Source organism: Cetorhinus maximus, chromosome 8 (genome assembly GCF_964194155.1).
Source record: "Cetorhinus maximus chromosome 8, sCetMax3.hap1.1, whole genome shotgun sequence".
In the NCBI taxonomy this organism is placed as follows: domain Eukaryota; kingdom Metazoa; phylum Chordata; class Chondrichthyes; order Lamniformes; family Cetorhinidae; genus Cetorhinus; species Cetorhinus maximus.
The window spans coordinates 142,457,600-142,745,957 of NC_135886.1; the positions used below are offsets into that span (position 1 = coordinate 142,457,600).

Below are 288,358 nucleotides of genomic sequence, written 5' to 3' on the forward strand. Positions count from 1 at the left end.
TGGCATTTTGGGCAGCTGAGAGTCTCAAAGGCAGAATTGTTGACTTTATGCTGCTTTGGGTGAAGCCTACAGGCTATAGTTGCTTGCAAAAGGCACATGCTTCCTTTTCTGGCAGTGTTTCCGAGCATCAAAAAAGAGTAAATAGGTCTCGACACAAATTGCAGTCATTTGCACCCATTTGTGTAGCCCTTGCACTTCCCCTGTCCCACGAATTCCATTGCCACATTTTATTGTGTTGATGTCTGATGCCTTTCCAGTCTGACAAACGTATGAAAATTGCAAAATACATTGGCAATTAAATCTAGGTGCCACAGTTATGTAGAATAACTTTTCTGCAATCCTCAGCTGTCTATGTGGAGAGCCTAGTGTACTATGGTTCAGTATTTGGGTCTTGGAAGTTCCTGGAGTAAACCTTGCAAAGTGTGCACTACTTTCACCATCGCTGAAACCATGATCTTTTAAAAGTCTGAGTGTTGGAATCCATGATGGGTAGACAACTAGTCCCCTCGAGAATGCTACACCTGTAAAGCTGCACAGCCAAAAGATCAGCTATATTGGACCCTCACACAGTGCAGACTGCTTGCACCCTGCAATTCTTCAGTTCTCTGCCCATAGGCAGGTCCAACACAAAGGGCCATGACCTCCAAGAAGCCATTTGTGGTGTAGTGAGAGATGACCTTAGTTCTAATGATCAAGGTGTGGAATCAGTTTTGGTGGAACTAAGAAACAGCAAAGGGCAGAAGTTGTCTGTAGGCCTCCAAACAGCAGTGGTATTGTACATCATGGTATAAATCAGGAAATTAGAGGTGTGTGTAACAAAGGTAATATCATAATCATGGGGTCTTCAGTCTACATATAGACTGGGTAAACCCAATTAATACTAATGATGTGGAGGACAAATTCTTGGAATATATGCAAGATGGTTTTCTAGAACAGTACACTGAGGAACCAACTAGGGAACAGGCTATTTTAGCCCTTTTACATTGTGTAATGCTAGATCTAATTTATAATCTTGTTGTAAAGAAGCCTTTAGGAAAGAGTGACCATAATATGATAGAATGTTATAAGTCTGAAAGTGATGTAGTTCAATCAAAGATTAGGGTCTTAAATCTAAACAAAGGAAACTATGAAGGTATGAGGAGCAAATTCAATATGGTAGATTGGGAAACTATATTAAAAGGTGTGACAGTAGACAGGCAATGGCTAACATTTAAAGGACTAATACATAGTTTCAACAAAAATACATTCCTTTAATGCACAAAAACTCAGCAAGGAACATGTTCTAACCATGGCTAACGAAAGAAATAAACAATTGCATTAGATCAAAGGAAGAGGTGTATAAAATTGCCAAAAAAAAGTAAGCCTGAGAATTGGGAGCATTTTAGAATTCTGCAAAGAGGGACCAAGAAAAAGATTAAGAAAAGGAAAATAGAAAATGAATAAACAAGTGAGAAACATGGACCGTTAAAAACTTATGTAGAAATACTATGTGTTTGTTTTCATGGAAGAAAATACTAAAAGCCTCCCAGAAATAATGGGGAATCAAGGGACTAGTGGAAATGAGCAACTACAAGATAATAGTTTTTTAAAAAGTAGGACTAGAGAACTGAATGGGACTCAAAGTAGACAAATCTCCTGGACCTGATGACAGGTGACTGTAGAGATAGTAGATGCATTGGTGGCCATCTTTCAAAATTCTATAGCTCAGGAATGGTTCCTGCAGATTGGAAGGTGGCAAATGCGACCCCACTATTTAAGAAAGGAGAGAGATGGAAAATGGAGAACCGCAGACCTGTTAGCCTGACATCGGTCGTGGGGAAAATGTTAGAATCTATAATAAAGGATATGACAGCAGGACATATGAAAATAATGGCGGGATTGGGCAGAGTCAACATGGATTTATAAAAGGAAAATCATGTTTCACAAAACTTGGGAGTTTTTTGAGGATCTAACAAGCAGAATAGATAAAGGGGAACCAGTGGATGTGGTATATTTAGATTTTCAGAAAGGTTTTGATAAGGTCCCACACAAGTGGTTATTAAACAAAATTAGAGCACTTGGGATTGGGGATAATATACTGGCATGGATTGAGAACTGGTTAATGGACAGAAAACAGAAGGAAAAAATGGATCCTTTCCAGGTTGGCAAGCTGTTACTAGAGGTGTACCACAAGAATCAGTGCTTGGGCCCCAGCTATTCTCAATCTACATCAAAGATTTGGGTGCGGGAATTAAATGTAATATTTCCAAGTTTGCAGATGACACAAAACTAGGTGGAAGTGTGAGTTGTGATGAGCATGCAAAGACACTTCAAGGAGATTTGGAGAGGCTAAGCGAGTCAGCAAACATTTGGAGGTTATCGACTTTGGTAGGAAAAACAAATGCAGAGTATTTCTTAAATGGCTGGCAAGTGTTGAACATCAAAATAACTTTGGTGATCTTGTTCATGAGCCACTAAAACTAACATGCAGGTACAGCAAGCAATTAAGAAGGCAAATGGTATGTTGGACTTTATTACAAGAGGATTTGTGTGTAGGAGTAAAGATATCTTACTGCAATTATATAAAGCTGTGGTGAGACCACATCTGGAGTATTGTGTGCAGCTTTGGTCTCACCTAAGGGAGGATATACTTGCCATAGAGGGAGTACAATGAAGGTTCACTAAATTAATTTCTGGGATGGAGGGATTGTCCTGTGAGGAACGATTAAATGGACTGGGCCTTTATCCTCTGGAATTTAGAAGAATGAGAGGTGATCTCATTCAAACATACAACATTTTTACAGGGCTTGACGGGGTAGATGCAGGAAGGATGTTTTGCCTGGCTGGGGTGTCTAGAACCAGGCAACAGTCTCAGAATAAGGAGCAGGCTATTTAGGACGGAGATGAGGAGGAATTTCTTCACTCAGATGGTGGTGAATCTTCCGAATTCTCTGTCCCAAGGGGCTGTGGAGGCTCAGTCGTTGAGTATGTTCAAGACTGAGATGGATAGACTTCTGCATATTAAAAACGTCAAGGGATAGTGGAGGAAAATGGTGTTGAAGTAGATCAGCCATGATCTCACTGAATGGCAGAGCAGGCTCGAAGGGCTGAATGGCCTACTCCTATTTCTTTGACAATGAGGGATGGGCAATAAATGCTGGCCTTGCCAGTGCCACCCACATCTGCAAAAGAATGAGTAAAAGAATACATCCACTCCTTCCCTACCACATCCAAGAGTGAGTGGCAAAAGATCAATGCACCTCCATTGTGAGCCGATTCCTTCCCTCCACTTCCTGTGCGTTTGTTCATTTTCAAAGTTCAAAGAAAGGAATGAAACTTCTTGTCTGATGTTTCTCAACTGTTGTCAGATTTTTCATTTATGCAGGGTCCTTTCACAAGCTTAGGAGATCCCAAAGTGGTTCACATCTAGTAATGTACATTTTGAAGTACAGTCTCATATTGTTATGAAATATTGTTGTTCTGCAAGTTCCCTTCCAAGCCCCACACCATCCTAATTTGGAACAATATCACTTTTTCTTCACTGTCACTGTCGCAAAATCCTGGAACTCCCTCCCTAACAGTGCTGTGGATGTACCTACATCACATGGACTGCAGCGGTTCAAGATGGCGGTTCACCACCGTCAGTTGAGTTCGTCCAAGTTGAGCGGAATGTCTGAGGTGGTGGCTGCGGCCAAGGGCGGGCATCTTGCAAGGCGTGGAAACAGTCATTGACTAAAGTCAGCAAGAAGCCACCCAAGAAGCGGAGAAAATCTTGTAAGCAGAGCTATTCCACTTACGTGTACAGGGGCTGACCCAAGTTCACCCTTCCACCAGGATCTCACCCAAGGCATTGAGCGTCATGAACTCCTTCGTTGTTGACATTTTCGAGCGCGTCATCTCCGAGGTCTCACACTTTATTCACTACAACAAGCGCCCACACCATCTCGGCCAGGGAGATCCAGAGCGCCGTCTGCCTCATGCTGCCAGGGCAACTGGCCAAACACGCCGTCTCCGAAGGCACGAAAGCCATCACCAAATGCATCATCATCTCAAGAGCAATTGGGGATGGGTAATAAATGCTTGCCTTGCCAGCCCTGCTTACATTCCAGAAATAAATAAAAGGAAAACTGCAACCATTTTGTTTACAATAAGATTCCACAACATTGATGAGTAGGTGAGCAGATCATTTACTTCAGTCTTGTTGGTTGAGGTTGAGTGATAAATATTGGCCTGGACACCGGTAAGCGGGCTCCTGCTCTTCTTTGAAATAGTGGCATTGGATTATTTGTGTCCACCTGAAAGGACAAACCAGGCCTCAGCTTCACATTTCATCTGTAAGTTGACGGTGCAGCTTAGATCTTGTGTTTAAATCTTTGGAGTGGGACTTGAACCAAGCTGAAGTCAGAAACATGCACAGGTATTATAATTATGTTCTGACCTCTGAAGTTTGCAATTACCTGGATCAGCCAGTGTAGATCACATCCAGCACTTGGTCAAGGGGTCTTAAAGGGACAGGTCAAGACCCTGTGTAACACCACAGGATCTGCAAATATTATATTGGGATATGCATTTGTTAAAGATTTTTGAAAAACTTAGAAACCTGACTTTGAAAGAATTTGGCTTGCAGTTCACCCTCAATCCCTTTGGCAGGTACACGTCACCCGGATTAATGTTTGGTTATTGAGTTCAACTGACAATGGCTTGGGTTGCAGCGTTTCTTTAAACAAAGAAACAAACAATGGGTATTTTGACTGCAGCTAGATGCCTCTGTCCTGTTTTTCAAGGTGTACCAGGTCCAGTCAGAGCTTGCTAAACTTTTTAACTTCACAGTTTTGTCAGAAGTGGATCAACCAAGGCACCGAAAAGGGGGGAAACCGACTACAGCTTTTGAGTGAAAACGCATACCAAGGTGAAAGATAGGCTGTGAGCCCACAAAGTTACGATTTCTCTTCGTGGACCTACCGAAAAGAAACTCTGGGGCAGGATCAGAGTACGAATTAACACTTCTCTACTTGGCATGCACCCTAACCCCTTAGAGCATCTTGTAAATATTTAACATTACCAGAGGATACTTTCTCTGACTAACCCCCATTCCCCTTGTGCCATATGGCAAATTATACTTTAGAAGCTAATTGCTATGTTAATGAATCTCCATACCTGCATTATTAAAAATAAGTACAAAACAAAAACAGAATTACCTGGAAAAACTCAGCAGGTCTCTGGCAGCATCGGCGGAGAAGAAAAGAGTTGACGTTTCGAGTCCTCATGACCCTTCAGCAGTAGTTTTTTTTGTTTTTATCTCTGTGATTAAAAATAAGCACAGTTGTTGACCATGGCCCATAATACTTACACGCTGCATTTGTTACCCTGGTATTTGGTCACGATTGATAATATTAACTTGGCAAAAGGGAGGGGCGAACAGGTATCTGGGACCCGAACAAACAGGGTGTCTGTCAATAGGGGGGCAAAGCCAATTCGCGAAAAGCTGACCCAGGTGTAACAAGCGGCCGGTTGAACGAAAACGAAATAATAATAGTCATGTGTTCATCTTGCTGAGTCCCCAGTGCGCAGGGGAAGGCAAGTGTGCGATACTGCAGCTCAGCACTGGGACAGCGAGCTGCTGTTCCAACCCATCCAGCGGTTTATTTAGTCTTTTGGCCACGTTCACTCTGTAAATAACACGGGGACGTCAAAAGCCACTGTGTTGGCTGGGCTGGTTTGAAGGTTCATTTTCAAAGAGGGGGGTGGACTGGAATATTTGCCATATTCACCCCCCCCCAGGACTGAGCACCATTTCGTGATGGAAGAGGAGGTACCTTTGAAAATGCATTTGCAGGTTGGATGGTGAAGAGCGGATCCAGTGCACAGGGGAGGGCAAAGGAAGATCCACACAGGCAAACCTGTCTCGACATGGCAGCGGCAGAGAACCTAAACATCTCTGGAGCTGAGATGAACAACTACTATTCTCTCTGCAAAGCGTGTTTGCTGCTGGAATCCACCGTGAAAAGTAGGTGCCCAAAAAAAAAGTTTTGTCTCCATTTGTGATTGGATTGGGTGCGAATTAACTTGGTGAGGTTGGGCTGAGTGCACGGAGCGTGTATTTTATTTTAAATGGTGCAGCATCGTACCGGACCTGGGTGATTTATTGTGTTTAAAAACAGTGTATTCGACAGGCAGAAATGACAAACCTGCTTGTGAGTTGGGGAATCTGGTCTCACCGAATAATCGACCATTTTCGTGCGCTTGAAATTTAGAATTTGTAACTTATATCGTTTTCTTCAAGACAGGAATCACCCCTGGATCGCCTGCAATAAAATATATAAGCTGTTTAAAATAAAATTTAAAAAAAAAACCCTAATCTATAATGATTGATCAGGAACTCGGGGCTGGAGCCTGTTTATTGCTCACCCGGCAGGAATGTCATCACAATTTGACAATTCTGCTAAATCAACAGATCTGGTTACATCCATAGAGCGGTTACAATGACATTTCTACTTTTTTCCGGGTTTGTGCAGGTCAGTACGTCCCTCAGTCACAACATGATGCCACCCTCCACTGTGGAGAATACTTTGTAGACTTTTATTGATTTTTTTTTCCGACAGCGTCTTCATTCTCCTGAATGCGAATCTATGACTCGCATGAATCAGCAATTCGCTGCAGAAATAGATGACCGACTTAATCGGGGAACACAAGCCAAGTGCGTGCAATCTGTCCTCATTATTTAGTGCTAGGGCGGTAGTTTTGCTGAACAGTGTGAATTCAGCCTGAGCAAAGAGGAGTGTGACTCACAAAAAGGAATTAGTTTCTCGTTTTATTTCGGTCAGTTCAGGCGCCTACACCCAGTGTACTGTCCGCAAGTTTAGGATTGGATGAAGCAGGAATTGTAGATTCTGAACTTGTAGTGGTGAATGCATTAGTAAAAAGTAAGACTTGCATTTATATAGCACAGTCTCAGGACATCCAAAGCAGTTTTAAAGTGTAATCACTGTTGTAGGAAATACAGCAGCCTATCTGTCCACAGCAAACTACGACAGGCAACCAAGAGCCAGGCGACCAGTTCTGTTTAGTGATGTTGGTTAAGGGATAAATATTAACCAGGACATTACGGAGAACTCCCCTGCTATTATTCAGACTAGTGCCATGGGATCAGAGGACAGATGGAGCCTCAGCTTAATGTCTAATTTGAAAGGTGGCATCTCTGATAATACAGCATCCCCTGTACTGGCACTGGAGTGTCAGCCTAGAGTTTGTGCTCTAGTCTCTGGAGTAGGTCATAAACACACAACGTTCATGACGCAGAAGTGACAGTGCTACCCACTGAGCCCAGCTGACATTTAGCGAGTTAGCAATGCACTGATCACAAGTGTAACACTGAACAAATCAAAGCCATCTGTTTCTTCACACTGACAACTGTTAAAACCCAAGAAATCATTTCAAACTGGTATAGCTCCTCTGCTGAATAACTCCTCCTTCGTGCTAATAATGGTACGCTCTTGTTCCTATGTACACAGCAAACTCGGAGAGGATAACTTCCTAGTTCACCCTAAGCATGGAAAGCCAATTTGCACCTGCTCTTCCAAACCCAATTCTCATTTAGGTCATGACATTGTGACTTCACAAGACTGCGCACAAACAATCCATGTTGGAATTCACACCCTGTTCACACCACAGTCAGGGATCTGCAGATAAGGTTTGGACATACCCCTCCAATTTCCTGGGTTTCAATTATAAATTCTCAAAGCATTGGAGAGTTAGACGCTCCTATGTTTACAATCGAACTGTAGCCTCGTGGTGCACTACAAAACTAAAGTTAATTCAGCCTCAGACAAACTTTCAGGTAATAACAGTTCCCTTTTCCTAAACTCAGTGCAATAAATAACCAACCCTGAAAAATGCAGAGATTAGAAATATTTAAACCGAAATATCATGTAGCTATACTGGACTTGAGGTAAAAATATCATTGCAGGGTTGCATGACAGGTTAATGTAGACAGTTTCCATTATAAATATGGACACAAGTATGGACAAAATGTGAGAGTTTAAACTGGGGACTTAATTACATCTGTAAGCCTTGATCCAACTAGCCACTGCTTTCGAAACCAACTTCACCTGAAGACTACACCTGATCCTGGTTGTTCATGTGTAATTCCATGTGAGATTGACGAATTATTTAAAATGATTTAGGGTGATGTTATATCTAACTGTACTGCAGGAGCACCTTCACTCAGACTGCAGCAGCTCAAGAAGGCAGCTCACCATTTCCTTCTCAAGGGTAATTAGGGACGGGCAACAAATGCTGGCCTTGCCAGCAGCAATCCCATCCCATGAATGAATGTGTATAAATGAAAGTCGATTATATCTTCAGCTTGATGTCAGGAGATACCCAATGAGCTTCTTATGACCAAATGTTGGTTGCTCAAGCAAATTGCGTTTGGAATTTTCTATGTCAGTTGCATCTGCCCTTCCCAAATACTGGGTTCAGCTGAGCAGCTGTATTCTGTGTAATTTAACAGTTCATGAATTTTAGTGCTTAGCATCCAGATTGGGAATTATGGATGTAGCGTTGGCAGGAATGTGAATGGGTGATATCGGATCGATTGGCTGTTATTCACTCCGCCTGATTCTCCTATGTATTGAAGTTATTGAAGTAACAGGCCACTGGCCTGCTGTCTATCCAAGTTGTAACTGCCACCAAATCCTCCAAATAAATTAAGTTCTTTCAGTGCAGAAGTTGATCCTTATGTGATACTTTATGCTTTCTTTAACTGCAATGACGGAAACTTACTGCCATGTTTTTGGCAGCTCACACGCCTGTCTCAATGGTCTGTGTGCCAGGGGCACCCATTGCAGCACTTGTGATTGAATTAGCTACACAGAACCTTAAGTGCCAGGGTGGAGATACCCAACCGAGATGGGATTGATACCAAGTCAGTGACTGGACTGGGCAGCCAAACTATTGAAAAGATAGATTCGTTTGCAGTCTGAATAAAACGGTGCCAAATTTACTGGGCAAATAAAAGCAGAAAATGCTGGGAATACTCAGGCACAGATGCTGCTCAGTATTTCCAGCATTTAATTTTTTTATTTTGGCTTTTACAGCATCTGCAACATTTTGCTGTTGTAAATTTGCAGGTGGCAGCATTATCATACAGCACCAGGAGAGAATTGAATATTGCACAAGGTCTTGAGGCACAGTGGGTCGTGTCTGTACCTCTGAATCATACACTCCAGGTTTGGGTTCCACTCCAGAACTTGGTGGCCTTTCGAATTGTGGCCAAACAGGCTGGTTGTCAACCTGTAAATCCTTGCGACATGCCTGTGGCAAGAGATAAGAGCAGGGATTAGAACAGAGATGAGGAGAAACTTCTTTAGCCAGAGAGTGGTGAATCTGTGGAATTCATTGCCACAGAAGGCTATGGAGGCCAGGTCATTGAGTGTATTTAAGACCGAGATGGATAGGTTCTTGATTGGTAAGGAGATCAAAGGTTACGGGGAGAAGGCGGGAGAATGGGGTTGAGAAACTTATCAGCCATGTTTGAATGGCGGAGCAGACTCGATGGGCCGAATGGCCTAATTTCTGCTCCTATGTCTTATGGTCTTATGGGAGACCCCTGCTCAGCCCCCATACTTGCTGTGGAGTGGCACCCTTCAACCTATAGCCTCTGGCTTCGGGTTAGTGACCTGTTCCTGGAAAAATAAGCTAGGGGGGAACAGATGTAAGGATGTGCTTTGTGTGCCTTGTGTCTCTAACCATGGGAAGTTGCCTAAGTCTCCTGTTCGTGCTGAGTTAGGTTTTTGTCGGGTGCTGTGAAGGATGAAAAAATGGGGCGTTGGAGAAAATGTTAAAACACGTTGGGGCTGGTTTTATGCTGAAACTAGTCTCAAAAATGGACACTAAAACTGTGAAAAAAAATCGAACCCAATGTTCAGTGAGATGAGAAGGGATCTGGTCCAACGTAACTGCTCCAGAATACTTCACAAACAGGACACTGAATCTACCTTGAAAATTATGCTGAAAAGGTGAGGGCTGGATGAAAGTTCATGTGGAGCATGTATCCTAGCACAGATGAGATGGGTGAATGGCCTGTTCTGTGTTGTACATTCAATATAATTCTATGTAGCATAAAGGTGAAACAGAATTAGTCTATCAACCAAAGCATCGTGAGAATTAGAACATTTCCCTCTAGATTGGGGGGCACAAGGGGCACATGAATAGTTTGCCAAGTTGTGTACATAGTCAATCCAATAATCTTTGTGATTCAGCTTGCGCAAGATTTTCAGACCAAAGGTGTTGCAAGCATATAGAAAATAACATGCATATATTCATAATTTAAAAGGAAGTTTTCTTTTTAAAAAGTGAAAGTCGTTTTATGTTGTATTCTTTTGTCTTCAAATTGACCTCAGGATGTGCCTCAGAGCAATTTCCCCTAACTGATCTTCACAAAGACACAGCAATTAGACCTTGAGGGCTTAAAGTGACATTGACAAATTAGCAATTGAATAGTACATATGATGTGATACAATTTGCTGCCTTAATAAAACACCATACCTGTAGTAATTATGCTTTTGTTAAATGTTGGACTGTACCTTTAAGAATGGTCCTGTGATGTAAGATCACATGATCTGTGTAAACCAATGTGTCAGCAGTGCAGGCTACCTCCACAGTCAGTGTAGAGATAGAGATGGAGTTGAAAGCACACAAGTAGTTGTTGCTGGCTGTATTGTAAATAAGCCTAATGTTTCCACTTAGAAAGTTGTCTGCAGGTCAACTCTATCACATATAAGCAACAAGGCCACACTATAACTGGCAACAAGGATAAATCAGGATAAATCGGAATCGGTACTGTACCTTGCCCAGCGATTGTGAGTATCAACGTCCGTTTAAAATAACAGAAGATATACTCACCCAAAATGCCACAGTTTGGTAGAATCAATCCCTTTGAGCCAGCCACAGACGATTGGTCTCAGTATATAGAACGTCTCGTGTTCTTCCTTCAAGCGCACAAAATCACAGGGTGAAGAGAAGAGGCGAGCAACCCTTTTGAGTACTTGTGGCAGCAAAACCTACAGTTTGATTCGAAGTTTGTCAGTGCCCAGAGCCCCAGGTTCGAAGAGTTTCACAGAATTAGTGAACCTTGAGAAGGGACATTTTCAACCCAAGCCCTCGGTCACGTGGCAGAGGTTCAGGTTCAATTCACGAAATGGAGCTCCAGGTGAGACAATTGCCAGCTATGTGGCAAATTTGAAGCAATTAACGGAATATTGCAAGTTTAGTGAGACTCTGAACAATATGCTCAGAGACCGTTTAGTGTGTGATGTGAAAGAAGACACTGTTCAGAGAAGGTTGCTGGCTGAAGTGAATCTGGATTTTAAGAAGGCGTTAGAAATAGCGCTGGCCATGAAAAGCGCTGTAAGAGGCTCACAAGCAATACAAGGGGCACAAAATGGCGCTGTACTACAAATGGGCAGATACAGTCAGCCAAAAGTGGCACAAAAAAGCCAGACTCTGCTGCGAAGTGGGTAATAGCCGAAAAATAAGAAGAAATAATTTAGCAGCTAAATCGAAGACCAACTTTCATTGATGTGGACACAATCAGTCTTTTAATGATTGGCAGTTTAAAAAAGTAGAATGTTACTTTTGTCACAGAAGTGGACATATAATGAGGGAGCGCAAAGAGAGATTTAAACAGGCTTCCAAACAACAGAAGAAGCCCAATGAAATCTACAGTGTAGAAGAACCTGAAACATCAAATTCTGACATCTATTCATTGTTTAACGTGAAAGTTGGGAAGACACAGCCAATATTTGTTGCAGTACAAGTGAATGGTAAACCAGTAAAAATGGAAGTAGACACGGGAGCTTCCACTGCTGTAATTGGTGAACACACTTTCAGATATTTAACTAATGGTGAACATCAAATAAATTCGGAACAAACACCTGCCAAGCTGAAAACGTACACAGGTGAAGAAATCCAAGTAAAAGGTATCAGCAGAGTAAGTGTCCATTATAGAAACCAATCGACACAGCTACCCATGGTGGTATTGAGAGGCAGAGGACCAAGCCTTCTAGGGTGAAACTGGTTAAGGGAAATCAACCTTGATTGGCCAGTGAGATTTCAAAAGGAAGCTGGAAGAGTTCATGTCTTAGAAACATAGAAAATAGGAGCAGGAGTAGGCCATTCAGCCCTTTGAGCCTGTTCCACCATTCATTATGACCATGGCTGATCATCCAACTCAGTAGCCTGCTCCCGCTTTCTCCCCATATCCTTTGATCCCTTTCACCCCAAGAGCTATATCTAACTCCTTCTTGAAAACATACAATATTTTGGCCTCAACTACTTTCTGTGGTAGTGAATTCCACAGGCTCACCACTCTCTGAGTGAAGAAATTTCTCCTCATCTCAGTCCTAAATGGTCTACCCGTATCCTCAGACTGTGACCCCTGGTTCTGGACTCCCCCACCATCGGGAACATCCTTCCTGCATCTACCCTGTCTAGTCCTGTTAGAACTTTGTAGGTTTCTATGAGATCCCCTCCTCATTCTTCTGAACTCCAGCGAATATAATCCTAATCAACTCAATCTCTCCTCATACGTCAGTCCCATCATCCCAGGAATCAGTCGGATAAACCTTCGCTGCACTCCCACTTTAGCAAGAACATCTTTCCTCAGATAAGGAGACCAAAACTGCACACAGTATTCCAGGTGTGGCCTCACCAACGCCCTGTACAATTGCAGCAAGACATCCCTGCTCCTGTACTTGAATCCTCTGGCTATGAAGGCCAACATACCATTTGCCTTCTTTACCACCTGTTGCACCTGCATGCTTACCTTCAGCGACTGGTGTACAAGGACACCCAGATCTTGTTGCACATTCCCCTCTCTCAATTTATAGCCATTCAGATAATAATCTGCCTTCCTGTTTTTGCTACCAAGGTGGATAACCTCACATTTATCCACATTATACTGCATCTGCCATGCATTTGCCCACTCACTCAGCTTGTCCAAATCACCCTGAAGCATCTCTGCATCCTCCTCACAGCTCACCCTCCCACCCAGCTTTGTGTCATCTGCAAATTTGGAGATATTACATTTAATTCCCTCATCTAAATCATTAATATATATTGTGAATAACTGGGGTCCCAGCACCGATCCCTGCGGTACCCCACTAGTCACTGCCTGCCATTCGGAAAAAGACCCATTTGTTCCTACTCTTTGTTTCCTGTCTGCCAACCAGTTTTCTACCCATCTCAATACACTACCCCCAATCCCACGCGCTTTAATTTTACACACTAATCTCTTATGTGGGACTTTGTCGAAAACCTTCTGAAAGTCCAAATAAACCACATCCACTGGCTCCCCCTCATCAACTCTACGAGTTACATCCTCGAAAAATTCCAGTCGATTTGTCAAGCATGATTTCTGTTTCATAAATCCATGCTGACTCTGTCCGATTCTGCCACTGTTTTCCACGTGCTCAGCTATTAAATCTTTTATAATGGACTCTAGAATTTTCCCCATTACCGACTTGCAAAAGGAACAAAGCAATGTATTGCAGAAAGAGCCTGGAGAGTCCAAGGACCACAGCAGGTTGAAAAAGGAGTGTGTAAGAACTTGACAAATGCAATCTACCTCAAACAAAAACATAGAAGAACAGCAGAAGAAACTCAAGGAGACCCTGCTGAATGACAGAGTTCAAGACAAAGTGAGTAACCTTCGCAAAGGAAAGGAAAACCTGTTGAAAACCCTTCACACACTATAGGACTCCCTCAGGTCAAAGCTTGTGCCTCTGGAACAGTACGAAGAGAAACGGAAAGAATTCAGCACCTCTCTGAACAAACTGAAGAACCAGTTGGCAGGCAAGACACATTGATTTTCAAGTTTCCAGGAGGCAGCCAACAAATACAAAAAGGAGACGGAAGAGCTGAAGAATCGGCTAAATGAAGTCCGAGGCTTTGAAAACTAATATCGGAGAGCCTTCCAAGAGGCGAGCAGATGATGAAGTTTTGGGAGACTCAGCTGCTGAACTAAGACAAGTTGAGATTTCACCTGAGAGAAGTCTGGCTGACAGTGAAGTTGAAATGAAGGACAAGACCAAATTCTGTGGTAGAAATAAGAAGACAAAAAGGAAGAAGTTTCCAAAAAGACAATAAAATGGTGGCTCGTAGCACCTAGAAACACTCGAAGGAGACAATAAACAAATCATTGAATTGTGCCTACTTTGATATTATTCCAGTCCCTCTCAATGGTACAAATTACCATAAGGCCTTATCTAGAAAGAATTCTAAATGCTGTAGATAAATATGAAGAATTTAACAGGTGATTCGCTGGAGATCAAGCTTGCACGCTTTCTATTCCACTAAAGAACGACCTCCCCACACGACAAGAGGAGCAACACCTGCAGACTTGTTGAGGAGATGCCGTCAGAGGACAAGACTGAGCCTAATATCATACTACGTGGAAGTGGAGGGCCGGATCATCCATAAGCATGTGGACCATTTAAGAAAAAGAGAGACACCATTACAAGATGTGTAGTTCCACCTGTAACCATTACTGAGCCTCAGTTTCCTGTTAAAGATGCTCAACCAAGGACTGACATGTCTGATGTCTCTATCTGAGTGGAAGACACTGAATTGCAAGTGCCCACACCAGGAGGTACCTGATGTTCGTACAGTTCCAGAGAACGTGGTTCCTGAAAAAGAATCTGAAGCTGTGGAGCTGCGACATTCCACATGGATCAGGAAACCACCTGAAAGACAACTTGTAAATTTCATGACCTGCGTAAATATTATAATGTCATGAGATAAATATATTTGTAAATACAAAATGCACAGCAAAGTTAAAGGGAGAGGAATATAGTAATTATGGCTTTGTTAAATGTTGGACTGTACCTTTAAGAGTAGTACTGTGATGTAAGATCACATGACTTATGTAAACCAATGTGTTAGCAGCATGGGCTACCTCCACAGTCAGTGTAGAGATAGAGATGGAATTGAAAGCACATGTGTAGTTGCTGCTGGCTGTATCGGAAATAAACCTAATGTTTCCACTTAGGAAGTTGCCTGCAGATCAGCTCTATTACAAATAGGCAACAAGGCCGCACTATAACAATACCTTACAACTTGTCATATTCAAAGTGGTGATGCAAGGCCATTCATTGGAATTTTCTCATTTACCCCAGGTTATTTTTCTTTCCTTTTTGAGACTGTCTACATCAAGTTTCATCAAATAATTATAGACTGGTACAGCATAGCAGGAAACCATTGATCTCACTGTGCCTATACTGGCTCATTGAACTGGTCCCACTCACCCCCTGCTCTTTCCTCATAGCACTGCAACTTTTTTCCCTTCAATTATTTATCTAATTCCTTTTTGAAAGTCACTATTGAATGTGCTTCCACTGCCGCTGTTTCAGGCAGCGCATTCTAGATCACAACCGACTCCATAAAATAATGTTTCCTCATGTCGCCTCTCTCCTTTTTGCAACTCACCTTAAATCTGTGGAAACAGTTTATCCTTCTTTACTCTAAAAAAAAACATTAATGATTTTGAACACCTTGGTCAAATTTCCCCTTCACCTTCTCTGCTTTAAGGAGAACAATTCCAGTTTCTCCAGTCTCTCCACATAACTGGAATCCCTCATCACCGGAGCCGTTCTAGTAAATCTCCTCTGACCCCCTCGCAGGCCTAAAATGTGGTGCCTAGAAGTGGACACACTAACCCAGCTGAGGCCTAATGCGTGTTTTATAAAGATTTGACACAACTTCCTTGCTTTTGTACTGTATTCCTTAATTAATAAAGTTAAGGATATGATTTTTTTTTTAACAGCCATCTCAACTTGTCCCACCAGCTTCCAAAGATTTGTGTACATACACCCCCCCCCGCCGGTCTCTCTGTTCCTGTACCCCCTTAACAATTATATCATTTACTTTACATTGCCCCGCCTCATTCTTCCCACCGCGATGTATCAAATTACATTACCCTGCATTTAAATTCAATCTGCTGATTGTCTGCCCATTCCATCTTTCCATGTCCTCCTGAAGTCTGTTACTGCCGACCCCTGGGATATACCGCTGTACACTTCCCTCTCGTATTTAAAGCAACCATTCATCACTTCTCTCCGTTTTCTGTCCCTTAGCCTTTTTTGTGTTCACAATGCACTGCCCCTTTTAATCCCATGGGCTCTAGTTTTGCTAACAAGCCTGCTCTGTGCTATTCTGGACAATGTGAATTACTTTATATCTGGGTACAGATTCATGAACTTGATTTGGAACGTTGTTTTGTTTGGATGTGAGACTTGGACCTTACAGAAAGAGGAGGCCAACTTACCCAATCACTTTGAAATGTGGGTCTGGAGGAGAATGGAAAGGATCAGCTGGATAGAAAAAGTACCAAATGATGAAATGCTGAAGGGAGTGAATGAACTATTACAAACAGGTGAGGAGAGGTCGATGGCTCCCCTCTTTGCCCTCTCCTTGTTTGACTGCAACAAATGTTTTTTGTTTTGGATAAGGATATATTTTCCAATTCAGTGTACACTTAACTATTTACATGCTGTGAGCATAAAAAAGCTACTTAAACAGGTTTTCTCGACTTTAACAAAGAGGCGTGGTTCATTACGCTAAAGCAAACTGCAGTAAAAATAATAAAAATATACTTCGACTTCTGGACACACACACACTTGAAGTTCACACACATAAATGCAGGTTACAGAGTGGGGGAGCATAGATATGGTGAAATTATAGTCCATAAGAAGTTCACAGGCCATTGCTTGGAGTAGTTGCTGGCTGCAGGCCGAATTCATTTGCCTTGCTTTCAGTGCTGATGCGGTTTAAAGCTGTATTTAGTTCTTCTGTCTTCCTGGAGGCACTGCTGTGGAGTTGAATTCTTTCTTTAAGAAACCTCTGTCTACTGCAGAATGGAGATAAAGTCAAATTAGTGATAGGACTCCGAGTTTGTTGGAGAGAGAGAGGCAGGCGCTCTACTTAGCTCAATTCCTAGTTCCATTCTGCTGAGAAACCTACCACTCAAAAGCGTTGGCTGGTCATGTGACCTCTGCCCAACTGCCAGTAATTCAAACATCATTGTAGGTACTACATATAACTCGATTAGCTCGTCTGGAGAGCTACCTTAAAACATCAACGTATTTTGTCCAAGTGATAGATAGGTTCTTGATTGGTATGGGGATCAAAGGTTACGGGGAGAAGGCGGGAGAATGGGGTTGAGAAACTTATCAGCCATGATTGAATGGCGGAGCAGACTCGATGGGCCGAATGGCCTAATTTCTGCTCCTATGTCTTATGGTCTTATGGTCTTATGATTAACCTTTGAATGGTTTGTCTTCAGCTGTTGAATACTGTAGGTGATTTCCATAAATATCTTGTCAATAGAACAGGACGGAAGGTCTTTCACAGTCCCTGGGGAGCTGGATAGGTGGGTGGGTGCGGGAGTGCATAGAGGACGTGATTGACTTTGGTGAGTTTTGCAGACTTGCAGGGTTGAAGTGTGGAATATATATAGTAATGTAAATTAATGTCAGCCATTTTGATGTAGGTTAGTCCTTTCAAAAAACATGTCTTTTGAAAAATCCAATTCCTGTTTCCAGCTGAAAAAATAGTATATAAACACCAGAGGTCTTGTGCAATGGTAGCATCCCTACCTCTCAGCCAGGAACTCTGAGTTCAAGTCCCAGTCCAGGGGCAGGCACGGTGGGGGTGGTTGGGAAGCCACCCACGATCGAGGCGGGAAGGCGATTTCACGCTGGCGAGCCAATTAAGGCCCACCCAGCGTGAAACACGAGTGGCTCAGCGCTCAGCGGCGCCTGTGCGAGCGGAGGGGGAAGGGTTGGGGGGGGGAGTGCGAGTGCAAGGAGCGCGAACTTCGCATGTGTTTGTGAGTGCGCGCTTGAGAAGACTTGAGGAAGACTTCAAAAAAAGAAATGAAGAATGTTATGAAACCTGTCCCCGCATGTGACTCTGTCCCATGAGCAGGGGCATGTGATTAATTAAATTTTTAATTTTTACTTTTATTTTTATTTGCTGTTGGAAACCTCATCCCGCCCGTGGATGAGGTTTTCTAAAAAGTGCAAAAGCCACTTGGCCTTTTCGCCTGACCCGCTAACCGTAAGGTTGGACGGGCAGCGAAAAATGTAAGTTAGTAACCTTGTTAAATGGCCTTAACAGGCTTTCTAATTGTTGGCAGACGCGCTGCCCGACTGTGGCACACGCCCACCAACCAACATATTGTGCAACTTCACGTTAACGTTGGGACGCTTGCCCGAGCGGGTCGGATGCGTGCCCACCCAGCGAGCTAAAAGGTTTGCCCCAGGACTTGATGGCCATGGAAGGTGCATTCATATTGTGGCCAAACAGGTTGATTATCAGCCTGTAAATCCCTTCAATGTGCCTGGTGACAGGCAGTAAGAGCGGGAGAGTTTTCTGGGCAACCATACTGCAGAAGGCAACGGCAAACCACTGCAGTACTTTGCCAGCTTAATCACGGACCAATCCAATGGAAGTTCATGGTTGCCAACGCCCTCTTAGGGCAATGTACCTGATGGGAGAGGAGGATCTAAACACATCTTCATAACAGAACAAAGAAATTTGCTGAACATAATTAGGAATAGGCATCTTTAAAAGGAAACAGACTGGTAAGAGATGTTATGAAGGGAAGATTTCAAGAAAGCAGAGGAAGAGGAATGAAGAGAATATCAATGCTGGATGACTTGAAAATGGAAGGAAGTTATTGGTGAACGAAAAGACTGCACGAGTTAGAGAGACATGGAAAGACGACCATGAGACAAGGACCAGCCTTTGGGCAGAGCACACATAATGGTGATAACAGATTCACGACTAATGTTGATTCCTAGTATTTTGAGAATGAATGTTGAGAGTAAAATTCGTCTTCAGTGAGCTCATCCCTATTCTTTGCTTCTCCAATATTAAACGTTCCCAGCTTATAAAACTTCACCAACATTGTAAGCAATCATAACATTTAAATCTCTGAAAGCAACATGGATTTATATCAAAAACAAAAACAGAATTACCTGGAAAAACTCAGCAGGTCTGGCAGCATCGGTGGAGAAGAAAAAAATATATCATGCCTTTCACAACCTAAACCTAGTTCAATGCATTTTATAGCCAAGGAAGTATTTTTGAAGTGTAGCCACTGTTGTAACATGTCAGACGTGATTGCTGTGATTAAATTGGCTATGTCCCATCAACAGCAATATAATAATGACCAGATAATTTGCTTTTGTTTTTAGTGATTGAGGCATAAATGTTAGGCCAGAACACTGGGGAAAACTCCCCTGTGCCTCGCCGAATAGTGCTGTGGAACCCCCTTGAAGCCTGCTACAAGCCCACTCCATGGATGCTTTGAAGCTGGGGGCGAGCCCAGCAAGACAGCAGGTCAGAGAGCGAAACAACATTAACAAGCCCTGCAACCAGGAAAACTGCAGCAGCCAGGGACAAGCAAAGGGGAGGGGAGGAGTTGAACAGGGAAATATTTGAACAATGGTGAAACAGATGGCGAAGCCTGGAGCGTGAGATAAATTGGGTGGATGATTGTTTGCTCAGTTGGGTGCGCATTATAGCTCAGAATATTAGGCTAAGCAAATGAAAAGCAATGACTTTGAAATGGGCTGACACACAAGGATAAGATTTTAGAGGATCTGATGTTCGATGATGGACTTTGTATCTGATTTGTGATAAAAACGTAGAACATTTACAGCATGAGAAGTGTCCGTACAGGCAATGGTGCCTGTGCCAGTTGAAAAAGCTGTTCAGCTTAATCTCCCTTTCTAGCTCTTGGCCTGTAGCCCTGGATGAGCTTATAGATGCGATGAGGGTTTCTGCCTCTACCCTCCTGTCAAGCAGGGAGTTCCACTGGGTAAAAAGAATTTCTTCGCAACTCTCCCCTAATCCTTGTGCCAATTATATTGAAGCTATTGCCCCTGGTTATCGATCTCTCTGCTAAGGGGTGGACCCAGTTTAATGATATGTAGTTTCTGGGAGGAGATCAGCCAACAAACAAAATTCTCAATTTGCTATGTAAATGATTCAGACTGGGTCCCTGGGCTAAATTTAATGAATTTGGGCAAGGATATAAACTCCTCCCTCTCCCAGTGAGCACATCATCCTTTAGAGCTGTGCAGTGCATGACAGAGAAACAGCCCTGGCCAGCTTTGGAGTGTTCTTTGGAGTAGGTTTGGTGTTAAGAACATAGGAAATGGGAGCAGGAGTAGGCCATTCAGCCCCTCCAGCCTGCTTCACCATTCAACTAGATCATGGCTGATCTTCTAACTCCACACCATTTTTCCATACTATCTCCATATCCCTTGATATCCTTAATATCTGCAAATCTCTGTCTTGAATACACTCAATGATTGAGCCTCCACAGCCCTCTGGGGTAGAGAATTCCAGAGAGTCACCACCCTCTGGGTGAAGATAATTCCTCCTTACCTCAGTCCTAAATGGCCTACCCCTTATTCTGAGACTGTGTCCTCTGGTTCTTAAACTCACCAGTCAGGGGAAACATCCTTCCTGCACCCACCCTGTTGAGCACTGTAAGAATTTTGTATGCTTTAATGAGATCACGTCTCATTCTTCTAAACTCCGAAGAATACAGGCCCAGTCTCCTCAAACATCTCCTCACAGGACAATCCCGCCATCCCAGGAATCAGTCTGGTGAACCTTAGTTGCACTCCCTCTGTGGCAAATACATCTTTCCTTAGTTAAGGAGACCAAAACTGCATACAGTACTCCAGGTGCAGTCTCACTAAGGCTCTACACAATTGCAGCAAGACATCTTTACTCCTGCACTCAAATCCCCCTGTGATGAAGGGCAACATAACATTTGCCTTCCTAATTGCTTGCTGCACCTGCATGTTAGCTTTCAGTGACATGAATAAGGACACCCAGATCCCTTTGGACATCAACACCTCCCAGTCCCACACCATTTAAGATATTGTGAGGGGGCTAAGACCTTGCTCTATGTTTTAACAATATATATATAGCATATATATAATATATATGCTATATATATATATATATATATATTGCATGGATAATTTATAAAATCTTTTAAAAACTGGATAAAGCCTTTAAAATGACTGTAGCTATGACTGAAACAAAAGGAATTTCCCAGCATTCAGAACAGTTGCCACCTTGTTATCTCTGAAATGACACTAGTGACCCCTGTGAAATCAAAGGAAATTGTACAAAGGCCATTTACATTTCTAAGGCCAGTCCTGGCTAATGGAAATGACCCATCTGTGAGGACAAGGGACCCTGAAACCTGTATTGAAATGGTTAATGGTTGAAACGTTACCAATCTCAGGAACCCAGACTAAGGAATATACATCCTTTTGCCCAACTCAAAGTGGGAACCATATCACATGACCACCCTCTTTCCCTGCCGGGAAAACCAGTTACCCTGTCTTGTGAAGCTGCAAAGCAGACTGCCATCTTCCATTAACCAAGCAACAGCTCAGAACAAGGTAAAGGCAAAATGCTGTGGATGCTGGAAATCTGAAACAAAAACAAAAAATGCTGGAAAAACTCAGCAGGTCTGACAGCATCTGTGGAGAGAAAGGCAGAGTGAACGTTTCAAGTCCGTATGACTCACCCTATCTCAAACCTGTCCTTGCCCCCAGTTTCATTTTATTCTTCGTCTCATTCAGCTCTGAAGAAGAGTCATACGGACTCGAAACGTTAACTCTGTCTTTCTCTCCACAGATGCTGTCAGACCTGCAGAGTTTTTCCAGCATTTTTTGTTTTAGCTCAGAACAAGGGCTTGGTCCAGGTGAATGCCTGGCCCTCATCTACATTATTTCTACTGGAACTTCTGTACCTGCCCATTGTGGTAATTACCATCTACTGGTAATGTGAATTATCCAGCATCAGTCTTGAGCCTGCCATCTCTGAAAGAATACAGTATTGGACTTTGATTCTGGCCTCTGTGAAACAATAGTTCTTATTTTCTCTGTAGACTTTGCTCTGTGCCTTGTTCTTTTCTTTATCCCTCTTTTACTGCATGAATGCAAAGAAAGGGGGTATGTTGCAAACCCTCTTCCCATATTTGTGTGTAAAATAAATGACCCCTCCGATTTTGCTCTATCTCAAGTTTGCTGTGGAGTTGTCAATAGAAATTGGATCACACCAAAATTGAGGGGTTGGGAAATACGCCACTGCTTATAAAGGGGGAAGTCAAAATCAAAATACCTTTCTGCTTACGCACAGATAGTGAGAGGAGAAACCAGGACTGGTTAAATTAACCTCCCTCCTGTCCGTAACAGGATACTTTTCATTTCTGTTACCAAAGTGGATATAACTTCACATTTTTTCACATTATATTCCATCCGCCATGTTCTTAGCCTGTCTGTGTCCCCTTGAAGCCTCTTTGCTGCATCCTCACTATTCAATTCCCACCAGGGAAGCTATTTGTACCTTCCTCTGTGAAGACAGACGCAAAGTACTTGTTTAGTTTCTTTGCCACCTCCGCAGTCCCCAGTTATAAATTCTTTATTCTCTGTCTGTAGTGGGCCCACATTTATCTTTGCTAATCTTTTCTTTTTACATACCACAGCAGCTTTTGCAGTCTATTTTTATGTTCATCACTAATTTATTTGCGTATTGTACTTTCTCTTTCTTAGTTTCTTTGTTGAATTCTGAAATGCTCCCAATCCTCGGGCTTTACTACTTTTTATTTTTGGCAGTCACTTCCTTTGACCTAACACAATCTTTAACTTCTCTTGTTAGCTATGATTGGATCACCTCTCCTGCTGGGTTTTTGTGCTGCAAAGGAATGTAACTTTGTTGTAAACAATGTATTAACTACTTCAATGCTAGCCATTAGCTCTCCTGTCCACCGTCATACCTTTTAATGTAATTTCCCAGTATACCACAGCCAACGTGTCCCCTTAGACCTTTGTAGTTTCCTTTGTTTAGATTTAACGCCCTAGTTTTGGATTGAACTGCATCACTTTCAAACTTAATGTAAAACTCTAGCACATTATGGTCACTATTCCTTAAAAGGCTCCTTTCCAATACTAGATCTAAAATAGCCCATCCTCCAGTTACTCCCTTAAGATATTTTCTAGAAAACCATCTCGTATGCATTCCAGGAACCCATCCTCCACATCATTAGTGCTAATCAGGTTTACCCAGTCTATATGTAGATTGAAGTCCCTCATGATTACTGTTCCTTATTGCACACACCTCTAATTTCCTGATTTATACCGTGCCCTACATTATAACTACTGTTTGGTGGCCTATAAAAAATTTCTACCAGTGTTTGCTGTCCCTTGTTCTCCCTTAGCTCCTTCCAATCTACGATCCTCCATCACTTATGTACTATTCTCATCCTTTATTAACAGGGCTACCCCGCCTCCTTTTCGCCTGTCCTTCCTAAATATCAAATACCTTGAACATTCAGTTCCCAGCCTTGGCCAGCCTGCAGCTACACCTCCATAATGGCAATTAGACCTGACTGGTTTACTTCTATTTGTGCTGTCAGTTCATGTCCCTTGTTGTGAATGCTGTGTGCATTCAGATAGAGTACCTTTGATTCTGTCTTTTTTAAAAATTATTTTCACAACCTCTAGCCTTATCTACTGGTGCACTCTTAAGTTTGTTCACTCTGTGCCTCCCTGCTACACTCTGATTATCATTTCCCTTGTTACTACCTTATTCTCTTGCTCTGTCTTCTCTCTTTAATTCATCACATCTTACTTCACTTGATCCCTCACCCCACTATTTAATTTAAAGCCCTCTGTACCACACACGTTATATGACTCTCCAGAACACTGATCCCAGCACAGTTCAGGTGAAGACTGCCCCAACAGTACAGCTCCCACTTTCCCCTGTATTGGTGTCTGTGCCCCATGAGTCAAACCATTTCTCCCACACCAATATTAGAGCCACATCTTTAACTTTCTTAATCTTATTTACCCTACTCCAAATTGCTTGCGGCTCAGGCAGTAATCCAGAGATTATTACCCTAGCTGTTCATACTCCCTAAGCAAAACCTCTTCCCTAGTCCTGCCTGTGTTGTTGGTACCTATGTGGACCACGAGAACTGGATCCACCCCCCCACCCCGCCACTCCCTCACTCCCACTGCAGGTTCCTCTCAAACCCTGGCACCAGGCATTCAACTTCTGGACACTTGCTCTCAGATGCAGAGAATTGTGTCTGTTCCCCTGACCACACTGTCCTCTACCACCACTGTATTCTTATTCACTCCCCCACTTGAATGGCTTCCTATACCACGGTGCCATGGTTAGTTTGCTCATCCCCCCTGCAGCCCCACTTTCGGTCCATATAGAGCCTGCTGGACAATTGCAAGGGCTGAGGCTCCTCCAATTCTACCTTCTCAATCCCCATTACTGCCTCACTGGCAGTCACACCCACCTGCCCCTGACCATGCACCATGGCAGCTGGTGGAACTTACATTCAATGAATAAATCTGCAATATAAAGCTCATCTCCGTAATAGTGACCATGAAACTGTCATCAATTGTCGTAAAAACCCATCTGGTTCACTAATGTCCTTTAGGGAAGGGAATCTTCTCCCCCCACCCCACCCCACCCCCACTAGGGCTATCTGTACCTTGCTCGTCCTGCTTTCTACCCTTAATTAGCACATTCCTTAGATAATATCACCACCTTCAACACCTCTTTGTCCTTTTGTCTATGACATCTTTTGGTTATCTCCACCTATCACTGGCCCTCTATCCAGCTCTACCTGTGCCACCCCCCCTTAAACCATCTTATATTTCACCTCTTTTCTATTTTTCCTTAGCTCTGTTGAAGAGTCATACGGACTCGAAACGTTAACTGTGTTCCTCTCCGCTGATGCTGTCAGACCTGCTGAGTTTTTCCAGGTATTTTTGTTTTTGTTTTGGATTTCCAGCCTCCACAGTTTTTTTGCTTTTAATCTGCTGTCCTTACCCGGTCTGGCCTACATGTGACCCCAGATCCACAGCAATGTGATTGACTCTTAACTGTCCTCTGAAATGGCCAATCAGCTCAAGGGCAATTAGGGGTGGGCAACAAGTGCTGGCCTTGCCAGTGACAGCATGAATGAATCAAAAAAAAACTTACCTTTGCCTTTTTATTGATACCCCTCCCTCCTTGTGTCCCTCACCCTTCCCCACCATAGGCCCTGTACTAAGGATGAGAAAGGGCCACGTGGTCTGTAAGATTCAGCTGTGGCTTGGTGAAAAAGTTTCCCCTTTTTTAGTTTCTCCTGCCAATTACTTTAAATCTGTGCCCTCTCTTCTCAATCCTTTCACAGCTTCTCCCTGTGTACTCTGTCTGGCAGAAAAGAACCTCATGTTAACACCCTCTTTGTAATTACTGCTAGTATTTATAATCCATTGATACCACCTCCTGTTCTGCACTCTTTAAATTTCTCCCACTGGGATCCATGTGTTCATAAGGAAATGGAAAGCCCACAGCAAGCAGGAGGGTCTACCAAGAGACTTTGAAACTGTTCTTGATGGAACCATAAGACCATAAGACATAGGAGCAGAAATTAGGCCATTCGGCCCATCGAGTCTGCTCCACCATTCAATCATGGCTGATAAGTTTCTCAACCCCATTCTCCCGCCTTCTCCTCGTAACCTTTGATCCCCTTGCCAATCAAGAACCTATCTACCTCGGTCTTAAATACACTCAATGACCTGGCCTCCACAGCCTTCTGTGGCAATGAATTCCATAGATTCACCACTCTCTGGCTAAAGAAGTTTCTCCTCATCTCTGTTCTAAAAGGTCTTCCCTTTACTCTGAGGCTGTGCCCTCGAGTCCTAGTCTCTCCTACTAATGGAAACATCTTCCCCACGTCCACTCTATCCAGGCCTTTCAGTATTCTGTAAGTTTCAATCAGATCCCCCCTCATCCTTCTAAACTCCATCGAGTATAGACCCAGAGTCTATATTCAATGGAGTTTAGAACAGTTGTTTCTTGCTGCTAATTAATTTAAATCTCAGTGTTAAATAGAAATCAAGTGGTCAACCAGCTTAAATCTTCGGGCCCAGCTGGCTGTAGACATCTTACCTCAGTTGGTGGAACTCTTGCTTCTGATTCTAAAAGGTTATAGGTTCAAGCTTTGCTCCAGGACCTGAGCATGTAACTGCTTCCTAAAGCTCCAGTACAGTGCCAAAGGATACTGGTTTATTCAACAATAACCCTGACTGCCTGTTCAGGGTGAAAGCAAAGGATTTTTAAAGCAAAGTTCCCCTGGTTAAATTTTCTTCTTTTATTCATTCATGGGCTGTGGGTGTATCTGGCAATGCTGACATTTATTGCCCATCCCTAATTGCCCTTGAGAAGGTGGTGGTGAGCTGCCTTCTTCAACCGCTGCAGTCCATGTGGTGTAGGTACACCCACAGTGCTGTTAGGAATTGAGCTCCAGGATTTTGACCCAGCGACAGTGATATATTTCCAAGTCAGGATGGTGAGTGGCTTGGAGGGGAACTTCCAGGTGGTGGTGTTGCCTTGTGGCTGCTGCCCTTGTCCTAGGTTGTGGGTTTGGGAGGTGCTGTGTAAGGAGCCTTGGTGAGCTGCTGCAGTACAACTCGTAGATGGTACACACTGCTGCTACTGTGCATTGGTCATGGAGGGAGTGACTATTTCAGGTGGCTGATGGGCCAATATTGTCCTGCAACCAACACCAGCAAGATCAACTGGCTGTTCATTCATCCCATTTGCTTTTTGTGGGATCTTGCTGTGTGCACATAAGCTGCCACATTCACCTATAGAATAATAGTGACTGATTGCACTGCTTAATGCTTCAGTCAAAAGGCTGAGCCTCTGACAATGCAGCAATCCCACAGTACATGGCATTGGGAGTGTCAATCTAGATTATATATTTGAGTAGCATTGAACCCACAACCTCTGACTCAGAAGGCAAGAATGCTATCAACTAAACCACATCTGGCACTTAACCTGCCCTTCCTTGGGTGGATATAATATACAAGAAAGTGTTTGAGGTGGGGTGTGGATTAAAATGTCAGGTGCTGCCCTTTGATAAAGAGATGTAACATGATTGTAGATTTGCTACTGATTGGACTGATATAACTACAGCAATAATATGCATTCATGTTGTAGAAATAGTTTTATAGTCTACTGCAACACTAAAATGAAGCTGTTTAATTCATGGAACACTGAGTTTCTAATAAGTCAAAGTGAAGCAGTCAACCTGATCCTGAAGTCAGTTCCTACTGCATACTCTGAAGGTCACCAGCCACATTTTTAAAACTGGTGTTGCCATCATTCAGTTCCATATATATTACATGCTTATTTTTGGAACTAATATTTGAAGTAGGGCTTGGATGTTTAATGGAAATTGGAAAGTAACAATATTATGATGGGATTTGCAACTGATTCCACTGTCTCAGAAAGTCCAATTTATATTGTTCTGTACTGAACCTGAGCTGTTTAAAAAGCGGAGGGATATCATAGCTCCTTGGTATTTTACCTCTCTCTATCTCTCTAATCTCCTCCAGCCCTACAAGCCTCCAACTTTGGCCTCTTGCACATCCCTGATTTCCATTGACCGTGTGCCTTCAGCTGTCTAAGTCCTAAGCTCTGGAAATCTCTCTCTAAACCTTTCTACCACTCCCTTCTTTAGGTTGCTTCTTAAAACCTACCTCTCTGACCATGTCACCTCTCCTGATATCACCTCCTATGGCGTGGTGACAGTTTCTTTTCTGATTATGCTGCTGATTACACTGCTGTGAAATACTTTGGGATGTTTTATTACATTAAAGCAGCTATATAAATGCAGGTTTAAATAATAAATAATGGAATACTCCCCACTTGCCTGGATGAGTGCAGCTCCAATAATACTCGAGAAGTTTGGCACCATCCAGGACAAAGCAGCCCGCTTGATTGGCGCCCCACCCACAAACATTCACTCCCTCCACCACCGACGCACAGTGGCAGCAGTGTGTACCATCTACAAGATGCACTACAGGAATTCATCAAGGTTCCTTAGACAGCAACTCCCAAACCCATGCCACTACCATTTAGAAGGACAAGAGCAGCAGACACATGGAATCACCACCACCTGGAAGTTCCCCTCCGAGCCACTCACCATCCTGACTTGGAAATATATCGCCATTCCTTCACTGGGTCAAAATCCTGAAACCCGCCCCTCCTACGGCACTGTGGGTGTACCTACACCACATGGACTGCAGCGGTTCAAGAAGGCAGCTCACCACCACCTTCTCAAGGGCAACGAGGGATGGGGAATAAATATTGACCTAGCAGCAGTATTGTTACGACTGGGACAGTTTATATAACCACAGGTCGTACCATTAGTAAAAATGTTTAATTCACACACCAAAGTGGCCTTTAATTTACCTTCATTACTGTTAGACCCAGAATAAAAGAGACTTTAACTAGGCTTCTTTCAATAAATTCAGAATGATTAACTTATTATAAAACAAAACTTATTTTTATAACAAGTTGCAAGAGGTGGTTAACACACTATTTGTAATCTGGAAGTGAAATTATCCCTTTTAAAATGCCCCAGTGTGCATGTGCCTGTGCGTATACACACACGCCCAGCGTGCATGTGCGTATACACACACGCCCATACACACATAAATAAACGGGCTGGGATTTTCCATGCTGCTGGTGTCAGGCGTGTTCGGTGGGATAAGCAGACAATATGGCGAGAATGCCAAAAATCGGTTTCACGATGTTGAGAAACCAGTTTGCCATCGTCCGCTCAGCCCGTCGATGGTGAGCTACATTCCCCACCATCAGATGACGGGAACCTCATTGTAATACATCAGCATATTATTATAAGGCCAGTCTACCGGACTCTTTCCCCCCCCCTCCCCCGACCCTTGCTGGATCGTCCACCCATGTTGGCAGGAAAACACGCCAACACATTTCACGACAGCGTATATGAGGCGTGCACCTGGTGAGCTGCACTTCGCTCGAAACTTCGAGGTTTATTTGCCTACCTCGCCTCGGGCAGCACTCGCAGTCACCAGCGCCAGGCTTCACAGGCAGCACCACATCACTTTTAGGGGGGCTCATGGGCAGGGATCAGCCATATGTGGGTGGCTTTTCAATGGCTGCAGGGCTAGGGCTTGCCTGGGGAAGGGGGAGAAGTGGCCTCAGGCAAGGGAAGAGGCTGCAGGGCGAGGGCTGTACTGGGGAAGGGGGGTAACCCAGGGTGTGTGTGTGGGGGGCACATGTTGACCTGTGCAAGTGGCCTCAAGATGGTGAGGGCTGAGGAGGCAGTATCCAGAGGAGATGAGGCCAGATGGACATGGGAGGGTGTGTGTGAGAGAGTGAATGGTGATGTCCCTTGAGCTGGCAGTGAGTGAGATGCCAGTGAATGTGAGATGACCTTTAATGTGTGAGTTTAGAGTGATCAGACGGTTGCCTTACCCTGGCTGCATTCATCCTCTATCTGCATTGGATGGCCAGCTTCTTCTGTGCAACATTGGCACTGACCACCAGTGCCATCGTCTACCAAACCGGAGTGGTGATGTAGCTGCCCCTCCTGTGGCCAGAGCAGGGTAGAGGATATCACAGCAGGGCCTCCACGGCGTCCAAAAGGTGCTCGAGGGCTGCAGTCTTCTTGACGTTTGGGACCTTGTCTTCTTTGCTGCAGTCCTGGGTTGGAAGCACCGAGTGCGGCTGTAATTTAAACATGGTGCCTGGTGTGATGAAGTGGCAAAGTAATGGCGTGGCAGGCGAATCGGAGCCCGCCCACCATCGAAATGGCGTGTATCCCGGGAACGCATAATTAATGCAGCAGGTTTGGGACGATGCGGTGTGAAAATCCGCCATTGCGGCTGGTGGGTAAAACGTCGTTTTACCCACCCGTTACCGCACTTAGTACAAACCTGGGATGGTTGCAGCCAGGGTCTCTGCAGAGATGGGCGTTGAAGGGAAAGCTTTATAAAAAGGAAGAAGTTCACAGGATTTTAGCACTGTCGATCTGGTACTCCCTCTTGCGAGGACGGGTCAGGTGTCCCAGCAGATGCCTGGAGGTTCTCACCGGCGGAGCTTCAGCATGGAGGAAAATAGAGCCAAATCAGTCCTTCTCATCTCAACCTCTCCTGTTTTCAAATACAGACAAGTTCCCCTGAGATGGGGATTCCTAGCTGGATACTGATAACCACACTGTATTTCAAGTAAGGCAAGGAGAGTGCGAGCTGGGCAGCTTTTCCACTTCTCAGTTCATTCCCAACTGAGTTCAAAACAACAAATTCATAACAAAAAACTCCTCAATCAGGTGATCTCCAGTAAATCACCAGGCCTTTGCCTTTGAAACTGTTTTTTTCCCCCATCAATTAAAGTGATTCCGTTTCTAATAAGCAAACAGCTCTCCTCCCCAATTGCCATGCTGACCATTTAGCTAACATCATGTGATTCCTTGGAAAAGGTACGCTTGCGCCAGTCCAAAATGAATTTATGACCTTTTTTTAAAAAAAAATCCAGGCCAGCTTCCAAGTGTCCAAATAATTCAATGTTCTCCCATATTTTAAAAGGAAATCTAGTTCTTGTAGATATGGCTCTTATCATATGAGAATGAATAAAAAAAGTTAATGCTATTGGTTAAAATTCACAGAGTATGCACTAAGTTATTGGGCTTTACGCTCAACCAAAGATTGATGTGCTGAAAATTGTAGTAGGGATTAAACACTCCTCAGTGTAGTTAAAAATTTATATTTTAAAATATTTCTATTACTGGAAAAACTGAGTTAAATTTTTTTACATCTTCAACTTTCACACAATTTGAAGATGTAAAAGCTTTTAGACACGTCAGTGGGTTATGCAATTATATGTTCCACACTTTTAAAAAAGAAATATAAAAAGGGGGGAAAAAAACCCAGCAAGCCTTGCATTTATATAGCACCTTTCATGACCACAGGGCGTCCCAAAGCATGTCACAGCCAATAGAGTACAGTGCAGTGAAGAGGAAGAAAGCCAATCGATGCCTGCTGTTATTTTGCTGACCTCTTATTGACCAAAGGAACAATTAAACCTGCAGCCTTAAAGGGACAGAGCAATGAACTGGTGCTCCATGTAAAATAATCTCTGATTTATCCCTGAGCATCGTCACAGGAGACCCGCTAGCGTCACATGTTGAAAAATGCAGTAAATCATTTAAAAAAAAAACAGTCGTGCTATTTGCCCTCAATGGGCTATTTTGTGAGAGTACCTAACAGATCATGTCCCAGACTCCTCCATCACCATCCCTTGGTATGTCCTGTCCCACCAGCAGGACAGACCCAACAGAGGTGGCGGCACAGTGTTATACAGTCAATGGGGAGTTGCCCTGGGAGTCCTCAACATTAACTCCAGACTCCGTGAAGCCTCATGGCATCAGGTCAAACATGGGCAAGGAAACCTCTTGCTGATTACCACATACCACCCTCCCTCAGCTGATGAATCAGTGCTCCTCCATGTTGAACATCACTTGGGGGAAGCACTGAGGGTGGGAAGGACACAGAATGTACTCTGGGTGGTGGACTTCAATGTTCATCACCAAGAGTGGCTCGGTAGCACCACTACTGACCGAGCTGGCTGAGTCCTAAAGGACATAACTGCTAGACTGGGTCTGCGGCAGGTAGTGAGGGAACCAACAAGAGGGAAAAACATACTTGACCTCATCCTCACCAACCTGCCTGCCGCAGATGCATCTGCCCATGACAGTAACAGTAGGAGTGACCACCGCACAGTCCTTGTGGAGATGAAGTCCCATCTTCACATTGAGGATACCCTCCATCGTGTTGTGTGGCACAACCACCGTGCTAAATGGGATAGATTACGAACAGATCTAGCAACTCAAGACTGGGCATCCATGAGATGCTGTGGGCCATCAGCAGCAGCAGAATTATACTTGAACACAATCTGTAACCTCATGGCCCAGCATATCTCCCACTCTACCATTACCATCAAGCCAGGGGATCAACACTGGTTCAATGAAGAGTGCAGGAGGGCATGCCAGGAGCAGCACCAGGCATACCCAAAAATGAGATGTCAACCTGGTGAAGCTATAACACAGGACTACTTGCATGCCAAACAGCATAAGCAGCAAGTGATAGACAGAGTTAAGCGATCCCACAACCAACGGATCAGACCTAAGCTCTGCAGTCCTGTCACACCCAGTTGTGAATGATGGTGGACAGTTAAACAACTCGCTGGAGGAGGAGGATCCACAAATATCCCCATCCTGAATGATGGAGGAGCCCAGCACATCAGTGTAAAAGATAAGGCTGAAGCATGTGCAATAATCTTCAACCAAAAGTGCCAACTGGATGATCCATTTCAGCCTCCTCTGGATGTCCCCAGCATCATAGATGCCAGTTTTCAGCCAATTCTATTCACTCCATGTGATATCAAGAAACAGCTGAAAGCACTATATAGAGCAAAGGCTGTGGGCCCTGACAATATTCCAGCAATAGTACTGAAGACTTGTGCTCCAGAACTTGCCGTGCCCCTAGCCAAGCTGTTCCAGTACAGCTACATCACTGGCATCTACCCAGCTACGTGGAAAATTGCCCACGTATGTCCTGTACACAAAAAGCAGGACAACCCAACCCGGCTAATTACTGCCCCATCAGTCTACTCTCGATCATCAGTAAAGTGATGGAAGGTGTCATCAACATTGTTATCACGAGGCACTTACTTAGCAATAACCTGATTGCTGATGCTCAGTTTTGGTTCCACCTGGGCCACTCAGCTCCTGACCTCATTACAGCCTTAGACGAAAGAGCGGAACTCCAGAGGTGAGATGAGAGTGACTGTCTTTGACATCAAGGCAACATTTGATCGAGTGTGGCGTCAAGGAGTCCTAGAAAAATTGAAGCCAATGAGAATTGGGGAAAACTCTCCATTGGCTGGAGTGATACCCAGCACAAAGGAAGATGGTTGTGGTTGTTGGAGGTCAACCACCTCAGTCCCGGGACATCACTGCAGGAGTTCCTCAGGGTAGTGTCCTGGGCCCAACCATCTTCAGCTGCTTCATCAATTACCTTCCCTCCATCATAAGGTCAGAAATGGGGACATTTGCCGATGATTGTTCAGTAGCATTAGTGACTGGTCAGATACTGAAGCAGCCTGTGCCTGCATACAACAAGCTCTGGCTTGGACTAATAGTTGCCAAATAACATTTCTGTCACATAAGCCCCAAGCTATCAGGTGAACAGGAGTCTGTTCATTTTCCAGTTGGTCATGAGGAAGAGAGAATCTAACCATCTCCCCTTGACATTCACTGGCACTACCTTCACTGAATCTCCCCCTGTCACATCCTGGGGGTTATCAATGACCAGACGCTTAACTGGACCAGCCATATAAATATAAAGAAGAGCAGTTCAGAGGCTGGGAATTATGTTGAATAACTCACCTCCTAATTCCTCCTGGCAATAGTCAGGAGTGTGATGGAATACTCTCCATTTGTCTGGATGACTGCGGCTCCAACAACACTCAAGAAGCTCAACAACTTCCAGGATAAAGCTGGATTGGCATCCTATCCACCACCTTAAAATTTCACTCCCTCCACCACCGGCGCTCAGTGGCAGCTGTGTGCACCATCTAAAAGATGACACTCCAACTCCCCAAACCTCTTTCGACAGCACCTCCCAAACATGCGATTTCTACCACCTAGAAGCGTAAGGCCAGCAGTCACACAGGAACCTGCAAGTTCCTCTCCAAGTCACAAACATCCTGATTTGGAAAATGTTTTGCCATTCTTTCACTGCTGCTGGGTCAAGAATCTGGAACTCCAGCACTGTGGTGTACCTACACCACAAGGACCACAGCAGTTCAAGAAGGTGGCTCATCACTGCCTTCTCAGGGACAGTTAGAGATCAGCTGTCATTGCTTGCTTTCCAGTAACTCCCACATCCCATGAATGAATTAAAAAAGAATGAGATAGTTATCTTGTGCTATTTATGCACTGGGTGTACATTGCGTCTGCTGTTTAACTTTGGGGATGGATTCTGTGGATCTTGAGCTAAACAAATGATTCCTGTAATTAAAACCTGTTGGTTTTTCAACTGAGCAATAACTGGAGGCATGACCACAATTCTCATATTGATGGTGAAATTTGATTTCAATAAAAAATCTGGAATTAAACGTTTGATGACGACCATGAAACCATTGTCAATTGTTGTAAAAACCCATCTGGTTCACTAATGCCCTTTAGAGAAGGAAATCTGCCGTCCTTACCTGGTCTGGCCTACATGTGACTCCCACAGACCTGCAGCAATGGGGTTGACTCTTAAATCCCCTCTGGAATGGCCTAGCAAACCATTCACTTCTCAAGGGCAATTAGGGATGGGCAATAAATGCTGGCCCAGCCAGCGATACCCACATCCCATGAACGAATAAAAAAAAAACTGCATATAATCTATAACTTAGCGAGTGAACAGAATATAAGTATTAACGAGGCTCTCTGAGTTGCAGGGGTTAAATTTGACTGGAGCAATGAGGTGGCCACAGTTTTGATGTTGATGCCTCATCTGCAGAGGGGATGTGCCTAAACTGGGGTCCTGAAGCAGCTTGTTGGATTGAGGCCAACCAGCCATCTAGGACTGCACAGGAATGGCCAAGAATTAAAGAGTAATTTCCAACTTTGAGCAACTCCAGAGGAAATAATCCTGGCTTATTTATAAAGAAATTCTTTGAGAACTTCTGATTTTCTTTTCAGTTGTAACAGTATTAGAGATGGGGCCGTGGGGGAAGCTGGTGTTGGGGGGAGACGAAAGGCTGTTTAACTGACAGGCAAGGATCATCCAACTGGGTGAACAGGAGTCTGTTCATTTCCCGATTGGTTGTGAGGAAGAGGAACTTTGCGATTATGGATGTGTCGGGTGACCGATAGTGGGAGAGGGGGTGGGGCAGTTGGCAGTGAGAGGTCATGGAATGAAACCCGCAGTTTTCAAGTTCGTGCGCAGGCTACGCGCAAGTTAACCCCTTTAAGTTAGAGTGCACGCATGGCCACACAAAAAAATTTCAAGATTCCACACACTTAAACAAATCGGCTAGGCACCACAAAATAAAATTCCAGGGTTTGTTGGAGGGAGTGATCTTGATGGTTGTGTATTGTATTAACTCATTCCTAACGAACCATGGCAAAATCTCTTCAGCATCATCACCTGTACAGCCGATTGCAACCTGATTCTACATTTCACTCGGCTTGGCAGTGTTCTCATTCCTAATCAGGCCTGTGCTCGAGATCGCTAGTGAAATTTGAAGCCAGGCTGATGGATGGGTATCTATTGAGAAGAGGGACTAGAGGCCCTACAGCTAAGAAATGGGTGGTCTTGCTTATACCTCAAGTAGTTCCACAAGATAATAACGTTCAAAGGCGTTTATTGGCTTTCATGCAAAGTTAGCGTTGAAATGATAACTATTATTACTGATCCATATATGTATATGGATTGTATACAATATGTATTGTATATAATACATATACAATGATAACTGTTACTTCCCACTGTGGTTGAAGAAGCTTGGGTTGTCCTCCTTGGAACAAAGGAGACTGAAAGGAGATCTAATAGATGTGTGCAAGATAATGGCAGGTTTAGATAAGGCAGACAAAGAAAAGCTGATTCCATTAGCTGATGGTACATGGACTAGGGGACACAGATTTAAGGCTTTGGGCAAGAGCTGTGTCTGCAGAACCAAAGTTCCTTTAGTTCATCCGGAGAAAGCAATAACAATAACAACCAAGGAAAATCCAGGAAGTGGAAGAGCCACAGAAAAAAACAAATAACCTCCTTAGGAGAAGTTAACGATACAGAAAATAATTACTGGAGCATTAAATTAGAAGTTGATGGTCACCCCACAGAGTTGAAGCTAGCCACTGGCGCAAGTGTTTCAGTATCACCGTATGAAGTAAAATTGCTTAAAAATATCACCTTACAGCCATATTCCATCCAGTTGCAGGGTCCAGGAGGGGCAATATTAAAAGTAATAAACCAAACACTTGACAAGGTTAAGATACCAGGATAAAGAAGTTATTGAACCCCTGTATGTTTTGCAGAACGAGGAATCATCGTTACTGAGTGGAAAAACATGCTTGCAGTCAAGGCTGATTTACAGGGATGATAAAATTGGTGCTGAGCAGTCCAGTAACATTTCCAGAAATAAATTTCCATCCTTTATTTTCGGGCTTAGGAAAGCTGAAAACAGACTCTCACATTATCCTGCGGGCGGATGCTAATCCTAACGCTAAGCCTAACGCTTGAATTAGAATCTACGTGGACTTGACTCAGTTAAATAAATCAGTGGAGCATGAGAACTACCCAGTGGCATCAGTCTTGCCAAATTAACAAAAAACAGCCTCTTCATAAAATTGGACGCTAATAGTGGCTTTTGGCTCTGGTCCCTGGACAAAGAATCCAGATTGTTAATGACTTTTATCACCCCATTTGGTCATTATTGCTTTAAAAGGTTGCCATCCAGAATTGCTTCTGCGCCTGAGACATTCCAAAGAATGATGTCTCAGACTCCCGAAGGCTTGGAAGGAGTAATATGCGATATGGGCGACATTCTCGTGCACGGTTCATCAAGGGAAGAGCAGGACCATAGAGTGAGAGCTCTCCTCAAGGTCCTACAACAAGCAGGTTTGACATTAAAGGATAACTGTGAATTTGCAAAGCACATGAAGAAATTTTTAGGACAAATAGTGCAGGCTTCGGGAATTACGTCAGATCCACAGAAAACCAAGGTCATTAGAAAGTTCCCGCAGCCTAAAATCACCACAGAATTACAAAGGTTCCTAGGGATGGTCAGCCAAGTAGACACATTCCTCCCAAACTTGGCAGAAATCAATGAACCATTACGACAGTTGTTGAGACAAGGTCAACAGTGGTGCTGGAATGTGCACTAGCAAAATGCTTTTGACAACATGAACTATTTCCTAATTTCAGCAGAAATTCTAGTGCACTATAATCCAGAGTTGCCAACAAATATGGCAGCAGATGCATCATCTACAGGCTTGGACGCAGTGCTGTTTCAAGGTCAAAAAGATGAACAAAGAAGACCCGTTTATTATGCCTCAAGATCTCTCTCAGACACAGAGAAGAGGTGTGCAACCAATGGGAAAGAAGCATCAGCAACCACATGGGCCTGCGAGAAGTTCTCTGATTATGTCATGGGGTTAAGGTTTTAAATTGAAACTGACCACAAACCTTTGGTTACTCTTCTTAACCTAAAAGAAATTGCAAAAATGCTACCTAGAATTCAACATTTTAGACTAAAACTCATGAGATATGATTCAGCTACTGAGTACGTTCAAGGCAAATTACAGACAACAGCAGGTACTTTATCCAGAATACCAGTGGAAGGAGCCAAACTGAAAGATTTTAATTTTATTGAGGAAGTGACTCCAGACCCACAGCAATGTGGTCGACTCTTAAATGCCCTCTAAACAAGGGGAATTAGGGCAATAGATGCTGGCCAAGCCAGCGATGCCTACATCTCATGAATGAATAAAAAATATATATACTTCTGTCATGACTAAATACTTAACCAGCCACTGAGAGGAGATTACAAGAAATTAAACAAGCACAACAGGATGAAGCGTACATCAAAATAAAAGACTATTGCCAGGACGGACGGCTGGATTATACTTCTAACAATGCAGTACTTTGCCAGTACAAAACTCCCAATACCTGATGATTTCTTAGCTTTTAATGATGAACCAGTCAACCCTGAAATGCTGCAGTTCGACATTCACCAGAAAAATACATCACAGCCACTTGGGAATAGCAAAGTGCTGGGCACGAGCCCAGCTATCAGTCTGGTGCCTGAGCATCAGTCACTCCATTGAAGGGTTAATCACGAATTGCCTTGGGTGCAGTAAATAACCAACAGCAGAGTGAATCACTGGCAGAGTGAACTTCCACTTTTCCTTCGAGACCATGACAGTGCCTGGGAATGGATTTATTTGAGTTCAATGGGGAGGTTTCCATCATCACCATTAACTACTACTCCACATGGCTTGAAGTGAATAGACTGCACAGCACCACACCAGAGGCAGTCATTACATCACTAATCAGCATCATCGCGACACATGGCATCACAGACGTTGTGGTGTCAGACGATGGCCCTTAGTTTGCTAAGGAGCTGTTCCATTACTTCGTGCAGGATTATGATTTTGTGCATGTGACTAGTTCACCTGGATATCCTCAGTCAAATGGAGAAGCAGCAAGAGGAGTTCAAACAATCAAAGAAATGATGAAAAAGAACAAAGATATTAACTTAGCCCTTCTTACCGACAGAACCTTACCTCTAAAAGAACAAATTCTCGCCATCAGAACTATGGATGGAAAGATGGCTGCGAACAGAACTTCCTGCTCTACAACAAACACTACAACCTAACATTACCTCAGGGAGATAGGGAGAAAGTTAGGAAACATGAGGAGCAACAAAGAGACGGTCAAATTCGTGGTTTCAACTTCAGACACAGAGCACGAGACTTGAAAGTGCTACAGCCCGGGGAGAGAGTGTGGATACGAGCTAAGCTGAAAGAAGGCATTGTAATAACCAAAATCTTATAGAATTGAGATGAACCAGGGAAATATCAGAAGGAACCGAAGAGCCTCGATATCATTGGGAAGGAAACCAATGGAACCTTGGACAGACTACTTAGATCCAGATGGAGACAAGGAACCAGAAACTCTACAGGTGAAAGACACTCCTATTGCACAGTGAGAGAGTGCAGTTCATCCTCGACCTCGAAATGAAATCAGGGCCAGATCAGGGTGATTGGTCAAAACTAGAGACGAGCCCTGTGAAGTCTAACGTTTTGGGGGGAGATGTAGGAGGATGTATATATTTGGGATAAAGACTTGGGGGAGATGTAGTGTAAAGGATTAACATCAGGAGCACTTGAAACTGATGTAGCTACTGATGTAACTGTGATTTTTCTATGTTTCCAAAGCGAGAGTACGGCGTTGAGATAGAGGATCAGCCATGATCACATTGAATGTAGGAGCAGGCTCGAGGGGCTGGATGACCTACTTCTGCTCCTATTTTCTATGTTTCTATGATGCAATGCCACATGACTAAGAGACTGAGATCTGGTGGGAAGCAGGAGGAGAACCTCATGTAGCACACTGAGATATATATAGATCTGTAAATAAACAAGAATGCTTTTTACGAATAACTATCTATGGTGGCATTCTTAAGATAACAGGCAAACATCTATACCCCAAACACAAAATGAAACACTGTACAATGAAAACTATTATTAATGCTGCTTGCACATATATACTCAGGGTCACACTTAGGCTGCAAAACTGAAAATTTCAAAAAGGGAAGGAGACAGAAAGCAGGAAACTATAGGCCAGTTACCTAACATCTGTCATAGGGAAAATGTTAGAAACTATTATTAAAGAAGTGTTGGCAGGGCACCTAGAAAAATTCAAGACAATCAGGCAGAGTCAACATGGCTTTGTGATAGGGAAATCATGTTTAACCAATTTATTGGAGTCTTATGTGCTGTGGATAAAGGGGAATCAGTGGGTGTGTACTCTACTTAGATTCTCAGAAGGCATTTGATAAAGTGCCATATCAAAAGTTATTGCAAAAAATAAAAGCTCATGGTGTAGGAGGTAACATATTGGTATGGATAGAAGATTGGCTAGGTAAGAGGAAGCAGAGAGTTGGCATGAATGAGTCTTTTTCTGGTTGGCAGGATGTGATGAGTGGTGTGCCACAGGGATCAGTGCTGGAGCCTCAGCTTTTCACAATTTATATAAATGACCTGGATGAAGGGACCGAAGGAATGGCTGATGACACAAAGATAGGTAGGAAAGTAAATTGTGAAGAGAATGTAAGGAGGCTACAAAGTGACATAGATAGGCTAAGTGAGTGGGCAAAGATCTGGCAAATGGAATATAATGTGGGCAAATGTGAAATTTTTCATTTTGGCAGGAAGAATAAAAAAGAAGCTTATTATCTAAATGGTGAGAGATTGCAGAGCTCTGAGATTCAGAGGGATCTGGGTGTCCTAGTGCACAAATCACAGAAGGTTAGTGTGCAGGTACAGCAGGTAACTAGAAAAGCGAATGGAATGTTCTAATTTATTGTGAGGGGAATTGATTACAAAAGTAAGCATGTTATGCTTCAGTTGTACAGGGCATTGGTGAGACTACATCTGGAGTATTGTGTACTGCATTGGTCTCCTTATTTAAGGAAAGATCTAAATGCGCTGGAAGCAGTTCAGAGAAGGTTCACTAGATTAATACTAGGAATAGGTGGGTTGTCTTATGAGGAAAGGTTGGGCAGGTTAGGCTTGTACCCACTGGAATTTAGAAGAGTAAGAAGTGACTTAATTGAAACTTTTAAGATCCTGAAGGAGTCTTGACAGGGTGAATGTGGAGAGGATGTTTCCTCTTGTGAAAGAATCTAGAACTAGAGGTCACTGTTTAAAAATAAGGGGTCGTTTATTTAAGACAGAGATGAGGAGAAACATTTTCTCCGAGGGGTGTAGTCTTTGGAACTTCCTCAAAAGGCTTCAGAAGCAGAGCTTTTGAAAAATTTTAAGGCAACTCTAGATAGATTCTTGATTAACGAGGGGGTGAAAGGTTATCGGGAGTAGGCAGGAATGTGGGGTTGAGGTTACATTCAGATTAGCCATGATCTTACTGAATGGCGGCGCAGGCTCGAGGGGCCAAGTGGCCACTTATGTTCCTAATTCATATGTTCAGATGTAAATTTTACCACGTCACAGGTTTTGAATCTGACGGGAGTGGTTGGCCAGACTGAAGGATCAATTCTAACCTTTCCCCTCCAACTTTCAGTCTATCCAAAACAAAATCTGCAGCTTTCAAAGTAGCTGGACTTGCAGTTTAAGGACGAATAACTCCCCAGTTTTCCTGACCTATGTCTTTTCAATGGGTCATGCTTACAAACTTTGTTTCTCTGTGAAATCTCTCTGAATCAGCAGAGACTGACCTTGTTTCTTCTATGCCTGTGCCATGACTTTTTTAAGTTAAAGTTGTCTGACCTAAACGCCATATAATTAAAAAAGGTAATAGCTAAAAGCAAAAAAAATTAACCATTTCCTTACACCACAGATTCCAACTTCTTCCTCTGTGGAAGTAGAAAGGAATTTAATGTCACTGATGTAAGGCATTGTGCCAAGGGTAGTGGCGCAGGGGAGATGGGTAAATCCATTTCAGAATATTTAATCGTAGGTGCTGGTCGGTGTGGATGAATTTATCTTGCTCTGGGTTTTATGTTCTCATATTTCCAACAATGTACTGCTGCCTTTGCAGATTAGGCCTGACCTCCCACCTTCCACCATCCATAAGCTTCAGCTCATTCATATCTCTGCTGCCCGTACCAAACTCACTCCTTTTTGCACATCATCATTGTGCTCACTGACCTATTCTGGCTTGCCGTCCGTCAACACTTCAAATCTGAAATTCCCTGCTGCGCAATCATTTCCCTCCAGGCCTTCACCGTCCCTCACTAAGCCTATAACCTATGTTAGACGCATTTTTGATTGACAAGGAAATCAAGGGTTTGGGAGACAGGCAGGAAAGTTGAGTTAAGGCCGCATTAGGCCAGCCATTATCTTATTGACTGGCAGAGCAGGCTGGAGCGGCCAAATAGGAACGTGGGAACAAAGGAGCAGGAGTAGGCCATTCAGCCCATCGGGCCTACTCTGTCATTCCGTACAATCATAACTGATCGTCCACTTCAGTGTCCTTTTCCCACACTATCCCCATATCCTCTTATGTCATTGAATGGCCTACTTCTGCTCCTATTTCTCATGTTCGCCTCTAGCCCTACAACCTCCCCAAGATACCTGTTCTTCTCTAATTCTGACCTTTCGTACATGCCCAATTTTAACCACTCCAGCACTGCTGGCCATGCCTTCAGCTACCTGGATGCAAAGCTCTGGAATTCCCTCCCTAAACCTCCCCCACCGTCCTTCCCCCTTTTAAGATGCTCCTTAAAACTAATCTCTTTGACCAAGCTTTTTGGTGACTTGTTCTAGTATCTCCTTCCGTGTCTCAGTGTCAAGTTTTGTTTGGTACTATTCCTTTGAAGCACCTTGGATGATTTACTCCATTAAAGGCGCTACTTAAACACAAAAGTTAAATACTGGGGCTGCTGGAAAGCTGAAATAAAAACAGAAAATGCTGGAACTAACTCAGCAGGTCAGGCAGCATCTGTGAAGAGAGAAACAAGAGTTAACATTTCAGGTCGATGACCTTTCGCCAGAACTCTCATGATCGCATTTGCTTTGTTGTTGAGTTGATCAAAGGAGTCAGCTATATAATAATTAATATAATGTACAAATCTTTTCCCTTACAGATGACCTTGTACCAGAAACCCTAAACTCCATTTGTGCAAAAAACATTTGTGAGGATCTGAAGAAAAAGTTTGCTTTCCTTCCAGGTGAACTTTATTAACTCAGCTTGACCTGTCTCCTGAAATTAATTTGATACCAGGCTGTCGACTTCTTCACTATTGTTTAAAAATGTGATACCCACCAGTGTTGGAGATCAGTAACTCATAAATAATAAGTTAACAGTTGTTAATAAGACATGATGAGAATCCGAATTGTCAAAGCAATTGGCGATTAATGTGCTTTATCAGTTTACACATTCAAATTGGGTTTCACTGCATCATATTGTTTTGTAAAGCAAAACCATTCTCACGTGCCTTCACTTCACAAAAAGTGAGGCAAGCTGTGTCTTAAGATTGACTTGTCCATTCTTTAGAATTGACGCTATTTGCAACTGGTTTCGAGCTAAGTGAATATAACCCGAGTGATACAATTCTAAAGTGGGTGCAGGAACAGAGACACCTGGGGCTTACAAATCCTTGAAGGAGGCAAAACCAGTTAAGAAGCCCTAAAAAAAAAATGTCTCAACATGCTATACGGGGTCCTTTACTTTATAAGTGGAGGTTTGGAATGCCACACGGAAGTGATGCTAAGCATTTTCAAATCTCTGGTTAGGCCTCAGCTGGCATAGTGTGTCCAATACTGGGCACCACAGTTTAGAAAGGATGTCCAGGCTTTAGAGACGGTGCAGAAGAGATCCACTAGGATGGTAGGAAGAATGAGGAACTTCAGTTAGCTGGGGAAACACGGCCAAAGTTTTATTTTTTTCTCCTCCGAGAAGAGACGCTTAAGAGGAGATTTAATTGAGGTGTTCGAAATCATTTTGGTAGAGTAAGTAAAGAGAAACTGTTCCCACTGGCAGGAAGGTCAGTAACCAGAGGGCACATGTTTATGATAATTGGCACAAGAAACTGAAGTGAGCTGAGGAGAATTTTTTTCACGCAGTGAGCTGTAAGGGTGGTTGAAGCAGATTCAATAATAAATTCCAAAAGGGAATTGGATGAGTACTTGAAAAGGAAAAATTGTCAGGGATACCAGGAAAGACCAGGAGAGTGGGACTAATTGGATAGCTCTTTCAAAGAGCTGGCACAGGCACAATGGGCCGAATGGCCTCCTGCACAATATGATTCTAACGATTTGCACTTGTGTGGTGCCTTTAATTAAAAAAAAAAATTCCCAAAGTGCTTCAGAGAAATTGCAGAAGAATGGACACTGAATCAACAAGAAGAGATTACGAGGACTGTGTAATGCTTAGTTAAAGAGATGGATTTCAAGCAAGTTCTTAAAGGAGGCAAAGGAGGTGGAGTTATTTAGGAAGGGAATTCAAAAGCAAGGGGCCTAGGCAACTGGACCCTAGTCTTCACTTATTCTTTCATGGCAAGTGGGCATCAATGGCAAGGCCAGCATTTGTTGCCCATCCCTAATTGCCCTTGCTCAGTGGCTTGCGAGGCCCTTTCAGAGGGCAGTTAAGAGTCAACCACAATGCTGCAGGTCTGGAGTCACATGTAGGCCAGCCCAGGTAAGGATGGCAGATTTCCTTTCCTAAAGGGCATTAGTGAGCCAGATGGGTTTTTACGACAATCGATGATAGTTTCATGATCACTATTACTGAGGCTAGCTTTCAATTTTAGATTTTATTAATTGAATTTAAATTCCACCAGCTGCTCTGATGTCCACAGGGCATTAGCCTGGGCCTCTGGATTACAAGTCCAGTGACATTACTGCCACATCACCATCTCCCCCCTTCTTGAATCCTGTCCAAATTACTTAGGATTACATAAAACACAGAAACAGTCCATTCAGCTCAGCTGATCTATCCCAGTAAACGTTGACATGAACCACCTCCCACCATCTCACCCTATCAGCATATCCTTCTATTCCTTTCTCCCTCACGTACTTCTTCAGCTTCCCCTTAAATGCGTCTCACTCGGCTTTGGGTAAAGACGTTTTTCCTGAATTCCTCATTGATTTATTCGTTATGGTCCTCTATTTTCTACATTTACCCTATCTAAGCCATTTATAATGTTAAGCTCCTCCAGCAGTGCATTTCTCAGTCTTATCTTTTTTTAAAGAAAAGAGCTCCAAGTTGTGCAGTTTTCCCTTCTAGGTATAACTTCACTGTAGAGCAACTTATAGGTAATCACACATACTGTGAAAAAATATGACCATAAAGTGTATGGTGAGCAAAAACACGAAAGCTTGTTAAGTAATTAAATAAAGAAGTAATTTTCCTGTAATCGTCTGATATTCCAGCAATACTGTAGTCACTTTCCAGCAATCTCCAAGTAGAATTAATTATCTAGATTCAAATGGTGATAAGGAAGTTTGTACTGCCTAGAATTACATCAAATTTACAGTACCAAAATAGGCCATTCGGCCCAACAGGTCCCTGTCAGTCTTTATGCTCCACACAAACCTCCTCCCATCCTGCTTCATCTCATCCTATCCCTTCATGTGCTTATGTAGCTTTCTTATAAATGCATCAAACGCACCACATTACCACCAGTTTTCCGTGAGTTGTGGGTGATGTTGCACTGATATTTGGTGTTGTTTACAATAGGTGGACAAGGGAAAGATGGTGCTGGGATTATAACTTTTCCAGAGTACCCCAGTTTCAGCGAGATTTCAGAGGAGGTCATACAGAAGGTCCTCACATACCTGACTGCTATTCCAAGGTAGGCACTGACACTCACACAGTGTATTGTTGTTTCTTCCCTTCTCTAGTGTCTAGTACAGTCCCACAGACTGCTGAACCCCTTCTTGTCACTGGAACTTGATTGTCAGCCTCCTGCTGCAGAGATCGTATTGAAAACAATTCCACTTGATTAGTATAATTTACATAGAGTTTACACACACAATGAAAGGCCATTCTGGTGTTTCTGCTGCACATCAGCCTCTTCCCACCCATCCTCGTCCCATCGTATCAACATATTCTTCTGTTCCTTTCTCTTGTGTTTATCTAGCTTCCCCTTAAATGCATCCATACCCTCACCTCAACTACTCCTTGTGGTAGCGAGTCCTGCATTTTAACCACGCGCTGGGTACTTGCCGTTGGGCAGTGTAAGCACTAGGACGGCTGACACTTGTTTCAGTTTCAGATTCAATTCTGCTTTTGTTTCTCAAATATTTTTAACCCAGTTGGTGTGTGTGTGAGTATGGGGGTTTAACATTTGGGCTGAGGAGCGGGGTTGCTGGGATGAATATTGACCAGCACACCGGGGAGAGCTGCCTCATTCTTCAGTTAGTGCCACTGGGCCCAGAGGGCAGCAGGGGCCTCAGTTGAAGAATATAAGAAAAAGGGGCTAGAGGAGGCCCTTTAAGATGCCTCATTGTTCAATAAGATCATCGCTGATCTTCTACCTCAACCCCACCCTCCTGCGCACTCCTGATTTTCCTCAATTCCCTCAGTATTCAAAAATCTATCGACCTCGGTCTTGAATATGCTCAACGGCTCAAGATCCACAGTAGAGAATTCCAAAGATTCATGACCCTTTGAGTGATGAAATTTCTCATCGTTCCAATCCGAAATGACTGACTCTTTAATCTGAGACTGTGACCCTGTGTTCTGGATTCTCCAGGCCGGGGGCAGCACTTTCTCTGTGTCTACCTGTCAAACCCCTCAAGAATTTTATATGTCTCAACGAGTTTAATGTCCCATCCATAGGACAGCACCTCCCATAGTCCGGCACTCCACAATATTGCACTGTGGGCGTCAGCCTGGATTATATGCTCGGGCCTCTTAAATGGGATTTGAATTCTCAAACTCCTCACTCCAAGGCATGGGATTTTATGGGACCCCACCCAGAGAGTACTGGGAGGCAGGGGGGTGCCTAGAATTGGGTGGGATGGTTGGGGTGGTGTGTTCATTGCCTTCTTACTGCTCCTGGCATTTTACTAGTGGTGCGCAAGGTTACTGACCGCCCGTCCACCCTTTGGCCAATCGGGGCCCTTAAGTGACCAATCAGTGGCCACTTAAGGGCCTCTTCCTGCTGCCACTGGTATTTCACCAGTGGTGGATGGGCACTTTGCCCCCTGGGGAGGCCTCCCTGTAAAACTTGGCAGGGTGCCCCTTCCCCACCCACCTCAGTGGCAAGAGGGCTGGAAGCCAGGACTGTAGGCAATTAACTGGCTGATCAACTTAAGATTCCATCACAGCTTCCATGACCAGCAGAGGCAGGGTTGCTCCTGACTTTCCAACTGGTGGACGAGGTCACAGCCGCTCTGTAAAATTCAACCAAGTGTGCTACCAACTGAATCAACTCCGTAATCTTGATGAATCACAGTGGATCAGTAAAGGAATCCTGACTTGCCACAGCACCAGCAGCCGACCCTGGTGTTCAACATTGCACCAATGACCTTTCGGGAGGGAAACCTGTCCATAGCCAGTCTGACTATATATGACTCTTGTTCCACACCAGGGTGGTTGACCCTTACCTGCTCTCTGAAGCGGTCCAGCAAGCCACTCAGTGTATCAAACTGTCACAGGCGCAAAAAAAATGAATGAAGCCAGATGGACTGTTCATCCGCTCCCTCCACCACTAGCTCACCAATTTACACAGTGATGTCCATTGGTTCTAGAAAGTGTCGTGTGGTCAATGCCAGAGCCTGGCATAGGAGGGCTAGAGGGGACCTATGGTGTGGATGGGAGGGCAGAGCCTGGCATAGGAGGGCTAGAGGGGACCTATGGTGTGGATGGGAGGGCAGAGCCTGGCGTAGGAGGGCTAGAGGGGACCTATGGTGTGGATGGGAGGGCAGAGCCTGGCGTAGGAGGGCTAGGGGGGCCTTTGGTGTGGATGGGAGGGCAGAGCCTGGCATAGGAGGTCTAGAGGGGACCTATGGTGTGGATGGGAGGGCAGAGCCTGGCGTAGGAGGGCTGCGGGGGGGGGGCCTTTGGTGTGGATGGGAGGGCAGAGCTTGGCTTAGGGGTTATGAGGGGCCTGAGGGGGTGGGTGGGGTGTGTGTGCAACTTGATCTTATCAGAATCTTACCTTTTAAAAGGCCCCCTCATGCAGACTAGGGTTCCCGACTCCTTTGAGGGGCCGTGAACCTTGACCCTTTACAAACCTGGCCTGGCTCCATGAAACTTGCGGAGGAGTAGGAGATGCCTATCTCTGCAATGGAGCTGGCCAAGTCGGGAGTGCCAGGTGCAGGCTTCTGACAGGGAGCAGCCTACAACCTTTAAAAGCACTCCCAAAAATCACACAGCCCAGGAATGGGGTCAGGAATCTCAGAATTGGGACCCGCCTGACATTTTTAAAGGGCTCCTGAGTCAGTGACAATCCAGGTCTGTGTCTCCATCTCAATGAAACATTCCCTGTTCTAATAACCCGTCATGTGGAAATTAATAGTTCTAACTTCTTGCTTTGTTCTTCCAATGATGTTGCTGAATGTGCTTCACCACAGGGTTATGTAGAGCCAAACAATACTCACTGTGTTACTTACATGACTTACCAACTTACTTGACTTGCCAACGTCATGTTAATGTTAAACCAACACATCTTTGTTTTCATAAGGAAAGTGCTTCAGCTTTGTCCCAGTGGCTGTGTTTGCTATGCAGGACAGGGCTTTCAGTTCAAGAATTCCTTGGGGGCATCAAAGTCGCAAACTCTGAACCCAGCACAAGACAAAGGAACTGGCAACTTAAAATAGGATCATACAGACAGCAGCAGGCCAGTCAATCCCTCGAGACCCTTCAGCTATTCATCATAGAATGATAGAATGGTTGCAGCACAGAAGGAGGCCATTCAGCCCATCGTGTTCATGGCAGCTATCCACAAGAGCAACTCAAGAGTCCCAATCCCCCACCTTTTCTCCATAGCCCAGCAAATATTTTCTCTTCAGATAATGGTCCAATTCTGTTTTGACAGCCATGACTGAACCTGCCTCCTCCACACTCTCAGGCAGTGCATTCCAGATCTTAGCCACTCGCTCCATAAAAAAGTTTTCCCTCATGCCCCCATTGCTTCCTTTGTCAATCACTTTAAACCTCTGCCCTCTGGTTCTCGATTCTTCCACCAATGGGAGCAGTTTCTCGCTATCTACTCTGTCCAGATACCTCTTGATTTTGAACACCTCTATCAAATCTTTTAATCTCTTCTCCAAGGAAAACAGCCCCAACTTCTCCAACCTGTCCACATAACTGAAGTTCCTCTTCCTTAGAACCATCCTCATGAATCTTTTCTGTGAGATCTCTAATGTCTTCACATTCTTCCTGGTGCCCAAAACTGGTTACAACACTCCAGTTGAGACTAAACAAGTTTACAAGTTTATCATAACTTGCTACCATTGTACTTCATTCCCCTATTTTTAAAGCCCAGGATACTGTGTACTTTATTAACTGCACTCTCAAACTGTCTAGCCACCTTCAATGATTTCTGCACACACACACCCTGTTCCTCTGTTCCTGCACCCCTTTAGAAATGTATCCTTTATTTTTTATTGTCTCTCCATGTTCTTCCTACCAAAGTGAATCAGTTCACATTTCTCTGCATTAAATTTCATCTGACACTTGTCTGCCCATTCTACCATCTATGCCCTCTTGAAGTTTATCACTATCCTTCTCACAGTTCATTATACTGCCAAGTTTTATGTCATCCACAAATTTTGAAGTTCTGTCCTGCACACTCAAGTCTAGTTTGTTAATATTAATATTAATACGTAATCAATTAGATCATGATTCCACACACCAGTCTTTGCTCCTTGACTCAAAATCAATCAATCTCAGTCTTCAAAGCTGTTCTGATGAAGGGTCACACAGACTCGAAACATCAACTATATCCCTCTCCGCAGATGCTGTCAGACCTGCTGAGTTTTTCCAGATATTTTTGTTTTTGTTCTAGATTTCCAGCATCCGCAGTATTTTGCTTTTTATCTCCAAAGCTGTTGTTGTGCCCCAGCACCACAGCTTTTTGAGGGACAGAATTCTAGATTTCCACTACCCGTCATGTGAAAACGTGCTCCCTAACTTCCCTCCTGAATGGCTTGGCTCTGATTTTAAGACTTAAACCCCTCCCCGCCTGTTCTTGATTCCCCTCCACCCCCCAACCCCCCGCCACCAACAACCACCAGAGGAAATAGTTTATCTTACTCTAACCTATAAAATATAATCTATTGCACATAACAAAAAGTAATTTTTCTGTGATTTACTTGTCTTGCAAGGATTGTATTCTTATCAACAAACTATTTTTATTGAAAATTCAAAGAAACACGATAAACAGTTCAAAATCATTTCTACAGTAAAGATATTTTAAAACTCACATTGGCTTTGGAGTAATGTGTAAATTTGAAGCCATGAGTTTATCTGTCCCTTGAGCCCAGGGATCTGAGGCATGTAATGCAGAACATTAGTTTATTGATCAACTGTACCTGCGATCAATGAAGGTGATAAATGGAGGCAAGTATGGGCGGATTGCACCATCTGATCTGTGCAGACTGTTTAAGGCAGTCTCTCCCCCCCCATATCTGATACTGAACACAAACATTTACGTGAAGATGGCTGATGGCCTGTACACTTGGCATGTCTCTTGGAGGATGCTCATGTTTGTTCTTTTATCCTCTCACTTCATTTGCAAAAACGCAAGTAATAGGAACAGGAGTAGACAACACAGTCCGATGAGCCTGCTCCGCCATTCAGTATGATTATGGCTGATCTTGGGATTCAACTCCACTTTCCTGCCCACTCCCCATATCCCTTGATTCCCTGAGAGACCAAAAATCTGTCTATCCCAGCGATGGAGCATCCACAACCCCCTGGGGTAGAGAATTCCAAAGATTCACAACCCATTGAGTGAAGTGATTTCTCCTTCTCTCAGTCCTAAATGATTGGCCCCTTATCCTGAGACTGTGCCCCTGTCTTTTGGACTTCCCGACCAGCAGAAACAATCTCTCAGCGTATGACTGATGAATGTTGTTCTAGGGCTTTGATAATAGCATCTATAGGTTATCCAAGCTCCAGCTCTATAAAGAAGCATGGGGAAAGCCACTGCCTGATAGATTTTGCTTTTAGCGTTGAGTCTGATATCGCAAATCTTGAAGCCACGAGTACATAATCCACCAGAGGCTGAACTAGCACATTGGATTTGGTTGTATACCACTTCATCAATGTCAGCTTTTTGGGATAGATATCTTCCGAGACAGGGGATGTGAGGCACAGTTTCCACTACTTCACCAATAATCTCAATTCATTCAATTAGACACAAGGCATACCTGAAGCATTTGCAGCCACCTTCAGCCAGAAGTGGAGAGTGGATGATCCATCTTGGCCTCCTCCTGAAGTCCCCAGCATCACAGATGCCTGTCTTCAGCCACTTTGATTCACCCCACATGATGTCAAGAAACAGCTGAAGACACTGGATACAGCAAAGGCTATGGGCCCTGACAATATTCCAGCAACAGCACTGAAGACTTGTGATCCAGAACTAGCCACGCCCCTAGCCAAGCTGTTCCAGTACAGCTTCAACACTGGCAATGTAGAAAATTGCCCAGGTATGTCCTGTGCACAAAAGCAGGACAAATCCGACCCAGTTAATTACCGCCCCACCAGCCTACTCTCCACCATCAGCAAAGTGATGGAAGGTGTTGTAGACAGTGCTGTCAAGTCAAAATTACTCAGCAATAACCTGCTCACTAATGCTCAGTTTGGGTTCTGCCAGGGTAACTCAGCTCCTGATCTCACTACAGCTTTGGTTCAAACATGGACAAAAGAGCTGAACTCCCGAGGTGAGGTCAGAGTGACTGCCCTTGACATCAAGGCAGCATTTGACTGAGCGTGGCATCAAGGAGCCGTGGCAAAACTTGAGTCAATGGGAATCGGGAAAACTCTCCACTGGTTGGAGCCATACCTAGCACAAAGGAAGATCGTTGTGGTTGTTGGAGGTTAATCACCTCAGTCCCAGGACACCACTGCAGGAGTTCCTCAGTGTAGTAGGCCCAATGATCTTCAGCAGTTTCATCAGTGACCTTCCCTCCAACATAAGGTCAGAAGTGTCCTCTGATGATTGCACAATATTCAGCACCATTCTTGACTCCTCAGATACTGAAGCAGTCCATATCCAAATGCAGCAAGACCTGGACAATATCCAGGTTTGGGCTGACAAGTGGCAAGTAACATTTGCACCACACAAGTGCCAGGTAATGACCACCTCCAACAAGAGAGAATCTAACCATCTCCCCATGACATTCAATGGCATTACCATCACTGAATCCCCCACTATCCTGAGTGTTACCATTGACCAGAAACTGAACTGGACTAGCCATATAAATACTGTGGCTACAAGAGCAGAAAAGAGGCTAGGAGCTCTGCAGAGAGTAATTCACCCCCTTATGCACCAAAGCCTGTCCACCATCTACAAGGCACAAGTCAGGAGTGTGGTGAAATGCTCCCCAGTTGCCTGGATGAGTGCAGCTCCAACAACACTCAAGAAACTTGACACCATCCAGGACAAAGCAACCCACCTAATTGGCACCACTTCCATCAACTCAAACATTCACTCCCTCCACCAGTGACGCACAGTGGCAGCGGTGTGTACCATCTATAAGATGCATTGCAATGACTCGCCAAGGTTCTTTCAACAGCACCTTCAGAACCCATGACCCCTACCACCTAAAATGACAAGGGCAGTTGACACATGGGCCACCATCACCTGCAAGTTCCCCTCTAAGCCACACACCATCCTTCACTGGTGCAAATCTTGGAACTTCCTCCCTAACAGCACTGTGGGTGTACCTACACCACATGGACTGCAGCGGTTCAAGAAGGCAGCTCACCACCACCTTCTCAAGGGCAACTAGGGATGGGCAATAAATGCCGGCCCAGCCAGTGACGTTCACATCCCGTGAAAGAATAAAAATAAGATTGATTGCCTGATGAGGGAGAGGATCGATCCCATAGGGACAACTTTATCCCCAAGACCGAAACCAATCACCTGGGTCCTGACAGAGATCATGGCTGTTCTGATGGACTCTTGCTGAAGTTATGGCCACGAGGACTCTTGGGTTTTAGGACCCACAAAGTTTAAATTCCTTAATTTCTATAAATAAGATGTAGATACGGGTGGAAAAAATAACAGCCTTTCTCCAACATCCAAGCGTGCGAATTATTCGGCTTCTGTAGCTGTTGTGGTATTGGTCATGTAACTCAAGGATCATGAATTCAAATCCAGCCAGCCTGGCCCTCTGGTTTAGTACTGAAGGAGTGCTGCACTGTTGGGGATGCCATCTTTCAGATGAGATGTTAAACCAGCCAGTGGGTATGAAAGGTCTGGAAGAAGAGCAGGGATGATGGTCCTGGTGTCATGGGTCAATATTTATCCTTCATCCAACACCTAAAATAAATTACCTGCCCATTATCTTATTTCTGTGCGTCAAGCTGTGCACAAATTGGCTACTGGTCTCTCTACATTACATTAATGACTACACTTCAAAAGTACTTCATTGACTACAAAGCACTTTGGGGGGTCCTGAGGTTGTGAAAGGTGCATTGGAAATGCAAGTTCTTTCTAAAGTCCTTTCTGTGACATACTTATGCCTACATATGGATCCAGTCCCACACAGTTGACTCTTAAACGTCCTCCAAAGTAGCTTAGCAAGCCACCCAGTGGTAAGATGAGTCACTGTTCAGGACGCAGGTGGGTGAATAGTGTCTTCATTGAACAACCAGTGATGGACATTAAGTGCTGGCCTTTCCCACATCCCCAGAATTAATTTTTTTTTCAAAAAGGACAAACTATGGGATAAGTAATGGGGTGGAGTAACTCGGCTGGTTTGACAAGCGGCCAATGGGCTGTAGCTCGGTCTTCCGCTTGCTCGGAGCTTTTAGGCCCATCAGCCGGGTGAGGAAGAGCATATTCACGAGAGGGTTTATTTCACACAGTTTTCTGCATTTTATTCCGATTGTTATCAAACCGGTTTGACAGGTTTTTTTTTCTCTTTCGCACTTTTCACACAGTCTACACAAACCTGAAATCAAGTTCATTATTATCTTGGACAGGCGCCTGGATACATGGACATCTATCAAAGCAGCTCTCATCCAAATAGCGGTGTGTAATTACTTTTCCATTAACTCTAAGTGCCTGTGATTATGAAGACCCTTTCTGTACCAATTAAAGAATTGATGTGCAATTTAATAAGAAACACCACCCAGATAGTTACTGCAGAAAGTGACTGTAAAATGGACTGTTTTCCTCTCCTTGGATTAGATTGACCACTCACAAGAGGTTGGAGTGTCTTGTCCCTTGTGTTGATATTGATCAGTTGCTCAGGGTTAGGGATAAATCACTGGACATACATCAAGTTCCAAATCCATCTAACTTGGACTAAGTCACAGACATTTATCCATCTGAACCTAAGTGGGCCAATCGGGCCTCAGTTTAAAGTCTCATTCTAAAGACGGCACCTCTGACCATGCAGAAGTCCCTCAGTACTGCACTGGAGTGTTAGCCTTGATTTTTGTGCTCGAGTCTCTGAAGTAAGACTTGAACCCACAACCCTCTGACTCAGAGGTAAGCGTGTTACCCAGTGAACTACAATTCACTAAGAAAGGCACTTGCCGATTTAGCCAGCACGTTACCCACTGGCCTCTCCTGCTTGTCTGCTCTGTGTTCCAATTCTGTTTATGTTAGAGGAAATTCAAGCAGCCCTGCCAAACTCAGAGTTAGTTAGTAGCTCAAGGCTGGTGAGGGTTGGAGGCTCATTGGGTGTTTAAAGACACTAAGTTCAATTTTTATTTAATCCTCAGTGTTCAATTGATGTTTACTTTGCAGCCAAAGGGCTCCATAGGTTTTTAACACAGTATAATTGGAATATATCTGGAAACAATATATTTGGAATGAAAACAGAAAATGTTGGAAAATCTCAGCAGGTCTGACAGCATCAGTGGAGAGAGAAACAGAGTTAACGTTTTGAGTCAGTTGGGTTCGACTCCTCAAGAGTCATATAGACTCGAAACGTTAGATCTATTTCTTTCCCTACAGATGCTGCCAGACCTGCTGAGTTTTTGCAGCATTTTCTGCTTTTATTACTTCTTTGGCAGAATTGTAAAATATTAAACTAGTACAGAGGCAGGGAAGAGGGGGAAGAATGTGCAAGGGGCTAAGGGCTGTGTTAGGGATGGGGTGGGATAGCCATGGGACCCTCTCTCGGCCCAGCTCTCTCAAACATCTTTGTTGGGTTCCACGAGAAACGTGCCTTTGATGGAATGACACCCAACCTCCTACCCCCGGCATATTTCCGATATGTGGATGATAAACGTTTGCTATATTTAAATCCATAGCAGCATGTAACAATTTCCTTACATGTCTTAATGGGCTCCATCCTGCGCTCAAATTCACCTTTGAAATGCAGCAGTCAAATGAACTCCTTTTCCTTGACGAACTAGTTGAGAAATCTGCCGGGGGGGTTCTCTACCACAATCTACCGCAAGCCTACCTTTACTGGTCAATATACGCATTGGGATTCTTATAGTTCCGCACGCTATAAGATTGGTCTTATCGACAACCTTGTAAACAGGGCCCGAGCTATTTGCTCACCATGCAAGCTTGATGCTGAAATAGGGGCATCAAAAACATCCTGCGGGATAATGGCTACCCTAATCAGATCATTTCACGCTGCATATCAGGCAAACTCATGAACGGGCCTAAAGCCGTCACTTTCAGCCTTGAAAAGTGTCCAGTCTACCTCAGATTACCCCGGAAGGACAAGGTATCTCAAAAATCTGAGCAACAGGTGAAGCTAGCTGTTTCACTCTGCTACTATGCAGTAGCAACACGAGTGGTATTCACCGCTAACAGGATGCTGCTGTCAAGCCAAAAAGACGTTCTGCCTATCACACAAATGAGTGATGTGGTATATGAATTTCAGTGCCAGTCGGTGTAGTCAGTACGCCCCAAAGACAGACGGATTGTATCAAACTGCAAGTCCCAGCCACTGTTCGCAACAGGTAAGGTACAGACTGTACCCAACCAGCCTGTGCTTGCAAAACTCAAAACATAGCGTCCAACATTAGATGTGATTCTACGATTGGACAACAGTTGCTAAATAATCCTCAATGTGCTAAAAATTACGCTGACAACCAATTTAAGATTGTCAGTTGGGCTCAAGGTATGGTGCATTTGCGTGTACTGGAAGCTACATATATTAATACACAGGGCCCTGTTCTTTGCAGACAGAAAGAACATGTAAACACATTGCACCTGTTTCAGCTAAACAATATAAGTGCCAGCCATTCGCTGACTCACTCCTCAGGGCAATGCCTTGACCAATCAGGGCCAAGCTGCCTGTTTTGAATTTCAAACAATGCTTGGCAGTTAACTGTCAGTCACCATCACTGGTGCATTCTCCATGGCAATGCCTCTACCAGTGGGAGTCGGCTTGTTAATCAATCAGCACTCTCTTCTCATACAATATAAATTGTTGTTTTCTCCTTATATTGGCATTCTTGCAAAGTGTCCTGATGAGTGCAAGATGAAAAGCTTCGACATGTCCCTTTTTCAGCAATACTCACTGGGTAGTTCCCCTGTCAATCAACATAAAATGCTGGAAATACTCAGCAGATCTGGCAACACCTGTGGAGAGAGAAACAGAGTTAACACTCCAAGTCTGTGACCTTATACCAGAAATGAGAAAAAATAGAAATGTGACAGGCTTTGAGCAAGCAACAGGGAAAGGGATGTTGACAAGAAGGACAAAAAGGAAGGCCTGTGATAGGTGGAGGGCAGAAGAGATTAAATGACAAAAGGTTTCATGGTGTAAGGGTAATGGGTACAAGTAAAGAAACAAGAGATGTGTTTAGAGCAGGTGTGAATGGCAGGATAGTAAAGCAGAGTAAAGGAATTGTCCTAATATATATCCTTGAATGGCTATTTATAACGTGATTGAATTACCTTTGCCAACATTCTACACTTCATCCAAATTGTCAACAATGGATTGACTGGCAGAAGGTCCATTTTTAGCATTATGCAGTTATTTCTGCAGTTTGTGATTAACCTTGGCAGTTGTTTATGGACTTTTGTGCAGAGCTCAGAGATTGTTTTGCAGTCCGTCGCCTAGTGAGACGCTCACATCACTTTCCAAACAGTTTTCAAATCCAATTCATTATTTTTATGACATTTCAATTATTATCATAGCTGTGAGTGGGACATTGCTCACTGCAAAATTGCTGCCAAATAACAGTGGCTGTTTATTCTCCATGAAGCACTTTGGGACATCTTGGTATAAACATGGCCAATTAAGGAAAGATAACAAAAGCTGAACAATTGTTTCAAAAAAACTAACAATTCTCAAACAGCTTATGAAACTGATTGGCAGGTAAAGAGCACTTGGCCCCACATACATGGAGCCTTCAGGAACAGGCATTTCCTATCCCTCCTCTACCCCCTACCACCCTCCCCATCCCATATGGTCCCTGGGGTGAGGCACAGAAGCATGGGATCAAAAGAGAAAGGAAAAATGGAAAATCCCTCCATAACTCTCTCAAGCAATCAATATTAGCCCGGGAGGTCACATTAACCAGGGTTATTTTAACTGGTAAATCTCTGGTAAACCTACGAAGTTTGAAAGGAAGTAACTACACTTAAAGTGCAGTCGGATACTGGTTTGAAACATAACATCTGGGTATCACCAAAACTCCTTTAATCCACGTAGAGCAAACAAAATTACAACTTAAATCTTGGCAAATTTCTGGTAAGGGTCCAGTTGGGTTATGTTTTTTTAATTCATTCACGGAATATGGATATCACTGGCTAGGCCAGCATTTATTGCCCATCCCTAATTGCCCTTGAGAAGGTGGTGGTGAGCTGCCTTCTTGAACGGCTGCAGTCCATGTAGTGTAGGTACACCCACAGTGCTGTAAGAGGGCAGAGTTCCAGGATTTTGACCCAGCGACAGTGAAGGAACGGTGATATATTTCCAAGTCAGGATGGTGAGTGACTTGAAGGGGAACTTGCAGGTGGTGGTGTTCCTATCTATCTGCTGCCCTTGTCCCTCTAGATGGTAGAGGTTGCGGGTGTGGAAGGTGTTGTCAAAGGAGCCTTGGTGAGTTGCTACAGTGCATCTTGTAGATGGTACACACTGCTGCCACTGTGTCGGTGGTGGAGGGAGTGAATGTTTTAAGATGGTGAATGGGATGCTAATCAAGTGGGCATGGATGATGACACCTGGATGGTGTCCAGTTTCTTTGGTATTGTTGGGAGCTGCACTCATCCAGGCAAGTGGAGAGCATTCCTTCACACTCTGGACTTGTGCCTTGTAGATGGTGGACAGCCTTTGGGGAGGGAAGGTCATTGATGAAGCAGCTGAAGATGGTTGTGCCTAGGATGCTAGCTTGAGGAACTCCTGCTGTGATGCCCTGGAACTGAGATGATTGACCTCCAACAACCACAACCATCTTCCTTCGTGCTAGGTATGACTCCAACCAGTGGAGAGTTTCCCCCCCCCCCGATTCCCATTGACTTCAGTTGTGCTAGTGTTCCTTGATGCCACACTTGGTCAAATGCTGTGTTGATGTCAAGAGCAGTCACTTTCACCTCACCTCTTTGGTTTAGTTCTTTTCTCCATGTTTGAACCAAGGCTGTAATGAGGTCAGAGCTGATGGGCCCTGGTGGAGCCCAAACTGAGCATCAGTGAGCAAGTTATTGCTGAGTAAGTGCCGCTCGATAGCACTGTCGACGACACCTTCCATCATTTTGCTGATGATAGAGAGTAGACTGATGGGATAGTAATTGGTCAGGTTGGATTTGTCCAGGGCAATTTTACACATTGTGTTGTATCTGTACTGGAATAATTTTGCTAGGGCTGCAGTTAATTCTGGTGCACAAGTCTTCAGTACTATTGCTGGAGACCAATTCTGGACACCGAACTTTAGGAAGGATGTCAAAGTCTTGGAGAGGGTGCTGAGGACATTTACCAGAATGACACAAGGGATGAGAGTCTTCTGTCATTTGGAGAGTTTTGAGAAACTGGGATTATTTTCCTTAGAACAGAGAAGGTTAGTGGGAGACCTAATGGAGGTATTCAAAATTATGAGAGCATAAGAACACAAGTAATATAAGCAAGGGTAGGCCATTCAGCCCGTCGAACCTGCTCTGCTATTCAATAGGTCATGGCTTATCTGATTGTGGCCTTAACTCCACTTTCCTGCTGCCCCAAATAACCCTTAACACCCTTGTAGATCAAAATTTGTTTAACTCAGCCTTGAATATATTCAATGATCCAGCTTCCATTGCGCTCTGGGTTAGAGAATTCCAAAGACTAATGACCTCCAGAGAAGAAACCCTCCTCATTTCCATCTTAAATGGGAGACCCCTTATTTTGAAACTGTGCCGTTAGTTCTAGATTCCCTCATGAGGGGCAATATTGCATTAGCATCTACCCAATCGCACCCCGTCAGAATCTTGTAATCTTCCAAGGACATTTAGATTCTGGAAAAGTCCCAGAGGATTGGAAAACTGCCAATGTAACACCCTTATTCAGAAAGGGAGGGAGACAAAAAACAGTTAACTAAAGGCCAGTAAGCTTAACATCTGTCAATGGGAAAATGTTGGAGCCTATTATAAAGGATGTAATAGCAGAGCATTTAGAATTACATAATCTAATCAAGCAGAGTCAGCATGGCTTCATGAAGGGGAAATCATGCCTGACAAATTTATTAGAATTCTTTAAGGAGGTAACAAGCAGGATAGATCAAGGGGAACCAGTAGATGTAATATATTTGGATTTCCAAAAGGCATTTGATAAGGTACCGCACGTAAGACTACTTAATAAGATAAGAGTTGGGGTAGTATAAGGTGTTGGGGGTAGTATATTAGCATGGATAGAGGATTGGCTAACTAATAGAAGACAGAGGGTTGGGATAAGGGGGGCATTTTCAGGATGACAACCTGTAACTAGTGGAGTGCCACAGGGATCAGTGCTGGGGACACAATTATTTACAATATATATTAATGACTTGGATGAGGGAAGTGAATGTACTATCGCCAAGTTTGTGGATGATACAAAAATAAGTGGGAAGGCAAGTGGTGAGGATGACACAAGGAGTCTATAGAGGGGTATAGACAGGTTAAGTGAGTGGGCAAAAACTTGGCAGATGGAATATAATGTGGCAAAATGTGAGGTTATGCACTTTGGCAGGAAGAATAGAGGAGCTGAATATTATTTAAATGGAGAAAGACTGCAGAAAGCTGCAGCACAGAGGGATTTGGGAGTCCTTGTGCATGAATCCCAAAAAGCTAAAATACAAGTTGAGCAGGTAATAGGGAAGGCAAATTGAATGTTGGCCTTTATTTCAAAGGGAATGGAGCATAAAAATAGGGAAGTCTTGCTAAAACTATACAAGGCACTAATTAGACCACACCTAGAATACTGTGAACAGTTCTGGTCCCCTTATCTGAAGAAAGATATACTGGTATTGGAGGCAGTCAAGAGAAGGTTCACTAGATTGATCCCGGGTATGCAGGGATTTTCTTATGAGGAGAGGTTGAGTAGGTTGGGCCTGTACTCATTGGAGTTTAGAAGAATGAGAGGCAGCCTTATTGAAACATACAAGATTCATAAGGCGCTTGACAGTGTAGATGCTGAGAGGTTGTTTCCTCTTGTGGGAGAGTCTATGACCAGAGGATATAATCTCAGAGTAAGGGGTCACCCAGTGAGGAGGAATTTCTTCTCTCAGAAGGTAGTTAATCTGTGGCAATCTTTATGGCAGAGGGCTGTAAAAGTTGGGTCATTAAGTATATTCAAGACGGAGGTAGACAAATTTTTAATCAGTAGGGGAATCAAGGGTTATGTGGAGAAGGTAGGAAAGTGGAGTTGAGGATTATCAGATCAGCCATGATCTCATTGAATGGTGGAACAGACTCGATGGGCCGAATAGCCTACTTCTGCTCCTATGTCTTATGATCTTATGTTTCATTAAGATCACCTCTCATCTGAACTCCAACTTGTATAGGCTTAACCTGCTCAACCTGTCCTTGTAAGACAAACCCTTCATCCCAGGAACCAACCCTGCATTTATACTCCACCCGCTCTTGCAAAGAAGACCAACATTCCATTTGCCTTCCTAATTGCTCTACCTGCATGCTAACTTTTTTGTGCTTCATGTACAAGGACACCCAGATCCCCTTGTACCCCAGAAATCTACAGTCACTCTCCATTTAAATCATATTCTGCTTCCCTATTCTTCCCACAAATGTGGACAACCTAACATTTTCCCACATACTCCATCTGCCTAATATTTGCCCACTGACAACTTGTTTTCCTACCTCTGTTTGTATCATCAGCAAATTTGGCTACAATACAGTTGGTCCCTTCAACCAAGTCACTAACATAGGTGGTAAGTATAGTTGTGGTCCCGACACTGATCCCTGTGGCACTTCACTAGTTACAGTTTATTGCCATGAAAATGACTCATTTTTTCCCTGACACCCTGTTTCCTTTTCATGAATCAACCCTCTATCCATGCTGAAATTTACCCCCAGTACCATGTGCTCTTATCTTGTGTAGTCACCTCCTATATGGCAACTTATTAAATGCCCTTTTGGAAATTCAAACACACTACATTTCCTGGTTTACCTTTATCCACCCTGCTGGTTACATCCCTGGAAAACTGTAATAAATTTGTCACACACTAATTTTCCTTTCACAAAACTATGTCGATTTTGCCAGATTGTATTATGATTTTCTCCATGTCCTGCTCCTACCTCCTTAATAATGGATTGCAGACGAGGGGTTTTGATAGAGCCTGTCGAGATCGACTGTTTTCCTTCGGCAACTGGGTTGGTAAACAGAGGTCATAGATTTGAAATAATTGGCAAAAGTACATGAGAGGAAAGGAGGAGAATTTTTTTCAGAGGGTTGTTAAGATCTGGAAAACGCTACCTGAAAGGACAGTGGAATCAGATTCCATAGGAACTTTTAAAAGACAATTGTACTTGAGGACTAATTGCAGATTTATTGGGGGAAAAACAGGATTATGGGACTAATTGGGTAACACTTTCAAAGAATTGGCAGACACAGAGGGGTGAATGACCTCCTGTGCTGCAAGATTCAATTATCTGCATTTTTTTATCTGACTCAATTTTTTGACATTTTATTCAGTGCATTTTCTAACATGCATATCCCATATTGCATAGACTTTCCATAATTTTACATCTAAAAATTCTTATTGAAAACTACTCTCTATTTACCATCTTACTGCTCTGCTCCCTCCCCATAGCCCTGTATCAATCCCAAACTAATCCCACTGTTCTGCACTCTCCCCGCTGCCCTGTATCAATCCCAAGCTACTCCCACTGCCTGGCTCTTTCCCCGTAGCCCTATACCAATCTCAAACTAATCCCACTGCCCCACACTCTACTGATAGCCATGTATCATTCCCAAACTAATCCCCTTGTCCTGCTCTTCCCCACAACCCTGTAGCTTCCTTTGCTATAAATAGTTTACAAAGTTCCCTCAATAGATAGTTTCTGCCTCAGCTACTCCCGGTAATCCCCAATCATGGAAAATCATCCTTCCCTATTAACTCTGTTAAAGCTCTTCCTCATTTCCAACTAACTTAAATCTTATCTTGGTCTTTTTTACTGCAAGGAAATAGTCCCAGTATTTCAAATCTCGTTTCTATGGAAATGGCTTTATTTACAGCAAGGAAACAGACCAATGTATTGCTGGCCTTCACCCTTCACAGGAACACTCCTTGTAACTGTGCCCGCTTTTAGCTTATTTAAAGTTTGAAGTGGATCATTAACTACCACAAAAACATCAATATATCTTACCAGTGCTGATTTTCTTTGTTCATTTACGGGATGTGGACGTCACTGGCTGGGCCAGAATTTATTGCCCATCGCTTGGAGATGGTCATTGCATGACATTTATGTGGCGCAAGTGTCACTTGTCAGCCCAAGCCTGGATATTGTCCAGGTCTTGCTGCATTTGGACATGGACTGCTTCAGTATCTGGGGAGTCGCGAATGGTGCTGAACATTGTGCAATCATCAGAGAACATCCCCACTTCTGACCTTATGATGGAAGGAAGGCCATTGATGAAGTAGCTGAAGATGGTTGGGCCTAGGACACAACCCTGAGTAAAGTCCTTAACAGGGACCACTGATAAGGCTCCATTTCTTACTCCAGTTCCAATGCAAATTGCTACTTACTGTAAAATTCAGGAATCTATTTTTCAGTTTGAAAGAGTCACTGAAGTAGAAACCTTGAGGAGGATGTAACAAATTGTGGAACGTATATGCTCCTAATCTTTAAGTTGAATTGGGGTGGGATGGGGCAGGAAATGTCAGAGTCAGAGTCCATTCACCCCCATGTATATCAGTAGCTGACCGTTTTCCCACCCGAGGTAACAGGAGACATATAGTGTGCCTGTCCAAACATAGGTGCTGTTATGGACAGGGGAGGGAGACAAAACTGAGTTCCTTTATTTGCTCACCGTCTATCAGTAAACAGAGGTGTATTGATTTTTGAAATAGGCTGTGGCATGTTTCCCCAGACCCTGTGTTTGTGAGAGCAAACCTTAAAGTGATTTGCAGCAAACTCTCTTCAGGGTTAAATCAAAAGTATAATTTATTCACACATTTAAACCCGGGGACTGGTTGCAACTTCATACACACATACAAGTGCACAATAAGAAGATAGGAAAGAGGAATTTTTACAACTATGAATAACTTAAAATAAAAAGCAACACAGATAAGGAAATCAGTTTACGTGTTTGCCAGAGTCCAGAAAGTCTGAGTCCAGTGAGGCTTGCTTCATGGAGGAGTTACAGTTCAGGCAGGTTCAGCTAGCTAAAGCAGGATTTGCAGAATTCCTTTAAAGTTGATGTGGACGCAGCAAGGTGAGGTTGGTATACAGACACTTGGTCTGCTTGGCAGGCGATGGCAGGAATCTCCCAACCAATCGCAAGACTAATATGTATCACATGATCTATCATGATGCCTTCAAAAATGAATAACAAGTATGTAGCTCAATTTAAGCTGGAGCAAAAAGTGGCAGAATGGGTTAGTGAGCATCGGCAAAATGGCCATATCATCACCTGTGGAGCCATCCGACTGTATGTCCTCAGAGAAGCAAAGAAAGATGATATTCCAGACTTTAAGGCCAGTGCTGGGTCGTGCACAAGATTCACGGAAAGGCGCGATTTAGCACTCTGTCAGAAAGTAAACATCTCACAGCACCTGTCACTGGAACTTGATGATAAAATAATCAAATTCCACCATTTTGAGAGAAGAATGTGTATCGATTGGCCTACATGGGAAATGTGGATAAACCACTGATTAACTTTGACATGCCAGCAAACAAGACCATTACAAAAATCATTGACAAAAGCCATCCTTGTAAAGATGACTGGCTATGAGAGGTTCACAGTGGTTCCATCTTGGGTGACTCAAAATTAGAACTGTCATGTGCAAAGCTTTCCCAGAATCACAGTATCTTTACAGTGTAGAAGGAGGCCATTAGGCTCGCTGATGCCTAATCCCATTTCCCTGCCTTATTCCCGTAACCTTGCACATTCACTCTTTTCAGATAGCAATCCAATTCCCTTTTGAATACCTCAATTGAACCTGTCTCCACCACCCTATCAGGAAGTTCATTCCAGATTCCAACCATCCTCTGGGTGAAAAATGTTTTCCTCACATCACTTCAGTTCCTTTCGTGCATTATTTTGAATCTGTGCCCTCTAGTTCTTGATGTGGAAACAGTTTCTCACTATTTACACTGTCCATACCCCTCAGGATCTTGAACACCTCTATCAAGTCTCCTCTCAGCCTTCTCTTCTCCAAGGAAAACAGTCCCAATCTCTCCAATCTAACCTCATAACTACAGTTCTTCATCCAGGGAATCATTCTTGTGAATCTCCTCTGTACTCTCTCCAATGTCTTCATATCCTTCCTCAGTTATGGCACCCAAAACTGGACTCCATATGAGGTCTAACTAGTGTCTTATACAAGCTTAACATGACCTCCTTACTCTTGTACTCAATGCCCCTATTAATAAAACCTAGGATACCATATGCCTTATTAACTGCTCTCTCAACATGCCCTGCCATCTTCAATGACTTAAATACATATACACTGAGGTCCCTCTGTTCCTGCACCTCCTTTAGAGTTTCTCCCTTTATTTTATACTGTCTCTCCAAAATGAATCACCTCACAGTTTGCTGCATTGAACTTCACCTGCCATTTGTCTGCCCAATTCACCCATATGTCCATGTCATTTTGAAGTTCAAGACTATCCTCATCACAGTTGACAATGCTTCCAATCTTTGTACCATTTCAAGTTTGGAATCATGCCCTGCACACCACAGTCTAGGTCATTAATATATATCAAGAGGAGCAAAGGTCCCAACGCTGAACCCTGGGGAACTCCACTACAAACCTTCCTCCAATTTGGAAAACATCCATTTATCACTGCTCTCTGTTTCCTATCACTCAGCCAATTTCTTATCCAAGTGCCTACTTTCCCTTTTATTCCATGAGCTAGAATTTTGCTCTCAAGTCTGTTGTGTGGCACTGTATCAAATGCCTTTTGAAAATCCATATAAGCCACATCAACAGCATTTCCTTTATCAACCTTCTCTGTTAGCTCTTCAAAAAACTCCAACAAGTTAGATAAGCATAATTTTCCATTAATGCATCCATGCTGGCTTTCCTTAATTGTCCCGCACCTGTCTAAGCAACTATTGATTTTGTCCCAAAATATAGTTTTTGATCATCAGTAAAGTAATGGAAAGGGTCATCAACAGTGCTATCAAGTGGGACTTGCTTAGCAATAACCTGCTCACAGACGCCCAGTTTGGGTTCCACCAGGGCCACTCAGCTCCTGACCTCATTACAGCCTTGGTTCAAACATGGACAAAAGAGCTGAACTCTTGAGGTGAGGTGAGAGTGACTGCTCTTGACACCAAGGCCGCATTTGACAGAATGTGGCATCAAGCAGCCCTAACAAAACTGGAGTCAGTGGGAACCACTGGTTGGATTCATACCGAGCACAAAGGAAAATGGCTGTGGTTGTTGGGGGTCAGTCATCTCAGCTCCAGAACATCACTGCAGGAGTTCCTCAGGGTAGTGTCCTCAGCCCAACCATCTTCAGGTGCTTCATCAATGACCTTCCTTCCATCATAACGTCTCAACTGGGGATGTTCGCTGATGATTGCACAATGTTCAGCACCATTCGTGACTCTTCAGATACTGAAGCAGTCCATGTCCAAATGCAGCAAGACCTGGACAACATCCAGGCTTGGGCTGACAAGTGGCAAGTAACATTCACACCACATAAGTGTCAGGCCACGACCATCTCCAACTAGAGAGAATCTAACCATCGCCCCTTGACATCCAATGGCATTACTATCACTGAATTCCCCACTATCAACATCCTGGGGTTACCATTGGCAGAAACTGAACTGGACTAGCCATATAAATACTGTGGCTACAAGAGCAGTTCAGGGATTAGGAATCCTGTGACGAGTATCTCATCTCCTGACTCCCCAAAGCCTGTCCACCATCTACAAGGCACAAGTCAGGAGTGTGATGGAATATTCCCCACTTGCCTGGATGAGTGCAGCTCCCACAACACTCAAGAAGCTTAACACCATCCAGGACAAAGCAGCCCGCTTGATTGGCACCACATCCATAAACATTCACTCCCTCCACCACCGATGCACAGTAGCAGCAGTGTGTACCATCTACAAGATACACTGCAGGAATTCACCAAACCTCCTTAGACAGCACCTTCCAAACCCACGACCATTACCGTATAGAAGGACAAGGGTAGCAGAAGCATGGGAACACCACCACCTGCAAGTTCCCCTCCAAGTCACTCACCATCCTGACTTGGAAATATATCACCGTTCCTTCACTGTCACTGGGCCAAAATCCTGGAACTCCCTCCCTAACAGCACTGTGGGTGCACCTACACCACAGGGACTGCAGCGGTTCAAGAAGACAGCTCACCACCACCTTCTCAAGGGCAACTGGGGATGGGCAATAAATGCTGGCCCAGACAGCAAAGCTCACATCCCATCAATGAATAAAAAAAAGGTTTCCCTACCACTGAGGTCAAACTGACTGGTCTGTAGTTGCTGGCTTTATCCTTGCACCCCTTTTTGAACAAGGGTGTAACATTCACAATTCTCCAGTCCTCCGGCACCACCCCTGTGCCTAAGGGAGATTAGAAGATTATGATCAGTGTCTCTGAAATTTCCACTCTCATCTCCCTCAGTATCCTCGGATGCATCTCCTCTGGTCCTGGTACCTTATCAATTTTAAGTAAAGATAGCCGTTTTAAACCTTCCTTCTTCTCAATTGTAAATTCCTCCAATGTACCCGTTACCTCCTCACTCACCTTGGCCTGGGTAGCATCCTCTTCCTTTGTAAAGACAGATGCAAAGTACTCGTTTAATACCTCCTCTACTCCTTTTGCCTCCACATGCAAGTCTCCTCTTTTATCCCTAATTGGCCCTACCCTTTCTTTTACCACCCTATTATTATTTATGTGCTCATAAAATACTTTGGGATTACTTTTTATGTTAGCTGTCAGTCTCTTTTAATGCTCCCTCCTTGTTCTTCTGGTTATTTCTTTCACTTCCCCTCTGGTCCTTCTATATTCAGCCTGATTCTCCATTGTATTTTCTACCTGACATCTGTCATACACGCACTTTTCCCTTTTCATCTTCACCTCTATTTCTCTCGTCATCCAGGGTATTCTAGATTTATTTGTCCTACCTTTCCCCTTCAAGGGAATATACCTTGACATTGTCTGCAGTACTATCTCTTTGAATAGTGGCATTGTTCAGACACTGTCTTTTCCACCAACAGTTGATTCCAGCTCACTCGACTCAGCTGGATTCTCATCTCACTGAAGTTGGCTTTCCCCCAATTAATTATCTCTGCTCTGAATTGTTCCCTGTCCTTTTCCATGATTAACCTAAGCCTTATGATACAATGGCCACTGTCCCCCAAATGCTCTCTCTCTGTTATTTGATCCACTTGGGCCAACTCATACCCCAGATCCAGGTCTAATGGTGCCTGACCTCCTAAAAGAGAAATTTCAGAAAGGCAAAAGGAAAGAAATTTGCTGTTTTGGGATATCGTCAAATCCCAACTTGTCGACGATGTAGCCGCGATGAGAGAACAACCAACACCAAATTGGCAGTTATTCCTGGCAGTCTTAAGAGTGTTGTTCAGCCCAGCCCTTAGATGCGTGTGAAGATAAACCTCTCAAGGACAGCATCTGAAAGATTTGGAACAATCGGATGTTGGAAGGTGCAAAAACATTCACTGATGGCGGAAATATGTGAGCACCCTCACTAGCAGCAGTGTGTCAGTGGGGTATAGAGAGATGCGGAATGAACTTGATCCCAACATTGTCACAAAATCATTTCTGAAATGTGGAATATCGAATATGCTCAGCGGTACCGAGGACGACTGCTGGTGGAATGATGATGCCGAAGTTACTGGCACTTCCGATGATGGTGAAGACGATGGAGATCCATCTGATGGTATTATACAGCCAGCCAATTGGATGCGTTGGTCGGTGATTCAGACAGTGATCAGAGTGATCTTGAAGGATTTGAATGTGGTGTTGTACCATTTTTTAATGGTATATATTTATATTGTGTTGAATGAAATGTACTTTTTCATATTCTTTCACAGGATGTGGGTGTCGCTGGCTGGGCCAGCATTTATTGCCCATCCCTAATTGCCCTTGAGAAGGTGGTGGTGAGCTGCCTTCTTGAGCCGCTGCAGTCCCTGTGGTGTAGGTACACCCACAGTGCTGTTATATAGTTTATATATAGTATATAAATTGCAACGTTATAAAATTTAAAAAAAGACTGTTAGAGGATTATTATGAATTCTTTTTTTATTTCATTCCATTGTGATGGTATTTTTTGGGCCCAAAGAGGAGAAAGATCATAGGGTCAGATGAAGTCAGGTGGAGCATAAAGACCTGATTGGCTCAATTGGCCTATTTCTCTGCTGTAATGTTCTGAGCAATAAGTGTGGTCAGACTATGAGGTACCTTGTCATGGGACAAGGAGCTGGAGGGAGCCCTGGGGACTCACACCACAGATTTCCCTGAAGTTGACAAGTTGAGGAGGAAAATCTCTTTGAGAGTCTAAATAAAATAAGTAACAGAGGATCCAAAGCGTTAGAATGCATTTAAATGAATATTTTAAAAGAATGCACCTGCACAGTCGTGAGTGGACCTGACAGCCAAAGTGTGACTTGTTAGCAATGGAAACCCTGAACACAGATCTACCTACAGGCATAGCAGGTAATAAATGCTGGCCTAGCCAGCGACACCCAAAAACAGGTACTAAAGTGGGTGATGGGTAATTCTGTTTTTGTTTTGGATTTCCAGCATCCGCAGTAGTTTTTTGTTTTTATAACTAAAGTGGGTGTGGTTGATGTGAACATTTTCAATAAAAAGCTTCCTGCATTAGCAAATCTTATGTAAGTATTGTGGAGGTGGTGGTGTAGTGGTAATGTCACTGGAATAGTAATTTACAGGCCCAGAAGAGATTGGTTCAAATCCCAGCCGGTGGAAATTAAATTGAATTAATAAACCTGGAACTGAAAGCTAGTCTTAGTAATGGTGACCTTGAAACAATTGTTGGAAAAGCCCATCTGGTTTATTAATGGGGAAGGAAACCTGGCACCCTTACTTGGCCTGGCCTACATGTGACTCCAGATCTACAACAATGCAGTTGACTCTTAACTGCCCTCTGAAATGGCCTAGCAAACCTCTCAGTTCAAGGATGAACTGATTAGGGATGGGCAACAAATGCTGGCCTTGCCAGTGATGCCCATGTGACAATAAAGAAATAAATCTGTAAAATATGCCATTTGGGGTGGTTTTTTTCAGTAGAAGGGACAGAGCCTATTGACCTGTCTCTGGAACGTGAGAAACACTTGTAACACAGGCAAAAGAACTTTCACTCACTCACACATCTGCAACAACCTTCAGCAACTGTTTACACTTGAGGTCTTTGTGTTTTTTTTTACAACCTGTTAGAAGCCTGGGAGGTTCAAATAGTGCATCATCCTTATCTCTGATAGCATTAGCTTCAAACACAGAAATAACCATAGAAAATCTGACCCCACAGGGAGGGCATTGTTCTGACTGACTGCCATTTTACCATTAACCCCTCTCTTTGTTGCACTCAAGCTGGGGAGATGTGGAGTGGTATTAATGTTGCTGGCCTCGTAGCTCAGAGGCCCACACTAATGCTCTGGAGACATGGGTTCAAATCCCACAATGTAGCTGGTGGAATTTAAATTCAATCAATGAATTGGGAATTGAAAGCTAGTCTCAGTAGTAGTAACTGCAAAATTATAATTGATTGTCATTAAAAACCCATCTGGTTCACTAATGCCCCTTTAGGGAAGGAAATATGCTGTCCTTGCCTGGTCTGGCCTACATGTAACTCCAGACCCACATCAATGTGGTTGACTCTTAACTGCTCTCTGAAATGGCCTAACAAGCCTCTCAGTTCAAGGACAATTAGGGATGGGCAACAAATGCTGGCCTTGCCAACGATGCCCACACCCCATGAAATAATAAAAAGAAGTTACATTTTTGTGGATGTTTGGAAAATAATCAGCTAATGTTATTTATATGTTCGGGGTAACAAGGGTTAACTGATATGACTTTTTAATAAGTGTGCACTTTTGGGCTTCCTTAAAATGTTTTGGCCGTTAAATTTGAGGGATTGTGATGTTGAATTATTGTAGAATAATTTATGTAATTGTTACCGTAATGAATTTATGTTTGTGTAGTAACTCTCTGGGGGAGAATGGAGATTGGCGAGAGTAATGGGACATCTCACTTCTTTGCAAATAAAGCAAACTGCTCAGTGTGTCTTTGTGAGTATGTCATAGAGTCATAGAGGCCTACAGCACAGAAAAAGGCCCTTCGGCCCATCAAGTCTACGCTGGTCAAACAAGTACCTAACTATTCTAATCCCATTTTCCAGCACTAGGCCCATAGCCTTGTATACCATGGCATCGCAAGTGCACATCCAAATACTTCTTAAATGTTATGAGGGTCTCTGCCTCTAACCACCCTTTCAGGCAGTGAGTTCCAGATTCCCACCACCCTCTGGGAGAAAAAACTCAGTGTCAGTGTCTGTGAGTGCCTATGTGAGTGAGTGTGTGTGTGAATGTGTGCCGATGTGTGTTACTGTGTGTCAGTATCTGTGAGTGTCTGTGTGACTGTGTCAGTGGCTGTGTGAGACTGTATGTCAGTGTTTGTGTGTCAGTGTCTGTGTGTGTGTCTGTGTGCCAGTGCCTGTGTGTCAGTGTCTGTGATTGTGTCTGACTGTGTCAGTGTCTGTGTTTTGTTGTCTGTGAGAGCCTGTGTGACTGTGTGTCAGTGTCTGTGTGACTGCATGTGACTGTCTGTCAGTGTCTGTGTGTGTGTATGTGTGACTGTGTGCCAGTGTCTGTGTGTCAGTGTCTGTGCCAATATCAGTGTCTGTGTGATTGTGTGTGACTGTGTGTCAGTGTCTGTGTGACTGTGTGTCAGTGTCTGTGTGATTGTGTGTGACTGTGTGTCAGTTTCTGTGAGTGTCTGTGTGACTGTGTGTGACCAAAATGGTAATAATCTCCGGATTACTACCTGAGCCACGAGCTAATTGGCACAGGGTCAATAAGATTAAAGAGGTATATGTGTGGCTCAAAGATTGGTGTGGGAGAAGTGGGTTTGAATTCATGGGACATTGGCACCAGTAATGGGGAAAGAGGGAGCTATTCCATTCGGACGGGCTCCACTTGAATCATGCTGGGACCAGTGTCCTGCAAATCACATAACTAGGGTTGTAGATGGGGCTTTAAACTAAATAGAGGGGGGGAGGGTTCAGTTGCATGGAAATATAAAAAATCAAAGTTTAAGGAGAGGGTAAGAGTGCAGGTTAGTGACGAGGCTGATTGTTACCAAAAAGTGAAAGGAAGGGACAGAGTGTGTGAACGCCATATTGCACCAAAGAATCATGTAAGAGTAGGGAAAATGGACAATAGGGCAAACTTAAAGGCTTTGCATCTGAATGCACGTAGCATTTGGAATAAAACTAATGAGTTAACAGTGCAAATAGAGATAAATAGGTTTGATTTGGTGGTGATTACTGAGACGTAATTACGGAGAACAGGTTTGGGAGTTGAATATCCCAGGGTACTCAGTGTTTCGGAAGGATAGGCAGGAAAGAAAAGGAGGTGGTGTAGCTTTGTTAGTAAAGGAAGAGATCAGTGCTATAGTGAGGAATGATGTAGGCACTGGAGAGCAAGACGTAGAGTCAGTCTGGGTAGAAATAAGAAATAGCAAGGGAAAGAAGTCCCTGGTGGGAGTAATCTATAGGTCCCCAAACAGTTGTTCAACAGAAGGGCACAGTATAAACCAGGAAATACTGGGAGCATGTAAGAAAGGCACGGCAATAATCATGGGTGATTTTAATCTGCATATAGACTGAACTAATCAAATTGGCAAGGGTAGCCTCGAGGGAGAGTTCATAGAGTGTATTAGAGATTGTTTCTTGGAGCAATATGTTGTGGAACCAACCAGGGAGCAGGCTATTCTGGATTTTGTTTTGTGCAATGAGAAAGGATTAATTAATGACCTCATAGTAATGGATCCTCTAGGGAAGAGTGATCATAGCATGCTAGAATTTCAAGTTTAGTTTGAGAGTGAGAAACTTGAGTCCCACACTCGTGTTCTGGAGTTAAATAAAGGTAACTACATAATATGAGGGCAGATTTGGCCCTAGTGGACTGGGCAGGAAGGCTACAAGGTAGGACAGTTGATGAACAGTTTTAGATATTTAAGGAGATATTCAATTCCTCCCAAGTAAAATATATTCCAAAGAGGAAGAAAGATGGTAAGAGGGGGGAAAAGCATCCATGGCTAAGCAAGGAAGTTAAAGATAACATAAAGGCAAAAACTAAGGCATACCAGATTGCAAAGGTCAGTGGCAGGCTGGAAGATTGGGAAACTTTTAAAGATCAACAAAGGGTTACTAAAAAAAAAATACAAAGAACAAAGGTAAATTATGAAAGAAAACTAGCGCAAAATGTAAAAACTGATAACAAAAGCTTCTACAAGTATATAAAAGGAAAGAGAGCAGCTAAAGTGAATGTTGGTCCCTTGGCGGATGAGACTGGGGAGTTAATAGTGGGGAACGCAGAAATGGCAGAGACGCTTAATCAATATTTTGCCTCAGTTTTCAAGGTGGAGGACACTAGTACCACCCCAATAGTAACAGGTAGTGCGGAGGGTATAGAGAAGGAGGAACTTAGAACAATCACCATCACTAGAGAAAAATTACTGAGCAAACTATTGGGATTAAAGGGTGACAAGTCCCCAGGACCTGATGGCCTACATCCCAGGGTCTTAAAGGAAATGGCAGCGGAGATAGTGGATGCATTGGCTATAATATTCCAAAATTCCCTGGATTCTGGAAAGGTTCCAGTGGATTGGAAAAATGCTAATATAACCAAAAAGCCAAAAAGGGGGGAAGCAGAAAGCAGGAAACTATAAACCAGTTAGTTTAACATCTGTCGTTGGGAAATTGTTGGAATCCATTATTAAAGAAGTAGTAATGGGGCATTTGGAAAGTCAAAATGCAATCCATCAGAGTCAGCATGGTTTTGTGAAGAGTAAATCGTGTTTGACTAATTTGCTCGAGTTCTTTGAAGGTGTGACAAGCAAAGTGGATAATGGGGATCCTGTAGATGTAGTATATCTGGACTTCCAGAAGGCCTTTGATAAGGTGCCGCACAGAAGATTAATACACAAGATAAGATCATACGGAGTTAGGGGTAATATATTAGCTTGGATAGAGGATTGACTAACCAACAGAAAGCAGAGAGTCGGGGTAAATGGGCCTTTTTCTGGATGGCAAGCTGTAACTAGTGGGGTGCCACAGGGTTCGGTCCTTGGGCCCCAACTATTTACAATCTATATTAATGACTTGGATTCAGGGTTAGATGGTACTAGAGCTAAATTTGCAGATGACACCAAAATAGGTGGGAAAGTAAGTTGCAATGAAGGAATAAGAAATGTACAAATGGATATGGACAGGTTAGGTGAATGGGCCAAAATTTGGCAGATGGAGTTTAACGTGGATAAGTGTGAGGTTATCCATTTTGGTCGGAAGAATAAAAAGGCGACTTATTATTTAAATGGAGAGAAACTTCAGAATGCTTCAGTGCAGAGGGATCTGGGTGTCCTCGTGCATGAATCGCTGAAAGCTAGTATGCAGGTACAGCAGGTAATAAGGAAGGCAAATGGAATTTTGGCATTTATTGCTAAAGGAATAGAGCATAAAAATAGGGAAGTGTTGTTGCAACTGTACAAGGCATTGGTGAGACCGCACCTGGAATACTGTGCACAGTTTTGGTCCCCTTACTTGAGGAAGGATGTAGTTGCACTGGAGGCGGTTCAGAGGAGGTTCACTAGATTGATTCCAGAGATGTGGGGCTTGTCTTATGAGGAGAGATTGAGCAGTTTAGGCCTATACTCACTAGAGTTTAGAAGGATGAGAGGAGATCTAATTGAGGTATATAAGATGCTAAAGGGGACAGACAAAGTAGATGTGGAGCAGATGTTTCCCCTTGTGGGGCATTCTAGATCGAGAGGCCATAGTTTTAGGCTAAGGGATGGTAGATTTAAATCAGAGATGAGGAGGAATTACTTTTCTCAAAGGGTCGTGAATCTGTGGAATTCACTACCTCAGAGTGCAGTGGATGCCGGGACACTGAATAAATTTAAGGAGGAGATAGACAGAGTTTTAATTAGTAACAGGTTGAAAGGTTGTGGGGAGAGGGCAGGAAATTGGAGTTGAGGCCGAAATAAGATCACCCATGATCGTATTGAATGGCGGGGCAGCCTCGAGGGGCTGAATTGCCGACTCCTCCTCTTAGTTCTTATGTTCTTCCTCTTATGTCTGTGTGTTAGTGTGTGTGTGTCATTGTCTGTGTAACTGTGTGTCAGTGTGTGTGGCTGTGTGTCAGTGTCTGTGTTTCAGTGTCTGTGAGTGACTATGTGTGACTGTGCATGACTGTCTGTCTGTGTCTGTGTGTGCCTGTGTGACCATGTCTGTGAGTCAGTTTCTGTGAGTGTCTGTGTGACTGTGCATCAGTGTCTTTGTGTCAGTGTATGTGAGCATCTGTGTGACTGTGTCAGTGTCTGTGTCACTGTGCATCAGTGCCTGTGTCAGTGACTGTGTGTGACTGTGTGTCAGTGACTGTGTGTGACTGTGTGTCAGTGTCTGTGTGACTGTGTGTCAGTGTCTGTATGACTGTGTGTCAGTGTCTGAGTGACTCTGTGTTAGTGTCTGTGTGGCTGTGTGTGTGTCAGTGTTTGAGTGTCTGTGTGACTGTGTGTTAGTGTCCTTGTGTCAGTGTCCATGCATCAGTGTCCATGTGTCAATGTCTGTGTGACTATGTATGACTGTGTGTCAATGTCTGTGTGACTGTGTCTGTCTGTGTGACTGTGTGTCAGTGTCTTTGTGTCAGTATCTGTGAGTGTCTGTGTGACTGTGTGTTAGTGTCCTTGTGTCAGTGTCCGTGCATCAGTGTCCATGTGTCAATGTCTGTGTGACTATGTATGACTGTGTGTCAATGTCTGTGTGACTGTGTCTGTCTGTGTGACTGTGTGTCAGTGTCTTTGTGTCAGTATCTGTGAGTGTCTGTGTGTCAGTGTCTGTGACTGTGTGTCAGTGTCAGTGTCTGTGTAACTGTGTGTGACTGTGTGACTGTGTCAGTGTCTGTGTGACTGCGTGTCAGTGTCTGTGAGTGTCTGTGTGACTGCATGTCAGTGCTTGTGAATGACTCTGTGACTGTGTGTCAGTGTCTGTGACTCTGTGTCAGTGTCTTTGTGATTCTGTGACTGTGTGTCAGTGTGTGTCAGTGTCTGTGTGACTGCGTGTCAGTGTCTGTGACTGTGTCAGTGTCTGTGTGACTGCGTGTCAGTGTCTGTGAGTGTCTGTGTGACTGTGTGTCAGTGTCTGTGTGACTGTGTGTCAGTGTCTGTGTGACTGTGCATCAGTGTCTGTGTGAGTGCCTGTGTGACTGTGTGTGACTGTGTCAGAGTCTGAGTGTCTGTGTGACTGTGTGTCAGTGTCTGTGTGTCAATGTCTGTGTGCCAGTCTTTGTGTGACTGTGTGCCTGCCTGTGTGAATGTGCGTCAGTGTCTTTGTGTCAGTGCCTGTGACTGTCTGTGTGATTGTGTGTCAGTGTCTGTGAGCATCTGTGTGACTGTGTCAGTGCCTGTGTGTCAGTGTCTGTGTGACTGTGTGTCAGTGTCTTTGTGACTCTGTGTGTTAGTGTCTGTGTGGCTGTGTTTGTCAGTGTTTGAGTGCCTGTGTGATGTAGGTCAGTGTCCGTGTGTCTGTCTGTGTGACTGTGTCTGTCTGTGTCACTGTGTGTCAGTGTCTTTGTGTCGGTATCTGTGGGTGTCTGTGTGTCAGTGTCTGTGTGACTGTGTGTCAGTGTCTGTGTGACTGCATGTCAGTGTCTGTGTGACTGTGTGTGACTGCGTGTCAGTGTCTGTGAGTGTCTGTGTGACTGTGTGTCAGTGTCTGTGAGTGTCTGTGTGACTGCGTGTCAGTGCCTGAGTGTCTCTGTGACTGTGTGTCAGTGCCTGTGACTGTGTGTCAGTGTCTGTGAGTGTCTGTGTGACTGTGGCTGTGTGTCAGTGACTGTGTGTATCTGTGTGACTGTGTGCCAGTTTATGTGTTTTAGTGTGTGTCTGTGTGACTGTGCATCAGTGTCTGTGTGTGTCTGTGTGACTGTGGCTGTGTGTCAGTGACTGTGTGTATCTGTGTGACTGTGTGCCAGTTTATGTGTTTTAGTGTGTGTCTGTGTGACTGTGTCAGTGTCTGTGTGTCAGTGTCTGTGTGACTGTGTCAGTGTCTGTGTGTCAGTGTCTGTGTGACTGTGTGTCAGTGTCTGAGTGTATGTGTGACTGTGTGTCAGTGACTGTGTGTGTATCTGTGTGACCGTGTGCCAGTTTCTGTGTTTTAGTGTGTGACTATGTGTCAGTGACTGTGTGTGTATCTGTGTGACCGTGTGCCAGTTTCTGTGTTTTAGTGTGTATCTGTGTGACTGTGTCAGTGTCTGTGTGACTGTGTGTCAGTGTCTGTGTGTCAGTGTCTGTGAGTGTATGTGTGACTGTGTGTCAGTGTCTGTGTGACTGTGTGTCAGTGTCTGTGTGACTGTGCATCAGTGTCTGTGTGAGTGCCTGTGTGACTGTGTCAGAGTCTGAGTGTCTGTGTGACTGTGTGTCAGTGTCCGTGAGTGACTGTGTGTCAGTGTCTGTATATCAGTGTCTGTGTGTCAATGTCTGTGTGCCAGTCTCTGTGTGACTGTGTGACTGTGCGTCAGTGTCTGTGTGTCAGTGTCTGTGAGCATCTGTGTGACTGTGTCAGTGACTGTGCATCAGTGTCTGTGTCAGTGTCTGTGTGTCAGTGTGACTGTGTGTCAGTGTCTGAGTGACATGTCCTCCTTCTTCCTTAACCGAGGTTTTCCACCCACGGTCGTTGACAGGGCCCTCAACTGTGTCCGGCCCATCTCCCGCGCATCCACCCTCACGCCTTCTCCTCCCTCCCGGAAACATGATAGGGTCCCCCTTGTCCTCACTTATCACCCCACCAGCCTCCGCATTCAAAGGATCATCCTCCGCCATTTCCGCCAACTCCAGCATGATGCCACCACCAAACACATCTTCCTTTCACCCCCACTGGCGGCATTCCGTAGGGATTGTTCCCTCTGGGACACCCTGGTCCACTCCTCCATCATCCCCTACTCCTCAACCCCCACCTCTGGCACCTCCCCATGCCCACGCAGAAGATGCAACACCTGCCCCTTCACTTCCTCTCTCCTCACCGTTTGAGGGCCCAAACACTCCTTTCAAGTGAAGCAGCATTTCACTTGCATTTCCCCTAACTTAGTTTACTGCATTCGTTGCTCCCAATGCGGTCTCCTCTACATTGGAGAGATCAAACGCAAACTGGGCGACCGCTTTGCAGAACACCTGCGGTCTGTCCGTAAGAAAGACCCAAACCTCCCTGTCGCTTGCCATTTTAACACTCCACCCTGTTCTCTTGCCCACATGTCTGTCCTTGGCTTGCTGCATTGTTCCAGTGAAGCCCAACGCAAACTGGAGGAACAGCACCTCATCTTCCGACTAGGCACTTTACAGCCTTCCGGGCTGAATATTGAATTCAACAACTTTGGATCTTAAACTCCCTCCCCCCATCCCCACCCCGTTTCTTCCCCCTCCCTTTTGTTTTTTTCAATAATTTATATAGATTTTTCTTTTCCCACCTATTTCCATTATTTTAAAATCTACAACTAATACCTTGTCAGTCTTTCCACCCCACCCCCACTAGAGCTGTACCTTGTGTATCCGGCCATCCATTCTTAATTAGCACTTTTCTTAGATAATATCACCACCTTCAACACCTCTTTGATCCTTTTGTCTGTGACATCTTTTGATTATCTGCTCCTATCACTGCTTGCTTGTCCCTACAACCACCCCCCCCTCTTCAACTTCTCTCCCCCCGCCGCCCACCTTAAACCAGCTTATATTTCACCCCTCTCCTAACTACACTCAGTTCTGTTGAAGGGTCATGAGGACTCGAAACGTCGACTCTTTTCTTCTCCACCGATGCTGCCAGACCTGCTGAGTTTTTCCAGGTAATTCTGTTTTTGTTTTGGATTTCCAGCATCCGCAGTAGTTTTTTGTTTTTATCTCTGAGTGACTCTGTGTGTTAGTGTCTGTGTGGCTGTGTTTGTCAGTGTTTGAGTGCCTGTGTGACTGTGTGTCAGTGTCCGTGTGTCAGTGTCTGTGTGACTGTGTGTCAGTGTCTTTGTGTCAGTATCTGTGAGTGTCTGTGTGTCAGTGTCTGTGACTTTGTGTCAGTGTCTGTGAGTGTCTGTGTGACTGTGTGTCAGTTTCTGTGTTTTAGTGAGTATCTGTGTGTGTCTGTGTGACAGTGCCTGTGTGTCAGTGTGTGTGTGACAGTGAGTGTCTGTGGTGTGTGTGTGTCAGTGTCTGTGGTGTGTGTGTCTGTGTGTGTGACAGTGCCTGTGTGTCAGTGTGTGTGTGACAGTGAGTGTCTGTGGTGTGTGTGTGTCAGTGTCTGTGGTGTGTGTGTCTGTGTGTGTGACAGTGCCTGTGTGTCAGTGTGTGTGTGACTGTGTGACAGTGCCTGTGTGTCAGTGTTTGTGAGTGTGTGTGTGACAGTGCCTGTGTGTCAGTGTTTGTGAGTGTGTGTGACAGTGCCTGTGTGTCAGTGTCTGTGTGTGTGACAGTGCCTGTGTGTCAGTGTTTGTGAGTGTGTGTGTGACAGTGCCTGTGTGTCAGTGTGTGTGTGACTGTGTGACAGTGCCTGTGTGTCAGTGTTTGTGAGTGTGTGTGTGACAGTGCCTGTGTGTCAGTGTTTGTGAGTGTGTGTGTGACAGTGCCTGTGTGTCAGTGTCTGTGTGTGTGTGTGACAGTGCCTGTGTGTCAGTGTCTGTGTGTGACAGTGCCTGTGTGTCAGTGTTTGTGAGTGTGTGTGTGACAGTGCCTGTGTGTCAGTGTCTGTGTGTGACAGTGCCTGTGTGTCAGTGTCTGTGTGTGTGTCTGTGTGACAGTGCCTGTGTGTCAGTGTCTGTGTGTGTGTGTGACAGTGCCTGTGTGTCAGTGTCTGTGTGTGTGTGTGACAGTGCCTGTGTGTCAGTGTTTGTGAGTGTGTGTGTGACAGTGCCTGTGTGTCAGTGTCTGTGTGTGTCTGTGTGACAGTGCCTGTGTGTCAGTGTCTCTGTGTGTGTATGTCTGTGTGTCAGTGTCTGTGTGTGTGTGTGACAGTGCCTGTGTGTCAGTGTCTGTGTGTGTGACAGTGCCTGTGTGTCAGTGTCTGTGTGTGTGTGTGACAGTGCCTGTGTGTCAGTGTCTGTGTGTGTGTGTGACAGAGCCTGTGTGTCAGTGTTTGTGAGTGTGTGTGTGACAGTGCCTGTGTGTCAGTGTGTGTGTGTCTGTGTGTGTGTGTGACAGTGCCTGTGTGTCAGTGTGTGTGTGTCTGTGTGTGTGTATGACAGTGCCTGTGTGTCAGTGTGTGTGTGTCTGTGTGTGTGTGTGACAGTGCCTGTGTGTCAGTGTGTGTGTGTGTGTGTCTGTGTGTCAGTGTCTGTGTGTGTGTGTGTCTGTGTGTCAGTGTCTGTGTGTGACAGTGCCTGTGTGTCAGTGTCTGTGTGTGTGTGTGACAGAGCCTGTGTGTCAGTGTTTGTGAGTGTGTGTGTGACAGTGCCTGTGTGTCAGTGTGTGTGTGTCTGTGTGTGTGTGACAGTGCCTGTGTGTCAGTGTGTGTGTGTGTGTGTGTGTCTGTGTGTCAGTGTCTGTGTGTGACAGTGCCTGTGTGTCAGTGTGTGTGTGTCTGTGTGACAGTGCCTGTGTGTCAGTGTGTGTGTGTCTGTGTGACAGTGCCTGTGTGTCAGTGTGTGTGTGTGTGTGTGTCTGTGTGTCAGTGTCTGTGTGTGTGTGTGTCAGTGTCTGTGTGTGACAGTGCCTGTGTGTCAGTGTTTGTGAGTGTGTGTGTGACAGTGCCTGTGTGTCAGTGTCTGTGTGTGTGTGACAGTGCCTGTGTGTCAGTGTCTGTGTGTCAGTGTCTGTGTGACAGTGCCTGTGTGTCAGTGTCTGTGTGTGTGTGTGTCTGTGTGTCAGTGTCTGTGTGTGTGTGTGTGACAGTGCCTGTGTGTCAGTGCGCATTGACGTGCAGGTTTTAAGACCGGGATCACTGCAGTTGGAGTGAGGGATGGTGTGAGAAGATTGTTGGGATTGAATGGATCGGGAGAACGTGTTGGCTGATACCTTAAAACCACCCGGGGCAGCCGCGGCTGGAGCCGAGGGTTAAAATAAACCAGGCAACATCTCAACCCCGCCGCCAAGTCAGTCTGTGCACTCGGAACCAGCAAAGGTGGTGGGGGCTGTGGGGTGGGGGCTGTGGGGTGGGGGGTGTGGATTGTACCTTGTGTCCGTGTCCGGCCGGACACTACAGTAAACAGATGTCAGGCGCGGATGTCCAGAGGAGCAACACCAGGTCCAAGAAGAATGCGGTAAGGCCCCTGGTATCTTATACACCCCCCCCCCCCAAACCCCCCCAAACCCCCCATTGCAAACCCCCCCCCCCCCCCTCACCCCCTCCCCATTGCACAGCCCCCAGTTCACACAGCGGGAGCGGAGACTGCGGCAGCGGAGCGTGTGCGCCGGGAGAGAGACAGAGACAGAGACAGTCACAGGGCTGCGGGTTCCGCAGAGCCGGGCAGCGGAGCGGAGCCTGGGGGGGGGGGGTCCACAGGAGCGGAGCCTGGGGGGGGGGGGGGGGGGGTCCACAGGAGCTGAGTCTGGGGGGGGGGGGGGGGTCCACAGGAGCGGAGCCTGGGGGGGGGGGGGGGGGTCCACAGGAGCTGAGTCTGGGGGGGGGGGGGGGGTCCACAGGAGCTGAGTCTGGGGGGGGGGGGGGGGGGGTCCACAGGAGCTGAGTCTGGGGGGGGGGTCCACAGGAGCTGAGTCTGGGGGGGGGTGGGGGGGCGTCCACAGGAGCTGAGTCTGGGGGGTGGGGGGGGGTCCACAGGAGCTGAGTCTGGGGGGGGGGGGGGTCCACAGGAGGTGAGTCTGGGGGGGGGGGGGGTCCACAGGAGCTGAGTTTTGGGGGGGGGGGTCCACAGGAGCTGAGTCTGGGGGGGTGGGGGGGGGTCCACAGGAGCTGAGTCTGGGGGGAGGGGGGGGGGTCCACAGGAGCTGAGTCTGGGGGGGGGGGGGGGGTCCACAGGAGCTGAGTCTGGGGGGGGGGGGGGTCCACAGGAGCTGAGTCTGGGGTTGGGGGGGGGTCCACAGGAGCTGAGTCTGGGGTGGGGGGGGGTCCACAGGAGCTGAGTCTGGGGGGGGGGGGGTCCACAGGAGCTGAGTCTGGGGTGGGGGGGGGTCCACAGGAGCTGAGTCTGGGGGGGGTGGGGGGGGGGGGGTCCACAGGAGCTGAGTCTGGGGGGGGGGGGGTCCACAGGAGCTGAGTCTGGGGGGGGGGGGGTCCACAGGAGCTGAGTCTGGGGGGGGTGGGGGGGGGGGGGTCCACAGGAGCTGAGTCTGGGGGGGGTGGGGGGGGGGGGGTCCACAGGAGCTGAGCCTGGGGGGGGGGGTCCACAGGAGCTGAGCCTGGGGGTGGGGTGGGGGGGGACCACAGGAGCTGAGCCTGGGGGAGACGGGGGGGGGTCCACAGGAGCTGAGCTGTGATTGTTTTCAAAACAAAGCTTCTTTCTAAATGGCTCATGAAGAGATGTCTCTTTATTTTATTATATTTTTTGGGGGGTATTATGTGTGTGTTCCTGATGTTGGGAGGTTGTTACTCACTTTGCCATCAAACAGCTGATTTCGGATTGTTAGACCAGGCTGAGAGTTACTGCAATGGCCAAGGGGGTTTCTCAGTTACTGCAATGCTCATCTTCACAGGATCTGGCTCCCAGTCCATCTCTGGACAGGACACATGTAGGATGCCATTCCCCCCCCGCCTCCCCCCCCACCCCAGCCGATAAGCCACTGTTAATTCACACCATCGTCGTGCCTTCTCTCTCTGTGTGTGTGTGTGTGTGTGTGTGTGTAACTGCAGTGACTCATTTGGGCAGCAAGATGTGGGTTCGCGTCCCACTCCACAGACTGGCGCACGAAATCCAGGCAGTGCAATAGTGAGAGTGTGCTGCACTGTCGGAGGTTCTGCCTTTCAGATAGAACATTAAACTGAGACTTCGTCAGTCCCCTCAAGTGGATGTCAAAGAACCCATGGCACTCTGTGAAGTAGATCAGGGGACCTCTCCCTAGTGTCCAGACCAATATTTATCCCTCGACCATCATGGATTAACCTATCTGGTCTTTATCATGTTGTTGCTTGTGGGATCTTGCTGTGCACAAATTGGCTCCAGGGTTTGTTAACACAGTGACTACATTTCTAACGCACGTGTCGTTGGCTTTACACCACTTTGGGACATCCTTGAGTCATGAAAAGGAGCTGTATAAATTACGAGTCCTCTCTTAATATTTCCAAAATGCAAATGGTATCAAGTAGGCAGCTGGGGGCAGTGGTCATTGGTTTGGATGAGTAACCAAAAAAGGCTAATGGAATATTTGTCTTTATGGGAACGGGTTCTGGAATTCAAAGGGGTGGATGGGGGGGGATGGAGCCAGAGGTTGTGCTTCGGTTATACAGAATCACCAGATCTCACCTGAGGTTCTGAGGCTTCACGTTTCAGGCAGAATATGTTGTTCTTGGAGATGGTGCAGTGCAAATTCACCAGAATGATAATGGGGCTGAGAGTGTTAATAGGGCAACCACAGGTTGCACAAGCACGGCTTGTATCCCCTTGCGTTTAAAAAGATCGAGAGGGGATGCGACTGAGGTGGGCTAACATGTTTAAAAGGATTCAGTAGAGTTGACTAAGACAAGCTGTTGCTTCTGACGAAGGGAATCAAGAGCAAGAGGTGGGGGGCACAGTCATGAAAATAGAGCGAGGCTGTTCAGGAGAACACAGAGGCTGGTGGGAATCTGGAACTCCCTCCCCCCAAAAGACCATGGATGGTGGGGGAATAATAACTGGAGTTTTCAATATTGAGGTTAATAGGTTTTTGTTAGGTTAGGATATCATAGGATATGGAGCAAAGGTGGGAAAATGGAATAAAAACAGAATATGCTGGAAAACAGCCAGCGGAGCAGCGTCTGTGGAGAGAGAAACGGAGTTAATGTTTTAGGGTTAATGACTTTTCAGACCTGCTGAATATTTCCAGCATTTTCTGATTTTATTTCATATTTCCAGCATCTGCAGTATTTTGCTTTTGTACATGGGTCAAGAGAACATGTAAATGGGATTTTAACAGAACCATTACCAACAATTGTCATCTAAAGGTTAAAAAAAAAGGCATCCAAAATTGTTGAATTCCGTGTGGAGCCTGGAAAACTGTAGTGTATAATCCCTGTCCCTCAAGCTTATGCTGAGCTTTACTGGAAAAGTGTAGGAGGCCGAGGATTGAGAGGTCAGAGAGGGTAAATGGAGTTGAGGTACAGATCAGTCATGATCCCATTGAATGGCGAGCAGGCTTAAGGGGTTGAATGTCCTTCTCTCAGAATCACACAGTGCAGAAGAGGCCCTTCGGCCCATTGAGTCTGCACCAACACGTGAGAAACACCTGACCTACCTACCTAATCCCATTTACCAGCACTTGGCCCATAGCCTTGAATGTTATGACATGCCAAGTGCTCATCCAGGTACTTTTTAAAGGATGTGAGGCAACCCGCCTCCACCACCCTCCCAGGCAGCACATTCCAGACCGTCACCACCCTCTGGGTAAAAAAGTTTTTCCTCACATCCCCCCTAAACCTCCAGCCCCTCACCTTGAACTTATGTCCCCTTGTGACTGACCCTTCAACTAAGGGGAACAGCTGCTCCCTATCCACCCTGTCCATGCCCCTCATAATCTTGTACACCTTGATCAGGTCGCCCCTCAGTCTTCTCTGCTGCAATGAAAACAACCCAAGTCTATCCAACCTCTCTTCATAACTTAAATGTTTCATCCCAGGCAACATCCTGGTGAATCTCCTCTGCACCCCCTCCAGTGCAATCACATCCTTCCTATAATGTGGTGACCAGAACTGCACACAGTACTCCAGCTGTGGCCTCACCAAGGTTCTATACAACTCCAACATGATCTCTCTATTTCTGTAATCTATGCCTCGATTGATAAATGCAAGTGTCCCATATGCCTTTTTCACCACCCCACTAACATGCCCCTCCACCTTCGGAGATCTATGGACACACACTTTAAGGTCCCTTTGTTCCTCAGAACTTCCTAGTGTCATGCCGTTCATTGAATACTTCCTTGTCAAATTACTCCTTCCAAAGTGCATCACCTCACACTTTTCAGGGTTAAATTCCATCTGCCACTTATTTGCCCATTTGACTATCCCATCTATATCTTCCTGTAGCCCAAGACATTCAACCTCACTGTTAACCACCTGGCCAATCTTTGTGTCATCCCCAAACTTACTAATCCTACCCCCCCACATAGTCATCTATATCGTTTATATAAATGACAAATAATAGGGGACCCAGCACAGATCCCTGTGGTACGCCACTGGACACTGGCTTCCAGTCACTAAAGCATCCTTCTGTCATCACCCTCTGTCTCCTACAACCAAGCCAATTTTGAATCCACCTTATCAAATTACCCTGTATCCCATGTGCATTTGCCTTCTTTATAAGTCTCCCATGTGGGACCTTGTCAAAGGCTTTGCTGAAATCCATATAAACTTCTCCTACGCAATATTCATATGTTTGAGCTCTGGAATGAGATACGGATTTTGAAGAAATCAAAGTTTGAGTCATATTTTACTGAATAATTATAGGATGAGATATAATGCCATTATGTTTGTGGCGATGTTCTCTGGTATTTCTAAGAAAACTGGAAATGCGCTGTTTTAAATGACATTTCGTATGAATACCCCGGTTCAAAAGTGTGGGGAAAGGTACCTTAAGGTTGAGAAAAATGCTTTCCTGAGAATCTCATTAGAATTCATAAAATGTAAAATGGGCCTAAGTCAGTGTAAATGATTGGGCTGCAAGCAAAGTGTGGAACTCTCACCTTATATTTTGTTTATTTACGAAAATTTAAGTTGCATCTCGCTTATCCAACATTCATGCATGTCAGCCACATGTTCAGGACCATGCAATCGGGGAAGCTTTTCAGTTTGTAATATGACATAAACTTGTGCCATAAAAATGCAAAGAAACAGATAAGGGTCTCAGTGAGGAGAAATTGAAAAGAAAAATAAAACACTATGTTATATGTTATCTGAAAAGGAAGAATGTGCGGGGTTACGGGGAGAAGTGGGGGGGAGTGGCACTCGATGAATTGCTCATTCGGAGAGCCGGCACAGACTCAGTGGGCCGAATGGCCTCCTTCTGCACTGTAGCAATTCTGTGATTCTGCTCAAACAATTGCAGTCAAACTCGTTACTAATGACTTTGCCTGAAAATCTAGCGGTAATTTGAAGACATCCTATGAACAAGATGCAATTGTAGGGAACAATTGATGTAAAGGTTCTGTAAATTGGGGGCAGGACTAATTTTATACGTGGATATGCGGTTCAGGTGAAGGATTCAGTAGACAGCCATTGACGATCAAAGTGCTTTGTGGACATAATGTACATGTGTGTAACTCACTTATGCTCAAAATTTCATAAACTGTTAAGGCCACGTATTTGAATTGCATTAGACAGAGACTGTGTGTGTGTCTGTGTGTGTCTGTGTGTGTGTCTGTGTCTGTGTGTATCTGTGTGTGTGTGTGTGTGCGTGCGTGTGTGTGTGTGCGTGTCTGTGTGTGTGTCTGTGTCTGTGTGTGTGTGCGTGTCTGTGTGTGCGTCTGTGTCTGTGTGTGTCTGTCTGTGTCTGCGTGTATGTGTGTGTACGTGTCTGTGCGTGTGTGTGTGCGTGTGTGTGTCTGTGTCTGTGTGTGTGTGTGTGTGTGTGTGTGTGTGTGTGTGCGTGTCTGTGTCTGTGTCTGTGTGTGTGTCAGTCGGTCAGTCCTTTCTATCTACAGGAAATTCCAGACCCTCGTGACAATATTCTCTTATATTTCTAAGGGAACTGTCAATGTATTTATCTAAACGATGGTTAAATATATTTAAATAAATTTAAGTATATAAAGTTATTGAGTTATCTGGCCCATTGAGTCCGTGCCAGGTCTCTATAGAATATTCCAGTCAGTCCCATTCCGCTGCTCTATCTCCATAGCACTGCAAGTTTATTTCCCTCGAGCGCTCATTCCAATTTTCTTTTGAAATTACTGATTGTCTCTGTTTCCACCACTCTCACAGGCAGCGAGTTCCAGGCTGTTACCGTTTGCTGAGTAAAATAAGAGTTCTTCCTCTCATCCCCCGGGTGTCTCTTGCCCAAAACCTTAAATCTGTTTCCATTAGTCCTTGTACCATCAGCTAATGGGAACATCCCACATCTAAACCCGTCATAATCACCTACACCTCCCTCACATTTCCCCTGAATCTCCTTTGCTCCAAGGTGAACAACTTCAGCTTCTCCAACCTGACCTTGTAGCTAAAATCTCCCATCCCTGGAAACAGTCTTGTAAATCTCCTCCGCACCCGCTCAAGGACCTTCACATCCATCCTAAAATGTGATGACCAGAACTGGATGCAATTCCCTAGTTGTGGCCTAACCAGAGCTTTTTAAAGGTTCAATGTAACTTCCCCGCTTTTGCACTCAAAGCCTCCATCTATGCAGCCCAGGATCCCACACGCTTTACTAACTATTCTTTCAATATGTCCGTCCATCTTTAAATATCTATGTACATGAACACCCAGGTCCCTCTGTCCCTGAACACGCTTTAGAACTTTGCCGTTAAGTTTGTATTGCCCCTCCCCATATGTTTTGGTAGAAAGCATCACCTCACACTTCTGTATATTAAAATCTATCTGCCACTTGTCTGCCCATTCTGCGAGCTTCCTATGTCTTGTTGCAGTCAGTTGGTATCGTCTTCACTGTTTGCCATACCACCAATTTTTGTATGCCAATATCCAAGCCAATTATATAAGGCAAAAGATAAGTGATCCTAGAACTGACCCTAGAGATCAGCAGAGATCATCCGACAAAGGTGTGTCAAAACTCAAGCTGTAAAGTTGAAAAGAATACAGTGCACAACCTTAGCTGGGAGAAACTTGGGTGTTCATTTTTTTCTATTCATTCGTGGATTGTGGGCGTCGCTGGCTGGGCCAGCATTTTTGGTCCATTTCTAATTACCCCAGAGAAGCTGGTGGTGAGCTGCCTTCTTGAACCGTTGCAGTCCATGTGGAGTAGGTACACCCACAGTGCTGTTAGGAAGGGAGTTCCAGGATTTTGACCCAGCGACAGTGAAGGAACGGCGATATATTTCCAAGTCAGGATGGTGAGTGACTTGGAGGGGAACTTCCAGGTGGCGGTGTTCCCATCTATCTGCTGCCCTTGTCCTTCTAGATGGTAATGGTCATGGGTTTGGAAGGTGCTGTCTAATGGCGTCTTGGTGAGTTCCTGCACTGCATCTTGTGGATGGTACACACTGCTGTCACTGTGCATCAGTGGTGGAGGGAGTGAATGTTTGTGGATATGGTGCCAATCAAACGGGCTGCTTTGTCTTGGATGGTGTCAAGCTTCTTGAGTGTTGTGGGAGCTGCACTCATCCAGGCCAGTGGAGAGTATTCCATCACACTCCTGACTTGTGCCTTGTAGATGGTGGGCAGGCTTTGGGGAGTTTCTGGTCAACGGTAACCTCCAGGATGTTGTTAGTAGAGGATTCAACGATGGTAATGCCATTGAATGTCAAGGGGCAATGGTTAGATTCTTTCTTGTTGGAGATGGTCATTGCCTGGTACTTGTGTGGCACGAATGTTACTTACCACTTCTCAGCTCAGTTGCTTCAGTATCTGAGGAGTCGTGAATGGTGCTGAACATTGTGCAATCATCAGCGAACACCCCACTTCTGACCTTATGATAGAAGGAAGGTCATTGATGAAGCAATTGAAGATGGTTGGGCCTAGGACACTACCCTGAGGAACTCCTGCAGTGATGCCCTGGATCTGAGATGGTTTTAACAACCGCAACCATCTTCCTTTGTGCTAGGTATGACTCTAACCAGCAGAGAGTCTAGCCCCAATTCCCATTGACTCCAGTTTTGCTAGGGCTCCTTGATGTCACACTTTGCCAAATGCTGCCTTGAAGTCAAGGGCAGTCACTCTCACCTCACCTCTTGAGCTCAGCTCTTTCAGTACTTCTACTGTCCTGTAATTGTGATTAATATACTAATATTTACGTATTTTAGGTAAATACAAGTGTTAAAACCTGAGTAAAAATAACTTGCATGGGAACATAATGCGAGTGCATTTGGAGTTTGTAATTTAACTTCATGGATTGAAATTCCAAACTTAGTGATCCAGAATGTAGCACATGGGGTAAGGAAATGGGTCTGATCTGCAACTCTCCACAAAGATAGACAAAGGTTGTCTTTTAAGGCAGAGGCAGAGTAGCAGTGATATTTCCCTGATAGGGAAGATGTGAACATCAAGGGGCTTGCTCAGTGCAGTCTATTTTTGTAATCTACTTAGTGAACAGTTAAAGATCTATATCAGACTTTCCTTGACCTTGGATCATCCCAAAGCACTTTACAGCCAATTACTTACTTTTGAAGTGTATTCACCGTTGTAAAGTAGAAACACAGCTGACTGTCCTGCTCTTCTTTGGACAACACCATAGAATCTTTTACATTTGTCTGAGAGGGCAGACATGGCCTCAGTTTAATTTCTTATGTGAAAGATGGCACTTCTGTCAGTGCAATGTCCCGTTCCCCCCACCCTCTCTCAGTACTACACTGGTTGCATCAGCCTGCAGTGGGATTTAAACGCATGACCTTCTGACTCCTAGGCTACCAACTGAGCCACAAATTGGGAAAAACCTAAATCTTCCAAGACTGGAAGACTGGGTCTTACAACAATGTGGCTACCCCCAAAGCCAGCAAGTGACCGAAAATTGTGGTGTGCTTCCCTCGATTGTCTTGTCTGTCTTTCACCTGTCCACGTTCTGAGGGGCGGCCCTCTATGAACAATCTTTCTCTGATTTCTATTTCCCGCTGCCTTTGCTACCTGCCCCATAGAGAGGGCAGTCCGTGTTCCGATATTATCCACCCACGTCATCTTGGGCCTTCCTTGTGCACGTTTTCCAGGCGTTTTACCTGCATCACCTCTTTTTCCAAACACTCCCCTCCTGTTCACATCACGTGTCCAATGTATGCGAGCGTCCTCAACATCACTGCCTCAAACACCATCTCACTCTTCACACCAGCTTTCTCGAGCACCCACTCGTTTGCTTGGCCATCCATGACACACATAATAATCCGTCTCAGTCCGTTCATTTCAAATGCTCTTATTCGAGCCTCGTCACTCTTCTGGATGGTCCAGCCTGCACAGCCGTACACAAGGGCTTTCAGAAGACGAATTTTCGCTGTGATCGAGATGCTGTGGCTACCCCATACTCTTGTAAGTGAGTTCACAACACCATGGCCCGTGTTAAGCCTAGCCCAAATTTCTTTGGTGGACTCTGCATTTTCCATGATGAGTGACCCGAGATAGCGAAAGGTGTTAACTTGCTCAAGCTGAACTCCGTTAATCAGAATCTTGCAGGTCTTTCCACCCAGCCCATCACCTTTGTCTTGTTGACATTGATCAGGAGACTGTATTTCTGGTTAACTTGATTAAGGTGATCCACCAACTCCTGTAGCTCCATCATTGAGTTAGCGAGCAGAATAATGTCATCAGCATATCGAAGGTTCAGAACTTGCCACCACCAATTAGTATCCCACCTTTGTGTCCATCAAGTGTCTCTCTCGTAACCCTTTCTGCTCGGATGTTGAATAAATATGGTGAGAGGACACACCGCCATCTAACACCCTTTTGAACTCTGAACCATCCTGAGAGGGTGCCGGCAACTCTGACCCTAGCTTGTTGTTTACATTAAAGCTTGGCTAACAAGTCAATTAAATGTGGTGGGTATCCCACCCTAACATTGTCTACCAGTGTGAGGCTTAGTCGAATGCCTCCTCACAATCAATGAAGCACATGTATATTGGCTGTTGATGTTCTTGACTTTGCACATTGTGATTCAAAGATTAGCGACTTGATCTCTGGTTCCTCTTCCATGTCAAATCCAGCTTGCTCATCAGCCTTCGCACCCTCTGCCTTTTTCCCGATCTGTTCCAGGATCATCTTGAGTAAGATTTTACTGAGGCGAGAGATCAAAACAATTGTTCTACAATTTGTTAACTGTTTAAAGTCATCTTCCGAAAAGGGATAATGGTAGAATCAGCTCTGTCCTCCACCCAATCGCCAGTCTCCAACAGTGCCACACACATTCTATACATCTTGTCCACTACCGAATCTCCTCCCATCTTGAGTAATTCCACCGGTATATCACCTGGGCCTATGGTTTGCCATCCGGTCAGTGTCTCGCTGTACCTCAGCTCAAATTGGGGGAGGCTCAAGTTCAACTTGGCTTTTGAATTCCGAGTCACTGTCATGTTTGTAAAGGTATTCACAATATTCATGCCATCATGCAGCAATTTTCTTTGTCTCCGTTTCGTTTTCTCTCAATTATCTGATCCACACTGGTGATGGCTGAACTATAGGGTTGCCAGATCTGGCTGGACATATTTCAGGTGACGTTGGCGGACATGACATCAGGGAAAGCCAGCAGCGTAGCGCCAATGGGTGTATTTCTTCACTGGCCCATTCTAATCCACCCTGCCATCTCACCCTACTTCCTTTGGCTACTCTCCCAGACTCATCCCAGATTTGCACTAAGTCCGGTAGCGGGCAGGAAAATGAACTTCTACCCACCGGCCGCAATAGCAGCTTCTCACTCCACATCATCCCAATCCTGCCTCATTAATTATGCATCCTGGGAAACACACTGTTTCAATGGCGGGGGGGCTCTCATTTGCCTGCCACACCATCATCTCGCCGCTTCCTCATGCCGGGCGTCATATTTAAAGTGCAGCCGGGCGCACACCTCTCAGTGCTTCCAGCCCAGGACTGCTGCACAGAAGATATGGCCCAAAAGTCAAGAAGACTGCAGCCTCCCGATTCAGGGGCACGTCCCTTGAAGGCCTTTTGGATGCCATGGAGGCCCTCTATCCCATTCTGGCCCCAGGAGGGGCAGCAATCTCACCACTCCAGATTGGTAGGCGATGGCAGTGCCAATGCTGCACAGAAGAGGTTGACCATCCAATGCAGATAAAGGATGAATGATCTCACCTGTGCCACCAGGGTAAGGCAACCATCTCATCACTCTAACCTCACACACTCACAACCTATCACACATTCACTGGCATCTCACTCATTGCCAGCTCAAGGGACATCACTCACTCAAATCCTCACATCTCCACCTGGCCTCATCTCCTCTGGTGACTGCCTCCTCAGCCCTCACCATCTTGAGACCACTTGCACAGATCAACATGTGCCCCACACACACACACCACGGGATACCCCGCTTCCCCTGTTCAGCGCTTTCCCTGTAGTCTCTTCCTTTGCCCAAGGCCACTTCTCCCCCTTCCTCAAGCAAGCCCTAGTCCTGCAGCCGTTGAAAAGCCACCCCCACCTCACGGCTGGTCTGGTGGGTAGAGACCTGCCCGTGAGCCCCCCTAACATTGATGTGGTGCTGCCTGTGAAGCCTGGCGCTGGTGACTGTGAGTGCTGCCCCAAGCAAGGTAGGTAAACAAACCTCGAAGTCCTGAGCAAAGTGCAGCTCACCAGGTGCACGTCACTTATGTTCAGTTGTGAAACACGTTAGTGCAATCACATCGACTGGATGATCCAGCGCTGTGGGGGGGAGATTCAGGTGAGTAGGACTTATAATGATATGCAGATGTATTACAATTAAGTTCCTGACATCCAAATACAGGAAAGGTGACCTGCCATTGACAGGCAGAGCGGACCATTTGCAAACTGGTTTCACGATGTCGTGAAACCGATTTTTGGGCTTCTTGTCATATTGTCCGCTCATGCCCACTGCCAAACAAGCCCGACGCCAACGGGCACAGGAAATTCCGCACAAAGTTTTTTGGCATTTATTTCTCTGTTTGGTTTCTCCTTTCTCTCCCCTGCACCAACAACCTCAGGGGTCTTTTAAATGATTAATTCTGGCTACACGAGTTGTGCTCAATGTCCCAAGATTGGAAGAAAGCAAACAAAACAACAACACCACGTTAAAAATCGGCAACATTCCTGTCCACTGTCTCCTCGGGGTTGGAGTAAAGCATTCGAGCTTTAATGACTGATACAGGCATAGGAAAGGCATCATTTCTCACTCAGTTTCACTGCCATTTCACTGCCGTCCTTATGTCCGACAAGTAATCGAGTCGAATATTTTTTCAACAAAATGAATGTGACAACAAACTAAAATCAGCACCTTCACTGATTCTAATGTTCTAGAATATTTCCACCATTTTGTGGTTTTATTTTTAGGTGGGAAGGCAAGTGGTGAGGATGTCTACACAGGGGTATAGACAGGCTCAGTGAGTGGGCAAAAACTTGGCAGATGGAATATAATGTGGGAAAATGTGAGGTTATGCACTTGGGCAGGAAGAATAGAGGAGCTGAATATTATTTAAATAGAGAAAGACTGCAGAAAGCTGCAGCTCAGAGGGATTTGAGGGTTCTCATGCATGATTCCCAAAAAGCTAACATACAAGTTCAGCAGGTAATGGGGAAGGCAAATGGAATGTTGGCCTTTATTTCAAAGGGAATGCAGTATAAAAATAGGGAAGTCTTGCTAAAACTACCGCAGAGGGCTGTAGAGGCTGGGTTGTTAAGTATATTCAAGGCTGAGATAGACAGATTTTAATCAGTAAAGGAATCAAGGGTTATGGGGAAAAGGCAGGAAAGTGGAGTTGAGGATTATCAGGTCAACCATGATCTCATGGAATGGCGGAGCAGACTCGATGGGCCGAATGGCCTACTTCTGCTCCTATGTCTTATGGCCTTTAATCAATGTAATTTTTCGAGTGCAGCAGCTCTCCCTGGGACTCGCTTCCAGCCGCGTGCAGAGGTCGACTTGATGCTCAGACTGTTCCGGAGGGGAGAGACAGGCAAGTCATCACGCTACTCCCGCGCAGTCTGCTGCACACGTAACCATCAACATTCGTGAATGGACTGTGGCCGGGCACTATGAATTACAGATCGGAATCACAGAATCATCATTTTAAAATCTCCCGGATTGCTTTTATCAACCACCGGGAGATTGATGATGAATCCTATAGATATCCCAGGCTATTCTGGGAGGGCTGGCAACCCTATTGACATATCGTGCTGCAGACCCAGGCTCAGAGTTTAGTTTACTTAGCTCTCTCTCTCTCTCTCTCTCCGAGTGACGATTTTTGTCACTGATCCTTCATTCCCCAACAGCCCTGCCCATTGAGAAGAAAGAGAGTTTAGTTGATATTAGCATATATTTATAACGCAAAGTTAATGTTGCTGTTCCTCTGGAAGAAGCAAGAATGATTCGGGTTTTGTGACTCCTTCCAAGAACTTGTTTCTGGCATTTTCCAGTTTTTATGTTTCAGGTTTCCAGCATCTGCAGCATTTGGCTTTTCGCTTTCACCTTTAGGTTTCATTGTCTCAGCAGCTCTCGGTTTGCAGTGTAACTCTGGCGGAAGAGACTGAGCTGCCTCTGGTGTTAACTGCCACAAGCTCCTCCTATTGCAGGCTGTCTCACACCCCCTGAGGATCAACACTGCAGTGATTGAGATTCAAGCATCAGAAATTCCCTCCCCAAACCTCTCTCTAAACAACACCTTTATGACCATTCACAGGAGGGCAGGAGGTGCTGGATGAAAACTGACCAATGTCCATCTAGTTCACCTTCTGCCAGCCTGGCAGTCACGTGATATAATGCAATGTTGACTAAAGAACAAGAACAACAACTAGTTTTTATATAGCACCTTTAATGTAATAAAACACCCCAAGGTGCTTCACAGAGGTAACATAAAACAAAACATAAATCAAACCACATAAGGGGAGATTAGTCCAGGTAACCAAAAGCTTGGTCAAGGAGGTAGGTTTTAAGTAATGTCTTAAAGGAGGAGAGAGAGATAGAGAGACAGAAAAGGAATTACGGAGCTAAAGCCCAGGCAACTGAAGGCATGATGCAACGATTAAAATCAGAGATGCTCAAGAGTACCTGACCATCTCCCGTTGACATTCAATGGCATTACCATTGCTGAATTCCCCACTATCAACGCCCTGGGGGTTACCATTGACCAGAAGCTGAACTAGACAAGCCACTATAAATACTGTGGCTCCAAGAGCATGTCAGAGGCTGGGAATCCTGCAGAGAGTAACTCACCTCCTGACTCCCCAAAGCCTGTCCACCATCTACAAGGCACAAGTCAGGAGTGTGATGGAATACTCCTCACTTGCCTGGATGAATGCAGCTCCCACAACTCTCAAGAAGCTCGACACCATCGAGGACACAGTAAGTGGATGAACAGAAAAGAGACCACTCCGGAGTGAGACATAGACAGGGTGTATAGTTGGAAATTTGGTTCAGGTGGGAATTCGGTGCAGAAGGGCAAAGAGCTGCCCCCTTTTTCCACTTATCTTTCAGCCTCCAGTAGTTGGTGAGTTTTCTTCCTTGTCTCCAAGTGAGTGCAACTTTCTATTACTTCATCTGTGTAAATTATTAACTAATTGACTAATTAAATAAATAAGATTGGACAGTATTGGCAGGGTTGGTGCTGTGCCATAACTGCTGCATGTGGGAATCACTGGATTGCACTGAGATCTCCGATAACCATATCTGTAGTAAGCGTCTGCAGCTTAGGCAACTTCAATTCCGAGTTTCTGAGCTGGAGTCTGAGTTGTGGACACTCCGGGCCATCAGGGAGGGGCAGAGTTACCCGGGCATTTTGTTCCAGGAGGCAGTCACTCCCCTTAGGTTAGACAGAACTTTAGAGTTGATCAATGGTCAGGTACAGGAGAGTGTGACTGTAATCAGGCAGGTAAGGGAAACCAGTGATGGAGGAGCTGCAGCCCCTGACTTTGCCCAACAGGTACGATGTGTCTGCTACCTGTGTGGACGAGGAGAAGGACTGCAAGGTGGATGGGTGGGCTGACCATGGTGAAGGATGCCATTCAAGTGGGGGTGGGGGGGAAGTGAAGAGGAATGTGATAGTGATAGGAGACAGCATAGTAAGGGGGATAGCTATTGTTCTCTGCTGCCACGACTGGGAACTCCGAAGGTTGTGTTTTCTGCCCAGTGCCGGGGTTGAGGACACCTCCTTGCGGCTGGAAAGGAACTCGAGTGGGAGGGGAAGGATCCAGTTGTTGTGGCCCACATGAGAAACAATGACATAAGCAGAACCAAGAAAAGCATAGTATGAATAGAACAAGTCAACATGGTTTTACTAAAGGGAAACTCTGACAATTTTTTTTAGAGTTTTTTGAGGGTTTAACTAGTAGGGTAGATAATGGGAAACCAGTAGATGTTGTATATCTGGATTTTCAAAAGGCATTCGATAAGGTGCCACACAAAAGGTTAATAGGCAAGATAAGGGCTTATACATTTGTGGGTAGCGTATTAGCGTGTATGCAGGATTGGTTAACAGATAGAAAGCAGAGAGTGGGCATAAAAGGGACTTTTTCCAAGTTGATAGGCAGTGAGTAGTGAAGTGCCACAAGGATTGTTGCTGGGGCCTCAGCTGTTTACAGCTATATTCGTGACTCAGATGGAGAGACAGAGAGTAATGTATCTAAGTTTGTTGATGATACCAAGCTGGGTGAGAAGGTAAGCTGTGGGGAGGACACAGAGAGGCTGCTAAGAGATATAGACAGGTTAGGTGAGTAGGTGGCAGATGGAGTGCAACGTGGGGAAGTGTGAAGTTATTCACTTTGGTCGTAAGAAGAGAAAAGCAGAATATTTTTTAAAAGGTGCGAGACTTGGAAGTGCTGATGTTCAAAGAGACTTGGGTGTGCTTGTACAAGGAACACAAAGTTAGCTTGCAGATGCAGCAAGCAATTAGGCAGGCAAATAGTCTTTATTGCAAGGAGATTGCAGTACAAGAATAAAAAAGTTTTGCTACAGCTGTAGAGAGTTTTGAGGGGACCACATCTGGAATACTGTGAGCAGTTTTGATCTCCACATTTAAGAGGATATAGTTGCATTGGAGGCGGTAGATTTCAGGTTCACTGAATTGGACCCTGGGATGAGGGGATTGTCCTATGGTGAGAGGCTGACTGAATTCTCTGGAGTTTAGAAGAACGAGAGATGGTCTCATTGAAACCTACAAAATTCTGAAGGGATTCGATAAGTTGAACACTGAGAGATTGTTTCAGCTGGTCAGGTAGTCTAAAACACGGGCACAGTCTCAGGATAAGGGATCAATCGTTTAGGACTGAGATGAGGAAAAATTATTTCATTCAAAGGGTTGTGAATTGTTGGAAATCTCGACTCCAAATGGTTGTGGATGCTCCATTGTTGAATGCATTTAAGACTAGGATAGACAAATATTTTGTGTCTCAGGGAATTGAAGGATATGGGGAGTGGGCGGGAAAATGGAATTGAAGTCCAGGATCAGCCATGATTGTATTGAGTGGCAGAGCAGACTCGACAGGGCTTATAGTTTACTCCTGCTCCTAATTCTTGTGTTCTTTTGACAAAGCAGCCTGTTAGATTGGCACCCCATCCAACATCTTAAATATTCACTCCCTCCACCACAGACGCACAGTGGCAGCAGTGTGTGTACCATCTACAATATGGCACTGCAGCAACTCACTCAGGCTCCTTTGACAGCACCTTCCAAACCCACGACTACTGCTACCTAGAAGGACAATGGCAGCAGACGCATGGAAACACCACTGCTCTCTGGAGTTGCCTAGCACGCCACTCAGTTGTATCAAACTACTACGAAGAAGACTAAAAGCCCTGTGTAGTGTGAATGGTGCCCTGTACAGTTAGACCACAGCTCTGTACAGTTTGATTGTTACCATCCTATGATTTACACTCTCCTGTCTGGTTTTTAGTTTAACATCCTATTGGATCTGCTGATTGCCTGTGTGAATTGGTTTGATATGTTTATCATCCAGTCTCCTCCAACTGCTAGGCTGCTTTTGGTTACATCCTTCATTATTGTAAAGTGCTACCCACAGGAACGAGGGACGAGGACATGTTACTCGCACCCAGTGAATGGTGCTGAAATATGACTATCAGTAAAAGTGACCATGAGTGACCATTGTTGTAAAAATCCAACGGGTTCCCTGCTGCCCTAACCAGTTTGGCCCTAGGTGTGACTCCAGATCCACAGAAACATAGCTGCCCTTGGAGTGGCTGAACTAGCAATTCAGTTGAATCAACCTGCTACCTGTGGCTCAAAACGAAACCCCGCCACCACCTTCTCGGGGGAACCTTGCAGTGACACCCACGTCCCGAGAATGAATAGAAAAACTGCAGCATCTTTGACATTTGAAGAGTTGGTGAGTGGGAGAAAGCTGCTTTAACATGCAGTGCTTTTCACAATTATCTCTCCTTGGTTCTGTCAATAAACTATGATGTGGCAATCTCCCACTCGGTCACCTATTGTTGCAGTCATATATTCTGCACACTCAATATTCTTAAGGGAACAATAATTGATGCCCAAGGGTAAAAATTACTGCTGACGATATAAATGTTTTACTATTTGTACCAAATTCCTCTCCCCGCCATTTTATTGGCTCCATTAGCTCGTTTAAAATAAATTAATTGATGCTTTGATTAAGGAATATCAAAATAATATTTGATATGATCCCATTCAGGCAGCAGAAGGAAACACTGTCAACAGTAATTTTATGCTATTCAGTCGATGAGCTTGTTTGTACACACTGGAGTGCTGTGTGTTACAGTTCACTCAGGGAGTCCGATTTGCCTTGCAGCATGCTCTTTTACATGCATGTTGTAGCCTGGAGCTATGGATTGTGATGGTAGGGGCTCCAACTTTCTTTCCATCACAACTGACCAGGAATCTCTCCCGCTCTTACCATCTGCTATCGGCATGTGTTGGGAGGATTTGCAGGCTGACACTCAACCTGTTTGGGTGCGTTATGGACACACCTTCCTTGGGCATCGCATTCTGGGGTGGGACTCGAACCTGAAGCTTCTGGCTCAGAGGCAGGGATGCCACCCGCTGTCCCCACAAGATCTCCTACTGGAGTAGCATTACTAAATATTTCAGGATCAGGGGATTTTGTTTTCGGTGATTGGGGGAGGAGGGAAGGATGGAGTTGCACAGACTCTGACCTCACCTTGTCGAGATGTAGTTAGTTTTTTCTGTGCACAAGGATCCAGAGCCTCATTGCTGCTCTCTCTCTCTCTTTCTTTCTCTTTCTCTCTCTCTCTTTCTTTCTCTCTCTCTTTCTCTCTCTCTTTCTCTCTCCCTCTCTCTCTCTCTCTATCCCTCTCTCTCTGTCTCTCTCATGATGGAAATTTTCTATTTGTTTTAATCAACCGAACAGATTTTTGACCTTATCAAACAGTGTACTCCTGTCTGGATCACCTGCTGTTACCCAGAGCAGAAATTGAATCTGGGTTAATCACATGACAGTTGTTTGTGTTGAATATTTGGTAATTGTTAAATTTGTGTTAGCTGTTAACTGAGCTCGCTTTGCTTAAAACAACTGCTTACGTTTACACAGCATTTAACATAACAAAACGTCTCAAGGTGCTCCATAGAAACATTATAAAACAACATCTGACACTGAGCCACAAAGGAGATATTAGGGCAGGTGACCAAAGGTTTGATCAAAGAGATACATTTTAAGGCACACCTTAAAGGAGGAGAGAGAGAGATAGAGGCAGGACGTTTTGGGGAAGGAATCCCAGAGCTTAGGGCCCAGGCAACTGAAGGCACCGGCACCAATAGCGGAGTGATTAAAGTGGAAGATGTTGAAGAGACCCGAATTAAGGGAGTGCAGATATCCTGGGGAGTTACGGGGCTGGAGGAGATTAGGGAGGCTTGAGGTCATGGTGGACTTGGACAACAAAGATGATAATTTTAAGATCAAGGCATTGTTTACCTGGGAGCCAGTGTAGGTCAACAGTGTGTGTGATGGGTGAACTAGACTTGGTGTGGACTACGACATGGCAGCAGCATTTTAGATGACTTCAGACTTACTGAGGCTAAAGGAGACCAACCAAGAGTGCATTGGAATAGTCAAGTCTAGATCTTTAACTTTTCCCAGTTCTGATGAAAGGTCATCAACGCAAAATGTTAACTCTGTTTCTCTCTCCTCAGATGCTGCCTGACCTGCTGGGTATTTCCATCATTTTCTGATTTTATTTCGGATTTCCAATATCCACAACATTTTGCTTTGCAAATAGCCTAGTTCATTTTCAGACAGTTGCCAGGGAGAGGGATAGACTTGGGAGCTAGGAAACGGAGTTTGGAGTGAGGGACAAAAGCAATGGCTTCAATCTTCCCAACATTTAATCTGAGGAAATTTCTGCTCGTCCAGTACTGGATGTCGGATAAGCAGCCTGATAATTTAGCAACAGTGGAGGGGTGATGGGGAGGTAGAGCTGGATGTCGTCAGAGTACGTGTGAACACTAACGCTATGCCTTCGGATGACGTTGCCAGGGGCAACATGGAGGGGGCCGAGGATAGATCGTTGGGGGACACCTGAGATAATTATGTGGGAACAGGAAGAGAAACCATTGCATTCTGGCCAGCTTTGGATAGATGAGATTGGAAGCAGATGAGAGCAATACCACCCAGCAGAGAGGCTTGGAGGAGGACGTTGTGGTCAACTGTATGACAGGCCCCAGACAGGTCAAGAAGGACGGGGAGGGGATGTTTACCCCTGTCACAGCCATACAGGACGTCATTTGCGAAAAAGTTTGGGAAAATTCCGATCCCCTCAGGCGTTGGAAACCAGTCCAGGAGATCACGCAGTCCGGGTGTTATCTATAAAGACACCAGCCTCCTATCCAGCCTGATCTCTGCCCCAGTCAGGTATCTGTCCAGCTCTCTCTTGAGGGTGGCGCAGAGAGTCAGCACCCACCAGACCAGTTGGCAGCATATTCCAAAGGCTCACTACTCTCTGGAAAACGATTATGGTGTATATTTAGTATACAGGAGCATCATAGTGATTCACTACCACTTAAAAAAATAAAATGCACTTAATTAGCTTCTCTAATAGCGTGCATTTTTATACATTGTGATTTTTAAAAAAATCATTCACGGGATGTGGGTGTCGCTGGCTGGGCCAGCATTTCTTGCCCATCCCCAATTGCCCTTGAGAAGGTGGTGGTGAGCTGCCTTCTTGAACCGCTGCGGTGCGGTGTAGGTACACCCACAGTGCTGTTAGGGAGGGAGTTCTGGGATTTTGACCCAGCGACAGTGACCAATAGGGAAGAATGATTACATCATAGTGCAATTCTTCAGTAACTAATAAAGCCTTTTCGCGTGATGCCGTCCGAGTAGATTGTTCATTAAATTAACTTGGTGTCACAAGCCCCTGTTTCAACATTCCTGTGATGTTTCAGTGCTTGTTGGGGCACCCCACTGATTACTTGCATTCTGGGCTATTCTGCACTTACCTTTCACTTTTTTCCAGGTTTCCTCTGAATGTGCTAGCTTATTGTTATCGACCATGGGTCACTGGTAAATTGGTTTGCAAAGTGGGGGTCCCAGGATTTTAGACAGACAGTGGAAATCTGTGAGGTCATCATATATCTGTTGACTTATTAACAAATTTATTCCTGTTCCTGTTAACATTGAGTCAGACTTGGTTTCTGCAGCGCTGGGGGTCATTCGTGGCTCAGTTGGTAGCGCCCACTCCCCCCTGAGTCAGAAGGTTGTGAGTTCACAATCCCACACCAGAAACTAAAGCGCAGGATCCAGGCTGACGCTCCGATGCAATACTGAGGGAGTGCTGCACTGTTGTCAGGTGTTCCACCTTTTGGTTGAGATGTTAAACTGAAGCTCTTTCTGCACTCTCAGCTGGATAAACCGGGTGTAAAACAAATGCGTGCCCACTGTGCAGAGAAGATCGGAGGGAGTTCTCCCCAATGTCCTGGACTGATATTTGTTGCTCAACCCAAATTATATTGCTGCTGTTGGGGGTCTTTCCCTGCTCAAATTGGCTCCCGTGTTACCTCCATTACAACTGTGACCACATTTCAGAAGCACTTCATTGAGAGTAAAGTGCTCTCATCATAAGCCATCTAAATCATTGGCTTGCCTCCCACCTTCCCCGCCCCCCCCACTGCCAACCTTATCCCTCTTACCCCCTGCACCTTTGCAGGGGATGTATCTAAGTGCCCCGAGGTAGGGCCAGACATGCAGGAAGCAGGGGCCCAGAGAGTGGGCTCAAACACAGCAGCCCCCATGATCCCCTGATCACAGCTCCCAGGCCCTCTGATATCATACCGTAACTTTGAATGAAGATCGACAGAAACTCCGAGAAATGTCTACGGTTTCTGCTGGAAATGGAAAACTTGTGGGGAAATTTCATCCCAAAGCACCCAGTCTGGATCCCAAACAGCTTTCTTAACAACTTCTTAAAACACATATGGTTTGTCTTTGCATGGAATCAGGACACCATACACATCACACCAGCTCGGTGATGCGTTCGATGCGGTTATTTCCTCCTGTTGCATGTTTAAAATCAGTTGAGTGAAAGTTTGCCCAACAGACCATACAGGAAGGATAAGTTCGGTGAGAGTGCAGTGGGGTGCACAACCTCAGTCAGACTGAAATTGATCCAGAGATCATGAGCTCCTTGGGCTTGAGCGTGAGCTGATAGCCGTGCAGTGAGGACAATGGGGCACCTGGGGCCATGGTGAACAATGGCCCCTGCAGCCTAAATCCTTCACCAATGAGATCTAAGGACTGAGAAAGAAACCGAGGAATCAATGGAGGAGGAAATCGGGTGAATTAATGTCAAAACAGGTCAGAAAGAAACAGAGAGAGGGAAATAAAGATTGGATTGAGATAAATAAAAACACAAAAAAATTAAAAACTGATTTAAAATTTCTATTAAAAGAATCTTTAGGAACAATTTTCTAGCTGCAGCAATGAGACTTCACTGTTTCAGTTGTTTCCTTTCTGGGCCTGAGAAGTTGAGTTCCATATTTAGACCATGAATTGCATCACTAAAAGGACCCTTACTGCATAAAATATCGACCCTGAACATCTTGGAACTGTTTAATTTGTATTTATGACACAACTTCATCAATTTCTTGAAACTCGGGGGGAGGTTAAGGGTGACCTGTGTGTTTGTGAAGCTAACAGTGAAGCTGCACAAATCATTCAGCAACTTATGGTAATTCACAACTCTTGTGTTCTTGTCCCTCACCACAAATTGCCAAGTTATTTATACATTAATATTGCCGGGCAGATTAACCGCACTGTCGATGCTGCAGTAAACTGCCTGGTTCAGTGAAGCTCCAACAACACTTAAGAAATGTGACACCATCTGGATGAAGGAGGCCATTTGATGGACACCCCATCCCCCACCTCAAATGTGCCATTTCTCCACCACTGACACCCAGAAGCAGCAGTGTGTACCGTCTACACGGTGCATTGCAACAACTCACCAAGGCTCCTTCAGCAGCACCTTCCAAACCCGTGAACTCTACCACTGGAAGAACAAGGGCAGCTGACACATGGGAACACCACCACCTGCAAATTCCCCTCCAAGCCACTCACCATCCTGACTTGCATAGATCGCTGTTCCTTCACTGTCACTGGGTCGAAGTCCTGGAACTCCCCCCTAACACCACATGGACCACAGTGATTCAAGAAGACAGCTCACCACCATCTTCTCAAGGAGTGATTGAGGATGGGCAACAAATGCTGATCTAGCCAGCGACGCCCACATCCCGTGAATGAGTGTAAAGCAGTTTTTTTTGACTTGTGGAGTTTTAGTGTGAATATGGGCAAACGCGTCAGTGTGGAACTTTGCTGGGTAGGGTTGTGAGCTGTGGAATCCACTTGTTGTTTAACCTTCCTGTGCTCCGGCAAGCCTGCCCACCGCCCTCTCATCCCAGTAAGGACACGCCCCAGGAATTTGCTCTGAATTGTCAGATACTCTGAAAGTTGTGCAAGAAATTAACCTTTTACATTTTGTTCCCTCCAGGCCACATGTCCAGAAAACCTGCAGCTGGTCCTGGTACTGCGGCCGACTGGGTTCTTCCAACGCACCATCTCCGATATCAGCTTCCGATTCAATCAGGACGACTTTATCCTGAAATTACCAGTAAGAGTCTTCCCTCTACCTCCTGGTGTCTCTTCACGCCTTTGTGGCTCTCTGTGTCAGCCTCTATGTTTCTCTCTCTCTCCCTCTCCTCCCCTGTCTCTTCTCAATCCCTGTTTCTGTGACTCTCAGTCTCTTGCTGTCTCTCTCCCTCTCTCCGCGGCTTTACTTCTCTTTGTGCCTCTCACACTCTGTCTCTCCCTTTCTCTGTTTCTCTCTCCCTCTCCGTGTTTTTCTCTCCCTCTCTGTGTCTCTCTGACCTCTCCATGTCTCTCTGCCCTCTCCGTGTCTCTCTGCCCTCTCCGTGTCTCTCTCCCCTCTCCGTGTCTCTGCCCTCTCCATGTCTCTCTCCCTCTCCATGTCTCTCTGCCCTCTCAGTGTCTCTCTGCCCTCTCCGTGTCTCTCTGCCCTCTCCGTGTCTCTCTGTCCTCTCCGTGTCTCTCTGCCCTCTACGTGTCTCTCTGCCCTCTCCATGTCTCTCTGCCCTCTCCGTGTCTCTCTCCCACCCCTCTCTGTGTCCCTTCCCCCGCCACTCCTCGTGCCCTCCCTCCCTGTGCTCTCCGTGTCACTCCCCCACCTCCCACCCCCCAGTGCCCCTACTCGCCACCCCCCTCTCTCGGTGTCGCTCCCTCTTTCTATATCTCTCTTCCTCTCTCTCTCTATCTCTCCTTTTTCTCTTTCTTTCCTCGTCTTTAATCAACAAACTTGTATTTCTTTAGCATCTTTCCTGACATCATGATAGCCAAAGCGCTTTCCAGGCAAATGTAATCAGAGTTGTAATTTGTCTGTGTTATTAATGTGCTGGACTGCCTTCCCATTAACTTCAGTGCATCTCGTACACTACACAGTGACTACACCTCAAGTGTTACATTAACAGCTGTGAATCGCTTGGGGGTGTCCTGCCATCATGAGAACTGCTTAAGAAATGCGCAGTTTATCTTTGTATCACCTTTCTACATTCCTTGCTGAAGGTGAAATCTCCTTTCTGAAATGGCTGGGATGATTCCCTTTGCTTTTCCTGCAGGTTGTTATGCTGAATTCGGTCACAGAGTTGTTGAAGTACATCGATGAAACCCATCTGACTCATGAGTTTGGAGGCACCCTTGACTACTGCCACAATGAGTGGATCCTGTTCCGCACTGTAAGTATGGCTACACTGTGATTGACACATGATGAATGTATTAGCTTCAGCAAAACACTGCCTCAACACTGCCATTTGACAGGGTAGGTGTAGAGAACTGGGGTCCACAAATATAAGATAGTTACTAATACATTTACCCAGAAAGTGATGAGAAAGTGAAACTTACTACCACAGGGAGTATTTGAAGTGAACAGCATAGATACATACTGGTGTTGGATTTAAGGAGATTAAATCATGACTGACGGTTTCCGTGGTGATTCATGAAACTCCTGACTCTTAATCTCTTGAATTATTTTACGTTTTTGTGCGTGCAGTAATTCTAAAGGCTTGTTACTGGTGGTGTTTATGCGACAAAACTTTCTCTCCCCACGATTCTAACAGTGGCCCCATTGATTTCAAACGAATGGGTTAAAATGAAGGAATATCATGTGATTGGGTTTGTACATGACAACAGTTTTAAACCTGTAATCAGAAAAGGGGACACTATATAATTTTAACTGGTCTGAGGATATGAATGTTTCAGTATCACCTGCACTAACCTGCAGGTTTACAAAGTTAAGGATTTATGAAATCCTGCTCCCAGTTTAGAACCTCGCCGGAATTTGTGCGTGTTCTCAGCCGGCAAGGCCGGGAGTGCAACTTCAGGAAATAAACACTTGTGCATTGTGGTGTGATGTTGGGCTTCCTTGTATTGAAGTTTTTTTGGGCAGGCAATCTCAATCATGACCATAAATGCAGCCGCTTTCTGTTTACTCCAAAATAATGATTATAAATTTATAAGTCTTTGGAGTATCACAATATAAATTACATTATTTATCAACAGACTTCAGTCCTGCCAAAGCAGACAGATGTGAATAGATGCGAGGTCTCGCTGACCCACATTTCTGCCATAATGCTTAACATTAGGCTGAACAGCACAGAACAATGGTGCATAATTAATCGGAGGCTGATACCTGCAATGAGCCAGCAACTTCCGCTATTCTAATCTCAGAAACTAACCACAGCGAGAATTCTGTGGCATTATCTGTTTTATTGTGTGGTTCTATGAAGAAAGCTCAGTGGTTCTTGTTTGTTTCTTTAGTGTTCACGAGCAATGCTCACTAACAGTGAAACCGTATGTATCGTTCAGCCTCTAAACCCTGGAAATCCAATCCATTAAAGCTCACTTCTCTGCCTGTTTATATTCTGTACCTCGCTGGTTCATCCTTTTTGAATTTCAACGAAGGTTTGAAAAGGGTAGTTTTAGTTTGCTGCAACCTGCATCTTCTTTTGAATCACACTAGCAAAACACAAATCAATTCTCAATATCGGTTTCTTTTTTTCTCTTTCTTGAGATGTGTGCTTTGCTGACAAGGCCCACATTTTTTATCCATCCCTAACTGCCCTTGAACTGATTGGCTTGCTAAGTCATTTCAGAAGGCAGTCAAAAGTCTGCAGTCGCGTGTAGGCCAGGCCAGATAACCACAGCAGATTTCCTTCCCTAAAAGACATTAGTGAACTAGCTGGGCTTTTACAACAATTGTTTCATGGTAACCATAACTGAAGCTAGCTTTATAATTCCAAATTTATTGTTGAATTTAACTTCCATCAGCTTCCATGTTGGGATTTGAACCTGTTCCCCAAAGCATTAGCCTGGGCCTCTGGATTACTATCCACAGACACTACGCCACCCATATTATCCAGATATCCAAGCCAAATCTACCAGTGTAACAAGATGGATTTCTTGTAGGCCTGTGAATTCCCTTCGAGGGCAGCGTTCGATGATGTGCTCCTGGACCTGATTAGAAGCTCCGCAGTCACTCAGCACTGGAGGCTGGGTCATTGAATTTATTCAAGGCTGAGTTAGACAGATTTTTGATAGACAAGGGAGTCAAGGGTTTTGGGAGGCAGACAGGAAAGTGGAGTTGAGACCACAACCACATCAGCCATGATTGTATCGGATGGTGGAGCAGGTTCAAGATACCGAATGACCTCCTCTTGCTCCTGCTCCTAGGACCTATGTTCTTACATGATGAGGATGCTTCAATCTTCCACACATGGAGAAGGTGGCAGCCTCTATTATGACTGGCTCTGAGGTAGTTAGTGGTTGTCTACTGTTTGTGAGGGATTTTTCATCTTTCACACTGTACCGTGGGATCCTCTATACAGGATCCATTTTATATGTCGCAGTTCTTCCAAGATTTATACCATTGGCCATCAAGACCGAGGGGTGGTCGCTGAAGGGCTCTATGGCTGTTCAAAATGGCTGTCAAGATTTGAGATAAGTTGATGATAGGTTGGTGAAGTCAATCTGAATTGACAAGTCTTTGCTGATGTAATGATTGTATACCCTGGAGATTGCGTATTCGCAGTGTAGGGGTGATGGTGCGATGTTTGCAAACGCAGGCAGCCAAGGTGATAATAAAAGTGTCTAGTGATAATTTTTATTGTATAGTTCAGCTCTACATCATGAGTTTGACTAGGACTTAATCACCGTGTCAGAAAGCAGTGGTCCACTGGGGATCATAGGGTGAGTGTTGTTGTACAGAGGGGCTAAGTATCCGCCCTCCCTGTGGATTTGCTGGGTTTCTGAATCAGGATCATTTACTCTTCCCAAGATTCTGGAGATATTGTTCATACGAGGCACATAATATAAGAGCAGAGAGGTTATGATAGAACTGTGTACAACATTAGTGAGATCACAGCTTGAGTACTGCGTACAGAACTGGTCACCACACTATGGGAAGGATGTGGTTGCACCGGAGAGGGTGCAGAGGAGATTCACAAGGATGTTGCCTGGACAGGAAAATTTTAGCTATGAAGAAAGATTGGATATGCTGGAGTTCTTTGAGAGGAGGCTGAGGGGGTGGGTGACTTAATTAAAATTATGAGGGGGCCAAGATAGAATAAATAGACCTATTTACCTTAGCAGAGGGGTCAAAAACCAAAGAGCTTAGATTTAACATAATTGAAAGGAGGACTAGAGGGGAAATGAAGGAACATTTTTTTTTCACCCAGAGGGTGGTAGGGACCTGGAACATTCAGGTTGAAAGGGTGGTAGAGACAGTAACTCTCACCACAGTTTGAAGAGTAATTGAAGGACTATGACCTGTACTGAAGGAGGAAGGTGGGATTAGGCTGGGTAGCTCTTCGTCAACTGGAATGGACGTGATGGGCTGAATGGCCTCTTCTATTGTAAATTTTCTGTGACACATGATCGAGCATGACATCGAAACAGGAAGGTTGTCAACATGGTTTATCTCTGTTCTGCGAAAGAAAACTCTGAGTGCTGGTCTTGCTGGGTGTTGAGGTACAATGCTGAAGTAACAATCTTTTGCGGGTTTGGTCCAAGCTCACCATTAGCAGGAGTTGGCCTCTGTAAATCACTGGATTTTCTGTATCCAAGGAAATTTCCTCACTGGGTATAAATCCTTGCTCAGAACACCAGCAATTTGTACCAGAGCTGAATGAGGGCAGTTGGGGTTGTGACTGGAAAGGACACTATCTGCAGAGCTGGGGTCAGCTTCTACTTTGCGCTGAGCTCCCCACCCCATCAACCCCACCCCAGACCCACCTCCAACTGCCTCACCACTGCCAGATCCACCGATCCAGCTAATTACTGGAAAGACCAAAGCTGTTGTCTTCAGCCGCTGGCACAAACTCTGTACTCTCACCATTGACTCACTCCTATCCCCCCCCACACCGCTCACTGTCTCAGGGTGAACCAGACCGTCGCCTCCTGTTTGATTCTGAGTTGAGCCTCCAGACCAGTACTGCCTTCATCACCAAAACTCCCTGTAATAGTTGTTTTCACCCTGCCCTCTGCTGCTGAAATCCTCCTCTTTGCTTTATATGGGTTTATTTCAGTGCCCCCCCCTAAGCATTCTCCCTCCCTCCAGCCTCTATAATCTCTGCTGTTAGCCCTGCCCTGGCAAACCAAGGGGACCAATTCCTCAATTTTAAAATTCTCATCCTCTTTAATCTAATTTAATTTTAAAGGGATCTTTAATCCCTTCCGGTTCTTACTCTGTAACCCTCTCCCGCTCCACTCTCCACGTTCCCCCTCCCTTCAGCTGCCTGGGTCCTAAGCTCTGGAATTCACTCCTTAAACCTCTGCCTTTTCAGGCAGTGTAAGGCATTGACTAAATATTGCAGCAGGTCGTTGTTCGATTGAACAGGCCCAACCCTGACATTCCATATGTTAAATCTGAGAGATTAAAGCACAGAAGCAGGCCATGCTGGTCATAGACTGGCCTAAGCAAGAATGTATGCACCACATGAACTTTCTCCCACTATGTACTTCTTCTCACTCTACTTCAGCATCCCTCTATTGCCTTTCCCTTGTGCTTGCATCAAAGCTCCTTTTAAATGTATCAATACAATCTGCTTCGACCTTTCCATGTGTCAACAAGTTCCATACATTTCCACTTCTAATTGCTGCTCCGTTGGCTTGATGCCGATTATTCTTAACTCCTTTGCGAAATGTTTCTCTGCATATGGGCTCAAAATAAATACAAGTTGTCACTAACACCTCAGCTAAAGAAGCAGAGAGTGGGTTTTACAGACAAACCCATTGTGTATTTGCTCACCAGCTCTCCCACTTTCATGGCCACAGTTTAAGAAACAACAGCGAAAGCCGTGACCTCTCCACTGGCTGCTAAACCTCCAAAACTGCTCTGGAGCCTCCTCAAGCCAAAGATCAATCTCCGGGATACTGCTGTAAGAAAACTAAGGGAAGAGGAAGCCTTGAGACGTGAAAAATGTTTTTCAGTTACTTGAACTCTTGTGTATCAGTTATAAACATATTGGAGGGGGGATTTTTTTTTGACTGAGTTGGAGGCAGGAGGTCATGTGATGAAACCTCCAGGAATCCATCCAACCAGAGTTGGCAACCGTGCTGAGTGACTCCAGTGAAACAGTGATTGCAATCATTGTTTGAATAAATTGAAGATTTTGGTGAAACCTAATTGGTGGAATATTTTTTTCTCATGCATGTCTTCCTTCTGCCTCTGCATCAGAGCCAAACCCAGCTTTACAGCGCAAGCTGCTTTTCTGAATAACTTGGAAAATCTTGATTGCGTTTTAATGGTGTCTCCCTCCCCACACCTTCAGCCAGCATCAAATGTGGAAGATCCCACCTTGGCTCTCAGGGCAGAAGCTCTGGCATGTTTATAAAGGAGTTGGGTTTTTCGGGAGAAGGGATTTCAATATTCAGTCGAAAACTGTGTCTAACACTGCGTTATCTTCATTCATGTATTGGTGTTCTTGTGCGCAGGCCATCGAGAGCTTTGCTGTAATGGTGAAGGAGATTGCCCAGATGCTGCAGGCATTTGGAACAGATCTGGCTGAGGCTGAACTGCCTGATGATTTACATTCTGTAGAGGACTTACTTATTGCAAGAACTGAAAAATACAATCAGCTGAAGGTAAGCTCAGTGTGAATGCTACAGTGTTTACCTGTTAAAAATACAGAGCACTCATTCATTGCAGGATTAAGGGGAAGTCTGATTTGCATATGAGGGAGAACGGAATAGATGGATGTGCTGATAGGTTGCAGTAAAGAGAGGTGAAGGGAAGTTTTAGTGGAACATAAACACTAACACAGACCGATTGGAAAATGGCCTGTTCCTGAGCGAAGACTTGATGTCACTCTACGCAAAGGGAGGCAAACTTGTGAAGCCCCCTCAGCCAAAAGGCAAGCTTGGCTTAATTCGTGGCACTCGTGCCTCTAATACAGATGGTCCAGGACTTGTGCCCTGCCACTGCCTCCTACTGGCGGACTGCCACTTGGAGAAGGACCTGAGGGTGGGCAGGGGGGCATGGAAGCTAAATGTGCAACTGCTGACCCCAGAGAACATTGAGAAGCTCAAGAGGAGTTACAAAGGTTGGAGAACCGTGAAACCCCTCTTTGAGTCCCTGACACACTGGTGGGAAGCGATCAAGGGAAACATCAAGAGGTTTTTCGTCCTCAAAGGCACCCAGAAAGCTAGAAAGGAACAGAGGGAAATGTCCCGACTCCAGAAAAACATGCAGAATCTGCTCCGGCTGCAGTCGATGGGGGTCGATGTCAAGGAGGAGCTCCAAGAGGTGAAGAGCCAGCAAACCTCGCACTTTGCCTCGGAGGCCTCCAAGATCATCTTCCGTTCCAGAGTCCGCTCCGTGGAGCAGGATGAGACGTGCTCACATTTCTTCTTCCAAAAGGTACACAGAGAGCGCTCTGTGATCAGCAGCCTGAAGGAAGAAGACGGCTCAGTAAAGTCATCACGGTCCGACATTTTGAGGATCAGCAAATCCTTTTATGCCGGATTGTATGACGTGAAGCCCACGGACAGCACGGCCTCCCAGTCCTTCCTGTCCTCTATTACGGAGGTCTTAGACGACAGTACGCGGGAGAGCCTGGACAAACCGCTAACTCCTGATGAACTGACTAAGGCCCTCGAGTCCTTCGAGAAGAGTAAAACCCCCGGAAGCGACGGCTTGCCGGCGGAGTTGTATTCGGCTCTGTGGGACTTGATCGGCCCAGACCTGCTAGGAGTGTACGAGAGTATGCTCCTGGCCGGTAGTATGTCAGAATCCATGAGGAAAGGCATCATCACCCTCATCTACAAGCACAAGGGGGGAAGGGGGGAAATTAGAAATTGGCGACCCATTTCACTGTTGAATGTGGACTATAAGATTCTGTCCAAGGTCATCGCCAATCGGGTCAAATCCGCTCTGGAATTGGTGATTCACCCTGACCAGACCTGCACTGTGCTGGGCAGGAAGATCTCTGACAGCCTGGCGCTGCTCAGGGATACGATTGCCTATGTACAGGACAGGGGTGTGGATACCTGCCTCATCAGCTTGGATCAGGAGAAGGCCTTTGACAGAATATCGCACACCTACAAGGTGGATGTGCTCTCCAAAATGGGGTTTGGGGAGGGAATTCGAAATTGGATCCAACTGCTCTACACTAACATCAGTAGCGCAGTCTCAATCAATGGGTGGGAAACAGATAGCTTTCCGATTAAATCTGGAGTCAGGCAGGGCTGTCCTCTCTCGCCTGTTCTTTTCGTGTGTTGCATAGAACCCTTTGCCGAGTCCATCAGGAAGGATCCGGGCATAAGAGGAGTGACGATCCCAGGCAGTGGAGGCACTCAGGTAAAAGCCTCCCTGTACATGGACGATGTCGCCGTCTTCTGCTCGGATCCGCTGTCGGTGCGCAGACTGATCCACATCTGCGACCAGTTCGAACTGGCCTCGGGAACCAAGGTAAATCGTGGGAAGAGCGAGGCCATGTTCTTTGGGAACTGGGCTGACCGATCCTTTGTCCCCTTCACTGTCAGGGCTGACAGCCTGAAGGTGCCGGGGATATGGTTCGGAGGGACCAGGGCATGCGTTAGAAACTGGAAGGAGTGAGTGTCTATGGTGAAAAGGAAACTGGGCATGTGGGAGCGACGCTCCCTCTCCATTGTGGGTAAGAACCTGGTCATCAGGTGTGAGGCACTCTCGCTGTTGCTGTACGTGGCGCAGGTCTGGCCCATTCCAGACTCCTGCGCGATGGCGATCACCCGAGCCATCTTCCGCTTTATCTGGACGTCAAAAATGGATCGTGTCCGCAGGGACACGATGTACAAGCCTCTAGATAAAGAGGGAAAAAACGTGCCCAACATCGCCCTCATACTGATGGCCACCTTTGTGTGTGGCTGCATCAAGCGGTGTGTAGACCCTCAGTACGCAAACACCAAGTGTCACTACGTGCTGAGGTTCTACCTGTCCCCGGTGTTGCGAAGGATGGGTCTGGCCACGCTGCCGCGGAACGCTCCAAGTAGTTGGACCGTGCCGTACCACCTGTCCCTGGTGGAAAAATTTTTGCAGAAAAACACCTTTGACCACAAGTCCATCAGGCAGTGGTCAGCACATAACGTCTTAGAGGCCCTGAGGGATAAGGAGAGGGTGGACCCTGTGGGATGGTTCCCCGAGCAGACTGTCAAAGTCATTTGGCAGAATGCCTCATCGCCAGAACTTTCCAACAAGCACCAAGATGTGGCTTGGCTGGTGGTGAGAAAGGCCCTCCCCGTCAGATCCTTCCTACACGCCAGGAGTCTCACCCCCTCTGCACGTTGCCCTCGAGGTGGCTGTGGTGGGGAAGAGACCGTTGTTCACCTCCTTGTGGATTGTGCCTTTGCAAAGAAGGTCTGGAGAGAGATGCAGTGGTTGCTGTCGAGGTTCATCCCGAGCAGTTCTGTGACACAGGACTCTGTGCTCTACGGGCTGTTCCCAGGGACACACACCGAGACAAACATCAACTGCAGCTGGAGGATCATCAACTCGGTGAAAGACGCACTTTGGTCTGCCCGAAACTTGTTGGTCTTCCAGCGCAAAGAGTTGTCCCCGACCGAGTGTTGCAGACTGGCACATTCCAAAGTCCAGGACTACGTGCTGAGGGACGCACTAAAGCTTGGGGCAGCTGCCGCAAAGGCGCAATGGGGAAGGGTCGCTGTCTAAGACCTTTCTGCCACAGCGCACCGAGGGACTGGGAACTGTTTAAACCCCCTCGGGCTGTACAGCTCAAAATGAAAGGCTGTAAACGATTGTAATATTGTTTGTACTGATGCACCTGGTGATACATTTTGTAAAAGTTGAACCGGATTGTACCCTTGAAATGGTGTTTTTGGAATGGTTTGGAATGTGATTGAAGATATTTTATGAATAAAGTATATTTTTGCAAAAAAAAAAGACTTGTGCAAAAGAGAGTAAGAGACTTGTATTCCTACAGCACCTTTCATGACATCAGGATGTTCCCGAAGCCAGTGGAGTACTTCTGAAATGCAATGTAGGAAACATTATGGCTAATTTGTGCACAGCAAGCTCCCACAAACAGCATTATGACAATTATCAGATGACCTGTGGGAGTGCTGCACCCAATGGCTGCCTGCTGTACTGTGAGATTCTGTGACTCTCCAATTCATTTGGTATATCACAGATTAGCAAATCCCAGAAATGACTCACACGCTGTTTTTCTGACGTTTGTTTGTGTAAATCTTTTGCTAAGATTATAGCAGGCAACTGGGGGGATCCTTGGTGGAATTTTGTCCTCTTGATTTCTTTCAAAGAGGCTACATGAAAATCATTAATCCGTTGATTCTGCAGATGCTGAGGGACCTGTCATGTATTTGTAGCGTTTCCTATTTTGCGGAAGTGCTGCACTTTCGGAGAGCCATCTTTCCAATGAAACTTCAAACTGAGAGCTCTTCTTGCTCTCTCACGTGAATGGAAAAGATTCCGTGGCCAGTATTTTGAATAGGAGCGGGGGTGGGGGCGGTGGGGCAGGGTTTCCTGTTCTCCTGGGCAATAGTTATATAAAAACAAATTAGCTGATCATTATCGCATTACTGTTTGTGGGAACTTGCTGTGTGCCGATTGGCTGACAGGTTTCCCTACGTTACAAAAGTACCTGAATTTCCATAGTGCATCATTGTGTGGAAATTACTTTGGGATGTCTTGAGGTCATGAAAGGCCCTAGAAAAATGCTTGTTCCTTTTTTACAACACCTGGTATTGATGCACCTTTAAATCCTACATCTTAAAACCTACCTCTTTGACCAAGCTTTTGATCATCTGTCTACCTCGCTATGTGGCTCAGTGTTGTTTTTTCTGATATTCACTCCCGTGAAGAACTCCGGGATGTTTTGTTAAAAGCATAATTTCAGTGCAGGTCGTTGTTGATTTGTAATGATGGTTTGAAACTTCTGTCCAGACGTCTCGCTGAGTTAGCTGCTGCTTGTTGTCTTGTACAGAATGACGTTCAAAGGGTAATAAAGGAGGGTGACCTGCTTCTGACCAATCTCATGGAGCCTGACAGTAACGCACAGAGTACGATGGAGAAGGATGGAGATCGAGCAACTGTGAAAAGGTGTGCTGTGAAGAGAGGTTAAAAGGACCATGGGTTTAATTTCACTCGCTCTCTGGGAATCCACTTTGGAAAGCAGGCTCAAGGAGCTTTCAGGTTTTGTTAGGGATTCATAGGAACAGCAGGAAGCCATTCAGCCCTTCTAGCCTGTTCTACCATTCAGTGAGATCATGGCAAATCTTTATCCTAAGTCCATCCATATGTCATGGTTCCATATCCTTTTATACCCTTGCCTAGCAAAAATCGATCACCCCGAGAATAAAAACTATGAATTGGCACTTCTGCCATGCTTTGTGCATGTTTCCTGACTTTGTTTCCTGAAAGACCTGGTTCTGATTTTAAGGTTACGACCCTTGTCCCAAACTCCACCACCAGTGGAAAATGTTTCTTTCCCTCTGCCCTACCAACTCCTTTTAAATCTCGAATATCTTCATCAAATCACCCCTTCACCTTTATAATCCAGTCAAACTTTTTCTTGATCATTCCCTGGTGGTGGTTGAAATCTGAGAATGTTCTGTTGAATTCATACTTTGAAATAAGAAAATCCAATAAAACCCATCATATACAATGGTTTGCTAATCTCAGATAGAGATTCATTAATGTTAAATATGTTGTTTTCTCCATGGCAACTTGCCAACCAATCAACACTCTTTTCTCCTGTAGTATAAGTTGTGGTGATCGTTTGAACTTTGGCATTCTTGCATTTGTCCTGATGAGTGCAGAATGAAAAACTTCAGCAACATGCCTCTCTTTTCAGCAATCTTCGGGAAAGGAATTGAAAGATTTTTAATGGGGTTAAATGGAGTAAGGAAGCTCATGTCCAGCACAGATCTGTTAGGTTGAATAGCCTGTTTCTGTGCTGTAAAAATTCCCTGTAAATGGGACTGAGTCACTTGAGGTAGATTTATTATCTTATTGCACTTCTATTTCTGAACACAGGCTCCTTGCTCAGTTGCATGAGATGGAAACAGCTTTTGACGGCTTTTGGGAAAAGCATCTGCTTAAACTCGAACAGTGTCTACAGCTCTGGAGATTTGAACATGCTTTTGAAGAGGTAATTGCCTGATCTTTTAACAGAATTGATCAATATGCAAAATTCACCAATACATTTCTACCAGATTCCCTGGGTTAATTTCTCTGCTCACAATATCAGCTGTGGCTCAGTGGGTACCTCATACTCCTCTGAGTCAAACGGTGGTGAGTTCAAATCCCACTCAAAAGGCATGAGCACAAAATCGGTCCAGTACTGAGGGAATGCTGCACTGCTTCAGGTACCATCTTTCAGGTGAGAAGTGAAACCAAGGCTTCATCATCCGTCTTAGTTGAATGTAAAGGATCCCCTGGCAATATCTGAATAAGGGCAGGGGAATTCTCCCCATTGCCCCTCAACAAACATCACTAAAAAAACAGATTATCTCATTGGTACTTCATTGCTTTTTGTATCTCATTAGCTGCCACATTCTCCTATGTTATAACAGTGATTTTTTTTTGATGGTAAGTGCAGCATTTCAATTAATCTCCCTATGTGACAATAGAAGAAGAGAAGTGGATAGCTGGTGAGTCTTTATTTTTTAAGTAGTGGGAAGAGCGTCCTGCAGTCAGCGTCGCAATGAAGCAGCCTGGGAAGAGTGTCCTGCAGTCAGCATCACGGTGAAGCAGTCTGGGGTGTCCTGCAGTCAGCATCGCGGTGAAGCAGTCTGGGAAGAGTGTCCTGCAGTCAGCATTGCGGTGAAGCAGTCAGGGAAGAATGTCCTGCAGTCAGCATCGTGATGAAGCAGCCTGGGAAGAGTGTCCTGCAGTCAGCATTGCGGTGAAGCAGCCTGGGAAGAATGTCCTGCCGTCAGCATCGTGATGAAGCAGCCTGGGAAGAGTGTCCTGCAGTCAGCATTGCGGTGAAGCAGCCTGGGAAGAGTGTCCTGCAGTCAGCATCGCAGTGAAGCAGTCCGGTAAGAGTGTCCTGCAGTCAGCATCACGGTGAAGCTGTCCAGGAAGAGTGTCCTGCAGTCAGCATCGCGGTGAAGCAGTCCGGCAAGAGTGTCCTGCAGTCAGCATCGCGGTGCAGCAGTCTGGGAAGAGTGTCCTGCAGTCAACATCGCTGTGAAGCAGCCTGGGAAGAGCGTCCTGCAGTCAGCATCGCAGTGAAGCAGTCCGGTAAGAGTGTCCTGCAGTCAGCATCGCGGTGAAGCAGTCTGGGAAGAGTGTCCTGCAGTCAGCATCGCGGTGAAGCAGTCTGGGAAGAGTGTCCTGCAGTCAGCATCGCGGTGAAGCAGTCTGGGAAGAGTGTCCTGCAGTCAACATCGTTGTGAAGCAGCCTGGGAAGAGTGTCCTGCAGTCAGCATCACGGTGAAGCAGTCTGGGGTGTCGTGCAGTCAGCATCGCGGTGAAGAAGTCTGGGAAGAGTGTCCTGCAGTCAGCATTGAGGTGAAGCAGTCTGAGAAGAATGTCCTGCAGTCAGCATCGTGATGAAGCAGCCTGGGAAGAGTGTCCTGCAGTCAGCATTGCGGTGAAGCAGCCTGGGAAGAATGTCCTGCAGTCAGCATCGTGATGAAGTAGCTTGGGAAGAGTGTCCTGCAGTCAGCGTTGCGGTGAAGCAGCCTAGGAAGAGTGTCCTGCAGTCAGCATCGCAGTGAAGCAGTCCGGTAAGAGTGTCCTGCAGTCAGCATCGCGGTGAAGCTGTCCGGGAAGAGTGTCCTGCAGTCAGCATCGCAGTGAAGCAGTCCGGCAAGAGTGTCCTGCAGTCAGCATCGTGGTGAAGCAGTCTGGGAAGAGTGTCCTGCAGTCAACATCGCTGTGAAGCAGCCTGGGAAGAGCGTCCTGCAGTCAGCATCGCGGTGAAGCAGTCCGGTAAGAGTGTCCTGCAGTCAGCATCGCGGTGAAGCAGTCTGGGAAGAGTGTCCTGCAGTCAGCAATGCGGTGAAGCAGTCTGGGAAGAGTGTCCTGCAGTCAACATCGTTGTGAAGCAGCCTGGGAAGAGTGTCCTGCAGTCAGCATCACGGTGAAGCAGTCTGGGAAGAGTGTCCTGCAGTCAGTTTTTGTTGAAAATAACAAGACAGCATGAGAGAGCGGTGAAGAGATCAAAACCAGCGCGAGTGCAGAGAAGCTTCAAAAAGTGACGTCAGCACAAAGGTAAGATCTGATTGGTGAGTAGTGGGTAAGTGTTTTTCTCCAGTTTTTTTCTTCAGTTTTTCTCCAGTTTAAAATAGATTAAGCTAAGGAAAGGTAAGAACTCTAGTTTTTATTTAAAGTACATAAATAATTTAACTTTTTTTTACTGTATTTAACTTAAAGTAACTGTTTATTTTTCAACTAGAGGCATGGCAGGGCAGCTTAGTCCCGTGTTATGTACCGCCTGCTACATGTGGGAAGTCCTAGAGGCTCCTTGCGCTCTGACTGACTACATGTGCAGGAAGTGCCACCAGCTGCAGCTACTTGAGCTCCGAGTTTCGGAGCTTGAGCGGCAGTTGGAGGCTCTGAGGTGCATCCGTGAGGCTGAGAGTTTCGGGGATAGCATGTTTTTAGACTTGGTTACCCCACAGCTTACGGAAGTGCAGACAGAGAGGGAATAGGTGACCATCAGTCAGAAGAAAGGTGTCAGGCAGGTAGTCAGGAAATCCCCAGGGTGTATCTCGCTCGAGAACCGTTTTTCTGTGTTGGAAAACGGTGAGAGTGACGGTTCCTCTGGGGAGTGCAGCCACGCTCATGGCACTGTGAGTGGCTCAGCTGCACAGGGGGAGAGGAAAAAGAGGGGAAGAGAAATAGTGGTAGGAAACTCAATAGTAAGGGGAACAGACAGGCGTTTCTGCAGCTGTAGATGTGACTCCAGGATGGTACGTTGCCTCCCTGGTGCCAGGGTTAAGGATGTCACTGAACAGCTGCAGGGCATTCTAAAGGGGGAGGGCAAATAGACAGAGATCATGGTACACATTGGTACCATCAACATAAGTAGAAAGAGGGATGAGGTCCTGCAAGCAGGATTTAAGGAGCTAGGGGACAGATTAAAAAACAAGACCTCAAAGGCAGTAACCTCTGGATTACTTCCGGTGCCACGTGCTAGTGAGTATAGAAACAGAAGGTTAGTCCAGATGAATGCGTGGCTGGAGAGATGGTGCAGGAGGGAGGGCTTTAGATTTCTGGGACATTGGGACTGTTTCTGGGGGTGATGGGACCTGTACAAGGTGGACGGGTTGCACCTGAAGCGGAATGGGACCAACATCCTTGCGGGGAGGTTTGCTAGTGCTCTTGGAGAGGATTTAAACTAACTTGGCAGGGGGGATGGGATCCTGAGAGGAGGTTCAGCAGGGGGAGATGCACAGCCAAAATTAGAAGAGAAAGCAAGTGAGTCTGGAAAGCATAGAAATCATAGAAAGGCCAGTTAAGGCACAAGGGAGTTTGGCAAGGTTGATGATATTTATTTTAATGCAAGGAGTCTAACGAATAAGGCAGATGAGTTGAGGGCACAAATTAACACATGGAAGTATGATATCATTGCTGTCACAGAGACGTGGTTGAGAGAGGGGCAGGATTGGCAGCTCAATATTCCAGGATATAGGGTCTTCAAGCGATACAGGGAAGGAGGTAAGAGAGGAGGGGGTATTGCAATATTGATCAAGGAATCAATTACAGCAGTAAAGAGGGATGACATCTTAGAAGGCTCCTCAAATGAAGCCATATGGGTAGAACTGATAAACAAAAAAGGAGCAATCACGTTGCTGGGAGTGTACTATAGGCCCCCAAACAGTCAGAGAGAAATAGGAGAGAAGATATGTAGGCAAATTTCAGGGAACTGTAAAAATAATAGGATAGTAATATTGGGGGATTTCAACTTCCCCAACATTAACTGGGTTAGTCATAATGTGATATGTTTAGGGGGAGTGGAATTCTTAAAATGCATCCAGGAGAGCTTTTTAAGCCAGTACGTAGAAGGTCCTACAAGAAAGGGGCGGCCCTGGACTTAATTTTAGGGAATGAAGCCGGGCAAGTGGTAGGGATATCAGTGGGCGAGCATTTTGCAGATAGTGATCATAACTTGGTTAGATTCAAGATTGCTATGGAAAAGGACAAGGAATGGGCCAGAAATCAGAGTTCTAAATTGGGGGAAGGCCGATTTTAATAAGATCAGATATGATTTGGCCAGAGTGGACTGGGAGCAGTTACTTATATATAAATCTGCGTCAGAGCAGTGGGGCTCATTCAAAAAGGAAATAGGGAGAGTACAGGGCCAACATATTCCAGTAAAGATAAAGGGTGGGACCAACAAATCCAGGGAACCCTGGATGTCGAGGGATATACAGGATTGGATAAAGAGAAAAAGGGAGGCTGATGGCAGATACCAAGGGCTCAAAACAGCGGAAGCCCTAGAGGAGTATAGAATGTGTAGGGAGGAACTTAAAAAGGAAATTAGGAGAGCAAAAAGGGGCATGAAAAAACATTGGCAGGTAAAAAAAGGAAAATCCAAAGTTATTTTATAAGTACATTAAGAGTAAGAGGATAACTAGGGAAAGAGCAGGGCCCATTCAGGACCATAGTGGTAATTTGTGTGTGGAACTGGAAGACATAGGTAGGGTTCTAAATGAATACTTTGTGTCAGTGTTCACAAGTGACAGGGATGATGTGGGTATGGAAACCAGGCAGAAGGACTGTGATATAATTGAAGAAATTAGTATAGAAAGGGAGGAGGTTCTGAGTGGTCTGGCAGGCTTAAAAGTAGATAAATATCCAGGCCCAGATGAAATGTATCCCAGGCTATTGAGTGAGGCGAGGGAGGAGATAGCAGGGGCGCTTGCAATAATTTTCGATACCTCTCTGGCCATAGGAGAGGTGCCAGAGGACTGGAGGACAGCCAAAGTGATACCATTACTCAAGAAGGGAGGAAGGGATAAACCAGGGAACTACAGGCCAGTCAGTCTAACCTCAGTGGCGGGGAAACTATTGGAAGCAATTCTGAGGGACAGAATTAATCTACACTTGGAGAGGCAGGGATTAATCAAGGACGGTCAGCGTGGTTTTGTTAAGGGGAGGTCATGTCTGACCAATTTGATCGAATTTTTCGAAGAGGTGACCAGGTTTGTAGATGAGGGCAATGCATTTGATGTAGTCTACTTAGACTTCAGCAAGACTTTTGATAAGGTTCCGCATGGGAGACTGATAACGAAGGTAAGAGCCCATGAGATCCAGGGCAATTTGGCAAATTGGATCCAGAATTGTCTGAGTGGCAGGAAGCAGAGGGTGATGGTCAAGGGATGTTTTTGTGATTGGATGCCTGTGTCCACTGGGGTTCCACAGGGATCGGTGTTGGGTCCCTTGCTGTTTGTGGTGTATACAAACGATTTAGACTTGAATATAGGAGGGTTGATCAGTAAGTTCACAGATGACATGAAAATTGGTGGGGTGGTAAATAGTGAGGAGGATAGCCTTAGATTACAGGAGGATATAGACAGGCTGGTCAGATGGGCTGATCAGTGCCAAATGGAATTTAATCTGGATAAGTGTGAGGTGATGCACTTGGGCAGGACAAACAAGGCACAGGAATACATGATGAATGGTAGGACCCTGGGAAGTACCAAGGATCCGAGGGACCTCGGTGTGCATGGCCACCAGTCCCTTAAGGCAGTGGGACAGGTAGATAAGGTGGTTAAGAATATGAAGCATATGGGATACTAGCCTTTATTAGCCAAGGCATAGAATATAAGAGCAGGGAGGTTATGCTGGAACTGTATAAAATGCTGGTTAGGCCGCAGCTAGAGTATTGCGTGCAGTTCTGGAATCCGCATTCTAGAAAGGATGTGATTGCACGAGAGAGAGTGCAGAGGAGATTTACCAGGATGTTGCCTGTTTTAGTTATGAGGAGAGATTGGATAGACTGGGGTTATTTTTCCTGGAGCAGAGGAGATTGAGGGGGACATGATTGAGGTCTATAAAATTGTGAGGGGCATAGATAGGGTAGACAGGAAGGAACTTTTCCCCTTGGTGGAGGGATCAGTAACCAGGGGGCATAGATTTAAGGTAAGGGGCAGGAGGTTTAGAGGGGACGTGAGAGAGAATTTTTTCACCCAGAGGGTGGTGGGAATCTGGAACTCACTGCCTGAAAGAGGTAAAAACCCTCATAACATTTAAGAAGTATTTGGATGTGCAGTTGCGATGCCGTGGCATACAAGGCTATGGTCCTAGTGCTGGGAAATGGGATTAGAATAATTAGGTACTTGTTTGACCGGCGCAGACTCGATGGGCCAAAGGGCCTTTTTCTGTGCTGTAGACCTCTATGACTGTATAAATTTTATTATCTAATAGATAGAGGAAAGGTGGGGCAGTTCTGACCCTGGGGGCGCATCCTATTACATGTGGGAACTCCAGGACATTTCCTGTGCCTAGATAACCATATGTTCAGCTACAGCAGCTCGTGCTCCGGGTTTCGGAGCTTGAACAGCAGCTGGCATCATTGCGGCGCGTCTTTGCCATTGAGAGCTTTGTGGATAGCATGTTTCTAGAATAGTCACCCCGCAGCTTAAGAGCCTGCAGGGAGAGAGGGAATGGGTGACCGCCAGACAATCAAGAAGAAACAGTATCTCACCCCTGAGTGTATCTCACTCTCCAGACAGTATTCAGTTCTGAATACTGATGAAAGCGATGATTCAACTGGGGGGAGTGCAGCCAGAGCTAAGCCCATGGGACCATGGCTGACTCAGCTGTACAGGGGGGCACAAAGAAGACTGGAAGAGCAATAGTGATAGATTCAATAGGTAGGGGAGCAGATCGTTGTTCAGGCAGCTGCAGACATGAATCCAGGGTGGTATGTTTCCTCCCTGGTGCCAGAGTCAAGGATGTCACTGAGCAGCTGCTAATCACCCTGAGAGGGGAGGGTGACCATCCGGCATTCATGGTCCACATTGTACCAACGACATAGGCAGAAAGAGGGATGTGGCCCTGCAGTCAGAGTTTAGGGAGCTAGGTAGGAAATTAGCATGCAGGAGGTGTAAAGTAGCACTCTCCGGAATGTTCCCGGTACAATAGTCAAGTGAGTATTGAAACAGGAGGATAAAGCAGATGAATGCGTGACTGGAAAGATGGTGCAGGAGGGAGGGCTTCAGATTACAGGGATGTTGGGACCAGTCCTGGAGGATATGGGAATGGTACAGGATGGATGGGTTGCATCTAAATAGAGCCAGGACCAATTTTCTTGCATGTCAATTTGCTAGTACTATTGGACTAACTTGGCCAGGGTGTGGGAACCGAGAGGTAATATTACAGAGGGATATCAAGGTGCAAAGAATGTTAGGAGAGATGATAGTACGAGAGTAGGAAATAATAAAGTGTGTTCAGCATAAGAGGGTTACTGTAAATGTACGCAAATGTGTACAGTGTGGTAAATAAGATTGGTGAGTGGCAGATAGCCATATGGAAATACGATGTGGTGATAACAGAGACCTGGCTCAAAGAAGGACAGGACTGGGTGCTAAATATCCCTAGGTACAAGGTGTTCAGGAAATATAGAAAAGGAAGGGTGCAGTTTTGTTGTTTGGTGTAGTCGAGGGGCCACCAACTAGGTGGGGAAGACACAGAGGAATAAATTGGCAAGGAAATTACTGAGAAGCACAAGAATGATAGAGTAGTTATAACGGGGGATTTTAATTATCCATATATGGACTAGGATAGTAATATTGTAAAGGGCAGAGAGGGGCACAAGTTCCTAAAGTGTGTTCATGATAATTTTCTACAGTAGTATGTTTCCAACCCAATGAGAAAGGAGGCATTGTTAGACCTCGTTTTTGGGAATGAGATAGGCCCAAGTAAATCAAGTGTCAGTAGTGGAACAGTTAGGAGGCAGTGATCATTGCATCATATAGTTCAGGTTGGTTATGGAAAAGGACAAGGAGCAATGCAGAGTATGGATAATGAAATGGGGAAAAGCCCGCTCCAATGGGATATGAATGAATGTGGCCCAGATAAATTGGAATCAAAGATCATCAGGCAAAACTTTGGGCTGCCTTTAAAGAAGAGATAGTTTCAGAACGCCCAGTATATTCCCATGGGAGAGAAAGGTAGGGTAAACAAATCTAGAGCTCGCTGGATGGTGAAAGAGATAGAGATTAAGATGAAGCTGAAAAAGTGTGCTTATGACAGATGTCAGTTGGATAATACGCTTGAGCACCACGTTGAATTTAGAAGGTTCCGAGGGGAATAAGAGAAGTAAATAGAGAGTATGAGAAGAGACTGGCCGCTAACATTAAAGGGAATCAAAAGAAGTCTTCTATAGGCATATAAACAGTAAAAGGGTGTGTAAAGGAAGGGTGAAGTTGACTGGGGACCAAAAAGGGGATTTGCACATTAAGGCAGGGGGCATGGCTGAGGTATTAAATAAATAATTTTTATCTGTCTTAAACAAGGAAGATGATGTTGTGCAGGTCCTAGTGAAAGAGGAGTAGTTCAGATACATGAAGGATTTGAAAAATTGAGAAGCAGGATGTATTGGATAGGCTGTCTGTACGTTAAGTTGAAAAGATAGTAAGGCCAAATGAGATGCATCCGATGTTACTGAGGCAAGTGAGACTGGATATTGTGGAGGCACGGGCCATAATTTTCCAATCTTCCATCAGGGCTGATGCCAGAGGACTGAAGAATTGCAAATGTCACACTCCTATTCAAAAAAGGGTGTAAAGATAAGCCCAGTGTAGTATAAAGGGTTAACAGAGGAGATATGCTAATATATGACATAGTTGATGATGTACTGCTGACATCAGTCAGTCAAGTGTTAGACTCCCTGTGTAGAAACAGAGGGACCTCAGTTGGTATGTACATAAGTCATTGAAGGTAGCAGAGCATGTTGAGAGAGTAGTTAGTAAAACATATGGGGAAGAATTTTCCCCCCATCGGGGGTGGATGTTCAGGAGTGGGCGCATGCCCCCGATTGGTGGCGTGCTGCCATTTTAAGTGGGAGGGCCAATTAAGGCCCACCCAGCGTGACGTCCACCAGGAAGCGCTATGCACTCCCCGTGCGGGCGGTGGGGAGGGGGGGGGTGGATGGGATTCCCTAAGCCTAAGCCAAGAGTGCGCTCTTTCGCTAAGTGCTGCCTCAGGGAGATCGGCGCCAAATTCAAGAATGTGAAATATAGAAATATAAAATTTCCCTGACATGTCCCCTGACATGTGACACTGTCACATGAGTTGGGACATGTCCATCACTTTTAATTAAATTTTTATTAAACTTTTAAAAACCTACGTGAAACCTCATCCCGCCCGTGGATGAGGTTTGATGCTTTTTCTGAAGCCCGCCAGGGCTCCCGGCCTGCCCGACAACCTTAAGGTTGGATGAGCAGGCCATTTAACTACTTCAATTCATTTTTAAATGGCCTCAATTGGCCGTTGATAGGTCGGCGGGCACACAGCTAACTCGGCTGCGCCCCCGCCGACCTGAAAATTGCAATGACGCGGGGTGACGTGGAGAGTTCCGCCCAACGTCATCCCGTGTCATTTTACGTGTTGGCGAGCGGGCCCCGCCCCCCTGCTTGCCGAACTCAATATCCTGCCCATGATATCCTAGGTTTTATTAATAGTGGCACTGAGTACAAGAGGAAGGAGGTCATGTTGAACTTGTATAAGAAACTAGTTAGGCCTCATCTGGAGCACTGCATTCAGTCCTGGGCGCCATACTTGAGGAAGGATGTGAAGGCATTGGAGAGACTACAGAGGAGATTCACAAGAATGGTTCCAGGGACAAACAACTGTAGCTATAAGGATAGATTGGAGAGGTTGAGTCTGTTTTCCTTGGAGAAAAGAAGGTTGAGAGCAGCGTTGATAAAGGTGTTCAAGATCCTGTATGGACAGGGTAAATAGTGAAAAACTGTTCCCACTCACGAGTACATCAAGAACTAGAGGGCACAGATTCAAAATAATGTTTTTTTTTACCCAGAGGGTGTTTGGAGTCTGGAACGGACATCGTGAAAGGGTGGTAGAGGCCGGTTCGATCGAGGTATTCAAAAGGGAATTGCATTGCTATCTGAAAAGAAAAAAGGTGCAAGGTTTCAGGGATAAGATAAGGGGTGTGGGATTAGGTAGAATGCTCCTTCATCGAGCCAATGCAGACTCGATAGGCTGAATAGGCTCCTTCTGCACTGTAAAGATTCTGCGATTCTGTCACACATTTGTGTCAACATTTTCCATTGTACATGTCTATCTGCACATTTATAATGAAAACTGCCAATGTAAACGTGTCACAATGTGATTATGCCCTCCTGCCAGTGGTAGCACTGTAGTGTTGTGTCTCCCAGCTTGCCCTGCAGGGAAACTTTCTGCTCTCCTTCCCTATGTCCCAAAATGTCATCTTTTGCTATCAACTGTCAGCAATATCGTCAAAGTATGATTTAAAAATAAGGTTACATTGTATGAGTTAAAATGGGCAATGAATTATGATTGTGTATCCTGGTCACATTATCTCCCAGCCTCTACCCCCGCCTCTACTTCTATTCCTTAGTCTTTGGAATTCTCTCCCCGAGAGAGCAGCGGAGGTTGGGTCATTTAACACAATCAAGGCTGAGTTAGACAGATTTTTGATTGACAAGGAAGTCAAGGTTTTTTGGTGAAAGGCAGGAAAGTGGAGTTAAGGCTACATCAGATCAGTCATGACCTTCTTGACAGGAGGAGCTGTCTCGAGGGGCCGAATGGCCTACTCCTGCTCCTATTTCTTATGTTCTAAAGACTACACTATGGTCCTGATTCCTCCTGTACAGCAGCAAAGAACTATAAGTGTAACACTTACATCCTATAAGAACCCCCCTGTCACATTTTGTTTACTCTTTTCAGAGTATCTTTTCCTCTTATTTGTCTCTTAAGTTGTTCCTCTGTTTGTTGCCTTTCCCAGGAGATTATGCAGAAGTAGAGGGACTAAGAGGAGTCAAACCAATGACACTCTAGGCACGATGAGTATGTGGAAGGCCTGATGGGCCAGTTCTCCTCTTTCTGCCCAACATTGTTTATTAAATTACAGGAAGTTTACAGCACAGAAACAGTCCACTTGGCCCATCGTGTCTGCACCGGCCAAAAAACGAGCCCTCCAGCCTAATCCCACTTTCCAGTATTTGCTCCGTAGCCCAGCAGGTTACGGCACTTGAGGTGCATATCCAGAGACCTTTTAATCGAGTTGAGGGTTTCTGCCTCTACTAGCCTTTTAGGCAGTGAGTTCCAGACCCCATAAACCCCTGGGTGAAAAAAATATTTCCTCATCTCCCCTCTAATCTTTCTACCAGTCACTTTAAATCTATGCCCTCTAGTCACTGACCTCTCTGCTGAAGTAAATAGGTCCTTCCCATCCACTCTATCCAGGCCCCTCACAATTTTGTACATCTCGATCAAATTTCCCCTCAACCTCCTTTGTTCCAAGGAGAATAACCCCAGTCTATCCAATCTTCACTCATAGCTGCAATTTTCCAGTCCTCGTAAACTTCCTCTGTACCCTCTCTCGTACATTACATCCTTTTTGTAATGGGGTGACCAGAATTGCACACAGTACTCAAGTTGTGGCCCAACTATTGTTTTATATAGTTCCAGCATAACCTCCCTGCTGTGATATTCTATACCTCGGCTAATAAAGAAAAGGATTTCGTATGCCTTTTAACCACCTTATTGACCTGTCCTGCTACCTTCAGGGATCTGTGGACATTCACTGCAAGGTCCCTCACTTCCTTTACACCTCACAGTGTCCTCCCAGTAACTGCGTAATCCTTTGCCTGGTTTGACCTCCCCAAATGCATCACCTCACACTTCTCTGGGTTGAATTCGATTTGCCACTTTCCTGCCCACCTGACCAGTCCATTGATATCCTCCTGCAGTCTCCAGCTATCTCCTCGCTATCAAACGCGCAACCAATTTTTGTGTCATCTGCAAACTTCTTGATCATTCCCCCTTACATTTAGGTCCAAATCATTAATATAAACCATAAAAAGCAAGGGACCTAGTACTGAGCCCTGCGGAACCCCACTGGAAGCAGCCTTCCTGTCGCAAAAGCATTTGTTTCCTACCACTGAGCCAGTTTTTTATGTTGGTAAGACAGCGTTGTTGCTATAAAGTAGCACATACTTTAACTCACCACGATACTAGGTGATCTGGTATATACTCATGCGAAATATTTGAAGTTAACTACTTAAAAATAGGGAAAAATTCCCTAGTTCTCTTTTGCAACAATTTTCACATGTCGTCTTGCTTCTTGAGTGTGTTCAGTTTTAATTTGGTTCTGCAGGTAAAGGCAGCCTTGGATTTTTTAGCAGCTGAGGAAGGAGACGTCCCAGAAACTGGCGACAGTGTAACTCACTCCGAACAAGCTCTTCGAGAACTGAGTAACTTTGATGAACAATCTCAGGTAAAGTAACATAGTCATTACAGCCGACAGTTCAACTGAACGGAGCCAAACCCTGTAAATATTAATCAGTAGAAATCAATGAGATTTCATATAATGTACAGCAGAGGCAGACCGTTCAGCCCAGCCAGCATCTGCTGGTTTTTATGTTCCACACGGACCTTCTCTGACCCGACCTGATTTATTTAAATGGAGAAAGATTGAAGAATCCTGCAGTGCAGAGGGATCTGGATGTCCTGGTACATGAATCCCAACAGGTAAAGCGAGGAAGGCAAATGGAACGCTGTTGTTTATTGCAAGAGGAATGGAGTATAAAAGTCGGGAAGTTCTGCTACAATTGTATAGAGTGTTGGTGAGACCATATCTCAAATCTCGGGACCAAGAAAGGATATAATAGCGTTCGAAGCAGTTCAGAGAAGGTTCACTCCACTCATTCCTGGGATGAAGCGGTTTTCTCATGAGGAAAAATTGGACAGGTTGAATCCGTATCTCTTGGGGTTTAAAAGAATGAGAGGTGATCTTATTGAAACATATAAGATCCTGAGGACTTGACAGGGTGGATGGTGAAGGGATGTTTCCCCTTGTGGGAGAGACTAGGACTAGGGGACACCGTTTAAAAATAAGGGATCTCCCATTTAAGGCGGAGATCAGGAGAATTTTTTTTTTGTCAGAGGGTTGTTAGTCTGTGGAACTCTCTTTCCCAGAGAGCTGTGGAGGCTGGGTCACTGAATATTTTTAAGGCTGAGTTAGATAGATTCTTGATCAACAAGGGAGTCAGAGGGCATAGGAGGCAGACAGGAAAGTAGAGTTGAGGCCACAATCAGAGCAGCCATGATTTTATCAAATGGCAGAGCAGGCTCAAGGGGCCGAATGGCCTACTGCTCCTAATTCGTTGTTTGTATGACCATATCTCCCTATTCTCCCTCATATCTCCATGAAGCCTTTGAAATGCACCAGTACTTGCTGTTTCAACCTTTCCAAATGGCAGCAAGTTCCACATTCTCATTATTCTCCAAAATTCCTCCCAAATGCTTTATTTGACCTTTTTTTTTTAGCTATTTTCCAATTATTCCCCCAACCTCTTGTTCTGGATTCAGCCACAAGGGGAAACAGTTTCTTCATGTCCATCCTTTTGAATTTCTTTATCTGGCCTCCTCTTAATCTCATCTCCAGAGAGAGAAAAAAAATGCACCAGATACTCCAACTTAACATAACAAATGCTCAGTTTATTCATTCCTGCATTTTATGCTCCTATTTATAAAACCCCAAATTCCATTTTTATCTACAGGTCTATGTGGATTTGAGCCCTGAGGCTCCTTAGTTTATCCATATTCTTCATTGTCTTTCTGTTAAGTATACATTTCTGGGTATATTCCGATACTGATCCACATTTAATTGCATCTCCCTATTGTTTCTCCATCTGCCAAACCTTCCCCTTTTGCAATCCTTCAGTCTGTTTTCAAATTCTCACAGTCCATGTTTATTTCGAATTTTGGATGTGGGATTCTGATACCCAGGCCCACATCAATGTAAAATATTGGAGACAAAATTAAACACAAGAACCCCTGTAAAATTGCAGTTCCAACACTTCTCCACTTCAGGTAACATCCATTCAACCATAATCTTTATTTTTATTCTTTCACGGGATGTGAGCGTCGCTGGCTGGGCCCAGCATTTATCGCCCATCCCTAGTTGCCCTCGAGAAGGTGGTGGTGAGCCGCCTTCTTGAGCCGCTGCAGTCCATGTGGTGTAGATACACCCACAGTGCTGTTAGGGAGGGAGCTCCAGGATTTTGACCCAGCGACAGTGAACAAACTGTCTGTCAATCATTAACCCAATTACATTTCCCCCACACTAAACACTAACGTTTTAACAAGCCTCTGTGAGGTAGAGCTTTTTGAATACCTGCATTCTGTACATTCATTGTATTTCCCCTAACTATCCAATGGGCTGTTTCTTCATATACGATCGTCTTGTAATCTGAATTGGGATTTATAGGTGAAATTGTTACTTTTTTTTTGCTCTTGGTTTATTGCAGAGCTGATTTCACAAACTCTCTAACACAATCTCTCTCAGTGCTGGTTGCTACTTTTTTTTTACAACAATCATTTCATAGTCATCATCAGACTTTTAAAAAATGTATTGAACTCAATTTTCACCATTTGCTTTGGTGGGATTTGAACCCAGGTCCCCAGAGGATTATCCTGGGTCTCTGGAATACTAGTCTAGTGACAATACCCCCTCTGCACTGATCAGTAATGCACAGTGATCTTTTACACCTACTCACTAAATTGATAGTAACTCAGGGTCCTACCTGTGATTATAACCTCAGAAAGCGGTGGCTCAGTTGGTGGCACTCTTGCTTTGAGTCACAAGGTACTGGGTTCAACTCCCACTCCAGGGTTTGAGCATGAAAGTCAAGGTGAACATGCCATACACCACTAAGAGAAAGCTGCTGTCTTTCAGTTGAGTTCCTTTTTAAGTCAGTTGTTTCTTTAGTGTAGCGGTCACGTTCGCCTAACACGTGAAAGGTCCTCAGTTCAAAACCGGGCAGAAACATTATCAAAACTTGCTCATTTAGAGTGAGGAAAATTGGCGTAGATTAGGTTAATATAATCTGGAATGTTCTGCCAGAAAGAGTGAGGGAAGTGATCTAACAGTAACTTCCAAAAGAGAATTGGATAAATCCTGAAGAGGGGAAAATTTCCCAGAAGGAAAAGCAGTGAAAACTGGGAAATAAGAGCAGTGGTTCAGACTGGTCTTGTATATCTCAAAATGGAACACAGTAAAAACTGGGAAAAAGAGCACTGGTCCAAACTGTTTTTTTTTCTTTCTTGGTTGCAAGGCTATGGAGAAAGAACAGGGGAATGGGATTAATTGGATAGTTCATTCAAATTGTTGATACAGGGACATGAGCTGATTTTGCCCCTTCTGTGCTATATTACTCTATGATCATGTAGAATAAAATGATGGTCCAACTATCACCAGAGGACCAATTGCTGCTGATGCTTTCACACAATTTAAATGGAGTGTGTTCTTCACAGGAATTAATTGGGAAAGCCCAGGTTCTGGTCTCGCAAGGTAACCAGTTGATTGCCAATCGCCATTATGCAGAGGATTTAATCCGTGAGAAATGTAACGAGCTCCGTCACTGCTGTGATGACTTAGTTGATGAAATGAGGAGCAAATACATCACCCTTAACAAATCACTGGAACTGCACACCCAGCTGCAGCAGGTAAGCTATCTCAGAGTTTTATTTATTATAGCACCTCCTTTAGCTTATCTGCATCAACATTAAAATCTATTGAGTGCCTGCAAGCTTAGTTGTTTGGACTGTCTAGGAGATCCAAGTTTAGACCTCAGCCTCACCCAGTATCTGCAATAGAATGTATGAGCAAAGAGACAGGTATAGCCATTCACAAATGTCCTTTAGGGAAGGAAATCTGCCATCTTTACCTGGTCTGACCTACATGAGACCCCAGACCCCACAGCAATGTGACTGACTGTTAACTGCCCTGTGAAATAGCCCAGCAAGCCACTCAGTTGTAACAAACCTCTATGAAGGCCAAATGGAATGAAACCGGACAGACCACCTGGGATTGAACTAGGCACCAGAAATGAAAATGGCAAATCCAGCCCTGTTGACCTTGCAAAGTCCCCCTTACTAACATCTGGAGGCTAGTGCAAAAATTAGGAGAGCTGTCCTACAGACTAGGCAAGCAGCAGCCTGACATAGTCATACTCATGGAAACATACCTTACAGATTATGTCCCAGACACCGCCATCAGGACAGACCCAGCAGAGGTGGTGGTACAGTGGTATATAGTTGAGAGGGAGTTGGCTTGGAAGGCTGCAACATCAGCTCTGGACCCCATGAGACTTCATGGCATCAGGTCAAACATGGGCAAGGAAACCTCCTGCTGATTACACCTACCGCCCCCTCTCAGCTGATGAATCAGTCCTCCTGCATTTTGAACACTATTTGGAGGAAGCATTGAGGGTGGCAAGGGCACAGAATGTAGTCTGGGTGGGGGGCTTCAATGTCCATGACCAAGAGTAGCACCACTACTGACCAAGCTGGCCAAGTCCTAAATGACATAGCTGCTAGACTGGGTCTGCGGCAGCAGGTGAGGGAACCAGCAAGAGGGAAAAACCTACTTGACCTCGTTCTCACCCACCTGCCTGCCGCAGATGCATCTGCCCATGACAGTATCGGTAGGAGTGACCACTGGACAGTTCTTGTGGAGGCGAAGTCACATTTTCACATCGAGGATACCCTCCATCATGTTGTGTGGCAGTACCACTGTACTAAATTGGATAGATTTTGAACAGATCTAGCAACTCAAGACTGGGCATCCATGAGGCACTGTGGGCCATCAGCAGCAGCAGAATTGTACTCAACCACAATCTGTAACCTCATGACCTGACATACCCCCCACTCTACCATTATCATCAAGCCAGGGGATCAATCATGGTTCAATGAATAGTGCAGGAGGGCATGCCAGGAGCAGCACTAGGCACACCTAAAAATTAGGTGACAACCTGGTGAAGCTACAACACAGGATTGCCTGCGTGCCAAATAGCGTAAGCAGCAAGCGATAGATGGAGCTAAGCGACTCCACAACCAACAGATCAGATCTAAGTTCTGCAGTTCTGCCACATCCAGTTGCGAATGGTGGTGGACAGTTAAACAATTAACTGGAGAAGAGGTTCCACAAATATCCCTATACTGAATACTCGAAACGTTAACTGTGTTCCTCTCCGCAGATGCTGCCAGACCTGCTGAGTTTTTCCAGGTATTTTTATTTTTGTTATCCCTTTACTGAATGATGGGGGAGCCCAGCATATCAGTGCAAAAGATAAGGCTGCAGCATTTGCAACAATCTTCAGCCGGTTGTACCAAGAGGATGATCCATCTCAGCCTCCTCCCGAGGTCCCTAGCATCACGGATGCCAGTCTTCAGCCAATTCAATTAATCCAACGTGATTTCAAGAAAGAGCTGAAGACACTGGATACAGCAAAGGCTGTGGTCCCTGATGACATTCCGATAATAGTACTGAAGACTTGTGCTCCAGAACTTGCCGCACCCCTAGCCAAACTGTTCCAGTACATCTACAACACTGGCATCTACCTGGCAATGTAGAAAATTGCTCAGGTATGTCCTGTGCACAAAAAACAGGACAAATCCAACCCATTGAATTACCACCTCATCAGTCTACACTCGATCATCAGCAAGGTGTCGGAAGGTGTCATCGACTGTCCTATCAAGCAGCACTTACTCAGCAATAACCTGCTCACTACGCTCAATTTGGGTTCCACCAGGATCACTCAGCTCCTGACCTCTTTACAGCCTTGGTCCAAAAATCGACAAAAGAACTGAGCTCAAGAGGTGAGGTGAGAGTGACTGCCCTTGACATCAAGTCCACATTTGACCGAGTGTGGCATCAAGGAGCCCTAGTAAAACTGGTGTCAATGGGAATCAGGGGAAAACTCTCCATTGATTGGGGTCATACCTAGCACAAAGGAAGGTGGTTGTGGTTGTTGGAGTTCAGTCATCTTAGTTCCAGGACATCACTGCAGGTGTTCCTCAGGGTAGTGTCCTCGGCCCAACCATTTTCAGCTGTTTCATCAATGATCTTCCTTCCATCATAAGGTCAGAAGTGTTTTTTTTCACTGATGATTGCACAATGTTCAGCACCATTTGCAACTCCTCAGATACTGAATCAGTCCATGTCCATAAGCAGCAAGACCTGGACAATATCCAGGCTTAGGCTGACAAGTGGCAAGTAGCATTCATGCCAGGCAATGACCATCTCCAACAAGAGAGAATCTACCATCTCCCCTTCTCATTCAATGGTATTACCATCGCTGAATTCCTAACTGAATCCCAGCTTCCTGGGGGTTTGACCAGAAACTGAACTAGACTAGCCATATAAATATTGTGGTTACAGGAGCAAGTCAGAGGCTGGGAATCCTGTGGTGAGTAACTCACCTCCTGACTCTCCAAAACCTATTCACCATCTACAAGGCAAAAACCAGGAGTGTGATGGAATACTCCCCACTTGCCTGGATGAGTGCATCTCCAATGACACTCAAGAAGCTTGAAACCATCCAGGACAAATCAGCCCACTTGTTTGGCACCACCTTCACCATTCACTCCCTCCACCACTCCTGCACAGTAGCAGCAGTGTGTACCATATACAAGATGCACTGCAGGAATTCACCAAGGCTCCTTCAACAGCACCTTCCAAACCCACTTCCTCTACCACCTAAAAGGACAAGGGCACCACCTGCACTCCCAAGCCACACACCACCCTGTCTTAGAAATATGTCACAGCTCCTTAACTGTTGCTGGGTCAAAATCCTCCCTAACAGCACTGTGGGTGTACCTACACCATATAGACTGCAGCGGTTCAGGAAGGCAGCTCACCACCACCTCCTTGTGGGAAATTTGGGCTAGGCAATAAATGCTGGCCTAGACAGCGCTGCCCACATCCCTTGAACAAACATGAAAAAAAAAGTTGGCAGTATTGACAGTCAGACTGATACCAAGAAGCTCCTCATAAAAGATTTGGGCTGGGAAATTTATTGGAATTGCCCTCACTCCGCTCCCACAACCTTAGCAGACAGGTTGGAAACCCTATGGCCTTATACTTTGGCACAGCAGCTGTCAGCAGAGAGTTGTGAAGTAATAAGTGGCTGGTTCATTGGGATGATCATGAATCATCTGTCTACATTGATGTTGCCTCCCTGTTGGCCTATCCACTTGGCACTGTGGCTCAGCCTGATTTTTCAATGAGTGTGAAGAGCCTTTTGTTTTTGATGTACTTCTTCTTTCACTGAGAGGCAGGATGCCACTAAACTTCCAAGAAAATGACTGCAATGTTGAATCATGTCAAGTGTTCTAATTTATTATTAATATAATGATCTTCTTGTTTGCCAACTGTACTTCTTGAACTTAGAAATCATTGTTGGTGCCTCCCTTGCACCCAATCTGGCCTCTTGTGCATCCCTCACTAGCTTTGCCCCAATATTGGTGGCTGTGCTCTAATCTGTCTCGGCTGTAACTCTGTAATCCACCCCCACCCCACCAAACCTCTCTGATCCTTGCCTCTCTCTCCTCCTTTGTTGTTTTTTAAAGCCTACCTCTTTGACTAACCATTTAGCCACCTGTCCTGATATCTCCCTGTGTGGCTCGGTGTCAATTTATTAGCAGATTCTGCCCCTGTGAAGCACCTTGGGATATTTTACTATGTTGAAAGCGCTATATAAATAGTTGTTGTAGTGATGTTAGCAAACAAATTATTTAACATAAAATAAAAGCAAAATACTGTGGATGCTGGAGATCTGAAATAAAATCCTTTAACATCCTCTATTGGTAAAGCAGGGTTTAACCCTTTCAATAGCAGACAGCTAACTTTGTATAAACCTGTAGAATCATCTAACAGTAGAGCTGAGAAAGAAGTAATTCGGTCCATCGGGTTTACACTGGCTCTTTTAAAGAACAATTCAGTTACCCCACTCTCCCACCCTTTCCCCATTGCCCTGCATTCATGTCTCCTTTGAGTGTTTATCCAATTCCCTTTTGAATGTTCTTGTTGAATCTGTACCTCTAATTACCCAATCAGGTAGTGCATTCTTGGGAGATGGTGCCATAGTTGTAATGTCATTGGACTAATAATGCAGGGGCATGGGTTCAAATCCTTTAATACAGCAGCTGGTGGGGTTTAAGTTCAATTAATTAATAAAAATAAATAAAAAAGACTAAATGAATCTCTGCTCATATACCCATAATTTATAAAAAATATCTCATCATTCCAAAAGGTGTGATAGTAGGACTGACAAGTGGCAAGTAACATTCATGCCACACAAGTGCCAGGCAATCTCCAACAAGAGAGAATCCAACCATCACCACTTGATATTCAATGGCATTACCATCACTGATCCCCCCACTATCAACATCCTAGGGGTTACCATTGACCAGAAACAACTGGGCTAGCAATATAAATACTGTGGCTACAAGAGCAGGTCAGAGGCTAGGAACCTTGCAGCAAGTAACTCACCACCTGACTCCCCAAAGCCTGTCCACCATTGACCAGGCACATTCAGGAGTGTGATTGAATATTCTCCACTTGCCTGGATGAGTGCAGCTCCTACAACACTCAAGAAGCAGAGCACCGTCCAGGACAAAGCAGCCAGTTTGACTGGCGCCACATCCATAAACATCCACTCCCTCCACCACCGACACACAGTAGCAGCAGTATGTACCATCTACAAGATGCACTGCAGAAACTCAACAAGGCTCCTTAGACAGCACCTTTCAAACCCATGACTGCTACCATCCAGATGGACAAGGGCAGCAGATAGATGGGAATGCCACCACCTGGAAATTCCCCTCCAAGTCACTCACCATCCTGACTTGGAACTCACCATTCCTTCACTGTTACTGGTCAAAATCCTGGAACTTGCTGCCTAACAGCACTGTGGCTGTCCCTACACCACATGGACTGCAGCGGTTCAAGAAGGCAGCTCACCACCACCTTCTCAAGGGCAAGTAGGGATGGGCAATAAATGCTGGCCTAGCCAGGGACGCCCATGTCCCATGAATGATTTTTAAGAAGTGCCATAGAAAGATGAGTTAGATGGCTGAAAGGGCAAAGGGCCACCTTTAATAAGGAGCACTGGAGGGCAGCATGAGGAGAAATGAAAGCAAACAGTTTTCCAAGGCAGAGGGTGAGAATGCTTGCGGGACAGTAACACAAAATGGCCAAGAACAGATAGGCTGCCTGTTTGACACCCAAGACCAATTTTCCTCACTGTTGACTTCAACAAAAAGGACAAAAACAAAATAGATGTAGATGTTGGTAATCTGAAACATCTGGATGATGAGTTCACAGTGTTTTGGGGGAAATTTCTTAAAGCAGCACGTTCTGGAGCTAAGCAGGGAGCAGGCTATGCTAGATCTTGTAATGTGCAGTGCGACGGGATTAATTAATTACCTCATAGTGAAGGCGTCCCCAGGTAACAGTGAGATCATAATATGATTGATGTTCACAGAGAAGAGTGGATCTAAGACTAGTGTTTTAAATTTAAATAAGGGCAATTATGAGAGCATGAAGACAGAGCTGGCTAAAGTGAATGAGGAAATTAGGGTAAGGGATAGGTCAGTAGAGATGTAGTGGCAGACATTTAAGGAGATCTTTCAGAATACTCAGAAAAGATACATTCTAGTGAGAAAGAGAGCTTCTATTGGAAGGACAGACTATCCATAGCTAACTAAACAAATTAAAGATAGTATCTTTGGACAAAATATGAAAAAGAGCAAAGAATGATTAAAAGATTAATAGGGAGGGAGAAATTTGAGTACGAGAGAAAGCTAGCTATAAATATAAAAACAGATAGAGTTTCTACAGGTATTTAAAAAGAAAAAGAGTAAGTAAAGTGAACATTGGTCCTCTAGAGATTGAGAATGGGGAATTAATAATAGACAATAAGGTAATGGTGGATGAATTGAACAAATATTTTGCATTGGTCTTCACCGTAGAAGATACAAATAACATCTGAGAAATAAGTGTGAATCAGGTGGCAAAAGGGAGGGAGAAAATAAAAATAATTACAATCACCAGGGAAAGGGAACTGAGAAAATTATTGGAGCTAAAAGCTGACAAGTCCCCAGGTTCTGATGGGTATCAACTTAGGGCCTTAGGAGAAGTGGATGCTGAGATACTAGATGCATTGGTTTTAATTTTCCAAAGTGCCCTAGATTCTGGAATGGTCCCAACAGATTGAAAAATAGTGAATGTGACTCCTCTATTCAAGAAAAGAGGGAGACAGAAAGCAGGAATCTACAGGCCAGTTAGTCTAATATCTGTTTTTTCGGAAAATGCTGGAACCTATTATTAAGGAAGTTATAGCGGGGCACTTAGAAAATCTCAGCGCAATAAAGCAGAGTCAACGTGGTTTTGCGGAAGGGAAATCATGTTTGGCTTATTTATTGGAATTCACTGAACAAGTAACGAGCAACATGGATAGAGGGGAACCTGTGGATGTGTATATGTAGATTTCCAGAAAGCATTTGACAAGGTGCCACATCAAAGATTACTATGCAGAATAAGAGCTCATGGTGTAGGGGGTAACATATTAGCAAGGATAGAGGATTGGTTAGTTAACAGAATACCAAAAGTAGGCATGAATGAGTCATTTTTGGGTTGGCAAGACGCGATGGGTGGAGTGCCACAGGAATCAGTGCTGGGGCCTCAACTATTTATAATTTGTATCAATGACTTGGACGAAAGGATGGTTGCTAAATTTGCTGATGAGACAGAGACAGGTACGAAAGTAAGTGGTGACGAGCACCATAAGGAGCCTGCAGAGGGATGTAGACAGGTTAAGTGAGTGGGCAAACATTTGGCAGATGGAGTATGATGTGGGAAAATGTGAACCTGTCCACTTTGGCAAGAAGAATAGAAAAACAGCATATTATTTAAATACAGAGAGATTGCAGAACTCTGAGGTACAGAGGGATCTGGGTGTCCTGGTAGGTGAATCACAAAATGTTAATATGCAGGTACAGCGAGTGATTAGGAAGCCAAATGGAATGCTGTTTTTTATTGCAAGGGGAATGGAATATAAAAGTAGCGGTGTTTTGCTCCACTTGTACAGGGAATTGATGAGACCACATCTAGAGTACTGTGTACAGTTTTGGTTTCCTTATTTAAGAAAGGATATAAATGTGTTAGAAGCAGCTCAGAGAAATCTTGCATGACTGTTGCCTGGGATGGGAGAAAGTTTGTGCAGATTGGGCCTGTCTCCATTCAAGTTTAAAAGAATGAAAGGTGATCTTATTGAAACATATAAGATCCTGAGGGGACTTGACAAGGTGGATGCTGAAAGGATGTTTCCCTTGTGGGAGAGATTAGAACCAGGGGACACAGTTTAAAAATAAGGAGTCTCCCAGAGATGAGGAGAAATGTTTTCTCTCAGAGGGTTGTGAGTCTTTGGAACTCTCTTCCCCAGAGAGCAGTGGAGGCAGGGTCATTGAATATTTTTAAGGCAGAGGTAGGTAGATTATTGGCTAGCAAGGGAGTCAAAGGTTATCGGGTTGGGGGAGAGGTGGGGGGGAGGGGGGTGGGGCTAGCGGGGGGCTGGCGGTGGTGGGGGGGGGTGAGAGGCGGAATGTGGATTAAGGCCAAAATCAGATCAGCCATGATCTTATTGAATGGCGGAGGAGGCTCAAGGGGCTGAATGGCCTACTCCTGCTCCTAATTCATCTATTCGGATGAGGCAATGAGCCCAAATCCAGCACCCACGCTTTTCCTCAATACCAGCCGAATGTCTTTCTGATGAGTTGTGATTCTAATTGAAGGGGACAGGAACAAGCCGGGTCTAAATCTGGAAGAACATCGTTGCAATTCATGTAGATAGCTCTGGTTCTGTCCTACTTACAGGTTCTGCAATGGTGTGATGAAGGTGCTTACCTCCTCGCCTCTCAGCCCATGGACAAGTGTCAGTCACAGGAAGGAGCAAAGGGAGCTCTACAAGAAATCGAGAAGTTTCTAGAAAACTCTGGAGACTACCTGCGGTGTGATACTGAAGAATTGTACAATGAGTTTGGACCCATTCTCACGACACCCAATAAGGTATTTAATGATAACAAACCTTGTGCTACATGTATTGTTGATATCTGGCAGTGTAGCTCAGTGTTATGACCACAGCAGATGTTAATTGTTGCATAAACCAAATCCCAGAGGGAAATTTGGCTTACAAGCCATACCTTTTTTTTTTGTATTCTGAAAACAGGAAGAAAACGTACTGACCTCAGCAACAAGAAGTCCAGTAACACTTTTGGGATTTTAAAAATTACAAGTTTTATTTTGGATGTTTAACTATAAAAATCCAGTAATAATACCCAAGGCACACTGCTGTAGGTTTAATAAAGGCATACCACACTCTTGAACTCCCACGCTGCTGTTGAACCCCAAGACTGCTTTTTGCAGGCCAGTACTTTTCTGGCTTGACTGATGGCTGATTCAAACTTCTCCCAGCCTAGAGCTGTTTCCAGGAAATCTTCCTCATATACCCAATAGGCTACAGCTAACAGCCAGCAGCTACCAACCCCTTTAAGCTTTCAACAGTAACTCTAAAATACCTTTTTCCCCCCCTTTCATTTCAGGTTCCATTGTTCTCACACCTCTTTGAAACTTAAATCCTTCCATATGTAAAATCTTTGGTGTTTCTATTTTGACTCTGCTTTCGGGTCAATAAAATGTAATAAACCCTCTTCTCTTTACACATGCAACTCCTGTAAGATGCAAAAATATTTCCTGTCATCTCTGACTTAACTTTGATATTCAAATAACTCTCAACCTGACTAAAAATGCAAATGTTAGATCTAACATATCTGATTACCAAAGCACAAACCTTACACCTCTATTCTTTAATGTTCTAAACTTCCCAGACAACCTGTCTTCTAGTAACCTTTCCCCAGTTTAATTAAATCATTTACACACAGAAACGCAACCTTCTTCGCAGAATAACATAATATTCCCCAAAAATATTTTCAAAAAACCTCCATTCTCACATCAGATGATCAATGAGCTGATTTATGATGGTTCCGCTCATTACTTAATGACTGAGGATTGGAGGTTGTGCCATGTGCAATTCCCTCTTCATCACCAATCTTCCATCAAACCTGTAAGGGTTTTTGCCTGTCAGCCACTCATACTGACTCTCTAATAATGGGCTGAAGCCGTACTTTCCTGAAGATATTATTTCCATTAACATGAAATTAAGTTGAAATCACGTGGGCATCGCTGGCTAGGCCAGCATTTATTGCCCATCCCTAATTGCCCTTGAGAAGGTGGTGGTGAGCTGCCTTCTTGAACCGCTGCAGTCCATGTGGTGTAGGTAAACCCACAGTGCTGTTAGGGAGGGAGTTCCAGGATTATGACCCAGCGACAGTGAAGGAACAGCGATATATTTCCAAGTCAGGATGGTGTGTGACTTGGAGGGGAACTTCCAGGTGGTGGTGTTCCCATCTATCTGCTGCCCTTGTCCTTCTAGATGGTAGTGGTCGTGGGTTTGGTAGGTGCTGCCTAAGGAGCCTTGGTGAATTCCTGCAGTTCACCTTGTAGATGTTACACACTGCTGCTACTGTGTGTCGGTGGTGGAGGGAATGAATGTTTGTGGAAGGGGTGCCAATCAGGCAGACTGCTTTATCCTGGATGGTGTCAGCACCATCGAGGTGCAAGTATCAGTAATGTGTGCAGGGAGTGTGAGGCTGGACCATCACTTTGGTCTGAAGGCTGCACAGACACAGGGAAGAGGCCCTGGACTGAGACACCTGCCTTTATCTTGTGCAGAAAGGTTTCACATCTGAGTGACAAGAACACTGCTCATCAGAACAAGAAGCCATAGGCAGGGAGACATTCTTGGGAGTTTATTAACAATAGTGAACAGTATGTACAAGTGATTAACACCCGTGCCCAGGCTGTGCAACTAATTCTCCTTAACTGTCCTAACCCTGCCTTGATGCTCCCCCGACATCCACAGCGGAGGTGGAGGCAGCCTGCTGACTGTGACGCCCTGTCTGTGATGACATTGGCGGGCGTCCTCTGGAGGGCTGAGAGCTGGAGGGTCCCAGCCTGCTTTTGGGGTCCTGCTGTGTGTCAGTGGCACCCTCCTCGGCCTGTGGAGCTGGAGCTGCTGAGGTCACAGGAAGAGGGGATTCGGATGGGCCGGTCACTCCCAGAGTCACCTGGATGAATGAACCTGGGGTGTGCACCTGCTGATCCTCCTCCCTATGGGCACCGGGGACCCCAGGCTGACTCCTTGAGGAGAAGGGGAAGCTGGAGTGAGTTCGAGCTGCCCGGCATCCCCCTCACGTACACACCGTTGGAGGCCAACTATGGTATCAGTGATGGAGTTAAGCCCGTGCAGCAGTGCAGGAGCAACGTCCTGGACCAAGGTCTCCATGGCGGCCACCATCCTACCGGTGTTGACCTCGGTGTGTTGCAATGTCGGCGCTATCACCTCAGACTGAAGACGGATGGACTCCTCCATCGTGCCTTGCAATCTGAGGAGTGCAGCGGACATCCCTTCCTGATGTTCCTGAGTTTGCCTTTGCAGCTCCAGCAACTGTGACATGACCAAGTCCAGAGGCTCATCATCTGACTCGGACTCAGCAGGTTCCTGGCCTCCAGCAGTCCTCCGAGTGCCGGGGACCTGGGAAGTCCCTGCCTCCACCTGTTGTGGATCAGACTGTGCACTGTGCTCACCAGTATGTGATCCCGTGCCTATTCTAGAGCTCGGTCCCACTGAGGTTTGTGTCTCTGCGCTGGTGGAGGGTGTGAATAAGCTTATAAGGGCGTGCATTCCAGTCCCCCTTTGGATGTCCCTTCCGACCTGGCTTGGAGGACCTGGGTCATGGACTCCATTGGCTCTTGAAGTGATGGGCCAGCAGAAGCAAGAGGATATAATTAGTACATGGCAGTGGCCTGTGAATCAGGCACATCACTCACAGGATGGTTGTCTGATGGATGTCGCACTGCTGGATCCTCACTTGGTAGAGCAGCGCTGACCTCACCGTCAGCACAGGACCGGTCCAGATCCTCGCCGGCCAGCTGGATGGCTCTGTTTTCAAATTCTGCAAGGACTTTGATCTCCGGCATCCCTCCACCTGTCTGCGACCCTTCCCTCCTGTTGTGAGCCAGTTTGTCCTGCATGGATAGAGATGGGGAGAGTGTATCAGGATGCCTGCCTGGCCAGATGATAAGCATGTCTGGCCTGTGTGGGTGGTGAGTGGTCCCATGGACAGGATGAGGACAATGAAGGTGAGTGTGAGAGAGTGAATGGTGATGTCCCTTGAACTGGCAGTGAGTGAGGGCCCTGTGGGTGTGTGATGGGTTTGTGAGTGTGTGCGAGTGATGAAAAGAGTGACTTACCCTGGTGGAACGGAGGAGATCATTCATCTTCTTGTGGCACTGGGTGGCTGTCCTCCTCTGCAGGGCGTTTGTGCTGACCACCGCTGCCATCGCCTCTCAAGCCGGGTTGGTGACATTGCTGCCCATCCTGCAGCTAGAGAGGAGGTACAGGACATCCCGGTGGGCCTCCACGGCATCCAGCAGTCACTCAAGAGACCTGACGTTGAAGCGAGGGGGCGGCTACAGCCTTTTTTGCTTTGCTGACCATGTCGCCCAGGCAGCGGTGGTGAGCTGGTGGCGATGAGCGCTTTGCTGGCCGCTGCCTTTTAAAGATGGTGGCCGGCGTGATGCAACAGCGGGGTGATGGCGAGCGGGCCAATGACAGCCCGCCCACCATAAGAATGGTGCGTTTCCCGGGAATGTGTAAATAATGAGACGGGTTTGGAAGGTCGGCGGGTAGGACGCCATTTTGCCCACCCACTTAGTGTCAATCTGGGAAAATTCCGCCCACAGTATTTGTGAAACTGCAGGCATTCAGTCTACAGCCTGTGACCTGTGATCTCAATGTCAAAGGTGACAGTTTGAGAATTTAAACTCATTTTAAAAAATATCTGGAAAGGAAAAGCTGGTCTCCGTTAAATGAATCCTGAATTGTTGGATTGTGAATAAAAACCCAGCCAGTTTCATCAGGGAAGGAAATCTGCCATCCTTCCCTGCTCTGGACTCCTGTCACACAACAACGCAGCTGACTCCTGACTGCCCTCTGAAGGCCTAGCAAGGCACTCAGTTGTATTGGTAATTGTATAACATGGGATGGGCAATTGTCAGTGATGCCCACAGCCTGAGAATAATGAATAGAAAGAAAAGTTGGGGCAGATAAGAGGCCTTGGGCTGATTTTTTAAAAATTCTTTCATGGGATGTGGGCACCACTGACAAGACCAGCATTTGTTGCCCATCCCTAATTGCCCTTGAACGGAGTGGCTGACTAGGCCATTTCAGAGGGCAGTTAAGAGTCAACATTGCTGTGGATCTGGTGTCACATGTAGCCCAGACCAGATAAGGATGGCAGATTTCCCTCCCTTAAAGGACATTAAACAGTTAATGAGAGTTTCATAGTCACCATAACAGATTATTCCAGACTTAGTAATTTAATTTAAATTACATCAGCTGCTATGGTGGGATTTGAACTCATGTCCCTAGCCTTATCCAGTGACATTAGCACTACGCCATCATCTCCCCAGAGAAAATTTGGAACATTTGGCCGTACTTTGTTACTTAACCAGGTGTCCCTTGGCTCCAGAATAGCAACATCGGAATTACACGATGGGGCAAGTGGAAAACGTGTTGGATGTGGAACTTAGCTGCACCTTGTTGAAAACTATGGGCCTGATAAACCTGCTGTAATTATCTTAACAATGGGTCATTTAGGCCGACACTGAAAATTGCAACTGGCCTGGCCTGTCTCTTGAAGGTGCTGGTTGAAACTTGGACAAATCCAGGCGACTGTTACATTTTCCGGGATTTTCCGGCTCCATTGCGGGTGGGACCCGCCCTGGGCGAGGTGGTGCCCCGGCCAGGAGTCCATTGACTTGCGGCGGGACTAGAAGATCGCGGCGGTGGGTGGGTGTGTGTGGAAAACCCCGCCGATTATAAACCGCCAAAGTTCAGTTCTAACTGGTTGTACATTTCAGAGTCCAGTCAATACCTGACCTCCTTTCCGAGATTGTTTCACATTTGCAGCGGAAGTGTGCCAATTTGACGTGCGACGCTGTGTCTGATGTTGAATTTAAACCTGACAGCTGCAAGCGGAAAGGATTTGCAGATATATAAACATACTTGGCCTAGAGTTTCGGTTACACTTCTTCTCCAGCATAATTCAGCTGAAATTGGCCAAACCTGCACCAAAGATCAAAGAAATTCAAACACCATAAATTATGTTCAGGACAAATCGAGTTTTCATGATTTAAGAAAAAATTTGTATTTTATATTTTGTGCGTGTTTAAAATCATCACATTGAAAGCCAGCTCTTCCCACAGATTGGGCCATATCCCACATTAATTTAATCACCCTGGGCCATATCCCACATTAATTTAATCACCCTGGCGAGGTTCCACTACTTGCACTTGTTCGCAGGCCTTGAAATGCTCCAAAATATAAATGCCAGGAAACTGTTTTTTTTAAGTGCCAGGACACCAATAGGCCCCTGTTGAAAGCTTTCAAGTTCTTTTTTTGACTTGGCAATAATCTGTGTTAATCAAACTGCACTGGGTTACCAAAGTACATGAGAAATTTAATTGAACAACCAGATAAATATTGTGGCAATAAGAATGGGTCAGGGACTGGGAATTCTGCAGAGAGTAACTCACCTCCTGGCTCCCTAAAGCCTCTCCACCATCTACAAGAGACAAGGCAGGAGTGTGGTGAATACTCTCCACTTGCCTGGATGAGTGCAGCTCCCGCAACACTTGAGAAGCTCGACACCGTCCAGGACAAAGCAGCTGCTTGATCAGCACCCCATCCAGCACCTTAAACATTTACTCCCTCCGCCACCGACAGTGGCAGCAGTGTGTGTACCATCTACAAGATGCACTGCAGCAACTCTCCAAGCCTCCTTCATCAGCAACTTCCAAACCCATGACCTCCACCACCTAGAAGAACAAGGGCAACAGGTGCACGATAATACCAAGCTCCCCTTCAAGCCACACACCATCCTGACTTGGAATAATACCGCCATTCCTTTACTGTCACTGGGTCAAAATCCCTCCCCAACAGCAGTGTGGGTGAACCTACATCAGATGGACTGCAGCAGGTCAAGAAGGCGGCTCACCGCCACCTTCTCAAGGGCAATTAGGGGTGGGCAATAAATGTTAGCATCTTAGTTATCAAGGTAGGCTGAAAGAGTTGGGACTCTATGGTTTAGAGAAGTGTAGACTTGGGTGTGATCTGATTGAGGCTTATAAGATAAAGAAACGGATAGATTTTGTTCCAATTAAATAGTTTATGGAGGACAGCAGTCACAATTTTAAGCCGTGTAAGGCCAGTTCGAGGTTCATTGTCAGGAGTTGGTTCTTTTCCCAGGAAATAATGGACCTGTGGAACAGGCCAACATCTCAGCCAGTGGACTGAGTTCCTCCCAGCGAGAGCTGGGCTGGAGATCCCCTCTTCCAAAGGATTGGAATTGTCAGGAGTTCAAGGCCAGCGTGATCTGTTAGACTAGTTTTGTTTGTAGATTGGTCAGAAAGGAATTTTCCAGGTTCCTTTCTCTAATTTGGTGAGTTTTTATCTGGTTTGAGGTGCGATGGTGAGTTTATATATGATGATGTGCAAGGTATCACACTTGTGTGGGGTAGGCTGGGTGGATGGGAGGGTCTTTATCTCCTTGTCGTTGTGCAGATGTTCATAGAAAAACCATTTCAGAAAACTGGCAAATTGCACCTACATCACCGCTCACTCCCAAAGTGGAAATAAACCCTTGGCCAAAGTGTTTATAAATATTCATGTATTAAATACTTTTGCACCTAGAGTGCAAATATCACAGTCCAGACAACATACGCTCAACATCACAGACCGTTATAGATACACAGATAGATAGAAATGATAGATGAAGTGGGCCAAATCTTAGTGTGTTAACCGAATCTTAATGAGGTAATCTGTTATTAATGTGTAAATCAGCCAGCAAGTTCAGAGCGTGAAGCCATACACTGTGTGTTGTGTATTTGAAGAACTCGTTGGTCGATTTACACTGTTTCATTGTTTGTTTTTCACAAATTGCATCTTGTCCTAACCTACCCGTTATTTTTAAGAACTTTCATGATTTACACCTCAATTGTCCATTAAACTCGCAACAGGAAGTTAGGCTCCATAACAGAGTAAGTACCCTTTGTAACAGTGTGATAATTGTTAATACAGCATCAAGCAACCACTCAGGCCCAGAAAGGGAATAATTTACACTGTTCAATCTCATTCCTACTGGTCAGAAATCATTCCTAAGAGATTTATAAATATTTTAAATTTCAAATTTTGACCATTTTTTTCTCTATTTTCCTATTCCCCCTCTCTTAATCCAGTCTTTCTTTCATTCTCTTTGGTTCTCTTTCTGTAGCTAACCCAATTCATCCAATTTCCCTCCTCAGCACGTGTGTTGCTCTATTTAATTTCTCAATCCTTAAATCTCAATGGTTAAGGGAGGTAGAGTGTTGGTCCAGATGTTCACTGAGGTCCCAGATGCCCCATTATTCTCACTCTGCCGTTATCAGCTCACACTCCCAGCAAGTTATGGCAAAAAGAATTGAGCTGAAGGGTGCAGGAAAATGTTTAACTAAAATGGGACAGGTCATGAGATGCCCCACTCGGCAGGAAAATTTGGGTCATTCAATCACATCTCTCAACTTTTCAAACTCAGAGCAGCACAAGTTAAGTTTATGCAACCTGTCATCATAATTTAGGTGGTTAAGCCCTCATTCCATTCTGGTGAACCTGCAGCATGATGGGCTGAATGGCCTTTCTTTGCATCGCAATTACTGTGATTCCATGAAGATGTTGGACTCCCACAGTATTTTAAGTCTGCGTGCGTTACCTGCGTCATTGCCTCGTTCTGTCTCACGCTTTGTGTGTGGGTTTCTTTTCTCGTCCCTTTCACAGGCCCAGATACAGATGGTTCATGAAAAGTTCGAAAACGTGTACACAATGTTTATGCAGCGCCAATTGTCCCTCAAGAAACTGGCTGACAAACAGGCCCGGCCTGTTCAGCCTGTTGCACCACGACCGGAAGCCTCGCCTTTATCTTTGAAGAGTCCATTGTTTACACCAAAGCACGGTAAAAATATTGTGAGGTTGAAATGTTAGCATGTGACACGATCGCAAAGGGCATCAATGAGGGGCCAATGTGAAGAGTGGGTTGAAAAGCTTCTTATCCTCAATTTGCACAAACAATGTAATGATTATTTAGGGTGTGGGAGGTGGGTATTCCATCCAATGCCAATATGAAAGATAGGAAGACATTGCATTTTTGTGGTGCCTTTCACAACCTCTGGATGTTCCAAATCATTTTACAGCCAGTTACATAGATTGGAAATATTGGGCACAGAAAGCTCCCAAAAACAGCGATGATAATGAGCAGGTAATCTGTTGTTTAGTGATGTTGATTGAGGGATAAATATTGGCTGGGACATTGGGAACAGTTCCCCAACTCTTCTTCTAATAAGTGCTATGGGATCTTTTACATCCACCCCAGAGGGAAAAAATGGCCTTGGTTTAGCATTTTATTCAAAAGATGGCACCTCCAGCACTGCAGCCCTCTATCAGCGCTGCACCGAAGTGTCAGCCTAAATCTTTGTAACTCGAACCTGTGACCTTCTGCCTCAGAGGTAAGAGTGCTCCCCACTCAGCCACAGCTGACACTCATCGCTGGGAAGAAGAAGGGTCATAAGGACTCGAAACGTTAACTCTGTTTCTCTCTCCACAGATGTTGCTGGCCTGCTGAGTTTTTCCAGCATTTTCTGTTTCTGTTTTAGATTTCCGTATTTTGCTTTTAACTCATCACTGGGAGCTTGGCTAACGTCCAGTTGACTTCAGTGGAGAAACAATTTACTTTTTACTGGATATGAACAAAGTTTGAATCATCTTAGTCCCATAGCCTATCAGATAGCTCTTCACTCCTCCACACACCATATTGTTTCAACACTTATAAAGTGTTTTAGAGGCGCTCTAACCTCAAAATACTGTTCGCAGTACAACACTGGGTTCAGTAGCATTTACAGGCAGAAACATGTCATTCAGCTTGGTAGATCCATGTTGGTGATAAATTAAAGAAATTGAGGCTCCAATAGAAAAGGAACACAGGGCTGGATTCCTGTTCACTGAACACATGCTTTAACCAACTTATTATTGGAACCAAACGATGATGTTTCTTCAAGTTAATCCATTCAAATTCAACAGGTTAATGCCTGCATGAAAATAGCAGACAAGGGACAGCCATACTGAGTATTTATCCAGTAATATGGTCAGTGTTAACTGTAGATTTTAAAGCTATTGGTTTGTATTTCCTTGACGTTAGAAGTTTGAAAGATGAACTAATCGAGGTTTATAAAGAATCAATAGCGTAGATACTGACAAACTGTTTCCTCCAATGGGGCAATCCGGAACAAGTGGGTGTGACCTGAAAGGTTAGGCCATTCAGGAGTGAAGCCCAGAAACTCTTTGTTACACAAAGAACAATGGAATTCTGGAGCTGTCACCCTCAAAAATCTATCAATGTCAACTGGAATTTTCCAGATTGAGATGGATAGAATTTTGTTGGTTAAGGATTTCAAAGGATAATGAGCTAAGCTGGGTAAAGGTGGAGTTGAGGTACAAACCAGGCATGATCAGGTTGAATGGTGGAAGTGGCTCGAGGGGCTGAATGGCATCTTGCTGTTCCTGTACTGAGGACAGCAGTTGAGTAAATCCCGAAGACTACCTTAGAAATCTGTGAATGTCACTGATGGGATAAGTATCATTTGAAACAAGAATGTGGATTGTGTTCTCCTTCCAGCCCATCTTCTGAATAATGAATCACAGTGAGAAAAACGTAACTGTGACACAAAGTGTCTTGGAGATAACAGTGGTATTATTAACAATACTTCAACACCAACAAACTGTATTTATATACAGGTGCAGTGTCTCAAAACTGGCAACCTCGGGACTAAATCCATGCCGGATTTTGGATCCTGCCGGTTTTCGGGTTAGGCGGCTAATCAAAAACTGCTTTACTATTTTCTCAGCATAGACATGCACCCTGTCTTTGACTGTCGGCTGAGAATGGAATGACTGCAATCGCTTGTATAGATCAAAAAGCTGACAGCTAAAGTCGCACAGATTGCCTTTGCACTGCTCTGCCAGGTGACAAAGGGAAGGTTAATCTTGGGGGAAAAGTCAGTTCAAGATGTCCTTAAAATAAGTTTCTGGTTTTCGGGCATTGCCAGTTTCCAGGTAGCTAGATTGGATGTACTGTACTTGTATCCCGTTACTCACAAAATGTTCCAAGGTGCTTCACAAGGGCACCGTAAAGCAGAGTAAGACACTGAACCACATACGGCGATATTAGGCAGGATGACCGAAAGCTTGGTCAAAGAGATGTGTTTTAAGGAGTGTCTAAAATGAAGAGGGAAAGAGGTTTAGGGAGGGACTTCCAGAGCCTAGGGCCCAGGCAACTGAAGACCAGCCAATGGTGGAACGATAGAAGTTGGAGCTATTCGACAGGTCAGAATTAGAGTGAAGAGATTTCGGGAGATTGTAGGGCCAGAGGAGATTACAGGGATAGGGAGGAACAAGGTCAAGAAGGGATTTAAAAACAAGGATGAGAAAGAACTTATTCAAATATGGACTAGTCCCAAATAGGCTGAGCTCTGAGGTGCCATGTAGGATATTGTTAGATCAGCATCCATATTTAATAGGAAGACCAATAATTCTTCCTATTTTCATTTACCCAAACACTAACATTGACTGGAACTGATTTGATTGCAAGTTTGTTATTTTAACCTGATATTTTGGGATAACAGTTCATTGTGTCAACTTAAAGGGAGATGATTAATTATTCCTGCAATAAACTATTACCACTTTCACCCCAAGTTCTCTTTTTCTTCACTGCCATTAAATGCAGCAGTTTAGAAGCGTCCTATGGTTATATTCAGACAGTTCACAAAAGGCTTACTGGACTAATACCAGGAATGGGCAGGTTGTCTTATGGGAATAGGTTGGACAGACTAGGCTAGCATCCACTGGAGTTTAGAAGAGTAAGAGATAACTTAATTGAAACCTTTACGATCCTGAGGGTGGATGTGGAGAGGGTGTTTCCTCTTGTGGGAGAGCCTAGAACTAGGGGTCACTGTTTAAAAATAAAAGGTTGCTCATTTAAGACAGACACAAGGTGAAATTTTTTTCTCTTAAGTGTTGTGAGTCTTTGGAACTCTCTGCCTCAAAAGGCGATGGAAGCAGAGTCTTTGAATATTTTTAAGGCATAGCTAGATAAATTCTTGATTAACAAGGGAGTGAAAGGTTATCGGGGGTAGTTGGAAGGTTACAATTAGATCATCCATGATCTTATTGAATGGTAGAGCAGGCTCGAGGGGCCAAGTGACCTACTCCTGTTCCTAGTTTGTATGTTCGTATATAAAGACTAAATACTTTAGGCTTCTGTATGACAATCCCCTGTCTGCTATCTTAAAGCCACTGCTAACTGATATAATTTAAATTGGTGGGCATCTCTGCTAAACTAGTGGACACTGGGTGGCTTGGTAACATTTATTGATTTTTGCATTTTTCATAAATCAGATTCATCCTGTACCTCTAGGACATTGGAGGATGATATTAGATGTGACTACAGGTTAAAAAGAGTTAGACCATAAGTCAAAATATCCAGCTGGGAGTATGGGGGAGGGAGATGTGTTGGGGTGGGGATGATGGGGGCTAGTGAGGGCGGTGAAGGGGATGGTGTGGGGTAGGGTGGATGGGGTGGTGAGGGCAGGATGGGGGATGAGGATGGTGTGGGGGAGGGGGGAATAGAGGGATGAGGGCTGTGTGGCGGATGGGGGGGGTGGTGAAGGCAGTGTTGGGGGGAGCCAATGGGAGCAGTTTGGGGGAGGGATATTGGGGGGGTGTGCATGGTGTGGGGGAAGGGAATGGGGGTGATATGGGAGGAGGGAGGGTGGTATTAGGGGGAGGGTGAGGATTGGTGTGGGGGAGGGGGATGGGGATTGAGTGCGGTGTGGGAGGGTGATGAAGGCAGTGTGGGGGAAGGGATGGGAGCGGTTTGGGGCGGGGGATGGTGGTTTGTTCATGGTGCGGGGGGTGGTGGGGGATAATGTGGGGAAGGGGAAGGTTATGTACTGGATACTCCACAGCAGCTTTTTAAGGGAGTCTGTTTATTTTGAAGGAGTGGATTCGAGTGCTGGTTCAAAGTTCCCATTCGACATTTCCTTGTATGGAAAGAGAAGTTCCAGAAAACCACTGAGTACACGGAAGGTAATTTGTGACACAATTAACATCAAGCCTAATAATCTTAACCTTTAGGAGTGTCTGACATTACACTGCATATCGCACACCACAGGACAATCTTACAACAAGCACAGGGCAAGGGAGAGAAACCCAATCAATTCTTGTTAGTGTCACATAGAGAAACGTAGAAAGATTTACAGCAGAGGAGGAGGCCATTCAGCCCATTGTGCCTGTGCTGACCAATAAGGAGGTACCCAGCCTAACCCCATTTCCCAGTGCTTGGCCTGTGGCTCTGTAGGTAACAGCACTTCAAGTACACATCCAAGTAGTTTTTAGATGCAGTGAGGGTTTCTGTCTCCACCGCACTTTTGGGAGTGAGTTCCAGACCCTGACCAGCCTTTGGGTGAAAGATTTCTCCTGAACTTCCCATTAATCCTAGCAATTTCTTTAAATTTATACCCCCAGACATTGACCTCTTTGCTAAGGGGAATAGGTCCTTATATAGGTCCTTCTTATCCACTCTATTGAGGTCCCTCCTAATTTTATACACCTCAATTAAATCTCCCCTCAGCCTCCTCTGAATACAACCTTAACCTATCCAATCTTTCCTCATGGTGGAAAACCTCCATTCCTGGCAATATCATCGCAAATCTTTGTATCCTCTCTAGTGTGATCACATCCTTCCTGTAATGCAGTGACCAGAACTGTAGGCAGCACTCTAACTGTGGCCTAACTAGTGCTTTATACAGTTCTAGCGTAACCTCCCTGTCTCTGGCATGAGATTTGAACCCACCACCTTCTGCCTTGGAAGGAAGGAGTGTTACCCACTGAGCCAGTGCTGAAACCATTCCAGCCTGCATCTTATGTTGTTGAAAGAAGCATGTGTTTTACTCCCCCAATGCTCTAATCTTAGTGAATAACTTGCTTTAACCAATAACATTAAATAAACATGAAATCCCTTCAAGATAATCATGGAAATTAAGGAGCAGCGATTAATTATTTATTCTGTTATAAAGGGATACCAAAAAGTGTAAACTGCTGAACCTATGCCATAATTTATGAAAACAAAAATGATTTATCAATGGACTAATTGATATCAAACTCTATCACAAGCTACCCATAGTCATTTTAATGGCGGGTTACTTTGTACAGTGGCTGTGTTGGAATCTGGCCCAGTATACAGGGAGTGAATCTCAGTCTAGGTTGAGTTGGGTTGGACCTGGCCAAATAAAGTGGACAATTGCTGACCAGTGCTGTGGGACACCGGTCACTCGGTGGGTTAGTGGTCTTGGATACTTGGGGGGAGGCACAGGGTTTGAGGCCAGGTGCTTCCTCACAGAAGAGTTGGAACGAGTGACAGACCAAACTCCAGAGTATTGTAGCTGCTGCCAATCAGATGAAGGTGGAACGTGATACAAGGGAAACCAAAAGAATAGGAGAAAACAGCGTGAAAAGAAATGTTTGCACTGAACTGTACAAGAGATTAGAGCAATCTTTCTTTCTTTCTTTCCCACACCCAGATTGAGGTCATGCATGAAGTCAGTCAAACAAGGAACATATTGTACTTTTTAAGTTCTGAAAGTGACGACAACTTGGAAATCTTAAAAGGGTAAGAGCCTGACAGCGTCACAAACCAATCTTAGTTTTTACATCAATAACTCAAAAGTGTTTAAGGTTTCCTGCATCTGCACCTGTCAATCACAATGGATCAAACTTCATTGGGATAACTTGTATTTTGTGTGATGATGAAGCAGGAGCTATTGGATCATTATAGACATATCTCTTGATTGAAGTTAATAGAAATGGGGAGAGGTTTATAATGTAAGGCTGGTTCAGTGTCTCCCATAGTCAAAATTACCCCCATTGTTGATTATACTTCAGATATAAATGCTTCTTAAATTCATGTTTTTTAAACATATTTTTTACCTTTTTATTATGACACAAAGGCGTAAACATCAGAATGGAATTTGTCCCTTTCAGCTGAGCTAAATTCCAGAGAATGTACTAACCTTTGATACCTACCCCGCACCTTGTAATTAGTACCTCACCCTCGACAACTTTCATCATCTTTTGTATGTGAGTAACGTCAGTTGAGGTGGCCTGCAAGAAAGCAATTGTTGAGACTGCGGAGTCAAGTGGAGTTGAAGTCACCTCCAGCTTGTTTTTGTCGGTTTATTAGAAGCTAGAAAAGCAGCACAAAAGCAAATGCCCTGTATGTGAAGAAAAACCTTGCATTTAGAGCCATAGAAAAGTTATGGTGCAGAAAGAGGCCATTCAGCCCATCATGCCTGCGCTGGCCAAAAAGAGAAAAAAAGAAACTAGCCGCTCATTTTAATTCCACTTTTCAGCCCCTGGTCCGTATCCTTGCAGGGTACAAGACTTCAGATGCAAATCCAGGTACCTTTTAAATGATTTGAGCATTTCAGCCTCAACCACCAAGTTAGGTGATGAATCCCAGATGCCCACCACCCTCTGAGTGAAAAAGGTTTTCCTCATGTCCCCTCTAATTCTGTTGCCAATCACCTCCCAGAGCTGGTGGAATTTAAATTCCATTAATCAGTCTAGAATTAAAAGCTAGTCTCAGTAATAGTGTCCATGAAACTATCATCGATTGCGAAAACCCATCTGGTTCACTAATGTCCTTTAGGGAAGGAAATCTATTCCTGGTCTGGATTACATGTGACTCCAGATCCAGAGCAATGTGGTTGCTTCTTAACTGCCCTCTGAAATGGTCTAGCAAACCACTCAGTTCAAGGGCAATTAGGGATGGGCAATAAATGCTGGCCTTGCCAGCGACGCCCACATCCCATGGAAGAATAAACGAAAAAAAATGAATCGCTCCACCATTGGCAGCTGTGGCTTTAACTGCCGAGGCCATAAGCCCTGGAACTCCCTGCTTCTACCTCTCTCTCTTCTTTTAAGATGCTCCTTTAAGCCTACCTCTTGGTTACTTGTCCTAATATCTCCTTACGTGGTTCATTGTCAAATTTAATCCGACTACAGCCTCGTGAAGCACCTTAGTACTTTTTCCTACATTAAAGGTGCTATATATACATGCATGTTGTTGTTGATGGACTTTTCCCATGTAACCTCAGTGCTTATTTTACAGGCACGTGATAAATGAGCTGATAGAGACCGAGCGTGTGTATGTGGAAGAACTGAGCAGTGTGCTGCAGGTAACACTGTAATATATATTGCTGCTTTGCGTTTGATCATCTATCTGAGATTATTTGTACAGTTGTAGATATGCAGAAAGGCTCGATAAATTTGGGTTTATTTTCTTGGAACGGGGAAAGGTAAGGATGGGGGAGGATCTGTTGGAGGTTTGTAAAGTCATTGGAAGTTGAGAGAGGCTAAATAGTGAAGGAATTTTCTGCTGGTTGGTGAATCAGAGGGCAAGAGATTGATGATTTTCACTCAAATAATGAAGGGGGCAGTTAAAGGATTTCATGGGAGAGATTCGTCCTCATTTTGGGTGAAAAAGTGGGTTTGGAGGAACAAATATCGGGTGGCGATTTCTTAAGCCCAAACTGCCCATGAATGTACATTAGCTGCCAAATCAGAAGCTGGCAACTTCTAGGTGTGTGGGACTCCCTTCTGAAACCCATTAGGTGGCCTTCAAATACAAATCGGGGTTTTGACACTGACTGTCAGATCCCCTCGCAAAATTGGTCATTGACTGGGTGGAGTTGGTATGATAAGCTTCAGGCCTCTGTGCATTGGCACAAGCTGATTTTGTCTGTTATTTGCAGGGTTACAAAATGGAGATGGACAACCCCATCATGATACCTCTCATGCCCTCCTTATTGGAGAACAAGAAGGAGGTATTGTTTGGCAATATGTCAGAGATCTATGATTTTCACAGCAGGTAAAAAAATCGATTACACCTCCCTTCGTGGATTACAGTAGGTATTTTTGGATTAATGTTTCCTTTATTAATAGTTAATATCTTTCCCAGAATTTTTCTTAATGACCTTCAGAACTGCATTGAAATGCCAGAGAAAGTAGGACTCTACTTCCTTGAAAGGGTATGTTTAGCCTATGCTCTTTCTAATCTTTAAATCTACATTTATTTTAAGTGTAACTTACAGTTTCATGTAAGCGTTTCTCACTCTACTCTTCAGAGGGAAAACTTCCAAATGTATGTGAAGTACTGCCAGAACAAACCACGCTCAGAGTATCTTTGGAGACAGTGTTCAGACTGCCCCTTCTTTCAGGTAATAGATTGATGTAAATCGACAGTATGAAACAAATGGTGGAATTTTAAAGGGGGTGTAGGAGTAGAGATACCTGGGAACTTTATACGCACTAATCTTTGAAGATGGCAGAACAAGCTGAGAAAGCTGTTCATAAAGCAGACGGGACCCTGGACTTCATTAAAAGAGGAGCAAAGTACAAGTGCAAAAAAGTAACACAAAACCTCTGTAAAACACTAACTCGGAGTTTTGTGTTCAATTCTGGGCAGCTTTAGAAAGGATGTCAAGGCTTTGGAGAGGGTGCAGAAGGGACTTACTAGAATGATATCAGAGATGAGGGACTTCAGTTATGTAGAAAAGCTAGAGTTGTTCTCCTTAGATCAGAAACAATTAAAGAGAGATTTAATAGATGTGTTCAAAACATTGTTATGATCCCAGCTAATGTTACTATTGGACAAGCCAGACCCAGGGTGGACCCCAGCTTAATAGATTCTAGCTTTTATTTTTTGTTTAAAAACGTGGTGGGTGGCTACTGAACAGAGTCACAGGAGTCAGCTGATGAACTTTTAACAAAAGAATAAAACATTTATTAAACAAGAAAAGATGAACTATATTACAATACTCCTTCACCCACAACTAGACCTTCACAGATATATACAGATTTATAAGGATAACACAAGTTACAAAAGCTACCTTATACTCTCATGTTCACAGTAAGTACACAGTCCATGTAAATCAATAGACGACCTGTGGTCAGAGACACCACACTCTGAAACCAAGTGACAGATACTACCCCAAACACACGCTATGGATCCTTCATCAACTCCCCCCACACGCTTGTCACACTGTGAACCAACCGGCCTCACTGAACTCCGTCTTTCACACGAGGTCTTTCAATCTCCACTCTCCAAGAACTTGCTTTGGAATCTTCTCCCAAACAACGTATTCTCTCGGATGCCTCCCACAAGGGTCCATTTCCAGGGTTTCAATCTCTCCTCTGATGTTCCTCTCCTCTGGATCACCATGTGCATTCAAGCTTTGCTTCCATGCACCTCTCTCTCAGAGACTCAGCCATGGCAATAGAACACCACTGCTTCACAGGCTCATAGTAAGGAATCACCAACCTTTGGCTGTCTCCTCTGATCTTCTGACTTCTTGCAAACACATGTTGCCTTGATTCTGTTCCCTGCAACTTTCTCTCTTTAATTTGGAGCCTTTTCCTCAGCTCCTTACTTTAACCTCACTGAACAGGATGTTTTTCCAGATTCCTTGTCCTTGTTCCTTGATTTAACTGTCGATTTGGGACATTTTCCTGTCCCCACTCCCTGCTTTTGGGACTTTCTCCTGTTCTTTTGGGAAATCTGCTTTCTGCAGTTCCCTCTCCTGTCCAGCTTCCTCACGCTGTAGTATCCATGGACCCCAACTAAACTCAAACTGCTTCTCTGTTTCTCTCCATCACGCCGTGCGGGCCCCCTGTTGCTAGGCAACAGCCCAGTTTTTCTACTTTGTTTTAATTTCTCTAAACCACTTCAAGGGTCGTAAAACCTCATTAAAAAGGCAGGTTATACAAACAGAGCTTAGAGACTTCTCAGCTCCATTTCGCAGAACCTCTACAGTGAAATCAAACCCAGGGTTCATCTTTCTCAACACACAAATTTAAAAATATATAAATTAGACTTAAATTTAATGCTAAAATTTAAATTTAAAACTATAGCTTATTCCTAACACCCACCAATACAAATATAACTTACTTAAAAGTAACTCTAGTTCCGAACAACATGAAAGGTTTTGATAGAGGAAATAAGTGGAAACCATTTCCAGTGGCAGCAGGGTTAGTAACCAGAGAATGCAGATTTAAAGTGATTGGTAAAAGAACCAGAGGGATGATGAAGAATATTTCTTTTGTGCAGTGAGTTGTTGTGATCTGGAATGCGCAGCGTGAAAGGAAGGTGGAAGCAGATTCAATAGTAACTCTCAAAAGGGGAATTGGATAAATACTTGAAGGGAAAAATGCACAGGTGAAATTGGTCTCTGGCAGTAGGGCAAAGCGAGTGATAGCGAATTGGCAATTGGTTTCACATCCCACAGTATTTCTGCACCCAGTAAAATGAATGGATAAGAAACTTGAGCAGGACGTGAGATGGGCTTCAAATTCACTCTTAGCAGCTTTGTGCTACTGACCAGGATAGAGGCATAGGAACAGGAACTGGCCATTTCACCCCCTGAACCTGTTCCGACATTCAATTGGGTCATGGCTGATCTGTATCTTAACTCCACTTACCTGCTTTGGGTCCATAACCTTTAACACCCTTAGCCTAACATTAATCTGGTAATCTCAATTTGGAAATTTTCAATTGACCTCCAGCTTTTTGAAGGGCAGAGTTCCAGACTTCCACTCCCCTTTGTGTGAAGAAGTGCTACACGACATCACCCTCGAGCAGCCTGCCTCTAATTTTATGATTGTATCCCCTTGTTCTGGACTCCTCGACCACCAGACACAGCAGCTTCTCTCTATCTACCCCATCGAATCTTTCAATCATCTTAAACTTCTCAATCAGATCACCGCCTGATCTTCTATACTTAAGCAGACACAAGCCTAGTTTATGCAGCCAGTCCCCATCATTTAACCCTTATAGCCTCAGCGTCGATCTGGTGTCCAGGGGCAGATATTCCCTTCCTGAGGTGTGATGCCCAGTACCTTCAGTAGAGGAAAAAACTCAAGAGAAGCAAAACCTCTGGCATAATCCTGTAGAACACCTGAAATGATTTTTCTCTGACAATGCTGTGATGTCTGACAGATTGCTCTACCTCTCACCATTCACTCCACTCAAGCTTAGGCGAAGAGAACGAGAGTAATGTATTCGAGTTTGATGACAATGCAAAGCTAGGTGGGACTGTAATGGAGAGGACACGGTGAGGTGCCAGAGAGATATAGACAGGTTAAGTGAGTGGGCCATGGGTGGCATTTGGACAATAATGTGATTAAGTGTGAAGTTATTCCCTTTGGCAATAAAAGTAGGAAAGCAGAATATTTTTTAAAAGGTATGAAACTTTTAAATGTTGATGTTCAAAGAGAATTGAGTGTACTTGTACAAGGAACGCAAAAGGTTAGCCTGCAGGTACAGCAGGCAATTAAGGCAAATGGCATACAGTCTTTATTGCAAGGGGATTGGAGTACAAGAATAAGGAAGCCCTGCTACAATTGTACAGGGCTTTGGTGAGGTCACCTGGGTGCTGTGCGCAGTTTTGGTCTCCATACTTAAGAAAGGATATCCCTGCATTGGAGGTGGCACAGCGAGGGTTCACTAAGTTGGTTCCTGGAAAACAGGGTTGTACTGTGGTGAGAGGCTGAATAAATTGGGCCCATACTCACTGGAGTTTAGCAGAATGAGAGGTGATCCCATTGAAACATTCAAGATTCTGAAGGGGTTTGATAGGATAGATACCGAGAGGTTATTTTCCCCTGGCTGGGGAATCTCAAATGTGGGGTCACACTCTCAGGATAAGGGGCCGATCACTTAGCACTGAGATGAGGGATATTTCTTCACTCAGAGAGGTGTCAATCTTTGGAATTCTCTACCCCTGAGGGTCGTGGTTGCTCCACCACTGAATATATTCAAGGCTAAGATAGACAGATTTTTTGATATCTCGGGGAATCGCGAGATATGAGAGTGGGTGTGAAAGTGGAGTTGAGATAGAAGATTGGCCATGATCATGTTGAATGGCGGAGCAGGTTTGTGGGCCGAATGGCCTACTCCTGCTCCAATTCCTTATATTCTAATGTATCAGCAAGTCAGCTGGTTATTTGTCGTGTTGATCGGACTTCGTTGATTTGGAGGTTACCAGCTTTTTTTTCAGAACTGGTATTCCCATCTCTTCCTCATTTGTGTGCTCTTTCCCAGGAATGTCAGCGTAAACTGGACCACAAACTCGGACTGGACTCGTACTTACTGAAACCAATTCAACGGTTAACAAAATACCAGCTGTTGCTGAAGGTACGACAAAGAGGTGTTACCACACACCTACTGCAGGAGACAAAGTCATACCCACTGCGTTCTGACATACAAAGAAACATCATAAACTGACTTGCATTTATGTAGCACCTTTCTCATTCTCCAAAGCACATTACAGCCAATGAAGTATCTTTTTTTTATAAATTGAAACAGGAAGTGCTGGAAATACTCAGCACCTGTGGAGAGAGGGAGGGAGAGAGACAGAGTTGACGTTTCGAGTCCAATATGACTCTTCTTCAGAACCATTTTTGTTTAAGTGCAGTCACTGCTATAATGTAGGAAGTGCAGCAGCCAATTTGTTCACAGCAAACTCCCACAAAGAGCAATGTGATAATGACAGGACGATCTGTTTTTAGCGATTCAGAAAACAAAATGCTGTGGATTGATGGAAACCTGAAATAGGAAAAGAGGAAATGCTGGAAATGCTCAATGGACCCGGCAGCATCTATGAGGCAAGAAACAGGGTTAACGTTTCGGGTGGACAACCTCCCATTAGACTTGAAGAAGTTGGGAATGTCTCAGGAAGCTGGAAAGTTAATACTTTCCATTTCTGATGAAAGGTCATGAACCTGAAACCTTAACTGTGTTTCTCTCTCCACGGATGTTCTCTGACTTGCATTTCCAGCTTTCAATCTTTTTCTTATTCGTTCATGGGATGTGGGTGTCGCTGGCTGGGACAGCGTTAATGCCCATCCCCAATTGCCCTTGTTCAGAGGGCATTTAAGAGTCAACGACATTGCTGTGGGTCTGGAGTCACATGTAGGCCAGATCCAGGTAAGGACAGCAGATTTCCTTCCCTAAAGGACATGAGTAAACCGGATGGGTTTTTACAACAATCGGCAATGGTTCCGTGGTCATCATCAGACTGTTAGGGGAGAATTTTCTCCCTGTCCTGCAGGCCGGTCAGGAGCGGATGTGGAGCCGATCGCCGCCTGTGATTGGCTCCGCGCTGCCATTTTAAGTGGGCGGGCCAATGAAGGCCCGCCCAGCGTGACGCACAGCCGGTAGCGCTCAGCGTTACCTGTGCGGGCAGGGGGAAGAAGGAGAGTTGGAGCCTGAGCGCAGAAGTTTCCCTGTGGCAAGGAGCTGCCTCAGGGAGATTAAGCACATATTGAGATTTTTCAACAAAGAAACATAAAAATTATTTGCACATGTTCCCTCGTGACAGTGTCACATGAGCTGGGACATGTTTATGAAATGTGAAAAAAAAAATTATTTATTTAATAAAACCTTCAGGAAACCTCATCCCGCCCGTGGATGAGGTTTCCTGAATGACGCAAAGGCCGCTTGGGCTCATCGCCCACCCGCCCGGGCAGCTGTGGTAATTATCTGAATTGGTTTTTTATTGGCCTTAATAGGCCTTTGACCGTCCGGCGGGCGCACATCCACATCCGGTGCGCGCCTGGCCGAACAAAAGGTCTGAATGACGCGCAGTGACGGGACGCACGCCGGATGTCACTGCGCGTTGTTTTGTGCGTTGGTGTGCTAGGCCCGCCCCTGCGCGCTGACCTGAAAATTCTAGCCTTAGTTCCAGATTTTAGATTCAAATTTCACCATCTGCCGTGGTGGGATTCAAACCCACGTCCCCAGAGCATTACCCTGGGTCTCTGGAATAGTAGCCCAGTAACAATACCACTATAGCAGCACCTCCCACCCCCCTCCACCCCAAATGATGATGGGTGAGGAATAAACAACATCCAGGGCATCGGGAAGAACTTGCCTACTCTTTGAAACAGTGCCATTGGTTATTCAGTGTCCATCTGAGAGATTAGGCAGAGCCTGATTTAGCATCGCATCAGGCAAACAGTACTTCCAACAGTGCAGCACTCCCTCCATCCTGTACTGGAATGTCACCCTGGATAGTGTACTTAAAAATAGAAACATTTACAGTACAGAAGGAAGCCATGTGGCCCATTGTGTCTGTGACAGCTGAAAAAAGAGTGTTGCAGCCTAATCCCGCTCCCTAGCTGTTGGTCTGTACCCCTGTGGGTTAGGACACTTGAAGGGGAACTCCAAATGTTTCTTAAATGTGATGTGAGTTTCTTCCTTTCCTACCCATTCAGGCCGTGAGTTCCAGATCCCCATTGTCCTCTGGGTGAAAATGTTTCTTAGCTTCACTCTGGAATGGGACTTGGACCCAGAACCTTCTGAATCAGAGGCCAGAGCGCCATATACGAGTTAGAGTATCGGCACACCGGTGATCTGTTAGTTGTGAAGCATTTTGGAACCTGAGAAGGCTCTGTACATTCTTTCTTTTGCACTGTTCAAAGTGTTTGCATTTGGATGAAATGTTAAACCAAGGCGAGTTCCTGTGCAAAATTCAGTTGGGCAGGAAAGGTCCCTTGACGCTGCTCAAAGCAGGGCAGGGAGTTCTGTGGTTCCCTGGTTAATACCCCTCACTCAATCAAGACCATCCAAAAAAAAACTACTGGCATATCTCAGGTCTGTTTGTGGGATCTTGCTGTGCGCACAGTAGCTGCACTTCATTGTATGTGGAAACTTGGAGACATTTCAGCGAGAGCTGCGAGGAAGTGCTGGAAAATTACACCTGCATTCGAACATCCACAAGATGATGCTCTTTTGAAGTATAACTACAAAATCAAACATGGTTTGAAAAGGGAGGCTGTTTAATATGGATAAAAACCTCGTTGCAGTTTTAATTTGCATTGAATTTTGTGGTCCGCTATTTTAAGCTTTTTTTTGTTAATTTGATCTACTTTTATTTCGAGTGATTCAACACTTCCTATAAAATAGTGAACAGAAGAATGTCATAGCAAGCTTATTAAGTTTATCTACTCTGTTATTAGCAAATGTGTCAACCTTTCAATTAACCAGAACAGCTCCCGTCAAAAAGACCCCATCTTTTGATACTGTTTCTGGTCCCTTCATACCCCCTCTTCTCCCTCTTCTCTGTCTCCTACTCAGACTGCAGTGCCCTGTAAAGCAGTCCGACCGAGGGACGTGTGTCTAATGACAGCGATCAGGGAAACTGATAACAGCAGGTGAAGGATCAATATGATTAATGCTAAAAATAGACATTTTGTTGAAGCTTTTTCTCTTGCACTCATCAGGACAATCGCAAGAATACCAATGTCAGGGGAAGCAACAACTTTATACTGTATGGGAAGAGAATGCTGATTGGTTGGCAAGTGGACACTGATTGGTAGAGGCGTTGCCATAGAAAACACACCTGTTGCTGGTGACTGACAGTTAACTGCCAAGCATTGTTTGAAATTTTAAACCAGGCAGTCTGACTCTGGTCAAGCCATTGCCCTGAGGAATGAACCATCAAATGACTATTGCTTATTTTGTTTAGCTGAAACAGTCGCAATATGTGTACATGTTCTTTCTGCCTGCAAAGAACAGGGCCCTTAATATTCCAGTGCACGCAGATGCACCACACTGCGAGCCTGACTGACAATCCTAAATTGGCTGTCAGCGTAATTTTTAGCACACTGAAGATTGTTTAGCAAATGTGGTCCAGTCGTGGAATCACATCTAATGTTGGACACTATGTTTTGAGTTTTACAAGCATTGGCTGGTTGGGTACAGTCTGTACCTTGCCTGTTGCGAACAGCAGCTGGGACATGATGTTTGAAACGATCTGCTAGTCTTTGGGAAGCACAGCCTACATACCTTAAGTTAACTGTCAGTCACCACTAACTGGTGCACTCTCCATGGCAACGCCTCTACCAATCAGTGTCCACTTGCCAACCACTCGGCACTCTCTTCACATATAGTATGAAGTTGCTCCCCCTGACATTGTATTGTTGCGCTTGTCCTGATGAGTGCAAGATGAAAAGCTTTGACAAAATTTATTTTTCAGCAATACTCAAGTTCTGCCCTGCCAAATGACTACTTAAATTAATGATTAATATAATTGATTAATATAACCCTCTGTCTGTTGTTTAATGGATGTGTCAACCTGTATTAGCAGTACACAAAGTTGCTGCCAAACATAACTCATTGAATTACTGATATATTTCCTTGAAATAATTTGTAAATCGCTGTGTATCATGACAGGAATTATTAAAGTTCAGCACTAATGGTGATGGAACCCAGGAGTTACAGGAAGCTCTAACAGCCATGCTGAATTTATTAAAGTCAGTTAATGACTCCATGCACCAGATTGCGATAACAGGATATAACGTGAGTACCTATTTGGGAAGCAGAAACCTGCTCTAAACGTCAATTAATGAGAAAGACTTGCATTTGTTCCAGTAATATTGAGCTTTCACATGCCAGGAAAATTGACAGTTGTGCAAAGCAGGATTATTGGTGGGATTGTAACTGATTTAAACATTACAGCCTAGTGGTCAAACTGATTTGCCTGCTCATGTTGGGTGGAATTTTAAGGCCCTGTTGCAGCAGGGGAGGCCCATAACATGAGGCGAGTCATTGAGAAATCCATTGACTTGAGCGGGACTGTAAAATCCCACCTATTGTTTCTCAGTTGGTTCATCATCGTTCCTACTCATTCATCACCAGTGAATTAGTGGAGAGGGTAGCAGAGTGGTTACATTACTCCTGGTAATCCCAGAGGCTGGGACTAATGATTTGAGGATATGTGTTCAAATCTCACCACAACAGCTGGGGAATCTAAATTCAATTAAATACATTTGGAATGAAAAAGCTGGTTTCAGTAGCAGTCATCATGAAACCACTGGATTGTTGTAAAAACCTAACTGGCTCATCAGTGTCCTGGAGGGAAGGAAATCTGCTGTCCTTACCTGGTCTGGCCTACATGTGACTCCAGACCCACAGCAATGCGGTTGACTCTTAACTGCCCTCTGATGTGGCCTCACAAGCCACCTGGTTGCATTCAGGAAAGTAGCTCACCATCATCACCCTTTCAAGGGTAATTAGGGATGGGCAATAGATGCTGGTTTTGCCAGTGAGTGACCGATGAAAGGCTGAACTTGCTGCCAATGCCGTGCATGCGCGGGTGGGTGGGTGCGTGGCCGCCACCATTATGGGGGGGTGGGGTGGGGGTGGGAAATGTGCAGCAGGGGCGCCTGCGCAGTGATCGCTGGCCCTGGAATTGCAAACATTACAGCGTCAGCAGCGGAGGCTCTCAGAGTTCCCAGAGTTTTCTTTATTCCATCTGACTCCCTTAACGTTCCTCTTACCTTTTCTGGCCATCCCTTTGGGAAGGCACCTTTCATCCAATGAACCATGGTGGTCACAGCAGCGTACCTCAGTGCTGTGGAAGGAATGGTACAAGCCTGTCTCCGATAGTCAACTGCCCTCTTGGTGTTTAAATGTGCTGGGCTGGGAGAAACCAGCCCCGAGGCTGCAAACAGGACTGGGTGTGGATTGGAAGCCTTCCCTCCCCCAACTCCCTCCCCACCCCCTCCCCTCCCCTCCCCACCCCTTCCCCTCCCCCTCCCTCCCCATCCCAATCCCCAGAAACTTGGGGAAGCCCGCGCCCCGACTGGCCGCCAGCTGCCGGGCTGAGGAACGGCGAGAGCAGCTTCAGGGATCAGAGGCCTTCCCCGCCTCCTCCTCCCTCCCCCTCCCTCCCCCCTCCCTCCCCCTCCCACCCATCCCGCTCCCCTCCCCTCCCCTTCCCTCCCCCTCCCACTCCCTCCCCCCTCCCCTCCCCCTCCTTCCCCCTCCCTCCCTTCCCTCCCCCTCCCTCCCCTACCCCTCCCTTTCCTCCCCCTCCCACTCCCTCCCCCTCCCTCCCCATCCCCAGTCCTCGGAAGCAGAAGCCTCCCTTCAGGGGCTCAGAAACTGGGTGATTGGTTTCCGGTTGGCACTGTCTCACCGGCAAATGACAACATAGGATTCTGCGCCTGAATGGCCAAGTGCGCATGTGCCGATGGGCATCGGCAGCCGCTTTGTGCTGGCAGGAGACACAGCGCTTAGAAAGAGAATTCCCTGTAAACTAGCTCATCTCTAACTGCTGTGTGCCTGGAAGGGTGTAAATGTGACAGAGGCTCATCTCTGATCTAAACGAGAGATTTCTGCCCCGTGGTGAAACCATGTCACACTTCACTTGGGTTTTAAGGTGGTACAGGGAGTCGAGACTTTTCTTCTGAATTGACTTCTGGATTCCTGCTTCTCCCTGGAGGTTTCTGTAGAGGGTGGGTCAGTCGCCTCTGATGGGACCAGCTCGATGGGCTGGATGTGCATTTCGTGTCTCCTCCTTTCATATTTTTGTAAAGCGAGTGGATGAAATAAAAGGGATGAGAGGATTAAGCACAATGGAAACCCTTTCACCGCTGGGGCTGCAGCGGTTCAAGAAGGCGGCTCACCAGCGCCTTCTCGAGGGAAATTAGGGTAATAAGTGTTGGCCTAGCCAGCGACGCCCACGTCTTGAGAATGAATTAGAAAATGGACCCTTGAAAAGGGAAAAAGTACAAACGCTGGTAAACTCCAGAATTAAATATTCATATGTTACAACAGCGACTAGTTAAATTCTGTTAATAATTATACAGTAATGGCTGAACAGAAAAATCAACTCAAGATTCTGATTGGCAGGGCAACCTGGAAGAATTTGGTCCACTTTTGATGCAGGGCCCCTTCAATGTCTGGATAAATCACAAGAAAGGCCCCACCAAAATGAAGGACCTCGCACGCTTCAAACCAATGCAACGCCACCTCTTCCTTCACGAGACTGCGCTCCTGTTCTGTAAGAAACGAGAGGAGCACGGGGAAGGTTATGACAAAGCACCTTCCTACAGTTTCAAACATTACTTAAAAGTAAGACAGACGATCCGACCGTTCACTGCTGCATTTTCCTTTGTGCCGTCAGTTTGCAGGGTAAATTCAGTGATTCTTCCCCCACCACCCCACTCCTGGCTGGCTCTTTGGAGGAAGTGCCTGGAAGGACTGAGCTTTCAGTGTAGGGGGTGGGCCGGTGCGTGCTTCAGTCGGGCCAGCCCACCAGGGATACAGTTTGGGGGCAGCCGCAGGGACTGCCGGGAGCAGAGGCAGGCTGTTTAGGAAACCTGCCTCGGTGCTGTGGGGCTGTGTCCCTGATAAAATAAGAACACAAAGGTCTTCCAGCCCTTAGCCCTCAACCCCCACTGACCCCAACACACTCCCCATGCCCCACCCATACCACATCATGCTTCCCACCACCCACCACCCCCGCCCCCCGGACATGGCACCTCATTCCCCCAAGGCCAAGCTGTGTCTCCCCCATCCACCCCTATAGCTCATACCCCCATTGTCAGGCAATTTACCCACCCACTAGTGACAATAGGATATGTAGAAAAAAAACTTTAAAAGTCATTCATTAATTACTTTCTACTATGTTTTTAAAAAAAGTCATTTCACTACAAGGTCATAAAAGTGCCAATCACCCAGACCCTTTGTGAAATTGAGCAGAGATCAAAGAGCTAGAGCTATCGGTCAAGCAATTTTTTTCTCTGGGGTGCAGCTGTTTCAACAAGTGCAATGGATGTTTGGGCTCTCAGAGGTCAATTTCACAATGTTTATTTACACAAGTTTAAGTGGTTTCAAGGGCTTGTGATTTCTGTTATTGATACTTCAAAGCGTCACCATAGGGTTCATTGGTTATATACAGTGTATAGTGGGTCAGTGGGCATGGAAGTGTCACAGCTTGGCATGGTGGGCATGACGGACCATGGGGGTGAGCGCAGGGCCATAGCTTGACATAGGGGGCATGAGGGGAACCTTTTGAACTCACCTTTTAATAGGTCCCCTCATGCAGACTAGGGTTCATGACTCATCTTACAGGCCATAAACCACGACTCTGTAAAAACCTGGCCTGACTCCGTGAAAATTGCCAACAGGTAGGAATGTCAGGTCAGGAGTGCCAAGTGCAGGGTTTTGACATGAACCAGCCCAGCCCACTAAAGGTGCTCCCGAAAATCAGACAGCCCAGGACTGGGGATGGGAATCCCAGAATCGGGACCCTCCAGCCATTTTTAAAAGGCCCTTGAGTCATTCAGACCCAGTGAAAATTCAGCCCTTTATCTCCACTACTGCTTCCTCACCAGGCAGCCCTGGTGATTTGATACCTATAGGTCATCTGCTATGGCTACAATCTCCATAGAGACATATAAATAGAAATTCAAACTTCCAGTTAATAGCTGAATGGATGACATGACAAGATTTCACGTTTTAAGACGAAAGACTAAAAACACTATCGACGAAACAGTATCTTTGCAGCAACTTATGCTTTAAACCACAAAACAGAACATTCCCCTTTTTCTTTTAGTACAGCCAAAAGCACACTTCACAGACATACTTTACAGAACCAAAGAATTGTTAAGGTGCAGAAGGAAGCCATTTGGGCCATTGTGTCTGTGCTGGCTCTCCAAATGAGCATTACGACTCAGTGCCATCCGTCTGTCTTTTCCCCCTAACCCTACACATTGTTTCTATTCAAATAATCATCTAATGCCCTCTTGAATGCCTCGATTGAACCTGCCTCCTCCACACTTCCAGGCAGTGCATTCCAGACCCAAACCACTCGCTGTGTGAAAAAGTTTTTCTCACATCGCATTTGCTTCTTTTGCAAATCACTTTAAATCTGTCAAACTTCTCGTTCTTGATCCTTTTATGAGTGGGAACAGTTACTCCCTATCTACTCTGTCCATCCCCCTCATTATTTTGAACACCTCTATCAAATCTCCTCTTGGCCTTCTCCCCTCCAAAGGGAACAGTCCCAATTATTCCAATATATCTTTGTAACGGAAGTTTCTCATCCCTGGAGCCATTTTTGTAAATCTCACCTGCACTCTCTCCAATGCGTTCACATCCTTCCTATAGTGGTGTCCAGTTCTGTACAACATGGGTCAGTGTGACAAACCACTAGCCTTTTGCAATTGATTCTTGTAATTGTGGTTCTATTTCAAAGATATTCCTTATAAATGTAATGCTGCAACTTGCTATTGAAAGAAGAATAGAGGAATATAACAATACTTCTTGGATTTCATTTGTCAGATGAGTGCTGTTGGGATCACTGAGAATATTAAAGGAGATATTCGGAAGTTTGAAGTCTGGTATAGTGGGCGAGAGGAAGTGTATCTCATCCAGGTAAGTTCAGTACAATCCAGGATTCATGGAATGTGTTTGTAGGATTTGACTTGCTTCTAACTGCAGGGCTCAAGTAACTCTCTTCTTGAAAAAATAGATCAATTCTCATGATGTGGTCATCACTAACAAAACCAGTTTATTGCTCATCTCTAATTGCCTTTGAGAAGGTGGTGGTGAGCCACCTTCTTGAACCACTGCAGTCCATGTGGTGTAGGTACACCCACAGTGCTGTAAGGGAGGGAGTTCCAGGATTTTGACCCAGTGACAGTGAAAGAACGGCAATATATTTCCAAGCCAGGATAGTGAGTAGCTTGGAGGGGACCTTGCAGATCATTGTAGTCCCATGCACCTGCTGCCCTTGCTCTTAGAAACATAGAAACTAGAAGCAGGAGTAGGCCATTCAGCCCTTCGAGCCTGCTCCGTCATTCATTATGATCATGGCTGATCATCCAACTCAATAGCCTGCTCCCGCTTTCTCCCCATACCCTTTGATCCCTTTCGCCCCAAGAGCTATATCTAACTTCTCATTGAAAACATACAATGTTTTGGTCTCAACTACTTTCTGTGGTAGCGAATTCCACAGGCTCACCACTCTCTGGGTGAAGAAATTTCTCCTCATCTCAGTCCTAAATGGTCTACCCCGTATCCCCAGACTGTGACCCCTGGTTCTAGACTCCCCTATCATCGGAAATATCCTTCCTGCATCTACCCTGTCTAGTCCTGTTAGAACTTTATAGGTTTCTGTGAGATCCCCCCTCATTCTTCTGAACTCCAGCGAATATAATCCTAATCGACTCAATCTCTCCTCATATGTCATTCCCGCCATCCCAGGAATCAGTCGGGTAAACCTTCGCTGCACTCCCTCTATAGCAAGTCTATCCTTCCTCAAATAAGGAGACCAAAATTGCACACAGTATTCCAGGTGTGGTCTCACCAAGGCCCTGTATAATTGCAGCAAGACATCCCTGTTCCTGTACTCGAATCCTCTGGCTATGAAGGCCAACATACCATTTGCCTTCTTTACCACCTGCTGCACCTGCATGCTTATCTTCAGCGACTGGTGTACGAGGACACCCAGGTCTCGTTGCACATTTCCCTCTCTCAATTTTTGGCCATTCAGATAATAATCTGCCTTCCTGATTTTGCTACCAAAATGGATAACCTCACATTTATCCCCATTATACTGCATCTGCCATGCATTTGCCCACTCACTTAGCTTGTCCAAATCACACTGAAGCATCTCTGCATCCTCCTCACAGCTCACCCTCCCACCCAGCTTTGTGTCATCTGCAAATTTGGAGATATTACATTTAATTCCCTCATCTAAATCATTAATATATATTGTGAATAACTGGGGTCCCAGCACCGATCCCTGTGGTATCCCACTAGTCACTGCCTGCCATTCAGAAAAAGACCCGTTTATTCCTACTCTTTGTTTCCTGTCTGCCAACCAGTTTTATATCCATCTCAATACACTACCCCCAATCCCATGCACTTTAATTTTACACGCCAATCTCTTATGTGGGACTTTGTCGAAAGCCTTCTAAAAGTCCAAATAAACCACATCCACTGGCTCCCCCTCATCAACTCTACTAGTTACATCCTCGAAAAATTCCAGTAGATTTGTCAAGCATGATTTCCCTTTCATAAATCCATGCTGACTCTGTCCGATTCTGCCACTGTTTTCCATGTGCTCAGCTTTTAAATCTTTTATAATGGACTCTAGAATTTTCCCCACTACTGACGTAGGCTGACTGGTTTATAATTCCCTGTTTTCTGTCTGCCTCCCTTTTTAAATAGTGGGGTTACATTAGCAACCCTCCAATCTGTAGGAACTGTTCTAGAGTCTATAGAATCTCGGAAGATGACAACCAATGCATCCACTGCTCTTTTTAAATCCACTTCGAGATCCACTTGAAGGAAACAATAACTGAGCTAAAATGGATTAGCTGTTACGTTTAAAATTCAGATTGAGCAAGAGGTCCAGCCTGCCTGTTGCCTTCAGGGGCATTCTGGTCTGCTCACACAGTCCCACCATTATTATAACACAGGCGTGGCAGTAAGATTGCTGGGTAGGCCAAGTCCCAGCCTTGCCTGTCAATCTCAGAAGCGGCAGAGCTTCCATTTGTCCCAAACATGGCAACCAGTATTGGAAGGGGTAAGGCTAGGGACAGCGACTCCCTTCTCTAGGGAGTTACCACATCTTGGTCTCTCAGTAGTTAGTGGGGTCCTCAGCAGATGGTAGTCCTGGTTACACAAGGCGTAACCACCACACCAAGTGGTAGAAGTGGAACCAGCTGGTAATCTAGGCCTGGATTGTGGTCTGAACTCTCCAAAAGGATGCAGTTCTCCTTAAAGAAGTTTCAGCTCCTTTACAAAACTGGTGTAGGATCTTGTGGCATTAATTCCTCAAATGGAGGAGGTGGGGGCTGGGAGGGGTGTGTTGGTGGGGAGGTGTGCTGAGGTACTCCCTCATCAGATCTAGCAGTATGCAGCCCAGTATCCAGGGGCCAGCCACCCTAGCTAGAGGCGCAGACACTTGCCATTGAAGTGCAGTTTCCCTGACCACAGGGTCATCAGCAGACATTTGCAGTGGGTGCATCTGGTCACTCAAGCTGGAAGATACAGTGCATGGATTCCCAGGGTCAAGGTGTTACAATCAGGAACTGATTCTCCAGAAACAACCTTCAAATATCACACAGCAGGCATTGCCCTCTGCTGACTGAATATTTCCTAATCCCAGAGCCAGAATATCTGCAGCTTCTTAATCTATCTTCTTGTAAATAAATCCATGGTTCTGATCTTTATTTCAAATTCACACTTGGGTGTGGGTGTCACTGCTAAGGCTGGCATTTATTGCCCATTCCCCATTTCCCTGAGTAGGTAGCGATGGGACTTGTTTCGAAACTGCTGCTGCCCACGTAATATTCTTTTTAGTGGTTTGAAGCAGCTAAGAGGCTTGCCAGATCATTTAGATTTAAGAATCAAGCACATTGGCATGGGTCTGGAGTCAAATTTCCTTCCCTGAAAAGGACAATTCAATAGGGTCATGGTCACTGGTACCAAGACCAGCTTTATATTTTCGGATTGAAATTCTCAAACAGTTATACTGGGACATAACCACAACACCCGCGTACCCTGTTGTAGCCGGCAGTCCGACATGAGCTTTTAATTCACGAATACAGAGGTATTACATGGTACACTTTTTTAAAAAAGAGGTAGAGCGATCCATTTGTCTGGAACTGCTGTGATCCACGCTGACAGGAGGGAAACGTAACCGTGTCTCACTGCCGGCCTGTCGCAAAGATCAGTTACTGACCCTGTTCCAAATCCCAGTGATGGAGCCAAATACATAATGGGGCCTGGTTAGTGCGTCCGCATTCTGCTGAGGTGGGGGAGCTCTCAGAGCGACATCCCTGATTCAGCGACAGAGGCGGGGGGTGGTGAATGAATCACGGATTGGGCTGGAGAGAAAGCATCACAAATGTTTTTTGCTCCCACCTCCCCTGCCCAAGTCACTGAGCCGATGGGCCAGGGAGAAAGATCACTCTCTGTGATTGTTGTCCAAACATAAACTAAGATCAGTTGCCTATTGTTAAATCAACTGCAATGTGTAAGAGCTATTTGTTATTTGACATGTCTGTATTTAAGATCAAAGGAGCCAAACGCTTTTTCACAGAAGAACAGCGCTTAAAGTGTTTACCCATTGCCAAACGATATTCTCTACCTGTTCTCAGGCTCCATCAGTGGATATTAAGATGGTCTGGTTGAGTGAATTGAGAAAAGTGCTGACAAATCAACAGAGACTTCTCCAAGGTACTTGCTGCTTTTTGTTGTTGCTGAATTCTAGAAATTTCTTTCACTGTGATGTTGAAAAATGATGGCTAGGCTGGGCTAGGCGCCCCTTCTGACTGTGCAATAGAGTGAGGAAACCTAACCGCAGAGTCACCATTCCCACCTGACTGATTCCTCAATAGGCTGTAGCTGTCCATACTCTATAAAGCTATTACTGTTCAAGTATCATCTCTTTCCGGTCCGGTCTTTTGAAATCAGGTTTCAAATATACAATCTAGCTGAGTTACAATCATAGGACCTTACAGTGCAGACAGAGGCCATTTGGTCTATTGTGCCTGTGCTGGCCCTTTGAAAGAGCTATTCAAATAGTCCCACTCCCCAGCCTTTTCCCCATAATCCTGAAAAGTTTTCCCCTAAACTATATATCCAATTTTTTTGTAAGTTACTTCTGGATCTGCTTCCGGTGCCCTTTCCTTACAACCTTTTTTGAACAAGGGCATAATGTTTGCAATTCTCCAGTCCTCTGGTACCTCCCCTAAGTCTAGGGAAGACTGAAAGATTATGGCCAGTGCCCCTGCAATTTCTACTCTCACTTCCTTCAATATCCTTGGATGAATCTCATCCGGTCCCGGTGCCTTGTCAGCTTTAAATACCTACAGTCTACACAACACTTCCTCCTTATCAATTTTGAACTCTTCTAGTGACAGAGTTTCCTCATCTGTCACTGTGGCTGCTGTAGGATCTACCTCCTTGGTAAAGAGGGATGCGAAATATTTATTTAACACCTCAGTCATGCCCCCTGCCTCCATGTGTAAATCACCTCTTTGGTCCCTAATCGGCCTTTTACTCCTTTTACTATTTATGTGCCTATAGAAGACTTTGGGATTCCCCTTTATGTTGGCTACCAGTCTTCTCTCATAATCCCTCTTTGCTTCACTTTTTTGCCTCTTCACCTCCCCTCTGAACCTTCCATATTCCGCTTGGTTCTCAATTGTATTTGCTGCCTGACACCTGTCATGAGCACACTTTTTCTTATTTATCTCAATTTCTATCTCCTTTGTCATCCAGGGAGCTCTGGACTTGTTTGCCCTACCTTCCCCTTTTGAGGGAATATATCTTGACTGTGCCTGAACCATTTCTTCTTTGAAGGTAGCCCATTGTTCAGCTGAAGATTTTCCTGCCAACCTTTAGTTCCAGTCTATCTGGCCCAGCTCCTTTCTTGCTCCATGGAAATCAACTTTCCCCCAGTTAATTGTTCTTTCTCTGGATTGCACATTGCCCTTTTCTACCGTCATCCTAACCCTTATGACACAATGATCACCGCCTCCTAACTTAGGGAGAAGAGTTCATTTTTTTACTTCTTTCATGGGTTGTGGGCATAGCTGGCTAAGCTGGCATTTATTGCCCATCCCTAGTTGCCCTTGAGAAGGTGGTGGTGAGCTGCCTTCTTGAACCGCTGCAGTCCACGTAGTATAGGTACACCCACAGTGCTGTTAGGGAGGGAGTTCCAGAGCTTTGACCCAGCGACAATGAAGGAACAGCGATATATTTCGAAGTCTGGACAGTGAGTGGCTTGGAGGGGAACTTGCGGGTGATGGTGTTTCCATAGGCCGGCTGCCCTTGTTATTTTAGGTGGTGGAGTTTGTGGGTCTGGAAGGTACTGTTGAAGGAGCCTTGGTGAGTTGCTGTAGTTCATCTTGTAGGTGGTACACACTGCTGCAACTGTGCGTCAGTGGTGGAGGGAGTGAACGTTGAAGGTGGTGGATGGGGTGTCTTTGGACTGCTTTGTCCTGGACAGTGTCAAGCTTCTTGAGTGTTGCAGGAGCTGCATTCATCCAGGCAAGTGGAGAGTATTCCATCACACTCCTGACTAGTGTCTTGTAAATGGTGGACAGGCTTTGCAGAGTCAGGAGGTGAGTTATTCACCATAGAATTCCCAACCTCTGTCCTACTCTTGTAGTCACAGTATTTATATGGCTAGTCCAGTTCAATCTCTGGTCAATGGTAACCACCCCACCCACCCCACTCTGTCCCCCACCCCCCCCACACCAAGAATGTTGATAGTGGGGGATTCAGTGATGGTAATGCCATTGGATGTCAAGGGACGATGGTTAGATTCTCTCTTGTTGGAGATGGTCATTGCATGGCACTTGTGTGCCGCAACTGTTACTTGCCACTTATTAGCCTAAATGTTGACCAGATCTTGCTGCCTTTGGGCATGGATTGCTTCAGTATCTGAGGAGCCGTGAATGATGCAGAACATTGTGCAATCATCAGCAAACATCCCCGCTTCTGACCTTATAATGGAAGGAAGGTCATTGATGAAGCAGCTGAAAATGGTTGGGCCGAGGACACTACCCTGAGGAACTCCTGCAGTGATGTCCTGGAGCTGAGATGACTGACCTCCAACAACCACAACCATCTTCCATTGCACTAAGTATGACTGCAACCAGCGGAGAGTTTTCCCCCTGACTCCTATTGACTCCAGTTTTGCTAGGGCTCCTTGATGCCACACTCGGCCAATGGCAGCCTTGATGTCAAGGGCAGTCACTCTCACCTCACCAGTTCAGCTCTTTTGTCCATGTTTGAACTGTAATGAGGTCAGGAGCTGAGAACCCAAACTGAGCACCGCAATAAAGACCAGAGATCACAGGATTAAGAGAACACATTACTTGGCACAGCTATCACTTGTATTAATTACAGACTAATTAACTTAAATAACAGGACTACACAGTGGTATTAACTTCCGATCGGAGATAAGCACCAGAATGATTGGGAGCCTAACTAGCCTATTTTTTGGGGGGATATGTTGCCAAGTTCCCAGATTTGGGTAGTAAGGCACTTTAATTCCCTATTATTGGAAATGGTGGTGTACAGAGGGCACCATTTTTATATCTTTAATAGTTTCTCACTGTGTTAGCCATTGGAGTTTCCTGCCGGGGTTACATTGCTAAACCTTTGTAAAATCACTGGTTAGGCCTCAGCTGGAATATTATGTCGAATCCTGGACACCACACTTTAGGAAGATGTCAAGGCCTTGGAGAGGGTGCGGAGGAGATTTACTGGAATGGCACCAGGGATGAGGGACTCCAGTAATGTGGAGAAGCTGGAATTGTTCTCCATACAGCAGAGAAGATTAAGAGGAGATTTAATAGAGGTGTTCAAAATTATGAAGGATTTTGGTCAGAGTAAGTAAGGAGAAAATGTTGCCAGTGGTAGGAGGGTCAGTAACCAGAGGACGAGATTGAGCAGAAGAGCTAGAGAGATGATGAGGCTTGTTTTTACACTGAGTTCTTGTGATCTGGGATTGGTTGCCTGAAAGGGCATTGGGAGTGGTTTCAACAGTAACTTTCAAAAGGGAATTGGATAAATACTTGAAGAAATTTGCACAGCTATGGAGAAAGAACAGGAGGAGTGGGACTAATGTTAAGAGCTGGCACATGTGAAAAGGGTCGAGTGGCCTCATTCTGTGCTGCATGTTTCTGTGCCAGTTCAGAGAGAGCAGTGATCCATTGTTGATGGTACTCCAGGGGCAGGATTTTTCAGATGGCAGTGTTTTCTGCTGTGCCACCCGAAGAGTTGACGGGGAACACGTCCCTGCCAATGACAGCAACCCCACTTTAAAGAGCTTTGATTGGCTGAAAGTGGGACTTCTGCTCCTCACTGGTGCAGAAGTCCCACCTCAGAGAGCGACCACCCGATCTGATTGGCTGGCAACCTCTGTAGTCCCAGCAGCACTAGTGGCAGCAGTGGCCAGGGCTGGGACTAGAAGCAGTCCGCAGATTCTATGTCCCAGAGTCCAGGGTCAGGTAAATGCAGGGGAGCCTCACTGCAAAGAGGGTGGGAATGGAGAGGGCTGGGGGTTTTGATGGAGAGGCTGGGGAGGAGGGAGGGAAGGAGGGGATAGGGGCAGACCTTAGGGGGTGTGGGGTGGTGGCTTCCCCAAGCCCGAACTCCTCCCACCAGCCTCAAAATTGAGGTCAGGTGGGAAGCCGACCTTAAGTGGTCAATAATTGGCCCCTTAAGGGCCTCAACTGGGGTGACTGCGGGCGGGTCACCCTAGGCCTCGCCTCACCCCATGTAAAATTATGGACAGGTCAGACAGTTGGGCATGAGGGCAGTGGATGGGGAGATCATCCAGTGAATTTTGCAGACCCTCCTGCCTGCAAACTCACTGGCAGAAGACTGTAAAATCCTGCCCTGGGTTTGGTGGTAATCCAGTCATCATAATAGTAATGCAATGATAGTGTAATGATTAATTGATGCGAAAACAGTTGATTCCTGGCAGCTTGGTGAGATTCAAGGGCTCTGATCCTTGACAACTTTGATAGATTGGGCATGGGCTGTTGTCTGATGGTTGTATCTGGTCTACAATTGTACAGAGTTGTTATGTTATATTTCCTTTGGCTGTCTTGATAAAGATGTGTTGCATACTCATCGGCCCTGTTTTGGGGGAGAGGATGGGAGGGGGGGGCTGCTGTGCAGATAAGCATTTTTACGAATCCTGATGGTTCTGAGAATGGAGCTGGAAATTAGCTCCTTGTTACACTTTCGAGATTCAACCATTTCTAAAGTAGTTTTAGTTTCAAAATTTGGTTCCACATGCCCACTGCCTTTATATCGATAAGCACGCTGTCATATTGAATGAGGCTTTAAGTTACTGCTGCAAAGTTGTTTGAAAAATGAAAACAATAACTGTGATGAAGTGGACAGAAACCTTCGACCAGTCACATGTGGCTGGGGATCAATTGAACATTTCAAAACTGAGATTGAGAGATCTTTCCTTAAGTTATTAGTGGTTACAGAACCAAAAATGTGTAAATGAAGTTAAGGTACAGATCAGCCATGATCTAATTGAATGGCAGAAAAGACTCAAGGGGCTGAATGGCCTCCTCCTGTCCCTGCTGCCTCTTCAACTGAAGCTATTTACTGTGGTCCCATTTCCCTTCCTTCAGAATCTTCCTTCTTTAATACCAGTTGCCTGTTAAATGATGTCCTAGTGGCTGCCTCAATAGCTAGTTGCGCTAAAGAATTTCATTTCCACTCAGTTGGGGCCATTTATTTAATTGGAGCCTGAGTAGAACAGGATATACCGGCAGACCCTGGGTTATAGCAATGCCTGATCATTATCTTACTTTGCCTCTGTTTCACAGAAGGCAGCCAATCTCATCATCATCTTACAGATCAGATTCTTCTATCCGCAGGGTAAGTGTTAAAATAGTCCATAAAAATCAAATGTCAATACGCCGTTTTTGCCTTGCAAAGGAATAAAATAGATCTAATCAATTTTGCATTAAGTTAGTGCAATCGGAGAGGTAGGTTCCAGAGATCGGAGTAGTCCTCAAGTATGAAAGTTGATCTATGGTTACAGGATTCCATTGTCTCTCATTTAAGGTCATTTTCAATTTCCTTTTTTTGTACAGGAATCAGAAAACAGCCTCTTTAAGTTCAGAAGAAAATGATTCTGATCTCAAAACTCCTGTCGCTCTAGAACACTTCCCTCTGTCACCACAGCATCTCTCAACACGGAAAGGTATTGCTGATCAGCCCCTTTCCCCACGATTACCCTTAAAGGCTCCGGCAGCTTTTATTGTAAAGGGGGGCTGTGCATCTTCAAACGGTTAAATGCCAACATTACTAATCAGAGCATTTAGCCATCTCTAAGCGTGGTTTCACTGGTGGTGTGGTTTTTTTGGGCTGATTGCTTTCCTGGAACTGTCTGTTCTGCTAAATTTATTTGTGTCAGCCTCAGGAAATGTTGTCACAGAACTCTCTCATTGACTTTTGCTTAGAACTCTCGAATAAAGCGAATTAGACAAATGTAGGTTGAAGTAGCATCACTAAGATAAAAGCAAAAAACTGCGGATGCTGGAAATCCAAAACAAAAACAAAAATACCTGGAAAAACTCAGCAGGTCTGGCAGCATCTGCGGAAAGAAGCACAGTTAACGTTTCGAGTCCGAATGACCCTTCAACAGAACTAAGTAAAAATAGAAAAGAGGTGAAATATAAGCTGGCTTAAGGGGGGTGGGACAAGTAAAGCTGGATAGAGGGCCAGTGATAGGTGGAGATAACCAAAAGATGTCACAGACAAAAGGACAAAGAGGTGTTGAAGGTGGTGATTTTATCTAAGGAATGTGCTAATTAAAGGTAGAAAGCAGGACGAGCAAGGTACAGATAGCCCTAGTGGGGGTGGGGTGGGGTGAAGGAATCAAAAAAGGCTAAAAGGTAGAGATAAAACAATGGATGGAAATACATTTAAAAATAATGGAAATACGTGGGAAAAGAAAAATCTATATAAATTATCGGAAAAAAAGGGGTGGGGGGGAATCGGAAAGTGGGTGGGGATGGAGGAGAGAGTTCATGATCTAAAATTGTTGAACTCAATATTCAGTCCGGAAGGCTGTAAAGTGCCTAGTCGGAAGATGAGGTGCTGTTCCTCCAGTTTGTGTTGAGCTTCACTGGAACAATGCAGCAGGCCAAGGACGGATATGTGGGCATGAGAGCAGGGTGGTGTGTTGAAATGGCAAGTGACAGAGAGGTCTGGGTAATGCTTGCGGACAGACCGAAGGTGTTCTGCAAAGCGGTCACCCAGTCTGCGTTTGGTCTCTCCAAACCTTCCTCTACATTGGAGAGACCAAACGCAGACTGGGTGACCGCCTGGCAGAACACCTTCGGTCTGTCCGCAAGCATGACCCAGACCTCCCTGTCGCTTGCCATTTCAACACGCCACCCTGCTCTGCTCTCATGCCCACATGTCCGTCCTTGGCCTGCTGCAATGTTCCAGCGAAACTCAACGCAAACTGGAGGAACAGCACTTCATCTTCCGACTAGGCACTTTACATCTTTCCGGACTGAATATTGAGTTCAACAATTTTAGATCATGAACTCTCTCCTCCATCCGCACCCTCTTTCCGATTCCCCCCCTTTTTTCCAATAATTTATATAGATTTTTCTTTTCCCACCTATTTCCATTATTTTTAAATGTATTTCCATCCATTGTTTTATCTCTACCTTTTAGCCTTTTTCGATTCCTTCACCCCACCCCCATCCCCACTAGGGCTATCTGTACCTTGCTCGTCCTGCTTTCTACCCCTAATTAGCACATTCCTCAGATAATATCACCACCTTCAACACCTCTTTGACCCTTTGTCTGTGACATCTTTTGGTTATCTCCACCTATCATCACTGGCCCTCCATCCAGCTCTACCCCACCCCACCCCCGTTTAAACCAGCTTATATTTCACCTCTTTTCTATTTTTACTTAGTTCTGTTGAAGAGTCATACGGACTCGAAACATTAACTGTGTTCCTCTCCGCAGATGCTGCCAGACCTGCTGAGTTTTTGCAGTTATTTTTGTTTCTGAAGTAGCATCACTGCTAGCTCTATAATTACACATCTCTATTTATAAGTCTGGTAGGTTCCATAGTATCTGTGATAATAGTGATAGTGGCTGGTACTGGTAACCGTCACTGTGATAGTAGCATTACTTTCATGCTGAATGGGATAGATTCAGAATGGATCTAGCTGCTTAAAACTGGGCACCCATGAGGCGCTTTGGGCCAACAGCTGAAAGCAGAATTGGATTCAACCACAACCTGTAACCTCATGGCCCGGTACATCATTCATTCTATCATTTTACTACTCTAGAAAGCCATTTGGTGAAAGATAGAACTAGAGCGAGTCTTTACACACTTTTACAGGCATTTGTTTACAGAGATAGACATTACAAACACGCACCTCCTCAGCCAACAACCACAGCTCCAGTCTGTTCTTATTTATACTTCCTTTGTAAACCCATTACCAATGAAGTGGAAGGGGTACTATTGACCCACTGTAACAAAAGTTTATGATTTTGTGAGGAGGTTCTAAGGCTGAAGCATTGTTTCCTGCAACATTCATTCAGCTCTGCAGAACAGGCAGTTCCCAGAATTCAGTCAACCTGAAAGCCACACCACTAACAAAGCTTTGTTTAAAGCTGATTAAGCGCTTTGATTGTGAGTGGGTGTATTTATCACTATCCCGGCTGAGACTTCAACAAACATTGTCCAGCACAAGCTTCACATAATCCCATTCCTGGCGAGAGGGTTCTCTCCTTAATCCCTCTGATGTTGTCTCTTGCAGCTCAAAGGCCTCCACTCCTTCCCTCACTTCATCACAACACCGCCACCAGAGGGGGCCTGGGTGCTTCTGAACAAGCACATGGGAAAGAAAGACTTGCATTTATATAGCACCTTTCACAATCACAGGACATCCCAACCAATTTACAACCCATGAAGTACTAGTCACTGTTTTAATATGGGAAATGCTGCAGCAAACTTGTGCACAGCAAGCTCCCACAAACACCAGTGTGCTAATGGTGAAATAATCTGCTTTTACCGATGTTGATTGAGGGATAAATATTGGCCAGGACGCCAGGGATAACACACTTGCTCTTCTTCACACCCCTACCATGGGATCTTTTCCATCCACCGGAGAGGGCGGACAGGCCCTGCTTTCAGATCGCATCTCTGACTGTGCAGCATTCCCTCAGTACTGGCGCTCGGAGCTCTGCCTAGCTTATGTGCTCAAGCCTTGATGTGGGATTTGAACCCGCAACTTTCTGACTGGGGTACTATGGGCAAAGCTTTTCTTCCTGTAGGCGGGCGGGCGGGCGCTCGACCCAACCGGAAGTGAAGTAGTGGGTCCTGACATCATTGCGCACTCTCGCGATCTTTCGGGCGGTGGGCACGGGCGAGAGGCAGTAACGTGCCTGACGACAATTAAGTGACCTTTTAAGGCCCTTAGCCAATTAATTAAATTGAATTTTTCGCTGCCTGTCCAACCGTTTGGTTAGCGGGCGGGCGGGCGAATAGGTCAGGCGGCCTTCGCATTTTTAATGAAACCTCATCCATGGGTGGGATGTGGCTTTAGACAGTGACTTAAAAAAAAACAACAAAAATGTTTAAAACTCATATTTCACATGTCCCTGTTCACGTGACAGATTTACATGTGGGGACACGTTTTCCTTATTTTTACAATCGTCACTTGTCATGTTAAAAATCAGCTCTGTGCCTTCAGGGAGCTTTCACTCAGCGTAACCCCCCCCCGGCTCATGCGCAGACTTCAGCACTCGCGCTCCTCCCGCCCCCACCCCACCCCACCCCGGCAGCGCTGAGGCTCTCAGCGCGCGTTTCACGCTGACCGGGCCATTAATTGGCCGGCCAGAGTGAAATTGCGGCCGGGGCCCGATCCCAGTCTGCCCGCCCGACCAGGGGAAAATCCTCCCCCATGAGGAGAACCTACTGAGTCATGGCAAAGCTTCAAGTACAGCTGGTTTGTAATGGAGCAGTAGTGGCAGAGGTAGAGGCTAATAGCAGTGGTGTTCAGTAAAAGCTCACTAGGCTGATTCCTGGGATCAAGTGGTTTGTCTTATGAAGGAAACTGAGCAGGTTGTGCATGTACTCATTGGAATTTAGAAGAATGAGAGGTGATTTGGGGTGGTTTCGCAGGGTAATTACTGAGAGGACGTTTCCTCTCATGGGAGAACCTAGGATTAGGGGACACGTTTAAAAATAAGGGGTCTCCCATTTAAGATGGAGATGAGGAGGAATTTCTTCTTTCAGAGTTGCTGGTCTTTGGAATTCTCATCCACAAAGAGCAGTGGAGGCTGGGTCATTGAGTATATTCAAGGCTGAGTTAGATAGATTTTTGATTGATAAGGGAGTTAAGGGTTAAGGGGAGAGACAGGATAGTGAAGTTAAGGCCACAACCAGATCAGCCATGATTAGCCTACACGTGCTTCTATTTCTTATGATCTTTTGGTGGGGAAAAGGCAGGAAAGTGGAGTTGAGGATTATCAGATCAACCATGATCTCACGGAATGGCAGAGCAGACTCGATGGGCCAAATGGCCTACTTCTGCACCTACACCTTATGGTCCTAAGTGCTGCTTTGAAAAGGAGCCTTGAATGCTAACAATGTAAATCTTTGGCAAAAATATTGGTAACAGTTGTTTTTATTTACTTTTGGTGATTATTCACTCTTGAGATGTCAAGGCTGACATTTATTACCTATCCCTAGTTGCCTAGAGAAGGTGGTGGTGAGTCACCGCTGTTTATATGCGTTTGATACAACTGAGTGACTTGCTAGGTCACTTCAGAGGGCAGTTAAGAGTCAGCCACATTCCTGTGGGTCTGGAATCACATGAAGGCCAGACCAGGTCAATGTAACGGGTTTCCTTCTGTAATTCAAAATAAAAACAGAAAAGGCTGGAAAAACTCAGCAGACCTGGCAGCATCTGTGGAGGGAGAAACAGAGTTAACGTTTGGAGTTCATATGGCTCTTCTTCAGAGCTGAGGAGAAGTGGAAATGTGATGGATTTTATACTTTTCAGGAGGGGGAGGAACAAAATAGGTCAGGGGTAGGTGGGAGCTCAGGAGAGATTTGACAAAGATGTCATGGACACAAGACAAATGGAGTGTTAATGCTAGCGCTAAAGAGGGTGCTAATAGTAGCATAAAGGTAAGATGGCAGAATGTGTTAATAGCGGAACGAGGGTCAGCGCTCAACAGAACATAAGAACTAGTTACAGCTGGCCCTCTGGGGGGAGGGGGTTGGGAAAAATTTGTTTAGAAAGATCAATAAGGAGGACAGCGTTTGTCTAAAGTTGTTGAACTCAATGTTAAGTCCAGAAGGCTGTAAAGTGCCTAATCGGAAGATGAGGTGCTGTCCCTCCAGTTTGCGTTGGGCTTCACTGCAACATTGCAACAGGCCAAGGATGGAAATGTGGGCAAGAGAGCAAGATAGTGAATTGAAAAGGTACACGACAGGAAGGTTGGGGTCATTCTTGCATACTTCCTTCTTTTATTGTTTTATTTCTAGATTTAAAAAAAAAACTGATTCTCAAAATGCCAATGTGGGAGTTGAACTTCCATTCTCTGTAAATGCTGCTGTATCCCTCTTTCACAGGAAGTGCAATATTGTAATAAGAAGCTGTGACCTAACTCATGTTTCTTCCTCCTGACAGACTGGTCTGGAACATCACGTTATGTTGAAGCCTCTGAGGGAAATGATGGCTGGTCCAGCAATAATGACACGGAGGAGGAGGATACTAACCAGCTGGTCAGTGAACCTTTCAGAGAAATGACGTGAATCCCAGAAATTTGATTTTAAAATCCAAGAACCTTCTACTCTTAACCGGTCTGAATAGATTTTGTTTAGCAGCTGGTTATTGACTCTTCCCTGCCCCTCTCCAATCCTAGTGTCATTCCTTCTCATGTAGTTAGTGACTTGTAACTGTAAAATTACTGAGATGCCTCTACTAGCTTGGCTAATTGGCCATTGAGAGTACTTTGTTCTACTGGTCACAGAGAATGCCTTGTCCAATTGGCCATTTTACACGTTTAGGATGGACAGGAAAGGGGATGTTTTAACTCACAGTTGGGAAGCTGACGGGATGCATAGTGTCTCCATGGAAACCTGATCTTCACTCACATCCCACCGGCCAGTTTCCCAACTGAACCAGCTGACATGAGAACATAACCACACGAGGAGTAGGAGCTCCCGGAGTTGCCCATTTGGCCCCCCTCGCCCGCTGTGCCTTTTCAGTAAGATCGTAGGCTGATCCTCTGCTGGGGTCAAGAATTCGAAAGATTCACAACTCCCTGAGTAGGGTGGCTACTGACGGAGCTCAAGGAAGGCACTCCCCTTGCCAACTCGCACGCACACACACGTAAAAACGACTACGTCAAGACCATGCCAATATAATTTAAAACGAGCATTGCAATTGCGTGTTGGCCCCATTTGAGGACAGGAATGCACTGTACTCACTGCCTTTCAAAGACTGGGCATTAAATTTGCAAAAAATTAAGAGCTTCATTTCGTGTGTTTGCGAACCCTATTTAATTCCTTCTACAATGTCTAATTTTATTAATATGTGTATATTTACTGCAAGACTACACATGCAATGATTGTCAGTTTCCTAAGCTTGCCTGAGATAACACACTGCTCAACAGGTTTTGAAGTTACTGAAAGTGACTTGAAATTAGCTGGCATGTCTCCTGACAAGGATCAGTGACTGACTGATGTAACAAGATTTTGAAGAGGTTACTGGGATGTCATAGCTTCCACATGTGGAGTAAACCACACACAGTATGAGCAAAACAAAACAAATCAAAAACAGAAAATGCTGGAAAAACCTGTTAGACCTGCTGAGTTTTTCCAGCATTTTCTGTTTTTGTTCCAGATTTCCCGCATCCTCAGTATTTTGCTTTGAACAAAACAAATGCAGAAAATCCCCAGCATTTATTCAAGACAAACAAATTCGAATGAAATGTCCAGAGGAAGATGAGAAAGATAGAATTCCCCATGTTTGGAACTCAAAAACCCCTAGCTTCTGTTGTATTCTAAACAATCTTATGAATTTGCCTGAACACAATCCCTCCTGGATCAGCCCCTCCCTCTGGATCATTGGCTGACTATTGCGGCTGGTTGGGAATTTTACTTTTTCTAATCTTACTCCGGGACATTTCATGAGAACATATTTGCCTTGAGTAAATGCTGGGAATTGTCTAGGTTTGTTTTATTTAAACTGTGTGTGTGTGTTTTGCTCCACAAATAGAAGCTGTGTTAATGCGGTAAAGAACACTTCAGCCACTATGAAAACAGCTGGCAACACTCTTACCTCTGAGTCAGGAGGTTGTGGGTTCAAATCGGTTGATGCCCCAGTGTTTGGCTCGTGTGATTGCAATTCACACCTTTGCATCAAGAGATTTTGTGGGATTGTTTCAGAATTTACAAAATTATGAGTGGCATGGACAGAGTAGATAGTCAGAAGCTTTTTCCCAGGGTGGAAGAGTCAATTACCAGGGGACATAGATTTAAGGTGAGAGGAGAAAACTATAGAGGAGATGTGCGGGGCAAGTTTTTTACGCAGAGGGTAGTGAGTGTCTGGAATTCGCTGCCAGAGGAGGTGATGGAAGCAGGTACGATAGTGGTTTTTAAGAGGCAGCTTGACAAATACATGAATAGGATGGGAATAGAGGGATACGGAAGTGCAAAATGTTTTAGTTGACGGGCAATATGATCGGCGCAGGCTTGGAGGGCCGAAGGGCCTGTTCCTGTGCTGTACTTTACTTTGTTCTTTGTTCTTATTTAGGCTCAGCTGAGGCAGTGGTGCCAAGTCAGATTTATTCCCCTTCAGGTGAAATGTTACCCATGACTCCAGGTGTCCTGGCCAACATTCTTCCCTCAGTCAGTGATAGAAAAGAAACAGATTTGCTGCTCATTCATCTGTTTGTGGGATCTTGCTGTGTATAAAAATGGCTGCTGCTTTTAATTGTTTAATACCACACAAGGTCCCTTACTGCATCTCTCAGGAAATCCCCAGATCACTTCACAGATGATCAATATTTTGAAGTACAATGAGTGAGTGAACGATAAAGCAATTGAGCGTTTATGAAATCCCTGATTTTAATCGCTCTGTCATTGGCAGCCGTGTCTTTAGCTGCCTGGTCCTAAGCTCCGGTATTCCCTCTCTAAATCTCTCCATCTCTCAACTCTCTCTCCTCCTTTAAGATGCTCCTTAAAATCTACCTCTTTGACTGACCTTTCAGTCATCTGCCCTAATATCCCCTCTTGTGGCTCAGTGTCAAACTTTGTTTGATTATCGCTCCTGTGAAGCATATTAAAGGTGCTATATAAATGCAAGTAGCTGTTGTTGTGAACTGATTGAGGGGTGTCGGAGAGTTGCAACAAGGTCCTTGGAATACAGGTACATTTTAATATTTTTGTAAATCGATTGTTGATTATGCTTTCAGTCCCCTGGGAGGTACAAAGCTCGCACCGATGGTAAAATGCAAGATTCTGAAGAACTGTTGATTAAAAGCGGTGATGTGGTGCAGTTAATGCATGAGGATGGTGAAGGACAATGGTAAGTGTGGCTGGCTTTTTCCAGTGACATGCACGTCATGCTTCCTCATGTACTTATGTAGCTTCCTTTCAACCGCGTCAATGCCAATCGTATCAATCACTCCACGTGATAATGGGTCCACATTCTAACCATTCTAATCACAGGGTGGGGAAGGGCATATGGGGGTGGTAAATCGCTGCCTTTCTACCTTAACAGCTCAACCCTCTCCCCAAACGGATTCCCACCACATATCTGGGGGTCGGTGGGGGGGTGGGATGTTGGTGGGGGAGCAGTCAAAATTAGGATCACTATAATAGTGATAGATGTGATCTAATCAGGTATCGGCTATGAGTGGAGACGGAGGAGGGTTATTGCTATGTATCTACACAAGAAGCATTTGGAGGCGGTGCCATAGTGGTATTGTAACCGGACTAGTATTTCACCGGCCCAGGGTAATGCTCTGGGGACCCGGGTTTGAATCCCACCACGGCCGATGGTGAAATTTGAATTCAGTAAAAAAATCTTGAATTAAAAATCTGGTGATGACTGCGAAACCATTGCTGATTGTCGTAAAACCCCATCTGGTTCACTAATGTCCGTAAGGGAAGGAAATCTGCTGTCCTTACCTGGTCTGGCCTACATGTGACTCCAGACCCACAGCAATGTGGTTGACTCTTAAATGCCCTCTGAACAAGGGCAATTAGGGATGGGCAATAAATGCTGGCCCAGCCAGCGATGTCCGCATCCTACGAACGATTGAAAAAAACCTTAAATTGCTTATTTTCTTCATCCATCTCATTGATGACTTAGAATTTGAAATTCCTTTTGTGCAGTATCATTGAAAATAGCCAGCATGATTTCTCTCTGTCCTTCATGCAAACCTTTCCTATATTTGTTGGCTGTGATTCAGCTTCATGATGTTTAGATGAATTGAAGCTTCTGATTGTGATTGCATTATACTGAACATTATTTGCCGCAGGAAAACAAAGAGCCCAAAAATGAATCTAAATTCGCAGTCAGGGGAAATCAATGACATTTCTGCTTTGATCATTACCTCGAATGATTGAACAAATTTATAGCTAAATCTTCTCTGGCATCAGTTTACAATATAGATCTGTAACCCCATCTCAAACTTGGCTGCTCACAAATACTGATGTACAGTTACACAGCTCCGATAGTGCTATGTCTGGATTAGTGCTGTTGGTTGAGTGATAGCAATTAGTTTGGGCACTGGGGAAAGCTCCCCCTTCTCATTTTTCTTTCAATCTTTCACGGGATGTGGGCTTCGCTGGCTGGGCCAGCATTTATTGCCCATCCCTAATTGCCCTTGAGAAAGTGGTGATGAGCTGCTTTCTTGAACCGCTGCAGTCCATGTGGTGTAGGTACACCCACAGTGCTGTTAGGAAGGGAGTTCCAGGATTTTGAACCAGTGACAGTGAAGGAAGGGCGAGATATTTCCCAGTCAGGATGGTGAGTGACTTGGAGGAGAATTTCCAGGTGGTGGTGTTTCCATGCATCCGCTGCCTTTGTCTTTCTAGATGGTAGCAGTCATGGGTTTGGAAGGTGCTGTCCAAGGAGCCGTGGTGAGTTGCAGCACTGTATCTTTTAGATGGGACACACTGCTGCCACTGTGCATTGGTGCTGAAGGGAGTGAATGTTGAAGGTGGTGGATGGGGTGCCAATCAAGTGGGCTGCTTTGTCTTGGATAGTGTCGAGCTTCTTGAGTGTTGTGGGAGCTGCACTCATCCAGGCAAGTGGGGATTATTCCATCACACTCCTGACTTGTGCCTTGTAGATGGTGGACAGACTCTGTGGAGTCAGGATGTGAGTTACTCTATGCAGAATTTCCAGCCTCTGGATGTTGATACGGGGGGATTCAGTGATGGTAATGCCATTGAATGTCACGGGGAGATGGCTGGATTCTCTCTTGGTGAAGATGATCATTGTCTGACACTTGTATGGTGCAAACATTACTTTCCACTTATCAGCCACAACCCTCGATATTGTCCAAGACTTGCTGCATATGGACGTGGACTGCTTCAGTATGTGAGGAGTCACGAATGGTGCTGAACATTGTGCAATCATCAGGGAACACCCCCACTTCTGACCTTATGACGGAGGAAAGGTCATTGATGAGGCGGCTGAAGATAGTTGGGCCGAGGACACTACCCTTCACATCCATTAGTTCTATTCACCCGAACCACTTCCTGTGGTAGCGAATTCAACATTCTCTCTGGGTAAAGACATTTCTCCCAAAATTCTCATTGGTTTATAAGTGACTATCTTATATTTATGGGCCCAAGTTTTCAACTCCCCAGAAGCAGAAACATTTTCTCTGCATCCACTTTATCAAACCCTTTCAAAACCTTAAAAACCCTCTCAGTTCACTTGTCTAGAAAAAAGAGCCCCAGCCAGTTCAGCCGATCCTGATAGTCATATCCTCTTAGTTGCAGTTTTATCCTTGTAAATCTGTTTTGCATCCTCTGTACCTCTAAGTCATTTTTTGTAATATGAAGATCGGAGCTGTGCACAGTACCTGAAGTGTTGCCTAACCAAAGTTTCATCTAGTTTTAACATAACTTCCCTGCTTTTCAATTCTCTATTTGTGGAAATAAATCCCAGTGATTTGTTAACATTTTTTTGTGACTTTGTTAACCTGTGTTGCTTTACTTTTAACAATTTGTGAATCTGTACTCCCTAGATCCCTTTTCAGCTCTGCCCCATTTAAACTCTTACTTTCCAAGGAGTATGTGTCCTGCCGATTCCCTCCATAAACACGCACCATGGCACACTTCTCTAGATTGGAGTTTGTTTGTCATTGCCTATTCTGCAAGGATTTGAAAGTCTTCTTGTAATTTGTCGAGGTCTTCCTCACTATTAACTTCATCCCCCCCTCGATTTGATGTTGTTCACCGATTTAGATGTTACACTTCGATTCCACAGATCAAACCATTTATAAACTAGCGAATAGTGAGCATAACACAATCTTCGTGGAGTACCACTGCCCACTGACAGGAGTCATGGAAGTGACCAGTGCTCCAGTTGATTGGAATCATTTGCTATATTTCCTTGGGAGCTGTTGGAGCATGGAATCCTTTACCACAGACGTGGTTAAGGTAGCGTGGATAAGCATTTGAAGCAGATACAGGGCTGTGGAGAGGGATCAGGGCAGTGGGCTAGTTTTTGGTTGATTGCTTTAACAATGGAAATGGCTTTAATGATTGACACACACTCTCTCTAATATTCAAAGGTTTGTGAAAAACCTGAACCGGGGTCAGCAAGCTTGGATTTCTGTCAACAGTTTACAGATCATTGTTGGTGACTGTCGGTCTCAGGCGACCAGCTCAGCAGGTAAGGAGTCAGCTCTTACATTCAGATATTAGCCTGGAACCTTGTGTTGCAAATGAAACTGCTCAATGTAGGAACAGGAGGAGGCCATTCAGCCCCACACAGCCTGTTTCTTCATTCAGTTAGATCATGTCTGATCTGCTTCTCAACTCCGTCTATCCATCTTAGATCCATAAGCCTTAATACCCCTATGCCATTATTTAACAAAACATGATGAATCTGTTTGGAAATTTTCAGTTGAACCCCCACCCACCAAGGCTCAACAGCTTTTTGGTTTTGGGGGGGATGGAGAGAGTTTCATATTTTCACTACAGTAAGTTGCTTAAAGTCAATTCACTTAAAACCTTTGCATTATAATGTCACGCACAGAATGGTGACATTCATAATAATGTTGTTTTCACAGGGGCCTGTTACAATGCATAGGTAGCATCATGTGGATTGGAAAGCACCCTTTTTGGAGTGAGTGAGAGAGTTTGATCGAGGCAGCAGTGCTCTCCGTGGCTGGTTGGTTATAAACAATGGTACACTGTACCGAATTCATTTCAGGGGAAACCTGGACTCTGGGACAGTACAGGTGCAGGTCTGATTCTGCAATCTTCTTTTAATTTTGGATCCCCAGGTGTCGCTCATGTGCAACTTTGCATCAGTAGAGATGCCATTTTAAAGTCTGTGAGAGGGGCATTTGATGCAGGTAACATTGCTGTCCTTGGCTCAAGTGCCTGTTAGGGTGAAGAATACAGGGTGCAGTACTTACCTTGCAAGAGGAAAGAGAAAGTCAGCAAGTCCAGACTCTGCAATCTTTTCATTCATTTGAACTGTGCAGCTTTGCCTCAGCTGGAGGCAGAGGCACTATATTAACCTCGTTTGGGGTTGTTTTAAACTTGTGATTTAAGTGTTCATGTAATTTAGTGCTTCAATCCCTTAGAATCACCCTTAAACATGAGTGAGAATCGCCCAGTAAGTGATGGTAGTGAGCCTGCTGCTGCTGAGAAAGACAAAAAAATTATCACGTTAGAAATGATATTGGAGGGTTCAAAACACATTGAGGCCAGAGAACGGGCAGCCCATGTTGGTAGAGTGTTGGACGACACCCATGACAATGACAATAAACCATGAGGAACACTGAGAAAAGAAGACAAACTGCACAGCGCGTACCACCTTTAAGTGCCTGGCAGAGGAAGTTGACCTAGAAGCAGCATCACGGAGAATATGGAGAGTCTTGGCATCCTGGATCAAAGACTGAAACCAGCCCCAGGTGTCTCTTAGTCTGATGGTCTTCCAAGCAAAAGCTAAAAGTTTTGTATTCCAAAGGACATCTGTGTGTCATTTGGTGCACAAACCTTGCTTGCCTCATTTGATCACCTGTGGTCTACGGTAGGGTTCCAGTGACTACTGAGGCCGATCTGTACCCAGAAGGTTCTGCTACAAATAGGACAGGATACTGCCGACGATTGGCTTTCCGATGAGTTGCTGGCTTGGGATTTCCTCTCCTTGCATTTTTTCTTGACCGTATCGCTGATTCGTAGGATGAAGTTACATCGCCTTGTATGAATGGTGTGTGGCAGAAATCACGGCCCAACTGTCTCAGCGACTACAGAGGATTTCACAACATCGACCCTGAAGTTCAGCATGAAACCATCACCTTGGCGAGGGAAGTTAGCTTTGATGAAGTGGAGGAGGCTGATGTGGTGGAACTGCTTGAATCTCTCAGAGAGAAATAACCCATTGAAGATTTAATGCAGAATCAAAGAATCACAGTGCAGAAGAGGCCCTTCGGCCCATCGAGTCTGCACCGACACTTGAGAAACACCTGACCTACCTACCTAATCCCATTTACCAGCACTTGGCCCATAGCCTTGAATGTTATGACGTGCCAAGTGCTCATCCAGGTACTTTTTAAAGGATGTGAGGCAACCCGCCTCCACCACCCTCCCAGGCAGTGCATTCCAGACCATCACCACCCTCTGGGTAAAAAGGTTTTTCCTCACATCCCCCCTAAACCTCCTGCCCCTCACCTTGAACTTATGCCCCCTTGTGACTGACCCTTCAACTAAGGGGAACAGCTGCTCCCTATCCACCCTGTCCATGCCCCTCATAATCTTGTACACCTCGATCAGGTCACCCCTCAGTCTTCTCTGCTCCAACGAAAACAACCCAAGTCTGTCCAACATCTCTTCATAACTTAAATGTTTCATCCCAGGCAACATTCTGGTGAATCTCCTCTGCACCCCCTCCAGTGCAATCACATCCTTCCTATAATGTGGTGACCAGAACTGCACACAGTACTCCAGCTGTGGCCTCACCAAGATTCTATACAACTCCAACATGACCTCCCTACTGCAGCTAGATAGTGGAGGAGCTGAAGTGGAAGATCGCACTCAAACACCACCCCTTTGGAGTTCATCAATGGAATAGATGTCCAGAGTTTTCCAACTCATTGCAGAGGCAATGGAAACCTTCACCCAGATGACCCAAACAGGGAGCGCAGTTCCATAGTGAACGGGGCAATCAATGATGTCATTAACCTGCTAAAAGGAGATCCATCGGCAGAAGAAAAAAAAATGTCCAACAGTCTTTGGATAAATTTTTCAAGGTTGTTGATAACATTGGCCCTTCATCCCACTAACTCCACTAAGACATGGCCTGCTCAATCTACCACCTTCAATTCAAAACCACAATCATCCCAACTTCAGTCATTGAGCTTCTGTATGCAGAAGACGCTTGTGTCCTTTCGGTCATTACCCACAATTCATCACCATAGGCGAGGATGGGGATGTTGATGGGCCAGGTAAACTGAGAGGTTCATCCTAAAACTCAGCTCCCGCTTCATCACCATGGACCGGCAGAGCACGCACAGAACTACAGTCACTGCACCGATCCGCTGGTCAATCTCACGCTCCTCCCGCCATCCCTCGCGAACAAGATCCTGAGATACTTGAACTCCTCCACTAAGGGAATCTGTTCCCCTCCCCTCACCTGGAGAGAGCAACTCACTCTTTTCCAGGAGAGAACCATGACCTCCGATTTGGAGGTGCTGATCTGCATCCCAGCCACACTCAGCAGCGAAATGTCCGAGTGCGCACTGGTGATTACAGTCGGATGAGGAAAGAAGCACAACATCACCTGCAAACAGCAGAGACGCCAACCTCGAGCCCCCACACTGGATACTCTCCATACCCCAGCTGTGCCTTGATATCCTGTCCATGAAAATCATGACCAGGAGTGGGGACAAGGCGCACTCTCGGTGGAGTCCAACGCCCACTTGGAGCGAATTTGACTTAATTTAATGAATTGTTAATATTATTTAGTTTATACATATTTTTAATAAGTTAGTGATTGGAACAGTTATATTGATATATGGAGGCAAAAGAGGCCTGTTATATTATAGTATTCCAATATGACTTAGGAATTATATGTTCATGCATGTGTATATACGTAAGTATCCAGAGTGCGGTATCACTCACTCCTGTGCTCCAGCCCAGGTGCCAAGCTACAGTCCGCAGCACATTGGGAGATCTGTGGAATACATTCGAAGGCGGCACCAGCCTTTTGTGTTGAAAAGCGATTACTTTGAACTTCTGGAAACCACAAGACATAACATGGGACTGCATTTTACTTGGGGTACCACGTCACTCCCCCCCTCCCCCCCACTCCCCCACACCCCGACCCCCACCCCGGAAGTAAAGTCGGCTGGAAGCTGATTCGTTCTGTGCCAGCCTGCCCTGCAGCTGTAAGACGCTGTGGACGGGCGAAGTTGATGAACAATGGAACTTCCACCCCTCACCCAGGGGGAGCTCCCATCCTCGAGCTGCCAGCCAAACCGATTCGGGTTCTGCCAGGCAGGTGGTGTGGAAGGAAAGTGGGGGGGATGCTGACATCTCGAGGAGGTGGGGCAATACGCACAGGGTACTTGCCAAATGAGGAACTCCACCCCCACGCCCCCCCCTCCCCATTCCTTCCCACCTTTGTTAATGTAAAAATGACTTGTCCACTCCCACGCCAACTCTGTTGGCTCAAAAACCAAGATATCCTTCCCGAAATGTAGTGCCCAGAACTAAACATAATAGTCCAAATGGGGCCTAACCACAATTTTGTACAATTGAAGCCAATAAACCACTTTATACTCCAGCCCACTTCAAGGTAAAGGCCAACGTTTCATTGGCTTTTTAAATTATTTGTTGTACTTGTCCACGCTCTTTTAGTGGATTTTATTTTCAGGAAAATGAGAGTTACGCAACAAATAGAGGATTAGAATATGATACGCGACAACTTTCCTGTGCATCAGTTCTGGGCTCTCCTTGCAATGAAGCACCGAGATTGTGGCTTGCTCAGACCCTTCGAAGCAACTCAGGAAGGATGTATTGGCTTTTGAGGGTGCCGGGCAGATCCACCAGAGTGAAACCAGAGCTAACTGAAGACAGGTTGCATAGACAAGGGCTGAGTATCAAAGATGAGCACATTGTCATATTGTGTGACAGAACCCACCAGGCTCCTATTTCAATGTCACTTAGCTGCAAGCATCATAACACACAACCAGTCCACCTGATAGACTAGACAGGGCCTTTACTTAATGTTTCTCCTGGAAGATGACACCTCTGACATTGCAGCACCCCCTCAATACTGACCCTCCGACAGTGCAGCACCCCCTCAGTACTGACCCTCCAACAGTGCAGCACCCCCTCAGGGCTGACCCTCCAACAGTGCAGTGCCCCCTCAGGGCTGACCCTCCAACAGTGCAGCACCCCCTCAGGGCTGACCCTCCTTTAGTGCAGCACCCCCTCAGTACTGACCCTCCAACAGTGCAGCACCCCCTCAGGGCTGACCCTCCAACAGTGCAGCACCCCCTCAATACTGACCCTCCAACAGTGCAGCACCCCCTCAGGGCTGACCCTCCAACAGTGCAGCACTCCCTCAGGGCTGACCCTCCAACAGTGCAGCACCCCCTCAGGGCTGACCCTCCAACAGTGCAGCACCCCCTCAATACTGACCCTCCAACAGTGCAGCACCCCCTCAGGGCTGACCCTCCGACAGTGCAGCACCCCCTCAATACTGACCCTCCAACAGTGCAGCACCCACTCAGGGCTGACCCTCCAACAGTGCAGCACCCCCTCAGGGCTGACCCTTCTTTAGTGCAGTGCTTCCTCAGTACTGACCTTTCAATAGTGCCGAGCTCTCTTGGTACATCCTCTCCAAGAGAGTAGCACTCTCTTAGTACAGTCCTGTGAGTGTCAGCCTGGTGAAGTGCAGCCTCTGGGGACTTGAACCCACAACCTTCAGAGTCAGAGGCAGCAGAGCGCTGTCCACTGAGCTACGGCTGTCCTGATTTGTTTGGCTGTTGGCTGAAATTGGAGAAGTAGAAATGAAAAGTTGGAACATTCTTGAGCACCAACTCCATCCCAACTCACAATGAAGCTATGAGAGTAAAGAGTGAATCCAAGCATTTTATGAAATGTGAAAATTAATGTGAATTCAAAGCAATTTCTGGCAGTAAAATAAATATGATTATCCAGTAATTCCAATTAAATAATTTAAATAAAGTAATGTAGTTTCACATGAACTAATATGTTTGAAAACAGCACCATCTACAGTTGGGGAGATGTAAACAACGTTTAGATTTAAAAGTGGACACAAGGTAGACTAGACTTACCTATTGAAATAAAGTTACGAGAAGATTTTATTGCACGATACCAATATTCAATTCAATTCCATTGGAATTTTATTCTCCATTTGGATATTCATTGTGGGTATATTTGTTCATTAAAAATCACCTAGAAATGAATAATTAACAACGAAAAAGAAAAATTACATCATCACCAAAATCTGACTCTGATTAAATATATGTTAAAAACTTTTGCAGTGCATTTAAAATAATCATTGAGACAATAACACTGTAAAAATCACATAAATGGAACAGATGTCCCTTAAAATTTCCAAAGATCCCTAGAATTGAAGCCCAATTTCCATAAATCATTGCCACACCTGCACCATTCCCTGAATTCATAAAGAATGTCACTCCCAAAAAGACAATGAAATGTTCCATAAAAATGGGAGAAATAAGAGAGAGAGAAAAAAAGAGAAACATTGTCAGAGAAAGAGAAAAGAGAGAGCGACCTGGATAGAAAAGGAAGACCATGACATGCATATTTCCAACAGTCTGCCTCCCATCCTTGGGTGGTAATCTTGTTATCCCATATAAAGATTCCCCAATTAAATTATTGAAAGCAAGAAGCCCATTCAAAATCGACAGTCCTGACAATGTCGCGTAATAAATAAGGACATAAGAAATAGGAACAGGAGTAGACCATTCGGCCCCTCGAGCCTGCTCCACCATTCAATAAGATCATGGCTGATCTTCTGATGTTTCAATTTCCACATTCCTATCTAACCCCGATAACCTTTGATTCATCTAAGTCATTGATGTAAATCATAAAAAGTTGAGGCCTCAGTACTAACCCCTGTGGAACTCCACTTGTCACATTCTGCCAATCTGAAAAAAACTCATTTGTGCATACTCTCTGCTCTCTGCCAGCCAACCTTCAATCCATGCTAATATGTTACCCCTTACACCATGCGCTTTTATTTTCTGTAATAACATTTGATGTGGCACCTTATCAAATGCCTTCTGGAAACCCAGGTACAGTACGTCTACAGGTTCCCCTTTATCCATCGCGCATGTTACTCCTTCAAAAACCTCCAATTAACTGGTTAAACGTGATTTTCCTTCCACAAAACCATGCTGACTCTTCCCGATTGCCTTGAGCTCTTCTAAGTGCCCAGCTATAACCTCCTTAACGATCGATTCTAACAACCTCCCCAAGACAGACATCAAGCTAACTGGCCAATAGTTTCCTGTTTTCTGCCTCCCTCCCTTCTTGAATAGAGGGGTTATATGCCCATGTGCTTCTATTCCCAGCCCATGAGTGGCAAGGAATAAGGGAGGGGAAGATCAGAGAGGAGATGAGTGGGAAGGAGAATAGATAGGAGGGAAAAATGAAGAAATGAATAGAGAGAAAGGTGATGTGAGAGGTGGAGAAAAAGGGAGAGAAATAGAAAGTGAAAGATGCAGTAAGGGAGAAATAATCCCATCATAAATGCATGTAAAAATGTGAAACACTAGAACACAAGTGCGCTACCATCTTTCCAAAACAATTAGCATGCATACTATTTCAATATTGCATTTGTCATGTCAAAGACATTTCAGTTCCAGTCCAAAAGTATTGCAAATATTATAAATTAATTTCATAAATCAATTTCATAAATCAGAAAGGAAAATGAGAGGTTTGGCAAGTTGAGCAAAAACCATAGTCAAAAAACAAGATGACAAAATGAAATGGCGTAACCCATGGTAAACCCACGTGAATAACATGTGCAGGAACGAATCACTAATGGAGAAATGTACTCTGTGTAATCCTGCATCTACTTAACAACTCCTGTCGAAGTTCTTATGTAGAAAAGCACAATCGAGTTCAAGAACTGATTTGCCCTGCACCTGAAGGATTGCAACCTTTTCCCTGAGTGCATCCAACAGCGATACTGAGACGAGGGGTGATCACCGCTATTCACCACACTCTTTACTTGCACGTGATTTGCACTGAAAATAGAAAGTGTTTTTGGGACTGTGAATTTAAAAAGGAGCGTAATGTTAATGTAGTTTAGAATGATATACATGGGAAACAGCAGCATCTACAGTTGGGGAGATGTATGTAAAAAGTGAGTTCAATATGGGTGCATATAGCAAGCCCACACGGTGAAAGTGCATAACTGCCTCTTCAGGAATCGCACAGTCACAAATAAATCAGAAAAGAAACAAATTTGCAGCATAAAAGAAAGTTTTGAACTGTGTGATTTTACATTAGCCGGAGCAGATTTATGCTCAGAAGCGGTTTAGTTTCTGTGGATGCTGAGCAGCTCAGACCCGCTCTTTACTCGAGGAGCTTATAAAGGACAAATTTATCACCTTTCTTCTTGGCTTTAGTTTATTGCTGCTTCAGTTATTGAATTCTGGCCATGCAGCACTATGCAATTTGAGGTCACATGATACTGTTGCTTCATACCCTTCAGAATCTGAGGCTGAATCTTTGCCATATGGGAATAAAAAAAAGAAGCAGAATATGCTGGAAATCTGAAACAGGAAATGCTGGAAATACTTGGCCAAAGCAGCATCTGTGGATTCAACAGCCACTGAGTATTACCGTCGTTTTCTGATTCCTTACAGTATGTGTGGGAATTGGATAATTACTTCAAGTGATAATATTTCCAGGAATAGGGGGTAGGGCAGTGGAATGGGACTTGTTGTGTTGCTTTTGCAGCAAGCTGGCATGGACACAATGGGCCTAATGGCCTCTTTCTGTGCTGCAACCATTCTGTGATTCTATGTATGTTGTTGCTTGGCGGAGCTGTTGCCAGAGTTTGTACTGCACTCAAAATTCCCCCCTTCTCTGAAGTACTTGGTAAACTTGGTAATGCATTATAATTAACAGTATAAAAATACAATAGCCAGATGTGGTTGTGGTAGGAATGCAACTAATGGACAGATGGAATGTTATAGAAATGTAAGTAAACATTCATCCATCTATTATTAAAAGGCCAGACTTTTTTGAAACTTATTTGTTAATTGTTAAGTCTATCTCAAGCCAGTTGGTGAAGTATGAAACTAGACAATAATACTTTTCCTGATAATAGGTTTATTTACAGAATGCAGCATTATATATGTCTGCTTCCTACCTACCATCTCTGTGTCCCAGCAGTCTGTCTTTTTTTCATAAAATCTAACAGAACAAAGATCATTCAGCCCACCTACATCCGCGATTCTTCTGATGTCCTACATCATATCAACAATTTCCAGTTCCCTGGCCCTAACCGCCTCCTCTTCACCATGGACGTCCAATCCCTCTACACCTCTATCCCTCACCAGGATGATCTGAGGGCTCTCAGCTTCTTCCTCGAACAGAGGCCCGAACAATCCCCATCCACCACTACTCTCCTCCGTCTCACTGAACTTGTTCTCACACTGAACAATTTCTCCTTAAACTCCTCTCACTTCCTCCAAATAAAAGGTGTGGCTATGGGTACCTGCATGGGCCCCTGTTATGCCTGTCTCTTTATGGGGTATGTGGCACATTCCTTGTTCCAGTCCTACTCAGGCCCCCTCTCACAACTCTTTTTTTGGTACATTGATGACTGTTTCGGTGCTGCTTCATGCTCTCGTCTGGACCTGGAAAAATTTATAAATTTTGCTTCCAATCTCCATCCCTCCATCACCTTCACATGGTCCATCTCTGACACTTCCCTTCCCTTCCTTGACCTCTTTGTCTCAATTTCTGGTGATAGACTGTCCACCAATATCCATTACAAGCCTACCGACTCCCACAGCTACCTCGACTACAGCTCCTCACACCCCGCTTCCTGTAAGGACTCCATCCCATTCTCTCAGTTCCTTCGCTTCCGTCGCATCTGTTCTGATGATGTCACTTTCAAAAGTTCCTCTGACATGTTTTCCTTCTTCCTTATCCGAGGTTTTCCACCCACGGTGGTTGACAGGGCCCTCAACCGTGTCTGGCCCATCTCCCGTGCATCCGCCCTCACACCTTCCTCTCCCTCCCAGAAACATGATAGGGTCCCCCTTGTTCTCAATTTTCACCCCACGAGCCTCCACATTTAAAGGATCATCCTCTGCCATTTCCGCCAACTCCAGTGTGATTCCACCACCAAACACATCTTTTCCTCACCCCCCATGTTGGCATTCCGTAGGGACTGTTCCCTCCGGGACACCCTGGTCCAAATCTCCATCACCCCCAACACCTCATCCGCGTCCCATGGTACCTTCCCATGCAACCACAGAAGGTGCAACACCTGCCCCTTTACTTCCCCTCTCCTCACCGTCCAAGGGCCCAAACACTCCTTTCAAGTGAAGCAGCATTTCACTTGCACTTCCCTCAATTTAGTCTACTGCATTCGTTGCTCCCAATGCAGTTTCCTCTACATTGGAGAGACCAAACGCAGACTGGGTGACCGCTTTGCAGAACACCTTTGGTCTGTCCGCAAGTATTACCCAGACCTCCCTGTCGCTTGCCATTTTAACACTCCACCCTGCTCTCATGCCCACATGTCCGTCCTTGGCCTGCTGCATTGTTCCAGTGAAGCCCAACGCAAACTGGAGGAACAGCACCTCATCTTCCGACTAGGCACTTTACAGCCTTCTGGACATTGAGTTCAATAACCTCAGACCATGAACTTTCTCCTCTATCCTTACCCCTTTTTTGCCCCCTGTTTTCAATATTCAGTTTTATTTTTTAAATTTAATGTTTTTTTATCCACTTATTTTTAATTTTTTCCATTTATTCATTGTTTTATCCCCAACTTTTATCCTACTTTTGATCCTTTTTCCCTACCACCGTCCCCTCCCTCCACCCCACCCCCACCCCCACATGGGCCACTTGTTCATGTTGTTCTTTTCAGAGTGCTTACCCTTGTCCTGCTGTTATCACATTCTGCTTTCTTACCTTTGCCACTGTCAGCACCTCCTTTAGCCAGCACCACGACCATTAACACTCCCTTTGTCCTTTTTTCATGGCATCTTTGCCAATCTCTCCTTTGCCTCCACCTATCACTGGCCTTCTATCCAGTTTCACTCGCTCCACACCCTTAAACAGTATAAATTTCATCACATTTTTACTTCTCTTTAGCTCTGAAGAAGAGTCACACTGACTCGAAACATTAACTCTCTTTTTCTCTCCACAGATGCCGTTAGACCTGCTGAGTTTTCCAGCATTTTCTGTTTTTGTGAATTTGCTAGCTCTTTGTAAGAGCTACCAATTGGTCTCACTCCCCTGCTTTTACCTCATGGACCTGCAATGTTTTCCTTTTCAAATACTCATCCAATTCCTTTTTGACTGTTGAATCTGTTTCAGAGGCATTCTTCATGCTCTAGGTATTTAATTAAACAATGCCCTTCAACTGTGTATCTTAACAATGGAATTAACATAACCATTAACATTCATCAAACATTTACACTGTGAAGAAGGTTGTGGTTTAAATGTGAAAAGTACAGGTTTGTGTTTTGCCTTTCAGGGTTGGACATTCATAAGATACGAAAAATCAATTTGTCACCTTGACCAGAATGATGCAGGAGACCTAGCCCCTGGGACATTCAGTTTATAGTAGTCCTCTCTTCCCCCTCAAACGGCTTCACCATATCTTGATTTCCTCTTGCGTTGGAGGAGCTTTGGTTGAATGTTTCTCCATCTGCACTTCATGCCTATAGTCAGCAGGGACCAATAGAATCTGTCCCACAATTCATGGATGAGGAGGAAGATGAGGTAGTTGTGCAATAAACTGAGAAGGATCTTGATGGCATCACTTTGTGAACTACAAAACAATAAAAGACATTCAAAGATGGAGCGATGAGCAGGATTGGATTTCTTACTATCTTTTAAGGCAAAGACACATGCACCTCTGGGCAGTTCCATGAATCTGCTACATTCTCTTGACTGAACTCTTGGTTCTTGTGGTGAAGGATGCTGTAATATGGAGAAGAGCCTCCTCGTTTTGTAATTGCTAAGTATTTTGTGTGTCGATGCTAGATCATTCTGAGGAAATAATGTTTACATAATCCATATTTTTAATGTGTTAATATAGAAAAATAATATGACTATGAAAGTCCTATGTTTTTATCAATTATATATGTTGACATCGTTGACAAACATTGCTGATTTTTATATGTAATTATAACTTTCACAAGACTTCTTATGGAAGTATTTGGAATGTTGGTATGTTTTCATACTTTATTTGTGTTTGTAGAGAAGGGTTCAGGATCTCCAATCTCCCATTGGCCTTAACCTCATGCCCCAGCATTTACCATGTGATTAGCAGCCCATGCCCTTCCTTGCGTTATGATTTGTTGACAGTTCGGAGGGTGTATTGCTTCCTTCCCATCGCTTAAGTTCTTTCTCCCTCTGACTACTCCCTTGCTGTTTCCTCCTGATATCTTACATCCCTTCTCACCCCAGATCCCTCAGGTTTGTCACTTGATTCACATCTTCCACTCTACACACAGAGTCATTCCTAAGATCATCAATTGATCAGATTCAGATGCCAGAAACGCTGATCACTGGAACCGATGGGAAAATTAGTGGGCTTGTGGGATCAGCAATTTTTTCATTAAATACTAATTTCGTATTTATAATAACAGTAAAAGCAAAAGTCCATTAAAATGTGAACACCTTTCCTCTCACATCACGTTACATTCCCTGAATCTTTGTCGTTAACTTCCGTGTTTCATTGCATTGCCCTCGTAATCACGAAGGCAATACTGGAGAATATGCTTCTTTTTTTTTAACCTGTTCCCTTCTTTCTCTCCCTGTTGTACACGTTCTGTCCTTGTCAATTGTATCTGACCTGGCTGATGATGTCATGCCATTGCATGTCGACCTCATTCACCCAAAGAGTCTGTGTATCTTAAATTCATCATTCCTTTACCTGTCATTCACCTTCCTGCATGCCTGTCTATTCTTCACCCCTTCAGACTCGTGCATTTTAATACTTATTGGTCTCTTCAGTGACAGCTGCTGTTACCAATGCTCCTCGGTGTATACCAATCCATAAGAATGAAGTGGTTTCACCTATGCTGAAGAGTACAGTAAAGGCTGGAATCACAGTGAAATCCAGGGCAGTAACAGACACATTAACAGACAGCAACAGGCAGTAACAGACTCAGTATGGTATTGCAAGGAATCAGCATCTTCACTCCTCTTGATATAACTGGTAACGTTTTGAAACACATGTAGATCGTGAAACTGCAAAAAAAAATCAGTGAAGAATGATCCTCAGCATGCATGTCTCTGCTGAACACTAACTTTGCCTGCTCTGCATTCAGAATATGATGGCTATTTTGCACATTACCACCTGGAACCTTTCACCATGCACTATATTATCCACTAAACCACTTTAGTAGTTCACTTATTTTCCATTGTAATTATTTTTAAAGACAGGGTGGTAACTTAATCATTGCTGTTTGTTTATCTATTTGTAATATTTATCAGTTTGTTTATTACGTTGTGCTAGATGCTATTACTTAGGGAAGTGTGCTCCACAGTGCTGCTTTTTAAGTTGAATAGTTTGACAGCCTGGGTTTCAACATTATCGTTCTTTATCCTCTGAATCTGTGTGTCTCTGGTAAGGCTGGCATATATTGTCCATCTCTAATTTCCCTAAACTTAGTGTTATGCTGGGCCACTTTGGAGGATATTCAGAGTCAGTCATGTTGATATAGGGATTGGAGTCACATATATGCCCAGAGTGAGAATGGGCAGCAGCTTTCCTTCCTGAAAGGGACATGAATGAACCAGTTGGGTTTTTAACCACAATCCAAAATCTTACAGGTCACTTTTACTGATACTAGCTTCTTGCTTTCAGATATCCTTTTAATAAAAACTGAATTCCAATTCTCAAACTGCCAATGGAGAAAAGTAAATTCAGATTCTCAGCATTAATAGTCCAGGCCTGTTCATTACTGGGGTTAGGTACCATTAACTACACAAGGAATATAGAAAGAGGCCATTATTTAAACTGAACTCACATTCTCAAACTGCCATGGTGGGGCTTGAACTCATTTTCTCCAGCTTAGTCTAGTGACATAATCACTGCACTCCTCAGAAGCAGAATGGAATGAAACCCACACACTGAGTGTTAAGCCTCCATCCCCAAACTTTGTGGACAGACCCACACTGTCACTCATTTATTATGTATTACCATTTTTCCCTCATTGTTATTCAAAAGAAAATATAGGCACAGTCTGCATTCCATTCACCACAGCTTCCTCTGCCTAGATCAGCAGATATATACATCTGTTAGCTTAACACAGAGTCAGTGTTAGTGAAGTCAGCAACAATTGTATTAAAACAGCCTCCATTGGACATTCTAAAATCCAAAGAGGAAGAGCTTAGTGAACCTGTATCACCAATGACTTATTCCCCAGTCCACTCTAGTTCTTACCCTACCTTTAATCTACGAATGCAGCTAAATACTTTTCTCAGCCTTTTACCTTAACCAGATGACTAATTGCAATTCATACACAAGAAGGAAGATTGTGAGGTGCTGAAAGTAAGAGTTTAACAAATTGAACTCACCAGCTCATTATGAATTTAATTCATTGTCAGACAGCTGGATCTGCTCTGAGGCACAATTCCCCTTTGGCCATTAATCACTGAATATATAGACACATCAAAATGGAGGATGTTCCATTGTGTTAAATGACCTCCTCCACTTTCATTATGTCTAATGTTTCAGTCTCGTCTCAGTCTTCACTGAGGGAGTGCTCTGTGCTTGCTAAGGACACAGCTGAAGAGTTGACTTGATGGTTTAACTCCGACTTTAATTTCATTCAAAACATTTCTCTCCATAGACCAGTTGAATGAATGTGAAAGAGAGCCATGTATGTTCTGTGTAATAAAGCTAGTGCTGACCATGCGGCAGTCCCACCCTATAGTTGTGCCCATGTCAGGAATATCTGGTGTACAAGAACTTCAAATGCATGAAGGAACTAATACTTGATAAAAATTATTTGCAAAGTATAATGTACTTTTTGCCAGGGTGAGATACTTTAACTTATTTTCAGTTCATAAACTTAGTCAAATGGTACATCTACTGCCAAGTACAGCACCTTCATTGAACAGGGCAAACTCTGTACATAGTACTAAATAAAATGAAAAGATTCCAAGATTAAAACTTTTATTTGATTTTTTTTCCCCCAATTTCTCTATTTTTTTTGGTATTAAATTTGTTGATAATTGCTCCTCTTTTCAGCCTGGCTGGAAAATGTTTCTCTCTCTGATCCCAGTTACAACAGATGAAGTTGACGAGCAGGAAAACACGATTTGCTTGATCAAGACAGCCCGAAGCCACGATGGGTGAAGCATCCGGACTAGACAATTCCTAACCTCACCCCTCCCACGGTTGTAATCTCTTTGGAGAGATAAGAACGCCCTGAGTCAATAAGGAAAAACATACCCTGGAAAACACCACGACAACTTCCCCAGTCAGTCAGAACCAGAACCAGTCCCGATCGCACAGACTAAATGTTATCCAGAAAGACATTTAACTTCCATGCAACATGAACCCAGTCAAGAACTGGCCCAACTCCGTCTTGAAGTCTTCAATTTTTTAATATTATTTTATGGGATGTGAGCTTCCCTGTCTAGGCCAGCATTTATTGCCCATCCCTAATTGCCGCTTGAGAAGGTGGTGGTGAGCTGCCTCCTTGAACCGCTGCAGTCCATGTGGTGTAGGTACACCCACAGTGCTGTTAGGGAGGAAGTTCCAGGATTTTGACCCAGTGACAGTGAAGGAACGGTGATATATTTCCAAGTCAGGATGGTGAGTGACTTGGAGGGGAACTTCCAGGTGGTGGTGTTCCCATGTGTCTGCTGCCCTTGTCCTTCTAGATGGTAGAGCTCACGGGGTTGAAAGGTGCTGTCAAAGGAGCCTTGGCAAGATGCTGCAGGGCATCTTGTATATGGACCACACTGATACCACTGTGCTGGTGGTGGAGGAGATAGATGGGGTGCCAATCAAACAGGCTGCTTTGTCCTGGATGGTGTCGAGCTTCTTCAGTGTTGTAGGAGCCTCTCTCAACCAAATGGAGAGTATTTCATCACACTCCTGACTTGTAGATTGTGGACATGCTTTGTGTAGTCAGGAGGTGAGTTATTTGCTGCAGGATTCTTAGTCTCTGTCCTGCTCTTGTAGCCACAGTATTTATATGGCTAGTCCAGTTCAGTTTCTGGTCAATGGTAGCCCCCAGGATGTTGATAGTGGGGCATTCCATTGAATATGAAGGGGTGATGGTTGAATTCTCTTTTGTTGGAGATGGTCATTGCCTGGCACTTGTGTGGCACGAATGTTACTTGCCATTTACATCTGCCCATCTCTCAATCTGAGGTTTATTTGTCCTTGGACATCAGGAGAGCCGTACTTACAAGCCTAAGAGGGTGATGGGCCTCCTTACACATCTCTGATTGAACTGAGCAGCTTGCTTCAACTTAAAGGAGAGGCATGGGACATAAATGCACCCAGTTCCTGGTGCTGAATATTCCTGCAGGCTCCTGGACCCTGATGCTGCGATGGAAACTCCTGAGCTGACACTTGCTGGCAGCAGGATACGCTCGGTAATTTTACCACAGGCGGACTCCTCATTGGACAGCTGCAGGCCCACCTTCCAAGTAAGGACAGGGGAAGGCTCCTAAAGCTGCCCGGCCAATGGCTGTGTTTCTCCTCTCCCATCAAGTGCTGCTTCTGACATCGGCAGGAATGAGGAACCGGGGCAGGGGAGGGGGGAAAAGGTACTGAGGGGGAGTCGGTGAGGGATAGGGCTGGAGAAGGGGAGCCGAAGGGGTAAAGAAGTTCTGGAGACCCTGAGATAGATGGGGAGTGGAGCTGGGACAAGGGTGGGGGTGGCGGGAGTGTGCGGTGGAGAGGAGCTGGCATAACCGGTGGTTGGGGGAGAGGAGGCAAACTTTATTTTAGTTGTGAGCCTCTTCCACTTATGGCATTGAATTGTGAAGAACTGTGGATTTGAATATCGCTGACCTTTATATATCCACTCCTGTGTCCACCAAATTATCACCTCTCAAATAAAGCCATCCAAATATATCCGCTTCAAATTTAATTTTCACTAATTTAGTCCTTCTTTAGTGACTTTCCTCTTCGAGTGCCAACCCTAAGTCTTTGCCTGGACAAACATGCAAAATTCTCCTCCTCCTGTTTCCATCGCTTTAAGGATCAGAATGGCGGGAATATCAGCTTGCGCTCCTCTGCAGTCCACTCAGGTGCTCTGCAACCATAAGACCATAAAACATAGGAGCAGAAATTAGGCCATTCGGCCCAACGAGTCCACTCCGCCATTCAATCATGGCTGATAAGTTTCTCAACCCCATTCTCCCGCCTTCTCCCCGTAACCCCTGATCCCCTTACCAATCAAGAACCTATCTATCTCGCTCTTAAATACACTCAATGACCTGGCCTCCACAGCCTTCTGTGGCAATGAATTCCATAGATTCACCACTCTCTGGCTAAAGAAGTTTCTCCTCATCTCTGTTCTAAAAGGTCTTCCCTTTACTCTGAGGCTGTGCCCCTCGGGTCCTAGTCTCTCCTACTAATGGAAACATCTTCTCCACGTCCACTCTATCCAGGCCTTTCAGTATTCTGTAAGTTTCAATCAGATCCCCCCTCATCCTTCTAATCTCCATCGAGTATAGACACAGAGTCCTCAAACGTTCCTCATATGTTAAGCCTTTCATTCCTGGGATCGTTCTCGTGAACCTTCTCTGGACCTTCTCCAGGGCCAGAACATCCTTCCTGAGATACGGGGCCCAAAATTGCTCACAATATTTTAAATGTGGTCTGACCAGAGCCTTATAAAGCCTCAGCAGCACATCCCTGCTTTTATATTCTAGTCCTCTCGAAATAAATGCAACCTTGAGGTTTCAGTATAACTGAGTTCACTGGAGGTTGTAGTGCCATTGTGGCCCTCAGTAGTGGGGAACTTCACAGCATTCGCCACTATTAGAAAAGGAAAATCCATGCCATTAAATCCAGAAACACTGTATTCACTCAGAATCTTTACTGAAAGATCTCAACTCTACAAAGTGCTGGGAAAGCATTTCATTCGATTTGGTTTGGGCTTCACAGATGTTATCACATAATCACAGTGCAGAAGAGGCCCTTCAGCCCATCGAGTCTGCATCTGACCTACCTATCTAATCCCATTTACCAGCACTTGGCCCATAGCCTTGAATGTTATGACGTGCCAAGTGCTCATCCAGATACTTTTTAAAGGATGTGAGGCAACCCGCCTCCACCACCCTCCCAGGCAGTGCATTCCAGACCGTCACCACCCTCTGGGTAAAAATGTTTTTCCTCACATCCCCCCTAAACCTCCTGCCCCTCACCTTGAACTTATGCCCCCTTGTGACTGACCCTTCAACTAAGGGGAACAGCTGCTCCCTATCCACCCTGTCCATGCACCTCATAATCTTGTACACCTCGATCAGATCGCCCCTCAGTCTTCTCTGCTCCAACGAAAACAACCCAAGTCTGTCCAACCTCTCTTCATAACTTAAATGTTTTATCCCAGGCAACATCCTGGTGAATCTCCTCTGCACCCCCTCCAGTGCAATCACATCCTTCCTATAATGTGGCGATCAGAACTGCGCACAGTACTCCAGCTGTGGCCTCACCAAGGTTCTATACAACTCCAACATGACCTCCTTACTTTTGTAATCTATGCCTCGATTGATAAAGGCAAGTGTCCCATATGCCTTTTTCACCACCCCACTAACATGCCCCTCCGCCTTCAGAGATCTATGGACACACACGCCAAGGTCCCTTTGTTCCTCAGAACTTCCTAGTGCCATGCCATTCATTGAATACTTCCTTGTCAAATTACTCCTCCCAAAGTGTATCACCTCACACTTTTCAGGGTTAAATTCCATCTGTCACTTATCTGCCCATTGACCATCCCGTCTATATCTTCCTGTAGCCCAAGACACTCAACCTCACTATTAACCACCCGGCAAATCTTTGTCTCACCCGCAAACTTACTAATCCTACCCCCCACATAGTCATCTATGTCGTTTATATAAATGACAAATAATAGGGGACCCAGCACAGATCCCTGTGGTACGCCACTGGACACTGGCTTCCAGTCACTAAAGCATCCTTCTGTCATCACCCTCTGCCTCCTACAACTAAGCTAATTTTGAATGCACCTTATCAAATTACCCTGAATCCCATGTGTATTTGCATTCTTTATAAGTCTCCCATGTGGGACCTTGTCAAAAGCTTTGCTGAAATCCATATAAACTACATCAACTGCACTACCCTCATCTACACATCTAGTCACCTCCTCAAAAAATTCAATCAAATTTGTTAGGCATGACCTCCCTGACAAAGCCATGCTGACTATCCCTGATCAAACCTTGCCTCTCCAAGTGGAGATAGATTCTCTCCTTCAGAACCTTCTTCAATAGTTTCCCTACCACTGACGTGAGACTCACTGGCCTGTAGTTCCCTGGCTTATCTCTACAACCCTTCTTAAATAACGTAACCACATTAGCTGCTCTCCAGTCCTCTGGCACCTCCCCCGTGGCCAGAGAGGAATTAAAAATTTGGGTCAGAGCCCCTGTGATCTCCTCCCTTGCCTCCCTCAGCAGCCTGGCACACAAATCATCCAGACCTGGAGATTTGTCCATTTTTAAGCCTGCCAACACCTCCAATACCTTGTCACTCCCTAATTTGCTTAAAACCTCGCAGTCTCTCTCCCCGAGTTCCATACCTTCAACCTCATTCTCTTGGGTGAAGACAGACGTGAAGTATTCATTCAACACTCTAGTGATGTCCTCTGGCTCCACCCATAGATTGCCCCCTCGGTCCCTTATGGGCCCTACCCTTTCCCTGGTTATCCTCTTCCCATTGATATACTTATGGAATATCTTGGGATTTTCCCTACTTTTACCAGCCAGAGCTTTCTCATATCCCCTCTTTGCTCTCCTAATTGCTTTCTTAAGCTCCACCCTGCACTGTCTGTACTCCACTAATGCCTCTGCTGATTTGCTTCCCTTGTACCTGCTAAAAGCCTCTCTTTTCCTTCTCATCGTAACCTGAATATCTCTGGTCATCCATGGTTCTCTGGGCTTGTTACTTCTTCCTATCACCCTAGAGGGAACATGTTGAGCCTGATGGATACAAGCCTAGCCTGTCCAAAATTTCCTCATAAGACAACCCACCCACTCCAGCTATTAGTCTAGTAAACCTTCTCTGAACTGCTTCCAACACATTTGCATCCTTTCTTAAATAAGGTGGCCAATACTGTAGACAGAACTCCAGATGTGGTCTCACTAGTGCCCTGTAGAACTGAAGCATAATCTCCCTACTTTTATATTCAATTCCCCTTGCAATAAATGATAATGTTCTATTAGCTTTCCTAATTACATGCTGTACCTGCACAATAGCCTTTTACGATTCATGCACTAAGACACTCAGATCCCTCTGCATCTCAGGGATCTGCAAACACTCACCATTTAGATAATATGCCTCTCTTTTATTCTAGCTGCCAAAATGGACAATTTTAAATTATTCAACATTATACTCCATTTGCCAGATCTTTCTCCACTCACTTAACCTATCTATATCTTTTGTAATCTCCTTTTATCCTCTTCACAACTTAGTTTCCTATCCATCTTTGTGTCATCAGCAAATTTGGCAGCTATCCCATTCATCCCTTCATCCAAGTCATTTATATAAATTGTAAACAGTTGAGGCTCCAGCGCTGATCCCTGTGGAACACCACTCGTTACATCTTGGTAACCTAAAAAAGTCCCATTTATGCCTACTCTCTGCTTCCAATTAACCAGCCAATCTTCTATCCATGCCAATATGTTACTCCCCCCCCCACCACCCCCCATACCATGAGCTTTTATTTTACACAATGTGGCACTTTATCAAATGCCTTCTGGAAATCTAAGTACAGTACATCCACCAGTTCCCCATTATCCACAGCACATGTTACTTCCTCAAAGAACTCCAATAAATTGGTTAAACGTGGTTTCCCTTTCACAAAACCATGTTGACTCTGCCTGATTACCTTGAGCTTATCCAAGCGCCCTGCTATAGCTTCTTTAACAATCACAGAATCACAGAGTGCAGAAGAGGCCCTTCGGCCCATCGAGTCTGCACCAACACATGAGAAACACCTGACCTACCTACCTAATCCCATTTACCAGCATTTGGCCCATAGCCTTGAATGTTATGACGTGCCAAGTGCTCATCCAGGTAGTTTTTAAAGGATGTGAGGCAACCCGCCTCCACCACCCTCCCAGGCAGTGCATTCCAGACCATCACCACCCTCTGGGTAAAAATATTTTTCTTCACATCCTCCCTGAATCTCCTGACCCTCACCTTGACCTTATGCCCCCTCGTGACTGACCCTTCAACTAAAAGGAACAGCTGCTCCCTATCCACCCTGTCCATGCCCTTCATAATCTTGTACACCTCGATCAGGTTGCCCCTCAATCTTCTCTGCTCCAACAAAAACAACCCAAGTCTATCCAACTTCTCTTCATAACTTAAATGTTTCATCCCACACAACATCCTGGTGAATCTCCTTTGCACCCCCTCCAGTGCAACCACATCCTTCCTATAATGTGGCGACCAGAACTGCACACAGTACTCCAGCTGTGGCCTCACCAAGGTTCTATACAACTCCAACATGACCTCCCTACTTTTGTAATCTATGCCTCGACTGATAAAGGCAAGTGTTCCATATGCCTTTTTCACCACCCCACTAACATGCCCCTCCGCCTTCAGAGATCTATGGACACACGCGCCAAGGTCCCTTTGTTCCTCAGAAATTCCTAGTGTCATGCCGTTCATTGAATACTTCCTTGTCAAATTACTCCTTCCAAAGTAGTACTTTCCTGCTTTCTGTCTCCCCTCCCTTTCTGAATAAATGAGTTACATTTATTATCTTCCAATCTAATGGAACTTTTTCCAAATCTAGTGAGTTTCAGAAAATTAAAACCAATGCATCAGCTATCTCACTAGCTACTTCTTTTAAGACTCTAGGATGAAGTCCATCAGGACCTGGGCGCTTGTCAGCCCACAGCTCCAACAATTTACTCAGTACCACTTCTCTGGTGATTCTAATTTTCCTGAGTTCCTCCCTCTTTTCCATTTCCTGATTTATAGCTGCTTCTGGGATGTTACTTGTATCCTCTATAGTGAAGACTGATGCAAAATACCTGTTCAATTCATCTGCCATTTCCTTACTTTCCATTATCAATTCTCCAGACTCGCTTTCTATAGGATCAATGCTCACTTTGTTAACTCATTACTTTTTAAAATATTTATAGAACGTCTCACTGTTATTATATTTCTGGCTAGCTTCCTCTCATACTCTAATTTTTACCTCCTTCTTAATCTTTTAGTCATCCTTTGCTGTTCCTTATGTTGTTTGCAATCTCCTGACCTTGCACCTGTCTTTTCACAATTATGTACTTTTTCTTTAAGTTTGATACCATCTTTAATCTTTCTAGTTAACCACGAGGCTGTGTCCATCCCTTGGACTTTCTCTTACTCATTATAATGTATCCATTCTGTATATTCTGAAATATCACCTTAAATGTTTGCCACTGCATCACTATTGACTGATCCTTTAACCAAGTTTGCCAATTCACTTTAGCCAGCTCAGCTTTTGTGCCCTCATAATTGCCCTTATTTAAGTTTAAAAACATATCCTCGGACCCACTTCTCTCTCCCTCAAACTGAATGTAAAATTCAAGCATAGGGGCACCTTCATTATGAAATCATTAATTAATCCCATCTTGTTGCACAATACCAAGTCTAGCATAGCCTGCTTTCTGATTGTCTCCAGAACATGCTGTTCTAAGACACTATTCCAGAAGCATTCTATGAACTCATCTAGACTATCTTTTGCCCATCTGACTTTTGCAGTCTATGTATAGATTAAAATCTCCCATGATTATCACTGTGCCTTTCTGACAAGCTCCCTTTATTTCTTCCCTTATGCTTCATTCTACCGCGTGGTTACCATTAGGGGGCCCGTGCACAACTCCCACAAGTGACTTGTTGCCTTTACCATTTCTCACCTCTACCCAAAGCGTTTCCATATCCTGGTTTCCTGAACTTGGGTCATCCCTCACTGCGCTAATACCACCATGAACTAACAGACACCCCACCACCTTTTCTTCACTTCGTGTCCTTTTTAAATGTCCTATGCCCTTTAATATTCAGGACCCAATCCATGTCCTCCTGCAGCCACGTCTCTGTGATGGCTATCCAATCGTGTTTATTTATTACTATGTGCACTCTCAGTTCACCTGTTTGTTTCAAATGCCTCGTGCATTCAGATACAGAGCCTTTAGTGTTATCTTTTTATTCTTTTTATAACCTCCAGTCTCGTCTGTTGATTTTCTGTTAGATTTGTGCTCTCTATCCCCTCCTGTTTTTCATTTCCCGCAATAATACCTTTCTCTTTTGCCTTGTCTCAACCCTTTAGTTTACCACAACTTCCCAAATTTGTACCCATGCCTCAACTACTTAGTTTTAAACCCTCTCTACTTCTCTAGTTATGCAGCTCGTAAGAACACCGATTCCAGCACGGGGGTTCAGGTGTAGACCATCCCAATGGTACAGATGCCACTTTCCCCAGTTTTAGTGCCAGTGCCCCATGAACCGGAACCCACTTCTCCCATACCAGTCTTTGAGCCATGCATTCATCTCCCTAATCTGATTTTCCTTGTGCCAATTTGCACGTGGCTCAGATAATAATCCAGAGATTATTACCTTTGAGGTTCTGCTTCTTAATTTGGTGCCGAGCTTGTCATACTGACTGTGCAGAACCTCCTCCTCTGTCCTGCCTATGTCATTTTTACCTACATGGACCACGATGACTGGGTCCACCTCCACCCACTGCAAGTTCCTCTCCAGCCCCGAGCAGATGTTCTGAACCCTGGCACTGGGCAGGCAACATAGCCGCCTGGACTCTCGCTCTTTGCTGCAGAGAACAGTGTCAATCCCTCTAACCATACTGTTCCCTACTTCCACTACATTCCTTGTAACTCCCCCTGCTTGAATGGCTTCCGGTACCTTGGACAGTGAGCTCATCCACCCTGAAGCCCCCACTTTCACCCAAACAAGCTTAAAGAAATCTCAAACCTGTTGGACCATTGTGAGGGCTGAGGCTTCTGCACTTCTGCCCTGTGGGTCCCCTTACTGGCCTCACTTGCACCCTCCTGTCCCCGATCGCTGACCAAATCAGAGGCCACCATCCTAAGGGGTGTGACTGCCTCCTGGAACAAAGGGTCCAGGTAAATATCCCCCTCCCTGATATACCGCAGCGTCGGTCTCCAGCTCAATACCTTGAAGCCGAAGTTCCTGAAGCCGCACACTGCAGGCATGTTTACCCTGGATCACAATGTTATCCAGGAGCTCCCACATTCTGCAATCACAGCACATCACCTGCCCTGCCATCTCCAATATGTGTTAATTAATTAATTGCTAGCTTTATTAATTATAATTAATAAAGCTTACACTTCCCAGTAGGTTTTGGCACTGCCAGTAAGCTTTACAATAATGATAAAACAATGCAGTATTTACAATACTGATAAAATAATATCAGTTCCTGGTTTACCTGCTCCGTCTGCTGCATCCAAGTGGGAATCAAATACTGAAGGCTGAAAAAGAGTAGGAGAAAAAAGCACCTCCTCCCCATCCTTCACCAAACTCCCCACTCAGCACACACTACTTCCTGCAGTAAACCTTACCTAAAGCACCTCTTTCCTCCTATGCACCGAATTCCCACATTGAACCAAATTCCCAAATATAATCACTCAGTCTCTGTCTCGCTCAGGCTGAAGTCTTCCCTCTGTGACTGTGCACCTCTTAGATATAAGTGTGAAGGAGTCCTTCACTGGGTATGTGGAAAATTTGGTCAAAACTGTCCGTAACAATTCGCCCAACCATTTGGCAAATTCTTGTTTTGCAGAACCGGTCATAGATAAGATGGGGCGTAGAGGGACATCACTTCTGTGTGTCTTGGGCAGCCCATACATACTTGGATGCAGTGAGCTGAAAGGGCAAACCCTATCATATATAACACGCAGTAGCTCATCGGTCTTACACAAGTCCAGCAAGCATTTTTTTTTAGCTTACTTTCGAGCAAGGCTGTCCAGTCATGTTGAGCAGCAGGTCCAATGGATATGAATTTGGACCCATCATTAAGAATGGCGTGCATTTTGTTGATATAGTCATGCTTGTTAAGGATGACTATTCCCGTCCCTTTGTCAGGTTTACTGATGTGTGTGTCCGGGTTGGTCTTAAGGCCTCGAAATGCTGTAAGACATTCACGTTGCATGTGAAAATCGGACAGGTTCATTTGGAATCCCACAATATGCGCGCACTAAATCAGCTATAGGCTTTCAAAGTTTCCAATGGACACTAGTTTGTGACGGAATAGTTGGGAGTTGAGGGTTTAGAACTCAGCTAATAGCTCTTCCCATTTGATTTGGGATGAAGGCACACCAGAATTGAAACCATGTGCAAGAACAAACACCTCACTTTCTGAGAGTATGTGGTCACAGAGATTTGTTACATGTTTAGTGGCATCATTAATTGCATTGCCAAACTGCTTCCACTTAAGCAAGTTTATGGTGTGGATGTGCTTCAAATGGTTATTGTTCAAGGTGCCGTCAACTACTGAACCAATATAGCGGCATAAACGGATCAAGCCGAAAAATGAAAGAAATTTGCGCACCTCAGACCAAGCGCGGAGTAGGACACGGCGTAAGTTAGTAACCCTATTACCAACCTGTTCAATCTCATCTCGTGTAAACGCTCACTCGATCGTGGGACTGTGTCTCACTGTAGCGTTATCGATACATTTGGAAATGAAAACTGACACAACCTTGGGGCTTAATACACGCTTGGAGAAATTCAATAGAAAAGATTAGACATATCTCTTTTTCAGCAATTATTGCTAAAAGTTCTGTCAGATTACCTTGTGTTACATTAATGATGCAGGAGCACTGTACAACAAAGATAAGACTTCTTAAAATCTTTCATGGGATGTGGGCAACACTGGCTAGGCCAGCATTTGTTACCCATCCTACTTGCCCTTGAGTTATTGGTGGTGAGCTGCCTTCTTGAACTGTTGCATCTGTGTGGTGTAGGTACACCCAGAGTGCTGTGAGGAAGGGAGTTCCAGGATTTTGACCCAGTGATATTGAAGTCAGGATAGAGCGTGGGTTGGAGGGGAACTTGCAGGTGGTGTTCCAATGCATCTGCTACCCTTGTCCTTCTAGCATGATAGAAGTCATGGGTATGGAAGTTGCTGTCTAAGGAGCCTTGGTGAGTTGTTGCAGATGAGTCTTGCTGATGGTACACACTGCTGCCACTGTGCATCGGTGGTGGAGGGAATGAATGTTGAAGGTGGTGGATGGGGTGCTGATCCAGGGGCTGCTTTGTCCTGGATAGTGTCAAACTTCTTGAGTGTTGTTGGAGCTGCACTCATCCAGGCAAGTGGACAGTATTCCTTCACACTCCCGGCTTGTGTCTCATAGATGATCAACAGGCTTTGTGGGGTGAGGTGAGTTACTCTCTGAAAATTCCTAGCCTCTGACCTGCTCTTGTAGCCACAGTATTCCTATGGCTAGTCCAATTCAGTTTCTGGTCAATGGTAACGCCCAGGATGTTGATAGTGGGGGATTCAGCGAAGATAATGCCGTTGAATGTCAAGGGGAGGTGTTTGGATTCTCTCTTGTCGGAGATGGTTATTGCCTAGAGCACTTGTGTGGCGCAAATGTTACTTGCCACTTACCAGCCCAAGCTTGAAATGTTGTCCAGATCTTTCCGCATGCAGGAACATTCTGCTTCAGTATCTGCCAAGTTGCAGATGGTACTGAACATTGCAATCATTAATGAATAGCCCCACTTCTGACTTGTGATACAAGGAAGGTCATTAATGAAGCAGCTGAAGATGGCTTGGCCTCGGACACCACACTGAGGAACTCCTGCCGTGATGTCCTGGGGCTGAGATGATTGATCTCCAACAACCACAACCTTTGTGCTAGGAATGGTTCCAATCAGTGGGGAGTTTTCTCCTGATTCCCATTTAATTCAACTTTGCTCAGTTCCTTGATGCCACACTCAGTCAAATGCAACCTTGATGTCAAGGGCAGTCACTCTTACCTCACCTCTTGAGTTCAGCTCTTTTGTCCATGTTTGGATCAAGGCTGTAATGAGGTCAGGAGCTGAGTGGCCTGGCTGAATCCAAACTGAGCGTCAGTGAGCAGGTTATTGCTGAGAAACTGCTGCTTAATGTAGTTCCACAGGATCAAGGTGGAACTTTCACTGTTCTGATGCTTCTCTTTCCCGCGCATCTAATTTCTCTATAAATAGTTAGAAATCTCAGCAGAGATCAGGCCTGCCACCTACATCAGAACAACTTGCTAACCTTAACTGAGCATTATCATGGGCAAGTTTAATGAGTTGGGGAAATTTTCAATGTTGACACTGAAATTAAGCAGATGTTCCATTGGATTCCCGGAATGAAGTCTTTAACTTGGCCTTGATCCAATGTTCCCGGAATGACCTCCTTGGCTGAAGCCTCAACATCCCTTTCATGGTGTTTGTTGAGAGGTAGGACAGGACCACGGGATGGTTAAGGAGACAGTCAGAGACTCCCTAATTCAGAAAACCCACTCCTAGATCCTCAGTTAGGACCCGGGTCGGTGCACGTACCAGATGTGAGTATGGCTGGACCAGGACCTGTACCCTTGAAGATCAGGGAGCAACGCCTTGAGTGGTGAAAAGCCTTCTTTATGAGCGTCCACTCAGGGAACCCAGATCCCTCTCCTGAACCATGATATTTTATTGGCCTTATACGAGTACATATACAGAAGAATTCCGGAAAGTCAAAATTGTAGAAAGGAACACATTAATGAAATTGGAAATTGTTAGCTTGGGATCTGGTCTATATATGAGTTTAGCTCTCTTTTTATGCACTATCTTTGGTGCCTTAATTCCTGTGGTTTCTATATGTTCACCAGTTAGCAGTTTCTTCGAAGTGTGGTGATAGAAGTAGGAGTTATATATCCTGAAGAAACAGATGTGACTGAGACTGATCTTTCAGCACTATAAACATACGAACATGTGAATTAGGAGCAGGAGGAGGCCACTCGGCCCCTCGAGCTTACTCCGCCATTCAATACAATCGTGGCTGATCTGAATGTAACCTCAACCCCACATTCCTGCCTACCCCTGATAACCTTTCACCCCCTTGTTAATCAAGAATCTACCTAGCTCTGCCTTAAAAATATTCAAAGACTCTGCTTCTACTGCCCCTTGAGGATAAGAGTTCCAAAGACTCACAGCCCTCTGAGAGAAAAAAATTCTCCTCATCTCTGTCTTAATTAAACGACCCCTTATTCTTAAAGAGTGACCCCTAGGTCATCTGATGCCTCACCCTGCCCCTGACCTATGACACTTCATTAAGAGGAGAGAAATTTAATCCAGAAAAACATTTATTATTCCATCTTCAAGGCAAGTTAGAAAGTAAATCCAACTGAGATGCAGCACTTTCTAAAATGAAAAGGTATTTGTAGAAGTTTGGGCAGGGCATGAAATAAGCACCCGATCTTCTGTCACTCATCTCACGTTAATCAGTGGCTGATTTCACTGGTTGAATCCTATCAGCATGAACTGCCGCTCTGATATTGTAATGGTGACATCTAGTGAGAATTGAAAGCATTGCAGCTCTGTCGTTTCAGCAGTTGATGCAGATATTGGGCTGGATTTTACTACAAGCCTTGAGACCCCAATGCCGGCACCAGCTGGAGGTGCTGAGCCCACAGAATCTTCCCAGCAGTAGCCTCCTAACCGATCAGCCCCAGACTCATTACCCAATTAAGTTTGGCGGGCAGGCAGGACCAGCAGGAGCTTTGGCAGTCCCACTGAGGGAGGGGTGGGCACTGCTGAGGCAGGTCAGGAACCTCAAGGGCACCTCAATGTGGAGACCTGGAAACGCTGAGGAGTGAATTCAGTTAGTCCTCTTGAAGTGAAAGGGAAACTCCTCCGGAGGAATGCTTGCAGTCCCATCACTCAGGCCTGAAGCCTCTGCCTTCGGCTGCTCCCCCCATCCCATGCCTTCCACAGAGAGACTACCTCCATGGAGCTCGCAGGCTCCACAGGTGCTGGGGGAGCCACTCCACTGGTGGCAAAATTCCGGCAAAGCCGCAAAATTGCCGCTAATTGGGGCTGTGACCATTTTAATTGGCTGACCAGCTCCGTGTGTCTCGCAGCCCATCCGGTTTCCCCGGATGCCCATGGGAAAGTTCCCCGGTGGCGGGAGTGTGTCAGGGAGCCATCCTGACGCGGCGACTGACATTCCCGCTACTTTCCTGGCCACGTCCCCATCTCAATGCCTGCGTCCTCCCAGCCAGGAACACCCTTCCCACTGTGCAAGTGGGCTGGGAGGTTGTAGAATCAGGAGGGAAGGTGTAGGGTGGAGAGCCCTCCCCTTATCACTCGATGTCAAAAGGGACATGGAGTTAAGGGGGGGCGGGGGGCTGTGCTTCATGTGATGCCATGATATGTGTTGGAGGAGACTGTTGGCAGTGGAGAGATCTCATGACATCTATTTTCTTTTGTCCCTGTGTGCTTTGTAAGCTGGTACCTGTGGAGATCATAACATTTAGGTCACAGGATGTTCCAATACTTGTTACATTTGATTCTGCCTAGTAACAAGGGTAGTACCCTTTTCAGGTGTCTTGATAGGTCACCCAGATCAGTTCAAAGGTCAGTGAAGAGCAGTTCAAGGGTCAGTCAGATTTAGTCAGTCAGAGAGGCAGGAGCAGGGGAGAAGCTCTGTGCAGCTAAAGTGCTACCGGTAGCTCTGACGAACTGGGTTGGGGGGTGCAGTGAAGACCTGGGAGCCACTTGGTATCTCCGTGCAGCTGGATTTCAGAGGAAGCCCGGGAGTTGTTTGCTGGTTCCATGCTACTGAGAGAGCTCAAGCTTGGGGAAAGGCCTGAGGAGACATTGGTAGCTTGGTGCAGCCAAGAGTTAGGGCTCAAGAAAGCCCACGCGACTGGGTGTGTTCACAAGCGGGGAGAGGAGCTCCGGGTAGCTGTGGTGCTGCGGTTAGTGGTCTCCGGGAGGTCAGGGCTTGGGAGAAGTCCTGAGGACCTGAGAAAGTGGTGGAAGATCACTGGTTCCGTGCTGGCGAGGGTTAGGGCTAAGGAGAAGCCCTGGGAGCCATTTATAGCTCGGTGTGGCCAGGGGACTGGAGTTTGGAGAAACCCAGGGACGATGCCAGCTTAGTGAAGCTAACAGTCTATGAAGAGCTGGAGTTGTGCCTTTGAGTTGGTTCTGGAGTGCAACCTCCAGACGCCAGTGGAAGTAGTCTCAAGAGAAGAGATTGAACCATCATGAAGTGTGAAGCTGTTGAGGCAGTCCTAGTCAGAGTGACTTTTGGAGGGAATTCAGAGGCTCGATCTTTGAAAGGGAAGATGAGATCCCTTGTGAGGGAGACAGAGTTTTAACAAGATTGTGTAACTCACAAATGGATACTGATGTCTGGGTGGTTGTTGAGAAATCTATAGGATCTGTCTTGGTTGCATCTGCCATTTATTGTGCAGTGAAGTGTGTTCGACCAGTGTTTGCCTGTTAATTCACATGTACTTCATGTTAATTCTGAATGTTGTACCATAAGATAGATATTGTAAATTGCTTTACTTTCCTGGCTTTGTATAGTAAAGTTTATTTGTTTGTTTAAAAACCATGCAATCTTGTGGCTTTATTCTCTTGGTAAGTACCTGGGATCTCAAACTTTGTCTCCTTTAAAATAAAAGTTATTTGTTCCAAATGGGATCGTACCAATATTTGGGTGCCTGGTCTAGGATTATAACAGACCCCATTTTCAATCTATCTGGATAGCAATGGAATTATTAAGGTGTGTGTGCTTGCTGGATAACTTATCTCCATGAAGCAATGTGAGTTATAGGTGAGTTATATCATTGATAGGGCTGAGAGGCACTCGAGTGCTGAATTAGCATTGACCTTGTGGCCATTCCAGCCTGCTGACCACCATGAGCTTGGCACAGCCTCGGCACACTTCCTTGAATGCCTGGGCATCAGGCTGCCCATGAGCACCCCCTTTGCCCCCCCCCCCCCCCCCCCCCCCAGCCACTCTTCCTTCTCTTCCTCCTCCCTATTATCCTCTGAGGAAGCGTGGAGTTCAGGTCCTCCTCTTCATCCAGCTCCAGACCTCTTTGTGTTATCGTATTGTTCAGTGTGAAGCAACTGACCACAATTCAAGACACCTTGGTCAGCTTGTACTGGAGGGCACCACCTGATGGGTCAAAGTAATGGAAGCGCATCTTCAAGTTGCCAAAGGTCTGTTCAATGCAGGTACTTGTTAGGAGATGGCTCTGGTTGTAGGACCTCCCCATCTCTGTCTGGGTCCGAAATGGACATCGGGAACTATCTCCTCAGAGAATAACCCTTAACCCCAGCAACCTCCAACTGAGTCTGGATGTTGACTTGAAGAGATGCAGCACCTGGGGCTCTGACATGATGAAGGCATCGTGACAGCTGCCCAGATACCGAGCACAGACCTGCAGCATGTACTTCCTGTGGTCACAGACCTGCAGCATGTACTTCCTGTGGTCACAGACCTGCAGCATGTACTTCCTGTGGTCACAGACCTGCAGCGTGTACTTCCTGTGGTCACAGACCTGCAGCGTGTACTTCCTGTGGTCACAGACCTGCAGCATGTACTTCCTGTGGTCACAGACCTGCAGCATGTACTTCCTGTGGTCACAGACCTGCAGCATGTACTTCCTGTAGTCACAGACCTGCAGCATGTACTTCCTGTGGTCACAGACCTGCAGCATGTACTTCCTGTAGTCACAGACCTGCAGCATGTACTTCCTGTGGTCACAGACCTGCAGCATGTACTTCCTGTGGTCACAGACCTGCAGCATGCTCAATGAGTCAGGAATCTGACTTATCGGCCTGTCAGTGCCCTGATGGCTGTGTGGGTACAATCAATAACCCTCCTGGAGCTGAGGAATCCATCGATGGCAGCAAAACCCAATGCCCTCTGTGCCTGCAATGGCCCATCTGTCTCAAAATGGATGAATTCCCCCAACCTGCAGAATAGGACATCCATGACCTGCCTGATGGCGAGGTGAGCTACCGACCACAGGATGCCACCTGGGTCCACAGCTGACCCCTGGAATGACCCAGATGCATAAAAATTCAAGGTGATGCTTTCCTGGACAGCTGCAGTTGCCATGGGGACAACAAGGCATCAGGTCACTGTGGACCAGGCGCAAGTCTCCAAGACCAACTGCCGGGACAGGTGCAGCCTCCTATGGTGCTAACACTCTGTCATCTGAGGGTCTCTTGTCCAGTCCACCCAATGGCACCAATTCTTCCCCCTCTCTCGGTGCTCCTCTGGCCTCATCCTGACCAGGAGTAAGATAAATAACTGGAAAATCTGCCTTGGTGAATTTCATTGATCAATAAATGTTAGTACAGGACACTGGGGTAAGCTGATCGGTTTTGGGAGGCTGACCCTGCTGAAGCCCCTCCTTGCCACATGGTCCAGTATTAGACAATCCTGTCCCATTACAACTCCCTCAGCTCCCACTTATTTGTTCACTCGGGCTTTGTCTGCCAACCTCTGATGCCCAGGTAATGCCAACATCCTCACATTCCTCTCGGGAGCCCTACCACTCATTGTTCATCAATGCAAGCCTCTCACAACCAGTGATGGCAACTCTGTGTCATTGGATGAGCAGCTGAGTTTCAATCTCTCTTTCTCACAAATGTTGAACAATTAATTCTCATGGCTCCTCACTACGTTCACAACAGCTGTACCCAACCATATCCCAGTGCCTCCTGCCTCCCAACTGAAAACAGCAGACCTGCTGCTCAGCAGAGTGTTAATGAGCTCCACAACGATGCTTCACAACCAGTTATTTGGTACAGATTGTCTTCCCACCCACCCTTTGAAGATCATGCCGCAATCCAAGGAGGTCAGGATCCAGTGTCGCCACCTGAGAATGCAATTTCCAACGCGCTCCTGCACCTGTACTCACCCTTATAAACCCTTAAAATCCAGCCGCTGGTCAAAATCTCCACAAAGCTGTAGGATTGTCATAAACACACATCTGGTTTGCTTTCTTACCTTTATTCCCCTATCAGCACTTCCTTTACACTTTACCACCCATTAACATTCCCTTTGTCTTGTGTCCATGACATCTTTGTCAACCTCTCCTTAACTGTCACCTATCCCTGACCTTCTATCTTGCTCCACCTGCTCCACCGCCTCTTAAACAGTGTAAAATCCATCACATCACATTTCTACTTCCCTATAGCCCTGAAGAAGGATCCTATGGATTCGAAACGTTAACTCTGTTCTCCCTCCACAGACGCTGCCAGACCTGCTGAGATTTACCAGCATTTTCCGTGTTCATTTCTGGTTCACTAACGTCCCCTTAGGCCAGGAAATGTGCCGCCCTTAGTCAGCTTATGTGACTCCAGTCCCACGCCAATGTGGTTGGATCTTAACGGTCCTCTGAAGCGATTGTTTGATTCACACAATTTGGTGACTATGGATGGGCAATAACTGTCAGCCTTACCAAGGATGCCCAAGTCCCGAGAATGAGAAAGGAGAAACAAAATACGCGCTGGTTGATGTGGCATTCGGCCACCTGTGCCAGGAGGCTTGCGATGTCAATCATTTGTCAGTGCTGTCTCTGGTGCCCGCGTCTTGCTGGTAATAAACAGATGAAGTTGGGGCAACGATCTGCTGTGCATGCAATGCTTTTCACAGCATCAGGACATTCCAACATGCTTCAGGAACAATTAAACACTTTTGAAGTATTGTTATGGCAGGTGGATGGTAAATGCCATACAGCCCAAATCCCAGAGGGAAACTTGAAGCAGCCACCACAACTATTTGCAATTTGTACTTATTGCGAGATGCGAGCTTTGAATTCAGTAAAAAGCAGGCCGCTAAGTCTTATAGGTTTCTTACAAAACTAAATTAAACATTTATTAATAGAAGAAATGATTTTGAGCACATACATAGATCTACAAATTACTGCTATGTTAACTTCTAAATCCCCTAATTAACCTAAACCCCAGTTACGGTTCCGTTAAGGCAACAGTGACACACATAGGGCTGAATTTTGCCGTTGTCGAGCAGGGGGTGAGACCCGCTTGCCGACGCGAAAATGACACGGGATGATGTCGGGGGGAACCTCCCGCCCCATTTAAATATTCAGGAAGGTGGGGGCACAGCGAGATCAGCTGTCTGCCCGCCGACCTGTCAATGGCCAATTGAGGCCATTGACAGGATAATTAAAACAATTAAAGGACCTGCCCGTCCAACCTTAAGGTTGGCGGGTCGGCCAGGAACCCCGGCGGCAAATAGAGAAAACATGAAACCTCATCTAGCGGAGGGATGAGGTTTCATGCAGGGTTTAAAAATGTTTATTAAAGTTTCAGTGAAATTTATCAACATGTCCCATCTTGTGTGACATTATCACATAAGGGGGACATGTTAAGGGTTTTTTTATTTTTCTATTTTTAAAGTTTATGCAGATGTCAGCGATCTCCCTGAGGCAGCACTTAGCCTCAGGGGGATGTGCAGTCTGTCGTGCGTATGCGTGAAAGAGCGCACTCTCGCTTTTGGGAAATCCCCCCCCTCCCCGCCCGCACAGGGAGCGCATAGCGCTTCCCGCCGGACGTCATGTTGGACGGGCCTTAATTGGCCCGCCCACTCAAAATGGCATCGGGGCCCACTTCTCTGGTCAGGATCGGCTCCCCGCCCGCCAGAGATTGGGTCGGGCCCACCCACCCGACAGGCAGAAAATTCTGCCCATAGATTTTAAAAGACCCAGGCAAAGAAACACGATACCCTGAACATCGAATACAAAGTGAGTTTTTCTCAGTTTCAGTTCCTTGTAGACAGCAGCTTGAGGCTTAGATGCTGGAGGCTTCTCACACTTGTGTTAGATCTTTGGATTCCTGCCCTTGCACACAGCCTTTGCTCCTTTATACATATTTTCCCCTTAGAATGCAAATTCCCATTGTTTCACTATGTCTCTAATAATTAAATCTATCATCGTACCAATTTTACCAGTAACCTTTGGGAAAATTAAACACACTGTTTCTTAACTTCTCCTGACTGGGTGAAATATTTCACCCCCTCTTTTGAATTCAAGCTAATCTGGTTTATTTAAAAATGCAAATGTTCCCTTTCACCTTACATTTTAAAACTTTCCCCATGTTTAATTAATATTTCAATATTTCAAACCTAGCTTCTCTTCTCACATCAAAGCCTTCAGACCAGCTGCCTTTAATTCAATTAAGTCACGCACACACACACACAGACACAGACACAGACACAGACCCCACTATTACTCTACAATAAATTCCAATAACATAATGAAAATTATTATATCTCCCTGACAGTGTTCTTTCATGGGACATAGGCGTCGCTGCCTAGGCCAGCATTTATATTGCCCATCCCAAATTGCTCTTAAGAAGATGGTGGTCAGCTACCTTCTTGAACCTCTGCAGTCCATGTGGTGTAGGTACACCCAGGATTTTGACCCAGCGACAGTGAAGGAACGGTGATATGTTTTCAAGTCAGGATGGTGAGTGGCTTGGAGGGGAATTTCCAGGTGGTGGTGTTCCCGTGCATCTGCTGCCCTCGCCCTTCTAGATGGTAGTGGTCGTGGGTTTGGAAGGTGCTGTCTAAGGTGCCTTGGTGAATTCCTACAGTTCATCATGTAGATAGTACACACTGCTGCCACTGTGCGTCGGTGGTGGAGGGAGTGAATGTTTGTGGATGGGATGCCAATGAAGTGGGTTGCTTGCCCTGGATGTCAAGCTTCTTGAATGTTATTGGAGTTGCACCCATCCAGGCAAGTGGAGAGGATTCTATCACACTCCTGACTTGTGCCTTGTAGATTTTTAAAAAAAATTATTTATGGGATGTGGGCATTACTGGCTAGGACAGCATTCATTGCCCATCCTTAATTGCCCTTGTTCAGAGGGCAGTTAAGAGTCAACCACATTGCTGTGGGTCTAGAGTCACATGTAGGCCAGACCAGGTAAGGACAGCAGATTTCCTTCCCTAAAGGACATTAGTGAATCAGGCGGGTTTTAAAGACAATCAGCAATGGTTTCATGGTCATCATCAGCCTTTTAATTCCAGATTTTTTATTAAAAATTCAAATTCCACCATCTGCCATGGTGGGATTTGAACCCCGGTCCCCAGAGCATTACCCTGGGTCACTGGAATACTGCCCTTGACATCAAGATGGTGGCCAGGCTTTGGGGAGTCAGGAGGTGAGTTACTCGCTGCAGAATCCCCAGCCTCTGACTCACTGTCATACCCATAGTATTTATACGGCTAGTCCAGTTCAGTTTCTGGTCAATGGTAACCCCAAGGAAAGTCCATGGCTAAGTGGGATGAACAGTTGGCCACAATTCATTCACCAGTCAGGGCAAAATGCAATCTGTTAGCTCAGTTTCTTTCTCCACAGCAGTTGCTTTACTGGATGAGTATTTTCCAGTGTTTCTGTTTGTTATTTCAGTTACCCACAAAACTTTTCCTGTGTTTGAGGGAATCTAATCGTTTATATCTAACTTTATACTTTCACTCCTAATTTTAGTTTCAAGGCAACACTGTATGTTGGTTGACAGTGATTCTGAAGCGCTAGAGTGTATTTAACTTACCTACACGTACTGTAGGAACGGAGATGCTGTCAAAGTAACCGGTATTTAATAGGTCATATACACTGCAGGCACAATGCATATACAATTACGATAGAAATATATTTAGTGAAGCATTGGCAGAATGTGTGGCAATGACAATCAGTATACAGGTTACTTTCACTGTTAGAAAGAACAGGGAATGAAAATGTTGCTTTGCAAATCGTTACTATAAATATCTATTACATCCAGTTTTAGCCAATCTAATTCAGCTCCCACAGTCCCTCAGAGTGCTGAACTGCAGTGCTCAGACCTGTGGGAGATACTGTGGAGCTCTGAATCAACTCATAATAAACTAGACTATTGCCAAAGACAGTGAGAGAACTGACAATTTTTACTTTGTTTATAATCAGATTAAAGAAACATTATTAAGGCAATGTGTACCGCTGAAAAAAGAGACATGTCTAAGCTTTTTGTCTTGCACTCATCAGGACACTCACAAGAATACCAATATAAGAGGGAAACGTTAATTTATACTGGATGTGAAATGGTTCTGCACAGCATGAATTGGCCAAGTGGTTTGGCGAGTTGTTGCAACCAGTTTTGACCAAGTTTTCACATACACGGTAAAGGATTCCTTCACATTTGCAAAGGCCGTATAGGAATTTCAAAACTCAAAACACAGTATCCAACATTAAATGTGATTCCGCGATTGGACAACATTCGCTAAACAACCCTCAGTGTGCTAAGAATTACGCTGACAACCAATTTAAGATTGTCAGTTGGGCTCGCAGTGTGGCTGTGTCTCTGTGGCTGAAGAGCTCCTCCCATAGCCACAATGCTGATTCCACACACTGAGGGGCACAACGGACATGATCTTCACCATGCGGCAACTGCAAGAGAAATGCAGGGAACAGCACCAACCCTCCTACATGGCCTTCTTTGACCTCACAAAAGCCTTCCACCATCAACCGTGAAGGATTATGGAGCATCCTCCTCCATTCCGGTTGCCCCCAGAAGTTTGTCACCATCCTCCGCCTGCTCCACAATGACATGCAAGCCATGATCCTGACCAATGGATTCACCATAGACCCAATCCACGTTTGGACCAGGGTCAAGCAAGGCTGTGTCATGGCACCGATGTTCATCTCGATCTTTCTTGCCCAAATGCTCCATTTCACCCTCAGCACGCTCCCTGCTGGAGTGGAGCTAAACTACTGAACAAGCAGAAATCTGTTCAACCCCCACTGCCTGCAGGCCAGACCCAAGGTCATCCCATCCTCTGTCATTGAACTACAGTATGCAGGCGTTGCTCGCATCTGCGCACACTCGGAGGCCGAGCTCTAAGCCATCGTCAACGCCTTCACCGAGGCAAATGAGAGCATGGGCCTTGCACTAAACATCCATAGGACAAAGGTCCTCTACCAACCTGCCCCCTGCACACTGCCACCCCCACCACCACCCCCCACCCGGTTATCAAAATCCACGGTGAGGCCTTGGACAACGTGGACCACTTTCCATACCTTGGGAGCCTGGTGTCAACAAGGGCAGACATCGACGACGAAGTTCAACACTGCCTTCAGTCTGCCAGTGCAGCCTTCGGCTGCCTGAGGAAGAGAGTACTTGAAGACCAGGACCTCAAACCAGGCACCAAGCTCATGGTCTACAGAGCAGTAGTGATACCCACCCTCCTGTATGGCTCAGAGACATGGACAATGTACAGCAGGCACCTCAAAACTCTGGAGAAAAACCACCAGCGCTGCCTCCGCAAGATCCTGCAAATCCATTGGCAGGATAGGCACACCAACGTCAGTGTTCCCACTCAGGCCAACATCCCCAGCATCGCAGCATTGACCACACTCGATCAGCTCCATTGGGGGGGGCCACATCGTCCACATGCTTGGCACGAGACTCCCGAAACAAGCGCTCTACTCAGAGCTTCGACACAGCAAGTGAACTATAGGAAGGCAGAGGAAACACTTCAAGGACACCCTCAAAGCCTCCTTGCAAAAGTGCAACATCCCCACCGACTCTGGGAATCCCTGGGCCAAGACTGCCTGAAGTGGAGGGAAAGCATCTGGGAAGGAGTTGAACATACATCGCACCTGTTTCAGCCAAATAACTGACAGCCATTTGTTGGCTCATTTCTCAGGGCAATGCCTTGACCAATGAGAGTCAAGCGCCTGGTTTAAATTACAAACAATGCTTGGCATTAACTGTCAGTCACTATCACTGGTGCATTCTCCATGGCAATGCCACTTGCCAACCAATCTAGACTCTCTGCACATACAATATAAATTGTTGTTTTCTCCTTATATTCGTATTCTTGCAGGTGTCCTGATTAGTGAAAGGCAAAAAGCTTCGAAATGTCTCATTTTTAGCAATCCTCAAGTTCTCTACTACCGGACAACTATAAGGCAGTGTGCTTCATACATGGACAGTTGTGATCAGGCTGACAAATTGTGATAAAGTCTTAATGAACTAAACCCTCTTTATAACAAACTGTTATACTGTTTACTAATAACGCAGTCAACTTTATAACTAGCTCCTACTTAACCATATAAAGTATAAAAACAAAGTATTTCCACTTTACCCCTTATATGATTGGGCCCTGGGAATTAAGGTAAAGTTGAGTGTTCAGACAAAGCGCTGGACTATTAGTTTATTAATTAAATTAATTGATTGAAACACGCAGTTTACAAGTGTTTCCTAATTGATGAGCTTCTTGCTGCTAATCGCTTTAGGATTAGTTTACCAGGATATTGGCTTGCTGTGTTATCAGGAGCAGATTGGGAAGAATCCCAGTGGATTAGTCAGCACAAGGTTAATTGATTAATCAATAAGATTAATCGTGTGCAAGATTACTGTAAATCTGCTGAGTTCAGGTATTGGAAATATTCAATCTACCACAGAAGGTTGACTTGTTCCTGAGTTGCCATTGTCAGGTGGACCATCTTGTTCCACCTTAACTGTTCCTCATGAAGATTGTAGTCACTTGTACATTACCAGACAACTAATTAATGCATTCATGAGATTTGCCATTCAGTCATGTGGAGAGACTGGAAACTGGGATTGTGCTTCTCACAGCAGAGAAAGTTAAAGGGAGATTTAACAGAGGTGTTCAAACTTATGAGGGATTTTTATATAGAGTGGATAAGGAGAAATTGTTTCTGTTGGTGGGAGGATCAGTAAACAGGGGACACAAATTTTAATGTATTTGGCAAAAGAACTGGGAAGAGATGAGGAGAATTTGTTTTTTGCTGTGTGACTGTGGAATGTGCTGCCTGAAAGGGCAGAAGCAGATTCAATAGTAATTTTTGAATAAATACTTGAAAAGGAAAATATTACAGGATTACGGGGAAGGATCAGGGGAATGGGATGAATTGAATAGCTCTTTCTAAAGAGCCGGCACAGTCATGCTGTAATGAGTGATCTCCTTCTGTACTATATGATTCTATAAAAAGTCGATAACTTCTTGGCAGGAAGTGTTAAACCCTGCTACCAATTTGAATTAAATAGCACTTGCTTACGGTGAAGAAGCAGGGAACAATATGTGCCGAACTGACTCATTCAAATAAAGTTCAGTAATTGTCTGACTTGCCCTTTATTGAGTGGCCCCATTCAATTAAAGTTGTGTTCATTATTGCAGCTATACTGTGGAGTTGCAGCAATTACCACAAGTCTTGGATTGCAGCCAGCAACAACATGGTCGAATCAGCAAGAACTGTGCTGGAACATGATGAGACATGGGGTGATCTGGCAGCAAGTGTTGTTGGTGTTGGCTTGCAGTGGTGTGCCACTCAATCAGTGCACAGGAGCTCCATTAGCCAGTGTTAACTGTAGTGATCAATCAATTATACTTTGGCAATTAATCACTAAAAAAAAACTGCCAACATGATTGCACCATTGGAATGAATTCCTGTGCGCATTTGCCAATAAGTAGCCAGTAAGTGGATTAAATATTCCCGATCTCTTGTGGTATTAGTCATGAGTAGTTGGACACTGAGGAAGGTGGATTTGGAATGTGTGAGCTGTGGGGGTGGAGCGGTATCTTGGGATTGGATTCAGATTGAAGTGCGAGAGAAGTGGAGTGTGGGGATGGGAATAGAACCTGTCTCAGCTACCAATCCCCCACCATGACCCAGTTAATGGACATCTCAGCTGGCAAAGCAGCCACCTGTATAACTGCAGTGTGCATGGCACCCCCACTGTTAATAAAACCCCACCATTGTTGCTCTTTCTAGTTGAGCAGTCAGTGTGCCAGACTTGGCAGTGGGAGATCTGCCTAAGTGGTGCACAATGATGCCAGTTATTGGCTTTGAAGGAGGAAGATTTTCTGAACATGTAACCTTTATGCTTTGAGACACAATGCCATTAAAATGCCACTCGCTCCATGATGCTCAGGTTTCATGAACCCCTTACACTGCAATCCCAAGATAATCTCCTGCACTCTCCGTCAGCTACAGCAGGCTGCCTGCGGCCAGCTCCAGGGGTGCTATAAGGGCCTTCTGTTGCTGCATTAACTGTAGGGCGGTCTACTGTGATGTCAGTCTCTTCCCCATACATCAGATGTGGGCTGTTAACCTGGCCATCCCTTTGTTGTTCTTCTGTGAGTTGAACAGCTCGATGGAAAGCCTTACTGAGCAGCACTGTAATGGCAGCTTCTGCTGTATGTGAGTCTTATGAAAAAGGGAAAATATTCTCTGTTTGCTTTGTGTAACATAGGAAGGATGGGAGCAACAGATGAAGATTTCACTGGGGCCCAGGCCTGTTAAGGACATAACGGATTTACCAGGGTAGGAGGACACACTCTAGGCACTTTATCAGACACAGCTAGAGGGTTGTATTCACTTGTTCCAGAACCTCCACACATTCAGCTCATACCTCTGATTTAGCAGCTGGCTCCTGCTCCACTTTCCTTTGCAGCTCCTCCTGTAGCAAGATCTCCGCGGAATCATTACTGAATGAGCGAATCTTCAATGCTGCCTACATTTTGCCAAACAAAGAATTCGACATCTCCATGCAGCTGAAGAAAGGAACCTGGAGTGATCAGTCTTCAATGAAAGAAAGATTTGAATTTATATAGCACCTTTTATGACCTTAGGACCATCCCAAAGTGCTTTACAACCACTTAAGTGCTTTTATGAAGTGTTGTCACTGTTATAATGTTGGGAAACTTCCACATTTCATCCAAGGGAGAGCAATTCCTGAAATCGGGTTCAAACTCACAACCATCAGATTCGGGAGGAAAAGATCCCATCAGCTCTGCCAAACTAACACCTGCCCCAATATGACCCATTAGTCCTGGCCCAGGGTGACCACAGCCGGGAGGACCAGACGCAGGGAAAGCCCTTCCCTCAGATTTCTACTTGCTTCCTGTACATGGAATAAGAGCAGAAGGATCCAACCCTGCGTAATGATTGGCAGGGTGGCGCGTGGGTGTGCCAGCAGTTCTAAAAGAATTGCAGCTCACCCATTGAGTCAGCTGTGATTCAGTGGGCAGCACTCTCATCTCTTAAGTCAGAAGTTCCAGTCTCACTCCAGAGGAACAAGCGTATTACTCAGGCTGTCACTGCATCGAATGATTGAGTGAGTGCTGCACTCTCTAAGCTGCTATCTTACATACAAACAAGGAGCAGGAGTAGGCCATTTGGCCCCTCGAGCCTGCTCTGCCATTCAATAAGATCATGGCTGACCTGATAGTAACCTCAAATCTGCACCCTGCCTACTCCCGATAGCCTATCACCCCCTCGCTTACCAGGAATCTATCCACCTCTGCCTTAAAAATAATCAAAGACTCTGCTTCCACCGCCTTTTCAGGAAGAGAGTTCCAAAGACTCACGACCCTCTGAGAGATAAAAATTTCACCTCACCTCTGTTTTAAATGGGCGACCCTTTATTTTTAAACTGTGACCCCTGGTTCTAGATTCTCCCACAAGAGGAAACGTCCTCTCCACATCCGCCCTGTCAACACCTCTCAGGATCTTTAAGGTTTCAATCGAGCTGGGTGTTTTAATAAGGTCCAGCCTGCCCTCTTGGGAAGACAACAGGGTTCGGGTACACCACCATCCCATTTAATTACATGCCCTTCCCGCCTCCAAGGTATCCACGAGTGGGAGCAGAAGATCCTGTCTCACATTGCTCTTTGTGGGAGTTTGCTGTGTGCAATTTTGGCTCCTGTGGCTCCTGCATTAAACAATGGTTACCCTTCAAAAATACTTCATTAGCTGTAGAACATTCTTGGATGTGCTGAGGTTATGAAAGGTGCTAAATAAATGCGAGTTCTTCCTTTCTTATGCCCTGATGAAGATCTACACACAACGATTTGGTCCCAGCATGGCCTGAGGTCACCCTGCTATCAGCATGACCAAGATTTCTGGCCTCCAATAGCAATTTTCTTTTGTGCTTTTCTTACTGAGACTTACACTATACATAACCAAAGCACAGTCAGCTTCACTGCTCCTGAAATGTTCCTCACCCCCCACCCTCTCCCCCTCCCCAATGCCTACAGAAGAATGATGCAGTGGGAATGAGCTTTGCAATGGGAATTTCCCTGCCTTGCATAATGAGAAAGAGGAACAGCATAGGCTCAAGGAACTGTGAGTGTGGCGTCAGGACAGGAGATGGAAACCCACTCACTATTAACCCTATTGGTGGCATTGGACTTAAGCTTGTTTTATCTTGGTTTTTACATTCCAACTTAGGGTAAGGGGCTGAGCAGGAAATTTTGATGTAAATTCACATCGGGCAAGATCAGCTCAGCAACTGCTGTAGATTGTGCCATTAAAGCGGCTGAGGAAATTTTGGTAATTTCAAAATGAAATGCAATTATTTCAGCTTGTTTGTCAGAGGTTACATGGCCATTAGCAGAATTAGTCCCAAAGTTCCTTTATTCTGATTTATGCTGGCTGCTGGTGTGATGGCCCATCCTTTAAGAACTCTGGAAGATAATTCCTTGTAAAACGCAACTTGTTTCCACAAATTGATCATGTGACCAAGCTGCCTGGAAGTTAAGCAATAGTAAAAAATAGGTAAACAAGAAGTTAGTTACAGGGGGAGAAGATTCAAGTGTATGGTTCTGTTTTCAAGCTGTTTAATTTAAAACAACCTGGCTGCAGGGAACATTTCTTTCAAGCCAAATTCAATTGAAGTTCTGTGTGCTGGCTAAAAGGGTTTAAACCTTTTGATAACTGAAGGACTCTACTAAAAGTGAGTTGAATAAGTAACTGTGTTCATTGAACTCCTAATATCTTTAATGTAACTGGCTATTTAAGATAAAGTGGAGTTATTAGTATTCATGTTTATTATTGTTGTGTACTAAAATTCCTTTGTTTTCAATAGAGAACCTTGTGGCTTAATTCTTTTAGTAAATACCTGAGATTTTGGATTTCTAAGAAAAAAATAATATAAATGTTACTGGTCTTTACCAAGACCATTGCACTGGGCAATTCAAGGATGCAGTGATAATTCAAGATATTGTTTTATGATGACAGAAAAGCCAAAAATGTAAGTCATAAACCAGGGACTGGTGCTAAATGTAAAATATTGTTGAATCACCCCTCAACCTCCTCTGTTCTAAGGAAAACAACCATAGCCTACTGAATCTTTCCTCATAGCTGTAATTTTCAAACACTGGCAATATGCTTGTAAATCTCCTCTGTATTCGCTCCAGAGCAATTATGTCCTTCCTGTAATGTGGTGATCAGAACTGTACACAAAATCCCAGCAGTGACCAAACCAGCATTTTATACAGTTCTATCATTACTTCCCTCCTTTTGTAGTCAATATTTCCTATATGCTTTCTTTACCACCTTTTGCCATGTTCGGGAACCTGTGGACATGCACTCCAAGGTCTCTTACTTCTTTTACCCCTCTCAATATCCTTCCATTTATGGAGTATTCCCTTGCTTTGTTTGCCCTCCCCAAATGTATTACCTCACATTTTTTAGGAGTGAATTCTATTTGCCAATTTTCCACCCACCCAAACCATTGTTATAATTCTGGAGGCAACATCTATCCACTTCACTATCAAATACATGGCCAATTTTCGTGTCAGCTGCAAATTTCCTAATCATGCCTCCCACATTTAAGTCCAAATCGTTAATATATATATATATATATATATATATACAACAAACAGCAAGGTCCCCAAAACTGAGTGCTGTGGAACACTGCTGTAAACTGCTTTCCATTCGCAAAAACATCCACCAACCATCACCCTTTGTTTCCTGTCGTTGAGCCAATTTTGGATCCAACTTGCCACCTTCCCCTGTATCCCCTGGGATCTCACTTTTCTGACCCGTCTTCCATGTGGGAATTTGCCTTACTAAAATCCAAGTAGACAGCATCCATTGCACTACTGTCATCAATCCTCCTTGTTACGTGCTCAAAAAATTTGATTAAGTTAGTAAGACATGATCTTCCCCTAACAAAACCATGATGACAATCTCTGATCAACCTGTGCCTTTCGAAGTGACAGTTTATCCTGTCTCTCAGAATTGATGCCAATAATTTGCCCACCACTGAAGTCAGACTGACTATAATTTTCTGATCTATCCCTTGTACCTTTTTAAATAATGGTTTAAGATTTGCAGACCTCCAATTCTATGGTACCTCGCCTGTATCTAGTGAGGATTGGAAAATGACCCTCAGAGCATCTGTTATTTCCTCCCTGATTTCCTTTAACAGCCTGGGAAACAATTCGTGCAGCTCTGGTGATTTATCCACCTTCTTGGTTGCCAGTCCCTCCAGTACCTCCTCTTTCATTATGCTTATTATATCTAATATTTCACACTCTTTCTTTTTAACTAGAATTTCTACATCATCCCTCTCCTTAGTGAATCAAGAGACAGAGTACTCATTGAGAACCCTGCCCACACCTTTAGCATCAGCGCACAAGTTACCTTGTACATCTCTGATCGACTCTATCCTTTCCTTAGTTATTTTCTTGCTCTTAATATATGGTAAAACATCTTTGGGTTTTTTTTTTTGATTTTACCTGCCAATATTTTTTTGTATCCTCTTTTTGTTTTCCTAATTTCCTTTTTTACTTCACCCTGTACTTTCTATACTCCTCTAGGCTTTCTACAGTATTAAGCTTTTTATGACTGTCATAAGCTTTCTTTGTCTGCTTTATGGTACCCTGTATGCTTTTAGATGGCCAAGGGGTTCTAGATTTGGCAGTACCACCCTTTTTCTTTGTGGGGACATGTCTACACTGGGCCCATAGAATCTTGTTTTGAATGCCTCCCACTGATTCGACACTGTTTTCCCTTCTAGTATCTGTATCCAGTCCACTTTCACCAGTTCACCTGTCAGCTTTGTAAAATTTGTCTTCCCACAGTTTTGAACTTCCACTCCTGTTCTACCTATATTTGCATCTCCTCTCGATGGCCCTGTTAGGTGCTGGCTGAAAAGGTCTTCCTGAATGCAGTTCAAGAATTTTGTGTCCTCTGTGCCCTTCACACTGTTAGTGTCCCAATCGATGGTGGGTTGGGTGAAGTCCCCAACGGTTACTGCCCTATTGTATTTGAACTCAGAAATTTGCCTACATATTTGCTCTTCTATCTCCCTCTCCCTATTTGGGGGTCTGGAGTACACTCCTAGCAGTGTGGCTGCCTCCTTTTTATTTCTGAGATCAAACCATATGGCCTCATTTGATGCTTCATTTAGTGTATCATCCCTCTTCACAGCTGTAATTGATTCTTTAACCAATAATGCTACCCCCCTACCCCCAACCATTTTTATCCCCCTCTTTATCCTACCTGAAAACTCTATATCCAGGAATGTTAAGCTGCCATTTTTGCTCCTCTTTAAGCCAAGTTTCCGCTATAGAAATGATATTGTGCTACCATGTGTCTCTCTGTGCCCTCAGCTCATCAGCTTTATTTGCTATACTCCTTACATTTCCATATATACCTTATAACACTTCCAAATTCCTGTGCTATACATTTCTTAACCTGTTCCGATTCTGTCTTTCAGAGTCACTCACTAATTGTCCATCTTTGCTCTGAATTTGCCCTCACGTTCCCATTCCCCTGCCAATCTAGTTTTAAACCCTCCCCCCCCACCCCCCCCACCCCACCAAACAGCACCAGCAAATCTCCCTGCGAGGATATTCATCCCAGTCCTTCTCAGGTGTAGGCCATCTGGCTTGTACAGGTCCCACCTTCCCCAGAGCCAGTCCCAATGCCTCAGAAATCTGATGCCCTCCCTCCTACACCAGCTTTCCAGCCACACATTTAATCGCTCAATTTTCCTATTTCTAGACTCGCTTGCACGTGGGATTGGGAGTAATCCTGAGATTACTGCTTTGGAGGTCCTGCTTTTCAATCTCCCTCCTAGTTCCCTGAAATCTGCTGTCATGACCTCATCCTCTTTCCTACCTAAGTCATTGGTACCAACGTGGACCACGACCCCTGGCTGATCACCCCACCCCCTCCCCCAGAAGAGTGTCCTGCAGCTGTTCCATGACATCCTTGACCTTGGCTCCAGGGAGGCAACATACTATCCTGGAGTCATGTCTATGGCCACATAAACCCCTTTTTGTTCCCCTAACTAGTGAATCCCCTATCACTACTGCTCTTCCCTCTTCTTCCTCCCCTCCTGTACAGCAGAGTCACCTGTGGTGCCACGAACTTGGCTCTGACTGCACTCCTCCAAGAAACCAACACTCTCACCAGTACCCAAAATTGAAAACCGATTGACAAGTGGGACCCCAGGGACTCTTGCACTACCTGCCTAGCTTTCTTGGATCACCCGGCAGTCACCCATTCCTTTTCTGCCTCCTGGCTCCTAAGCTGCTGTGTGACCACCTCTCTGACCGTGTTATCCACATAGCTCTCAGCCTCATGGATGCACCACAGTGACTCTAGCCGCCTCTCAAACTCTGAAACCCAGAGCTCAAGGTTCTGTAGCTAGTGACACTTCCTGCATGTGTAGTCATCTAAGACACCGGTAGCGTCCACAACTTCCCACATATTACAGGACACACATTCCACATAACCGAGCTGTCCTTCCATGGCTTCAATTTACTTCCCTTATATTAACTGCACTCCTCTAATTCTGGACCGTAACACATCTCCAATTTTAATCACTCCATCATTGGATGGCTTTGCCTTCAGCTGCCTGGGCCCTAAGCTCTGGAACACCCTCCCTAAATCTCTCCACCTCACCGTCCCTCTCTCTCTTCCTTTAAGATGCCCCTGAACATCTTCCTCTTTGACCAAGCTTTTGGTCATCTGTCCTGATATCTCCTTATGCGGCTCAGTGTCAAATTTTGCTTGATAATACTGTTGTGAAGTGTTGTTTAGCTACTTTAAAGACACTCTATAAATACAAGTTGCTGTTGCTACATAGCGGTCCTTTTCTTTAAACACAAATTATACTTCTAGAATCAATTAACATATAGCACAGATAACTTACAAAGCAAAATCGTGCACTTCCTGCTCACAGGCAGGATGGATTTATGGATGGCTTACCAGCGGAAAACTGTTAAAATCTCCTGTATTTTGAAATGTTTCATATTTTGCGTAAGCCTGCAAATGTCACCTTTTTAAGTGTTTATCCAATCGCCTTATGAAAATTATTGTTAAATCTGCTGCCACTATTTTCAAGGAAGCGTCTTCCAGACCATAACATGCTGCATCAATATAATACTCCTCACAGTGTCTATCACTCTTTTCCCATTCTCTACAATCTGTGTCCCTCTGGTTACCAACCTTCCTGTCACTGGAAGCAGCTTCTCTTCGTTTACTTTACCAAAACCCTTTTGAATTTTGAGCACCTCTATTAATTTCCCCTTAACCTTGCTTGCTTCTGAAGATAAGATCACCAATCTTGCTGTGCCTAATTTAGGATTTATCCAAACAATGTGCCACAAAATATAGGATTACGTAGTGGTAATGTCACTGGACTAGTAATCCAGAAGCCCAGGCTGACACTCTGGGGACATAGGTTCAAAGCCCCACCCCCACCCCCACCACATTGTAGTTGGTAGAATTTAAATTCTATTAATAAATCTGGAATGGAAAACTAGTCTCAGTAATGGTGACAGTGAAACTATCATTTATTGTTGGAAAACCCTATCTGGTTCACTAATGTCCTTGAGGGAAGGAAATCAGTTGCCCTTACTTGGTGTGGCCTACACATGACTCCAGGCCCATAGCAATGTGGTTGAACCTAACTGCCCTCTGAAATGGCCTAGCAAGCCATTTGCCCTAGCTAGGGCAATGGAGGATAGGAAAGAAATACTGACCTTGCCAGTGACACCCACAGCTCATGAAAGAATAAATTTTTTAAAATAAAAAAAATTTGCAGGGCATTGGTACCATGTGCTGAATGGCTTCATTCTGAGCCCTATCAATGAGGCAGCAGCTCTCAAAAAACAGCCCATTTCCAAACCTCCTGACCCTCAAATTCAAACTGGTAAAACCCGAGGGAGATTTGGAAACGCAGATGGAAAGTAAGTTGTGTTAATTTTGACAGCGAGATTGTCACGGGTCTAATGGCTATCGTCAGAACTCAGTGAGATACAGGATGACAAACTGGTAAAGAAGTCAATAGTGGTGAGTTGAAAAGCATGAAAGACACAGGGGTAATATCAGCAAAGATTTCATTTATTAGGCATGGGCAGTCCAACTTAAGAGTTTGATACAGGTTTGTATGAATTCAAATTAATCTAGCATCAAAAACTGATGATTGATAAACGCCTTGTGAGCAACTCTTAAGATTAATACCATATTTTGTACCAAGCCACAAGATTGACCGTTACTAATAATTCCTGTAAGAAATCTTTATATGTTTGATATATATGTATATGTATATATATATATATATATCTGTTTTGAAAACCCCCCACTTACCAAATCTCACGTGGATGTTACACTGGACTATTCCACACTTGAATCACTACCCTATTTTTTGTTTAATCCAACCATAATATCGCGACACTCTTGTGTAAAAGCCGTATCTTCCAGAAACCGCACAGCCATCTCCCCAGCTAACAATGCCTGTTAAAAACCAAGTGTCCTTGTAATTCGTGGCATGAGGGCCCCCGCTATCTCCTTTACAGGCATCTTTATTTCCGTCCGAATTACCAGCACAAAACATATTCACTGTGACACTGTATTTACTGGAGTCTTTGCACGTGCTGCGTTCAACATAAGGGATGTTGATTTTCTGGAGCAGCGCAGCAGTGGATCCCATACTGGCTAGCTGTCCCCAGCCGCTGACCATCCCATAGCCCTGTGTCATCAGCACCTTCTCAGCAAAGTGTCTTTCAGGGAGACAAATGGGGATGGTGAAGGCATTGAACTGTATTGGTGTTTTGAGCAGGATTAATGCTATGTCGTGATCATATCTGCTTCGACTGGCATTATACCTTGGATACTTTATCACTTTCTCCACTTCATGGTATGTCTCTGTCCCTTCAATTTCATTAACGTTATGTTCACCTGTTGCAAATGAAAAAGAGAAACGTTTAAAAAGGGCAAATGTACAATGAAACGAGAGCGAGGGAGCGAGGGAGCGAGGGAGTGAGGGAGCGAGGGAACAAGAGAGAGGATGAAATGTTTTTGAAGTGTAGCCACTGTTGCAATGTAGGAAATGCTGCAGCCAATTAATGCACAGCAAGCTCCCACAATGTGATAATAACTTGTTAATCTGTTTCGAAAGGGCAGTTGAGGGATAAATATTAGCTTGGCGGTGGAGGGGGCACGGTGGTTGGTAACCACTGCTCGTCCATGAAATAATGGCCATGGGATCTTTTACATCCACATGAGCGCACTGGTGGGCCCTCGGTATAACATCTCACCCAAAAGACAGCACCTCCAACTATGCAGCACTCTCTGTGTGTTGTGCTGCTTCTCAGGCACTTGTAAACAATTCCCGATCTTGGTTGTCTATTAATTGTGGTCTCAGGTCCATATTTGCTCAGGGTCCAAGCTAAGCAAGGCCACATAACAGAGGCAGAGACCAACGTGCCTCAGCTTCCAGTTTCACCAGGGTCAGCACACTGGAGGATGGATTCATGCCCAGGCACAATAAATCAAGTGCACACACGCAGTCCCAAATGGGGTGTCTCCGTGCAGAGGCACTGATGCATCACGCAAGTAACCACTCTGCATTTCTGTGGCATCCGAAAGAGCAAGAAACCACGTTCACATACTACTCACCAGCAACTACCCGAAAGCTCAAAGGGTAATGAAAACAATGAGCTGCTGTAATCACCCACTTTTCATTCAAGATGGTTCCACCACAGAATCCTTTTTTCTTAGAATCATCCAGTAACATGACCTTTAACAAAAAGCAGACATGCATCATTAATTCACAAGCTGGGGACAGTGCAATATGGATCTTTGTCAACAAGAGCAGGTACAGGTTGCCCAATGAAACCATGAGCTGCCGCGCTCTAAAAAGCAAAATACAGCAGCTGCTGGAAATTTGAGCTGAAAACAGAAAATGCTGGAAGTACTCAGCAGGTCAGGCAGCGTCTGTGGAGAGAGGAACAGAGTTAAGGTTTCAGGTCGGTGACTTTGCCAGAGCTTGCTCACTCTGTTCCATCCACTGGTAGATAGACAAACACACTCCCTGCCACTTAGGGCTCTCTATGGCACACAGTCCTCTATGATAAGATGTTCCTCCTGTGTACTGATGTTCTGCCCAGTTGGTTCCAGTTACACTTTGTCATTTAGCGTTACTTAAACTGCAGTCAATATTTCATACAACCAGCAACACCACGATCACTTAGCAGGAATTAAGAAGTACTCAGTACACAAAAGACAATCGGACATTAGTGAGGTGTTTATTTTTATTTATTTGCAGGATGTGGGTTTCGCTGGCTGGGCCAGCATTTTTATTGCCCATCCCTAGTTGCCCTTGAGAAGGTGCTGGTGAGCTGCCTTCTTGAACCGCTGCAGTCCCTGTGGTGTAGGTACACTCACAGTGCTGTTAGGGAGGGAGTTCCAGGATTTTGACCCAGTGACAGTGAAGGAACAGCGATATATTTCCAAGTCAGGATGGTGAGTGAAGGTGGTGGTGCTCCCATCTACATGCTGCCCTTATCTTTCTGGGTGGTAGTGGTCGTGCGTTTGGAAGGCGCTGTCTAAGGAGCCTTGGTGAATTCACTTTATATTAACTTTATATAAATCAAAATACAGGATGCAGGAAATCTGAACTACAAACAGAAAATGCTGGAAATATTCAGTACCTGTGGAGATGGAAGCAGAGTTTGCAGCCGGAATTTTCCCAGAGGGATGGTGGGAGCGTGGAGTGGTAAAATGGCAGTGAAAAGCATCTAGAGAGAAGCTCAATGTGTTCCCACCACCAGGAATATTCCTAGTTGCCAGCGTGGTGCCAGGCAACCAATTAAATCAATTGATTGGCCTACTGACAGCCACTTTACCAGGTCACCAGCATTTTAACACCATTGAAATGGTCTCAAGCCATGTGGGGAATCTGCCAGATGCTGTGAGGTGGCTTCCCAGAGGGGGTGGGAGTGGAGGAGTGCCTTCTTTTTCCAGCAAATCCATGGCCCACAGAGGAACACCGAGCAATAACGGCTGTCCCCGTGGCCCTGATGCCATTGCTGGGTGGGTTCACCCCTCTAATTGGTGGGGCCTTGCTTGCCTGGCCTGGCCCGGCCTGGCCCATCTATAATTCTCTTACTGGCCCCTCGAGGGTGCCTCAAGATGGAGGTGCCCTCCCTTTCCACTAGCAGTTCAGCAGTGACCACATCTATCAGTGGTCCAGTCAAGGCTGCAGACCTACCAACTTTGATCATGAGTCCTTCCTTCATTAAAATGTAAAGACCATACCTGCCAAGGGCACTCTCCCTTCAGACATTCTTCACCACCTACTATTCTGGTGTCATCAGTTGCTTCTGATTTGATGTGGCTGTAGTTATGGGCTCCTGTGGTGTTACTGGTACTGGAAGCAGCTGTTATGTTATCTAGATGCGAGTTGACTGGAACGGTGCCGTTGGTTCCAGGATCCGGCATTGAGTTGGTATTAAGTGACCGCACTGCAATGGAAGCTGCAATTCGTCCACATGAGTATTCCACTGTCAAAAAAAGAAAGAAATGAATGAACATATGATGGCCCATGGGTTCTGTATAACAGCATCTGCCCTGAACTTCTTTCCATAACAAAAGCAAAATAATGCGGATACTGGAGGTTACCTCTAATTGGCGCCTCAATTGTAAAAAATTGGCTGCCCACCTCAGTCAACCCACCCCCCATCCTACCGTGGGAAAGCCCCCGGGGGTCGGGGGGGAAATGCATCAGGGAGCCATTCCGATGTGGCCTACCTGCCATTTACCCAGCCTTCCCCCAGCCACCCCCTCAAGCCGACCACCCCTCGACAGACAAATTCAGCCCAAAGAATCTGCAAAGGGATAAGTGGGCAGAAATTTGGCAGATGAGTGGGAAAGTGTGAGTTTGTCCACTTTGTGACAGGAAGAGTGGAAAAAACAAAACTTAAATGGAGAGACACTATAGAATCTGGGTGTCCTGGTAAATGAATCACAAAAAGCGTGCAGGCGCAGCAAGTAATTAGGAAGATGAATGGAATGATGGCCTTTATTGCAGGGGGGAATGGAGTCTAAAAGTAGGGAAGTCTTGCTACAACTGTACAGTGTATTGGTGAGACCACACCTAGACTACTGCTTCCAGTTTTGGTCTCCTTATTTAAAAGGAGGAATATACTTGCTGATAGGCTGATTCCTGAGGTGAAGGGGTTGCCTTATGAGGAAAGGTTGAGCAGGTTGAGCCTGTACTCATTGAAGTTTAGAAGAATGACAGGTGATCTTATTGAAACAGGGTTCTGAAGGGGCTTGACAGGGTAGATGCTGAGAGGATGTTATCCCTTGTGGGGGAACCTAAAACTAGGGGGCTGGTTTCAGAATAAGATGTTGCCCATTTAAGCTGGAGATGAGGAGGAATTTCTTTTCTCAGGAGGGTGGAGAATATTTGGAATTCTGCGTCTCAGAGCTGTGGGGCCGTTGAATATATTTAGAGCCGAGATAGACCGATTCTTGAACTGTAGGGCAGCTGAGGTTGATGGGGGTGAGGGGCAGGACTGGGGTGGGTAGGCAGAAATGTGGAGTTGAGGACAAGATTAGATCAGCCATGACTCATTGAATTGTGGAGCAGGCTCAAAGGGCCTACTCCTATTCCCATTTCATATGTTCTTAAAGGCAGTGTCTAGCGCATCATTACTCTGTTTGCACTATGGTTCCCATTGCTCCCCACCATTGAGAGAGTTTTCCTTACCTCATGTATGGGTCTTTTGTGGACTCATTGATAGAGATTAATCACCGTGATTACTCAGCAAATCCATTATTGCCATATCATGCGACTACCAGGATGGTATAAAGGTAAACTAGATAAGAAAATTCCTCCAACTATATATTTGGAAGACCAAAGCCAGTGTCTTTGCTCCCCACCAGAAATTCCGATTCCTAGTCACTGACTCCGCCCCTCTCCCTGGCAAATGTCAAAGGCTGAACTAGACATTGGACCGCGAGATAAGCTTCCAACCACATGACCAAGGCAGTCTGTTTCCACCACACCTGACTCCATCCCTGGAACTTGCTACCACAAGACATGGTTGAATTACACAAGAATAGCACAGGTGCACTTACAGGGAAGATGGATAACCACATGTGGGAGAAATGAATAGGAAACCACGCTGATCGCATTAGATGAAGAGGGGTGGGAGGAAGCTCTTGTGGAGCATAAACCAAAATGGAGCAGAGGGCTGAATGGCCTGTTTTTGTGTTGTAGACTCAAAGAAACTCTATACAAAAGGAGATGATACAGTAGACTTTACCTGCAGGGATACAGGAACGTTGATCCGTGTCGAGTTTGTAGGTTGGGGCACACGCACACTTTACTCCTCGTGCTGAATCGGTTTTGCAGAAATGATGACAGTTCCCATTGCTCAAACTGCACAATTTTAATGGTTCTGCAAGAGTACAAAGCTATCATCACGAGCCCCATAGGGAAACCGTGAACTAAAAAAGCCAACTCCACTAAGTGACCCACAAATGAAGAAATTATCAGCAAGATTCTGCTTTTCGTAGCGTTTACTTTAAGACGAATCAGAACAAATGCAAGTTACACATGGATTAACAGGAAAATGATACTTCAAATATAAAAGGTAAATTTCACTTTAAATTGTCAATAAAACAAAGACATGTCTTATGCTACCACAAGCACCCACCATCACTCCCTACACGAATGCAGCAATCTCACAGCCTTCCCAACTCTCTGATTCGTAGGATCTCTCACATTCCCACTCAATCGATTGGGCCCTTGAGTCACTTTCACCAGCAGTGTTTCATCCGAGGTCCTTGGATATGGTTAACGCCAACAAGGCACACGACTATGAGCCCTCTTGCACTTGGGTCACATCAGATCTGATGGTGATAGTGTTTCCAACCAACCAACCAATAATAGCAGGTTCATGATCTGGGTCCTCGGATACATGTTCTCAGCTCTTTAGAATGCCTGAGCTACTCACCCCACTTTTAGGATTCAGTCCCTTTTAGCTCAGTCATACATCACTTCCCCAAGAACTTCTGGAATTCTATTCTACCTCTTCTTCTTCTTACTGCCAAGCCGAAAACTGACCTTTCTGTAGAGAGCCCGGCTTGTTCTTAAACATACCAGGAGCTCAATAACTGTGTCCTGCAATGCAGCACTTCTTTGTATGTACAGTCTTCCTTTGTGCCTACCAATCATATTGCTACTTTCTTAACTTCCTTCCTGTAAGTACTGCTTCCAGGTCAAAGATCACCAGGTCACAAGGACCAGTATTTCTTAATATTCAAGAAAATTGCAATTGATTCTTTTATAATTGATGCAAATTCTTAAAAGTCCCTTTTAAGCATCCTTAAAACCAAGTCCATGACATTTTGAAGGAATTACACATCTTCCTTACTATACCGCTTCGAGGTCAAAGGTCGTCACGCTATTTAGCGACTAACAACAGCCATGGAAAATGCTAAGCTGCTAATATATTAGGATTCAAAATAATCATAATAATGTTTCCAATCATCTGCTGCTGAAACCCTTATTCTTTTGCTACCTCTAAAATTGACTATTTCTGGCATTTGTATCACACAAATGTTGTTTTCCATTTATCAGCTTAAGCCTGAATGTTGTCCGGGTCTTGCTGAATGTGAGCACGGACTGCTTTTTAAAAATCCATTCATGGGAAGTGGGCATCGCTGGCTAGGCTGACCTTTATTGCCCATCCCTAGTTGCCCTTGAGAAGGTGGTGGTGAGCTGCCTTCTTCAGCCGCTGCAGTCCATGTGGTGCAGGTGCATCCGCAGTGCTGTTAGGGAGGGAGTTCACAGAATCGCAGAATCACACAGTGCAGAAGAGGCCCTTCAGCCCATCGAGTCTGCACTGACACGTGAGAAACACCTGACCAACCTACTTAATCCCATTTACCAGCACTTGGCCCATAGCCTTGAATGTTATGACGTGCCAAGGGCTCATCCAGGTACTTTTTAAAGGATGTGAGGCAACCCGCCTCCACCATCCCCCCCAGGCAGCGCATTCCAGACCGTCACCACCCTCTGGGTAAAAAGGTTTTTCCGCACATCCCCCCTAAACCTCCTGCCCCTCACCTTGAACTTATGTCCCCTTGTGACTGACCCTTCAACTAAGGGGAACAGCTTTCCCTATCCACCCTGTCCATGCCCCTCATAATCTTGTACACCTCGATCAGGTCGCCCCTCAGTCTTCTCCGCTCCAATGAAAACAATCCAAGTCTATCCAACCTCTCTTCATAACTTAAATGTTTCATCCCAGGCAACATCCTGGTGAATCTCCTCTGCACCCCCTCCAGTGCAATCACATCCTTCCTATAATGTGGTGACCAGAACTGCACACAGTACTCCAGCTGTGGCCTCACCAAGGTTCTATACAACTCCAACGTGACCTCCCTACTTTTGTAATCTATGCCTCGATTGATAAAGGCAAGTGTCCCATATGCCTTTTTCACCACCCCACTAACATGCCCCTCCGCCTTCAGAGATCTATGGACACACACGCCAAGGTCCCTTTGTTCCTCAGAACTTCCTAGTGCCATGCTGTTCATTGAATACTTCCTTGTCAAGTTATTCCTTCCAAAGTGTATCACCTCACACTTTTCAGGGTTAAATTCCACCTGCCACTTATCTGCCCATTTGACCATCCCGTCTATATCTTCCTGTAGCCCAAGACACTCAACCTCACTGTTAACCACCCGGCCAATCTTTGTGTCATGCGCAAACTTACTAATCCTACTCCCCACATAGTCATCTATGTCATTTATATAAATGACAAATAATAGGGGACCCAGCACAGATCCCTGTGGTACGCCACTGGACACTGGCTTCCAGTCACTAAAGCATCCTTCTGTTATCACCCTCTGCCTCCTACAACTAAGCCAACTTTGAATCCACCTTATCAAATTACCCTGTATCCCATGTGCATTTGCCTTCTTTATAAGTCTCCCATGTGGGACCTTGTGAAAGGCTTTGCTGAAATCCATATAAACTACATCAACTGCACTACCCTCATCTACACATCTAGTCACCTCCTCAAAAAATTCAATCAAATTTGTTAGGCATGACCTCCCTCTGACAAAGCCATGCTGACTATCCCTGATCAAACCTTGCCTCTCCAAGTGGAGATAGATTCTCTCCTTCAGAATTTTCTCCAATAGTTTCCCTACCACTGACGTGAAACTCACTGGCCTGTAGTTCCCTGGCATCTCTCTACAACCCTTCTTAAATAGCGGAACCACATTAGCTGTTCTCCAGTCATCTGGCACCTCCCCCGTGGCCAGAGAGGAATTAAAAATTTGGGTCAGAGCCCCTGCGATCTCCTCCCTTACCTCCCTCAGCAGCCTGGGACACAAATCATCCGGACCAGGAGATTTGTCCACCTTTAAGCCTGCCAACACCTCCAATACTTTGTATCTGAAGCTTAACTAGTGTGATTCACCTCAGCTCTATTTAAGAAAGGGACTATTTAGAAGCACACTACAGTGAGCTTGCACACGAACAGGGGAGAGAGCTCATTCTGAGTGAGACACAGCCAGAGTGAGTGTGGGTACTGGCAATTTGCTGCACAGTGGGAATTGAACTGGTAAGTCTTTCTCTTTAATTTCTCTTTACTTTTTGTAAGTTCAGTGGTCTAGTTAAAAGGTTGGTAAGGTAGCTGACTCAGCTGACTGTGCTGGTTGGTCTGTCCAGTTTCATTTCTTATCCAACTTTCTGTAGCAGTTTGATACAACTGAGTGGTTTGCTAGGCCATTTCAGAGGGCATTTAAAGCCAACCACATTGCTGTGGGTCTGGAGTCACATGGAGACCTGATCAGGTAAGGACGGCAGATTTCCTTCCCTAAAGGGTATTAGTGAACAGATGGGTTTTTACAATAATCGACAATGGTTTCATGGTCATCATCAGACTTTTAATTCTGGATTTTTTAAAATCAAGTTCAAATTCCCCCATCGGCCGTGGTTGGATTTGAACCCGGTTCTCTGCATTACTCGTCCAGTGACAATGCTGCTATCGTGTCAATAGCCTCAGCATCAGAGGAGTTGCGAATGGTGCTGAACATTGTGCAATCATCAGCGAACATCCCCACTTCTGATCTTATGACGGAAGGAAGACCATTCCTGAAGCAGTTGAAGATGGTTGGGCCTCGAACACTACGCTCCTGAATTGTTGCAGCAATGTCCCAAAATCAAAATGATTGGCCTCCAACAACCACAACCATCTGCTCAGTATGATCCCAAACAGTGGAGACCGATTCAATTTGACCACGTCTCCTTGATGATGCACTTGAACAAATGTTGCCTTGATGTTAAAGGGCAGTCACTGTCAAATTAGCTGCTCCATTTCCCGCATTATAATAGTGACTATACTTCAAACAGTACCTCATTGGCTGTAAAGCGTTTTGATATATTCTGAGGCCGGGAAAGGTGCTATAGGAATGCAAATTCTTCTCTTTTCTGAGCACTGCGTAAAGCTAAAGTGTGGGTGTACCCACTCAGGAAATTATTTTCCTTGTTTTCTTACCTATTTCACAGTTTTTCCCTTGAAAACCTGGTGAGCACCAACAAGAGTAGGAGCTGATACCGTCCTTACATTCACTTCCATTTTCGCAAGGACTAGACTCGCACTGGTTCCCATCTGAAAATGAATCATTGTCACTTTAATACCCAATGTAAACCAATCCAGATCTCCAGCTACAAGAGAGTTTCTCACCTTGAGGAAATATCACATACGGAATTTAGGATCAAAAACAATGAGGTACATTCCTAGTCTATCTAAACTCAAGGGACCATGTTTACTTAGAGACATGAGAATATAAGAACTAGGAGCAGGAGTAGGCAATTCAGCCCCTCGAGCTTGCCCCGCCATTCAATACGATCATGGCTGATCTCATTTCGGCCTCAACTCCAATTTCCCACCCTCTCCCCATAACCTTTCAACCCGTTACTAATTAAAACTCTGCCTATCTCCTCCTTAAATTTATTCAGCGTCCCGGCATCCACTGCACTCTGAGGTAGTGAATTCCACAGATTCATGACCCTTTGAGAAAAGTAATTCCTCCTCATCTCTGATTTAAATCTACCGCCCCTTAGCCTAAAACTATGGCCTCTCATTCTAGAATGCCCCACAAGGGGAAACATCTGCTCCACATCTACTTTGTCTATCCCCTTTAGCATCTTATATACCTCAATTAGATCTCCTCTCATCCTTCTACACTCTAGTGAGTATAGGCCTAAACTGCTCAATCTCTCCTCATAAGACAAGCTCCGCATCTCTGGAATTAATCTAGTGAACCTCCTTTGAACCACCTCCAGTATAACTACATCCTTCCTCAAGTAAGGGGACCAAAACTGTGCACAGTACTCCAGGTGCGGTCTCACCAATGCCTCGTACAGTCGGATACATCTGAACATCTTTAAACTATAACTAATGATTTCACTGTAAATGACTAAGATGCATTGGGGTCTACCACTTCGGCATTCTGCCCAGTTCTGGTCACCAAGAGAGTAGAAACCTTAAGAGAATGAGAAGGAGCCTGACTCCTAGCATCAGAAAGCAGAGTAAGGAGAGGACTGTAGAAATTTGAGGTTCACGAATGTAAAAGGCTCAAGAGAGTAAATCGGAAATGATATGGGAGATGTAAATAGTGCAAAATTGCAGAGCTCTGAGATTCAGAGGGATCTTGTTATCCTAGTGTATGAATCACAAAAGGTTAGTATGTAGGTACAGCAAATAATTCGGAAAGCAAATAGAATGGTATTGTTTATTGTGAGGGGAATTGAACACAAAAGTAGGGAGGTTATGTTTCAGTTATACAGGGCACATCTGGAGTACTATGTAAAGTATTGGTCTCCTTATTTAAGGAAGGATGTAAATGCGTTGGATACAGTTCAGAGAAGGTTCACTAGGCTAATACCAGGAATGGGTGGGTTGTCTTATGAGGAAAGGTTGGACAGGCTAGGCTTGTATCTGCTGGAGTTTAGAAGAGTAAGAGACGACTTGATTGTAACATATAAAATCCTGAGGGGTCTTGACAGGGTGGATGTGGAGAGGATGTTTCCTCTTGTGGGAGAATCTAGAACTAGGGATCACTGTTTAAAACAGGCTTGTTGAACCTTTTCACAAGGGGAGGGCTACATTTCATTTTTCTCACACTCAGAGTGGGGGAGGGGAGATGGTGCGGGGGTGCCGATGATTTAAGAAAGATAAGGTTTGACACAACATTAAGCATGATTTTTTTTAAAAAGCTGATTTATGGAAAGGAACAACTTGCTGAGCAAAGAAAAAGTCACAACATTAAACTGACAGTTTAGAAAATGAGTAATGAATAAAGGTGACCATTAGAGTGTGAAAGGGAGTGTGTGTGTGTGGTGGGGGTGGGGGTGTGTGTGGTGGGGGTGTGTGTGTGTGTGGTGGGGGTGTGTGTGGTGGGGGTGTGTGTGTGTGTGTGTGTGGTGGGGGTGTGTGTGTGTGTGGTGGGGGTGTGTGTGGTGGGGGTGTGTGTGTGTGTGTGTGTGTGTGTGGTGGGGGTGTGTGTGTGTGTGTGTGGTGGGGGTGTGTGTGTGTGTGTGTGTGGTGGGGGTGTGTGTGTGTGTGGTGGGTGTGTGTGTGGTGGGTGTGTGTGTGGTGGGTGTGTGTGTGGTGGGGGTGTGTGTGTGTGTGGTGGGGGTGTGTGTGGTGGGGGTGTGTGTGTGTGTGTGTGTGTGTGTGTGGTGGGTGTGTGTGTGGTGGGGGTGTGTGTGGTGGGGGTGTGTGTGTGTGTGGTGGGGGTGTGTGTGGTGGGGGTGTGTGTGTGTGTGTGGTGGGTGGGTGTGTGTGTGTGTGCGTGGTGGGTGTGTGAAACTCCCAGGCTCAGGGTGCTTACTCACTCACACTCGCCCACTGTGAGAGCGCCTGTTGGTGTGTGGAGGTGAGAGTGAATGAGAACCCTGAGACTGAGAGTGAGCCAGATACACTCTCCCCTCCCTCTCACACCCCTTTTCTCTCTCACACACACCCACCCACCACACACCCACCACACACACACCCACCACACACCCACCCACCACACACCCACCCACCACACACCCACCCACCACACACACACCCACACACACACGCACCCACACACACACACACGCACCCACACACACACCCACCCACCACACACACACACCCACCACACACACACCCACCACACACACACCCACCACACACACACCCACCACACACACACCCACACACACCCACCCACCACACACACACACCCAGCACACACACACCCACCACACACACACCCACCACACACCCACCCACCACACACACCCACCCACCACACACACCCACCCACCACACACACACACACCCACCCACCACACAGACACACACCCACCCACCACACACACACACACCCACCCACCACACACACACACACCCACCCACCACACAGACACACACCCACCCACCACACACACACACACCCACCCACCACACACACACACCCAGCACACACACACCCACCACACACACACCCACCACACACCCACCCACCACACACACCCACCCACCACACACACCCACCCACCACACACACACACACCCACCCACCACACAGACACACACCCACCCACCACACACACACACACCCACCCACCACACACACACACACCCACCCACCACACACACACACACCCACCCACCACACACACACACCACACACACACACACCCACCCACCACACACACACACCACACACACATACACCCACCACACACACACCCACCACACATACACCCACCACACACACACCCACCACACACACACCCACCACACACACCCACCCACCACACACACCCACCCACCACACACACACCCACCCACCACACACACCCACCCACCACACACACACACCCACCACACATACACCCACCACACACACCCACCCACCACTCACACCCACCCACCACACACACACCCACCCACCACACACCCACCCACCAGACACACACCCACCCACCACACACACACCCACCCACCATACACACACCCACCCACCACACACCCACCCACCACACACACACACACACCCACCACACACACACCCACCCAACCACACACACATACACTCACACCCACCACACACACACCCACCCCACCACACACACACACACACCACATACACACCCACCCACCACACACACACACACACACCACACACACACACACACACCCACCACACACACACCCACCCACCACACACACACACTCACACCCACCACACACACACCCACCCACCACACACACACACACTCACACCCACCACACCCACCCACCACACACACCCACCCACCATACACACATCCACCCACCACACTCACACCCACCCACACACACCCACCCACCATATACACACCCACCCACCATATACACACCCACCCACCATACACACCCACCACACACAAACACCCACCCACCACACACCCACCCACCACCACACACACCCACCCACCATACACACCCACCACACACACACACCCACCCACCACACACCCACCCACCACATACACACCCACCATACACACACACCCACCATACACACCCACCACATACACACACACCCACCCACCACACACCCACCCACCACACACCCACCCACCACACACCCACCACACACACACACCCACCCATCACACACACACCACCCACCATACACACACACACCACACACACACACACACACCCACCACACACAACACACCCACCATACACACACCCATCCACCATACACACACCCACCCACCACACTCACACACACCCACCACACACACACACACACACCCACCACACACACACCCACCCACCACACACACATACACTCACACCCACCACACACACACCCACCCACCACACACACACACACACCACATACACACCCACCCACCACACACACACACACCCACCACACACACACACACACCCACCACCACACACCCACCCACCACACACACACACTCACACCCACCACACACACACCCACCCACCACACACACACACACTCACACCCACCACACCCACCCACCACACACACCCACCCACCATACACACATCCACCCACCACACTCACACCCACCACACACACCCACCCACCATATACACACCCACCCACCATATACACACCCACCCACCATACACACCCACCACACACAAACACCCACCCACCACACACCCACCCACCACACACACACCCACCACACACACACACCCACCCACCACACACCCACCCACCACACACACACCCACCATACACACCCACCACATACACACACACCCACCCACCACACACCCACCCACCACACACCCACCCACCACACACCCACCACACACACACACCCACCCATCACACACACACCCGCCACACACACACACCCACCCACCACTCACAAATCCACCACACACACACACCCACCCACCACACTCACACCCACCACACACACACCCACCCACCACACTCACACCCACCACACACACACCCACCACACACACACCCACCACCAACACACACACACCCACCATACACACACACACCCACCACACTCACACCCACCCACCACACTCACACCCACCACACTCACACCCACCACACACACATACCCACCACATACACACCCACCACATACACACACACACCCACCATACACACCCACCACATACACACCCACCACATACACACCCACCACACACACACCCACCACTCACACACACTCACCACACTCACACCCACCACATACACACACCCACCACACTCACACCCACCACATACACACACCCACCACATACACACCCACCACATACACACCCACCACATACAAACACATACACCCACCACATACACACCCACCACACACACACCCATCACATACACACTCACCACATACACACACATACACCCACCACATACACACACCCACCACACTCACACCCAACACATACACACTCCCACCACATTCACACCCACCACACACACACCTACCACACACACACACCCAGCACATACACACACCCACCACACTCACACCCACTACATACACACCCACCACATACAAACACATACACCCACCACATACACACCCACCACACACACACCCATCACACACACACCCATCACACACACACCCATCACACACACACCCACCACACACACACCCACCACATACACACCCATCACATACACACCCATCACATACACACCCACCACACTCACACCCAACACATACACACCCACCACACACACACCCATCACACACACTCCCACCACACTCACACCCACCACATACAGCCACCACACACCCACCCACCCACCACACACACACCCACCTCACACACATACACCCACCACACACACACCCACCTCACACACATACACCCACCACACACACCCACCACACTCACACCCAACACATACACACTCCAACCACATTCACACCCACCACACACACACCTACCACACACACACACCACACTCACACCACCACATACAGCCACCACACACGCACCCACCCACCACACACACACCCACCTCACGCACACACCCACCACACACATACCCACCCATACACACACACACCCACCACACATTCATCCACTACACACACACACACCCATTACACACACACACCACACACATACACCCACCACACACACACGCCTACCACAAACACACACCCACCACACACAGCCACCCACCACATACACACCCACCATACACACACCCACCACACACACGCTCAACACACACAGCCACCCACCACACACACACCCACCATACACACACCCACCACGCACACACCCAACACACATACACCCAACACACACACACCCACCACACACCCACCCAGCACACACCCACCCACTCAGCCATCCTCACACCCACCCTCCTATCCATTCAGCCACTCTCATACCCACCCACTCACTCAATACTCTCACACACACTCACTCTTTCAGTCACCCACACACTCACTCATTCAGCCACGCTCACATCCACTCACTCATTCGATACTCTCATCCCCACTCACTTAGTCACCCTCACACACTCACTCAGCTACCCTCACACCCACTCACTCACCCTCACACTTACACTCACTCACTCAGCCGCCCTCACACTCACTCATCCTCACTACATCACTTGGGGTTACGGGGGGTGATGGAAGAGAGATCTGGAGCGAGGCCTGATGCCTGGTGATGGCCGATCATGGGTGCCCAGTGAACGGGGGCTGCTGAGAAGCAGGGGAACGCAGGGAGAATAGAGGGAACGCGGCTCGAGCCAGGCCAGAGCATCAGGAGCGGGGTGAAAGTGGCCGGGGCTATGGGAATGCATAGTGAGTGGAGGTCCCGCATACTCCAGAGTCTCTCCATCTTCACATACTCGCAGTTTCCAGCTTTCGCTGCTCCTCCAATCATAGCCTGTTTCTCCCCCATGTTTGTGCCTGATAGGCTCAATAATGAGCCTATCAGCAGCAAACACGGGAGAGAAACAGAATCCAGAATCTAAGGCTTATGCCCTGGGGCCATGGCTTCAAATCTCACCATGGCACCTGGCAGAATTTAAATGCAATGAATAAAATTTGGAATTGAAAGCTAGGCAGTAATAGTGACCATGAAACTACCATCGATTGCCTGGTTCACCATGGCCCTTTGGGGAAGGAAATCTGCCATCCTTACCCAGTCTGGCCTGCACGTGACTCCCGATCCATAACAATCTGGTTGACTCTTAACTGCCCCTCTGAAATGGCCTAGTCAGCCACTCAGTTCAAGGGCAATTAGGGATGGGCAACAAATGCTGGCGACGCCCACATCCCATGAATGAATAAATTTTAAAAACATTCCAAATCACAACTCACTGCATAAAATAATGTTTATTGCTGAATAAAAGGACATTTTGTCAAAGCTTTTCATCTTATACTTATCAGGACAATTGCAAGGATACCAATGTTAGGGAAAACAACAAATTTATACCGTATGAAAAGAGAGTGCTGATTGGTTGGCAAGTGGACTGTGATTGGTAGAGGCATTGCCATGAGAATGCACCAGTTGATGGAGACTGACAGTTAACTGCTAAGCATTGTTTGAAATTTAAACCAGGCAGCTTGACTCTGAATGGTCAAGACATTGCCCTGAGGATTGAACTGGCAAATGGCTGTCACTTATTTTGTTCACCTGAAACAGGCGCAATGTGTGTGCATGTTTACCAGTTTAAGATGGGCAGCCGGGCTCACAGTATGGCACATTTGCATGTACTGGAAGCTACATATATTAATTCACAGGGCCTTGCTCTTTGCCAGGCAGAAAGAGGATGTATTCACACTGTGCCTGTTTCAGGTAAACAAAATAAGTGACAGCCAATCGCTGGTCCGTTCCTCAGGGTGATGCCTTGACCGATTCAAGCTGTCTGGTTTAAATTTCAAAAATTGCTTGGCAGTTAACTGCCAGCCACCATCAACTGGTGCATTCTCAATGGCAACACCTCAGCCAATCGGAGTCCACTTGTCAACCAATCAGGACCCCCTTCTCATGCATTATAAATTTGTTGTGTTCCTTTACATTGCATTCTTGCAAATTGTCCTGATCAGTGCAAGTTAAAAATCTTCGACAAAATGTTTCTTTTTTTCAGCAATACTCAAGTTCTGTAACTACCAAAAGAACGTTTCCTCATGTTGCCCCTGGAATTTTTTCCAATTACCTCAAATCAGTGTACTCTGATTACTGACCCTCCTGCCACTGGAAATAATTTCTCCTTATTTACTCTGCAATTCTCCTCTTAAAATATTTTACACAGGTTTATTAAAACTAAAGGAAAATATCAGCGTACATTTTGGTTGAAGTAATAGTGTATTAGGGAAATTCATTCCCAATTCAGAAAGAATTTCAAGCTTAAATTTTATTTGTCAAAGTTTTAGAATGCTGGGTCAATGCATAATTTCATACAACATATTGTTCAGAACAGGAGAACATGGTTGAAATTAATCTTTTTCTGATAAATGTTTAGCACTTTAGCTCACCAAAGGTTAACATTAAAAAGTTATTATAAAACTCTTACCAATATACTCATTCCAAAATTCAATCTAGAAAAATAAAATAAAATAATTGTTGTATGGATGTATTTTTCAAGTTTAGAAATAACTCAGATACTGAGATGTACTTTCTGGAAATTATTACATAGAACTTACAAACTGGCCATTCTGACCAGACCGGTACTTATCATACACCCGTATTCTTTCACCACTTTCTAGGATAATTTGCATCTTTGACGTAATCAAACACACTTCACAAAGCGGGACCGGCCAACGAGCAGGAAATTTGAGCAGGATTATTGAAGGTGATGGAAACACAGTTAGGTTTGGTAACCTAAAGAGTTAGGTTTGACAAGGCTTCTGAGAGTGGTAGAGAGATGTAGCAAAGAGGAAGGGCTTAGGAGAAAGTTCCAGAGTGCAGGGAATGTGCTGGTGAGGCAGAGGAAAGGGAGAGGAGAGATGGGGTTGGGGGTGGGAGTGGGGATGGGTGTGAGGGTTGGGGGTTGGGATGTGAATGGGGTTGGGGGTGGGGGTGGGAATGGGTATGGGTGTGGGGGTGTGGGTGGGAAGAGAGGTGTGTAGAAACCATGGGTTGGAATGACAGGGGGACCACCTGGCCATAGAAATGAGGCAGGCTTGAGAACATAGAGGGACTTAGACAGGAATGAAGATTTTGAAGAAAGACACTACAAAATTCCCAACAGTCACCTTAACTTCCATACCAATACCTTGTGTCATCATGAATTAATAGGAGTGGCCCTGTGTCACCAGACCAATTTTAACAATAATATTTAGCCTACTGGGTTCACTTTGCTTCATTCCTAACTGTTCATTTATGTAATTCTCAATTTTGTAAAACTCACTGTGAGATCCTTGTTTTCAAATATTTCTCGTGCTTCTTCAAAGGAACATCTTTCCTCAATGCACTCCCTTTCCATGTTATCCGGTTTGAGCTCTTCAAAAACACTATTGGATCGTTTCTGCCTCTGTAAGATATTGTTCGCTTCTTCATTTTGGAGAAAAACTGAAATCAATTGGAAAAAAATGTTGAAATGAGGATTGACTCTTCTGTGAGTGTGCGAGGTTCTTAAACTTCTGCTCATCTTTCTATGGAATTGGGCAGATATGTGGCAGATGGAATCGAATGCAGAGTGATGTGCAGTGAGTGATTTTTGGTCGGTAGAGTGAGGAGGCAACATAGAATAAATGGTACAGTATTAAAGGTGTTGCAGGAAGAGAGAGACTGGGAGCCTGTATGTACACAAATCATAGAAAGAGGCTGTAATGACCTAATGGAGCAGACAAGTTTCAACAAGAAACAGATAAACTTTATTATAGAGAGCTTTTCAGGTGCTACAAACTCGATCAGGACTCTCACCAGGAAGCCCCACCACCCGGATTACCCACGCTTAGGGTTTATTGGTCAGAGTCTCCAAGAACATCACGTGACCCCTGAAAGACAGCAGGAGAGGTTATACCTTACATTTCCTCCCCCTTTAGTTTTTTTTTCACAGTTTCTATTCACAGAGAACATTTGAATCTCCAACAACATATATACATTTACAACTTCAAGTGATTAAAGATGAGAGATTCTGAGGTTCTCTCCTTATTTGGTTAGAGCGCGTAGCTCTACCACTTGAGGTCCCTCCACAGGATCGACATGATCAGGAACTGCAGCACGAAATATATCATTAAAAAGTGGCAGTTCTGGATTAGGCAACTCTACAGAGACATCGGGCACGTCTATTCTGGGTCGATCTGTCACCTAAGGAATTGATGGGTCGATGTTAATCACATGGGGAGTAGGTGGTTGTTGGAATGTCTCACGAATATGGTCCATGTGTTTTCAAACGATTCTGTCTTCCATTTCCACCTGGACGGATAAGGGACCAATCTCTGAGACAATGATTCCAGGAACCCTACAAGGTCCACTTCCGAAATTCCGCACGAATACTGGCATGGAATGGTCTCATCTCTTCAGACACTGGTGAATTTGACCACCCTTGCAATACAAGGTCTCTGACTTTCGACAAAGTTGGATCCCTGTTTGTTCAATTTCTAATTTGCTTCACACACAGAGGCGGAGAATCGAAGAAATTCAGTACAAGCACAACTTCTTGTGGCACTGGAGCATGTAAAATGCTATCTGGTAACGGGAGATGACTGAGTGCATCTGCATTTGCAATGTGTAGGCCAGGACAGTACGGACATCATACACAGAAAATATCAAAGCCCAACGTTGAATTCTTGCTGAGTCTATTGGCGGAATGGCCTTATTCCTCACTGAATAAACCCATTCATGGTTTATGGTCTGACACAATGGTGAAGTGTCATCCATGCAGGTACTGGTGGAACTTCTAGATAGCATTGTTTCCATTAGTGGGGGAATCTCGAACTAGGGGACATAGTTACAGAATAAGGAGACTCTCATTTACAACTGAGATGCAAAGGAATTTCATCTCTTAGAAGGTAGTAAATGTTTGGAATTCTCTACCCCAGAAAGTTGTGGAGGCTAGATCACTGAAAGTATTCAAAGAGGAGGTAGATAGATTTTTGAAATATCGGGGAGTTCAGGGCTATGAGGAGCTGGCACGAAAGAGGAGTTGAGGCCTGGGGCAGATCAGCCAAGATCTTATTGAATGGTGGGGCAGGCTTGAGGGGCTGAATGGCCTACTCCTGCTCCTATTTCTTATGTTCTTATGTTCTTCGCTCCGAATACCATCGATAAACCTTCCTTTTCTAGCTGGGAATAACCTTTCTCAGTTGTGGAGAGGGTTCTCAAGACATAACCAGCGGGCCTTTCTGATCCATTTTCCATTCTATGTGATGACACGGCTCCTACTCCATAAGGAGGCGCATCACATGTTAATACCAATTCTTCCGGGGAGTCGTAGTGTACCAATAAACATGACGAATGTGAGTTTCTTTGCTTTCACAAAGGCTCTTCCTGCTGTGAATTCCACGACCAACAGTGATTTTTTTTTAACAAGTGCAATGGTGCCAACATAGTTGACAAGTTAGGCAAGAAGCAGCTATAGTAGTTGATCATACCCAAGAAAGACTTGAGTTCGGTCATATTGGATGGTGGGGGTGCATCTTTGATTGCCCGAACTTTCCCTTCTACCGGATGCAAATCCCTGGCATCCACCCTGTGACCCAGGCAAGTAACATCTGGTGCTCGAAATGTACATTTTTCCTTCTTTAACCGTACGCCGGCTTTCATGAACCTCCTTAGCGCCCAGTCTCAGTTGACTCTGTGTTCAGAACATCATCTAGGTAAACTACTGCTTGGGGAAGCCCTTGCAAAAGACTCTCTATTGTTCTCTGGAAGATTGCACATGCAGACGATACTCCAAAGGGTAGGCGAGTGTACTGATAAAAACCCTTGTGTGTGTTAATAGTCACATATTCTCTCGATGTGCCATCCAGCTCTAATTGTTATTAGGCATGGCTCATATCCAATTTTGTATAGGACTTGCCTCCAGCCAGCTTTGCATATAAGTTGTCTACCCTTGGAATGGGGTACTTATCTAGTTTGGCTGCCTTGTTTATGGTCAATTTATAGTCCCCACAAATCCATATGGTTTGGTCAGGCTTAACCACTGGAACTATGGGTGCTGCCCATTCCAAGAATTGGACAGGTTGGATGGTGCCCAGCTTTTCGAACTGGCACAGTTCTGCATCCACCTTCTCCTTCAACACATAAGGCACAGGTCAGGCCTTAAAGAAAAGTGGTGTTGCCTGAGGATCCACATATATTTTTGCCTGCAAACCTTTTAACTTCCCTAATTCATCCCGAAAACCATGTTATATTTCCTTAGCAATTCAGAAGCTCCTCCTGTTCTCAGGTGAAATACTTCAGACCAGTCAAGCTTGATCTTCTGTAACCAGTCTTGACCGAGAAGATTAGGTCCTTCTCCTGTCACTATGATAACTGGGAGCTGAGCTGTCTGTTGCCTGTAAGACACTGGTACTGTGGCGATGCCCTTTACCTGAATAGATTCTCCAGTGTAGGTCTTCAATTTAGTGGTTGTCCACCCCAGGTTTAGTGGCTGGGTACCTTTATTTTGGTATTTAAATGTGTGCTCTCCCATCACTGTGGTTGAGGCTCTCGTATCCACCTCCATTATTAGTGGTTTCCCATTCACTTGGATTGTGACCGTGATAGGTTCGGTTTTTACAGCGGTGATGTTATACAGGGAATAGATGTCGGTGTCCGCAGCTTCAAGTTCTTCTGTATTTTTTAATTCAATCATGTTGCCTTGCTGCTCTACGGGCTGTTTCGACTTTGCCCTGCATTGCCTTTCTTACATGACCTTTCTTACGGCAGTAATGGCATTCTGCCTCCTTGAATCTGCAGGTGTCTGGTCTGCGGTCACCCCAACATCTATAACAAATTAACCTCGGAGTCGCTGCTGAAGTGTTTCTACTCGGCCTTCTCATGTTTCTAACAGCGGACATGGCCTCTCGCTTCGCTGCTGAGTCTCCAGTTTTCAGGCTAAGCCCGGTGGTAGGTTCCCGCCCCACGTGAAGAACAGCCCACATGTTGTAGGTGTTGCAAAGCCTGCGAGTCTCTCGCAGCACGTTCCCATGGCGAGGGATATTTCCAGGGCTCGCGGACCTCTGCGAGTAAACGGTGCTGGATGGCGTCGTCCTGAACTCCACAAACCAATCGGTCCTACCGCGTGTCGTTTAGTGTGTCCCCAAAGTGGCAGTGTTCTGTCAGCTGCTTCAACTTCACTATATAGGCTGCAATGGACTCTCCCTGGGCCCTATCTCGGGAATTAAACTTAAAACTGCTGCATTATTACTGATGGCTTCAGCTGGAAATGCGGTTTCACAAGGTCCACTAATTCACCGAAGGATTTAGAACTGGGCGCGTTCATGGCTGTGGATGAGATTGTCTGTCTTTCTGCCACATACACTCAAAACGATTGCTTTCTGCTTTTCCTCCACGGTAATTTTGTTTGCTACAAAATAAAAACCAAAGTGCTCTACACACTGGCTCCAGTGTTCTGTAATCGCATCGTAAGGATTGATTGTGTGGAGGAGTGGCATGGCCGGTGAGTAGTCTTTTCCTTTTTCTTAAGATTTGATGTACTCACATTCACAAGACGAGGTGCAGCGTCGGAGCTATTTATCCTCGTCACCAAATGGAATGACTTGATAGAGTGGACACGTTTCAACAAGAAACAGATGCACTTTATTGTAGAGAGCTTTTCAGGTGCTACGCGCTCGATCAGGACTCTCGACATGAAGTCCCGCCCACCCAGATCACCCGTGCTTAGGGCTGATTGGTCAGAGCCTCTCAGAATATCATAGACAGCAGGAGAGGATATACCTTCAGCTGCTACAGAGACAGGATAAGCAGAGAGCTGCTACAGAGACAGGATAAGCAGAGAAAGCTATTAAAAAAGTATTTGGCATTGTAGGCTTAATCAAAGGTCTGGTTTTAAATCTATGTAACTGGGTGGGTTTTGAACGAGTTAAATTCTTGACCAAAACAAGGTTATGCACTTTTCCATTGGGAGATGAAAATCTGGCTTCAGTTACAACATGGAATGTGGTGTCAATGAAACAGCTTCAGTATCGGGTTGTAAATTGGAATGATGCTTAAAGTGGTGATGGCCTCATGTTTCCTGAGCTACTGGGAAGTATCAAGCCTAAGGAGACAGTGGTTTATAATGTAGGATGGAAAGTTCAGCAGGCATTCCGCAGTTCTGTCCCATTTATCTTCAGCAGATAGTTGAGTAACCTGATGGAACGTTTCTGCAAGTTGGTTGTTAGCACTGCATTTAAACTGAAATCTTACTGCCGACTGCAGCAAATGAATGAATGAATCAATTATCAGTGTGTTCACATGACTCCATCCAAACAAAAATGGACAACGCCCAGGTATCAATACGTAGCCATACCTTGGACAGACACTTCTTGTAATTTCCAATCAGTAATTTTAAGACCCCCATCTTGAGATGTACAAAGCCATGATACTGCAAGTAACTCACCTCCCAACGCCCAGCCCAAAGCATGTCCACCATCTACAAGGCACAAGTCAGGGGTGTGATGGAATACTCTCCACTTGCCTGGATGAGTGCAGCTCCCACAACACTCAAGAAGCTCGACACCATTCAGATCATAGCAGTCAGCTTGATTGGCACCACATCCACCACCTTAAGCAGTCACTCCCTCCATCATTGACACACAGTGGTAGCAGTGTGGACCATTTACAAGAGGCACTGCAGCAATTCACCAAGGCTCCTTCAATAGCACCTTCCAAATCTGTGACCTTTGTCACCTAGAATGACAAGAGCAGCAGATAGATGGGAACACCACCACCTGCAAGTTCCCCTCCAAGCCACTCACTATCCTGACTTGGAAATATATCGTCGTTCTTTCACTGTCGCTGGGTCAACATCCTGGAATTCCGCCCTTATGGCCTCATCGCCCTTACCTGGTAGGAGGAGAGCATGCCAAGAGATCTCAGAGATGCTGTAACCATGACGATCTCCAAGAAAGGTGACAAGTCCGACTGTGGTAACTGTAGAGCAATCTCCCTGCTGTTGGCCACAGGGAAGGTCATCGCAAGCATCCTCTCAATCGCTTTCTCCCTGCAGCTGAAGAGCTCCTCCCGGAGTCGCAATGCAGATTCCAACTACTAAGGGGCACAACGGACATGATCATGCGGCAACTGCAAGAGAAATGCAGGGAACAGCACCAACCCTTCAACATGGCCTTCTTTGACCTCACAAAAGCCTTTGACCATCAACCGTGAAGGATTATGGAGCATCCTCCTCCATTCCGGTTGCCCCCAAAAGTTTGTCACCATCCTCCGCCTGCACCACAATGACATGCAAGCCATGATCCTGACCAATGGATTCACCATAGACCCAATCCACGTTTGGACCAGGGTCAAGCAAGGCTGTGTCATGGCACCGATGTTCTTCTCGATCTTCCTTGCCCAAATGCTCCATTTCACTCTCAGCACGCTCCCTGCTGGAGTGGAGCTAAACTACTGAACAAGCAGAAATCTGTTCAGTAGCCAGACCCAAGGTCATCCCATCCTCTGTCATTGAACTACAGTATGCAGGCGTTGCTTGCATCTGCGCACACTCGGAGGCCGAACTCCAAGCCATCGTCAACGCCTTCACCGAGGCAGATGAGAGCATGGGCCTTGCATTAAACATCCATAGGACAAAGGTCCTCTACCAACCTGCCCCCTGCACACTGCCACCCCCACCACCACCCCCCACCCGGTTATCAAAATCCACAGCGAGGCCTTGGACAACGTGGACCACTTTCCATACCTTGGGAGCCTGGTGTCAACAAGGGCAGACATCGACGATGAAGTTCAACACTGCCTTCAGTCTGCCAGTGCAGCCTTCAGCTGCCTGAGGATGAGAGTACTTGAAGACCAGGACCTCAAACCAGGCACCAAGCTCATGGTCTACAGAGCAGTAGTGATACCCACCCTCCTGTATGGCTCAGAGACATGGACAATGTACAGCAGGCACCTCAAAACTCTGGAGAAAAACCACCAGCGCTGCCTCTGCAAGATCCTGCAAATCCATTGGCAGGATAGGCACACCAACGTCATTGTTCCCACTCAGGCCAACATCCCCAGCATCGCAGCATTGACCACGCTCGATCAGCTCCATTGGGGGGGGCCACATCGTCCACATGCTTGGCACGAGACTCCCGAAACAAGTGCTCTACTCAGAGCTTCGACACGGCGAGTGAGCCCCAGGAGAGCAGAGAAAACACTGCAAGGACACCCTCAAAGCCTCCTTAAAAAAGTGCAACATCCCCACCGACATTTGGGAATCCCCGGCCCAAGACCGTGGAGGGTGAAGTGGAGGGAAAGCATCCGGGAAGGAGCTGAACACCTTGAGTCTCATCGCCAAGGGCTAGCTGAAGCCGAGCGTCGACAGCGAAAGGAGCGCGTGGCAACCCGGGCACCCCACCCACCCGTTTCCCCCACCACCATCTGCCCCACCTGTGACAGACTGTAGGTCGCGCATTGGGCTCTTCAGTCACCTGAGAACTCATTTTTAGTGTGGAAGCAAGTCATCCTCGACCCCGAGGAGGTGCCTAAGGTTCTCCGCCTATCAGTACTGTGGGTGGATTACAGTAGTTCCAGAAGGCGGTTCACCGCCATCTTCTCAAGAGCAATCAGGGATGGGCAAGAAATGCTGGCTTTGCCAGCAAGACCCACACCCCATGAAAAGTGATATTAAAAAAATTGGAGCAAATACAACCACATTTCTTAAGATGGCTGAACTCAGCACCATAGGTCTCAGTTAGTCTAGCATTAACACAAGATCACATGAGAAAAGGAGCATCATCGATCTTTCATAAACACATGGAGTACCCACATGGAGACAATCCTCCTGATGTCATCAATGCATCACTGAGGAAGTCATTAAATAGAATGGTAACATTGGGCAATTCTCTCTCACTGGTGAACGGCAGAGGTAGATAGATTCTTGCTGAGCAAGGGGGTGAAAGTTTATCGGGGGTAGTCGGGAATGTGGAGTTGAGGTTAAAATCAGATCAGCCATGATGTTTTTGAGGGGCGGAGCAGGCTCGAGGGGCCGAGTGGCCTCCTCCTGCTCCAAATTTGGATGTTTTGTATGTGTCTGGATTAAAGATCATGGATCAGGTTTACTTTTTGGCGTTTAAGGCACCAGTTATTGTTACAGTTCCCAAAGCGCAGTGGTTCATGAAAACTCAAACATGGGTCTCCATGTCCCATCACGTCAGAGTATGAGCTGAGGTTCTCTTAGTGAGCTGGAGAGAGCAATGTCTCATAAGAAGATTCGCCCTATAGTCACTATTATATTGTTTCCTCCTATCGTCCGTGTGACTGATATCAGAATCACAGGAATACAAACAATATACAACAAATACGTGGATTTTTCATTGTAACATGAACTGGAATATATATATACACACCATGAGTACAGAAGCACGTCCTACACACCTCTTACTGTGTCAGTCTACACCCACAACTCTATGGTCATGTGGGACATGACATCATTTCCTTCATTGACTCTCCACTTAGAGTCTCTTAATGTGATGCCACAACAGCCAGGTACTGGTAGTGATGACCAGAGCTGTAGGATTGTCTGTCCATATGCGCAATGCCCTGTCATGGGATGGCTGATTCTGAAAAAAAGGCATCACAGTGGCCTAGTGGTAATGTCACTGGGTTAGTAATCTGGAGGCCAATTCTGTGGGGACATGGGTTCAAATCCCACCACAGCAACTGGTGAAATTTAAAAATTCAATTAATAAATGTGGAATTACAAACAAGTCTTAGTTATAGTGACCATGAAACCATTACTGATTGTTATAAAAACCCATCTGGCTCACTAATGACCTTTAGGGAAGGAAATCTGCCTCATCTGACCCGTATGTGACTCCAGGCCCACAGCAATGTGGTTGACTCTTCAATGGCCCAGCAAGCCTCTCAATTGTATCAAACCGATGCAAAGTCTAAAAAAAGGAATGAAACCGGATGGGCCACCCGGCATCGACCTGGGCACCAGAAACAACAATGGCAAACTCAGCCCTGTCGACCCTGCAAAGTCCTCCTTATTAACATCTGGAGGGCTTGTGCCAAAATTGGGAGAGCTGTCTCACAGACTAGGCAAGCAACAGCCTGATATAGTCATCCTCACGGAATCATACCTGACCGACAATGTGCCAGGCACTACCAACACCATCCCTGGATGTGTTCTGTCCCTCCAAAAGGACAGACCCATGAGTTATGATGGCACAGTGGTATACAGTCAGGAGGGAGAAGCCCTGGGAGTCCTCAACATTGACTCTGGACCCCATGAAGTCTCATGGCATCAGGTCAAATATGGGCAAGGAAACCTCCTGCTGGTTACTACCTACTGCCCTGCCTCAGCTGATGATTCCATGTTGAATGCCATTTGGGCAGAGAATAAACTCTGGGTTGGGGACTTCAATGTCCATCACCAAGAGCATCTTGGTGGCACCATGACTGGCCGAGCTAGATGAGTTCTGAAGGACATAGCTGCTACACTGGATCTGCAGCAGGTGGTGAGGGAAAACCTACATGAGCTCGTCCTCACCAATCTACATGTTGCAGATGCATCTGTCCATGGCAGTCCCGGTAGGAGTGACCACCGCACAATCCTTGTGGAGACAAAGTCCTGTCCTTACATTGTGGATACCCGCCATCGTGTTGTGTGGCACTACAACCTTGCTAAATGGAATAAATTTTGAACAGATCCAGCAACCCAAGACTGGGCATCCACGAGGTGCTGTGGACCATCAGCAGCAGCAGAATTGTACTCGAACATCATCTGTAACCTCATCGCCCAGCGTATCCCCCGCTCTACCATTAATCAACCCTGGTTCAATGAAGAGTGTAGGAGGGCATGCCAGGAGCAGCACCAGGCATACCTAAAAATGAGGTGTCAGCCTGGTGAAGTTATAACACAGGACTACTTGCATGCCAAACAGCATAAGCAGCAAGTGATAAACAGAACTAAACGATCCCACAACCAATGGATCAGATCTAAGATCTGCACTCCTATCACATCCAGTCGTGAATGGTGGTGGATAATTCAATAACTCACTGGAGGAGGAGGCTCCACAAATATCCCCATCCTCAATGACGGAGGAGCCCAGCACATCAGTGTAAAAGATAAGGCTGAAATATTTGCTACAATCTTCCAGCCAGAAGTGCCGAGTGGATTATCCAACTCCGCCTTCCCTGGAGGTCCCCAACATGATAGATGCCAGTCTTCAGCCAATTTGATTCACTCCACATGATATCAAGAAACGGCTGAAGGCACTGGATACTGCAAAGATTATGGGCCCTGACAACATTCCGGCAATAGTACTGAAGACTTGTGCTCCAGAACTTGGCGCACCCCTAGCCAAGCTGTTCCAGTACAGCTACAACACTGGCATCTATGCGGCAAAGGGGGAAATTGCCCAGGTATGCCCTGTACACAAAGAGCAGGACAAATCCAACCTGGCTAATTAGAACCCCATCACTCTACTCTCGAGCATCAGCAAAGTGATGGAAGGGGTCATCAACAGTGCTATCGAGCGGCACTTGCTTAGGAATAACCTGCTCACTGACGCTCAGTTTGGGTTCCGCCAGGGCCACTCAGCTCCTGACCTCATTACAGTCTTGGTTCAAACATGGACAAAAGAGCTGAACTCCCGAGGTGAGGTGAGAGTGACTGCCCTTGACATCAAGGCCGCATTTGACTGAGTGTGGCATCAAGGAGCCCTAGTAAAACTGGATTAAATGAGAATGAGAATGACTCTTCGCTGGTTGAAGTCATACCTAGAACAAAGGAAGATGGTTGTGGTTGTTGAAAGTCAATCATCTCAGTTCCAGGACATCACTGCAGGAGTTCCTCAGGGTAGTGTCCTCGGCCCAACCATCTTCAGCTGCTTCATCAATGACCTTCCTTCCATCATAAGGTCAGAAGTGGGGATGTTCGCTGGTGATTGCACAATGTTCAGCACCATTCGAAGTTCCTCAGATACTGAAGCAGTCCATGTCTAAATGCAGCATGACCTTGACAATATCCAGGCTTGGGCTGGTCAGTGGCAAGTAAAATTCGTGGCACACAAGTGCCAGGCAATGCCCATTTCCAACAAGAGAGAACACAACCATCCCTCCTTGGCATTCAATGGCATTACCATCACTGAATCCCCCACTAACTGGGGGTTACAATTGACCAGAAACAGAACTCGACTAGCCATATAAATACTGTGGCTACAAGAGCAGGTCAGAGACTAGGAATCCTGTGGTGAATAACTCACTTCCTGACTCCCCAAAGCCTGTCCGGCAAAAGTCAGGAGTGTGGTGGAATACTCTCCACTTGCCTGGATGAATGCAACTCCCACAACAATCAAGAAGCTCAACACCATCCAGGACAAAGCAGCCCCGCTTGATTCGCACCACATCCACCCATCTTCAACATTCATTCCCTGCAACACAGATGCATAATAGCAGCAGTGTGTACCATCTACAAGATGCACTGCAGCAACTCACCAAGGCTCCTTAGACAGAACCTTTCAAACCTACGACCTCTACCACCTAGAAGAACCAAGGGCTGCAGACGCATGGGAACACCACCACCTGCAACTTCCCCTCCAAGCCACTCCCAATCCTGACTTGGAAATATATCGCCGTTCCTGTACTGTCGCTGGGTCAAAATCCAGGAACTCCCTCCCTAACAGCACTGTGGGTGTATCTACACCACAGGGACTGCAGCGGTTCAAGAAGGCAGCTCACTACCACCTTCTCAAGGGCAATTAGGTATGGGCAATAAATGCTGGACTAGCCAGCGACACCCACATCCTATGAAAGAAATTTAAAAATCACCGATCTCAGTTGAAATTTCTTATGGTTGACTATAAATCTTCGGATGTACGGAATGCTTGTCCAATGATCTACCTCGTAAAGTCATGGCCAGTGATCCAAATATGGATTAGGTACAGTTAGTGTCATGGTTACATTACTGGAATATAAGTTCAAATAAGAATATAAGTTCAAATTCAGTATGAGAATTTGAATTCAGCTCAATAAATATGAAAATAAAAATATTGTATCAATAAAAGTGATCATGAAGCTGCCAAATTGTCATTAAACTCCTTGCAGTTCACTGGTATCCTTTAGGAAAGGGAACTTGCCATCCTTATCTGGTCTCACCTATAAGTCACTCCTGTTTGACAACAATATGGCTGACTCCTAATGTCCCTCTTGAAGTGGCCTAGCAAGTCACTCTGTTGCACCAAACCGTGACCGGTGACGGGCTAAAAGTGTCATCCACACCCGCATCTCACGAATGAGCCACATCCCAAGAATTCTGACACATTGAGTTCCCTCTGGCAGTACATTCTATAGAATCGCTCAGCACAGGGCCTCTCCTTCACTTGGAGCATCACTATGTTGTGGTATAGATCCTGACCGAGGGCAGGACAAGAGGGGAAAGTAGTTTAGGAAAAAGTTGGTCAGATTGGACATCGTACCCTCGGTCAACAGGCTAAAGGAAAAAAGCTTTCCTGAAACCCTGAGGGCTGTGTTTTTTTTTTTCCCCTATTCAATTTTAGTTCCTCAAAACAAGTTAATGTGAAACTTACATACCTTCGCAGTCACTGAACTTGAAGAGTACGAGAAGACCGACAGTTAACAACAAGTAGATTTCAGCCATTATCCTCTGTTTGAAAATAGACATTTAATGCATGGAGTAAATGCAAGGAAGGAGACAAACTGTTCAATGATTAGCCACAGAGTCCATGCACTTTCCTGTGCTTTATTTACAATCCAGCTTACTCAGTGACCTGGTTCAAATCCAGCTCTCTGACAGCTGTGGCCAAATCTAGAAGCTGCAGCGTACAATGTTAGGACACAGCCTGAACTCCAGGAGTTTACATGTTAATATTTGCATAATTTGAAACCCATCAAGCATCTTTTCCTTGGGAAGGTTTTGAAATATATATGAAATAATAAAAACAAAACAATGTGTTTATAAAGTTAATCAAGTATTCGCCAAATCAATGCAAGCAGGCCAGTTTTATCCTAATCTTTATTAACTAAAACGCAAACACTCGTGCTTTGTCTTCACATCACTACTCTGCTATAAATGAAGCATTTTGAGCCACTAAACCAGTTGTTCTTAGATCAACTACAATATTTAGAAATCAATTCCATAGATTTAATGGAGGGGTTCAAAGTTTTATGGGATTTTGAACATCAGAATAAGGAGAAACTGTTACCCTGGCAGGAGGGTTAATAACCAGGGGACACATGCAGATTTAAACTAATCAAGAAAAAAAGCAGGGAGGGAGAGGAGGAGAATTATTTTCATGCAGCAAGTTATGATCTGGAAGGCGCTGCCTGAAATGGCGGTGGAAGCAGATTCAAAAGGAACTTTCAAAAAGAAATGAGGTAATACTTGAAAGGAAAAAATTTGCAGAGCACTGGGGAAAGAGCAGGGGAGAGAGGGACTAACTGATCAACCCTTTCAAAGAAGCAGCACAGTCACGATGGATCACAGGGCCGCCTTCTGCGGTATATCATTTGATTACATTTTTCTTGGTACTCATTGGCATTCAGTAGCTGGAAGTTAATCATTACCCTCGTCAGGATGAAATCGTTTTGCAATATTTACTGGCATTCACCAGTCATAGAGACATATTTCAATTTTGTTCAATGTTGGCAGTATTTACTGATTCCTATGGCTCTGTTATATAGCATGGCTGTTATTCAGCAGGTGGGAGCTGACTGGCTCTTGTTGACTGATTTTATTTAAATTAAACTGACCCTCGGCAATTTACATGTTTGTCCGTTTGTTTGGTGATACCTTCTTCCCATAAGTTTGACTGCCATGAATCATCACCTCTGTCTGCCCTGTGCTGTTCTACATGCAGCTTAAACTAATTTCCTACCTTCCAATATCTAAAGCCAGCTCAAGGCCAGGTGTTTATGCTCATCTCTCCAACTTAACTACCCTGCTTTAACTATTCTTGAACTTAAATTATTTTTCTTAGGAAAGGGTATTAAGAGTTACTGAAGCAAGGTGGGTAAATAGGGAGATTCAGATCAACCATGATTTAATTGAATGGCAGAACTGCTTCGAGGGGCTGAATGGCCTCCTCCTCTTCCTATTTTCCTACTCATGATTACATTCTCTGTGTCTTGTACGTCTTTTGTTTCTCTAACTTCTCTCATAGCCTCCACTTGTCTCACGCTATTATCAGTTAACCAACTCCAGTTCTTCACTCAATCCTAAATCGCAACAGGACGTGGCTACACTTTAAAAGTACTTCGTTCAGTGTGAGATGCTTTGGGATATCCTGTTGTCATGCAGGTGCTATGGACACCAGCATCTTTTTTTTTGTTTCAAATCACATTCCAGCGCATCAGTTTCTTTGCCTGTGCATGTGCAATCTCGCACTCGCTCTTTCTCACTCTGTTCCTTTTTCTAAACTGTTCATCTGTAATATTTTCTGGTTCCGATAAAGGCAAAGTCTGAAAAATTGACTTGCTGCTTCTCACCACGGACCCTTTGTTGGACTTGCTGAGTGTTTCTAGGATCTTCTGTTTTCACTGCAGATTTCCAGCATCGGCAATTTCTGTTTCCCATTCCAAATTCCAAGGCTCTTAAATGCTATTACAACACCTCACTCACACTTATATATAGCGCCTTTAACATAGTAAGATATCCCAAGGTGCTTCATAGGACCAGTTATTAAACAAAATTAGACACCAAGCCACATTAGGAGAAATTAAGATAGGTTTTACGGCGCAGCATAAACGAATGGATGGGGGTAGAGAGGCTGAGAGGTTTAGGGAGGGAATTCCAGAGGTTAGGGTTTAGGCAGCTGAATATCCAGAGGTAGTTCAGACTATGAGCCTCACTACAGATTCAATCAGAATCCCAGAATTAATTTGACATTAACCCTTTTGTACACTTTTGCCAGGTTCTGCCAATGATGAAAGATGAAAGAAAGAACTTGCATTTATATAGCACCTTTCACAACCTCAGGATGTCCCAAAGTACTTTCTCACTGAGAGAACCTGAGGTCATTACAGCCAATGAATTAACTCTTAAAGTGGAGTCATTCTTGTGATTTTGAATTTTTTAAAAAATCAATTAAGTTCCATGCTGGGATTTAAACCTATGACACCAGAACATTAGCCTGGGCTCCTGGGTTACTAGGCTAGTAACATTGTCATTTTGCCATCATCGCCCCAATCATTCACACCATTTTCAAGCTGGTCCGATTATAATGACTAAATCATTGAAGCGATGATGGTGGAAAGATGAGCGTTTCAAGGCTTTGGTACCATTGAGGTCCGGCTGACGTGATGACAACTGATGTTTCATAGTCACTTCATCAACCTCCGACTTCTGCTTCTCGTCTATTGTAGGACTTTAGCAGTGACACATCAAGATTACATAGTTACAGTTCGTTATTATTTAGTCTAATAAATTGGAGCTGTGCTTTCTAGCTAAGAGTTTGTGATAGCTTCGCTTAGACCAGATTTACACTCATTCCAAGAGGTTAGCTGTTAAAATGCAGAAAGAAGCATCTTCCTTCATGTACTCTCAATATCCTTTACCTTTGTATAGAGATGAGTCCATGACCCACAGCACATTAAGATGGCTGTCGTGAACTCAGTTATGTTTTTGTTCCCAGCCTTGAACCATGTTCTTTTCAGATATCAAGAATCTTCTGGTCCCACCAGCAGCAGGAATCTTGGCGACCAGGGGGACTTAACTTGTCCTGAGGCCAAAAGTCAATTTCCCAACGCCAGCGTGAACTTTAGGGTTCACTTTATGTTCTCTGGACTTTAAAAGGTGGGTTAAAGGTGGGTCGAGCTTCTGGCAGACAACGTCAGGAAGCCCTTTGGCGTGTATTAGCACGTCATGGATGCTCATTAAAAGACCACCTCACCGGAATTAAGTTCCCTGCCAGCAAGAAATTAGAATGTTGAAACTTCTTCCGTGATTACCGGTGAGTTGGTGCTGTATTGTCCTCTTTGTGGAGTGTCTGTAAATGCCAGCCTGTGCCTGAGAGCGGGTGGTGACAGGGCACGTTGTGTGCAGGAGGACCGAGGAAAGGGAGGAAAGGTTAATGGGGTAGGGTGGAACAGTGGCCGGGTAAAGGTGGGAGGGATAGCGCAGACTGTCCAGGTGCCCTTTAAATATAGCGCCCAGAACTTCGACCCCCGCCATGAGGTAACGGTAGGGATGGTCACTTCCCGCCTGCCCCCGCCACGAGATTTGGCGAACTCCTCGTGAATGCAGATCTAATGAGCTGAACAGCCGCAAGATTGCGCGTGGTCACCTGTCCCACCCCCAGTGGAAACCACTCTCACTTCTATCCCCGCCATCGAACGTCACAGAATTGCTAGGTCGCAGAAGGAGGCCATTTGGCCCATCGTGTCTGAACCGCCTCTCCGAATGTGCAACTCACCTAATGCCATTCCCCCACTTTCTCCCCATAGCCCTCACATTCTTCCCTTTCAGATAACAGTCTAATTCCCTTTTGAATGCATCAATTGAACCTTCCTCCATCACACACTCAGGCAGTGCATTCCAGACCCTAACCACTCGCTGTGTGAAACAGTTTCTCCTCATGTCATGTATGCTCCCCTTACTAATTACTTTAAATCTGTACCCTCTCATCCACAATGGAAGGTTCCAGCCCTAACGTATTTCAAAGCTTTCATTATTGCCACTCTGGAACCTGCTTCAATTTCCCTTCACATTAAATACTCATTTGAATCCATCGGTGTAGCCGTCTCACCTCTGAGTCAGAAGGCTGTGGGTTCAAGCCCATTCCAGGACTTGAGCACATAATCTAGGCTGACCTCTGTGGGATCTCTCAAACCTCCACCCACAAATGCATCCATGAGGTCACGGATGCCGCCTTCATGAGGGCAACACAACTTTGTGCATTTCGCCCGGGACCAGGAGAGCCAGGATGCAAGAGCGATCGGATTCGCCCCGATTTTGTGTTTCCCACAGACTGCACTCATGTGGTGCTCAGGTCTCCATTGCTACACTCGGTGGATTACATCAACCTCAAGGACTTCCATTCACTGAACCTGCAGCTGGTATGGGACCAACAGGAACGCATCCTGCAGGTATGCGCACGGTTATCAGAGAGTGTGCACGACACCTACATCCTGAGTTGCTTGCAGATCCCTGCAGTCTTCCAGGGTCCACAGAGGCTGCAGGGTTGGCTCCTCGGGGACAAGGGCTACCCACAGAGGCCGTGGCTGATGACACCCGTGGGGTGGCCTCAGACTGCGGCAGAGCGATGGTATAATGAGGCTCATGCTGCAGCTCACAACTTGGTGGAGCAGACCATCGGGATGCTGAAGATGAGGTTCCGGTGCCTGGACTGGTCTGGTGGATCCCTGAAATACAGCCCACAGAGAGTGTCATGCATGGTCATTATCTGCTGTGCCCTTTACAGCCTGGCGCTGCAATGGGGAGACAAGTTGGCTGAGGGGGAGATGGGGGAGCTGGAGGTCTCCTCTGATGAGGAGGACGCTGACAGGGATGAGGGTGAGGAGGTCCTCGGAGGCGATGATGACGTGGATGAGGCCCTCGCACTGGCTAGATGAGGCAGGTGCACTCGGGAGGCCCTCATAGCTGCTACACTTGTGGAGGATGATGACGACATGCAGTGAGGTGACCCCATAGTTCCTGACATTGCATTTGTGAACATTTGACTCCAGTCTGGCATATGGCAGCGCGAATACCCTCTGAGAATGCTCCTGTCATGGAGAGGCGGTGGAGGCCCTAATAGTCGCTCGATTGCAGGAGGGTGATGACGACATACGTTGAGGACACTCCATAGATCTTCACACAGCCTCTGAGAATGTCTGACTCCTGTCTGGCCGAGGGCAGCTCACTTGCTCTATGATCAGGGTCATCTCAGAGACGCAGCCATGAAACTTTAGAAGCATCCGATCCTTTGTCCGCCTTTGGCACCTGAGCCCTTCAGGAGCTGGTGCACAGCATCACTGGTCACAGATGCTGGTGTGATGGGGGCCAGCCCCACCTTAAAGGTGCTGAGAGCACACAGAGAGAATGAGGGAACTCTGAGGGGCCTGCCCACTACATTCTGGCAGCAATGACCAGCACTGCCGAGGTGCAGGTATCAGTAATGTGTCCAGGGAGTGTGAGGCTGGACCATCACTTTGGTCTGAAGGCTGCACAGACACAGGGAAGAGGCTCTGGACTGAGACACCCGCCTTTATCTTGTGCAGGAATCAAGGTTTCACATCTGAGTGACAAGAACACGGCTCATCAGAACAAGGAGCCATAGGCAGGGAGACATTCTTGGGAGTTTATTGACAATAGGGAATAATATGTTCAAGTGATTAACACCCATGCCCAGACTGTGCAACTAATTCTCCTTAACTGTCCTAACCCTGCCACTGGTCTTATGGTCTTGATGCTCCCCAGACATCCACAGCGGAGGTGGAGGCAGCCTGCTGACTGTGACGCCCTGTCTGTGATGACTTTGGCGGGTGTCCTCTGGAGGGCCGAGACCTGGAGGGCCCCGGCCTGCTTTCAGGGTCCTGCTGTGTGGCAGTGACACCTTTTTCGGCCTGTGGAGCTGGAGCTGCTGAGGCTACAGGAAAAGGGGATTTGGATGGGCCGATCACTCTCGGAGTCACCTGGATGGATGAGCCCGGAGTGTGCACCTGTGGATCCTCCTCCCTATGGGTGCCCGGGAGCCCCTGGCTGACCCCTTGAGGAGCAGGAGTAGCTGGAGTGAGATCGAGCTGCCCGGCACCCCCACACGTACACACTGCGATGTGCTCACCAGATTGTGATCCCGAGGCTATTCTAAAGCTTGATCCCTCCGAGATGTGCTTTTCCACGCTGGTGGAGGGCGTGGGTGAGCTCTGTGATGGGACTTCAGGGAGGGTGCCCTCAGATTCCTCTTCAGAGGTTTCTTTGGGTCTTTATTGGGGGCTCTGGGTCATGGACCCTGTGTGCTGTTTCCCAGATATGCCTGCGGAAGCAAGGGGAGAAAATTAGTGCCTGGCAGTGGCCTGTGAAACAGGACACATCACTCACAGCATGGTTGTCTGATGGATGTCGCACTGCTGGATCCTCACTTGGTAGAGCAGCGCCGACCTCACCGTCAGCACAGGAATGATCCAAATCATCGCCAGCCAGCTGGATGGCTCTATTTTCAAAGTCCGTGGAGATCTTGATTTCGGGAATTCCGCCACCAGTCTGCGACCTCTCCCTCTTGTGTGCCAGCTTGTCCTGCATGGATAGAGATGGAGAGAGTGTAAGCAGGACGCCTGCCAGGCCAGATGATAAGTATGCCTGGCCTGTGTGGATGGCGAGCGGTCCCATGGAGTGGGTGAGGACAATGACGGTGAGTGTGAGAGAGTGAATGGTGATGTCCCTTGAACTGGCAGTGAGTGAGGTCCCTGTGGATGTGTGCTGGATTTGAGAGTGAGAGTTGAGAGTGATGAGAAGAGTGACTTACCCTGGCAGAACGGAGGAGATCATTCACCCTCTTGCGGCACTGGGTGGCTGTCCTCTTCTGCAGAGCGTTGGCGCTGACCACTGCTGCTGCCACCACCTCTCAAGCCGGGTTAGTGCTGTCGCTGCCCATCCTGCGGCCAGTGTGGGGGGTAGACGACATCCGGCGGGCCTCCATGGCATCCAAAAGTTGCTGGAGAGACATCTGGGGGCCGCAGTCTTCTTCGGTTACAGGGCCATGTCTTCCGTGCAGCAGTGGTGAGCTGGAAGGACTGAGATGTGTGCTTCAGACTGGACTTTAAACATGGGCAAATGAGAGCCCACCCACCCTGGAAACACGGGTTTGCTGGGAGTGCATAAATAATGAGGTGGGTTTGGGATGATACCGTGTGAAAACCCACCATCGCGGCACACAGGCAAAATGTCGTTTTACCCGCCCACTACCGCACTTGATGCAAATTTGGGAAAATTCCGCCCCAAAAATCTGACTATCCCAGCCTTATAATATATTGAGTATCGCTGATAAAAGAGACATGCTGTCAAAGCTTTTCATCTTCCACTCATCAGGACAGGCACTAGAATGCCAAATCTCAAGGAAACAACAATTTATACTGCATGAGTAAAGGGGTGCTGATTAGTTGGCAGGTTGACACCTTTTTTTCCAATCAGAGCCCTTTTCTCATGCACTATAAATTGTTGTTCACTTTGAAAATTGGCATTCTTGCCTCTGTCCTGATGAGTGCAAAATGAAAAGCTTCAGCAGCCTGTCTGTTTCTTCAGCAATACTCAAGTTCAGTATGACCAACGACTCAAATATATTCAACAGGGGAGCATTTGCAACCTTCTGGGGCAGAGAATTCCAAAGATTCGCAACCCTTTGAGTGAAGAAATTTCCCTTCAACTCGGTCCTAAATGATCGGCTCCTTATCCGTGTTTTAGGTTACCTAGCCAGCAGAAACAACCTCTCAGTGTTTGCCCTATCAAGCCCCTCCAGAATCTTGTGTGCTTCAATGAGATATAGGCCTCTCTCCATACTGAGGTCACATTCATTCCCCTGACTGATTTACTTCATTGCTCTATTTGAGATGCCCATACTTCCCAGGATTGGTCAGGGGTGTTTGCGATCCAAGGCATTCAGCGCACTGTCAACAATATTTTAATTGGTTATAGTATTCTCATAACTGGCAAATCAAAACTACTGGTCCTTATTTTTATCCGTTTAATCTAGTGGCTGCTGGTCACACCATCACTGGGCAATTCTGCTACTAATGAAATCTTAGCTGTCCAGATTACAGTTATTCATACAACAGTAGCTCATAACAATTCAAAAGTGTCCAACTCTTCATTTAAACACGCCATTCCTACTTTATATCGAGTGAGGTCACTGACTGTGTGCATCACATGAATTAATAGACCTCCCTCTTGTAACTTGGGAAAATATGACCTGCTCAGAGAGAGAGAGCATAGATTTGTAAAGGATAATTCACATCTAACTTACCGAGTTGAATTTTTTGAGGAGGCCACTAATGTTTCTCTTGAAATTCATTCCTGGGATGTGAGCATCGCTGCTAGGCTGGCATTTATTGTCCATCCCTAACTGCCCTTGAATAGACGGTGAGCTGCCTTCTTGAACTGCTGCAGTACATCTGGTCTGCATACAAACACATAGTGTTGTTAGGGAGTGAGTTCCAGAATGTTGACCCAGTGAGAGTGAAGGAACAGCGATGTAGTTCCAATTCAGGATGGTGTGGGGCTTGGCGGGGGGGGGGAACTTGCAGGCTGTGGTGTTTCCTATGCACCTGCTGCCTTGTCCTTCTTGGTGGCAAAGGTCACAGGTTTTGAAGGTACTGTGAGTTACTGTGAGGTACTCGGTGAGTTGCTGCAGTGCATCCTGTGGATGGTACACACTGTTGCCACTGTGCGTTGGTGGTGGAAGAAGTGAATATTTAAGGTGATAGATGCAGTGATGATAAAGTGGGCTGGTTTGTCCTGGATAGTGTCGAGTTTCTTGAGTGTTGTGGGAGCTGCACTCACCCAGGCAAGTGGGGAGTATTCCATCACACTCCTGGCTTGTGCCTTGTAGATGACAGACAAATTTTGAGGAGTCAGGAAGTCAGTTACTCACCTCAGAATTCCCAGCCTCTGACCTGCTCTTGTAGGCACAGTATTTATATGGTTAGTCCAGTTCAGTTTATAATGGGTAGGAAAGTCTCCATGGATGTTATTTAGGCTATTAAATACTGAATCAGTGTTCACAGCTGATGTCAGGAAGCTCTTCTTCATACAAAGAATAGTGAAAATCTGGAACTCTCTTCCCTCAAAAAGCCTTTGAGATTAGAGGTGAATTGAAAATTTCAAAGCTGGGATTGATAGTTTTTTTTGATTAGGCAAGGGTATTAATGGTTTCAGAACCAAAGCAGGCAAATGGAGTTAAGATACAGATCAGCCATGATCTAAGTAGATGGCAGAACAGATTCAATGGGCTGAATGGCCTCCTCTTGCTCCTATGTAACAATCCTGAGCTACTGGGCTGTTGGAACTTGCAATCTTGGTGCTTTGCTGAGGGAAGAGGGGCAAGTTGCGGACTGTTCCAGACACCTTACAGCCTTCTTTCTTTTATATGCTGCTCTGTCAGTTTTTAACCTAATTTTCCTTCCCGCTTAACAGTCACTTAAATTTTTCAGCAGTGGCTCAATGGGTTGCACTTTTGCCTCTGAGTCAGAGGTTGTGGGTTCAAACCCCTGAGCTAGAGCGCAAAATCCAGGCTGGCGCTGCCAGTAATCCTTGATCAACCCAACTTCCAATCACTTTTTGTTCTTGCAGATCACACAAAACGTCTTTTACCTCTGCAACTGCGCTTCTCTCAAATCTTACTTCCTCTGGACCTCCTTCCACTCCAGGGGCAATTATCTTTAAAGGGTAGGTTCTTAAAAGGGTCATATCCTTACCAAGGGACCAGAGTCCTCATCGGTCCACAGCTCATGTACTGAATCTCAACCAGCCTGCTACAGTATGTAAGACAAGGCTTAGAAACTTCTCAGAAAATCGGAGAAGTGGATGCCAAAGCACTTCTGGAATTGTTAACCTGTATTAATGTTATCAATGATTATCAAACGCACCCTGTTTAAATCCATAGCATTTTTTGGGCCATGTTATTGGATGATTACATGAATCTAAACACTAATTAAGGTTTCACCTACTTTTACACACTGGAGTTATCAAATGTTTCATTTATTGCAGCCAAGAAAGTCCTTTTGCAAATGGTGGTGAATATAAAGGTTTAGCATAACACAACACAAAGTTCGGGTCATTTGTACCCAAAGTAAATGAGATGTGTTCATTTAACTGTACCCATGTGTCAATGCAGCACAGAGTCCACAGGCTAAACTAGCCAAACACGTTTAATGGGATCTCAGAAATGAAAGGTAAGAGTATGAAAAATTAATGTTAGAATAAGGCCGGCCTATGAATGATGACTCTCTGTGGTGCGAGGGACAATATTAACAGCATCACACACTGCCCTTCACCACGGCAACTTTCATTTATATCTTGCCTGAGGGAAATGAATCAAACCTAAAGTTGCTTTGGGTCCCGTGTGAAATTTATTTCAAGTAATTTTGTTCTAGATGTGCATTTCCTGCAAAAACACCCAGAAGGTTAAATCCAACCCAGCCAATTACCGCCCCATCAGTCTACTCTCGCTCTTCAGCAAAGTGATGGAAGGGGTCATTAACAGTGCTATCAAGTGGCACTTACTCAGCAACAACCTGCTCACTGACGCTCAGTTTGGGTTCTGCCAGGGCTGCTCAGCTCCTGACCTCATTGCAGACTTGGTCCAAACATGGATAAAAGAGCTGAACTCCCGAGATGAGGTGAGAGTGAGTCCTTGACATTAAGATAGCATTTGATCGAGTGTGGCATCAAAGGACCCTAGCAAAACTGGAGTCAATACCTAGCACAAAGGAAGATGGTTGTGGTTGTTGGAGGTCAGTCATCTCAGCTCCGGGACATCACTGCAGGAGTCCCTCAGGGTAGTATCCTCAGCCCAACCATCTTCAGCTGCTTCATCAATGACCTTCCTTCCATCATAAGGTCAGAAGTGGGGATGTTCGCTGATGATTGCACAATGTTCAACACCATTCGTGGCTCCTCAGATACTGAAGCAGTCCATGTCCAAATGCAGTAAGACCTGTACAATATCCAGGCTTGGGCTGACAAGTGGCAAGTAACATTCATGCCATACAAGTGTCAGGCAATGACCATCTCCAACAAGAGAGAATCTAACCATCACCCATTGACATTCAATGGCATTACCATCACTGAATCCTCTACTATCAACATCCTGGGGGTTACCATTGACCAGAAACTGAACTGGACTAGCCATATAAATACTGTGGCTACAAGACCAGGTCAGAGGCTAGGAATCCTGTGGTGAGTAACTTGCCTCCTGACTCCCCAAAGCCTGTCCACCATCAACAAGGCACAGGGCAGGGGTGTGATGGAATACTCCCCACTTGCCTGGATGAGTGCAGCTCCAACAACACTCAAGAAGCTTGACACCATCCAGGATAAAGGAGTCTGCTTGATTGGCAACCCATCCACAAACATTCACTCCCTCCACCACTGACGCACAGTAGCAGCAGTGTGTACCATTTTCAAGATGCACTGCAGGAACTCACCAAGGATCCTTAAACAGCACCTTCCAAACCCACGACCACGACCATCTAGAAGGACAAGGGCAGCAGATAGATGGGAACACCACCACCTGGAAGTTCCCCTCCCAGCCACTCACCATCCTGATTTGGAAATATATCGCCGTTCTTTCACCATCGCTGGGTCAAAATCCTGGAACTCCTTCCCTGATAACTCTGTGGGTGTACCTACACCACATGGACTGCAGTGGTTCAAGAAGGCTGCTCACCACCACCTTCTCAAGGGCTATTAGGGATGGGCAATAAATGCTGGCCTAGCCAGTGATGTCTACATCCCATGAAAGAATACATTTTTTAAAAAACCTGCCATTGCCAAATGAGCTAAAAACTGAGGTATCTTGAAGAAAAATCTAAGAATGTTAACAGCACTTTAGCTAGAGTATTATGGTTAAAATAATTAATATTTCTGCATGAAACTCTGCTTGTTATCTCAATGCACACCTGAACTAATGGATGGCATCCATTATAAATTGTGGCAAGGAATTTTCATGTAATCATGTTCAGCAATTGTAATCCGATCCCTTCATCTCTTCCTGAAATTATGGCTAAAAATGATAAAATGCTGAGTGTTATCACTGTGATGTAAATTATGTTTCATTCATACGTTAAAATTATTTTTTTACATGGGCCCTTTTTAAGAACAAAATAAAACTGGAAATTGGGTGAGGGGAGGTGGAGAATGTGCATGTATGGACGGTGTGCCTGAGTGAATTGTGAGCATTTACGTAATCTATAAGATCCATCCACATTTAATCGAGTTTATAGTGTTTATTACCAGCTGTAAAAGCCCAGATAGCAGAGGATGCTCTTGAGGCTGCTACTGTCACACCATGGCACAGTGAGAAGCAGAGTCGGAAGGTCATGGGTATAAGTCTCACTTCAGAGATGTGCACGCAAAGTGTCGGCTAACACTCCCTATGCAGTACTGAGGGAGTGGAGTCAACTTACAGATGAAACAATAGAGCAAAGTCCTCTCAGGTAGATGTATTAGATCCCATGACATTAATTCAAAGAAAAGTAGGGGAATTCTCCCTGGTGACCTGGGCCAATATTTATCATTCAACCAACATCACAAAATCAGACTATCTGTTCGTTATCACATTGCTGTTTGTGGGATCTTGCTGTGTGCCAATTGACTGTTAAGTTTCCTACATTACAACAGAGTCTACAGTTCAAAAGTACTTCACTGGCTTTAAAGCACTTTGGGGCATCAGCATCTTTGGATGGCACTCATGACAGTGTTGTGCTTGCTCCCTCAGTGCCGCACTGTCTTGATCTCTGAAGTGAGACTATCGAGGACAAGGATTGACACGTTTCACTCAGAACAATCTAGGTGAAAGAAATGAGGGGTGATATAAGTGAAGGACTTGTGAATATCCTCAGCTGAGTCAGTCCTATTTTTCCATAAGTGTTATAATCTAGTTAATCATCTTTTTTACCCCTTTTGTACTTCACAGACTGTTAAGACAAGCGTGCTAGTTTAAGTGTGCTAACCAGTTAAAAGCTGAGTAAAGGGCATTGCTCAAGCCTACAATGGAGCCAGGAAACACTTGCTGATGGGTGCAGCCTGTAAATATGTGATCCACATCCTCTAATAGGCATGGCGATAAAGCGAGGGCAATCACTTGGGCCCCACATCTGATCGGTGAGATGGGTGTGAAAGAGAAGGTAGAAAGGGTAGATAGAGAGAAACTCTCTCTAGACCAAGGGGGCGCAGGGCATTCAGGGGTGATGTCAGAGAGCACGTCTTCACACAAAGGATAGTGGAAATTTGGAATTCTCTCCCCCAAAAAGCTATTGAGGCTGGGGTCAATTAAACATTTCAAACCTGGGGTTGATTGATTTAAGTTAGGTAAGAGTATTAAGGGTTATGAAACCAGGGCAGGTGGATGGAGTTAAGGTACAGAATAGTCATGATCTAATTGAATAATAGATTGGGCTCAGGGAGTGAAAGGCCTCCTCATTCGCCTGTGTACCCAGGTCTGTAGTTGGCACAGGGAAAGTATCTTTATTTTTCAGGGTATGACTCAGGATGAGCTTTCTAATGACTTTGTTGTGCTGAGATCAGCGTTATGACTGACAGGAATGCTGATTTGTAATTGTTGTGGTGGTCACCAACTAAAAACCCATTCATTGAAAGATATCTCGATGGATTCTTTACAGTAGGCTGGTTTTAAACAAATGGTAGCATTGTCTCTCAATGATATTATGTTTTAATTTTCAAAATCTTTCCTGGGTTTTAAAACATTCCATCACCTTCAAGGATAATGTTCTTCTTAAGCTGTTCAGTGAAAGGGCTAAAACACTTTAGCAGTGAATGACTCATAGTTCAGCAACATTAAAGGCTTTGAACAGTCAGATTCCAGCAATCATAGAGCTTGCTATGCAGTGGAAGCAATAAGTAGGAAATGAGTTGGATTTCATACAATCATGCAGCTCAGACGGAGGCCATTCGGTTAATCATGTCTGTGCCAGAACATTGAACATAAGAACTAGGAGCAGGAGTAGGCAATTCAATACGATCATGGCTGATCTCATTTCGGCCTCAACTCCAATTTCGCGCCGTCTCCCCATAACCTTTCAACCCGTTACTAATTAAAAATCTGTTTATCATCTCCTTAAATTTATTCAGCGTCCCGGCATCCACTGCACTCTGAGGTAGTGAATTCCACAGATTCACGACCCTTTGAGAAAAGTAATTCCTCCTCATCTCTGATTTAAATCTACCACCCCTTAGCCTAAAACTATGGCCTCTCATTCTAGAATGCCCCACAAGGGGAAACATCTACTCCACATCTACTTTGTCTAACCCCTTTAGCATCTTATATACCTCAATTAGATCTCCTCTCATCCTTCTAAACTCTAGTGAGTATAGGCCTAAACTACTCAATCTCTCCTCATAAGACAAGCCCCGCATCTCTGGAATCAATCTAGTGAACCTCCTCTGAACCGCCTCCAGTGTAACTACATCCTTCCTCAAGTAAGGGGACCAAAACTGTGCACAGTATTCCAGGTGCGGTCTCACCAATGCCTTGTACAGTTGCAACAACACTTCCCTATTTTTATACTCTATTCCTTTAGCAATAAATGCCAAAATTCCATTTGCCTTCCTTATTACCTGCTGTACCTGCATACTAGCTTTCAGCGATTCATGCACGAGGACACCCAGATCCCTCTGCACTGAAGCATTCTGAAGTTTCTCTCCATTTAAATAATAAGTCGCCTTTTTATTTTTCTGACCAAAATGGATAACCTCACACTTATCCACGTTAAACTCCATCTGCCAAATATTGGCCCATTCACCTAACCTGTCCATATCCATTTGTAAATTTCTTATTTCTTCATTGCAACTTACTTTCCCACCTATTTTGGTGTCATCTGCAAATTTGGCTATAGTACCTTCTACCCCTGAATCCAAGTCATTAATATAGATTGTAATTAGTTGGGGCCCAAGGACCGAACCCTGTGGCACCCCACTAGTTACAGCTTGCCATCCAGAAAAAGACCCATTTATCCCGACTCCCTGCTTTCTGTTGGTTAGCCAATCCGCTATCCAAGCTAATATATTACCCCTAACTCTGTGTGATCTTATCTTGTGTATTAATCTTTTGTGCGGCACCTTATCAAAGGCCACCTGGAAGTCCAGATATACTACATCTACAGAATCCCCATTATCCACTTTGCTTGTCACATCTTCAAAGAACTCTAGCAAATTAGTCAAACACAATTTACTCTTCATAAAACCATGTTGACTCTGATGGATTGCATTTTGACTTTCTAAATGCCCCATTACTACTTCCTTAATAATGGATTCCAACAATTTCCCAATGACAGACGTTAAACTAACTGGTCTATAGTTTCCTACTTTCTGCCTCTCCCCCCTTTTTGAATAAGGGTGTTATATTAGCATTTTTCCAATCCACTGGAACCTATCCAGAATCCAGGGAATTTTGGAATATTATAGCCAATGCATCCACTATCTCTGCTGTCACTTTCTTTAAGATCCTGGGATGTAGGCCATCAGGTCCTGGGGACTTGTCACCCTTTAATCCCAATAGTTTGCTCAGTACTTTTTCTCTAGTGATGGTGATTGTTCTAAGTTCCTCCTTCTCTATACCCTCCGCACTGGGGTGGTACCAGTGTCCTCCACCGTGAAAACTGAGGCAAAATATTGATTAAGCGTCTCTGCTATTTCTGCATTCCCCACTATTAACTCCCCAGTCTCATTCTGCAAGGGACAACATTCACTTTAGCTACTCTCTTTCCTTTTATATACTTGTAGAAGCTTTTGCTATCAGTTTTTACATTTTGCGCTAGTTTTCTTTCATAATTTACCTTTGCTCTTTTTATTATTTTTTTAGTAACCCTTTGTTGATCTTTAAAAGTTTCCCAATCTTCCAGCCTGCCACTGACCTTTGCAATTTGGTATGCCTTAGTTTTTGCCTTTATGTTTCCTTTAACTTCCTTGCTTAGCCATGGATGCTTTTCCCCCCCTTACCATCTTTCTTCCTCTTTGGAATATATTTTACTTGGGAGGAATTGAATATCTCCTTAAATATCTGCCACTGTTCATCAACTGTCCTACCTTGTAGCCTTCCTGCCCAGTCCACTAGGGCCAAATCTGCCCTCATGCCTATGTAGTTACCTTTGTTTAACTCCAGGACACGAGTGTGGGACTCAAGTTTCTCGCTCTCAAACTGAACTTGAAATTCTATCATGCTATGATCACTCTTCCCTAGAGGATCCTTTACTATGAGATCATTAATTAATCCCATCTCATTACACAAAATCAAATCCAGAATAGCCTGCTCCCTGGTTGGTTCCACAACATATTGCTCCAAGAAACAATCTCTAATACACTCTATGAACTCTCCCTCGAGGCTACCCTTGCCAATTTGATTAGTCCAGTCTATATGCATATTAAAATCACCCATGATTATTGCCGTGCCTTTTTTACATGCTCCCAGTATTTCCTGGTTTATACTGTGTCCTACTGCTGAACAACTGTTTGGGGACCTATAGATTACTCCCACCAGGGACTTCTTTCCCTTGCTATTTCTTATTTCTACCCAGACTGACTCTACGTCTTGCTCTCCAGTGCCTATATCATTCCTCACTATAGCACTGATCTCTTCCTTTACTAACAAAGCTACACCACCTCCTTTTCCTTCCTGCCTATCCTTCCGAAACACTGAGTACCCTGGGATATTCAACTCCCAAACCTGTTCTCCCTGTAACCACGTCTCAGTAATCGCCACCAAATCATACCTATTTATCTCTATTTGCGTTGTTAACTCATTAGTTTTATTCCAAATGCTACGTGCATTCAGATACAAAGCCTTTAAGTTTGCCCTATTGTTTATTTTCCCTACTCTTATATGATTCTTTGGTGCAATATGGCGTTCACGCACTCTGTCCCTTCCTTTCACTTTTTGGGAACAATCAGCCTTGTCACTAACCTGCACTCTTACCCTCTCCTTAAACTTTGATTTTTTATATTTCCATGCAACTGAACCCTCCCCCCCACTATTTAGTTTAAAGCCCTATCTACAACCCTAGTTATGCGATTTGCCAGGACACTGGTCCCAGCATGATTCAAATGGAGCCCATCCGAATGGAATAGCTCCTTCTTTCCCCAGTACTGGTGCCAATGTCCCATGAATTCGAACCCATTTCTCCCACATCAATCTTTGAGCCACACATATACCTCTTTAATCTTATTGACCCTGTGCCAATTAACTTGTGGCTCAGGTTGTAATCTGGAGATTATTACCTTTTTGGTTCTGCTTTTTAATTTAGCCCCTAGCTGCTCGTATTCCCTCAGCAGAACCTCTTTCCTCGTTCTACCTATAACGTTGGTATCTACGTGGACCACGACAACTGGATCTTTCCCCTCCCACTCTAAGTTCCTCTGCAGCCCAGAGGAGATATCCTTAACCCTGGCACGAGGTAGGCAACACAGCCTTCGGGTTCCATTGGGTTCTCGATCCTGGCTACAGAGAACAGTATCTATTCCCCTAACTATACTATCCCCGGTTACAACTACATTCCTCCTTTTTCCCCCAACCTGAATGGCTCCCTGTACCACAGTGCTATGGTCAGTTTGCTCATCCTCCCTACAGTCCCCACTCTCGTCCACAGAGGGAGCAAGAATCTCGAACCTGTTAGATAAGAGCAAGGGCTAAGGCTCCTGCAGTGTTACTTCCTGGATACCTCTACCTGCCTCACTCATAGTCACACCCTCCTGTCCCTGACCACTGGCCGAATTTCAGGTAGTTAATCTAAGGGATGTGACTGTCTCCTGAAACACAGCGTCCAGGTAACTCTCCCCCTCCCTGATGTATCGCAGTGTCTGAAGCTCAGACTCCAGCTCATCAACTCTGAGCTGGAGTTCCTCGAGCAACCAACATTTGCTACAGATGTGGTTACTAGGAACCACAGTGGGGTCCACCAGCTCCCACATCATGCAGCTACGACACATCGCCTGGCCCTGCATCTCTATTTTATTTAATTCGTTTTTCAATTTGTTTTTAAATTTCCTACTGGTCTTTAGTTTATCAATCTGTAAAATATTTCTCCTATTTACCTTTAATCTGAAAGCAAGTTAGAATAGAGATTCAAAATACACTTTTTAAAATCAACCGGAACTTGCGCTCTCTCTGCTGAGTTGAAGCTGAACTGTTAGGCCTCCGATCCTGGGCCTCAGTAGTCACCTTTAATCTGAAAGCAACTTAGAATAGGTAGTTCAAACTAGCAGTTACTCACCAACCAATGAACTTTTGGTTTTCCTGCGATGTCATTCTTTGTTCTTTTTCACTCGGCGACGGTGACTGCAGAGGACACTCTTCCCAGACTGCTTCACAGTGACGGTGACTGCAGAGGACACTCTTCCCAGACTGCTTCACGGCGACGGTGACTGCAGAGGACACTCTTCCCAGACTGCTTCACGGCGACAGTGACTGCAGAGGACACTCTTCCCAGACTGCTTCCCGGCGATGGTGACTGCAGAGGACACTCTTCCCAGACTGCTTCCCGGCAACGGTGACTGC

General features: G+C 45.3%; 2 protein-coding genes across 3 annotated transcripts; one reads left to right on the forward strand and one right to left on the reverse strand.

Moving 5' to 3' along the window:
* The first annotated feature begins 5,699 nt into the window (after positions 1 to 5,699).
* mcf2a (MCF.2 cell line derived transforming sequence a) lies at positions 5,700 to 202,447 on the forward strand. 2 transcript variants are annotated; one of them, XM_078547702.1, is made up of 30 exons: positions 5,700 to 5,986; positions 42,292 to 42,375; positions 44,886 to 45,000; positions 53,271 to 53,361; positions 103,035 to 103,154; positions 104,176 to 104,292; positions 109,547 to 109,696; positions 114,049 to 114,164; positions 115,101 to 115,215; positions 127,387 to 127,506; positions 130,548 to 130,739; positions 138,952 to 139,143; positions 147,068 to 147,242; positions 151,338 to 151,426; positions 152,920 to 153,008; positions 154,509 to 154,575; positions 155,152 to 155,267; positions 155,358 to 155,427; positions 155,524 to 155,616; positions 159,498 to 159,590; positions 163,632 to 163,757; positions 166,095 to 166,316; positions 168,531 to 168,623; positions 172,361 to 172,439; positions 177,572 to 177,623; positions 177,842 to 177,951; positions 183,425 to 183,519; positions 186,216 to 186,328; positions 189,558 to 189,658; positions 200,726 to 202,447. In XM_078547702.1, the coding sequence occupies exons 1-30, from the start codon at positions 5,821 to 5,823 to the stop codon at positions 200,767 to 200,769; spliced, it is 3,405 nt and encodes a 1,134-aa protein (XP_078403828.1). In that variant the 5' UTR covers positions 5,700 to 5,820; the 3' UTR covers positions 200,770 to 202,447. The 2 variants fall into 2 exon arrangements, with proteins under 2 accessions (XP_078403828.1, XP_078403829.1); XM_078547703.1 differs by lacking the exon at positions 189,558 to 189,658 and having other exon boundaries at positions 200,726 to 200,884.
* A 36,113-nt stretch (positions 202,448 to 238,560) lies between these two features.
* LOC144684014 (coagulation factor IX-like) lies at positions 238,561 to 271,512 on the reverse strand. The gene is made up of 8 exons (XM_078547705.1): positions 269,712 to 271,512; positions 257,431 to 257,591; positions 256,594 to 256,618; positions 248,046 to 248,159; positions 243,795 to 243,929; positions 241,780 to 242,024; positions 240,139 to 240,259; positions 238,561 to 239,418 (listed from the first exon to the last, which is right to left on the reverse strand). The coding sequence occupies exons 1-8, from the start codon at positions 269,800 to 269,802 to the stop codon at positions 238,874 to 238,876; spliced, it is 1,437 nt and encodes a 478-aa protein (XP_078403831.1). The 5' UTR covers positions 269,803 to 271,512; the 3' UTR covers positions 238,561 to 238,873.
* Positions 271,513 to 288,358: the final 16,846 nt, after the last annotated feature.

Excerpts from the sequence above, each read along its gene's own strand:
- mcf2a (XM_078547702.1), top strand. The coding sequence starts at position 5,821 with ATGGTGAAGAGCGGATCCAGTGCACAGGGGAGGGCAAAGGAAGATCCA. Across the intron at positions 103,155-104,175 it reads ACTTTATCCTGAAATTACCA|GTTGTTATGCTGAATTCGGT; the intron begins GTAAGAGTCTTC and ends CTTTTCCTGCAG. Across the intron at positions 115,216-127,386 it reads TTGAACATGCTTTTGAAGAG|GTAAAGGCAGCCTTGGATTT; the intron begins GTAATTGCCTGA and ends TTGGTTCTGCAG.
- LOC144684014 (XM_078547705.1), bottom strand. The coding sequence starts at position 269,802 with ATGTCTATTTTCAAACAGAGGATAATGGCTGAAATCTACTTGTTGTTA. Across the intron at positions 248,160-256,593 it reads ATTTTGGAATGAGTATATTG|ATGGGAACCAGTGCGAGTCT; the intron begins GTAAGAGTTTTA and ends ATTCATTTTCAG. Across the intron at positions 240,260-241,779 it reads AGGGAGAGTGCCCTTGGCAG|GTCATGTTACTGGATGATTC; the intron begins GTATGGTCTTTA and ends TTTTTGTTAAAG.